General features: G+C 46.1%; 26 protein-coding genes across 29 annotated transcripts; 11 read left to right on the forward strand and 15 right to left on the reverse strand.

Moving 5' to 3' along the window:
• Nucleotides 1-15,070: 15,070 nt before the first annotated feature.
• Nucleotides 15,071-17,416, reverse strand: LOC131267751 (tRNA-specific adenosine deaminase 1). The gene is made up of 2 exons (XM_058270702.1): nucleotides 16,377-17,416; nucleotides 15,071-15,598 (listed from the first exon to the last, which is right to left on the reverse strand). Exons 1-2 carry the CDS (start codon nucleotides 17,414-17,416, stop codon nucleotides 15,148-15,150), a joined length of 1,491 nt encoding a protein of 496 aa, XP_058126685.1. The 3' UTR covers nucleotides 15,071-15,147.
• Nucleotides 17,417-17,633: 217 nt separating this feature from the next.
• On the reverse strand, nucleotides 17,634-19,082 carry LOC131267752 (uncharacterized). Its single transcript, XM_058270703.1, has 6 exons — nucleotides 18,960-19,082; nucleotides 18,755-18,835; nucleotides 18,570-18,677; nucleotides 18,394-18,507; nucleotides 18,148-18,320; nucleotides 17,634-18,007 (listed from the first exon to the last, which is right to left on the reverse strand). The coding sequence occupies exons 1-6, from the start codon at nucleotides 19,012-19,014 to the stop codon at nucleotides 17,657-17,659; spliced, it is 882 nt and encodes a 293-aa protein (XP_058126686.1). The 5' UTR covers nucleotides 19,015-19,082; the 3' UTR covers nucleotides 17,634-17,656.
• A 337-nt stretch (nucleotides 19,083-19,419) lies between these two features.
• On the forward strand, nucleotides 19,420-21,150 carry LOC131262996 (zinc transporter ZIP9). Its single transcript, XM_058265112.1, has 2 exons — nucleotides 19,420-19,851; nucleotides 19,912-21,150. The coding sequence occupies exons 1-2, from the start codon at nucleotides 19,756-19,758 to the stop codon at nucleotides 20,767-20,769; spliced, it is 954 nt and encodes a 317-aa protein (XP_058121095.1). The 5' UTR covers nucleotides 19,420-19,755; the 3' UTR covers nucleotides 20,770-21,150.
• A 1,056-nt stretch (nucleotides 21,151-22,206) lies between these two features.
• On the forward strand, nucleotides 22,207-35,176 carry LOC131263072 (epidermal growth factor receptor substrate 15-like 1). Of its 2 annotated transcripts, none has more exons than XM_058265218.1 (11): nucleotides 22,207-22,518; nucleotides 23,206-23,250; nucleotides 23,708-23,944; nucleotides 24,013-24,882; nucleotides 24,962-25,114; nucleotides 25,189-25,278; nucleotides 26,504-26,566; nucleotides 27,597-28,250; nucleotides 28,320-28,508; nucleotides 32,465-32,798; nucleotides 32,867-35,176. In XM_058265218.1, the coding sequence occupies exons 1-11, from the start codon at nucleotides 22,501-22,503 to the stop codon at nucleotides 33,826-33,828; spliced, it is 3,615 nt and encodes a 1,204-aa protein (XP_058121201.1). In that variant the 5' UTR covers nucleotides 22,207-22,500; the 3' UTR covers nucleotides 33,829-35,176. The 2 variants fall into 2 exon arrangements, with proteins under 2 accessions (XP_058121201.1, XP_058121200.1); XM_058265217.1 differs by lacking the exon at nucleotides 26,504-26,566 and adding an exon at nucleotides 28,775-28,873.
• On the reverse strand, nucleotides 35,087-38,850 carry LOC131267757 (uncharacterized). Its single transcript, XM_058270709.1, has 6 exons — nucleotides 38,463-38,850; nucleotides 38,060-38,380; nucleotides 36,933-37,460; nucleotides 35,861-36,025; nucleotides 35,595-35,798; nucleotides 35,087-35,532 (listed from the first exon to the last, which is right to left on the reverse strand). Exons 1-6 carry the CDS (start codon nucleotides 38,805-38,807, stop codon nucleotides 35,224-35,226), a joined length of 1,872 nt encoding a protein of 623 aa, XP_058126692.1. The 5' UTR covers nucleotides 38,808-38,850; the 3' UTR covers nucleotides 35,087-35,223.
• LOC131263075 (glutathione S-transferase 1-like) lies at nucleotides 36,725-37,718 on the forward strand. Its single transcript, XM_058265222.1, has 2 exons — nucleotides 36,725-36,826; nucleotides 36,917-37,718. The coding sequence occupies exons 1-2, from the start codon at nucleotides 36,726-36,728 to the stop codon at nucleotides 37,485-37,487; spliced, it is 672 nt and encodes a 223-aa protein (XP_058121205.1). The 5' UTR covers nucleotide 36,725; the 3' UTR covers nucleotides 37,488-37,718.
• A 333-nt stretch (nucleotides 38,851-39,183) lies between the features above and the next one.
• LOC131263077 (glutathione S-transferase 1-like) lies at nucleotides 39,184-39,938 on the reverse strand. Its single transcript, XM_058265224.1, has 2 exons — nucleotides 39,572-39,938; nucleotides 39,184-39,510 (listed from the first exon to the last, which is right to left on the reverse strand). The coding sequence occupies exons 1-2, from the start codon at nucleotides 39,914-39,916 to the stop codon at nucleotides 39,184-39,186; spliced, it is 672 nt and encodes a 223-aa protein (XP_058121207.1). The 5' UTR covers nucleotides 39,917-39,938.
• A 766-nt stretch (nucleotides 39,939-40,704) lies between these two features.
• LOC131267758 (uncharacterized) lies at nucleotides 40,705-42,899 on the reverse strand. Its single transcript, XM_058270710.1, has 6 exons — nucleotides 42,756-42,899; nucleotides 42,495-42,695; nucleotides 42,115-42,427; nucleotides 41,441-41,652; nucleotides 41,157-41,360; nucleotides 40,705-41,082 (listed from the first exon to the last, which is right to left on the reverse strand). The coding sequence occupies exons 1-6, from the start codon at nucleotides 42,897-42,899 to the stop codon at nucleotides 40,762-40,764; spliced, it is 1,395 nt and encodes a 464-aa protein (XP_058126693.1). The 3' UTR covers nucleotides 40,705-40,761.
• An 846-nt stretch (nucleotides 42,900-43,745) lies between these two features.
• Nucleotides 43,746-44,622, forward strand: LOC131263078 (glutathione S-transferase 1-like). Its single transcript, XM_058265225.1, has 3 exons — nucleotides 43,746-43,898; nucleotides 43,968-44,171; nucleotides 44,243-44,622. The coding sequence occupies exons 1-3, from the start codon at nucleotides 43,755-43,757 to the stop codon at nucleotides 44,567-44,569; spliced, it is 675 nt and encodes a 224-aa protein (XP_058121208.1). The 5' UTR covers nucleotides 43,746-43,754; the 3' UTR covers nucleotides 44,570-44,622.
• Nucleotides 44,623-44,628: 6 nt separating this feature from the next.
• On the reverse strand, nucleotides 44,629-45,695 carry LOC131263076 (glutathione S-transferase 1-like). Its single transcript, XM_058265223.1, has 2 exons — nucleotides 45,291-45,695; nucleotides 44,629-45,223 (listed from the first exon to the last, which is right to left on the reverse strand). The coding sequence occupies exons 1-2, from the start codon at nucleotides 45,432-45,434 to the stop codon at nucleotides 44,696-44,698; spliced, it is 672 nt and encodes a 223-aa protein (XP_058121206.1). The 5' UTR covers nucleotides 45,435-45,695; the 3' UTR covers nucleotides 44,629-44,695.
• Nucleotides 45,696-49,569: 3,874 nt separating this feature from the next.
• On the forward strand, nucleotides 49,570-53,421 carry LOC131263073 (uncharacterized). Its single transcript, XM_058265220.1, has 2 exons — nucleotides 49,570-52,030; nucleotides 52,711-53,421. The coding sequence occupies exons 1-2, from the start codon at nucleotides 50,477-50,479 to the stop codon at nucleotides 53,221-53,223; spliced, it is 2,067 nt and encodes a 688-aa protein (XP_058121203.1). The 5' UTR covers nucleotides 49,570-50,476; the 3' UTR covers nucleotides 53,224-53,421.
• Nucleotides 53,422-53,550: 129 nt separating this feature from the next.
• Nucleotides 53,551-54,550, reverse strand: LOC131263074 (probable palmitoyltransferase ZDHHC24). Its single transcript, XM_058265221.1, has one exon. It carries the CDS (start codon nucleotides 54,517-54,519, stop codon nucleotides 53,656-53,658), a length of 864 nt encoding a protein of 287 aa, XP_058121204.1. The 5' UTR covers nucleotides 54,520-54,550; the 3' UTR covers nucleotides 53,551-53,655.
• A 1,442-nt stretch (nucleotides 54,551-55,992) lies between these two features.
• LOC131267764 (collagen alpha-1(IV) chain) lies at nucleotides 55,993-63,352 on the reverse strand. The gene is made up of 6 exons (XM_058270719.1): nucleotides 63,333-63,352; nucleotides 61,840-61,888; nucleotides 60,563-61,498; nucleotides 59,976-60,472; nucleotides 56,336-59,909; nucleotides 55,993-56,250 (listed from the first exon to the last, which is right to left on the reverse strand). Exons 1-6 carry the CDS (start codon nucleotides 63,350-63,352, stop codon nucleotides 55,993-55,995), a joined length of 5,334 nt encoding a protein of 1,777 aa, XP_058126702.1.
• A 1,875-nt stretch (nucleotides 63,353-65,227) lies between these two features.
• LOC131263322 (collagen alpha-1(IV) chain) lies at nucleotides 65,228-92,027 on the forward strand. Its single transcript, XM_058265503.1, has 7 exons — nucleotides 65,228-65,395; nucleotides 85,813-85,995; nucleotides 86,067-87,522; nucleotides 87,602-87,950; nucleotides 88,024-90,907; nucleotides 90,977-91,200; nucleotides 91,278-92,027. The coding sequence occupies exons 1-7, from the start codon at nucleotides 65,228-65,230 to the stop codon at nucleotides 91,465-91,467; spliced, it is 5,454 nt and encodes a 1,817-aa protein (XP_058121486.1). The 3' UTR covers nucleotides 91,468-92,027.
• Nucleotides 92,028-92,318: 291 nt separating this feature from the next.
• Nucleotides 92,319-93,642, forward strand: LOC131263032 (thioredoxin reductase-like selenoprotein T homolog CG3887). The gene is made up of 3 exons (XM_058265160.1): nucleotides 92,319-92,605; nucleotides 92,708-92,996; nucleotides 93,073-93,642. Exons 1-3 carry the CDS (start codon nucleotides 92,439-92,441, stop codon nucleotides 93,232-93,234), a joined length of 618 nt encoding a protein of 205 aa, XP_058121143.1. The 5' UTR covers nucleotides 92,319-92,438; the 3' UTR covers nucleotides 93,235-93,642.
• A 1,976-nt stretch (nucleotides 93,643-95,618) lies between these two features.
• LOC131267770 (SPRY domain-containing SOCS box protein 3) lies at nucleotides 95,619-101,462 on the forward strand. The gene is made up of 3 exons (XM_058270726.1): nucleotides 95,619-96,259; nucleotides 100,876-101,134; nucleotides 101,205-101,462. Exons 1-3 carry the CDS (start codon nucleotides 95,619-95,621, stop codon nucleotides 101,460-101,462), a joined length of 1,158 nt encoding a protein of 385 aa, XP_058126709.1.
• A 3,268-nt stretch (nucleotides 101,463-104,730) lies between these two features.
• On the forward strand, nucleotides 104,731-106,871 carry LOC131262641 (DEAD box protein 52 homolog). Its single transcript, XM_058264693.1, has 4 exons — nucleotides 104,731-104,868; nucleotides 104,931-105,727; nucleotides 105,794-106,438; nucleotides 106,517-106,871. The coding sequence occupies exons 1-4, from the start codon at nucleotides 104,785-104,787 to the stop codon at nucleotides 106,758-106,760; spliced, it is 1,770 nt and encodes a 589-aa protein (XP_058120676.1). The 5' UTR covers nucleotides 104,731-104,784; the 3' UTR covers nucleotides 106,761-106,871.
• A 243-nt stretch (nucleotides 106,872-107,114) lies between these two features.
• On the forward strand, nucleotides 107,115-108,585 carry LOC131262642 (eukaryotic translation initiation factor 3 subunit H). Its single transcript, XM_058264694.1, has 2 exons — nucleotides 107,115-107,199; nucleotides 107,436-108,585. Exons 1-2 carry the CDS (start codon nucleotides 107,125-107,127, stop codon nucleotides 108,363-108,365), a joined length of 1,005 nt encoding a protein of 334 aa, XP_058120677.1. The 5' UTR covers nucleotides 107,115-107,124; the 3' UTR covers nucleotides 108,366-108,585.
• Nucleotides 108,586-108,785: 200 nt separating this feature from the next.
• Nucleotides 108,786-110,127, reverse strand: LOC131262609 (ankyrin repeat domain-containing protein 39). The gene is made up of 3 exons (XM_058264651.1): nucleotides 109,713-110,127; nucleotides 109,434-109,637; nucleotides 108,786-109,365 (listed from the first exon to the last, which is right to left on the reverse strand). The coding sequence occupies exons 1-3, from the start codon at nucleotides 109,837-109,839 to the stop codon at nucleotides 109,124-109,126; spliced, it is 573 nt and encodes a 190-aa protein (XP_058120634.1). The 5' UTR covers nucleotides 109,840-110,127; the 3' UTR covers nucleotides 108,786-109,123.
• A 183-nt stretch (nucleotides 110,128-110,310) lies between these two features.
• Nucleotides 110,311-113,873, reverse strand: LOC131262610 (uncharacterized). The gene is made up of 4 exons (XM_058264652.1): nucleotides 113,791-113,873; nucleotides 110,892-110,985; nucleotides 110,715-110,818; nucleotides 110,311-110,569 (listed from the first exon to the last, which is right to left on the reverse strand). Exons 2-4 carry the CDS (start codon nucleotides 110,971-110,973, stop codon nucleotides 110,351-110,353), a joined length of 405 nt encoding a protein of 134 aa, XP_058120635.1. The 5' UTR covers nucleotides 110,974-110,985; nucleotides 113,791-113,873; the 3' UTR covers nucleotides 110,311-110,350.
• A 5,794-nt stretch (nucleotides 113,874-119,667) lies between these two features.
• LOC131266727 (mitogen-activated protein kinase 1) lies at nucleotides 119,668-156,830 on the reverse strand. Of its 2 annotated transcripts, none has more exons than XM_058269342.1 (8): nucleotides 156,737-156,830; nucleotides 155,612-156,280; nucleotides 129,064-129,190; nucleotides 124,593-124,703; nucleotides 122,774-122,908; nucleotides 122,350-122,466; nucleotides 121,895-122,251; nucleotides 119,668-120,076 (listed from the first exon to the last, which is right to left on the reverse strand). In XM_058269342.1, the coding sequence occupies exons 2-8, from the start codon at nucleotides 155,824-155,826 to the stop codon at nucleotides 119,945-119,947; spliced, it is 1,194 nt and encodes a 397-aa protein (XP_058125325.1). In that variant the 5' UTR covers nucleotides 155,827-156,280; nucleotides 156,737-156,830; the 3' UTR covers nucleotides 119,668-119,944. The 2 variants fall into 2 exon arrangements, with proteins under 2 accessions (XP_058125325.1, XP_058125323.1); XM_058269340.1 differs by lacking the exon at nucleotides 156,737-156,830 and adding an exon at nucleotides 156,713-156,735.
• A 357-nt stretch (nucleotides 156,831-157,187) lies between these two features.
• LOC131266870 (DNA-directed RNA polymerase II subunit RPB11) lies at nucleotides 157,188-158,014 on the forward strand. The gene is made up of 3 exons (XM_058269542.1): nucleotides 157,188-157,382; nucleotides 157,454-157,543; nucleotides 157,665-158,014. Exons 1-3 carry the CDS (start codon nucleotides 157,330-157,332, stop codon nucleotides 157,873-157,875), a joined length of 354 nt encoding a protein of 117 aa, XP_058125525.1. The 5' UTR covers nucleotides 157,188-157,329; the 3' UTR covers nucleotides 157,876-158,014.
• A 10-nt stretch (nucleotides 158,015-158,024) lies between these two features.
• LOC131266869 (restin homolog) lies at nucleotides 158,025-211,181 on the reverse strand. Of its 2 annotated transcripts, XM_058269540.1 has the most exons (16): nucleotides 211,049-211,181; nucleotides 209,789-210,402; nucleotides 181,677-181,742; nucleotides 179,897-180,010; nucleotides 178,508-178,564; nucleotides 177,025-177,423; nucleotides 176,767-176,935; nucleotides 176,319-176,502; nucleotides 175,737-175,793; nucleotides 169,689-169,799; nucleotides 165,092-165,202; nucleotides 164,575-164,598; nucleotides 163,565-163,682; nucleotides 159,632-163,490; nucleotides 159,365-159,564; nucleotides 158,025-158,403 (listed from the first exon to the last, which is right to left on the reverse strand). In XM_058269540.1, exons 2-16 carry the CDS (start codon nucleotides 210,132-210,134, stop codon nucleotides 158,357-158,359), a joined length of 5,862 nt encoding a protein of 1,953 aa, XP_058125523.1. In that variant the 5' UTR covers nucleotides 210,135-210,402; nucleotides 211,049-211,181; the 3' UTR covers nucleotides 158,025-158,356. The 2 variants fall into 2 exon arrangements, with proteins under 2 accessions (XP_058125523.1, XP_058125524.1); XM_058269541.1 differs by lacking the exons at nucleotides 158,025-158,403; nucleotides 159,365-159,564; nucleotides 159,632-163,490; ... (3 more) ...; nucleotides 178,508-178,564; nucleotides 179,897-180,010 and adding an exon at nucleotides 168,743-169,409.
• A 1,214-nt stretch (nucleotides 211,182-212,395) lies between these two features.
• Nucleotides 212,396-213,854, reverse strand: LOC131267772 (phenoloxidase-activating factor 3-like). The gene is made up of 4 exons (XM_058270729.1): nucleotides 213,546-213,854; nucleotides 213,219-213,427; nucleotides 212,878-213,134; nucleotides 212,396-212,808 (listed from the first exon to the last, which is right to left on the reverse strand). Exons 1-4 carry the CDS (start codon nucleotides 213,852-213,854, stop codon nucleotides 212,396-212,398), a joined length of 1,188 nt encoding a protein of 395 aa, XP_058126712.1.
• Nucleotides 213,855-214,591: 737 nt separating this feature from the next.
• LOC131261973 (serine protease inhibitor 28Dc-like) lies at nucleotides 214,592-216,603 on the reverse strand. The gene is made up of 2 exons (XM_058263855.1): nucleotides 215,999-216,603; nucleotides 214,592-215,923 (listed from the first exon to the last, which is right to left on the reverse strand). The coding sequence occupies exons 1-2, from the start codon at nucleotides 216,601-216,603 to the stop codon at nucleotides 215,047-215,049; spliced, it is 1,482 nt and encodes a 493-aa protein (XP_058119838.1). The 3' UTR covers nucleotides 214,592-215,046.
• Nucleotides 216,604-224,406: 7,803 nt separating this feature from the next.
• LOC131267782 (serine protease inhibitor 28Dc-like) lies at nucleotides 224,407-226,468 on the reverse strand. The gene has a single exon (XM_058270736.1). It carries the CDS (start codon nucleotides 226,466-226,468, stop codon nucleotides 224,828-224,830), a length of 1,641 nt encoding a protein of 546 aa, XP_058126719.1. The 3' UTR covers nucleotides 224,407-224,827.
• Between the last annotated feature and the right edge of the window lie 2,994 nt (nucleotides 226,469-229,462).

A 229,462-nucleotide genomic window follows, 5' to 3' on the forward strand; every position in this document is an offset into this window, starting at 1 on the left:
TATATTTACTTTATCATGTGGTATAACAATACATTCCATTTTGTTTTATTACTCCCTTTAGGCTTAGCTTACTCGATGGAAAATTTTCCATCTAGTCATTCTCTGGAAAACTCCACTCGATTGGATACGGTTATCAGTTTAATGGGTTGCAATGGAAAAAGTGTAGAATATCTCGCATCACCATATTCTCCATTGCTCGATTTGCCTCCAAGGGGTATAGGCTTTCTGCATCACGCTAGAGAGAAAACCACAAACAGTAATGGGTTTCGAACGATACCTTGCTATTGCTTAGGTTTATATTTCATAGGGTTATTTTTTATATCACTAACATATATGTAAGGTACGATGATCCAGGGTTGAACCTTCCTTCTATAGCTTGTCGGATACGGTACGAACCCTCTGGGCAACAATAATGGACCGTTATTAGTTTATTCTTGCATGCTATTGAGTATTCTATTGATGAACCATAGCATACATCGAAACAGATAACTTTTGGCATCTTTTGTGGAACGATCGGTTCTAGACGAAAGTTTGTTTAGTACAAAAATTACTGCTAGAAAACCAGATCCATCATCTGCGAATAGATGGTGATTACTCAATAAACTAAAAAAAGATTGATCATACATTCATTACCATTAGTGATTTATTTGAATTTACTATTAATATTTGAATTAATAATAATAACACACTTTTACTCTTCCTTTTATTTTCTTATTATATTTTTTCTAGATTTTAGCTTATGTTATTTGATTCTGATACATCAAATATCGTCATCGTTTTGAGTTGTGACACCAAATAAGCGTAAAATATCACAAAATGCAAAGCCCGGCTGGACGCAACCGGAAGGGAAAATTGCTTTTTCTTTGAATTTAATTTACGTTCCTCTCACGTACGATCATGAAAAACTCGTTAACATTTTCTATAATCCCGGGAATTTTCATGCTTTGAATCGCTGAGATCCTTTCTGTAGCGAAGTTTTCGATCAAAATTGAACCTGAATCTGACAGAAGAAAAAGGGGAGGGTTTTTCCATCACTATGTTGTCCTTTATTTTAAACATTCCAGGAAGGTTCTCGATGTCTGGTCGAAAGGTTTTAGCAGAGATAGATTCATCTAGTCTTATTTGGTGGATACCAGACATAGAACACGTTTATAAATGTTCCTACAATTCATCATTTTGAAGTTGTTCTGGTAAGTTTCTTCTATTTCAAGTATAGGTTCAAAGAAATTTCAGATGTATTTAAAACATCTAATGGATCGTCGAACAAGCTCTGATCATTAGTTTCATTTGGTTTCCCTTGAGTAAATTTTAAAAGCAATTTATTTATAATCTCGTTGATGGCAGTTAAACACCAGGCGCCTCCATCTCATCCCCAAGAAAAGCTGCATCGGAAGCCCCTACGAAAAACACGCCTTTGAAAAGCAAATTCCAATGACCATAACTAAATCGGAAGGCAACATAGTTCACCACAAGACAGTCTCCCTTTGATGAATCTTAAGGTTGGCCCAGAAGGAAAACGCAACAGGTGGCACATACCAGTTACGATTAATGTCGGGTCGAACGATCCGAACGTCCGTACCCACAGGAACCGTACCCGAGCACGTGCGAATGGGTCTGAAGAATGCTCTAGAATGAAAAGATGCATTAGATTATTGCTTTATTATCTCAGGGCGAAGGCAGGTCTCTCAGCACCAGCAGCCACAAAATGGCATAATCGAATACATGTTGATCAAATTTCGAAGCAAATGTGGGAAGGATTTATAAATATCATTCAATGAGGTAATGGTTTTGCCGGAAAAAGACTAATTAAATTCACAGAGAACACACGCTGGTACTAGTTCCGGCCTTTCGGGTGGAAATCGGAATAAGGGCCCGATACAATGTGGTAAATGGAATCAATCATCAATCAATGGCGAGCATGGCAATCAAGGATGAAAAACTAATCTATCCGCTATGAATAATTTATGTGCGAAAACTTTTCCCCGTTATCGAAAGCTAATAACGCATGCAATATTCGTACGATTTTCGGTGCCGGCGGGCATCAAAAACATAATACAATTTTAACCAGCATTCCCTCAACCTCCCTCCCTTTGCGGTCGATCATTAAAATCGATGCATCGTTGTCGGTTTGTGTTCATCAGGCGGGCAAAAATCCACCGTGCCCCGCAGTACGTGAGGCTTTTCCGACGCCTACGACGAGCAGCGCCAACCATCAACCGACCGGTGGCACGTTGATTTGATTAGCAATCAAAAGTGCGGTGAAAATTGTTGATTAAAATTCCCACCACGGCATCCCGCGAACGGCAAACAGCCTCTTTTGCAACAAGCCTACCCCGTTGGCAAACAAAGAGGCAAGTGCACTTTTGATGCAAACTCTCCTTCACCCCCCGTGGGTTTACAGCATTCCACCGGGAAGCCACCAATTAAATTTTCCCAGCCAGCCGGTCGGAAAATTATTTTACGCAACATATTACACACCCGGCCCTCACCACCGGGGGGAAAAGCTTCCCTCCAACGAACACGGGAGTGCATTCTTTTGCTACCGCATGCTGCAGCGAATATTCTATGAAATAAACCACAACTCTAAAACATGTGGCGCCCATTGTGCAACCCCATTGCTATCGATGCTGGTGTGGACCGATGCTCATCGCCCGATAGGGTTCATCCACAAGATAAAAGTTATTGAAACCAGGGCACAAACAAACACCCTTTTGCCCGATAGTAACGAACTACCGCGAACGGATTGCGGGTACCATTAAAATGGACGACGGGATCAAAATTGCTTACTCAAAAACAAAAACAAAACTAAAGTGCACTGAATGACACGCGAGGGAACTTTTTCGAAAGCCATCATCATTAGCTCGGAGCCTACGTTGGATAAAATAATCCTGCCGTTGCACCAAGCAGGCTCGGAAAGCCGTTAAGCTTTTTCCCAACCCCTCTCAAATTGAATATCATCGTAACCTTTTTACGAGGTGATTAGTACTAATTAAATATTCACTCAACTTTTGCTTACCACTTACCATAGAATTATACATATTCTGTTCGTGCTCGTTGGATTTTCGAGAGAACTTTCCACTCCACACATCGGAAATGATGATTGAAAAGGCTCTTCTATGCATAACACCGAGTAATAGGGTACATTCTATTGAAATAAGTAGTTTACTCCCGAGAGCATACCTTTCCTACAAATAAACGTTCGTTCACAAGCTACTCGTTCCACAAACCCCGGAACTCCGTCCAGTGGCATATATTTGAGCTCTTTAATTAAGATAAAAGTTTTAAATTAGTCGGTGTCACATAGATACTCGTCCTAATTTAACTTACTCGTTAGCAGCAAATGGCGATCATCATTCAGCTGAAACCATAGAGCGAACATCTTCTCATGTTTGGTCTCTTGTAATGCAAATGTTCCTTCCCAAGCAGGTCCCTCCGGTATCGGGGATCAACCAGCCAGTCTTCCAGCCGGCATCCAGTGGTCCCTTTTTCGAGGCCAAAGGTATGGCTTACACAGGACGACGCCAGCATCGAACACGCCATCGGACGTCGGGTGTGTGCATTCCTGGTTGCCTGGGTTGACTGCCAACTCCCCGTTGCAGCCATCGTTTGAACCGACATGATAAAGACGGCCAACGTCGACATCGTTGTAGTGCTTTGATCTTCGACTACAAATTGTCCCGCGCAGGAAGCTGCAACCGGGTTGAACCGGGAGGTTGTCAAAGAACTTTACCATAACTATAAAACTCACCCAATTTTCCTCCCGCCTGCCACCCGCCGGCCGTCTGCCACGGTAAAAAGAGGTAGTAGAAGCTACCGGGGGCCCAGCCTACTGGGTGGAAAAACTTCGCTTCGGTTCCTGTAGCTGCATCCGAAATGGAAGCCACAGACGATGGAGGCGCCCCGTCGGACACAATTTATATTCCTTTCACATTTTCATATAAAATTATCAAAGAATCAAATTACCATACGAAAGCCTGGCCCTGTGGCGGGCACCGGGAAAAGGGGGGAAAACTTTCCCAAAATCGTCGCTTCGGTGCCCAGCCCTCTCTCCTCTCTCTCTGTGCACTTTAATCGCACCCCTTTTCCCAAGGAGAACGAACAGGAAATTTGCGTGAAACATCTCGCCGGGCATTGTTCTCCGTCTTTCCGGATGCAAAATAACTTGAGTAGGAAAAAGTGTCATGCAAAACCGAGTCGAGTTCCATTTTTCTTGTCCCCCTCACAAGAGCCTTGTGGGACTGCCGTGACCAGAAAGCGGTGGTAGTTTTGTGGTGAAACAGTTAAGATAAGAAGTGTGACTAATTTCCACCGTCGAATGTGACCAAACAACCTGGCCTACGAAGGATTTGGGAAGCACCAGTTTCATTCCATAATTTCCACCGATCACGCCAAGGGAATGTGTTATCAAAACGGGAGGGAAGACGGGTTGTTAGTGGGAAAAACATTCCTATTCATGGTGCATCTTAGCGGCGGGATAAATATAAAACTAGCACAGTTTGCATTTGGAGTATTAGAATGTCAGAAAGTCCACTGCCGACTTGTGCCCAAACAAAGAAACCATTTTCCCGCTGTTCGGTGAGGAAATTATGGCCATAACCACTAGACAAGAGACCTGATATGATAATTGTGTGCCTCTTTTGTCGGCCTCACCGGAAGGTTAGGTCCGGCCACTCTTTCCTGTGCCAAGAAGACCAGTTTAAGACCTTGTCGCATTTGAAAAGTTTTCGCACGAAAGTCACCGTCCCGGAGCGATCCCCGCACTGTGTCCGGAACATGCAAATGGGAAACTTTGGTGAGGGATTTTCGTTTTTTTTTCCAGCCTGCCCTGGCCATCGTGCGAACCGAGTCAAGTTTTAATAACGTACAAATGAGCCAAAGCTATCATCTCCCGTGCGCTCGTGGCGAATGGTATTAAAAATGAATCTCATTTAGAACCGTACACCTTGAGACGGTCCTCTGCGCCGACACTGCAAGTCCTCTGTTTTTTGTGCTTTTCCTTTGGGCAAGCGTTTGATATGTTATGTGCGCCAACAAGGGTAGCAAAACATACGCCGTGCACCAAAGGTAGAAGGGGTGGGAAGGAAATGTAGAATTGCATACAGCCGGAAATGCAGCTGCCATCCGGGGGACACCGAGGGGGGGGGGGGGACACTTCTGCTTGCGCCGGGACACGCGAGGACATGCGAGGTCCGGAACAAGTTCGACACACTCGGGATACTGTTGCAGTGGGAAAGTTTGTGCCGTTGTGTTGTTTTGCTGATTGCATTCGAAACGTGCACACATGTCCGTCAGAAGGTAAACCCGATCATGTCAGCAGCCCCACGCCATCCTGCCGCCCGGTTCCTGGTACGGAACTACCAACGTCTAACTAGGTCTGCCGCCACAACATAGTACAATGTACTATGTCCGACAGCGCACGTAAAATAGCACTCCGGCAAGCGATAGCGACGGGTTGCGAATGATAAAACGTTGCATCGAAAACTATACGGAACGGGGGTGCCGGAATTGCGGACACAATGTCGGTGGAACGGGAAGGGATAGGGGAAATAAAAGGGCAACACAAACAAGCGAGAAAATGCAGACATGGTAGAACAAAAGTCGAACACAATGTATTCGCAACACGGTAACGGAAATGCTGTTATCTGTGTGTACACGTATCGCAAGCACTAAAAACAGATATTAGAACGAAAAAAAAGGCATAAAAAGCAACATAATCAGTGAAGCAACCAAAAACCCCATCATTGCTATTATCAATGTTTACTGCTGAACACATATTATTAGAGAATTAATTATGCAATAGCAAGCACGTTCGTAATCACGATGTCCTTCTGTTCCTTCCGCTGTGCGTAGTATCGAATCACTTTCACAGGGGATAACAAAAAAATATACATAAATATCCTGAAACATAACATTTAAATGAATAATTAACATACTGGTCGAGAGCTATGAAGTGACAAGATTTGTTATCGCATCACGCAGAATGAAACGTAAATAAAATTGCATTTAATTATAATTAGTTTCAATCCAATTGAAAATTAAACCATATGACAACATTTGATCTACTTTCAAATGACGATGGTGTGTAGCTTTTAAGTTCTCATTGAGTAACTTAGGCAACTATTTGTTGAGCCGTTAGTAAGGATACCACGCACTAACTCGAGTGTTTATCCTTGCCAACGACATACCAGGTATAATCTTATCACCATAAACCCTCCGCACAGACGTCATACTACGTTTTATATCTCAATAAGCTCATCTCGTTACAGATGCTAACGTACCGATTCATAATGGTTTGAATGTTTACTACCCGGAAGCACGTTGCAGGCCGTTCCGGAGCGGTAGAAATGTTCGTAAAATGGTGGCCTAGCCTAGATTCCTGTCATACCAATCTCACTACAGCTGTCCTCTCCTCCATCCATTAAAACTCTTAACGGTGGTATCTTTTATTTAAGCCTTCTGTCGCTCAGCGCCACGCGATCCAATCCGATAAATGGCGGATTTTGCAACGAATTCATAACCCATCTCCATTGCTGGCTCGCGTTTTGGTGGCGTGCGTCATTCGCCGGGCCGATAAATTCCCTATTCCAGCCCGTTTTGCATCAACCCGAATTGCGAATTCAAATCAAATGTATTGTAACGTCGCGCTCGTAATGGCCCTACACTTAATCCATGCTTTTTCGAGGGCGATTACTTCCACTGGGTAATAGTTTAATGTGATTGTTTTATCGAGGGAAGTGATTTCATAAGTCTCAGACTGTTAAACTCAAACAAATTTGTAGTTTTACAGTGCAATATTTGTTGAGATCATCTCACAAATTTATTTCAGATTTTAATACGTTTGATGGAAAATTTTTCATTTTCTTCTTGTTATGGGGGAGAATATATACCATAACACCCGCAGATCGGCAGACACGACAACATCCCTCAAGTATGTTTTCGACATCCATGTCTTGCGCATAATTCCACTGCAAGTGCAATCACGCTCGGTATGCTACACAAAATCACCGAATTCAGCAAATTGTGTAAACCGCGCAGCGACGGTTTGGGCTTGCCTGGTGAGAATACCAAAGCCAGAACAAAGGCCCGCCGCAGCTGCCACAAAACATGGAAGGATGACACCCAACTTCGTACGGCACATGACGACGGATGCATTCCCTTGATCCGCTACCCAACACGTTTTCGCTTAATGATGCTCGAGGGTATTGAGTGAGTGCAATTGCAAATTTTTCCGATGCGAACGTGGCAACACGGTGCCAAATGTGGTCTACCGAAAACTAGCGCTGGGAATGTTGGCAAATCACGGCTGCCACCGGCAACAGCAAAACTATTCTCCACGGCAAAGGAAAAGTAATTTAAATCAAATTGCATAATTCGCCTGTCATGCACAAAGCTTTTCACTGTTTGCTCCAAACTAAAAGAAGTGTGCATGAAAAACATGTGTAATAAAAACAAACGGAATAAGATAGATTGGATTCCAAATAATTTCAAACACTTTACAAGGTGAAAAAATAATTGTGATCTGTCCATGATGTATTTACACTTGATCAAACGGATGTCAATAAAAATGGCCATTAGCACTCAATGATGAAAATGCCGGTAGGCAAAGCATAAGTCTAACGATGTAAAAACCATGAAATAATCGACCAATGATTGATCCGAAAAAAAGTTGAAAAAAACAGTCCAACAAGAAAAACTACGAAAATGGTTTTTAAATATTTGTGTTTGGCGATCACAAATTTTGGCAAGAAAAAGTGTGTTTGCTTTTTTAATTTTCAACCAACATGCAACACAAATTCCCCTCGTCCAACACTAACGCAATTTCCATATTCATGCAAGTGACATGCGATCAGTAAGCTCCCTTTTCTGTGCCGTTCTAGAAGTACTTCCAAAATATATATGAAAAAAAAAGAAACAGCAGAAAGAGGCAAACATAGTGAAACGCTAGTAGTGAAAAGTAAATCCCGCGAGCAAATGACCCGCAAAATAATTTCAAGACCAATTAAGTCCAACGTTAGGCCGTAGAACGATCAAAATCGCTTATCGAACTGACAGTTCACGGTTAGATGATCCCGAGAGCTTTTAGTCCGCTTGAGCCTACACCAGCTTCGACCGACAACACTGTCGATCCCGCTTGGCACTAGAACGAAAAGGTGCGGAATTTGATTTAAAAATGTTTGTTTTATTTTTCCCATTTTTTTGTTCCCTTTTTGTCCACTTTCATTCCCTTTACACACCACAGAAAGGAAAAAACAGTCACTTCATCGAAAAGCTGCTGAATGTACGCTCCAGTTCCGTTCGGCCGGAAGCCCACCCTATCACGAGGCAGGTGTCTGTTGGAAACCTGCCGATGGAAAATGGGACCATTGTAAAAACGCTTTTCCACCTCCATACGACGTTGACCATATGAGGCGTAGAGGTTGCCTCGTGGAAAATTAAAAACAAAAGAGCGTGCTTCATATTATTACAAACAAAAAAAATGTATGCATTCTCCCCTTCAAACCGGCTGCCTTTTTTTTAATATCCTAGATGGGTTGGCATTTTTCTATTGCTATCTGGCCTTCCCTTTCCTTTGTACTTGTGTGCTATCCTTCCGCTAATAGATTGAAAATAAGCATCACAGAGTGGAAATGAAACCATTTGAGGAAAACTAGAAAGCTAACAAAAGCGAGAAATTTGTATTGTTTCATTCGACTGCCTACTATGACAATGCCACACAATCGGAGGCCTATCACCGATAGTAAGTTCGAAGTGAAATGAAAACAGAAGGAAAAACGGTTTCACGGGAAACAAAGGAGACAACCAACCAACATACATACGCCGAGCGGCAACCACTCGAAACTATTAGATGAAAATCGGAACGGCAAACAATCGAGGAAAAAGATATTGAATCTAACCGATTATAATAAAAGCATGACCGTATAATAACCATCATATTCTAGTGCTTGCTCCTTTTCTCGTGCAGTTCAGTGGAAAATTGCTGGCCAGAAAAAAAAAGCATAAAGAGGCGGCAATGAACAGGAATGCACAAACAAACATCCTTCTACCATTAGTAAAGGAAAAAAAAGTAATCCCGAGCATAAAAAAAGAAAAAAATACTCCAATTTACCCATTCACTTGATGGTGAAGTGAATTTTCCACTCGGTTTACACAGTTTCTCTACCCGCTTCCACTGATAGCTTTCATGGTGCAAAAAAACGAAAACAAATATAAAGAAGAACTGCAACGTGCGTTTAGCAAAGTGTTTTTTTATCAGCCACCTTCCCCTGTTGGCCTAGTTCAGGATAAAATTAATTTTTGATAGCTTTTATTATATGTATTCATACCTTACTTCAGCGTTTGGTAGGTTTTTGGGGATTTGTTTATAATTGGAAAACTGAATTGCTCAAGTCGCTCCGCTCCACACTCTTCTACGTTTTAGTTCTTATCAAATTTAATTTATAATTAAATTGTAAATTCTACCTAGAAAAAATCCTAAAGTGAAGCGTATTAATGTTGCAATTAAAAAAATCATCACCATAACAATAGATAGTCATGGCAGCATTTTCCTTCATCCAACCTACAATTAAGCCTTGTCAAACCACAACAATATAAGAACCGCACTCAAACACAATGCTCGACTTTGTTCAAATAAAAACAAAAGAATCATTTCCCTCAACGCCTTGATACTAGTACTCCTAACACCCTGCAATCCCGAGACAAGCCATTTTGATAGTTTAATGGATAAAAAACTGTTGGAAAAATCGGTTCAGAATCAGAAAATGTTCTCCTTCACCCGTGCTATCTAAGCTGTAGATGTGAAAATAAACACTCACAGAAAATACTGCCATCATTTTAATCCCCACCCGTTTTTTCATTGTTCTTATTAAGCATACCAGTCTTTTGCCGTCTTTTTCACTGGATCTATGGAACTCTACACACTCAAACGTTCGTCGCATTGTCACTATATTTTTTTTATTATTTCTTTGCTGCTTTCTACATTCCCTCGCCTTACCAAACACCATTTCAACCGCACATTTTATGGTTTAGTATTCTGGGTGATGGGTTTTCTCCACTTTAAATTCCAGTTAGTGGAGGGGATGGACCATTTTAGTCATAATTTTATGCAGTAAGATCAATATATTTTTCTTTGTTCAACGACAAACTAGGTCCCATTGAATCAAAATATCTAATAATATGTTTCTTCAAAAAATGAAGTAAACAAAACATTTCCATTTTAACAAATAATGACATATCCATTACAAACGATGGATAACTAACAAACTATTGTGCGATGAATATTAGGTACCAAAATAAATTCGAACGAAGGTTGAATATGAAACCACTTTACCATCGTTTATTCAATTATTTTTTCAATGCTAAATTCGATGAAAAACAATTTCGGACAGTTGCAATATTGTTGTGCTATCCAAACCGAAGAATGGTTATGGAATAAAAATATCGTTTCCAATATTAACATTTCCATGTCATCATAATCATATTAAACATATCCCAACCTACGTGGTATACTGAAGATATAGTAGAGAGGAAAGGAGAAGAATTGGAATCATAAGACAATAAGGCCAATCGAACGATATTTAGCCCTGGTTTGGGATGGGAATACGAACGGCAAAAAATGAAAAAAATATATTTTAAATATAAAAGGACATGCCAGTGATCAGCCGGCATATTCATGTTGTGCCTTTTTCCGAACCCTCGACACGTTGTTATACATTCCAACCTTCAAGCATGTTTCTTCTACCTTTGCACTATTTCTATATTTTATTCTAAGCGGGTAGGAGCGGATCGGAATCCTTGATCTCCAACGAAACCCTCGAACACCGAATTTTCTCCTCTCGGGGAATCCCTTTTAACCCTCTCGTTCAACTTCTATCAAATTCCCATGCAAAGCCTATACGATACGTTCCAATGTATATGCTTCGATCGATCGATTAAAGAAATACGTTGCTGAGGCCGCACGAGACCAAATTTAATTTCCCATACTGTCAATCTCGTCAGTTTGGTCAGTATTCCATTCCGTCGGTCAAACACTCGCCATTGTATCGTTCGACCATATGGAATTAATTATGTTTCCGCCGAAGAGGATGCTCTGGACTAAAAGGACTTTTTGGATTTTCCGTTCACAGTATGAAGACCACCCAATATCCTCACTCAGAAATGAAATGCTGATCAACAATAATATTTCGACGAATAGAACTGTCAAAATAGCACAAAATAGAAACACACGTGGACGCTAGTGAAGAAAAGTAAGCCTTTCCGATCAGTTGTACTCTTCTACAGCCTTCACCATTTCATCTCATGCGTGGAATAGTTTTCTCGTCCTTGTAGAAAACAGCCAAACCCATTGTTCAATCAACTTTAGTACCTAAACCAGGATGGCGTCTAGACAAATACAAATGTAATCATAGTTCCTCTGCCCATGTCAAACGAGACGAGTTGACTTGAGTCGAATTTGACGAAAGCGAACATTCATGTTTATGCTTGTGCCACGTGCCTCTCTATTCGCACCATAACGATAATAAATAACACTTAATTGTACAAGTTCAAGGTCGCTTCCATCGAGCAAAGTGTTTAAGAGCATCCAGGGTATCATAATTGAGTACAAATATTTCTCCACGGCTTCAGTCCTTCAGTCCCAACCGCGCACAAAACAAACGTTTGCACAGATAAGACACCGAGACTGAGTGATGCAATCTAATTCCCATACTCTTGCCACCATCATCAGTGACCGATGAAAGCAGAGAAAGATTTATTAAATTACGGCCACGGGCCAAGGGGGTGGCGAATCTGTACGTTCCAAGCCGTAATTAACGAGCAGAAATACACACAAAACTGGCAAAACGAGGTTTTCGCTTCGGTAGGAAAGATGTATATCATACTCTGGCAGTTATTAATGACTCTGGTAAATACTGTACTTCGCAACGGAACATAAACAACCAGAAATCATCGTGTTCCGAAGCAACATGATTACTTCACATTATATTTGACAATAAAGGTTAAACAGCACCAGGCGCCTCCATCGTCTGCTCAAAAACTTTGCGGGAAATTAACGATAACGTTGTGTCCCCAGTACTGTGCACAGATTATAAAAATATCTAAAACGAAAAATAAAGCAAAATAAAAAACAAATCAAAACAAAAATCAACAAATGGAATCTTTAATCAGAAGGAAAGGAATATTGCATAAAACCAGCCTCTTTTGCAGCATGCATTGCTCTTCTTCTCACTGGCATATGGCGTAGAGATAAGGTATCCTAAGCAATCTCTAAATGGCCACACACGTGTGCCAACCATTTGCCAGTCTGTTGCTTTAGGACATCACAGCCATGAACGCCACTCGAATAACGCAGGATACACAGTTCCGGTCGGTCGGAAAAACCAAACCACGTCACACGGGTCAAATTGAACACCGTCTGAAGCGATGGGGATGAATTGCACACGAGCGTAACAGGAGTGGTCTGTTGGTTTATTCATTACACTTTACCCTGGACTGCATTTAGATGTTTATTTGTGATCTGTGATTGTGATTTTATAGTGCGTCGTATTAAGGATTTGATTCTTTGACCGAGCCGAGAACACGTTTTAAAACGGTTTGGAAGAAAACTTTTTTTTTAATAAACATTTCTACGTAATACATCAACCATATTTAACATAAATAAAACTAAACCGAACATCTTCTATGTTAAAATTAGATAAAGACGAGGATTCGAAATAACCTGTTTCACATCTGCAGCCCGTCACTGTTAACCCGGATGGCTTGCATCTCGACCATAACGGTTCCCGGTTGAGATTTTACCCTCGTTGAATGTAATTTCATGATAATTTTATGGTAATGCTAAACGGATGAAGCGTCGATACTCCCAAACTGCCGGCTCCAAAGACTTCCGCACTGGACATGGGCAAGGAAGTGAGCACAACGTTCAAAGGTTTTTGAGTCTAGACCGACATGATGTTCGGCTTTTCCCCCCCACATCTTCCCAATATGGTTCGTCCGACGGCTACAATGTTGCCACAGTGCGCGCGCTCTGAGTGGCACGTGGCGAAATGCTTCTTGAATGCCTCGTCGGAGTGTGGATCAAAGAATAAAAACTGGATTGGAAGAAACCCGATTTCGAACCATACGAATCTCGGGTTGCATAGCTGGTGGATGATGTGCCCCCTGGTCTCGCAAGTCCTTCTGCCGGAAGGGAGGGTTCTTGTGCTTCCCGGTTTCGAAACAGGGATCTTATAACAAGCACTCGGATGAAAGGGAACCGGGTACATTACAACGAGTAGCCCAGCTCGGAAAAACCTGCTCCGCAAGCCGTGGAATTGCTTACGAAAGTGCTGATAGTCCAATCTCGCCCATTCCGAAGGCGAGCGCAACCGATAAATGATAATGCGAAAAAAGGCCAATCGCATTTTCCGGTCAAATAAACAACTGCCGGGAATGCTATCGATGAATGTAAAGTACACAGTGGCCGTTTTCCTCGAACGGGAAAGGAAAAACCCTAGCCCAGGAGAGTGGCCTTTCGAAAAGCAACTACAGCAAAACGAACACCAAGCAGGAGCAGAAGCAATAACGAAGCTAAGCCAGGTTTGGGAAGCGGTTTAGATGCTGCAGGATCGCTCTCTCTCTCTCTCTCTCCGTTGGCGGTGGTTTGCTGGGAACAACCCCCGGTACGAAATGGTAACCGGAAGTTTCACAACAATCGATTACGCACTAACGAGGTTAAGCATATTGTGTACCGATTTTTTTTTTCGTTCTGTTTTCCACTTGAGTTCCTCCATCTTTGGTCGGGATTTTCACCGGCTATCAACATTGCGTCTGCAGCTTGGAATTGGCTATTATCCGCCTAGCACGGGGTTTGAAACAGACATTATGCCACCTTTGCTTGGTGTATGCTTAGCTTGGAAAACATTTCTACGCTTCAAACAGGTTTAGTAAAAGAAATCCTATTCAGTCGTTCCCGCTTTGTCAGACTTTAAAGGAAAAACAAGGCTACTTGGAAAACACATCTATAGCAATATCTTTTGACATCAATAAAAGTGGCTTGTGCTCCTCGCAAAACCGTTGAGAAACGGAGCAGAAAAACAAAGTACTATCCGCAACCACGGCGGCAAATTGTTTATTACCGCAGTGCTGCTGCTGCCGCTCAGAAACATGTTGGAAGTTTAATATTTAACTATAAAAACGAGCAACAGCAAGGGGCAAAAGAAACGGTCGACCCCGCACCACCGCGAGGACTATGGCATTTTGGGCAATTGAAACGCAGCCGAGTTTGCCAGCTACTACCGGTCGGAAAAACTATTGACCCGAACCGTGCCAGCACGAGATGGCAGCTAGTTGAGCAATAAAATTTAATCCTTTTAAAAAATATTCCCCCTTTTCTTACCAGACCGGCTTACCCGGCCAAGTGTTAGGTTCGGTTGTTATAAAATTAAAAGAAAAACACACCCGTTCGGCTGTACAGACCGGGTAGGATGGGCGGAAAATCCTGCCGCAAAATCTCTCTAACAGATTTCCCTTCGTTCGTTGTCGCCTTTTTGCAAGGCCATGCGTTGTGCGACAAACGCTAACGGTGCATTCTTACGAAACGGATGCCAACTGACACACCGATGCCTCGTCCCGTCTGCAGAAAGCCAATTAAACACATCTCCACACGGACAGCTGTAGGTTTTTTTTTGTTCATGCTTCTATCTTTCTTTTTCACTTCGCGAGCCTCGATTGTTCTCGTTCAACCTGCGGCATTGGCGCGTCTAGTCCCCGAAAGGCCGAAAGACTGCCCGTGTTAGATAAGTACCGAAAAAGGGTATGTGCCGCACCGTGTACTTATATATGTATTTTTTTTCCTTTTCCTGTGGCCAACCAGCACAGCTGCGAAGGATACATTCCGGGCAATTTACCGGTTGTCTGCTTTTCCGGTATCCACAAATGCCAAGCAAAGCAAAAACCAAAAACCCCATGCGAGATTGCAAATTTGGCGAAATGATATCTCCACAAACGTGTTTTTAAAATATGAGTTACATTTTTTGTGCAACAATCCTAACGCTTTTCCCCATGGGAAGATTGCGGAAACAAATAATTTGTGCTTTGTTGATACTTTTTATTTGTGTAACAATTATCCCGCAACAAGAATAGACAGTTTATCAAACCATATCTAACTCCTCACTACGCTGAGCTAGTGCTGATGTCCATGTGAAACTGCCCCAAGCTGTCCGGTTTCACGGTCCACTTTCCTTCGAACGCCACATCCCGCAACCGGACCCACTGCTGTACGTATCCAACCGAGCGGGCCTTTGCAGTGGCGTAGGAAAGTTTGGCTACATCGTCGGTGCGGTTTTGCTTTAGTTTCGGATGTCCTTCACTCTTCGCCGCGTCGTCGTCCACTGCACTCGGTACAGAATCTGCTGTGTTGCGGATCATGATCTCCGGCTCCTTGTCCGGTGCTAAATTATTCAAAGTTTGCCCAGCAAGCAGCTTCGCCTCCCTGCAGATGCGATACAGCCGTGCGAAGCGAACGAATAATTCGATTTTCGATATCCGCAAACGAGCCGCCGGTGTCCCAAGCTTGCGCTTCGTCACCCCATGCCGACGGCCGCCAACTTCCACCTCGTGAGGTCTGCAAGAGACAAAAAATGAAACCATCCAATAAGAATAATGTAATGCATGATCCTTGACTCGCGATGGCAAGAATTCGAACCTGAGAGCAAAGTACAGAAAAACCCAACATTAATTACTCCTAGCTGGAATTATGAAATCCTCAACGCTCAGTCAGCAGAGCCCCATGTACTTGGCGTCTTATTCTTTCACTGGCTTCATGGCAGCATATTTACTACGATGGCGGCAGCAGCAGAAAACAAGTTGCCCTCGACACCCTCTATTCCATTAGTCAACGGTAGAGATACGAAGATAGCAATTTCGTCCCTCCCGGCGAAACGAACCGTGGTGCAATCGTGCAAGAAATAATTATTTACTAGCCGCATCCTTTACACCGAGCATTGAGCCTTAACTCGCTCACCCACTCCTGGTTTTCTCCACTGGCAAATAGTGAAAGACGAGCCAATTTTAATTACCGGAAGAATTGGTAATTGACACACCGGGGCATAATCAAATAAAGGCGCATGTAAGAATGTTAAGGCACGAAGTTGTCTTACAAATAGTTTTAGCTTTCCTCTCAACTACGAAAGAAAGGTTGAAACGGCGAACGGAAAACGAAATAGTGAACCATAATTATCGAAGCAAATTGTAAATTAATTACTCCTTTCACCCTTTGGGTATTCGTTGGCAGAAACAAACCGGCCCATAAAGGAAAAAGAACGTTACGAACATTCTAAAGGAAATGATGAACAGAAGAAACATATATATATATTAATGAATGATTACACTATTTTACTCACCTTTCGGTAACATCACACCAAATAATCCCACACGGCGACGGTTGATACTTCCTCGTGTCGGAAGCAACGTTCCGATTTTTACGAAACCGGAACAATCTACCATTCGTTGCTGCAATGAGTTCCGGAATGCATCGTCGGTAAGGTTGTTCAATGATGGTTCCGGTTTCTTCCGCCAATGATCGATCAAACCGTCCCCAAATTGCTCGTTGCAAAGCATCCACGGAGTGGTCCGTTCCATCGCATATTATAAGGCTTTCCAGATAGATGGGCTTTTCCAGAAGCAACATCAACAGGGCACCCTGTAAACCGAGCACGCTCCAGCGGGCCATCTTATCGCTGCACGAAACCGATAGTGTTCGAATGCCTCGACCTGGTTTTGTTCTGACCGCTCCGATCGTTTGTGCCATTAGATCACCGTCCGCTTCCGTCTGAAGCAATTTTCCACCCGTTTTTCCACCAACCACGATCGAAGGGTTTCCTGCCTCGCCAGACACCATAACCACGCTTCCGAAGCTCTCTTTTTCGAGCGCGATAGGTATGTCCATACGACATCGCTTCACTTGCGGTCCTTCATCCTCATCACCCTTGCTGACTCCATCCGATCGTTCAAATATACTCGCATCCCCGCACGGACTATGGGTGGTGAAGAAATGGAACGAGTGGCCCTTCTTCAGCACAAATTTTAACTCATCGGATTCGTAGCTTCTCTCAAATATACTTCCATCCTTTCCATCACCAACAGCAGCCTCTATCTGCTCCAACAAATACCGTAGGAACGCCCGCCGTGCCAACACTTCCGCGTGACTATCGTTCACCAAATCGCCCCGTGGGCTGAGCTCAGACCCACCGAGACATTTTGTGCCACTTCCCAGGGCAACGACACGCACCGATGGTTCCGAGGGGGTAGTCGCTCGTACAACAAGCGCGATCGCCGCCAGTATTGTCCATTCGAAATCTTCGTTAGGTTTTCCCGTTTTCGGAAGGCTATCGAACTTGGACAAACATTCGCTAGCTATACGGTTTGCTAAGCTTTTATCCATTTTGTGTGTTAGTATTTAACTTTTTAAATTTAATCTTGGTAGTAGTTTCTCTTAAGTTATGTGGGTAAATATCATTGAAAGAGTTGTACAGCCATAACCTACCACCATTATAAGCTAACATCGATCAACGCAGTTAGTTTTACGAAAGGCACTGATAAGACAAGAGTTAATAAAAGTTCTTATAGCTTAATAATCATAAAAAACGATACACCAAAACCCTTTCCATGAAATCAGAACGCTTTAAACGACCGTCTCTGGATTCCACGCAAACTTGCGCCCAACGGTGTGCCGTAGATCATGCAGTTCCTTCATCTGCTCGGCTGGAATTTCAAACTCCAGAGCGGCATTTTCCTCAATGTGACCACGCGAACGGGCCTTTGGCAATATGCCAATATTCTGCTGCACAGCCCAACGAAGTAGTATTTGAGCAGGAGTTTTACCAAGACGGCTAGCTACATCGTTCACCGTCTGGTCACTTCGTAGTTCGGTTGTGTTGGATGAACCGAGCGACGAATAGGCTTGCAGAAAGATGCCCTCCTTGCGGCAAAAGTCCAGCAGTTCTGGCTGATAATAGTAAGGGTGCCATTCAACCTACAAGAAAAAAAAAGGATAAGAGAAATTGCCGAATGAGGTGTTTATCCAAAAGGTGGGTGTGGTATACGTATTTAACTAGTATGTCGTTTCGGACCAATCTTTCGGACAACAAATTGTCTTAAAATCAGTATCAATACCTGATTGACTGCAGGCACAACGCCATTGCATTCTGCTAGCATTTCCTTCAAATGTTTTACCGTGTAGTTCGAGACACCGATCGAACGCAAATGGCCACCACGTTGCATTTTACAAAGCGCATTCCAAGTAGCCTTACGATACTTTACATTATCCGGATGGTTCACTTGCATACCTCCATGGGGGAATAAAAAAACCAGGACGTTCATTACACTCAAGTATTAGCGCCAACATTACAACCAACTTACCACTCACACCGGGCCAGTGGATGAGGTACAGATCGAGATAGTCAGTTTGCAAGTTGGCCAGCGACTTTCGCACCATTTCCTCAACAAATTGTTCATCTTTGTTTGATTGTGAAACTACAAAACAAAAGTAATGAATCGTGTTCAGTTCGTCCTTTCTGTATGCTCCGTTTACTTACTCAACTTGGACGTGATAAAGATATCTTCACGCTTCAGGTTGTACTTGGGGAGCAGTGTTTTCAGTGCACTTCCAATGTATTCCTCATTGCGATAAACGACCGCAGTGTCTGTCCCGCGGTAGCAGAGGGGAAAAAAATATACTTGTAAGTATGCCCTGAAAACAAATATCGTGTTCCATACGAACCAATATGCCGATAGCCTGCGCTGAGGGCGTAATCCAACACCTCGTAAATGAGCTCCCGGCCATGGATTTGGTAGGTGCCGACTATGAAATAGGAAAAGCATCATGCACAACTATGAACCATCTATCGCTACGAAACTCAACCCAAACGACCCACGGTTTTCTAAATGTATGTCGGCAATGAACCACTTATTGGAACGCTACTTACAGCCAATCAATGGGATGGTAAATCCGGTGTTCAGCTTGTATGTTAAGTTCATCATTGATCCTAGTTATAATCCGAGGAAATAGACTGTTGTTATCAGATCGCCGGCACAATGGTAGACTGCCGAAACCAAAACAACTTGAAATGTCAATAAAGATGGACAAACAAATTCCGGCATATTTTCCGATCCCGATGTGTTAGTTAAATCAAATAAATACTAATTGGAAACAGGTCCAGTGCAACAACGAACGCACTTTTAACTTAAATTATCAAATTTTATTTACTGTAGCTCGTTTTAACCAGAATTTTTGTATGAGAAATTTGTTTGTCATCCAGGCGGTGATATGGAATACTGTTCCAAGGTTTATTGAAGACACACATGATGCCTATATGCACCTTGTTTAGAAAAAGGTACAAAAAAAAAGAGATTGTGTAAACAAATATGTCAAAATAGTGGAAAAGAAGAAGGAAAACGATACAACAATTAGGAAACACTTGAAAGTTACAGAGATTGGAAACAAGTGTTTGCTTTAAGCCGCCGACACGTCGATAGGTGCTCGGAAACCATTGTATAAACAAAACACGAGACACAATCGTCCCAAAACGAAACGTTTTTTGGTTCCATGCAGTGCCACCAGTGATGCACAGAAAATGATTGTTCAGCAATATTGAGTAACGTGATTTCTTGCATATTTGTTGGTTAAATTGGTGTACCATACTCATTAGGCTGTGTGAAACAGTGTCTGAGGCGTAGATTCAAGCTTTCGTTGATCGTGCAAAACCACTTCCTCTTGCAAAAATGGACGAAGTTACAATGCTTTTAGCACTGGTCATCGTCATGTTGGTGGGATCATATTTGGCCGGAAACATTCCACTGATAATGTCACTGTCGGAGGTAAGTAAAACAGGCCTCCTTTTTCATAATCGTCTGATAATAATTAATTATCCTTTGCAGGAAAAACTCAAAAATGTATCCATCTTCGGAGCAGGCCTTCTAGTGGGAACCGCTTTGACGGTTATTATCCCGGAAGGTATCCGGTCGCTGTACGACGAACGTTCACTGGAGCAGGCAGCGAAAGGCCATGGAACGGCTTCCGGGCTGTCCGTGGAAGAACATAAACATGAACACAGCAATGACGAACATTCAGGAACGATAGGACTGTCCCTAGTGCTCGGTTTCGTGTTTATGATGCTCGTCGATCAAGTGTCTTCGCGGCGCACGGAAGGATCGAACGAAAGAAATCTAACGGCCACGATCGGCCTGGTGGTACATGCAGCGGCGGACGGTGTAGCTCTCGGTGCCGCTGCCACGACCAGCCACTCGGACGTAGAAATCATCGTGTTTCTTGCGATTATGTTACACAAAGCACCGGCAGCTTTCGGACTGGTCAGCTTCCTGCTCCACGAGGGAGTCGAGAGGGATCGTATTCGAAAGCACCTGCTTATTTTTGCCTTGGCTGCCCCGGCACTGACCCTGCTGACCTACTTTGGCATCGGTAGCGAGCAGAAGGAAACGCTCGAATCGCTTAACGCCACCGGAATAGCCATGCTGTTTTCGGCAGGCACTTTCTTGTACGTTGCCACGGTACACGTGCTGCCCGAGCTGACGCACCGAAGTGGTCACGGGCATGGCCACAGTCACGCGATTCATCATGGAAACTACAGTCTACTTGAGCAACAACCACCATTGCCAGTCGTCAGCGGGAAACCGTCGTCTCCGGGTGGTCCAGGTGGATTACGAAACTACGAACTGGGGTTACTTATTCTGGGTGCTTTGGCACCGCTCTTCCTGACGCTTGGTCATCATCATTAGCGGAACAGTTAGGGTAATCGGACCGATATATCATCGTACGCTCAAGTCCGAATGTAGTTGTCCAACGCGGTCAACCGTTCGAAACGGTCAATGTGCTAAATGTGATTCCATATTATTGATTCAGTTGCGAATTGAGCATTTGTATGTGATTCATTCCGTTGCTGATTTCTGTTGATTTTCCCCTTCCAATTAGTGACGTGCATAAACTGTGTATCAACTCGAACCATTTAGCAATTATTGTGAAACCAGCCCTTTGCGATTGGGTTTTTATACCGTGGTACTCTTTGTACTTCGTCCTTTTTTATTATTATTTGGCTACAAGGCTGCAGCAATAAAAGTGAAATAATGACAAAATAAATCATCGTACTGTAAGCTACCGTACTCAAATGGTTAATTTTCTTTAAAAAATCCGCAACAGCAGGAAAACCCTTTCATCTGAGGAATATAATGTTCTAATTGGACCATCATCATTGACTAAAATGTTTTTAACGAATTGGCCACTTCAACTACCAATTCAAATTGAGCTAGATACCTCAAATAAGCTTGTTCATCTAACCTTGGTCATATGTTGGTACCAAAGACAATCAACAGACAGGTCGGGTCAAAGCTGTGTTTTTGCTCCGCCATTGTTGTGACAGTTGGTTAAAAAAGTGTTTACAAAAATTTCAAGCATACTTGTGGGAGATCTTCGCCAATATCTTCACGAAATAGGTAGTTGGTAATTCTAGATCACAGTATCCATGGTTTTGCGGATAGAAACTGCTCTTCTGTGTGAAGTCACGGGATATGGATCCTTTTGCTCGCCGTAATTCCCAAAATTAAGCGTGTTGGTTTGTCTTATACGGAGCCTTTCTCCACAACATATTTCGAACGCCTCAACTCTTTGTTCTTTAGATGAAACATACCAAATTTGCAATTTTACCCCACTTTCTTCGCTGTTCGTGACACGCTTTCCAGACTGCATCGTCGCGTAACGCGATGTCCCCTGACAGGCGCAGAACTCCATGCAAGAAAAACCTAGCGTGATTCGCGCGACATCGCGCAAGGTTTTTTTTATATGGAGTTCTGCTCCTGTCAAGCGACGTCGCGCTGTAGTGTGGACCCCGAGTGAGAAGTAAACAAAATTTTAACCAACTGTCAAAAAATTTCCCACGGTTTTCGGTTCGTTACGTGGTATGCGGCGACCTGTCTGTTAATTATCCTTGGTTTTACCCCACTTGCTTCGCAGTTCGTGAAAAGTAGACAAAATTTTAACCAACTGTCAAACATTTTTCCACGGTTTTCGGCTCGTTAGATGGTATGCTGCGACCTGTCTGTTAATTGACTTTGGTTGGTACGCAATACTTGCTTCTAGCAACCTTGTTAAGAGGTAGTTTGTCAAATTCTGTTCCCTACTGTCAGTAGCAAAACGGAAAGCGAAAAGTGCGGAGGTTTCTTGAAGCCCGAGGAAGAACCAAGTCCTGCGAAGGAATAAAAAAACAAACGAGTGAAGCGCGTTTCTAGAAACGAAAAAAACAGAATAACAACTCGTAGCGCAGACGACAAGTACAGTATTATAACACTCCCAGGCGTTCTGCGGTGTGTTCTATTGTTTGTGTGCGACAGGAAACGAAAGAAAACCGTGCACACGCACGAAAGCCAGCTTTGGCCCAAGCCCCAGAAAGTGCTCGCTACGGCTACGGATCGATTTCGATTGCGCACTGCCCTTTTCTCGTAGAAAAATCCATCAAAATGCCTGACATTGTGAAGGTAAAATGTTCGTCCCTTAAATGCGAAACCCCACCGCCCAACCCCGATCACATATTTTCATCCGGGACTCGAAGGTTTCAGAAAAAGATTTTGCATAATCCTTGTTGCTCAAACACGACGGTCAAGATGATGTGCCACTGTTTGTGTTCTGAGTACAAATCGTTTGGAATTTCCAGTTCCAATGAAAAGTACAAATGTTAATCGTGAAAATAGTTCCGTATAAAATTTCGATGCACATCCTTCCATCTTCCAAAACAACGCCCTATCCAGCTTATCAGTGGTTGTGAAAGAAATACGCGTAGGAGTAGAATTGCAACGTCTCACGGTGGTGGAAAATAGAATTGATGCGTAACACAAATCTACCGTTGTTAACTAGTAAAGCCAATTTTAAAACAATGTACATGACCAACTAAAACGTCGATTTATAAAGACCTGTGACTACGAAATCATAATTCAGCATATTGACTCCGTAACGGGAATTACATTTTTACCCAAAGATACAAAACCTTCGACGAATGCGAACTAGGTGGGACTAGGAATAAAAAATGCCAATTCTATAGTGCTAAAATGTGAATACAATCTATTGTTTGAAGTGGACAATGTGATCAATACTTGTCGTGCAAATTGTGCCTGCCCTGTACTTAAATGCTTCGTTTTATTTTTCCATCCTCCATCCCTCGTTTGTAGATTTCAGGGGATCACATCCTGATATACGAGGCATACTACAAACAGGTGAGTCTAAGGAAATTGCTATCATGACCGTAGAACCATTTGAGGAGAAACAACGTTTATCAAGGACCACCGGAAATGGTGTTCCTTAGATGTACACTTTCAATGGCAACCCGTGGTGTACGCTTTCCTGCGAAGTAAACAGTTACGTCCTACCGTTAGTGAGGTGGAAAAATCGATAATCCGATTTGACGAAAGCTGGTTCATCGTGTAGAAAAAAGAAATCACTAACAGCGCGTGTAAACTAAGGGTGACTGGGAAAAATAAGAAGCTTATCCAAAACAAAGTATTTTTACGTGGTCTGTTGCGCAGCAATCGGCTATTGTGACCTTTTTTTTAGCTAGAAATTTGAACCAAACCGATTTTAATTGTCTTTACGCAGAGAATAGATAAATGGTTCTTTAGAATGAGGATTCTTTAAAAATGTATATTGCTAGCTAAGGACAATGTTTATCCGCAGCTTGATCCTAAAGAAACGAATGAAATCGGTGCATTGGATGCGGCGAAATTCCTCAAGAAATCTGGCCTCAGCGATGTCGTCCTCAGCCGCATCTGGGATCTGTCCGACCCGACTGGCCAGGGCTACCTTACCAAGGAGGGTTTCTTCGTTGCGCTGAAGCTGATCGGTCTTGCACAGGAAGGCTCGGAAATCAACCTCAAGAACATCTGCAATGAGCTGTCGAAGCCACCGAAAGTGGTAAGTAGCCGAAACGGTCCTGAGAAGTATACTGAAGTGCTAATTATCGTGCTCTGTTTTTGTTTTAGGGTGACTTACCAAAGGTACCGGCGCAGGTGAAACTGCTACCGGCCGAAAGCACAGACTGGTCGATGAAGCCGGAAAGACGTCAGCAGTATGAGAACCTTTTCGAGTCGCTCGGCCCCATGAACGGTCTGCTGCCGGGAGCAAAGGTTCGCTCGACGCTGATGAACTCCAAGCTGCCGGTAGAAACACTCGGTCGCATCTGGGATTTGGCCGACCAGGACCGGGACGGAAGTTTGGACAAGCACGAGTTCTGTGTGGCCATGCATCTGGTGTACGAAGCGCTGGACAAACGTGCCATCCCGGCCATGTTGCCGCCGCAGTTACAGCGTAACTATGCTCCTCCATCGCAAAACGGTGGCTTCGATGCGTTCGGTGGTGGTGCAGCCGATGGTGGAGGATTTGTGGCAAACTTCCCGACCGACATTGCACCTCCGCCGGTCGTGCCACCGCTGCCGGCCGCTTTGGCCCGTCCACCGCCGCCGGCCACAGGAATGGCTCCGATCATTCCTCCCGTCCCGATGGTGCCGCTCGTGCCCACCGGTGGTGGGGCTCCGATCGAGGTGACCAGCTGGGTTGTGTCTCCGCTGGAGCGCTGCAAGTACGAAGAGATTTTCAACAACAGCGATACCGATCGAGACGGGCTCGTGTCGGGACTGGAGATTAAGGACGTTTTCATTAAGTCGGGCGTGGCGCAGAACAAGCTGGCGTTGATATGGGCCCTGTGCGATACGCATCAGTCGGGCAAGCTGAAGTTGGAGGAGTTTTGTCTGGCTATGTGGTTCGTCGACCGGGCCAAGAAGGGCATTGATCCACCGCAGGCGCTCGCTCCGAACATGGTCCCACCGAGTTTGCGGAAAAGTTCACTCATTCAAGTAATACGCGCGAAGATCATCTCTCTTCCCCATTTGAAGCAACTAATCGTCATTCATGTTTCCTTCAACAACTGTGTAGGAACCACCGCAGCCAACATACAGCAACCCAGAGCTGGAGATGATATCCAAAGAGATCGAAGAGCTAGCCAAAGAGCGCCGTTTACTCGAGCAGGAGGTCGCTCAGAAGGAGGCGGACGTGCGAATCAAAGGAGGTGAATTGCGAAGCTTACAGGTTAGTTCAGGGGAAAACGCCTTACTTCTGGGAGTGAAGCTAAACGGTGATTACGGTGACCTTCTAATTTTCAGAGTGAATTGGATACGCTGACGGCTACATTGAAGCAGCTGGAAAACCAAAAAGGTGAAGCGCAGAAGCGACTGGATGATCTGACAAACCAGGTTAGTGGAACGATTTGGGTGCTACTGATACACGGACACCTTACTAATCACCGGATGTACCGTTACCAATAGCAACCCCCCAACGGTCTCTAACTCCGGTCCGAGGTGTTGCTAATAATTTGGGCTTACTAAACGAAATTTTAACATGCCCTAACGAGCTTTGGTCTGTTTATATATGAATCTTAACTAACTAAGTAATATGTTATCATTTACGTCATATAACGGATCCACAGTTTAAGAGCTGCTAAAGAGTAAATTTTCTATCTTCCTCTGTCAATTTGGGCTATTGGCAGATTTTTTTGATGGATGAGTTTCTTTTTCTCTAATAAGTTCCACTTTTCCGTTATGTGTTGTGGGTTTATCTTATCAGCTTCATACTAACTCTTCAAAATCGCAGCAAGATAGTGCGGCAGAGATTGCGTCCAATCTAACGCACGAGCCGGGATGGTCATTTCAAGTGGCCAACTCGTGTGCGATTTTGGGATGACACGCTTGGGAACAAGTGAAGGTAATCGAAGGTGCTAAAGATAACCATCTCTAGAACGCCATTAACTAACAAACTTTTGTCGACGATTTCTTGGCTCAATAATTGGCTCTACATTTAACTCAATTGATTATTTTTCCTGTAACTTACAACTGTATAAAGCATATTTGCAGATTAACGGCTATTTAATCATTAGCATGTTTATAAAAAACGGCATCTTTAAAGCAAGTATTATATTTCTATAAGACCTTACAATTACTTTCGATCACATAAAGATCGTGTATATAAAACGTATTGTAGCTTGTGCTGTAACTCAATCTCGCCATTTTAATCTTGCTTGTAACATGCTTTCCTACTGTATGATATTGTGTTTTGTTGTGTTGTTTATTTACCCGGTGCTTTTTTATAATTAAGTTTTGCATGATACTGTATGCTGCCACCTGCACGATCGTTTTACGAACCCGAGCTGCCTAATCTTAATCTTAACTCTGCTTAACCAATTGGACTAATTAGTACTCTCGTTCGTTTACTAGATCTATTTATTTTCTTCCATTTTCTATTGACATATTGAATTTTATTAATCTTTTTACTACTGCTACTATATTCTCGTGACTACTATTTGCTGGGGTTGTTTTTATTCACACTGCAATTTTTGAATGGTTTGTTTTGGGCCTCTTCGCACCACATACACACAACGTATGAATTGGCCGGAATGCGTGTGTGCTACACATTTTCTCACAGCAAGTAGAAGTAGATCAGGCCATGCAAGGCGTAGCTTGCAGCATTGATGATGCGCGTCAAAAGGTTGGTTTGATTTTATGATTTCTATTTCTCGTGTTTGTTGTACTTTCATTTTCCTAAATCTCATCGTTCATTTCTATCTTTCATTGTGTCTAGTTTGGTAAATGGTTTGTGTGTTTGATTTTTCTAAATACAAATAAAGCTTCATTTTTCCAAATTTCTAGCTTCTTATGCAATGTTTATTTCATCAGTTTTCCTTCAATTTTGTGTATTCCTTGTGTGTTATTCAAGTATTCAAATGTCTTTCACTTTCTATGCTACTTTGTTTCTTGCTTCCTATGTCCGGTCTTAGGTTTTTTTTTAATTTTGTAATTTTTCAATCGTATTTTGTTAAGTACAATATGCTATGGATACTGTAGAACTATATATTAGTTTGATGTTAATTATATTTGAATAATAAGTTACTGTAGTTTACTCTGCTTGTTATGCTTATTACACTTTCTAGTTGTTTGTGCTAATATACACAAAACATGGCGGATCAAAAATATGTTTGCAATTTATGAATCTATTAGTGATGATACGCACCACCGTTCAATAAAATCAAAACCATATGTGGATCCGTGTTTGATTGGTTTATTGGTTTCTTCTTGCATTGCCAAGACGTCTATCGCTTGGCTCGAATATCAATTGAAAACACTGCGCTTTAACGATCGACGATCGAAGTTGCTTGTTTCCAGTCTGATTGGAATTGTGTTTTGATATGCAATGGCAATCGAGGAGTGGTGTCTCGTAAGGCTTGCGATTTATATTGATCGTGGAGTATAGCAAACGCCTCTGACCGGACTAGACGCGGTAGATGGGTTAACTTATTCGTCCTCCGTTCGATTCCTTACACTCCATTTTCCCATTTCCTATCCTTGTCTTCCTGTGGATTAAACTGTGTTAAATGTGATAAAATCAACCGAGGGCTTCATTTACCCCGTTCATGTTTTTTTTTGTTTGGAAAATGCTACGTTTGATTAACTTTATCTTTTCTGTTCCCTTTTTTGTGTGCATACTTGTGGCGAACTGAAATGGCGGTTTGTGAAAAAAGGTGAACAAAATACGGGAGCAGTGCCAGAAGCAAGAAGCGACGCTCAAAGAGCAGGAAGGTGAGCTGGACTCGCGCCGTTCCGAGCTGCAGAAGCTGAAGGAGGAAGAGCAGTCGCTCGAAAAGGAGTACAATACCACCACCAAAGAGGTTGACCGGCTGACTTCCCGACTGCAGGACACACAGCTCGAGCTCAGCCAGGTGAAGGCGGTCATGAGCCAGATCGAGGAGTACCAGCGCCAGATGACGGACGCGCTCTCGATGTTCCGGTCCGCGATCGAATCAAACGATACGATCTTGGTTTCGGACTATGCGCTCAAGATCGAGCCAGAGTTTCGCGAGGCAAGGCAGGCGCTCGAGGAGAAGGAGGTGGAGAACGCGAAGAAGCGCGATCCGTTCGGGGACAACAAAGCGAACGGGTTTGGCTTGGATGAACCGGCCGCGACCGGTTTCGGGGATGACTTCAAGACGAACGGCTTCCCGACTCAGTTCGACGTTGGGTCGAACGGCGGAGGAGTGACCGGTGGCTTCGGAGACGATGGATTCGGAGCGTTCGGTAGCTCCAGCATGGCCAAAACGAGTGGCGGTGGGGCCACAGATCCGTTCGCGTCGGCCGTAGCGGATCCCTTCTCTGAACGGAAGGGCAGTGGGGCTGAGGTAAACAGAAGAAGTTGTCTCATGCTTACATTGCATTACCCTAATATCGTTTTCAATGTATTTTTGTAGCCTGCCAAAGATGAATTCGGATGCGATCCGTTTGCCATACTACACGCTCCGACAAGCGCCGGCCAGACGCTAACACCTAGCCCAAGCCGATCCGTCGCACCACCACGACCGGAATCGCCAAGCCCGGCCTTGCCTCCGAAGAAAGCGAAGCAACCACCACCGCGCCCTGCTCCTCCTCGACCAATGCAGGTAAGCAACCGAATTTCTGGTGTATGGCCAAGGTGCCACTCGCGTCTCCCGTAGTCTCCCACAAACTCACAAACTACTGCTAAGCAAATACACCGATTAGTCGGCAAGACGTTACGATCTCTTTCTGTTCTTACCCCTTATTCTAACGCTACCTCTCTATCTCTCTTTCTAATCTTACTGCTAATCTTCTTCTTCTTTCCGTACCCCCCGTAACCCACCGAACTTGCTCCGCACACGACGCGCAACCTAATCTCCTCGCCTCACAGGGTCCTACACCTACCAAACCTGCTCCGCCGGCGTCGGATGCATTCGGTGATAGTAGCGGCGGTGGCAGCTTTGCCAATTTTGCCGACTTCGACAATAAGGTAGTTATCAAGAAAACCCACATCACCCATCGTTTTGGCACGAACCCCTCCTCTTCTCGGTGGATGTGATGATGTGTGAAGGTTTTCGGACCGAAAACTCGGGTTCCTTCGATTTTTTACCTTCGCTTGCACGCTCCTCTCGTTATCGTTCGATGTTTAATGGATCGATCGTGTTCCCATATTTCAATCATTCTTAAATCAAACCTCATCCGCTGTCACCTTTAGTAGATTACAGGTTAAGCCTGCGCCCTATCACCTTTTCTCCATTCCATTCCTGCACGATACACAACTCATTATTTCTTTAATAGCAGCTTCATATTTCATTGTTTTTATATATATTTGAATTTTTAAATGCTTAAAGTTATACCGTTAGTTGTCTGATGATGATCGCATATACGTATGCTTCGATAATCCTTCTAATCGAAATATTCTTACTAAATAATTATCCACTATAACTTTATGTATTTTCTTCCCGAATAGATTAGTAGATAATCCTTCTTTTGGTATCTTTGATTCCCTAATTCCTTTCTAGCGTGCATGTTTACTCTGTAGACTAACACTTTATATTTTTATACATCAAACGGACGAAATAAAACCACTTACTCACACTCCTTTAGTTTGGTGTTGCGTTTCTTAATTTCTTTCTTTTTATTCTATGCTAATCCTTACTATTTATACTTTCCTTTATCCGCTGTATTTTAAGCTGCTTGGGCTTGTTTTAGCTAATTAATCCAGTATTGCTCATGTAGGGGTGTTTAATTTCGTTGGGCTCGTTCTAGTTGTATTTAATTTCCATTTCCACTTTCTGTCGACTTTCGGCATCGCCATCATAATAATCTAACAATGTTTTTCTTCTTCTTTTGCACTTCTATCGTTCTGTCGCGCATTTCAGTGAACATCATCCAATAATATTAATTAAAATCCACACTCACACGCATTCACACTTACCATTAACTAGTGAACAGAAAACACACATGAAAGCAGCATTACGGCACCGCAATGTTGTACTGGCGTACCGTCTAGAAAACAAAATCATCTACTTTCTATTGCACGAAAGCGCATTCCTTTCGAAACAACACGATAGAGAAAGAAAGAAAGCAAGTGCAGTTCTTAACCGTTAGCATTACCCATTTGCACCAAAGTGAAGACCCTTGACACTTTCTTGCTGCTTCCGATCGTAGGGAAGCTTTGCTGCTCTGTGTTGCGTTTTTTGTTCCAAACGATCTGTTAAACCGTCAGTATGCCAGCAGCGGAAGGCATATATCAATCTAAGAGATCTAATAATAATACGTATCGAACTCATAAGCAGTATTCTACTCCAGGAATTCGTGTTAGGTGTAGGATTTGAATATGCGCGATTGGGGGCGCGCAGATACCAATTATGTTTTATTAGTGATAAAAATTAGTGATTTCCTGCAACCGAAACGAATAACTGTTTAAGCAAATCTATTGTACGAAGTGTATATTCTATTCATATTGTTTCCTGTTTATTGTTAAATTCATAACTAAGCAAAGATATGAACTATAAATGCTCTCATTGCATCGACGACTATTCGGAGCGAGTCGATATTATCATTAAATCGTATACATTACAAAGTAAACGAATGCATAATATATTTACTATTAGAAAATATTAAAAACAAACAAGCAAAGTAAAAATGATACTCTTCGCCGAAACACTGTTCTCAGATTAGCTTAATCCTTGGTACTGTATACAATAATTATCCTTATTCGTTTTCAATTGATACCGTGACGAAAGACAATTGCTAGCATATAATTTAATGAAAATAATCCATGCAAGAAAAGTTCGCTACGCCATTGAAAGGATTTTATGTGAGGGCTTATATACGAAAACTTTATTTACACTGCCTTTCCGCGAAGTTTGCAGTGACAATCGGAATGCAAAGAAGATTGTGAATGGCTTTGAGTTTTGTTTGATCTCTAGACAATTTAGTACAGTATCATTCTGGGCGCGTTATTTTTTCTACACCTAACATAATGAGTGTAGTTGAGTGCTATGAACGTGTTTTGCCTCATGGAATAACTTAAAGTTATACTTTTGGTTAGTTATTTCATTGAGTAAAACTTAGAAGACAAACTATAAATAATCTTGTGCACTCAAAGAACCAAGCAATGGCCAGGATGATCTATCGGATTGGTGATAATATTTGGCTTTGATGAATTGTTGTGCAAAAAATACATAGATTACACTAACATTGTAGAATTGTTCATATTGGGCCACTGGAAATCACCAAATTGCTGTTCTCAACTAAAAATAAATACACAATAATGCAAATCAAAAACCATTTCATTTGCACTCATTCGCATTGGTTTGGCTTATTCTAGGGAACGAACGTTGTTCACTTTTGTGTTCCTGTACCACTTCCCCTTATTTTTATGGAATGGAATGTATATATTTCAACTGGTGCTTCTTAGGTTTCAATTTCCTTTTGCAAATTATAATATTTCCTTCGGACCACAAGTTAGTGTAAAGCAAGTTGGGAGCACTTAGTATATTGTGAGCTTTCAAATTGTCGGCGCACTTGCCCATCATATCGACACGCGCAATGTTTTACCCATCGATAGTCGAATTCATTTAGACACGTAAGTGCAAAGAAGTACCATCTTATTCCGTTGAAAACAAGCTCTAGAGAGTGTCGAGTGTCAGGTTTATGACTAGAAATACAGTCTATTTAACCCCAGCACACGCCAGCGTACTAACTTGAAGACTTTACTTCCTCCGTTCGTCTTTATCGTTTAAACCTGTTCTACTTTTAGTGGTAATGCGTACCGAAGCAGGACGTCGGTCGAGTCCGTGTGTGCTACTACCATGCTCCCGAATGAAGTCTTCTTTTCCCCCGTCGTGCTCACAAAACCTGCATAAACACCACACACACATACACGAACTAATTTTCCCATAACATATCCGAACTATTCACTGACCAGAGGATGCTTAAAAAAGCTAACAGAACAAAACTTAACAAATAAGCTTTATGATAACGTACTTATACCCTATAATACTACTAATGGCAGAAGCTTAGAGGCTCTTCAGAGATGAAACGACTCATCTTCTGCAGCATTTGTTCAACTACTATCTCTCTACCAACCCTCTAGCCACTTTCTCCATCGAAATCGTACACTTTATCTCGCGTGGATTAAGTTGTTTCGCAATATACTTTCATTTTCTTCAAACGTTTAGTTTTCTCGTTTTGCGTGTGTTCAGTTCGTGCCAAAACTGTGTCTTTCTCCCTCATGTTCACCCACCTCATTCGTTGCACACTTCATTTCACTTAGTTTAAAATTGTGTTCTTTCTTTTTTGTCTTCTCTTTTTTTATTTTATTTCTTTTCTACATTATTTTGCCTTCATTTATCGAACCCCCCGGTTCTTGTGATACTTTTCATCTTACTACACCTCTCAAATCACCGATCGTGATCGCGTCAACCGATCGCCAATGCGATACACTCTCACAAATCGCGTTAAAATGACTTTGTGAACCTTACACAACACGACATTAAAAACGTCACGGTTTTGCCCCGCCGCCATTCGTTCGTCGTGGTACGTGGAAAATTCGGTTCAAAAACTTCGATAGAATCTCAAGCCAGCAGCCGCCGCAACGATCGTACAACAGACGGCGACAGCATTTGCACCAAGTAGTGCCGCATTCGGTGGAAGCAATCGATCGTTGACGGGTGGAAGCACCATCGGTGGATCGTTAGCGACGACCGTAATCACCGTCGAAACGGCAACTCCACCGGCGATGGTTCCGGCACAGCGAGGAGCGACACCATCGTCACTCCATTCGGCCGCACCGACCCCCAACCCGACCGCTGTGGACTTTGCCGATGATCCCTTCAAAGACTACCGGTACGAGGATCCGTTCAACATCGAGGATCCTTTCGCGGAATCGGAGGAAAGCGGTGTTGGTTCGTATCGTACCTTTAACTTAACACTTCACCTGAGGAATGAGGATTTATTATGTTTTTGGGTTTAGTTTCAGATCCTTTCGCTTCGCCTGCGAAAAGCAACAAGGTGTCCGCCAGCCTCGCCAACAACTTCGATGGCAAGTTTAGCAAATCCAACCACACCTCGATGGAGGAGTTGAATGAACTGTTTCGCACCACGCGCTTATCCGGGGACGGAGGCAACGAGACGACGCTCAACAACACCACCGTCAGCCAGCTGAACAATAATACTCTCTTGGCCAACAGCAGCAGCGGTGGTGGTGGCCCGTTCGGAAAGCTAACAGCCTCCTCCACATCGGCGGCGGCCGATCCGTTCGATGCATTTAACGATAACTTTACGAAAAACAACAACCAAACCGACGATGCCCTCTTCAACGCGTTCGGTGGTACGAATGGTAGCTCCATGGCCATCACCGATAGCAGCAGTCTATTCGATGCATTCCAAGCCACAGAGACGGCGGCTTCTTCGGCGTTCGCCACCTCATCCCCGTCAGCCACCCTCTCGTCGGCGACAACCGGCGGAGCGACAGCGATAAAATCCTTCGAAGATGAATTCTCCAAAATGGATGCCGCTAATGTGGCCAACAATAATCTCACCACGCTGGCGTTCGGCGCTGGCACCAACAACAACAACAACAACGAGTTCGATGCAAAGTTTGACGCCAAGTTCGATGACGCATTCGGTGGTGGTGCGTTCAGTGTAACGGAAACGATGCCGAACAACCTGCATCATGCAGCATCCGCCAGTGGCACCAACGGCAAGCCGCGGTACGGGATGATGGGTGGAACACTACCGCCACCGGTGAGCAAATCGGCGAAAGTGCTCAACACCAGCGCTGGAGGGCCCGCGACGGGCAGTTTGAAGAAGGTGGCCAACGTTGACGCTCCGGGCCAGTCGGTGGTCGAGCGATTTAATGCCGACTACTCGAAGGGGGAAGCGTTCGATGCCGACCTGCAGGCCGTCCTCCAGCGATCACTGGTCGAAAAATAAAACCACAATTCCGGAGCACAAGATGATGAGAGAGCATCACAGCAGAGCTGGATGTCCATCATCTTTTTTTTCTGTTGTATTACCAAACAGTTTTATCACTCGGACCTACAGTTCCGGGGCGATGGATTGATGAACCGAGACGAAAAGTTTTTGAACCATCGAACGATTCCAATAACGTATATGTAGAGATTTATATATCATCGTCAACGAACCATGCACGTCAATTTATTTGCAAACTGCATGTCTTCTTTACATCACAATGCACCCATTTGTGCAATTGTTCGATTACCGATATTACACACGCGAAAACAATTCCATTCGAAACCGGAACAGTTAGCTTTAAAGAAATTGTTTTTGTTCCATCTTTTTTTTTTGTTTTTTGTACTTTTGTATTACCCTTGAGCCCCATTTTGTTTTTCAAACTGTTATCGTATAATGCCGCCGTAAAGCAGGCAATATATTATTATACTCTCAAACGATCATTAACGCTAAAGCATAGTGTGCATGTAGCGTAGAAGAATTAGTAATGTTATGCGAATGTACAAGACAAATGAAGTGTAGTACCTCTTAGGATACATGATACGGCTTCCTACAGCACAGGCGTTGGTGGCGTGTAAATATTAGCTGCTGTGGAGAAATCGCGACAAATGTGAATTTATTGGAACTATAATTCCCGAGCGTGGTGGAACAAACCTAAACAGATATCGAAAGATTTCATCCAAGAATACAAAAACACTACTGCACACATAGTAGGCCACGGTAATGTAATGTAACGCGTGCGCAAACACTCAAGAAACCCGGTAGGATGGGAGGATTTTGTTCTTGGTTTATTTTGGACTCTTTGTTCCTTTTTTTAAATTCATCTAAAACGCTTTATAAACATTTCATTTCCATTACGATATCATTGAGAAGAAATTATAAAACAGAATTTAAACGTGGAAAGGATGCACGAAAGCACAATCCTGATGAAATTATGAACTTATTCAATGAAGTGTCCCAATTGATTTTGTAGATGCAAACAAACGCATAGTGACAGGGAAACCATACAATGTAAAACCAGATTGAATTTATTTAGCCATCTCGGCGACCCACTCCTCATATTAGCGAATTGAATGAGTAATCCAAAGTGGTGTTCATTGGAGTGTGCTTAACGCAACGAAACAAGCGAATGGTAATTCTTCGATAGTGGCTCTTGTAGAACGAGGGAATTACAATGTTACTAGCTTTTTGGATGTTTGTGAATTAAAATAAAGGGTAATCTCCTACTCAGATTAGACCGAAAACGCCGTATCTGTGTATTACCGAGGCAAGCACATTAAAGTAATAAAGAATATATATATACATGAAAGTTAAAGAACGTTGACCACTTTTTATTGTACTTTTGGAGGAGCGCATTCAAATGTTTATTTTCGTGCTTAACTTTTCACGCAGTTTCTCCAAACCGATCTGATTCTCCGTTTGGTAGTACGGAAGGGCTTTCATTCGCTCGAGCCACCCCCGAACGTTGGGCCATCGATCCGCTTTGATCGGCATGATGAGTTCCAGGGTGCTAACGGTCGCCACGATGGAAAAATCGGCCACCGAAAGGTGATCCAATGCGGTACACAGGGAACCACTGAGATATTTCTCCAGAACGTCCAGTGTTTGCTCGAGCGGTCCAAAGTGGTCACTAACGTCGGTAACGTCACCCCGGAAGATTTTTCGCTGGAAAATTCGTTGTATGAAATCGAATTGTTGCTGTTCTAAGTTTGGTTCATTCAACCTACCATAATTTCAGCATCACGTTGAAACAGAAAACCATTGTTGAAGCAAAGTCGGTTGAAAATTTTCGCCCTCGTTTGTGCATCGGGGATAGCGAGGTCCTCCCCTTCGGTGGCAAACGTGTCACAAAGGTACACCAGTATAGCGTGGCTATCGGTTAACGTTAGGTCACCGTGCCGGAGCACCGGAACTGTGTGAAGTGGATTGACCTGCAATGTTTAAGCAAAAATTTGAAACCTCACCCCACGCAAGATGTGATCTGTATCATTACCTTCAGAAAATCTTCCTTCAGGTGTCCTCCCGCAAACAGGTTGACGTATTCCAGCTGCACACGATCCTTGACGCCCAGTGCGGCGATTGCTAGTAAGACACTCCGTACCGGAGGGCTTACGTCGTCGTAGAACAAAACCATGCTTGATGTGGCCATTGTGATGCGTCAACTGCAACGGCAACTTGATGACTGAACAACCTGCTTGGAGGAAGCAAACCATGTTCCGAGATCAAATGCATGGGAATGCCATTTGATTGTGTCAATTAAAAGGCCACTAAGAAATACGATGCAGTTGCGGTTATCTGTTCGTTCGGTGGTTAAGAAATGAAATCCAAGTGAAATATGAGATTTGTTATAGCGTTTCTAGATTAAACTGCGGATGAGAATTGACTTTACGATGTTGTTATTTTGCTATAATTATTTAAACTTGGATATCCTGTAAAAAATTATTTTGACTATGATTATTTGCTGCACCGTTTAACAGATAGTTAAAATTAGTTAAGATAATCAATTTGTTCGTAGGGCAGCTTTAAATGTGCTACCCGTTAACAAAAAAGCAGCCAAAAAGATCCATTAGTCATTTGACTATTAATCTTACAGAAAAAGACTTTGTAGTCACTTGGACACTCCCATTTAGATTACAAATATGAATATAATCCGTCAAGGATAAAGGGCACGACCTCTTATCGATCGAAGCAGCCGTTCATATCACCTTCGTTACAACACTCCCGCCGCCTGCTAAACCACGAAACAAAGTGCTCGGAAAATAACGAACGATAATCGACCTCCAAAAAATGGTCAAGCGTGTCAAACTGAGGGGTAAGGCCTCCGTTGGACCAAAACGCATCGCTCAGTTTCGTTCGAGATGTCTCGCAAGCAACCGGTCCTGTACACGCACATCATCAGCCCCGCCGGTCGTGCGGTGGAGCTGGTGGCGAAGGCGTTGAACCTTGAACTCGAAATTAGGTGAGCTTTCTGGTGCAATTTCCCTGGCGTTGGTCTTGTGTTATGAATTGTTCATTTTATAACCGTTGCGTTTACTCTTTCCCTGCGCAGTGAAATGAACGTTTACAAGGGTCATCACCGGAACGAGGAATTCAAGCGGCTCAACCCGGTCCAGACGATCCCGACGCTGGACGATAATGGCTTCCTGCTCATGGATAGCCACGCAATCGCGATCTATCTCGCTCGTCGCTATGGCAACGGCACCGAGCTGTACTCGGAAGACTTTGAACAGCAGGCGAGAATCAACTCGGTGCTGTTCTTCGAAAGTTCGATCCTGTTCGCCCGGTTGCGCTTCTGCACCGACAATCTGACCGTGTTCCGGAAGGGCGAGATTCCGGAGGAAAGCCTCAAGCGGGCAGCCGATGGTTTGAAGCTTTTTGAAGCCCTGCTTCAGACGGACTACGTCGTTGGCGATCGGTTGACGATAGCGGACTTGAGCTGTGTGGCGAGCATCACTACCCTGCACGTTATGCTTCAGCCCTCTGCCGCCGACTATCCGAAAACGTTTGCGTGGATCGAACGGATTGCAAAGCTGCCGTACTACGATGAAATAAATGTACAGGGGTTGAAGGCGGCCGCCCAGCTTATGCACACCCTTAAAAGTCAAGCGGGAAACAAATGATTCGACCGATATGGGAAGCCTCCCCTATTACGCAAGCATTACCAAGCAACTTTGGATGGACCGGCATGATTGAAAATGCGGCTTGTGAGACAAATGTGTGAGTGTGTATTTGCGGTTGATCTAAGGAGAACAGGTGTGCGGTGGAAGGGAAGCTAACATCGATGTTTGTTGTTCAAAAAATGAACTCTAAATACCTGGCAAAATACCTTTGTGATATTATTTTTTCCTCAAACAACTCGCTCCGAACTGCCATCAACTGATACTGATATTTCGTTTTGGACCAACAATTCCCACCCCAACACGCAGCGGGGTTAATCTTTAGGTTTATGTTTGCTCTTGAAAATTATGCTTGTGTTTGTGGCATCACGTTTGAGATTATGTTTACGTTAGACGCGATGTGTTGAATGGGAATTCGGTATGTGTTCATTCTGTATTCCCATTAAAAATTAAATCTCAAAATTAATTTTAACATTTTTGTTCAATCAAAGTAATCCTCTATTTTTTACTCAACGTTAAGCACAATGGGGACCATGCTTCTCCATCGCTTCTTCCAACCACATTTGTTACTTCACTTTCGCCGCGTTGTTCAGTCGCAAAGATTCGCAAATCTCGGCAAACTCCACCGAACCTTCCCGGTTGAGCCGGTCGTAGTCCGGAATGCGGCTGCTCATTCGCTCCATCCACGCGACCAGCTTCGGATATTTACTCCTGTCCATGGGGAAAAATATGTCCATCGTGTCTACCGTCGCGATGCAGCTGATGTCGGCCAGCGTTAGCTCGTTGCCGACGATGTAGTCATCCGTCAGCGCACCGTCCAGCAGTTCGTAGCCTTTCTTCATGTAGTCGATCTTATGCTGGGGCACCTCCGACGAACCACCGTAGAGTATCGGTTCCTGAAACGGAACGGATATAAGGGTAACGCATAAGGGTTTACATATTTCCTTAGATGGTATCGCGCGTTTGTTAAACACCCACAAAGTAAAACCTCAACCTAGAGAAGAGAACGCCAGAGTCAAAGTGTAGGGCGGCATTTATCTTCGCTCGCGTAACCGGATCATCCGGGTAGAGTGCTCCTGTTGCGTCGTACTTTTGCGCCAGATAAATGATGATTGCGTGACTGTCCCGAATGATGATGCCATCGTCATCGATCACGGGGATCGTGTGCTGGGGATTCATCTTCAAAAATTCCTCCCTCCGGTGATCACCCGCCAGCAAGTTGATAGGAACGATGTCGAGCGGAAGACCGAGCAGGTTGGCGGTTAGTTCCACCGCGCGCCCCGGTGGACTTAGTTTCGCCGTATAGAGCTTGATGTTCGGCATGCTGTTTGGTGCTGATAGGTCTGCGTCTGGAATCAAACTGAATCCGATTAACATTGGGGAGAAGGTAACCGATTCCGGGTTGTAGCACCGAGAAGTGTGAGTTCTGTAAGTGATCTTCGAATTCATTGTATATGTGAGCCACACCTATCTGGTCATCAAAGAAAGCGGAATAGTGTTTCTTTTTCTCACAACATAACTAACGAGGCGATAACGATGTCCATGTGATTAGAACCAAGCAGAAACTAATTTAATTTCACCGTTAAAAACAAAATGCCTCTTTCAATGAGCGAGTCAACAATTGAAATAAATTTTATTTAAAAATCAAAACAAATATTGCGAAAAGTTTCAGACGTTTCCTTTATTCGTGCACAACATTTCATTTAGATTGTGCCCGGTTCTTCGCGAGAACAGTTTGGTAGACCTGGGCCAACTCCTCGGCTCCCTCTTGGTTCGTGGCCTTGTAGTACGGCAACTGACTCAGACGGTCCACCCAGGCGGCCAGCTTCGGGTACTTGCTCTGGTCGATCGGGAAGATGGCGTGCATCGACGAAATGCTAGCGATGCAGCTCAGATCGGCCAGCGTTAAACTGTTGCCTACGATGTAGTCCCCGGTCAGAGTGTCATTCAGCAGTCCGTACGCACGGTAAATATTGTCGATCTTTTCCTGCGGCTCATCCGTTGATCCGTAGTACAGAATGGGTTCCTAGGGGAAAGGTGAGGATATTCTTATCGAATGTCCCTTAGAGTTAAAGGGTTTTGCCTACCACATAGAACCGAATTCGGGCAAAAAGCACCCCGGAGTCGAAGTGCAGCGCCGCGTTGACCTTGGCACGCGTTGCAGGGTCCGCCGGATAGAGGCTGTCATCCTTGGCGTACTTCGTCACCAGATACACGATGATCGCATGGCTGTCGTACACGATCGTTCCATTATCGTCGATCAGTGGGATCGTGTGCTGCGGGTTCAACTTCCGGTACTCCTCCTTCAGGTGATCTCCGGCGAGCAGATTTATCGGCACATAGTCCAGCTCGAGTCCGAGTGCCTTTGCTGTCAGCTCGACCGCCCGTCCCGGCGGGCTCAGCTTGGTCGTGTACAGCTTGATGTTGGGCATGATGAAAACGAACTCCGCGAACAGTTAACAGAGTAATTTAACTCGACGAACGCTAGCCAACGACTGAACTCGCGATTTAGAATCTCAATTGATTGAGGACGAAACCCACACGATGGCGCGATATTTGCTACCCCCATGCGATTCTTCCAATACATGCATGTTTGTCCGTTGAAAGCTTGCTAAACAACTAAAAGTATGATAAGATAATCGACGGCCGTAGAGCGGAATGCCGGCAAGCGAAAGATGCCTTTTTTCTTATGTTTTCATTCTGCAGTTTACTGATAGGCCACCGAATACGTTTGGCTTTCGTTTGATAATGTATGTAATCAAAATGTGAGCGTGAACAGAAAGTTATGAGAATTTTTACTAGTCATTGTTTTGTTCATTTCGTCTTAGCTTAGCTAGTCTTCATTTATCAACAGAAATGATGAAGAAAAATAATCATTTTCGTAGCGGTTGTCAATTGACAAACTTTTTTGCATTTTTATTCGAGTGATAATCAACATGTTTTATGTTTATTATTATTTTTAAATAGCATTGGGTATGATATTTTTGCAGTCGCTTCTATTATCTGCTTCCCATAACGAATCAAATTATCATCGTCTAATATTTTTGTTTTTTTTTTACTTTCGTTTTCATATTCATACTATACTATTTCATCTTTATCAAAGTTTTGAAATCCACATTTACGACCGATTAAAACATTTTTATAATCGTTGCCGCAACTATCTTTACGATTTTCTTTCAAATTACGATCGTAAAAAATATTTAAACACGGTTTATTGCATTCCACGACTTCATTAGCATTCAACAAACGGAATAATTAAATCTTCCATCAACCGTTTCTACGCCTTGGCATTCTCCTCCCTTTTCTGGAGAACAAACTTGCCCAGTGCAGTTCCACCACCCCCGTTGGCTTCCTCGTAGTACGGCAATTGCTTCAAGCGCGCGATCCAGCCGTAAATCTTCGGATACTCGGCCTCGTCCATCGGCACAACGCCCACGATCGACGAGATGGTTGAGATGCAGCTGAAATCGGCAATCGTAATGCCCGGACCGGCGATAAAGTCCTCAGTCAAGGTGTCCTCTAGCAAACGGTACGACTTCTGGACGTACTCGGCGCGATCCTCGGGAATGTCCGACTTTCCGTAGAACAGAATGCGTTCCTGGGTGGTGAAAGCAGAGAAAATAGTTTATTATACTTTAAGTCCCGCCAAGTGGTCGGTGCTTTAAGACTTACAAAAATGAACCGCATCCGAGCGAAGAGGACACCGGATTCAAAGTGTAACGCAGCGTTGACGCGTGCCTGCTTGGCCGGATCCTTCGGGTAGAGCGTGTCATCCTTGGCGTACTTTGTCACGAGATAGATCATAATCGCGTGACTCTCGCTAACGACCGTACCATCGGCATCTACTAGCACCGGAATCGTGTGCTGTGGATTGAGCTACGGAACGGAAGAAGAAATATTACTTCCCATCCATCACGCCTCCGAATGATGCCGGCCGGCCGGCCGGGGATTCCAACCTTCAAAAACTCCGGCTTCAAATGATCGCCCGCGAGCAAGTTCACTTCCTTCTGCTCCAACTCCAGCCCCAAAGCCTTCGCGGTAAGCTCCACCGCACGGCACGGAGGGCTCAGATGAAGAGTGTACAGGACCAGCTTCGTCATATTGAGCTCGAGAGGAAAAGAACCGCGTAAAACAAACGGAACCGTCGCGATGGAGAGTCGCAAAAGAACTGATTATGCTAGGCGGGGTTTTGCGTTACTAGCATCGAACATTTAAACGCCAACGGTCAGAAACATGTATGCGTGATGGAGCGGACCAGAATGTACCGTTTATGTATTGAAGCAATGGGCCGTATCAAGGCGTAGACCGTGGATGTGTGTAATGATTTTTAAATTCCGGTTTGAATTGAAGGCAAAAAACAGGGTAGCAGCAGATAATGCTGGTGACAAGCTGACGGAGTGTTGAGAGGTTTAGGGGGGAAGGTATATTGATACGACTTCAATCGTGAACACATTTTTATTCGTAATATTTTTTTCTAAATTCACAACATAAATAATAAAATTTCATAAAAGCTTATAACAAAGAACTTGTACAACGCCTAATGATAATCATAATTTATTTTACAAACGAACTAAATTTAAATCTGTTTCTTTCCTGTGAAATTTGATCACACGAGAACCTTATTTCTTGCGGTTGGCTTCCTGTGCCGTGCGAATGGCCTTCGCCAATGCGGTAGCTCCATTTCCGTTCAGCTCCTCGTAGTGCGGAAGACGCTGCTTCATGCGCTCGACCCAGGCGCAGATTTTGGGATGCGTCGACTGCTCCATCGGTATGAAGGCCATCAGGGAGGCCACCGTGGAGATGCAACTGAAATCGGCGATCGTCATCTTCGGACCGGCCACAAAGTCCTCCGTCAAGCTGTCCTCCAGCAATCGATAAGCCGCCTGAACGTACTCGATCCGATCGTCCGGTATATCGGCGTGATGTCTGGAAAAGACGTGTTCCTAGGGTAGACAAACATAAGGACATTACCAAAACAGGTTCCATCACTTCAGCCGGCCATACACTTACGGTAATGAACCTGATCCGGGCAAACAAAACTCCCGTTTCAAAATACAGCATGGCGTTGACGCGAGCCTGCTCGACCAGATCCGTCGGGTAGAGCGTATCGTCCTTGCCGTACTTTCGTACCAAATAGATCATGATGGCGTGACTCTCGATCAGGATCGTTCCATCGTCGTCTAGCACCGGGACCGTATGTTGCGGATTTAGCTGGAGGATGGGAATAAAGTTACCAAGGTTCGGTTCACCGAAAAAAATACTCGCACATACTTTTAAAAACTCAGGTTTTAAATGGGCACCCCCCAACACGTCCACCGTCTTTCGCTCCAACTCCAAACCCAGCGCCTTCACCGTCAGTTCAATGGCGCGACACGGGGGACTCAAATCCAGTGTGTAAAACACAATGTTCGGCATGTTTAGGCAAAATTTTATCTTTCACGAATGAAAGTCACAAACGAACTGATGAATTAGGCCCAGCTTGGCAACCACACAGGCCATCCACCACACTGGGAGGTATACACATATTTTATCTGTGGTGTGCGTTGCAAAAACGATAAATACACATTAGTAATCGGTAGAGTTTGCCTTGTTGCCTATTACGAATGACAAGATATTTGTGGAAAACGGGTGGGACGAGCTGATGACTTGCCCCTTTTTTCCCAATTTAGTTAATGTTTATTTGTTGTGCTGGGCGTTCTATGAGCTTCTCCATGGTGGTCATACATTATCAAGCGACTCATGATAATTATTTTGCCTCCAACGACACAGGTTTTTGAGTCTTTCGATCAATATTCAATATCAATAGTCAATATATAATTCACTGCTAATGCGTTTGAAGAATAAGCAAGAAAATTGATTAAAAATAATTAAAATTAAAGCTTGTTATACTTGGGGATCAAAAAGATCCTGACAAGAAATAAAACTGAAGATAAAGAAAAAGCATATTTTAAGATTGTTTATCTCCAATTTTAAATTAGCTTCGAGATAACGTGGGTATAAATGACTAAGATACTTGTCTTCATGAAGAAGATAAACTAATCCTCGTATTTATAAGTAGTCTTGCTTACAGCGAGTTGTATTCATGATTGCACAAATTCAGCAGCGTTGTGTCATGGATTGTTATCAGCTTGGATGGTCCAATAATCACACCAGTTTACTCTGCAACTATTTGGCCTTATCTTTTATCTTTTACGTGAGATATTCATCTTCACGCATCCCTTTTAGTAGCCCAGAATGATCAGTAGAGGTTAGAGGATCGCTGAGATCGTGATGTCCAAGTTGGTACTCTACACGAATCAAAAGAGCCCGCCCTGTCGGGCGGTAAAATTGACCGCCCGAGCACTCGGGGTGGACCTAAACGAGAAGGAGATGACTCTGGTGCGTGGCGACAAGCTGATGGAAGAGTTTAGGAAGGTAAGGGCGTGAAGAAGTTCGATTGGTAATCGGCGCTACAGTGAGTTACTACCATTGTGCATTGTCCAGGTCAGTCCACAGCACACGATACCGGTGCTGGACGATAGTGGGACCATTATCACCGCCAGTCACGCCATCATGATCTATCTCGTGTGCAAGTATGGGAAAGATGATGACAGTCTCTACCCGAACGATCTCGTCCACCGAGCCCGTGTCCATACGGCCCTTCACCTGGAGTCGGGAGTTATCTTTTCGCGGTTAAGTTTCTTATTTGTACGTATCGTTCGAGTGCTATCTTTCTACAAGTGGCCCAAAGTACCGAACTGGTCCCGTTTCTCCCACAGGAACCGGTGATTTATTCCGGTAAATCGTACTTCCACTCGGACCGGGTCGAGCACATCCGCAAAGCGTACCGTCTGCTGGAGGATTCCTTGGTGGATGATTATGTCGTGGGGAGCAGTCTAACGATTGCGGACTTTAGCTGCATCTCGAGCATTGCCACGCTGGTTGGGGTCGTGCCGCTCGATGAGGAAAAGTTCCCGAAAATCTCCGCCTGGATGAATCGCATGAAGGAACTTCCGTACTACGAGGAGGCGAACGGTGCCGGAGCGCTCGAGTTGGCCGAGTTTGTGCTGGGGAAGAAGGAACTGAACGCGACACAGTACTTGTAACAGGTTCGAGACGAAAGCTTTCGTTCTTTTTAATAAATGTGTGTGTCTGGATGTATAAATGCAAGATGTGTTATCTTTATTAATGGCCCGAAATTCCCTTTAAAACAAGGTTTTATAGTGTGAAGCTTATGCCTTGCCCAGTTTTTGATTATACAGCTGAAGCGCTTCGTTCGCACGGTCAGTGTTGATCTCCTTATAGTTCGGCAACGTTTGCTCCAGGCGCTTCAGGTAGGCCACCACCGACGGGTACTTGGTGGCGTCGGCCGGGAACAGGGCATTCAGGGTACTCAGTGACGTACTAACACTGACGTCCGCCAGCGTGATCGTGCTTCCGACGAGATAATCCGATCCACCGTTCGTCAGGGTGGCCTCCAGCAGTTCGTAGGCCTTCAGCACCAAGTCGATCTTCTCCTGCGGTACCTCCGTCTGTCCCCAGTAGAATACCGGTTCCAAGATCCAACGCAACCGAGCGAACAGGACGCCCGATTCGAAGTGAAGCAGCGCGTTGATGTTCGCCTGCTTGACCAGATCGTTCTTCGGGTAGAGACTGTCGTCCTTGCCGTACTTGGACACCAGGTAGATAATGATGGCATGGCTGTCGTACAGTGGCACACCGTTATCGTTGACCGTCGGGACCGTGTGCATTGGATTCATCTAGAAACGAGCGAATATATTACGGATGTTCCTACACCTGACACAAGCGCACCCTCCACCGACTCACCTTCAGGAATTCGGGCGTCAATTGTTCCTTCTTCGTGAGGTCGATGTACTGCACGTCTAGCTCCAAACCGAGCAACTTCGCGGTCAGCTCCACGGCTCTGCCGGCCGGCGTACGGCGCGTACTATACAACACAATCGGGGCCATAGCGCTTTACGACGATGTCTTCCTCGTTCGGTCACGGTTGGAAATGGACTGCAAAATGCTTGACACGCCAACAGCAAGTTGGATGAGGTATTTTCGGCCTGGCACCCTAGTGTGCGTTGAACGATGGTCGGAACGACCGAACCGGTTTTCTTGCTGTAGTGGTGAAGCAAACATCTTGACAACAACCGAATCTTCCGACCGGGGGATACTCCAATCGTTTAATGTTTGAATCCCCCTAGAGAGTTGTTGAACAAAAATAAAATATATCATGATTTTTCATAACCGACTCTCTCTTTTTATTTTAGTCATTGTAGTTTCTACTAAGCATCTGCAGTTCGATTGTTGTTGAGAATTTTATGTCGAGGTTTATTGTAGCAGGCTATTCTTTAACATGTGAAACTAAAGGAGCTCTGTCTCTTTTTACTGTTGTCCATTATTATCAGTACTATTTTCATCTAAGTATCTTCAGTTTAAAAACCCATGGTTTTTTAAATATAATAACAATTAATGTCACAACGGTGAGACGAATCGATCATTTCCATAGAGGAACACAATGTTCGAACGCTGTACAATTTAAGTAAAGTGTGTACTATTTAAATAAATTTGTTGAAGACCAATAGTTCAGTTAAATCGTCGAAGAAAATGTTATATTGTGGTATATTTTTTCCATTGTCGTCCGGTAAGATTAGTTCAATCAGCAGTCAATAGAGAAGGTGATAACACATGGAGTGAATTGGTGATAATTCGTTGATTGATAGGTTTCAGGGAGACGGAGAAAACGCAGATAAAAGTGCCTGCCAGTGGTATATATTTTTTCCAATTTGCAAACGAGATGACACGGAATGCAACACAAAAATTTACCACGTGTTTCCGTTTATTGAAAGTTTTAAAGTACAATCGGTTAGGCTCATTTCAAAACTGTGGTGTTACGGACGTGTGAAGAAACCCTCAAACCCCTAAAAGCATGGAAAACTATCGACCCGTATCTGAACAACCTTGATGAAAACGGCTTTTCCGTCTGGTTTGGATTGGTGCTAATCTATGCAGGATGGGGAACCCGCGTCCGATGTAGCTTAACCTCTTCTAATGCAGATTTTCGTCACCCTTTTTGCGTATGCGGTAGAGACCCACCCTCTCCGATACTTCTCGGACTCGGCATTCGACTCGCTGGATGACACAGTTTTCATCAACGGCAACAATGGCCGGCCTGAAACGATTAATTTCATTCGCTTTCATTTTCCGCCCGCTCGCGTGGGAAGTCGACCATCGTTACATGAATGGATGCCATGTTCACCCCTTTGTCCGGTAGCCCCGGGATCAACCCGGTTGTCAACGCGCGGGTGGCGTTTTGACCGGACACAATCCGTCCGATTCGATTGTCTCTGTGACCGGGCGTTACGCTCCACGACGAGCAACTCATCGTGCCCAGGGTGGAATGCGCGTGGGTTGTTCTGGCTCTTTTTTTTACGGTCCACGACACCACGCTTCCGTTCCGTACCGTCACGGATTGACAATCCGATCGCGCTACAGGTGATCGCCTTTCATGGCGATGTTGTCTCGAACGATTTCCGCTTTGTTTCGGGTGGCTTAATTTAGTTATTTGGGGAGAGAAAAAAACAGATAATAAAGCCCATAGAGAGGGTGGGTTGGGGGAGGTGCACGGAACAATGTTGACACCATTGTGTTTCCCAGCGCTTTTCCCGTTTTCCTAGGCTTGGATATAGCATCACTTTCGATTCATAAGATAAAAGTTTATCACTGTCATCGTAAAATGCTTTTCTACATTGTTTTTCACACCAAATCTTCCTTCTACGATCGATAGAGATCTTTTCCCACATTTGATACGTACAATGTTCGTAATAGGTTAAGATTGATAGCATCTAAATTTAAATTAAAAATCATTTTCTATGTTTTTTTCAATGCAAAAAAAAAGTGGATTCATCATCCATTTTTACGTACAACACGTGTCAAGTCGGAAACAACACTGCTACAGAGTGGTTTTGCAAAAATGCAACGAAATTGAGCAACAAGTGCATAATGCAGTATTGCTTGCAACTCGGGTGCCTTGTTCTCGGCCCTCCAAGACGCAGACAATGAAAGATCACTGCACCATTCTTAGCGCACACGTGCCCTTCGCTGACGAGATCCACGCTGGCACACAAGAGCGTTTCTTTTGCATTTTGAATTTGAACCGATTGCGTTTTCTCTGTCCCGCACGAAGTCAAAGCTACGACATCGTCATCGACAGGAAAGTGGAAGATCGGGCAGTTTATTTTCCTTTTCTTCTTGCGCTGATTCTTGTAAAACCAGTTTGAGACCCAGTTCTCTCTTCCAGCCACAAGAACGAGAATGGGACAAACAAAATACATCCTTCAAAGGTACGATCGATCTTTCTGCGCATTTTTTTTTTTTTACTTCGCGTTCCTCTTGGTTAACCTTTGCGTAGGTTGGCGCAAATTTTTTACGCACACTCCGGACTGCGCAAATCCTGTTTTCGGTTCAAACCCATTCAAACCAACACCGTGATAAAGTTCACAGTGGAAATGTTTCGCATTTTATTTTTATTTTGAGATGAACCATTGGTGCATACGTAGCATTCGATGGAGATTGATGAAAACCCGTCGCCGATCCGGTTAGAGAGATTCGATGAAGTTTCGATTTCATAATCGGTTGATCTTTCAGCGTAAGCGCGTAAGTTGGAGGAATCTACAGCACGATGGTTTATTATATGCTTTGGATCATATCTCGTTGCGTTTATGTTTCAATCAACGATAATGATCGGATCCTCGATCTACTGGCAATGGGCAACCCTAAAAGGCCTATACAAACATTATGCGCGGGTTGAATGGAACGCATTGCTCTTCTCATAAAAGCATAAGAAAACATTGACGAACCAAAAAAGGGCCACACAAGCCGGGTCATTTGAAACTGGCCGGGTGCCGTGCAATTGATCGAGCTTACGTAAGTAAAAATGCGTTCGGTTTCTCGAGGGAGGAGATTGCAGATTTTATGCTCGGACGAGGCGATTCCATCGACGAACCGCGGCGACAGACTAATCGACGTTAACTGTATATTTTATGACGATTTGAGTCTCCTCTCCAGCTCTCCTCTCGGGGTGGCGCGAGGCGAGCGTAGCGGGATTTAAAACGAAAACAAAGCGCACAGATTTCCTCAGCATATGCCTTTCGTGGGAGGGTGAAGGGGAGGAAGTAGTGTTATGCTACCCCGCCCTTCTTGGCGGTGACCTGAGGACCGGAGCGCACAGTACAATGCTCGTGGAACGCTTTGGAACGCGAACCGCACAGTTGTATGGCCTCGGATAAGTGCCAACCCGCCCCTCCGCTCGGTGGGGATGTGGGGGTGGCAAGAACGAAACGGATGGTCATTGGCATAACCAGCGGATGGTCGGGGGTTGCCGTTGGCGATTTGCTGGAACTCGTACAGTGATTGACGAATAACGGAGCCACATTAAAACTTCTTCAAACTGTACAACAATATCACGACCATTTTTTTAAAATAAGAAATATATTCATTTCCAACAAACCGTTTTATTTAACATGCTTTATTAGTTGGAAGTTTAAGTGTTTGATATTATCAGGTCTACAACAAAGCTGACTAAATGCTCACGTTAAAGTTCTTCAAGGCACAGGTTACTTTTCCTCATCACAGATAACTCCAAAAATTAAATTTAAAAATGTAATCTTGATTTGGAATTAAGATTTACAATATACTTATAGCTATGTTCCCATTATAGTAACATCATGTGTGAAATCGCATTTCTTCCTTTCCATCGTACATTTATCACCTGTTCAAATCGTTTGTTCGAAAAATGGACCAGAGGTAGAATTACATTGAGCTCGTCCTAAAAGCAGCAGGATGTCCCTTTTCAAGGATGTTTTGTTTTGTTTTGTTATTTTTCGTCATTTACTGTACCTGACGATCGCACAAAAACGCACACCTAAAAGCCACCTGAAAAAGGGCAGCTTCCATCCCGGTCCCGCACGTGTGTTGCCCGGGCTCGTTCCGTCTCCATTGCAATGTCCACGGCACTCCTACAAACGACACACGAATCAGGTTCGACGAGGATGGAGACGGCGTCGGGGTCGCCGCCATCGAAGGGTAGAGGAAAACTGAAAGTTTGCTCAACACACCGCACCGCAGAGCCCGACCGCGGGTTTGGGTCCGCTGGACGCGCCATTCTCTCGCGTGACTTCGCTAGCGATGGCTGTCCGTGACGCTGGCGGTGGCTGCGATCGCCGTTCGTGAAGTTTAAACCGTCCTAAACGTGTGACTGCTGCTGCTGTGTAAACCATCGAGTGATCACTATTAGCAGTAGGTGAAGGTTGCGTGAAATCAAACCGGAAGGTCGTGATCGAGTGATTGCCGTTGCATGGAAATTGATATGCTCGCGTATATCACCACACATCAAAGTGACGATTTAAACGTGCCTTCGAAATGACATTTTAATTGTCATAGCTTGCTTCAGTGGCTTACTCGGTAACCATTTAAAAAAAAAACAAAGCAATCTATTAAAAAGCATAGCGACCTATGCACCATCCGCAGACCCCAAAGTCTGCCGAAAGTCGTGGTGTGCGTATGAGTGAAAGAAAAACAAAGCGATAAAAAGGACGGAAAAGCGCGCGCGATCATTAAAAAAAAACCCACCACAAACCGTGGATAAGAAGAAAGCAAAGCACAAATACCTGTTTTTGGGATGCTGCGATCGCAAAGTGGATCTGGCCAAAACGGGGAACCGAAAACCCCGGCAGGATTTGTGGAGTGAAAGCAAGTGACGCAAAGGTATACAAAAAAAATAAATAAATAAAAAAGCAAACGAAAATATTCAAGTGGAAAGGAGTTTTTAAAACAAACAAATAACAACCACGTGCAGGGAAGTAAATGGCCAAACAAGTGACGATGTGAAGTGAAGTGGATGCGCGCAAAATTATTTGGCTTAACTTCGGGGAAGTTTGTTGAGTGCGAATAAATAAAAATCGAAAAAATTGGTGGCAGCAGTTGACCAAGTCTGGCGAGAAAGTGCAATGGACCCACTGTCCAACCGCAGCCGAAAGAACATATTATCGCTCAACAGCGAACGGACGGCGACGTCAGTAACCGGTATGGCGACTCATCTACATCCCCTTCGGCAACATCAGTCCCAACCGCACCAACAGCAGCCACAGAATCATCACCTGAATCATCATCTGAACCACCATCATCACCTTCAGCATCGGCTGTCCACTTTGCCGGGGCAAATTGGGGGTACACAGCAACACCTGCTCGCGGACCAAGTGCCGGGAGGACCACCGCAGCAGCGTCCCGTTTCACCTACGCCCGCCGTGGCCATCAACCACCACCAGCCGGACGGACATCATCTTCATCATCAGCATCACCAGCATCCACATCTCCAGCAGCACATCGATGGACTGCCGCAAGCCTTTGTGGCCGCCATGCGCACCCTGTTCGACATCATGGACGACCGGAAAACTGGTTTCGTGCGGCTGGCCGACATCGAGGAGCGCTGGCAGGACGACGGTTCGAAAGGTCTCCCGAGTGGGGTCATCGACAGCCTGCGAAAGGTGACGCCTCCAAATGGGTTGCTTTCGTTCGAGCGTTTCTGTGGCGGACTCAAGATATGTCTGCTGCGTAATCAAGCCACCGTCGGTCATGGCGTTCCATCTCCTTCCTCGTCGCCAGCCTCCCGAGCTGATATCGAACGGGAACTAAAGGGTCCGATGGGTAAACTGTCCCTTTCGCGTCCACCGTCGGCGCCACTGCTCGACCTGGACACCGGGAGTAGCGCAGGATCGTCCGGATCGTTGGGCAACAAACTGCCCTCCCTTGGGACAAGCACGTGGTCGAACGCGGGACCGCTCAACACGGCCACGGTGCGACCGAACAATGCCATGCCGGCCCAGAAAACGCTCAGCATGCCGCAGCTGCTTGGGTCCGATCCGGATCTCGATCTGGAACCACCACCGATCATTCTTCCCGGTGCTTTCGGTCCACCGAAACCGCCACGGGTTTCACTCAACCTCGGCGACCGAGGACACCAGCAGCAGCAGCAGCAGCAACAACAACTACATCATCACCATGGTCTTCTTCACCACCAGCTTCCCCCCAGCAGCACCGGCGGAAGTTCCAGCATCGACAAGGCGGAGATACGGAACGCGCTGCAAAACTGGCAGATGTCGCTGCTGATGGGTGAAGCTGGTGGTGACAAGAGTGGTGGAGATAAGGGTGGGATGCGGGCACCACTGGCCCGTGGGTCAGCCGACGGTCAAACGGATCTATCCACCTCATCCCCTTCGCTACAGTCCATCCATCAGCTCGACGGAGGTCGCCTCACCGTCGGTGGTGGCCTCTACCAGAAGAAGCAGCCCGGTTCGGCTGGACGAAGAAGGGAACCACGTCGGCACACGCTGCAGAACGGCGTCGACTACAATATGCTCAAGCGCCTGAAGCAGATCGAGCAGGAAAAGGACATCCTGCTGCAGGGCCTCAGTGCGGTCGAAAAGACACGCGAGTGGTATCTGAAGCAGCTGGCGGCGGTGCAGGAGAAGATTCGCTACCTCGGTCGCCCCGGTTCCCACATGGTAAGTTGTGGACAGAATGAGAGAGAGAGAAGAATAGAGAGAAAACAGTTCGTCCCATTGGGCGGAAAATTGATCACGCTGCTAGTTTAAGCACGTTTACCCGGAGGCCTTTCCGGTTGTGGTAAATGGGGCTTTTTGGACTTAACTGGCCAGTTTGAAGTTGATGTTAAGCAGAGGACAATTATCTTATTTGAAAGGAAATATCCGCAGGTATCGCTCGAAGCTTGCAGAGTAAACAATTAGCAATGGTTAATTTTTGCTTTCGGCGTACAATTACTGCTTTTGAAAGGAAAGTTAAATGAAAGGTTCCGAATTGAACTCATTTGAGCAATAATGCTGAAAATAAACTTACAACAATCGTCTTCCACGATGTCTTAAACCCTTTTTAAACGATTTCACTTAACTAATTTAGTCAAGTCATGTTACCATGACAACGCAAAACATTTTGTAAAGGTCCTTTGATTTTGTGATATTTACTAACCGATACGGTTAGTTGCAATTTCTGGTTTCAACAGGCGTCCTCACATGCGATTTATACCTTTGCAAATAGCATCCCAAGTAGTTATTACTATTTAGAAATCTGAACATTAGTTCTCTTAATAAAAGATAAATTTATTTCTAACGAACTATCAAGAAAGTTGACTTACCGATGGCAAATTTTTGTTCCTCAATTTTCACAGGAAACCTGGACAGAAACGCACCAAGAACGGCTTGATCTGCAGCGTGCCCGCGTCCTAGAAGTGAACCGCCATCTGATGATGCTGGCCGAAAGCTGGGAACGCGGCGGGTTTCCCATGCACATGAATCTTGCGCTCCGGCCACTTCCGGGCACGCTCGGTGTTGGATCACCGTATGCGCCCCATCATCCAATGCAGCGCCCTCAGTCCCAGTCGACACCAAACATGCCACCACCGGCGGTACCGCCTCCACCGGCATCCGGAAGTTACCAACCCGCACCACCACATCACCATCTTCAACAACAAGCACAACAATCACAACAGCAGCAGCAACCGGAAATGGTTAACCATTTGAAGCAGCAAAATCATCAGCTGGTCGAGGAGATTAATCAGAAGAACGAAAAGCTGTCCCTGCTGGAGCGGGAAAAGGCGGCACTGATCCGGGAGCTGCTGCAGGTGCAACGTGCGAACCGGGCGAGCAGCATGATATCGAACACGGAGGAGATGGTGTTTTAGTTCGACGATCGAAGATGTACCGTAGCGTTGGTGGCACGTTATTTTTTATTTGTTTGGAATTAAGCGACCTGGTGCCATTAGGTTTTGCAACGCGATTTAAAAGATTTCCTCCCCAAACGCTAGTCATGAGACAAATCGAACAGACCTCAGACAGAGTGTGTAACAGTGATTTGAAAATTGTGTGGATAGCATGACGAATTGAAGCGACGATCGCTGACTTTTGTCTCTCGCTAGGACATGATTTTCTTTCATAAATCAAAAGAATACAAGCTACATTTACGTACAATGTACAATAAAATTATGTTTAAAATCAAATATGACTATGAGTTTTTAAAAGGTTGGCCACAAATTGTGCGCAATAAAGCACTTTGATTCAGTACAAAATGCGATAGATAAAGTGTTGCATCTATGCTCTATTGAATGTGAAATTGTTCATTTACTTTTAATCGTCTGTTTCTGAAGCGTGTCCCAGTTGACTCCATTGTGGGGTAGATCACTTCGAACGAACGGTGATATCCACGCCAGATACCACCGGTTACCGAGCACCATCCGAATGTTCTCCCCTGGCCCCATGTCATACTCGGGGGCCTTTCGCTCATGTACGACTGCCCCGGATAGGATGAGCCGCCCGTGATAAACTAGCAGCACTCCGGTGAACATAACGCCAACCATGTTAATGAGGTAGATCACCAGATAGTACTGCTTGGTCGAGATGTCGATCATCAGCATGGCCAGGGGAAAAACGATCTTCACCAGTGATGTCCAGTTGCGGAACTCCTCGCCGCGTACGAACCAGAGGAAATAATTGTTCAGTACACTCGCGTACAACGTCGAAACGAACAGATACGCTATAAACATGATGAAGTAGCGGTGGTTTTTGTGACCAATGCAGCAACCGGTGAAAACGCAATGATGGTCCCGTTTGAGGATGCACGTACGGCAGCTTGCACAGTGCCAGGAACGCGGTGGCGCTAGGAACTCGCACGTCGCGCACACATGCCATGTCTTCGAGCCAAGTCCGGCACCACCGCTGGCAATGTTCGGTGGGGCTGGGATCAGCTCGGTCGAGCTGCTGGTGTCGCAGAGGACCGTTGCCAGCATGTGTGCGGTCACGTTGAACAGCAACAGGACGGCAGGAATGAAATGCACCCAATTGTACACGGAGTCCGCACCATGGATACCCGGAATGACGACGTACACTTCGAACCAAAACGTTACCGGAATGATGCCGGCCATGAACGTTGTAGCCACGGCATCTTGTAGCGTACGCGGGAGTATATGTTTCCTTATTTTCATCGTTCCAAAAATGTAAAATTATCCTACACTTTTATTTCAGGTACCAATCAACACCACTGTAAACAACAAATCCCGGTTTTGACAAACAGATTCAACCAAGGTGGCTCTAGGAAAGCTGAACCTTATCACGGCACCAAGATGACTTAAAGAAAGGTGTGATTTGACAATCGTGATCAAGTCATGTTTTTATTTTTAATTTGCCGGTTATTTTATCAGCGACAAACGTGTTTTACTACAAAAATATGGCTTTTTCAAATCGTGATTGGTAACCTGTGTTTTCTCTCCATCAAGTGACGCGGTTTTCTTATTTGGTAAGACGTTTATTTCATCTTCATCGTTGTTTCAGTTATGTTACATTAATTGCGCATTTAAAATTAAAACGAACTTATCAAACAGTGGGAGGAAAGTTCAGTTGCAACATTTTGGAACCCCGCAACGTGACGGGAACCTATAATTTTGTTTTCTGCTGGTAGATTCTGGAATCTAGCTCTGCACTATCTGTGTTAGTATCCACGGACATAAGGGATGATTACATAAATGGTAGCTGTATTGAAAAAACGCTTCACTTCGTTCCTATCTGCATGGCACTTTGTGGCTTACTCAACCTCCTACCCTAGGACAAAAAAAAACATGGTTTGGCAGTTTTCCGTTATTTTCTTGCGCACGCATTTTGGTTCGCGGTTCTATCTAATGGATCACAAAGTTGGAACATTTAAAGATTGCACCCTTTTCATTTTCTTGCCACCGAAACAGGGCAGGATAGTGCATTTTACTTTGCTTGAATGCTTCGCTATGGTTGGTTTAGATGAAGGATCAAGAAGCAGCGATACAACACATGCGTAGAATTCCAAAAACCCGGAGTGAACACTTTGGCGACGTATGGGAAAGCTCCTAATCTGCGCACATTTAATAATTAGCGTATTTATCGTCTAACTACAGGAAGTTTTTATATCGCTGCGTACGCGCCACAATATCGAGTTTTCAAGAGCTAGAACCACTATGCTTACTAGGTTGGTGCACGGTCTATGAATGCTGTTGGCACTGGGTTCAATAATTTGTTTACGTGAGAACCATTTCAGTAAACTTCTAATGCTGGGAAGGAAGAGTAATGGGCATTTTTGGTACTGTATTAAATTCGAATATTCGTCAAAGAAGTCTGATCGACAACAGAGGCAAACACAGGGCGTACGATCACCGGCAGAGGGCATACGTGGGGCAAATAGCCAGCAGGGCTACGATATGTAGTCGATTGTGTTTCAAAAAACAATCGACCCAATCGGTAGGAACGCCCAGGGCCCAGTAGGTAGACAGAAAAGAAGAAGAGCGAGACATGAACATAAAAAAAACGGAAGCATGTAGAGGAGATAGCGAGAGAAAGAGTGAGAGTTTGGGGAAGTGAGTGTTTGTGAGGAGGAGGAGGGGGGAGGAAAGTCGACCAAAATAAAGTTAACGTAAAGTTCTACATGATCCCTCTTAAGGACGACGCATGCACACTTGGCATCGCGATACTCGGGAGAGTAAGTTGCCAGCCTTGATCGTTTGCTGTTCCGGCCGCTGGAACTGTTGGTGATCCTCGATCGTCGCCATCCAGAAAGAGGTTTGCGTCTCATAGTAATGGCAGTGACCCTTGCCTCCGTTGCACTCGATGAACGGAGTGGCTCGGAAGTCCTCCAGACACGAACCGGATCCGGATAGTGACTGTCCGCCGCCTCCATGACCCACGGCCGTGTGCTGTGAAGAAGAGATAGAGAGAGGGAGAGAATATGTAATTTTAACCGCAAGATTCTTGTCTCGAAATTGTCTATAGGGAACTTACCATGAGGAAGCTGTAACCAATCCACATACTCTCCCATCCGTTCGGGCAGTTGGGAATGTGAAGGGATTGACTGTGGACGGCGATGACATTCGCCGGGGCCTCACACACCGTACACCGGGAGATGTACGGTCGCATCTCGTTTTCGGAGACCGGCATCATCGGAATCGGCGCGGTCGTCGATAACCAGAACGTCCGGTCGTTACGTGAAGCGTAGTTGCACACGTTATTCTGTCCGCAGGACAAGATCGGCAGTGTAGAGAACTTGCGTACACATGAGCCGGCCGATCCGAGGTCTTGGTTGTGTGGGAAGTCGTTGCCGTCCACATACAGGAGCGAGTAGCCGTCCCACAGTTTCAGGTGGCCCGGTTCGCACACCGGAATATCCTCCGTCTGGCTGTGGCGCACGACCAGGATACCGGACCAGTACGGCGTTGATTCGCAGTCACGACCCGGCTCACCCTTTGGTCCTGGAAGACCAGGCGCTCCGTCGCGTCCAGGACGTCCCTCGAGACCAACGTCTCCACGAAGTCCTTGAAGACCCCGGGCACCGTCGAAACCGCGCAGACCCATCTCACCTGGTACACCAGGAGCTCCAGGAATGCCTGGCGGTCCTGCCAATCCAGGCAGTCCCTTGTCACCTTTCTGGCCATTGTATCCCGGCGGTCCTGGAGGTCCCTTGCGCTGCGGCGGGAGTTGCGGTGTCTCTCCCTTCTGACCCTTCTCTCCCGGTGGTCCGGATAGACCGGCCATTCCCGGTAGACCCCGGTCACCCTTTTCACCTCCCAAGCCCGGAAGTCCGGCTACGCCCTCCAATCCTGGCAGACCACGTTCACCCTTGAGTCCCTGCGGGCCATTCATTCCGTTCAGTCCATCGCGTCCCCGTTCGCCCTTGTCACCCTTAGGTCCAAGGAAGCCAGGAGGTCCCTGGTCACCCTTTTCACCCTGCGATCCCGGAAGGCCACGCTGCCCTGGAGCACCTGGGAAACCATCCTTACCCGGTCGTCCGACCAGACCAGTGTCACCTCGGTCGCCCTTTTCACCTTGACGTCCAAGCGGTCCCGGAGGTCCAGGAGGTCCGGTCGGTCCGGGAAGACCCGCGATACCCTTGTCACCCTTTTCGCCCGTCAGACCTGGCGGCCCATCGCGACCCGTCTTACCTGGCCGTCCCGGAAGACCCTTTTCGCCCTTCACCACTGGGCAAGTGTCACCCTTTTCGCCGAGCGGTCCCATGTCTCCCTTCATACCCGGCAGTCCGTTCAATCCTGGCGGTCCCGGAAGTCCGGGCAGACCCTGGAAACCGGCCTCACCCTTCACGCCCATCTCACCCGGTAGTCCTGGTGCTCCGACCTTTCCAGGGCGTCCAACCGCGCCTGGGAAACCTGGCTCTCCCTTGTCTCCCTTGATGGCGCTAACTGTCGCTGAAGGTCCCGGAGTTCCTGGAAGTCCTCGGTCTCCCTTAAGACCCACCAAACCGACAGGTCCGGTGAGACCCTGGTCACCCTTTTCTCCTCGCTCGCCGCGTTCACCGATACGTCCTGGTTCACCCTTGAAGCCCTTTTCGCCGTCGTAGCCTCGCGGTCCCATTGGGCCTTCGACACCAGGCAGTCCATCCACGCAAGGTGCTCCGGGGATACCGGGCAGACCGGTCATACCCTTATCACCCTTGACACCGGGGAATCCGGGCACGCCCATGTCACCCTTGACACCGTTCAGGCCGGGGAATCCATTGATGCCAGTCAATCCAACGTCACCCTTTTCGCCCTGCGGACCCGGACGACCGTAGCCGGGAACGCCAGCGTCTCCCTTCGGTCCCGTCGGTCCCGCGAGTCCCGGAAGTCCATCGTTTCCGCGCAGTCCTGGTACACCTGGCTCTCCCTTCTGACCCTTCTCCGACGCTGCTCCCGGCTCTCCAGGAGGACCTTCCGGTCCTGAGTAACCCTTGTCGCCCTTCTCACCGCCAAGTCCTGGGAGGCAAGCGGGACCCGGTAGACCGGAAAGACCTTTGTCTCCCTTCGGTCCAAGTAAACCAGGTGGACCAGACGGTCCCGGAAGTCCCTTGATGCCGATTTCACCTCGATCTCCTTTCTCACCTGGTTCACCCTTCGCGCCCTGTGGACCCCGCATACCCTGTATACCCGGCAGACCCATCATACCCTTGTGTCCCTTGAAGCCCTTCAGTCCATCGTTACCCGCCTGGCCGGTCTCTCCCTTCTGTCCTGGCAGTCCAATCACACCTGGTGCACCGACGTCTCCCTTCAATCCCGGGAGTCCCTTAACGCCATCCATTCCAGGTCTTCCGGGTGCTCCCGTATGTCCTGCAGGGCCAGCGGGACCCGGTTCACCCTTGGGGCCAACCTCTCCCGGAAATCCTGGCTGTCCAGGAACTCCTGCGTCACCCTTCTCGCCTGGATAGCCAACCGATCCGGGCAGTCCAGGATCGCCTCGATCGCCCATGCCTCCTCGATCGCCTTTCGGTCCCCGGAAACCAGTGTTACCCTTCGGTCCCGGTGGGCCAACCATCGACAGACCCGGATCTCCCTTAGAACCCTTCGTACCGGGCATTCCGGGAGTTCCGGGCATACCATCACGTCCTGGCGAGCCTGGTGGCCCCACCGGTCCCGTGTTACCCTTCTCACCGCGATTACCAGTCAAACCACGAGGACCTACCGGTCCCGGAGCGCCCGGTGGACCCGCATTTCCTGGAAGTCCTGTCCGTCCCTGCAGGCCCATTTCACCCTTATCGCCTCGCTCACCATGCACACCCGGTGCACCTTTCTCACCCTGAGGTCCTGGAGGCCCGCGAATGGCATCCATAATGTTCTGGGCTATATCGGCACACTTACCCGGCTCTCCCTTCAACCCGGCGTAGCCCTTATCACCCTTATCGCCCGTGTAGCCTACGTTGCCCTTAAGACCCGCTTCTCCCTTAATCGTCTGCCCATGTCGTCCGGGGAGACCATCCTTTCCTGGTGCTCCCGGCATTCCATCGACACCCATTTCACCAGGTCGTCCCTTTTCACCCTTTAGACCGGGTAGGCCCGGCTTGCCTTCAGGTCCTACTGGTCCACTGTAGCCCTTCTCGCCCTTGACGCCTACCAGACCCCTCTCGCCCGTATCACCCTTGTCTCCCTTGATTGGCTTGAGCTGATCTAACGATATCTCCGCATCACGGCCTGGTTCTCCGGAAGGTCCTGGTGGTCCAAGCAGACCCGGCTCACCCTTCGGTCCTGGTTCTCCTCGCTGGCCCAGTGGTCCATCGTCGCCCGGTACTCCAGGGTAGCCTCGTTCACCCGGCGCTCCACTCACACCCGGACGTCCCGGTTCACCCGCATATCCGCGTTCGCCCTTGTCGCCCTTCAGGCCCGGTCGGCAGTCGGTACACCGTCCTCCAAGCTCTCCCTTCTGGCCACGCTCACCCTTGGTCCCTGGAAGTCCTGGTCGGCCCGGTTCTCCCTTCTCGCCATCGCGACCTGGCATACCGGAGGCTCCGGGGCGTCCTTCTTTCGCGTCACCGGGTACACCCACGACACCCTTGAAGCCGCGTTCTCCTTTCTGTCCCTTCAGTCCGGGGAATCTGAATGGAAAATAAATGCACTCCATTACGGCACGTTTCTGAGTGGAAGCAGCTCAATGTACTTACCCTGCCATACCAGGATTACCCTTCGGTCCAGGTGCACCAATTCCGGGCAGTCCAGGTTCACCGCGAAGTCCTTCCTGTCCGGGCTGTCCGGGGTATCCTCGCAGTCCCATCGGTCCTGGCATGCCAACCGATCCGGGTTCACCCTTGTCTCCCTTGTCACCAGGCATACCCTCGGGACCGGGCCGTCCTGGCAATCCTTGGCCTCCCTTCGGACCCATCTGGCCTCGTTCACCTTTTTCGCCTTCGAATCCATCCATACCTTTCGGTCCCGGTGGGCCTTCGTAACCACGGGGTCCCTTCGGTCCCGGCGCTCCTGGGCGTCCTTCACCGCCACCGGGGGCTCCCGGAGGACCGGCAATACCTGGCTGGCCAGGGTAACCATCACGTCCGGCGTCTCCCTTCGGTCCGGTTGAACCCTTCAATCCGTGCAATCCTTCCGAGCCACGGTCACCTTTCTGTCCGGGGAGTCCTACCGGTCCAAAATTGCCATCACGCCCCTAAATGTAGGCAAACGGGATCAGCATGTTTAGTTTGTACAGCGACATCCAAAGGGCGCAATTCCTTTAGTTCTTATGCCAATCACTTACCCTAGGTCCTGGCTGTCCTGGAAGTCCTTTCTCGCCCTTGTGTCCACGATCACCGACCTGACCGCGGTCACCCGCCTGGCCCTTGTCACCCGGCCGTCCCGGTTCACCCGGTTCGCCTCGATCGCCCTTATCACCTTTCGGTCCGGTCGTTGTCGTCGAGCCCGACGCTTCGTACACCTCCTGGCCCTTGGCACCCTTCTCACCTTTAGCGCCCTTGATGCACTCGCCCTTGTCGCCGCGCTCACCCTTCACTCCCGGCAGTCCAGGCACACCTTTGTCGCCGGGCGTTCCCGGGTAACCGCGCACTCCCGGCTCTCCGACCGGTCCAGGCAGTCCCTCGAGGCCCTCCAGTCCTGGCTCACCCTTTTGACCCTTGTTGTAGTTCTCCGGGTGACGCGCCGGCTCACCCTTGTCACCCTTCGATCCGGGACTACCGGCATATCCGCGGGGACCAGGCGATCCAGCCAAACCGGGCAATCCGGGCAGTCCGTCCGTGCCATTGCAGCCATCGCGTCCGGGCAGGCCGGGTGTTCCCGGATTTCCGGGCACTCCATTCGTGCCAGGAATACCCGGGTAACCAGGTAAACCGTCCCGACCCCGGTCTCCCTTGGGGCCAATCAAGCCCATCGGTCCCGGCTCACCCTTCGAGCCCTTTTCGCCCGGCAGACCCTCCGATCCGGGGAACCCGCGAACACCCTTGCCTCCCTTCAGCCCGGCCGGACCGGGTAGGCCACGGTTGCCTTTCTCGGCGAAACATTTTGGCAAGCAGCAGCCGCCGGAAGTGCAGTTTTTCGATGGAGGGCCCTGGGGTCCGCTGGCAGGGTCTATGATGCTGTAGCTCGGATCGATCCGTGGTTGCGTGTGCCGTGGGTGATCCTCATCGGCACGTTTGAAAAGACCCACGCCGCCGGTGTTGGAGAGGTCCGACCAGAATTGCTACACATTTTGGGTAACAGAGGAAATTATGTAAAGAAAAATGGTTGAAAAAACCGTTCTTAAATAGAGGGATTTTGAAACAAATGTCGTTACACATTTCACATAAGTTTATTAGTCCTCGATGAATGGTAATCATCAAAAAGGAAACAAAACAAAGGAGTTAGAAACTAAAACAAAGCAGTTAGAAGAACGAAGAAACTAAAAAAATTTAACATGTCTTTAAAACGCTTAATTGTTTTAACAGGTTTGTGTACAATATTTTTAAAGGCAAATTTGTAGCTATGAACACATTTTTAACCAATTTAAACACTCAATAATAATAATAATAATTTCAAACTCACCGCATATGTTAGTTGTCCAAACCAAATTATCAATGAGGTAGTAATTAACCTGCAATGGTAAACAAATAAATTTTCATATGATCAATTCAGTAACACTTTGTTGTTAGTATCATAAATTTACTCTTTAAAGCTAAGTTGGGGGCTGGGAGCGAATCTTTCATTCACACCAAGGCAAGGCGTCATTATCAAAGGGAGCGCTAAAACCGTCTTAGCACGCAACGCTACACAACGGAACGCATGGCCCGGCGGTCTTATCGGACCTTCCTGATAGCCTTTCGCTCTATTCCTCCGTCGTTTGTCGTTCGCTGAGGATGTGCTCCGGCTGCGGGATGTGACGCAACGTCCCGAGGCGTTCTTGAGCTTTTGGTTTTTGTTTTTCACTTTCTGGGTCGCAAGTGAAGACGTTCAGGAAGTGGCTCAAGATATGGCCCGTTCCGGCTTCGTTCTTGAGCTCGCCTTTGTCGCCATTAATGAGGGGGGTTTGGGAAACCGGCGCTTCCGAACCCGATCTTGTGCAGAATTAGATAAAACACCATTGTTTTGGTTCAATGACCGTCTCTCGAAGAAGTCGTGAAGAAAATGATTGTAAGGACATCTTTTCGTTTAGGATGGGTTTTTGGTGCTTTTTGAAAGGGATTTAGAGTGTAATGAAAATGTGGTAAGCAATTATTACCATCTTATAATTGGGTTTATAAATCAACAGAAGAAGCAATAAATTAAAAATTTTCTATAATCATAAATTTCCTTGTATCAGAATGTCAACAAAACTGAATTATTTATATGTGTCATGTCCTACTTGATCAGCTAATAAATTTTTATTTTAAATTCCAATTAAGATTAAGAAAGACAAACAAAAACCAGTTCAAAAAATGGAAATGAAATACTAAATACAATAAACGAAACTTCCGTAATAACTTACTGATCAAAACGGATAGTGAACCAAATGAACGACAGAGTCAATTTTTATTTAATTTATAAGGATACCATCCACTCAGACAGTTGTATTCAATTTTGTATAGAATTCGACATGACTTTTTCGTGTTAGCTCGACCAGTCACCGTTTTTAGTGTTTTGGGAGGTACGTCATAAGATTCTACAGTATTGTGTCATGCTTTCTCAAGTATAATGTTACAACTAATAATATACTTCAATGATTGGAAATATAGCGAGATACACAGGTTAAAATGTAACATACTCTAACAGCATGGAAACAACCAAAATCCGTGCTCTACTCATCAAATAGCATCGTTAAGCTTAAAATTTCCCAAGCAGCCATTGAATATAACTTTGGCACATTCAGCGTAATCCGACCGAGCGCCGCAAGGGAAAGGAGTGAAGTCCCCCCTAACGAAGCCAAATGCTTTCCATCCCGTCGGATCAGCACAATGGGAAATCGTGGACAAAATATCAACTTATCCCAAGGGTGGCAGAACCAATTTACCGAAAAGTTCCAACACTCAAACACAAGAAATGTCTTTCACACTATCGCTTACCATTTTATTCGGGTCCCCATCGCGATGGTGGCCCTTACGGCTCAGCCCTCAGGGAAAAGGGCCGATGTCGAGCGTACGACTAGCAGTGAGTATAAGCCAGCTTCGGGCTGCAAAAGGGTTGCGCGATGAGGAAAAGCTTTCCTCCGAGCGGCTTAAACACTGTGCTGCACCTTAGCTAGCCCCACACGTATAACTTGACACTTGTTAAAACACTTCCTTGGATCACTTCCTCGTCCTTCTATGGCACAATTTTGCACCGGTTCAATCGATATCACAAGAACTGTTTCGTTCACTTTGGCGTTCGCAAGCCTTCCGGCAGGGGTCGAGCGAGGGTCTACTGATTTCGAACGTATTTTCCTGGCAAGAAAATTCACGTGAAAATGGCACTGGGATTGTCCACTGGGAGTCGGGTACGGAAAGAGAAAATATCATTAGTAGGAGGCAGGAAAACAGCCACCAAACTAAATAACTTCACTTTATAAGGAATGTAAATTAATTTTCATGTCGCGGTCAATTTTTTCAAACTTTTTTTCCATTTCAAAACCCCTATTTTTACTAAAAATATTACTTCAAGTTTTTGTTAGTCTGATCATCTTCAATTTCGGCTCCCATTACCAAACATCTTTTAAAAATGTGACGATTTTCATAAAATAGACATATTTTACACGTTTTGATAATTCAGTTGAATATTTTCTAGGGCCGTAAAATTGTTTGAAAAGATCCAGTAAAAAATCCTCCACCTAACAAATCCACATAAAACTCAAACACGGCTCGGAAAAATCACTAAAACAACGGTTTTTAATTTTGTTTTTCGTTTCAAATCCACAGAACATGGAACTTTTTCGATCCGGACGGTCACGTAAAATCACGATAACATGATGAGCGCCGGACGGACGACCGAAGGCAAATCCGCGCAAACACGATCTCCCGACGCGCAGCGAGAATTCACAAAACTCTGGAGCCATCGCGAAGGAAAACGCTGGAAAAGCGGGCGTACGGTTACACGATCCTTCCTACGATCGGGGCCCCCTCTTTCACTGCACACTTGGTCGCGCGTGTCGGTGTGGGAAAGGGCGGCGGATCCGTCCGCACCGTTGGGTGGGCAAGGAATGAAAAAAGAAAAACACGGGAAGAAAAACCACACTAGAAGCACAGAGAGTAGAGGAGCAAAAAATGTGTCCAAGTGCCTCACTGGGTCGGGAGCACACCAGCACCGGGGCCTTTAGAGAAGTGGACGGGACCAGCTACCGATCCAGCGCGTCCGATCGTTCACACTGTACTGACTTGGCCACCGTTCGGGGCTATTTTCTCGAGCTCTTCCGTGCGCGCGGATGCGCGATCGAGCGATCCGGTCGCGGATCGGGTCGCGTTCGGCTCGCGCTCGGCCCGGTTCGAGGGCGCGGGACCGTGCGGATCGTGGTGGTGGACGGGATGCTGGCCGGGCCCGAACCGCAGGACCTCTGTGCGCGCTGGCTTGAGCGTGAGGCCGTGCAGGCCGCGCCGTTTAGTAGCGGTTCGAACGTTCAGAACATTCGATCGGAGCGCGCGTGTTGCTTGGTGTCCAGCGAAAACCCCGGGGCCCGGGTTCGTGTTTTCCGTACGCGGCGCTCGCGACTTGTTTTTTTTTTTGCTTGACGTGAATTTCCCGAGCCGAACACTTTCTCCCGCGTGGCACGTGTTGATCCTTCCGTGCGAGGAAGGATTCGCGATCATCGTGTTATAGTTCCTTTCTTTGTCGAAAACCCGGTGAAAATCCTCGGCCCTTTCCTGCGCCATTCGTGTTGTGCATGTGTACCGGTGTAGATCCGGAGTGGCCGGGAGTTTGAAGTGAGAGTAGACTTGCAGGTGGAAAAATCACGAACCCCCAGCGGAAAGGCCTCCGAACGCCGTAAGCCATGCGCCGGCCCAGGGACCCCGCGCTCCCGGGGGGTCTGGGAAATAAGGACACCGTCCGCCGGAAGCCATCGCCCTCGCGAACCGAACGGAGCCATCCGGTCACACTTGGCGTGTCGCTGTGTCTGGCTACGTGCCTCCTCCAGCTGATACAGCCATCAACGGCAGTGGTATGTGTGCAAGACACAATTTTATCATCACACATTTTATTCTTCTAGAATATGTTGCCCATAAACCGCATTGGGGTTCGCTACGTTTTGTTCACAGCAACATTGCATATTAGATTAATTTGTTTAATTTTCTTATAAATTTGAAGATGGCCTAAGTAGTTTAATATTATTTGAATGTTTACTTTAATTCTTAAAGCACACAACCAACCGATAATTTGTACACAGTTGCAATGCGAATCCAAGATGAACAAAAAAATCTCAATTTTGATTATGTTCATCGAACTTTTCTTTGCTTTTCATTACTTCATTTCCCAAGTAGATGTTTGTTTATTTAATTGATGTATGTTTTCTTGTTCTAACCGACTTGATGTTGTGATTTGAATAAAAATGACCAAATGTAAATTACTATTTCCCTTCTTGATATTTTAACATAATTTGTTGGACAGTTTCAACAGTATTTTTATCGCAGAATGTTTTTAACTTTTTTGGTACCTCGGTACGTATTTCGTCGAAGGCAGTTACATTCTTACTGAATATTATATTTTTATTATGAAGACTTTTCGTTGCGGTTCATTTTTATGATGAGTTTATTTGTGGCATTTAGGAAAATTTCATTTTACTTTAAATACATTTAAATATGTTTTGCAGAATAGAAACTGCCATTTCGAAACCACACGAACATCGTCCACGTGTTTATACCATGTCTAGTGTTATCACCACAGGGCATTGCTTTTAAACGTTGCGTCCATAGCGCAAGTCGATAAAAAGCGAAAAAATGTGCCTCGGTACTAAGTTCAAATCCTGCGAATGAAAGAGCGTGGTGGTTTGCGATTTGTTGCGGACGTAGCTTCCTGACAAAGCGCGCCAGCGAAACACGATCCTCCGAGGGAGCGAGCAGGTTGCGTCGGTTTTTGTCTCCGCCAGCAAACTTCCAGCAGCGGTTCCCCCGGGCCACAACCGCTCTTCCGTAACTCCTCTCCGCCACCGACAGTCCTTTGAAAACTCTCCCATCCGCCCCGGGAGCGCGATTCGCAGCGCGTCCTTATCAAACTGGGAAACGGCTGGCTGGTTGGCTGGCCAGCGCGAGGAAGAAGCGCCCTGAAGCGATCCCGCAAGACGCACAGTTCCCGGTATTGACGGCAAAAAATGAGGTTAAAGTTGAGTGTTATTTTTAACGCCTTCTTCCTCGTTCCTTCCGTCTAGCTGCGCGCGCTCGCGGCCAATGGTAAGCCCTTACTTTCGTAAGTCGTGATAAGCGACTCTTTGCCCGCCTTCTTCCGTGCCGCAGCTGTGCCTTTGCCACGCACCGAAACGCGCACGGATGTTGCGCGCTCGGCTTCCGTTCTCGTTCCGGAAGCGGGGCCCCGGACGGATGCGCCGTTACAAAGTAGCGAGCGAGCGGGGGGGGCCTTCTTCGCGATCCGGTGCCGCCCGAACGAGCGTCGAGTGTCGTAATTACAAATTTCAAGCCACTCTCGCCAGCCAAACGCCACCGTTGGCATTATCTCATCCGAGCAGTGGAATTATATTACTTCCACTACCCTGCGCTCCCCCGACGAATCGTAAGGGCGTACACAATTCCGAGTGGCCGCCCTATCAGGCCAGGGCCACCGCCGGGAGGCCGGGGAAGAATATAGCCCGGTGACATCAATCTCGTGGAACGCGCTTCGCTTTATGTTGATGCCCTGTTTTTTTTTGTCCTCCTGCGGTCTAATTCCGTCGAGCTGGACATGTTCTTCCGAATCTGATCCGTCGGGGCGCATTAACTTGCCACTTGTTCCTTTCCTTCACTTGTTTCCCGAACCCAAACTGCCATGTAAGCTCCGCCTGGAGCAGTTTGTGCCGGTTTTGCAGTTTTCCTTTTAACCCGGGCAGCCTGACGTCTGCAGGGCCCCAGGGAGGGGGCTATGTCTCGCTTCCCCGAATTGTCTGGTCCGCGAAAACAAACGCAACAGGATCGAGCAGCGCGGTGCGGAGAATAATGCCCGACGCCAACCGACCCGAGCGAAGACGCACTCCAGTTGTTAAATCTGTGCCTATATCTAAACGATGCCAACATGTTTTCCCACCAGCGGAATGTGCTGGCTAAAGTGGCTTGGCGGTTAGCAATTTGATCGGAGCAAATCATAGGAGGCTCTTCGTCGCGGGAGAAACGACAGAAGAAGGTAGGAAGATGTGTCTCGTTCTGAGGTTAGTAAATTAAAAAAAAACCCCGCTGGAAAAAAGGAGGTAAAACAACAGAAACGAATTGAAGGCATTCTGATTCCGCGCGTAAAAACATGTACCTCGAAGTAGCAGCGGCAATCCGTATCAGTTTTAGTGATATTTATAAATTTGTACGCTTTGACGATGTGTCTACTAGCGACTAGGAATTCGACATTCACATATGGAGCCTTTTGAAGGACATTACTTCTATTTACTGTTGCAGGAAGAACATCTCTTATCCCGAGTACGAAAGGTTATCGATGTTCTGGGTTCCTTTTTTTTCGATTTCGGTGTCTACGTCAAGGTTTTTCGCCGAATCGACTGACTGATAAGAGTTTATGCTCCATGTGGAGAGCTAATTGAAGAACGTATTCTTTTCAATGGCTAGGCTGCTAGCCAAACCAAACGTAACGTCGAGATATTTCATCTTGCTGATAGCAGCAGGAATATTTTGAAATTGCGCTTACAATGGACAACAAAAAACTAATGGTTTTTTAGGTTTGATTCAACATTGTAGAAGTAACACATTTTTGTAACATTTCTCACCAACAATGTTACCTTTAAAATTGTTTAAAATGATCGCTTGCGTGCATATCGCAATCTTTGTTACCTTTCACTTCCGCATCGGGCTCGTTAATTGCGCCAGATTGAGCTCAATTGAATTGGTGGCCCAACAAGATAATGAAGCTCGTTCGTCGTTCCACCTCGGAAGGAGGAAGGATCTGTCCGCTTCCTTCTTCTTTATCGTCGGAGATTTCCATCGATTAAACCAACGTCCCCTCCCCCGAATGACTCTATGGCACGCACGAACGAACAGATTGTCCTTTCTTTACCCTCGCATGTTAAACAGAGGACGAAGTCGAATTGTGCTCTGTTGGGTAGCCCGTTGTCTATTGCCTTCTATCACCCCAGACAATCTGTGCCACAATTGGACGCGACAACGATGTACTCGCGTGCACTAATTTCGAGCCACTCTTGTCAGGTCCGCATCATCTTCCGTGCGGTCGGCGTAAGATGACGGTTTATTGTAGGCGTATTCATGTTTTCGTGCTGCTTGTAGGCAATTAATTAACACGAGTAAATTCCATTCCATTGCGGTAGAAATTGCATTAACCGTTGTCCCTTACCCTCCAGGGCTGGACAGAAGATCTGCTCAACTCATTTACAAAGTAGCACAACGAAGGCAAATCACTTTCGCTATGACTTACGCTGACGGGCTCAAAGATGGTAGTGACCGAGGCGTAAGACGACCAACAGGAACAACTTGGTCGCGATGTACGAAGCGCTTCCATCCGGTGAACGTTACCTATCGCCTCGGTTGTTGTTTATTGTTGTTTGCGATGCACATTTGTGCACAGCTCGATCGTTGCTTTATATTACGTGGTCCCGCTTCGATCGAGTTCGAATATTCATTCATGCTTACCGGTGCATGCCTTCTTCCTGTTGTTTATTTTGCAAGCGCATCGATCGCCAATCGCCCCTCACGAACGGGATGCACCGACATCTTCTGCTGCGTTGGTGCACCGCACTTTCCTGGCGAGTGGGTCGCGACATTAAGCAGATCTTGCGTCAGGTCCACTGACATCATCGGCCACATGGGCGACGGTTGGGAAAATATACAACAACTATTTGCCTGCCGGTGGTGGCCGCGTTTCCACCCGTTTCGGAAAATATTTATTCGCACGCTAGGAGTTAGAAAATATTTTCAGTGAGCACCGTCGTTGTTCTGTGCGCCTAGCAATATGTAGTATTGATGTGTTTCAATCCCAGAACATTATGGTGGAGTGTGGTATTCGATTGCAGACACTTGTAAAGTGATCTGGATATGATTGAATATAAAATAATATACTGGTTCACTAAAAAGACATAAATTCAAATCGAATACATTGTCACGATCTTGTACGCATTCCTACTATTTAGCCATACTTCCCATCTCATTTTATTGCGGAACACGAACCGTCGCCCATTAAAATATTCGAATCAATCTAATCTTGTCGGTTTTTCTCGGCTCATTCATATTTCTGGTGCGCTGCGATGGCACATTTCGTTCGGTGTCTGATCATTAAACCATGCAAAGGTTATCGTAGGGTTCAGTGCGAGTTCCTCACATCGAATCACTTCCAACGGGAAATAAGTCCGCCCTAGAACCACCCAAAGAGTACCCAGGTTTCGCTTCCTGACGCAGCGTTGATGTCCCTTTCGCATTGAAATCCTTTCGTCCCATTCAAACCGGCCCTTCGGTTCGAGAATCGTTGCGCGCGCTGACGGATTTACCGAATACCTTATCATTCACTCCGGAACGTGGGCTTGTTTCGCAACCGACACCGCAACCAGTGGTCTTGGAAGCTGATAGCAACGGTCGCCCAGCAGAACTACTTCTACAAACACATGCCGAGCTGGCCAGGCTCCGCTCAATTGATTCGGTGGTTTGCTGGCGGCGATCGCGTTTTTGATGTGCCCCGGGCAAAAACACACCACAACTGGTGCGATGAAGATCCGTCTGCCGGCGATGTTATTTTCGTACCATTACAGCATGCACACATGTGGTTGGCCGATGGTTGTGGCCGCGACGACGGCGCTGGATTGTTTCATTTTTGCAGTGGACGACTGATTAGCGGGTTCGTCATTCTAACCTTTTCCGGTGAACCTTGCGCGGTTGCGGCTGATAAGCGCGTCGGGAGGGTCCAGTGGCCTTCTGGAGAGCCGCCGGTGTCGTACGTTTGAGTCGAGGCGCGCACGAAACTGGGCCGTCGCGATTGAGGTTTCTATGCTGCGGCACTAAGAGATGACGGTTGTTGATTTTTTCCGAAACCGATTGTCTTTGGAACTGAAACAAACAAATGTACTACTTTTAGTACCAGTAAGATTTGGTAATACTTACCAGCCAATAGAATACTCCTCCAGAACCGGTCCATCTAGTTTACCTATCGGTGACGATCGTCTGCGATCTCTACTCAATATCCCACTTCTGGATCGACGACTCCTTCTGTAACAATTGTTTAAATTAAGCTATCAACTAGGAACTAATCTGACGCGTTATGTCATGTGTAATCTGTTGATGAATATTAATTCTAATTCGCTCGTCAACGTTGAAACATAGGATCGACAGCAACCGAACATCAGCGCGTCCCAATGAGTTGACTGGCTTTAGATCAATTTATGTTACCCCCACGCACACGCACACACACAAAGACCCTCCAAAGTCTCTTCGGGCGCTGCGATAAACATCTTTCCAATTACACCCACAAAGTCATTTGCTTATGCCACCACAGCATCGGGCTTCACAGCAACAAATTCTCATGCTTTATGCGTGCTGTGATCGTTGCTGGGGCGCCAACGTCATCGCTGCTCCGACCGATTGTATTGCAATCCGACGGTCGGGCAGGGTGCTCGGTTCAGAAATGTGCCACCGACAGCATAGCAAATCCGCACTCCGATGCAGCGACATTCGGCACGTTTTCGGTTTCGCCCGCCAGTGCTCCAGTTTATTTTCGAACCATGACGCTATGCTGCTTCCTTCCGAAACTTCCGTTGGGCGGGCGGACGGTCGGTCGGGTCGGGCTTGGTTTCGGTCGAGTGCACGGAACATGTGCATATTCCTTCTTCTTCGCTACCATCCCGGGATGCTGTTCCCTTTATGATGATATGCATCTGCCAACCGCTTTGCTTCAACACTCGAACGGCGGAACCGAGCAAACAAATGTGTGCGATGTGGAACACGCGAGCAGGAAAAGATTGCACCCTTATTTACATAGTGAAATGCATTCCGCTTGAGAAGCGCGACGCAGACCTGTACGCGCCGACAAGTTCCGGCGGGCGGCGGGTTTTGATTATTTGCAGCTGCAAAACTTCATGCCCCCAAGAAGAGTCCGGGCGCTCTGTTGCCGACCGCCCGGGGGCCGTTTGACATTGTGTCAACAGGGTCGAGAACTATCGCGGGTGTTTGATGTGTTGGAGTCGAGACAGAGAAAGAGTGTTGAGGCTCTTCCTCCAGCTGATAGTAATTTCGACGACCCACGCCGATAGCCGCCCAGGATGCGATCAGGGGCAGCTTAGTGTAGCAATATGTCATAATGTGACACAATCTTAGTAGCCGAGTGTGGCGCTGCTTGCTTGAATGAATAATCTTCTGAACTTTTATCGTTGATATGTACATTTAAAATGTTTCTCACCAAGCAGAATTGATTCAACTTCCATCCGTTCTTTTGGGAACCTGTATGTTCAATGAATATGAAACCTGACACGCGCTGGGTTCAATGCACATTACTTGCTTTCCTGGTACTTCAGGTTTCATGTCACATTCGACTCTTAAAGTTACGTAAATTGGAGCATACTAAGTCGTTACCCTTTCCCAGCAATCATCCACTCGGCGAGCCACGAGGGATGAACCTATGACCTGCAAATGATGCGCCTCGGCTATTACTAGGGAATAAATTAGCTGCTAGGAACCTAATGTAAACACTTTCGAACGGTTTTACGTCTCCAGCAGCCCGAAGAAAAAGGGAAAACCCACACTCCTCGGAGGGGAAGAGAAGATGGAAAAGATTGGAATCTGATCCGATCGTCCGGGAGTGGATGTTTCCTTAAAGGGAAGCACTAGCCATGCATGCCCGGATGATCAGCTGTTGAAAATAGTATCAGTTTCGGTGGATTTCTACTGACGGAATTTCGAGAGCGTAGGTTGTGATGGGTTTGTGAACAACCGTCTTCCTTAACCGGAGCATGGCAATGTGGCTTCTTGTCCGGTAGGACGCAACGATACATAAAGTAATATAGAACATCTGTGTGCCTCTTAGAATTGGAATCAAATCCCTCCTTTATCCCACTGTAGTTATTTCAAACACATTATTATCGGACCCTCGAGACACTTGTCATAATAATCTCTAATTTTGGTAACAAATTTGTATCATTATATCTTCCACTTCTTCGCTTCGCAGCGAAGGCTCACTCAATCACGCTCCATCCAACATAGTCGTCTAGAAGCACGTGGCGGGTGCGAATGTTGTTAAATAATCTTTCAATGCCCTAAACGCCCGTCACTTCCATCTATCTTATCCGACTCGACAACCAATTGGGTGAGGTTGAATGCTACCGTTGAAGCGCCCGGGAACCGTCTTCGCTCTGACCATAGGCACCTAAATGGACCGATCGGCGGCGTCTCGAAGTGACTAAGTGGCTATCGATATCCCGTATCGGGTGTTGGTTTCGACGCCGCGCCGCGAATCGGCTCATTGGCTTTGAGCTCGCCGGAGTTCACTTCAAACACGCATTCTCCAGATTGCTCTTGAGAGCTCGCCTCGAGACTAGAGTGACGCATAGTTGCCTAGGAGATGCTCCACTTCCTTTTTTTGCCGCAAGCGATATTTATAGTTTCAAACAAAAAAGTTTATGCAGCTTTTGCAACCGATCATCTCGAGGCGTGAGAAGAGACGTCGTCAAACGTTTGTTGATCTTTCGTTGGTACTATTTCAAGATTCTGAGCGTGAAATTTATTGTGCAACGGATTCTCCCAGCTGCACAGCTATAGACGGCGGCTTTGCATCGTGCGTTCCATATGGGAGGAGTGCGTGGCGTGAACTGTGCGGTTCACGGGAGCATCTCCTACCGCAAGGGACTTTCCCGTTGTCGATCCATGGGCAGGACTGTTTGTAGGTAAACAAAATAAAAAGATCCACGCTGATCTTCCGATCACTGATCTCACTGGAGACGACACGGTGTTAGATTGTGTTAACATATGGTTCAGTTCCACGGAGCAAGTTCTTGCTTATTCCAACCGCACGTGACTGCTCCCCGAGTTGCACCACATCAATGGGTACGATAGGTATGCGTATGCAAAGCGTCGTATCTGTATCTGGTTCACTTCGGCAACGATGCCGTCTCGTGCGAAAATCGCACCAAAAATGGAACCGGTGCCGTTTTATGCCTCACATGGCTTCCTTCTTTGACCGTGGTGCCATAAAAAGATCGTTCGTTTCGGTACGAAATGGTGGAACGACAGGCAGAGATTAAGTTCTGTTAATGGATGACGCTGTATGAGAAATCTCCATTTACAGGGACTGCGCTGACCATATGCAAATGCGATGCGTTGGAGAATCAGTAAGATGTTGCTTTAGGCAAAGGCAAGATCATGAGGCAAATTGATTAGCATGTAGAAACAATATAAAAGTGATGACCAAACGCTCTTATGTGTCATCGACGAGGTTCTTGGTGAAAACAAACAAACACAACGTCCCCGACCCTAAAATTTCCACTTGAGCTCGGTGTGTTGTGCCTCTGCCCCCTATAGCATAGCTGATGTGTCTCTCGGGACTACCAATAATGATGATTGCTCCGGTACATCTTTACGTCACCGACGATCGAATAAATCGTTTCGTGAACATGCAGGTAAATGGGTTTTCCCGACGATTTCCAGCAAACGACTCGGCCACACTTTCCATCGACCGATCGACGCCACACGCTTTCCCCCTTGGAGCGAAGAAAAAAAGGGGCTAGCGCACCAAGCGCTGCCAAGACACTGCCTCGTGACACAGAAGGTGCAATAAAATATTGAAAATTTCCATCGCTCCATCCAGTGGCAGTTCAAAAATAGCATCATCGTCGGGCGGACGATTTTCGGTGTTGGTCCCAGCTCGAAGGGAAAAACTGCCGACTCCAGTGCTGCCTTGGGCGTTTGCTTGCCGAGCCGTGGACCGTTTTCATCGTCGGAACGATGTCGGTGGGAGTGTTCCGTTTATTCGGCTGTTTTTGTTTAACCTTTTTCGAGAAGAGCAAATGCAACCAAACCACCGATGATTCACATGTATGAGATACTAGAGGAAGCAGAAGCAAATCGAACACCATTCCGTAAACTGGCTGAAGGTACATCCAGTGAATATCTCGCGCGAATTAAACTCGGAACGGTCCTTCTCATCCTTGTCTTGTTTTTGAGCACCATCTTTTCGGCGGCCGGTTTACGTAATCGATTGGAAAATGATTGATTGCTATTCGCATACAGAACTCATTATCGCCGCGTCAAAGATCAAGGGGGAACATTTCAACGCCCCACATACGAAGCCCGGCGGCTTCCGTTGGTCGTCTAGGAATATAAGTGCTCCATCGTTGGAACATCAAAAGTCACAGGGCCATATGAGGTCTGGAACATGATATTCGTGTAAACAAAGTTTATTCCTGTGCGGTTTTCTGGCGAAGCGCGGCAGAACCCACCCGGCAGATGTTGGCCATTTGATGCGTTTCCGAGAAAAACATCCCAAGATGTGGTGGGCATTCCTAAAAAAAAACTGAAAAGACAAAATATAATACTTTACTTCTACAAAAAAATGAAAGTGAAAAACTTCAGATGCAGAAAATAGGTCAACTAGTTTGAGTCACATTAAGTCTCACGTAGATAGTCTTCTTTCCGGCTGGTCAGCAGCCTACACGTAAAGTAGAAAGTGTTGCTGTCCCGATCCCAATCACTCCCCACACTGGTTCCCAACCGAGTCTAGTACTTTCTGGAACTTACTACCTTCGACATAAGCGACTGATCTACCTACGAAGGTTTCCGAGACCCTGCAGTACTGCATCTTCCCAATCCAGAATGCGACGGTGCAACGCAGTGCATCCCGAGCGGACGCCAGTTGGTTTTCCGCCCTTCCCTTTCGGGCGGTTTTGTTTATGGTGCAGGAATTTATTTTCAGACTCTTTCCTAGTTCTTTCTATTTTTACCGGACCCAGTCGAACTCACATGGCGGGACATTGGATTGTGTTTTCCATTAGGTTTTTTTTTTCTCCCCCCCAACTTGCCTTGTGTGATCGTCTCTTTCTGGCTTCGGTTGGCCCACTCGGAGTTTTCGAACCAAATGCAGACGTGACCAGGGAGGGAGTTTTCTTTTTCTCTCTTGTACAGGCAGGAACTTGGAGACGGACAATTGGATGGAGTCAGCAGTCCGGTTAATCCCAACACATCGGCATGAAATGGTTTGAGTTATGTGCAAACTAATTTCCCCAGTCCCCGAATGCGCGGGAAATCTCTCTCTTCATTTAATGCAACCGGAATCCTTCCATGTCTTCGTTTAAGAACTAATTAAAGTGAGTTTAGTGTGTCTCCGAATTTATTTGACGATCAAAAATGATTTCGCAGAGTTTTCATGGTATCCAATTTAAAATACTGCCCATAAGATACTCTTTAGTGAATGAGGGGTTTCGTTCGGTGCTGAAAAGAAGGCATTCACAAGTAGTAAGATATTATTGGTACGTTCCCCACATGTTGCTTTAAGAAGCTCATGTGTTTAACATGTAGTATCCGGCTCCACCCAGAGTAACACACACGGACACAGTCGGTTATTTGGCACACAGGCTAATTGGTTCAGTTCCATTTGGTCGTCATCTTGTCGTGCCAGAAGAAGACCTTGCACCTAGTTTTACCTTTTACACGCACGCACGCAAACATTGCCACGGCAAAGGTCGCCCAGATGCACCGAACCTCTACTCTACTCTACTCTACTCCGGCCTGCGGAGTTTCTTGCAAAGACCTGCACGATCTCCGTTCCTGTAGGATGCCCGTGACATCTTCGCATGAAACCATATGCAACCGGGCGTAGCATTATGCAAGCGCTCCGGTGCGCCATAAAGCGCCAGCGAAGAGTAGAGCTGGAAACGGGCGTTTCGTCGGCTGGAGACTTTCGAGTAATAAATCAAAACTGCCGTGCGTTTACCTTCGTTGCCCTTTGCGGCACTTTGTCACACACGGGACGGTTGGTCGGTAAACCGCGGGGGGTTCCTTCGAGGTCTAGGCCCTTTGAAGTAGAGCTCCACACGGTGTTTAACATCTTCCCTGGGGTCTATGTCAAGCGCTTGACATCACTGAACGCCCTCGGTTGGTGATGAGATGGGATAATTGCATCCTAGTAGCAAGTGCCGACCGGGTTTGCAAGACGCACATTCGCGCTGCATTGGGGGGTGGTTTCGCGACAAACGCATTCACGGTGGAGTTTGGGTAGAATATTGCAAAATTTATTATCGTGTGCCGGCCGACTCCCACATGAACCGGTCAGTTCGATGCTGACCTAATGCGTGCCTGTCCGACCGCTCGCTAGCGAGAGAGTGTGTGTGTGGAGTTTCTTGGTTTTGGTCTCGACATGGACCTGGATGAGAAAGGTTTTGTTGCCGGACTTTACGATTACAACGCGGTAAGGTGTGCGACGAAATCGAATCCTCAGAGGTTTTCTTATTTCTTACTCCTTGTCAAACTCCCAGACAGTCGCACTGCGGCGGCCTGGAGATCTGTTGCCGGTTGCGTTGGCGTTGGCTGATCTTTTCGATCACCAATCCGATTTGCGTCCTCCGCGCGCTCCGGGCTTGGCGTGGCCCGAAGGAGGCAGACAACAATCCAAACCTCTCTTGCTTGAAAGCGAAATTTTTGGCATAAGCAAGCGTTTGGCCACGGCCCGTTTATGGAGCTGGTCCTATAAAACCGCAGCAATCTAGGAAAGGATGACGCGCCGGACAAATTGGAAGTGCTAAACAGTTTATTAGCAGTGGAACTCTAGTCAACAAAAAGGCGACTGCAAAAAGCGAATGTCGCACCAGATAGCCGTAAATCGAGCGGAATAGAGGTTTATCTCGGGTTTAATGAAACACTCCCCAAACGTAATCACCCTGTAAATCATTGAATTTAATCGTTAACTCGCATGTTCTCCTTTGATATGCCATCGGTAATAGTTGGCAAACTTTGGAGTAATTGAATTGCTGCCATTTGTTTAACTGTACTCTTTCCCTGTTATTGTCCTTACGTGACTTTCAAGCAAAACATGGCGTTATTTAACACCCGATGTTAGCGCAGTTGCTTAGCAAAGGCTAATAATATGTGTTCAAGTTCGGCTTCCTCCCACTGACACGAGATCTCCACGTCGTGCACCACTTTCTCGGCAAACGGTAGCGGCACCAGAAGGCCCAAATGTGGCGTGCGCTACGAAAATAAACCGCGACCATTTGCTGCCGCAATGTTAGTCAATCGGATAAACATCGATCAAATTTGACCCGTTGCGCGGTGCGAAGTGCGGTAACACGGGGACGAAGTAATGAACCATTGCGGGGAGTTGAACACATCCCCAGATCTCAACGCCTGCGGTTGCATAAATCATCTCGTGCAGATGGAACCTACGGGTTTCTCCTAATGCGTCCCAGGACCACCCATGAAGCGGACCAAAGTCTCGGCGGGTCTCTGCTCCATTTCCTTCAACACGTTCCCTGGACTTCCCCCCGCCAATGGGAACGATTGGAGTGATCGCGAGTTACCACTTTAGTGAAGCAGCTCGTTGGCCGCTAGCCAACATTGACCAGAAGAACGTGTTCCGTTGGGTTAAGAACTCCTCCACAACGCCTGAGCCCTCCGGTCAGTTAGAACCAAAGCGATGCACCATCTGGCTACGACCGTTCCACCATCTCAGAATGGCGAGCATTTCGCGAAGAATGTTGATGTAATTTGCCGATGACACCATCCGCGCGGGAAAAGTGTCATTCCGGTATGACATAATTAGCAGATGATATCAACGCACTGCTGGAATGGGTTAGAATGAGGACGTTTTTCGAAGGCGACAAGCGGACTGCCTGCACTCGGCCGCTGCTGACCAGATTGGGCTGTAAACGAGATGTATCAAGTAGGCCACGAGTGCATATTTACACGCTTAATTGTTTAATTTGCGTGTAATTGCAGCCCGGTGCAGATCAAAGCAGGCAGAGAGGTGGAGAAGTACGCCCGCGGTTCCAGTCGGGAATAGTAGAAACGAATGAAGAAAAATCACTTAATTTAAAGTGCAACTACTATTGCACACTATACTGGAACACTGTTGAAGAGCTGCATCAAGGAAAGTCCATCCGAATAAAATATGGTATATCTTAACACCAAACCCCAAAGCTTTCTCCATTCGAAAAAGAAACACCTTCGAAGTCAGCGATCTCGCGAACATCAATAAACATCCAACTTCAAACTTCCAGTTGGGTTCCAGTAAGTAGTGAATGAAGTCACTCAACAGCGAGAAAAAAAGGCTCAAATTCGCATGTGTGTAGGATGGGTGAGATGAAAATCTAGCCACTTGGTTGGGTAATTTATGGCACACCAATAAATTATCGCTACCGTCAGGAAGTGCCTGTTTTCAATCTACTCGAACCGAGTTTTTATTGCCCGACAACTCCACCTACACCCTACGGGGAGGGTGTGTTGGTAAAAATGCGTTTTCCAAAAATTAATTTCACTACAAGTGAGATTTATTCTGTTCCCGAATGATGTGATGGAAACGGTGAGTCTGATCCAGAACAGATGATGCGCTTATTTCCTATTAATCGTCGGTACGATCAATCCCAGCTGGAAGGAGTCATTTGCAAAGCGATTCCGTCTGATCTACGGTTAAACATCGCATTGCAACAATGTCGCTACAGCATGGCAACATTTATCACAAGCAACCCTTTGCGTAACAGAATCTTCTCACATCCGGATCGAGCCCTTGGATTCGCGTGTGTTATGTGTTTTTTTTTGTGTTGTAACAGAAAAGCTGGCCCCAAGATAACCTATTTCCTGAGATGAATGAGTTGTGTGTGTGTGTGTCCTTCAGCGGACACGTGTCCTGATCCTGTGCGTTGTTCTTATTTTGTACGCGCTCTTGATCCACAAATAAGACACACTACTCGCCTCGAGCTGGTGGCGTTATCAATGTGTTACAAATTCACCCCAATGAGCAATCGGTGTGCGGTGTTAGAGAACATGAACAGCAAAGTGTAGTGTGTTATTTTTTCTCGTAAGTTTATTTAATTGCTGATAGCATGAGAAACATATCGCGCCCTTGTGCGCTAATCATAAGCGCAAAACCCATGTAATTCTATGCGGTCCGCCGGAAGTAACTTCTTCTGCTCTCCCACATGAGGCGTCGAGGCCAGGAAGTGTCGATACGCACGCAAGATATTAGCCGAGGGATATGGTTGGAAGTATTTTTTTATTTAATTTCATACCAAGAGTCTCACTTCGGAAGCCGATTTTATCCCACTCGGAGCGCGATAGTAAACCAACTCCTCAATGGACCACGACGTTGCGGTGGTGGAGTCAGAATGAAAAATAAAAAATAAACTTCACTACCAAGTTGGGAAACTATCATTGTATCGTCAACCGGCAGAAGGGACTTGTGCTCGCTCCAAGCAATCCCTAATCTGGATATCGTCATCGTCGCGGTTGTCGGGTGGGAAACTGGTTGTTGAACTGACTTTCGCACAGCAGCAACAAAAATAATAAGACATGGTAAGCAAAAGAAACAGAAATAGCTCCCCCAAAAGGAAGCGTACAAGTCGGTTTGACGGTCGGGGATTAGCTGGATGGACCACAACAGGCACACTCATTCATAAGTTTTGCTTGCGGTAAAACCATGAATGATAAAGCGGAGGAAGAAACTTCATTCATCGGATCCGCCTGCGAAATGTTTTTTTCTTAAGAAAATCTTTATGCTGGCGGGATAAATAATTAGTGTCTTGCTCTGATGCGCGCGTGGTTTTCGGTGGGGTGGTTAATTAATTAAATAACCTATATTTTATTTTTATAACATCAAAAAAGAGGACATATGAGCCTTAATATTTTTTTCTATTATTACTAGTTGTTGTACACATACTCGCATTCTACTCAGTTATCGGAAGATTGTTTTCCAATTTATTATGAACTTAATGATGCAATGACAATCCTCCACCTTTTCACAGAATCAATTCTTCCCATCGAGGGAAGTGCATTGGGGCATTGAAATCAAATGCTTTGTGAAATGAAAACCCATCCTCACATACACACGGGCGACAGGCGATCGACCTGCTCGGGAACGGTTTTTCGCGCCTTTCCCGCACAAACTCCCGGACCGAGTTCACTATCAGCAGAAACGAAAAGTTAATGAACTTGCGCCGTTGCAACCGGAAACCTGCGAACGTAAGGGCATTCTTGGCCGGGCCTACGATACGATGCCAAAAAGAACGGCACAAACATGGTAGATACATATTTTGACAGGGGGGAAAAATTGAGGAACCATCGATTATCAACAACATTTTTCAATACAATTAAACATATGACGCGCTATTTTGATATTAGTTTTTGGCAATTTTCTAACAAGCATTTTAGGCAAATAAATTGTGTGAACCTGTTTTCACGTGCGACCTTCCGACGGAAGGTTGTCACGCACTTGACTTTGACTCACCGTTGAAATGTCACCAAACGAACCGAGGTGGAAAATTCACGGAATCCCACGCATTTCCTCTGCGTGCCGAACAAAAAAAACAACATCACGATCATCTCATCTTCGCTGTGTATGTGTTTGTGTCCGTGTGGCTGGAGAGCATGTGTTTTCCGCATCACGCGAACATGTGCGGTGGAAACTCTAATAAAAGGAATCGGTGCCGATCGGAATCGCGGATCGCCGGATCTTTGGCGCCGAAAGTGAAAGAGAGAGAGACAAATAAAAGGAATGAGCAAAAAACAATCACCCGCATGTGGAGTTGGAAAAAAAACCTGCCAGAAAGACATATCCAAACCGAAAGGGTAAAAAGAACCGACCCAGTCGGGGTTGTGTCTTGCAGAGTAGAAGTAAAAAATATTTAGAGCTGATGATGCAAGATTTACGTGATGATCCGGAACGGGGCCGTTTCCGCGATCCGCGATGTTTGCTTTGTACTTGCGCGTGTTTATGTGACCGAACGATATAAATGAACTGCATTCGGCTCGGCGGCAATCCTTTGCCCTGCTCGCCTTGCAACGTGCGCGTGTCGCAAAAAAAAAAAAACCCCGAACCCATACAATATGCATAAGCGATCATCTTTACCAGTTGCAGTTTACGATGTCCATTACACCAAGTGCAATTGCAGCCGTGCATCGTGCTTTTCTGCACTCACTCACTGCCATGAAAGCAGCATATTCCGCACACTAATTATCAATTTAGAGAATATTTGTTTTTATTATTGCCACGGCACACACTCTGCATCCCATCATCATCATCAACATCAGCCTCGTGAGTGCACGAGATCCCGTGGCGATCTGCATTTCGGTTTTTATTATTTCCACACACATACACCCCCCCCCCCCCCCCCCCCCCCCGCCAATCGTTGGTGGAAGATGCATTGTATATGCGCCTGTACATTTGTGCAATGATATTGCATCTGTCAGCACTGGAATGTGGTGCAAATGATGCTTTGCCGAGGATAAGATCAACGGCGATCGTTTGCGGGATGTGCATGGTTCGAACGAGACTTGGTTTGCGTTGAACCGATAACATAAAAGAAAAAATAAACATAATATTCCATAAATTAATTAACGAAAACGCATCGTGGCGATAAATATTATTAGACTTTGTTTTAATCTGGATTACCAATTACGAAATGATCGTTTCATAAAACTTTTCCTGTGTGAGAAACTCTCTGTCACAAACAACAAAACTTTCACCTGTAAAACAAATTATCGCACCCCATCAAACAAAATTATGATCACAAACAATCCGGTCCGAGTTTTCTTCCTGTTGACGGAAATCGAACTTCCATGGTCACTTGTTTGTTTACGCCTGCAGCTTCGATTATCTTCAAAGACCCAAATAACCCGTCGGTCGAATGGGAGAAAAAAAACCTACATTTTTTGGGAAAAAAAAGCTACCAACCCAACGCCGTAACATTCGTGTCTCACGCAATCGATCGTTTTTCCCGATGGCCAACGCGTTAAAACCCGATCTCGAAACCGTTGCTCTGTACGTCGTGTAGTATTTCTTGGATAAACAAATTTGCCATCCTTCGTCTGCTCCGCGATGCACCGTCCCGGGTTTTGGTGTTTTCCTTCGCCACGCAACACTGCAACCCACGGAGAATGGTTTCCTTCCCGGCGGAGTTTTCCTTGCCTGTAGGACGAGAAACCGTCCGGAAATGGGATTTATCTATCTGCCGTCTTTTAAGCGATGGAACGTAAGGTGAGGTAAACGAGCCGAGAACGAAGCTGGACGGTATTGCAACAGCGCCGTTGGACCGATTTCGAGAGTTGAAGGCGATTTTTGACTGACAGTCGACCAAGACGTCCCTAGCGAGTGTTGGAAAATCGCTCATCGCTTGCTTCCTGGCCGAAACTTTCCCGACCAGCACAAGGCGGTTCGCTCAAAGCCAGCTGTAGAACCGCGACCCGGATCGTCCGGTAAAACGACACCCCCAAAAACCCGACACCCGGTGACATCACAACTGTCACAAGGCGGCATGGAACACATGTTTCACACTCGCAACGGAAGCAGCCCGTCCGACGGCGGGTTAATAGCTATTAAGACATCTCGATGTCTTTCTAATAGGTGGTTGGAGCGGGCCCCGGGCAAGTGTTAAGCCGCTTCCACGAATCGATGGCAATTATGGCCGACGCTCATCTCGGGCGATGATTTACGCTCCCTCCCAGACCGGGTTGGATCGGGTGCATATGTTTTAGATACTTTTTACACTGGCTGACCACCCAACATTTGGCTACCGTTTGACACCAACGGGTCGTGACATCGATGTTGTTAAACATGGTGGCAAACACGGTGATCTTCGCTACAAATTAACCATCTGGAGAGAGGCCAAATGTTTGTTTTCGTGCTCGAACGCAGTGTGTCTTTTTCTCACGCTGATAAAAACAAAAGGAATAAATTTCCATAAAAAAAAAACCGTGACCTCACTTTGCCATGCTTTAACGACTCGATCTGCGTGGAACGTTTTTCCACACGAGCTGGAGTTTTTAAAAATAATAATAAACCTTCCGATAAGATAATCCACGATCGGAAGGCACAAAGAATATATTCCAATGACTTCGCTCCATCGATAGCTGTCTTTCGCTCAATGGTAGATAAATGAATCTGTCTTTAAAAGTGAGAGGGTAAAAAAGGAGAACCAATTAAAAGATATTTAAAAACGAAAGAGAAAGATAAGACCAATTTTTTTGCGAAAATGATATCAATTCCTTTTGTTTATACAATTTAAATAAACACGTTTGACATGTTAATCAAAGGAAAAGTTAAGTAGTTTCAAAAATCGAAAAACATTGCACATGAAAATATCAGATGCAAGCTAAAACATATTCGCGAACATATTTCGAAATGGTCCAATTCAAAATGCATTTGATGGGCAATGTTTTACTTGTACCAAAAGAAAGAAACCCAGCATCCTTTTACGAGCATCTCTGACATCATCGGCAACTCGGCTTCATCCTCCGTTCGCGTTATCCATTAGAAGGTTAATGATCATCAGCGCGGGCCGCCCCAAAAGCGGCCATTAAGCGGAAAGTATTTCGCCAAAAACCCCGAACCCTTCCGGCGAGAGAATGTACCTTTTCCGTATCGTTACGACGGACGGCTAAGAAAAGGTGTTGCAATAATATATTTAGGCACTCCGGCATGAACATGTGATCGATCGCGAGAAAACGAGAAAATGGTAAAATCTTGAACACCAAGGGCCATCCTTTGCCTTTCCCTTTAAATTGATTATGTTTTGTTTTATTTACCTCGCTGATTGAAAACAGTGTCGAGAGAGAGAGGAAGCTGAAAGAGGCGGTCACAAATTGAAACAAACACAGGCACACAACACTGCTCAGAAAGCCCAGCATGTCCACCTCCCACCTCCCAAAGGAAGCCTCCGCCGACGAGTTTCGGAAGGCGAAATGCATCGGTCGGTGCGCAAATTTCGCTGATGCATTCGCTAACTGGTTTTTCGAAAGAGTTTCCAGTACCGCCCCCAACCCGCTTGTGCCTCACTGCCGCCCATCCAGAAGAAGGCCATAAATTCTTGCGCCCGTACAACTTACACCCGTCTGACCTGGTGATTCCTTTAGGCCACCCTCCCAGAGAATCCCTTTCTCGTGGAACCTGTTTCCAGTTAGGCCCTCGAGAGACGTGCAAGGGGTTTCTGGTCTCGACACGCGGGGTGGTACATAAAATCAACATTAAGGACGACCCCCTTCGTAGGGGGGTGTGTGCCCTGGAGGAGACAGGAGCAAAAGCGTGATTCCGCGAGAAAAAGGTGCTCCTCCTCCCGATCTGCAACCTCAGAGGGCCCACCTTCGAGACACTTCCCTCTCTTCGTGGTTTAAACTCACCGAAACAAAACAAAACTCCGTACAATGCTGCAGCTCTTCCGGCGTAACATTAGTAGATTATGCTCCGGGTTGTTGTTTGAGGAATCGTGTGCTTATGAGGTGCGCCGACCAAACAAATTCCACGTCACGAAGTCGACAGGCGCCCTCGAGCTCTTACCGAGTTTGATCCCGATTGATCTCGCGCTTCCATGCTCCACTGTCAATGTCAAACGTACCGCCGTTCGGGGTCTGGCTATAATTATGTAAATCTAGCCCCTCACCAACGGATTGGCGAAAGCATACCGATCATCCCGCCCCTTTCGATGTACTTTCACACCGCCATTAAATGTACATCTCGGGATGTGTCCTGCATTCCTGCCAAATCTCCGGAATGTTGGATAGCTACATACCACGCAGTTAAGACTCGTACTGATCAATTGATAATGTATAAAATGATCGTGTTGAAAGAGTGTTGGTATAAATACCCCAACTCCCTTGCATCACACAATTCGTGCGCCTCAAATAAAGGTCACATAATTAGGTTTTACGGCAGCGACCAACCATTCTGACATATATAGACGAGTTCCCCGGGACGTTAGCATACTGCCGTAGGTTGGAGCATTCCCAACCCAAACTACGTATCATCGGGCGTACATGTGTAAATAATTGCAGATGCTGCCCGGAATTCAAACGAATGTTGTTTTTAACAACACTCCTCGCCGACATTAATTGCGCACCGCCGGAAAGGCACTTTTATGACCACGCATATCCGCTTACCCAACGGCATGATGGAAAACTCATCCCGAAGCGTTGGTATTTCGTTTGGAGTTCGGAAAATCGGAATCGGTTTCCACCGTCTGCTTCGGTGAGTCTTCACTCGCCCCCGGCATCGAGTCTGGAGTCCGGTAGAACCGATCCGTTTGTTTTTTTTTCTTCTTCTATTTTTACAACCCTCAACCGACAACCGATTGCACCACCGTGTTGGTGTGTATGTGGTGTGGGATGTGGAAAAACTATTTCACTACTGAATTTAGGTCATTCGAATCATTCAAGGGACTAGATCCAATTCTGATCGCCAGACATATGCATGCTTTGCTTAGTTCTCTCCGTGATTTTATTTGTTCCCTTTCCCCATTCTGTTTCGCTTCAGGTTTGCAATCAAACAGTATGCGACTGTGCAGGATTAAAGGGCTCACAAGGACAGATTGGACCGCACGGAGTGCCTGGACAGAGCGGTGATCCGGGAGACGTTGGCTTCGACGGTCCGCCGGGTACTCGCGGTGAATACGGAAACCGAGGAGAGGCCGGCACCATGGGCCCCAAAGGGTATCGGGTAGGTGAAGTGCAACTGGAATGCAGCCCGCAACGCACCTGCACTGAGCGTTATTTACTTTTCTTCCCCAGGGTGACACTGGCGAGCGAGGACCACTGGGAGCGTCCGGGTATCCCGGACTTTTCGGCGAACCCGGTTACCGTGGGCCGCACGGAATCGATGGTTGTAACGGCACGGACGGGGCGATGGGAACGCCCGGCTACCCTGGACCTCCGGGCGAGCGAGGACCACAGGGTCCGGCGGGATTGCAGGGTCCACGGGGTGACTCCGGCGAGGGCGGTATCAACTCGAAGGGGACGAAGGGTGATCGCGGTGTACCGGGAACGCCTGGACTGAATGGAATAACCGGCTGGAAGGGTGAACGAGGTGCCCGCGGTTACGATGGAACGACTGGTGAGGCAGGCGAGGACGGGTGGCCAGGGCAGCGCGGTGACAAGGGTGAGGCAAGCGAAAGCTTCTGCCCCGGAGAACCGGGTGAGCCGGGCGAACCGTACTACTATCTCATTGGCAAAAACACCACCGTCAACCGGGGCATGAAGGGTCCGAAGGGAGACCGCGGCTTCGACGGTGCGCACGGCCATACGGGCATGAAGGGCGAGGAAGGAATGCAGGGCGAACGGGGCCAGAAGGGTTTCAAGGGCGAGGAAGGCAACATCGGCGATCGTGGTAAGCTGGGTAAGGTTGGCCCACCTGGAATGCAGGGCGAGAAGGGCGAGAAAGGTGCCCCGGGATACGCAGGCCGTGATGGGCAACCGGGAGACAAGGGTCTCACCGGAGACGAAGGCCAACCAGGATACCCCGGAATTCAGGGACCACCGGGAGCGAAGGGAGAATACCGACCGGAGCTGGCACCGATCGTGATTGGCCCGCAGGGACCCCAGGGTGATATGGGACCGCCGGGACGGCCCGGCATCAGTGGAATCCCCGGCAATAAAGGTCTTCGTGGTCCGATGGGACCCCCCGGTCCACCGGGCGATCCCGGTGTAAACGGTCGACAAGGACCGAAGGGTACTACGACCTCGGGCCAGCGTGGAGACGACGGTGAAGGAGGACCACCGGGATCGATGGGTCTCCGAGGAACACCGGGAATGCCGGGAGTGAAAGGTCAGGCTGGATATCCTGGCCGCAGTCTGCTCGGAGCGAAGGGTGAGCCTGGCACCAACGGACTTAACGGAGAGTTCGGTGACAAGGGCGACCAAGGTGACGACGGTGAGCCGGGCGACAAAGGGCTGCCGGGAGTTGGCGTTAACGTCACAGGGCCGCCCGGTCCGGAAGGATTGCCAGGACGAGCTGGACCTCCGGGCGATTGGGGCTTCAATGGCTTCAATGGCGCCAAGGGAGACAAGGGCTACCGAGGAGAGGATTGTGGAACCTGCCCGCCCGGACCGAAGGGTGTGAAGGGAGAAGATGGTGACATCGGACGCCCCGGACTGGACGGATACGATGGCAACCGGGGTCTTCCAGGACCACGGGGCTACAAGGGAGTTCCGGGCAAGCAGGGCGAAAAGGGAATCCTGGGCCGACAAGGTAGGGACCAATCATGCTTAGTTTATTCAAATTAAGACAAACCCATTTACCATATTCTCCTTCGATTCGATTGGATCAGGTCCGGTTGGTGAGATGGGCGAAGCAGGAGTTCCTGGTCAACGAGGTCGAGACGGTGTGGTACGACGTGCGATTGGGGCCGCCATTGTTCCCGAACGGGGTGAACCAGGTGACAGAGGACCACGCGGAGAGCAAGGACCTACAGGCGATTTTGGTGACGTAGGTCCGATCGGATATGACGGACGTCACGGCGACATCGGCGAGTACGGTGACGACGGCGTACCTGGACGACCTGGCGTCGATGGGCTGCCGGGAATAGACGGTCGCCCTGGAGTACCCGGTCGTGATGCATTCGTGAACGAGTACAACATCTGGTCGATTCGGGGCACACCCGGACAATTGGGAGACAAGTACGTTGGAGGTGGCTCATTTCATCAAGGAATTGCTGTTAACAAGTTTTGTTTTATTTTTACATTATTCCAGAGGAGCAAAGGGTGAGCGAGGAGACCAGGGAGATCGTGGTTCGCCTGGTGCTACATCGGAGATGCACGTGGACCTGTTTGGTGATAAAGGAGGCGTCGGCGAACCGGGCGATCAGGGCCCGATAGGCGAGAAAGGTTTTAAGGGCGACGAAGGACCGTATGGAATGCGAGGTCTGGATGGTCCAGCGGGTCTGACCGGTGTGAGCATACAGGGACCGCAGGGTCACAAAGGCTACTATGGTGTGATCGGTGACCATGGACCTGCTGGCGATCCGGGTTTCGAAGGAATGCCAGGACCCGACGGTATGCCCGGACTGCCGGGACTCCGAGGTCAACGTGGTGATCCCGGCCGCCCCATTCTGATGGGCGAGAAAGGAGTGGAAGGTGACGGTGGTTTCTACGGCGAGATCGGTGACAAAGGCTTCAAAGGTCCAGAAGGTATCCGCGGACAGAACGGACCATCGGGTGTCAAGGGTGAGCGAGGCGATGTGGGCCCGCTGGGACGATCGGGTCTGCGTGGCAATAAGGGTCAACCGGGAGACATTATCTATGGCGCACGCGGTGCTCCGGGACTGCCAGGACGCGACGGCCTAGAGGCACCATACGGCGATAAGGGTGAACGAGGCGACTTCGGCATCGAGGGACCGCAAGGCCCGAAAGGTGAAACGGGCGATATCGGACGTGATGGAGTGCCGGGACTCTCCGGAGATCCTGGAGTGCCCGGTGAGCGCGGATTCACTGGACGCATGGGCGATATGGGCGAGGAAGGCTACCAGGGCGAACGTGGCATGGTCGGTGATCCAGGACATCCGGGATTGACTGGTGCACGTGGTTTGGCTGGATTCCGCGGTCCGAAGGGTCCCTTTGGTGATCAAGGCGACATGGGTTTCCCGGGACGAGACGGTGCACCGGGACGAAAGGGAGAGCGTGGTGACTTCGGCGATGTGGGACCACGAGGAAGGAAGGGTGGTGCATCGTTCAGCGGCATGAAGGGTGAACCGGGACTTCCTGGCATTACCGGGCCAAACGGATACGATGCGCGTCCAGGACCAATGGGACGGAAGGGAGAGGAAGGCGATGCTGGACAGGTCATCGATGGAATCACGGGCGTAAAAGGACAAAAGGGAGCTCCAGGCTACCCGGGAATGCCAGGCCGGCCCGGTGCGAAGGGCGAGCGAGGTGATGTGGGAGTTCTTGGACCGAAGGGCATCACCGGTGATAGGGGCCGTGACGGTCCCTCAGGCATTGCTGGCCGACCGGGCCGTCCTGGACTACGGGGACCTTTGGGCCAGCGTGGCGAGCAGGGTTCACGTGGCTTGTCCGGAGATCCTGGACTCGACGGACCGCCAGGATTCTTTGGTGAAAAGGGCTATCGTGGCGACAATGGTCTGGCTGGCTTACCGGGTGCCCCAGGACCTCGAGGAGACCCTGGACTACCGGGAATACCAGGCGAAATGCTGATGCGAGCGGCTCAGAAGGGTGACCAAGGTGATTTCGCTCTCGAGGGTCCGGAAGGTGACGAAGGGCCGATGGGTCTGAAAGGACTCCGAGGAAACCCGGGACGCAAGGGAGACCAGGGACTTCCTGGATACGTCGGAATGGCTGGCATCGAAGGACGCGATGGCCCGAAGGGTCAGCGGGGTGATCGAGGAATGAAAGGACTTCCCGGAGAGCTCGAGTACCGCCCAGAGCCCGGTGATCAAGGTGATGCTGGATACGATGGCTTCACAGGGCGCCCCGGCCTCCCCGGAAACAAGGGTGCCCCTGGAGATTATGGTGACAATGGACCGATGGGTCTTGCCGGACAGCCTGGTATGGTTTATGGTGCACTGAAGGGTATCAGAGGATCGGTCGGTCTTGAAGGCCCACCGGGAATGGAAGGTCTGCCAGGCATGCCAGGTCCCGAAGGCTTGATGGGCGCACCTGGCCCGAGAGGACTGCCGGGAAGCATTGGTCCAATGTTGCCCGGATTCCGCGGTGATCCGGGAGATAATGGTCTGCCGGGATTGGACGGACTTCCGGGCCCTGAAGGTTTCCCGGGCGATCGTGGAAGCCCTGGATTGGGTGGTTTCCGTGGAATGTCTGGTCCCAAGGGAGAGCAAGGTGACGTGGGAACGGAAGGCTACCCTGGCTTAGTTGGCTTCAAGGGTACAAAGGGCGAGGTCGGTGATCTTCCACCACTGGACAACTGGCGACCGACGCAACCTGGTGATCGCGGCACCCCTGGACTGAAAGGAGTACTGGGCGACGAGGGAGATCCTGGACCACCGGGATACCCTGGCACGCGCGGACCCAAAGGTATGCCGGGAATGCCGGGCGAACAGGGTTCCGTCGGTATGGAAGGTATGAAGGGTGAGCGCGGCATCGTCGGTGCGCCGGGTAGAGACGGTCTGGAAGGACTCGCCGGTGTACCAGGAATGCCAGGCGATCCGGCACGGCCACCACCACCACAGCGGAATCTCGGGTACCTTTTCGCTAAGCACTCGCAAAAGGTCGACATTCCCGAGTGTCCGATCAACACGTACAAGCTGTGGGACGGCTACTCGCTGGTGAACGTCATCGCCAACAGTCGCTCCGTCGGACAGGATCTGGGTTCGGCCGGTTCGTGCCTACGGCGTTTCAGCACGATGCCGTTCCTGTTCTGTGATATCAATAACGTTTGCAACTACGCCTCGAACAATGACGACACAATCTGGCTGGCCACGCCGGAGCCCATGCCAATGTCGATGGCCCCAATACCAGCGGATCAGGTTGAGCGGTACATTTCCCGGTGCAGCGTCTGCGAGTCAAGCACGCGCGTCATGGCTCTCCACAGCCAATCGATGAGCATTCCAGATTGTCCCAACGGCTGGGAAGAACTCTGGCTTGGTTACAGTTACGCAATGGTAAGCACACGGAACCGTCTGCAACCTTTCAGGAATGACCGATCCATATTCCACTTACACTTTCGATAGCATACATCTGATAACTCCGGAGGCTTCGGTCAGGACTTTGTATCGCCTGGTTCGTGTATGGAAGAGTTCCGGTCACAACCCGTCATCGAATGCCACGGACATGGAACGTGCAACTTCTACGATGGAATATCTTCCTTCTGGCTGACCATCATAGATGATGCAATGCAGTTCAATAGGCCTCAACAGCAAACGCTCAAAGCGCACCAGACTAGCAAAGTGAGCCGGTAAGTAGGCATAGGGAAAATCATTTTCAATCAATCAGAACTACATCAATCAAATCATCTTGTTTTCTTCCCCAAAGGTGTATCGTATGCCGTCGAAAGGCTGGTATTATGACCTCGCTGAACGGAAACCACATAAGTGCGTCCGCACTGCGTGTACCTCCGATAGAAACGGTTTCACGGCCACTCTACCCACCACCGGCGCAACCGGTTCCCAGGAGACGGGTCACGGCCGGTCGTAACCGCAATCGTAACCGCAACCAGGGCTAGGAGGAGAAGGAGTGTTAAGGAGCGTTATCGATAGGAAAGTGCTCGCATCCTTCCCCGGAGGATATGAGGACGCTTATATTTAAATGTGCCATCACCGTGCGCTGGAGGTGCAGTTTTCCCTCGTTAAAATAGGAGCGAGGCTAGAGATTTTGATTCCTTCTTACGTCGATAAGTCGTTCGGTAGATACGATCCAAAGTAATCGCTAATCGCTGTGTTCTAATAACAAAACTGCCATAACGATCCTATCTGTATAAAAACGCTGCACACACAGAAGCACCCGGAAATCCCTTAAACAGTAAACTTACCTTGTGGTGATAGACATGAGATAGCTTCTATTTCCCCAAAAATGCAGACATCCTTCCTCTGTCCCAGTCGTGTTGATCATCCGTGTAACATTCTTGTAGGTTTCTAATCATACGTGTCACACAGCAGGAATACTTTCGTTCCCACATTTAACTGTAACAGCTTTATAAAAGGGAGAAACAAACGAGAAAGCAGTCAAAACCAATGAAACGAATATGTAAGCGAATTATTCGATTAATAAAAATACCAAACCGTACCAGCCTTTTGGTGTGCTTTTGTTTTGATCCGGAAATGCGTTGTTGCTGCATACATGTAATTACGACCATCGCACACGAACACTGAACAAAGATTCCGTGGATATCTGATATACTTTGAAAATAAGAAGGGATTTCTACTAGCATAACTAGTTTAACTAAGTATAGTTTTGTACGCAAACATTTCTTTTGTTTACACAAACTAACCGTTGTTTTCATATAAACATCAAGGTTTGCACAACTTCAGCTCTCGAAACCTTGTTGACTGTCACATGCCAAGCTGTCAGATGTTCGGAATCCTGCACTTAATTCTAATCAGCAGCAGCAACATAAAATAAAAGTTCCTTCAATTCAGGCTTCTGATAAAAATACGTCACGAGTTTCTATTTATTCAGTGAACTATACGGTAGAACATGTTGCGTACGTTTGTAAGGTCACACTTTAAGCTCCTGGCAGCGGTATATTTGGTATCGGTGCTGGTTGCTCTGGCGCCAGTCAGCAGGGCAGAAAAGGAAATACCCATCACAAAGTTCAGCCAGGATGTGGGGGGATACGGGGCAACGATGACGTTCCTGTACTGGTAAGAAAGTGGCCGTCTAGCGGACGGCACAAATTGTTCCATCGATCGACAGATAATCCTTCTTATTGACGATATGTTGTGTGTTTCCGTGCCGCCGTACAGCTACTCCTGTGGATATCGCAAAGCATTCGACGATTACTATAACATAATCCGCGAGAAGTATCCGGAAATCACGATTCGTGGCTCTAACTATGACCCGTCCGGGTTTAACATGTTGCTATCGAAGGTGATGCTCGTCACGAAGCTGCTGTTGATCATTGTCCTCATGTCAAACTACGACATCGGACGGTACATCGGACACCCGTTTGCCGGCTGGTGGCGGTGGTGCACCAACAACAAGATGTACGCATCGATGATGATCTTTTTCCTCGGAAATACACTTGAAGCACAGGTAACATAGACCTACCCTCCGATTGGACACTGGAACGTAATCGAATCTCATGTTTAACTTCTCTGCTATCCCGTAGCTCATATCATCCGGAGCGTTTGAGATCGCACTGAACGATGTGCCGGTGTGGTCGAAGCTAGAAACAGGCCGGTTTCCAGCCCCGAACGAAATGTTTCAAATCATCGATAGTCACCTACAATTTGCCAACAAAATTGAACCAAATCCAGATTTCGTAAAATAAGCCGACGTTTGTCCGTAACAGATACTCATTTCTACCTTTCAATATCTCAGTTTTTATCCTATAATATCCTGCATTTGTTTTATGCTTCCGATTCCATAAATTGTACGAAACGCAAGTTTTTCAGTTTAAGTGTTATCCCATTGATTGTTTTCAACAAAGTTATCCGTCGGATATCTGTAAATGATTTGATTGATGTTGTTTCTCTTCTCGCGATTGAACAAAGCATGGCGTAAGCCAAGTGCAAGAATGACTAAATTTATGCAAAATCTTCTAACCACACCCAGTGAATACAATAAGGATCGGAAATCGAACTGTAGTAGGCTAGTTATATGGCAATCTATTCAACGGGGTGGAACGGTAAAATCTGAATTATGGTGTGGTTGAATTGAATGAATAAAATACCAATATTATAAATATTGCTTTGTATTTCATTTCGGGACATTCGAACCTCCTTAGCAACCAAATCCTACATCCTTACGAAGGATTTGTGCATTCTGCAAAGCTTGTGTATCACACTGTGCAATGGCTCTATCAATCTCTTTCTATCATATCTCTTTTCCCGCTCTAGCATTTCCATTACAACAAGTCTTTCACTGTAATCAAAACTTTCCTTTGCACAACTCCCGGCGTGGATTGCAACCCTCCTTCATCGTTTCTTTTTAACCGTAATACGCACACGCACACATACACGGACATGAGGCGGAAGTAGGAAAAAACGGAAAGCAATCACCGTCGTCCTTTTGGACGGGCGGGTATGTGTGTGCGTACTTAATACACATGTTCTGTTTACATACCCTTTTTCCAAAACAAATCCTTCTCGTCGGGCTCGTGTACATTGTATGATTGTGTATGTGTGCCTAGGAGTTTTCCTCCCAACAGTTCTCCTCTTATCCTTACACAATCAACATGACATGACAATCGTTGTGCTGCTGACAAGTGCGGAAAAAGGGATCGATAGCCTGAGGAACGGGAAAACCACCCTCTTCTTGCATGCTCGAAACGCTGGGGGGAGGGTGGTAGATGAAGGGAAATTGGACTCGTCCGTCCCTTTAACTTACCCGAGTGTTGGTGCCACTGTGCCGGAATTGTATGGTAACTTTTCCCGACACGAACACCAGTGAACTGCGTGTGCGAAATAGAAAAAACACACCCCCGACGGTAATGTTCTTCTGTAGCCTTTTTAGGGGGGATCCGCTAGCAGTTCAAACTTCAGTCGTTTCGAGGGTGACAATGCATACGGTTCCTTTCCGCACGGATCCAGGAGCTCTCTAGACGAGCCGGAAACTGTGAACCACCCAGTCGGTGGTTGTGTTTTTGGTTTTTCCTAACAGAAGTTGAAGATCTAAATAGTTTGCTTAAATCTTCAAAAGTGTTGAGAAGTCCTGTGTTTGCATCCATTTCCTGGCATCACAAACCATGCCAGACTGCTTTGTCACCATTGCACGACTTCTTGGGTGTCGAATCAACAGCGCTACAATGCGCCGTCGCAGTTTGGGAAGCGAGTAGCGGAAAAGAAGGCCGTGCTTTTCCTTCCACTCGCAGGCAGTTGGGTTGATTGGTAATTTTCGCTGCGGAAAATTCACAAGCGAAAACGTCCGTTGTTTCGGAGCAAACATCGTATCCGAACTAGAAATTGTGATGCCAGTGCGGTGGCCACAGTGCGATCGATTGAGAATGTGCAGCTTCTACGGTGAACCACCCTTTGCTGTCCGGGGATCGAAGTCGTCGTGAGGCGCACCACCAAAAGCAGTAGAAAACTGTGAACCCTCTCCATATAGTAGACTTGCCGTGTGCCAGATTGTGTAGTTCCGGAAGTGCTTTGTGTTGATACCACTACGGTATTCCTGGGACGGATTTGTCCTTCGTTGTGGCCCTGAGGGCCCAGAGGGGAAAGGGGTAGTGGGGAGCGCGAAAAGAAGTCCAAAGAAAACTGTCCGTATGACTTTGCTACTGGTGTTGCTGTTTCTAAAGAACATTTGCGTCTTTCTGAACAAACTGGTCCTGCGGTGCTACAACTCGTTCCTGATTCACCCGAACCGCGGCCATCTGGAGGGCAAGCACGGCCACGGGTACCATCGTGGAGGAGGAGGTGGCTCAGGCGGCGGCGGTGGAGGTGGTGCGGGCGGTGGTGGCCATAGTGGGTACGGCAGTGGGCTCAGTGTGCGACCGCGCCGTACGCGACGAAACCGTGCGGAACAGATGCTGAACCGGGACGCTGGCGCTGGCGTGTATGGTGATTCCAGGGCGCAGTACTACAATCACTACTAGTGGGTGGCGAGTGCGAGGAGAGGAAGCTAGGGTAGGAGCGACAACAAGAAGAAGGAACCATTACTCACCTCAGTGGCACACGGCCCCACCAGCAGGGGGTGGTGTCCGGAGAATGCATGTCTTCTAGACCGCCGTCACCGCGTTCGCTAAGGTCCCTCAGAGGGCGCTGCGTCCCGACGCTGCGTGGCAGTTCCGGCTTTACGGGAAACGTCGGCCACGACAACGACGAGCTCATGACGATCAACGAGAACCGCAACGTCGGTGGAGGGGGTGGGAGTGGGAATGCGGGCGGCAACGAGGCCTCCGATGGCAATGAGTCCGAGTCGTCGCACGCCAACTCCTCCATTTCCGTCTCTTCCGTCTCCTCGACGTCCTCGTCGGCCTCCTCCACAACCAGCTCGACGTCCGGGTCGGAAGGTGCTCCATCGGATCCTTCATCCCTGCTCCACGGTGAGCCGGGACGTCATCCAATGGATGCCAGCAGCTCGTGCAATGCCTGCAGCTCGCTGGTGCTGGACAACAACCACCCGTTCCCGCACGAACACGACCGCCCCCTGATGAACGGGTGCGAGGACATGTGGAGCTGGAACAAGCGGGACCGCTCGAAGGAGGTGTGGCTCAGCCGGTCCGACAACCGGCGGGTGTACTTCCACCCGAACTGGAGCAAGGGCACGGCCGGTATCCGGGGCACGCGGGTGCTCAACAACGGGCGCTACTACTGGGAAATCAGCCTGACACAGCGCGTCTTCGGCACAAGGTAAGCCAACCATCTTCCTGTCCTATCCACCCTTTCGCCGTGAATCGATATAACGCACGACATCCGGTGGGGGAAAGCCTGTTATCAATGCATTGCGTACATTTGATGTGTATGTGTGTAAGTACCTTCTATCCCTGCGCACGTCCATCATGAATCAGTCGGAAGCAACCACCGTCCGGAGTATTTCTGCCTCGGACGAGTCCTTCCCAAGTCCTCCCGGATGTATAATAGCTGCGTGGTCGAAGGAAGTGAAGCATTTTGCCTCACAAATACCACCACCGAACAGAGCCGGCTGCCATCCACAACCTAATGCGTGTCAAGTTGGTAACCAACGTGAAAAGTAGGTTGCTGCGTTTCGGTTGTTATGCACAACCGAAAAGAGGGTGGCAAAGTGAGCGGGAAGAAAGATGCAGATACGAAGGGTTTGGCATGGAAAGAGCGAGAGAACACAATGCCGCGAGCGCTCTTATGCCGCCGACCACCCTTATCAGCATACGACAACCAGGCAGGCAGAGATATGGCAGGTTCTTATCACTACAAATTCATCGAGAAAACAATATCCAGGGAAAACTTGTCTCAGGCTGCCAGTCTCCGTACAACAGTTGCATATCCATTGTCCTTTCGATTCCTGCCTTTGTCATCGAGAGTATTCGTGGCTCTTTGTTGTCCGGTTGTTATGTCGACGGGAGTTTATGGTGTGTCTTTTTCTTCTAATTGGTATTTCGCAAACACCACGGACCTACTAAACACCGGCCCCATTGATGATTGTATGGAGCGGTCACGAAATAGGAACTGTGGGCTGCGCTATCGTCCGGAGACATCTGTCTGCCAAGTTGTTGCTCGTTTGCGGATCAGAAATTGTTGATTCTCCACTCGCCTGCTGCGGTTGTTTACAATGGTAGTATTATAGCCATTGTTCCAAATATTCGTGCCTATATCATCAACCATGCCTTTCTTTGTCAGTCAGAAAAGTATAAGGATTTGTACTGAAATGTCGAGCTAGCCTTGGGAATAAACAATAGGAATTGTACGGTACATGTCGCGAAAAGACAGGCCATCGCAGGAATGCACAAATTTCTCACATTCGGCTGTTTTTGTCACGCAACTTCAGGAATCTGGTACCGAGCAGGATATTCAGAACTTTGCGATCCGGAATTTTGATTGGATTTTCTACCCCCAACTTCCTGCGCCGGCAGGACTTACGGGACTATAATACACTCGCAGATGACGTGGAGACGAACGTTCTGTCTATTAATAAGGACTACGCAGCGTGTTTGTTCTTCTTTTGTACTGACGAATAGAGAGGAAAGGGCATAAAATATATTTTATCTACGTCTGGATCATATTCCCAAACAAGGATGAGGAGCGAATAAGGGAAACGTAAGCCGTGGGTGGCCCGTAATTTATCATAATCAAATGTCAATTCACACCTACCGACGGGAGTTGGACATCGATTCCTGGAGATCCCATCAAAGGGCAGCATTGTGTATTTTGGACATAAAAACAATATTCCCTCCTTTTCTTCTCTGCTGTTTTTATTCGAACGAAGGACGGATGCCTTTAAGAAAAATATTCTTCCCTTACTTCCCGAACGAAACTGTAATCGATTTGTCAACCGGAAAGTTGTCGTTTCCGATCGAAACGGTTCGATCGGTCGGGAGTGTTTCCTTTAACTTCCGGTAGATTTTGTTTTCCACCCCGTCTGTGGCGTTGGTGGTGGTGGTTTAGCACTTTCCAGACGCTCTAATTGACGCTATAAATCGTTGTACGTTTTCCCCCCTTTTAGTCTCCCACTGCTTCACCTATCTGTTGTAAATACATCGATGCAATGGCCGCAAAGTTGTGTTCCCCATCCTTAGCAAAGATCGTGTCTGTCCACGAGAACAGTGGACCGTAATTTGTAACGCTATCGATCGTCAGAAGCTTCCAGTAGTCTTTTTTTTGTGGTTATAGATAAATTATTTACCTCACGTAAATCGCATTGTAATGGCTCCTCCAAATTTCGTTCTCCAAAACTCATTGTTCGTACGAGTTGAGCAAAAATAGACCCGACGCTCGCGGCATAGTAGGCATTTAAAAAGTTCATTTTGATTTAAAACCTTTATCGCGGAAGCTCAACTTCATACCAGAAGTAAAAACCACCTTCCGTAACACCTCCATAAAAGCACATCACGTGTAGATTCGCCATAATTGCCGGTTTGCGATTGGGGCCCTCCGAAGTGTTGTGCAATCGAGACGTCCTTGGGAGTTACGATGCCTAAAAAAAAAATGGGCAAAAGTTAAACATCCACCACGAGGTAATGTAGGAGGAATGTTGTTCCTCCCTTTCCTTGTTTTGTGCTTCATTCATTTTATCGTTCTAGAGCCATGCCGGTGGCACCAGTTTTTCCGGCGAACTTTCCCGCTTTCCCAACAACAACAAAAGGTTGGAGGAGGAAATTGTGCTGACTTTTAGCATTTTCCAGAACCCTGTTGGTGGTCTCTGTTGGGAATTGATGGAGGTAAAGGGTATGCCGAGAGAGGAAATAATAGAGTGGAAAATAAAAACGGTGTATGCTTATTTTTTCTGTAACGAAAAAATTTCTTCTTACTAATGTTATGTCTCAAAAAAGGACACACATTTCTATGATAAATTTGAAAGCAACCTCAATGCATTTTTTCGGGGCAAAGTATGTGAATCGGGGATGCAAGATTATTAATTTATTTTCACTTTCCCCAAAACACCCCTCGCGAAATGTCTTTTGCACAATCAGTCGATAGCGTCACGACAATGAGGATCCCATTTTCCGCTTTCCTTCCCATTTCGACGTCGACGAGTGTCCTCGACAATCCACCGGGCGCTGATGAGGGTGGGGGTTAATATAATTTTTAATTAAAATTACGACATTTTTGCCAACCCCACTTCCCCGCGCTTCCACTTGAAACCGTCTCGGCCGATGGAGGCGACTAAAATAACAATCTGTCTGCACCATCATCCGACCTGGCCCTCTGCTTGGACGTGCCTCACACAGACAGATACAGCTACAGTCGGGAAAATTCTCGTTGGTTACTTTTTTCTCCCCCCGGTTGAACGCAGCATGTCCGCGTGTGGTTTTTACCGTCGTTCGGGCCATTTTTGGGGAAGGGCCTCTTTTGTTCTCCGGACACGAACGTCTTGAAGATTTTATACCGGTACCGGAAACGTTGATTGGAAAGTTTTGTCTGAAGTGTCCTCGCAACGGAAAAGGTAAAGGCGGGTTCGGGGTGGGAGAACCCCGCGGGAAAGAGGCCTTTTATTCATCGCTCTATTAAACGGAAATTAGTCGATGGTCTGCCCCTAAAGCCCCTACCGGATCCAAAGGTTTGCCGGTGGCAATCTCCCGGACGTTTGGGGAGCATCGACTTTTCTCACTTTCCGTCCACCTTCGTGTGTCGTTCGTTGCGTTCCGGTGGATTTTCGGCCGATAAAACCAGGCGGGTCTTCGGAAATGGGTATATTAAGGAACAGTTTTAGCATTTTGTTTATTAATAAGTAACGTGCCCCCATTGAGAGATCGGGTCGTTGAAAGTTTCGGGCAATGGGCATGTCCCTTGCGCATAATTGAACTGAAGTATGGCGGCAGAGATTTAGCAGGCCTCTGCTTGTGGCTCCAAACCACCCAGCGGACATTTTAAACAAGACGACAAAGAGAGCAACCCGCAAAACCGGGCGGTTCAGAAATCTTCACCCTTGAATTAATTATTCCAAATGGGTTTGTTCGGTTTGAACAGAAGGAACCGAAGAGGGAAAAGTAAAGATGGTGCACCGGATGGAAAATGAACAACGACGGCGACGACGACGACGGCGATGTAAAACATACCGTAGCTTGTGCCCTTCCTACCCCTCACCCTTTGGGGGGTCGATCCCTTTCACTTATCTAAATGCAGATTTATGGTGAAAACGCAAACGGGATTGCAAATGGCGGATGAAGTCTAACCAGCGCAGGCAACATTTTGGACCTTCGATCGGAGGAACGTACATCATCCCCATGGTGAAGGTGTGTCCTTTCGCCATCGTGCGTGGAAAGGAGGTGGTAAACCCGCCTCCCAGCCCAGAAGGAGCTATTTTGTTCATTGGCAGGGGCCGGTGGTCGGTATATTTATCTCGACCGGCAAATCACGGCACGGCATTACCCACGGATGTACGTGATGTTTGCATTTCCACCGTTGAAAGGCGTGCGGTTTACGTATTCCTTTCAGCCAGCTGAACCCCTCCTCCCCCGGGTGGACAGGATAAGGTTTGTTTTATGGCGAATTTGAAACGGTATGCTTGGCGCATGCAATTGCCCGGCTTTGCCACCCTGGGGAGCTTTCATTCGCATTTAAATCCAGTTTTATTTGTATCAACGAATCGATAAAATGACGTATGGTTTTAAATTATCATACCATGTGAATTAATTGGATATAGTCAAAGAATTGTCCGAACGGAAGATCCAACCAAATGCTTTACATTTTATTATTCGATCAATGAAAGGGAACCTTTCTTCTCTTCTATACTTATTTTGCTTGGCATTTGATGTCAAGTCTAAGAAAATTTTAGGCAGTTTGATCCTCTTACTCAATGGGTTTTCCCGTTATCCTTCTCTTGTCCACCGTAGCATGATGTTCGGGATTGGTACAAAGAAGGCCCGCCTGCACGTCAACATGTTCACCAACCTGCTCGGGGAAGATCGGAACGGTTGGGGTCTCTCGCATAAGGGACTCCTGTGGCACGGTGGCGTCGCCCGGAACTACACCAAGCGCTTCAAGGAGAACCAACCGACCAAAATTGGGCTCCTCTTCGATGGCATCGCGGGCACGCTTACGTACTACAAGGACGACGTCTGTCTGGGGATTGCCTTCCGGGGTCTGAACGAGGTAAGTGACACACGTACCCCCCTCCCAGTCGATGGGGTGTTTAACGAGTGCTTTCATGCATCACACACAGGTCAGGGAACCACTCTATCCGATCGTCTGCTCGACGGCCGCCAAAACCGAGATGCTGCTGTCCGAGACGCGGCGGGACTTTGTCAACCTGCAGGATCGCTGCCGGGCGATCATCATCAAGCACGTGAACACGCGGGAAAAGCTGGACCGGCTCGCCCTGCCGTACTTCATCAAGAATTACCTTTCCGAGGCGGTCACCGAGAGCAATACGCAGGTCACGCCGCTCGAGCTGCACCTCATCGATCAGTATCTGTACTGAATCTTCGGGCCGGAGTCCTGAAGTATGCCTGCGACAGTATCAGTAGTTCAATTTCGTTCATCTATTTCTATGTTTGCGCTCCCTTTTACCGGAGTCCCATTTCGTTCGTTTGAGTCGTTGTTTTGTTGTAAGGCCCCGCGGGATCCGGGCCGCTTTGGTACCGAGTTTTCCTTTTGATTTGTTGGTGCTATGGAGCTTCATCTAGAAATTCGTGTACGAACATCGTTGTCAAATCACAGTAAAGTTTATGCCACTAAAGAGGGAAACTGTTTGAAGCATATGTACATCAAACATTCCTCAACGTCAGCATCTCGTTCCTTAACAAGAAACCATAGTGTGCAGGTTCGTTTGAGTTTCTATTCCATGTATTCTTCTCACAAGTGCAAGTGTTTAAATTATTTTACTATTACATTGTAAACGGATAAAAGCGAAAGCTTCGGCACAAAAAACGTGCAGTCTCACGTGTTGCGTGTGCCGCGTGGCGAGTAACATTCTAGTCATTCTAGTCGACAAACTGCCACCACCGAGAAGGTCCACCAAGCCATCAAAACGGTTGTAGATTGTTGGACTGTGGTTCTCTGGTGGTAGATGAGAAGATGAGTAGGGAATTTAATATGGAACAATTCTAGTCAGCAGCTAGTCCTCTAGGAAGGTTAAGTGAGGTAGGGTAGCTTTTTGCGTTCTGGTAGTCGGAGGTAGTCAACGCAATAGTATCATCAACCGAGGACACGTTTTGGGTATAAAAGTATAGCCGTGCCTCCTGTAGGGTTCGAAAGCATTCAACCGGGCGCGTTGGTTGGCAAAGCTGCTGCTAAAGTACTACATTCTAGCTGCTATTTGTTCGCAATACCTGTACATAATTCTTTGCAGCTGCATTTACGAGTCAGTGGGACAATTTGGAGGTTTGCCTGGTGTGGAGGACAACATTCGTAAACCTTCGAAAAGTAGCGTTAGGTCATTGCCATAATGTTGGTGTGAATGTAATTTTAAGTAAGGGTTTGCCTGAGGAATGTGATCGAGTGGAGAGAACATGGACACAGTAGAATTGTCCGATGCGTGAACGGGGGAAGCAAGTCATTCGCATTGTTACGCTAGCATAAGTTGCGATTTATCGCTTTCTCTTGTCGTTGATTTGTTCTTTTTGGCAACTTTAAGATTATCGATACTTTATATGTTTCTCTAGATGTTTTGTTATTTGATCAATGTCTACAGGCTTTAGTTACCTATTTCTTTTATCGTTGCTACAATATAATACTTACACTATTTTTAATGAATTCATTTTAACCATTCAAAGCGTGACATGTTTCCGGTATGAATGTGCGGATCAAAATTTGGTGAAAGATAAATTCGGTAGATTTAAAAAAAAAAACCTCTGTCGTAAGAAGAAAACCTAGTCAGTAACGAACGAATGATACCAAACTGCCCTTTCGTTGAAGTATATTTTTGAGTTTCAAAATTTTTAAACGGGACACGATTTGACACCGGCCGGGTCTAGTTGCACCCTTTGATTTTGGTGTCCTTGTGGTCCTTCCGAGGACGACGGGGTCAGCATGATAAGGGAATCAGTGGGACCCGGTACGACGGATCGTCCCAACGGAGCACAAATGTAAACTATGAATTTTGGAATTTAAGAGAAAAAATTTAACAGAAATAATAAGCAACTAATTCGGGTACCTTCGAAAGGTGTGTAGGCAAAATTAATATAGTAATAGCAGGTGTAGCACAAGCAGCATGTTGATGGTAAGCAGGGATACGATAGACCACGAGGGTGTACAGAGACATTCCGAGGAGCTGCGGAACGGCGGAAAGTTCAATACTTGGGGAGGTCTTTTCGAGTGCTGCGTGCTAGTTTGGATAAGAGAGCTCTCACCCCTAGTGGATGTATTTGGCAACCGGTTTAAGGCGAAAATCCTCCACAAAATCGTACCGAATGATTGGCGTTGAACTATTGGGTGAAGGTGTGTGACCGTTTGTGGGTGCTTGTGGTTAGGAATGGTCGCGAGTGTGAGTGTGTGTGTGTGTGTGTGTGTTGATATGATTGATGCAAAAGCTAAGGAAGTCTTTTGAAAACCTCCACAATTATGTTTTGCAATTTATGATAGACTAGGAGTAGTAATGTGGTGTCCCTACCTATTGTTTCATACACTCTCTACCAACTTTTGTTGTTTGTGCAGCATTCAGGATAATGGGCAATGTTTGCTTCCTTTTTGCTGTTTTAATAGAAACAAATCGACCATTCCACCGAGCGTTGGTCGGTATAAAATGCGCACACATAAAACATAATTTAATGATTTTCCTGCTCCCCCAATACATAGTCCAACAATAACAACCACATCACTATTTAAAAAAAACGAAAATAATTAGCCCTAATAAACGAACCTTGAGGAAAATAGAGTGTAAATTTAAACAGTAAAAGTACGCAAAACAACCCACGCTCACAAGTGGGATTGCACTAAACGAATACATGTCTATTTAATGGAAACTGCAGCGAAGAGATATGTTCATTTCATTCCTTAACTTACTGCGTGATTGAGGTATGAAATCTATAGGCTTTCTTTTAATCGATAAATTCATGTAATATAAGTAATAACATATATTTCATCTTTCAAGAAATCAACATTTGGATCTCTTCGGGACAGGGTAAAAAAGAAAAAAACGATTAATTTTCTGTTTCCGGTTCCGTTGTTTGTGGTGAAACGGAGAGAATATCTTGTTGTGCCGGCTCTAGGCTAGACTATAGTATTCCATTTTTTCTCTCCACCAACGGAATCGATAGGCCAATCGAATGTGCAATAGCAAAATGAATGCATAAACAATTGTATTAATTGGGTAAGGCGTTTAGTTCGAAAACAAATAACCTTTCATTTGCAGCGAATACAGTTGCGAGAGGCTTAGGGCTGTAGGAAGCATACGCGAAAGTATTTGTGCATAGGTTAGAGAATGATCTTGCCCGCATCGTGATCATGGTAAAAGCGACACGTGGTCAAATGCGTGAGTGGAAAAACGAATAGTTTGCTTTTTACTTCTATAAAATGTGTATGATCAGGAATGGAAAAGCTAACGAAAACAGTAAAATATAATAAGTGGTGAACTGAAGTATCAAACATGGGCTTTTATTGAGGTTGATGTACCGAAAGATGTACCGATCAGTATGAACGGTTGTTTTGAAAGTCGCTATAGCCACTTTTAAGGTTGATACAACAGTATGACTTTCTACAAACCTTTACATGTCGGCTAACGTTACGTCAAAAATTGTAAACAACAACAATTCACCGTGCCCGGCACACGTGTGTTTCAGAAAGTGTTTAGTAGCGGGATAAAAATGATAAAAACTAACGATATATTCCGCAAGCTCACTTGCGGGGCAAAGTTTTCCAATAAAAATAGGCCACCACCCAAGCGCAAGGTACGCAAACCGTCGCCATTTCACAACAACACGTTGTTCACTTCCTCTGTTTGGTGTTTCAGCTAGAGGTTACCCCAGAAGTGGTACCGCCTCCGTTGTCCAACATTAAGGTCCGGATAAAGCAAGAAAAGCTAGACCCGGATGAATCGACGTACCACGAAACACCGACCAACACTTCTGAATTGGAAGATGTTGATATCAAGAGCGAAGCTTCCGAATCGGAAAATGTTGATATCAAGAGCGAGATTCCGACACCGGTGCTGGATAAGCCCAAAAAGAAGAAAATCAAAGAAATGTCACCGGAAAAGTTTGAACGAGTTATGCGCGCACGCTTAAACCGGATTCGTAACATTCACAAAATCACTATAAAAAAGTCTGCAAATTGTTCGGAGGCACCGAATCCGATTGAAACCTTCGATGAGCTTGCGACACGCTTTAGCTGTTCCAACCAGCTGGTCAGCAACGTGAAGGCTTGTTACAGCAAACCGACACCGGTGCAGATGCAAGCCATCCCGACCCTGCTTGAAGGCCTCTCGCTTCATGCCTGTGCCCCGACCGGATCCGGAAAGACGGCCGCATTCCTCATTCCGATCTTGCACCATCTGAAGGAACATCTAAAGTGTGGCTTTCGGGCGCTCATCATTTGTCCTACGCGGGAGTTGGCGAAGCAGACGCAGCGGGAGGCTTTAAGGCTTGGGGATGAATTGAACATACGAACGCACGTGATTGGGACGGTGGACGATCGGTGGAAGTGTGACTACAGTTTCAGCGGTGGTCGCAACTACGACATTTTGGTCACGACACCGAATCGGATTTGCTATCTTCTGGCACAAAATCCTCCCCGAATCGATTTAAGCAAGTAAGTACGAAGAAACCCGTTGTTTTGGAGGGTTCTAATAAAACCAATTTTGGGTGCATATTTTAGCATCCAGTGGATCGTCGTGGATGAAGCGGACAAGCTGTTCGAGGACTCGAAAAACTCTTTCCGTGAACAACTTGACACGGTGTTGAGTGCGTGTAACAACCCGAGCAAAACGTTGGCCCTCTTCAGTGCAACGCAAACAGGCGACGTCAACAAATGGGTCGCTCAAAATATCCCCGATCGGGTGCGGTTCTGCATCGGCATGATGAACGGAGCGGTCGATCTGGTCGAACAGCAGCTACTCTTCACCGGCACCGAGGGAGGAAAGCTACTAGCCTTCCGGGATATGGTAGCACAAGGCCTGAACCCACCGGTGCTGGTGTTCGTACAGAGCAAGGACCGTGCCCAACAGCTGTTCACCGAACTCCTGTACGATGGGTTGAATGTGGACGTCATACATGCCGATCGTAGCCAGCAGGAACGAGATAACGTGGTGCGGGCATTCCGTGAGGGTAAAATATGGATCCTGATCTGCACGGAGCTGATGAGCCGTGGAATCGATTTCAAGGGAGTGAATTTGGTCATCAATTACGACTTTCCTCCGTCAACCATCTCGTACGTGCATCGCGTTGGCCGAACGGGTCGTGCGGGACGGCCCGGGAAGGCGGTGACCTACTTCACCAAGGATGATACTACGAATTTAAAAGCGTACGTTCGCCGTTCTTCCTTTGCGAAGGTGTTCAAAAATAACCTGTTCTGTGTTTTATGTCCCTCTCCCCCATGCAGCATAGCAATGCTTATCAAACAGGCTGGCGGTGATGTACCGGAGTATATGTTAAAGTTGAACCACGGATCCCAGCGGAAGCGGGAAGAGCTGGCACGGAAAGCACCGAAACGAGCCACCATTCGCACACTTCCCGCGTTCGAGCTGCAGAAGTTGCAACGAAACAAAAAGTTCGTTGCACATACTAAAGGTAAAAGAAATATGCACCGAAAATATGGTGATCAGCATCGAGAGAACTCGGAATAGAGCGAAATGAAACTGACGGTTGAAACGTTAAGCTGAAAATGGAAAATATTATAAATTAAAAATAAGACACACTTCTTTGCATCGCTGTTTGTTTTCTGAATAAATGCAATAAACAACAAAAATGTGCTATGATTCGGTTTTTCATGCAACTTTAAGGAGAATTCAAACATAATCAAGCTCATAAAAATAATTCTAGTTTTATAAAAAGCATAATTCAATCAAATGAAGATATGAGATTGCTCACCTTTATGTAACAATCTTGAAAAGAGAAAAGAGAAAATGACAAACGTACAAAAGAGAAATAGCAGAAAAAGAGAAATGTCAAATCCGAAATGTCACTCCTTCTCGCAAAGAACAAATCGAAATGGCGAATCGTGGTGCTAATCGTCGTACTCAACCCGTGGATAATACCATTTCCTACGTCCAGTGCGATGGCCTGGTAAGTGTTGTTTTGAAGATTAAACGTTAGTGCTTCCGTACATATTCGGTACGGGAAGATTAACCTGGAAATTACTTGGGAAATGTGCATGAAAAAGTGGTCTGCCGGAACGCACAACTCACGCGCGTGTCATTTCTCAGCTTATGTGTGTTTGTGTGTGTGTGTGTGTGTGTGTGTGTGTGCCTTTGGTGCTTTACGGTAGCCTAAATTATGTTTATGCTTTTCCTCTTTTGTAGGCGGCGATGAAAATGGTAAAACATTGCCATGAGGAATCGCTGAACAACATGGAGGTGGCCCAGGGTGCCCTCCTCGGGCTGGTGGTAGACGATCGGCTGGAAATTACCAACTGCTTCCCGTTCCCGAAGTCGGACGAGACGATCGACGAGGAAGAGTACCAGCTGAACATGATGCGCCGCCTGCGGCACGTAAACGTGGACCACTTCCACGTCGGCTGGTACCAGAGTGCGGACGTGGGCAACTTTCTGTCCAACACGCTGCTGGAATCGCAGTACCACTACCAGACCAGTATCGAGGAGTCGGTCGTCGTGGTGTACGACACGCAGAAGTCGGCCCGTGGCTTCCTGACGCTGAAGGCGTACCGCTTGACACCGCAGGCGATCGCGATGTACAAGGAGCGCGATTTCACTCCGGAAGCGCTACGCAACCTGAAGGTGGGTTACGAAAACCTGTTCATTGAGATTCCGATCGTGGTCAAGAACTCGGCGCTCTGCAACATCATGATGTCGGAGCTGACGGAGCAGGTGCCGGAGGAGGAAGGCACCCACTTCCTCGACCTCGGTACCGCGTCCGTGCTCGAGAACCATCTGCGCTGCATGATGGAGCGTGTCGACGAGCTGAACCACGAGGCGACCAAATTCAACAAGTACCAGCAGGCTGCGATCCGGCAGGAGCAGGAAAAACACCGGATGTTGGCCAAAAATGCTCAGGAGAATGCGGCCCGCATTGCCAAGGGTGAAACGCCCGTGCCGGAGGAAGAAGTTAACAAACTGTTCCGTCCGATTCCTGTACCGACGCGGCTGAACCCGATGATCGTCTCAGGACAGATCAACACGTACGCCCAGCACATTTCTCAGTTCTGTTCGCAATCGCTAGCTAAGCTGTACATGACTCAAGCGCTGCAGAATGCAAAGGAAAACAAACAGTAGACGCGCAAAACCGTGTTCGAAAAGACGAATCGTTGTGAGCATATTCTACGATTTTCAAACCACAATTCCAGTCGTTTCGTGTTTGTGCTGAGTGACCGTAACGAAGGGCCGTAAAGTGAAGTGGAAAGGGCAGTAAAAGGGACTTTCGAGAAGGATAACTTAATTAATAAAATGTGCCACCCTTTCATGACATTTTGTCGTGGACGAGTCGGACGCAGCCCAAAAACGATTCTTATTTTGATTTCGTAAATATCTATCACATTTATCAATTTTTCAATCACAACCGAGCCAGCGGATCGTCCCCTGTACGAGAGCAGTGACTATTTACGCACGGAAAGGGAATAAGCCTAGTAAGCCCCGACGGAAGACGTTCGTTACGCCAAGTAAAATGTGCTATCATGTTGCAGAAATCCTCCCTTCTAATTGGGGTATTACAGGAAGTCAGATAATGTTCACTTTATTTATTTTTTAAATAATTGTCTATTACAACTTTTAAACATTTTGACTAAAACATCTTTTTGTGCGACACTCGATGTAAAATTCCATTTTGACCGCGTTTCTTCCTTCGCGTTCGAATTACCTTTCAAAAGCAAGCGCTTAAGCGTACACAAACAAAACCACTAGATAGGGAAGACTACCGGACCAGCAGGGCGAGTCCGACGGAGGTGCTTTTAAAAAGAAAGATCCTCTTTGGGTGCATACATGAACGGCGTTTTGTACATTCAGAATGGCTTAAAAAAGTGTCCGGGAACCGGAAGTTAACATCCCAGCAGGCGTCTTAGCTCATCGGCGTTGCTACGATGATCTCGCACGAGATCGATCGGCTTCTGGTGTCGTGCGTCCTCGGTCTGGCGCAGGGCTGGATTCTGTTCCACCAATCGCTGGCAGCACGCAAGGTGGCCTCCTTCGGCCGCCCGATGTAACGCCGTCCTTCCATCGCTGTCCCGAAGCGATGGATTCGCTTTGTGCGAAAGCAGCAACCGAACAATCTGCTCATGGCCTGCTTGGGATGAAAGAGAATTAGTGAACGTGGTTGGAATAATTAGCAGGATGGCTTTTTCCCCTTACCCATCATAGCGGCACGTTGCAACGCCGTCACGCCACCGTTCGTTACCTCATCCACTCCGAGGCCGCCGGAAAGAAGCAACTGGCAGGCATCCCGATGGCCACTGCGGGCGGCGTAATGAAGTGCGGTGTAGCCGCAGCTATCTCGGTCGTGCAGGTGTCCTTTGGTTATTAGCGTACGTAAGCGATCGAGCTCATTATTCATTGCTATCAGAAGGGAAATTAAATTCAAGTTTCATTCGGTTCCAGCGCATATTTCCCCTTCCGTTCCGTTTTTCTCACCTGCACTCCATATTCCACGATCAAAATCCAATTCACTCAAAGACTGTACAGCTTCGGTATTACTCGGAGTGCAGTTGCTATGATCATGGCAATCTCCATGGCCTCCTTCTTTGCGCTTGGACTCCATTTTGGAAAAGGATGAAATGAGGTCTTCCACCTTGAAGCAAATTTGTTCACCGAACCGAAGCGTTTACTCAGGTCGTCTTTTGCAGATTGAAGCAAGCGTGAAGCAACAGGCGGCGTGCCATTAACAAAACGTCCCTTTGACCGTTTCCGCACATCGAAAGATGGCTACGATACGTTAAAATCTTTTCGATGGGTTCTAATGCGTGTATCGTAATCTAAACACTGTTTGAGTAACAGTTTTAATAAATACTATGTCCTAACTTTTCTTCTCCAGCCAAGCGTCGGCACAAGTGTTTAACCCGTGGTTTGTTTTTGTTGATGACCCGAGAAGCAGCATTTGACGGGTATCCTTTGCTTGTCAAATTCGGAACAGCTGATGTGACCACAGAAGGCTGTCACTTTAAATCGTTCGAATATGATTCGCGATTTTGGAAATCCGTTAGGCCAAGGTGCGAGGTGAGGACACCCCCCCGCCATCTCCAGCTGCTGTTTCCCGGATTGCCCATCCGTGTTTACTCTGGCAAGTCGATTTTACTGCTGGGCCCGTTAAAGTTCCCTTGCCCCTCCCGACCGCTGTTGGCCAGATTGTCACGCTCGATCACGCCGGCCGAAGCGGATTCGCTCAGGTACGGTTCCGGATCGCTGAATTCCTTCCGCATCGTCCACATGTACTCGTTGTAGTCCTGCTTGACCGCCGTCGAAGAGGAGGCCACTACGCGGTATCCTAGCACCTGGAAAAAAATGGTTTAAGATCAATTCATGGCTATCTTCGATATTGGAGAAATATATCAAGCGAAAAAGGTGACCCATATTTTCTAGGATTTATGCCAAAAATTGCGTTGCGTAATCCCTTCTATAAAAGGGTTGAAGACCTACCTCCAGTGCGGTCAGTATCACACACGGATGCTGCAGATAGACGACGGTGGACTCATCGCTGTAGCCACCGCACGGGAATCGATTCAGCTGTTCGATGTCGGCCGCTGGAAGAACGAAAAAATAACCTCGATGATGTATAAGATGTTATATTGCCAACAATCGATTACCGCCACGCACCTTTCAACCCGGAGACCAACACGCGGAAGGGATGCTTGTGTCCGTAGGAGGCAAGATTACCGCGTATTAGAATGTATGGCATCGAGAAGATTGTCTGCAAGATGGAAGAAAGAGAGTCGTCAAGGCAACGGTTGCAACACAACTATTCTTTTCGGTCGATACAAGTATGAACGCATGGAAGATTCCTTCATGACTTGAGAGTTAAATTTGCACCCATTCGCGTGCCTAGCTATTTATAGGAAATGACCGAGTAGCGTACTGAATAAGGGGGTGGTATAAGTAACAGTGTAATAAATATGTTTATTTAGTCTGTTTACTATTTGCGGTTTGCGAGCGCATTGAGGATCGGTCGATATTATTTCAGAAAAGATGCTAACCTTTGCTTGTGTGGTTCTTAACGATTGGTGAATATTCATATTCACATGCTTCCAGTTTCTTTTTTTCTGATCTGCTACATTTGCACTTTGCATTGTGAAGAAAAGAAATCCGCACAAATTTAACAAAAAATTAACAAAATAAACCTTTCCCTTCTTAGTTTTAATGCATATGCCTTGCCCAGTTTTGATGCATTCGGTAATCAGATGAAATTAACCATGCACGAGAAAAGAGTGAAAGATCCCATCTTTAAAGGGGTCTCCTTACTTAATTATTCACGCGTCGGCGTTTCGGACCCATGGGTCGCAAATATTCGTGGCCGAATGGTAAAAAAGCAGTAAAACTTTTCCAAGACAATGTCGAAGGAGCGGTGCTTGTATTTCTTGTGCGTTGAACATATTTTTCCACATCGGTGCACTGTGTTTTAACCCGAACCTTTTTAACTCCGGGGTCCGCTAAATTGACTTAAAAAAAGTGTGACGACCGGGTGAAAATGAATTCATTAACGATTACGAATTTTTTAAACAGCGGAAAACAAAAGAATCACCCCACCCGGACACCCAATTCGGAGGCTGGTTGGAAAAGTAAACGAAATGGAAAATGGTTGTTGCCTACAGTCTTCCTCCGGATGGGGCGTAAGTCTCGCGATTGTGCAAAGAGATTAACGTTTGAGTTAAAGATTGAAAAGAAAAACAAACCACCCTCTGGACCTGTGCATATTTATTGCAAAAGTTACATATTAAAAAAAACGGCCGTAAGCTAAATAGTAAACGATCAAACTTGTTTTTACAGGTGATTTTGAAAGTTAAAGAAATTTTGTTTAAAACAATTCCGATGGAGTCTATTTCCATTCATCTAATCCGTTACGACATTTAATACGACATGGTCCACAATACGGTTTGCCCTTTCGGTTCCGATGAGGATGTTAACTGAAACAAAACATAGAAAGTAAAATCCGAAACAAAGCGAAAAACCGAGCCGTCACGGGAACAACGGTGTTTGCGCTTAGTTGGGTAACCAAAAACAAAACACGTTGGCGCATCAAATGGGATGATTTTGAACAATTTTTGTTTACTGTTTAATGTTCCCATGTGAAGCCATTAGCGCCAAACCTTCTAACGGAATCTTCTCAACTTCAAACGGATTAAATCGCTCCTGGAAGATTTATCACAAATGCATTTTGCTGAACTCTGCTTGTCGTTATTATAAACCCATTTGAAGTCGTTTGAGGTGGTTTATGCAAACAAAACCGGGGTAGGCTTTTCCTGCCAAACTCGCTGCATAATCACATCCCATGGCTATTTGATACCGAATTCCACAAGAACGGGGGATGCAAGGTGAAGCTTGACGAAGCTCAACACTGGATAATGTTTACGCAGCATAACAAGGCGACCCGACCAGACGGCTTGGATTTTATGGGATCGCGTTGGGAAAGCAAGCGAAAGAAATAAACGCAACAAAAAGGTTCGTTTTATGGACCGAGAAGGTGAATCTTTTTCATTCGCATGGGAAACATTGCCACCTGTAATGGCGGGATTGTTTTTGGATAGATTATACTGTGTAGACTTTACGACGGCGCGTGCAATGAAGGCGGCAGTGGTTTAATTTGTTCTCTCCGTTGCAACAACGTTTCGTTTATATTCACGAGAGAATAGAGACATTAAAAAAAATCTTAAAAATAAAAACATTAAGTCTGATTAGTGGAGGAAGGCAATACCGAAATAAAGAACGATTTTCCGAACTGAGTAGCCGCATGTTGTTCATATCGAGTACGCCGTACGAGTATTAACAAATATTAACGCATGGAACATAGCAATTTCCATTCCCCTTTTCAACCATCGGTACCGGGTGGTATTTGGGTGGTAAATATCACTCCACGTGTTAACTTTCCTTCGACCACCCTAAACACGTACGCCGCAGTATTATATTTCCATCGGTCACCGCAGTAGGCAGGTGTTATGAATTATTTAAATTCATATCCAGCAGGCACGATGAGGAATGATGAGGTATTAAAATGCCCCCGTTTTCCGACCGGGAATGGGTTGACCTCGAAAGCTGTTGGCCACCGGAACGCGAAAGGGCGAAGGGGAACTGCGACGTGGTGCGTCAAACAAATGCACCAACTCCCGAAGAATCGCTGGAAGCCGGATCGTCAAGGCAACGGGAGGTCCGCTAGCAACAGTTGTAGCTTTTTAGCCTTCGTGTTTGCCGGGTTGCCAGGATATTACCCCCGTTGGACTTTACTTTTCTCATGAAAAACGTATACTCTTCCAGTCGTCAATGTATGATTTATACTTTCCTACCCTCAAAGTAAGGTTTTCCTTACAAGAAAATGATAGAGCGCACGGAAATCAATTGGTTTTGAAGAACAAAAAAAAAAGTAAATAACTGGTTTTCATCAAATCTCGTCGGATACCGTGTTATTTTCCCTTTCATTATTCACTTTCCTCCATGCTTCGAGCTTCATCTCGCCGTCTTTCCTTTTCCTCTAATTCTCTCACGTTTCTGTGATGTTTTATCTTACCTTATTTGTCCTTGAAGCTTATGAAAGATGTTTGTGCCGCTTCGTTCGGTCACTTCCTTCTTCCGTTTGATGTCTTGCGCTGCCGGTACTCCGAAGAAGCCAAAAGTCGAACTGTTCTGAATATGTCTACCGAAAAGGTTCGCAAGGGATGGTTCTCATGTTTTTTTCTCCAACCAACAACGTGCGTGGGTCGAAACGGGGGCCCCCAGAAATTGATTATTTTGTGCACGAGGGTTTGTTTTCGATTTTTTTAATTCTCCCGCTGCGTTAATTTTCACCTTTTTGACAAATCTAGTACACCACGCGAGAAAAACTACACACAGAGACGTTGTGGGCGGAAAACTAGATCAATTCCGGAGCACGAACACCGCACCGGAAGCACACAACACCGCAGCTACCTGCTGTTCTTCCAGCGGAACACAGACACACACGCCTAACCTCTAGGGTCGCCACACTCTCGCGGTTGTTTGGGATGCTTTGATGTGGAGTTGTTTGTTTAGGCAGAACTGGTATTCATTCATGCTCAAACGCGCCTATCATGTTTTATGCTGCTTATGCTTCCGAAAAACCCTGCCCAAACGCAATGGCGGACCGACACTTGACGCGATGTTGAGCCGTCGACAGGTGAAAACGAACTGCGCGCGAGAGAGCGCTCTGTGCAGAGCGATTCTCCGAACCATCCGACGGTCCACGGTGGGATAGATGGCGGACAAAACTGGACCACAAAATCAGAAAAAAATATTGCACCATGAAACTGGAGTTGTTACTTCACCGAAGCCTTTGGAATCGGAGAAGAAGCAACTCAATTGCACGTGATGCCGCCACATTTGAGCATTCTTTTCAACAAACTCTGAAAGACCCGTTTCTTGTCCATGGAATCATCAAATATTTCCCAACGTGCGCTGCTTCGAAGGTCGACTGGTTTGTTTTCCTGTCCCAGCAGCAACATTCCAGCCGGTTTTCAAGCGTTATTAAATAACGACGCATTCGAACATTTAGGGGGGGGAAATGAAACAAGGTGTGGCATGAAAGAAGCGCACAAATTGTGAGGTTTAAACATGAAACCTTTAGCTAATCGACACCGGATCATTCCGTCAATTGTTGCTCCGTGTGGACAGGACACGCCGGGCATACAGGCATGCGACCGTTTCACACGCGCGCGAAACCAAACGGAAGGATTATGACCCGACTCTGTTTGACGAGATTTCGAAGCTGACGTGATTACACGCTGACACGTAGTTTCGTTCGCGGGGAGCTGAGAAGCCGAAATGGCCGCACGTGTGGATAGGGCAGGATGAGGTGTTGCAAGGATGACATCACCTGTGCCCGTTTTGTTTGGAGAGATGGTGGCATACGCTGGAGTGTTTGCTTATTTTATTACTTTACCCGGCGTCGGTTTTTTAATGTCACAGCCTACTTGAATTTTGAGCCAAAAGCTTGAATGATTTAATTATTCTATTTTAACCTATTCACCCTGTGCCATTTTTATTATCTTTAATTATAGCTATCAGCTATCATGTTTAATGACGTTAAATAAACTCCTCTTCTTGATTGATCGATCGGTCTTCGGTGTTACCTCCACAGCTTCCAGGTGTTCCAGTCCCTCAGTCGCGTGCACCGGGTAAATGCATCAGTTGCATCAGTGCACGCCGAGGTCAATCAACTGTTGCGTTGCGCCTTTCCTGCTTGTCGTCGCGGCGTTCTTGGGGATACGAGAGTAACGGGTACCGTGGTGAAAGAAAATAAAGAATAACCAGCCTTCCGGAACGACGATCAATCGACAAGGGCGAGCAGCGGAAAAGTGTGGAAAGCGGAAGATGGGAAATATCGGTTCCTCTTATGAGCCCGTTTCGTAGCCGGGTGGTATGAATGAATCGAACCCGTTGATGGATTGTGGCCACCAGTGTCCACATCGACATGCGATATATGATACCTTTTCAACAACAAGCCAAGGAATTACTGCTTGGAACAGGGCGTGCGTAAAATAATTTTACAGGCCGCGAAATTGACTAGCACTGTGGAAGGCTTTACATCAGAGAAGAAACCTATCAAGTTTGCTTTTTAATCTTGTGTTGTAAAATACGTACGTATAAAAAATAATATTTTCAACAAGCCACATTTTTTTTTGTCATCAAGCTTCCTCGTAACCCGCAATCTGCCAATGTTTGTCAGATTTATTCTAATTTCCACTTTATTTCCATTTTATCAGAATAATAATTTTAAACATACGAGCAAAGAGTTACGTTCACTTCGGCTTTTCGATTTTTGCGCATTGCAAAGTCCATCCACGCCCCTGGCACGCTCCGGCCTCCTCCTACCCTACAAGGTTTTACATCGTTGGGATAAATTCCCTCTTTTAATAGTTGCTTTTTTACTCGAAACTCATGGTAAACATACATACACGAACATGCACATTCACGTCTTAGGATAAAAGTTGATTTGTCCTTCTGTATGCTGCTGCTGCTCCACCTAGACACGTAACAGGTTTGGGACTTCTATACAACTGCCTTCCACCTTTCGAGTCTATCGATCTCCGCTAAAGGTTTGTATGTTTGTTTGTTTCGCTTCTTGTTTGCATAAATTATGCACACAAATTAAAGATTTGCTTACTTTCCTTGTTTTTACTGCTTGCTCATTTTGCTGTAGATGCTTGTTTTAGTTTTTTTTTTATGTTTTTGCTTCGAACCTCTTGTTTGGTTTAGTTTCTGAACTCCAATCCTTTCTCCCCGCCGGTTTGACTTAACATTACACAAAGTCTTCCTTTTTTTTATTATGTAACTTGAGTTCATTCAGCTTGAATCGATCCATTTAATTTACTGATGTACATACGTAGAGTTTTACATTACAATCTCGAACGGGTGACTGGCTGTTGGGTTGTTTTGTAAATTTATACTCATCATTTCACTCACAAATGGCTGAAGAATGTTCTTGCGTAAATATACGAGAGTTGGGTAGTGTTTAACTTTAAATCCGGGTTTTGATTAAGTTTTTGTTTTAACGTTGCTTGCTTTAGATTACACTCAGAAGAATAATTCATACACACATTGGATTTCTTTTGTCACAAATTTACAAACTGGCCACCATTGGCCATCATTTAACCGTTCCTCGCTTGGTTGATAGAAAGGAAGTTGTCGTTTGTTTTCTTCTCTGTGTCCGCACGTAATACCACATGGTTTTCGATATTTTTAATACATCGCTGAACGTTCTCACTATGGTACGATCGAGTACACGATCACGATCCGTCCATCCGCCATCACAAAATGCTGCTGATTGAAGTCGAAAAAACGAGAAGCAGAGCGTGTGTGTGAGAGATAAGGGGGGGAAAATAGTCTCAAGGGGTTATATTATCCTTGCAACTTTTTTGCTAAGCATATACTCATTCTAAATCCCTCCTCCATTCTCCTTCTTTCACGTGACGTTGCAAAACGTTGCTAGTCTTTCGATTGATCCTCACAGCTATCTGTTTTGAAGTTCAGCGTTTTGCTAGTTTTGCTAGTTGTGTTTGTTTGGTTGTCTATTCTAATAACCGTTCTTTTTCGCTTCTCTAGGTAGTATTATATATGTGTATATTATAATGTATATTTTTACTTTTAATACCCACCGGTTTTGCTACCATTTTCTTGCCCTCTTCCGAACGGCTAGCACATGAACGCATATACAAACATATCTGTCTAGCCGCATGGCGCAGTTTTTTGCGCCCCTTCAACATAGAATCCTCAAGACAGGGTTGGAGACGGACACACGCCTCCGTAAAAAGTTCAAACGATCAAACAAACGATCATACTCGCACACACATACGCACACGGAAGAACATTGATATTAACAATTAGAATTAGCAAGAATAATTACAACACTTTCCCGAGTGATAAAAACGAGCGAACGATGGCAAAAAGGGGGAGGTTGTTGCGTGTGGAAGTGGTGAGTTTTCCTCTTCTAAAATACAACCATCGGAAGTAACACTAAAGGAGGGCGCAAGCAAATCCCATCCTAAAACTTTTAAAACCGACAATGCCTTACCTACTGTATTGGGTTGTATGCAATTGAAAAAAATGCATATGAGTGCACATTTGGGGCCCTATACGCGAACATCTTAGTTTACAAACTCTCGATTGGTTTGGGGCTGAATACGACTGAATTGACCGGAACGAGAGACACTGTGCTCCCTTGTGTTCGAGTGTGTGTTGTGTGCTTCAAGAGTGGAAACATTGATATCCTTTCGTGCGTCGTTGGGATTCCTTTTTTATACAATTATACAATAATAACACTCGATCGCAAACCGCACCTTGCCGGAAGGGTCCGATGCAGAGGGAAGTATGATGAGAAGGTTTCGGTAATGAGGGGTGGAGAGCCCTTTTTACCCGGTGACGTTCGAATTATTAAGTACCATTTGCCAACACCGTCGACATTGCAACAATTCCCGCGACCCGTGTGCTCCCCTGTCCTTCCTATCCTAGTTCATACGCCATACGCGCTACAATCTATATGCAAAGCGGCTACATTGTAATTCAACCTATCTAAAAGTCTTGCTCTGCAGCTCGCGTGTCCTCGGGTCGGTCGCAACTCTTACCCTGCACAAATTGCACGTCAACATTGGAAAGATCCGGTACGGCTTCGAGGAAGCTCGGGAAAGAGAAAAATTCGTTTAAAATGTTGTTGTAAGACAGAGGAAGAGATCTAACTGACGAAATTGTCCAAGGGCAGAAGGGTTTGAAGACGCAAGATGGATTAGATATACCTTTTAAATGTCTTCACCCTCCAAATTCAGGTTGTGATATGGTGCACGATTGCAGAATAATGAGTGTGTGTGTGTGTGTATGTATGTCAACAGTCAAAGTTACATTTATCGCTTCCTATACTCTCCATTTCACGTAACGTAATAATAAAATACCACGGAAAATTGTTCACATTAACACATCCTTTCATCTGCTTTTTACTGGAACCGTTCAATAGTTGATATACAGACGCAAAACAACCTGCATGAGTGGTCAGGCATTAACACAAAACTCGAGGATTTCAGATACATATCCTTATCCATCGAACATAGACACGATTGATCGTAATAACGAGCGTTATTTGCCAATTGTGGGAGGTATAATACATGCTACACATTGTTTGATAAAACACCGTCCGGTATCATTCACATCCCTGCTACACGAGCTGAACCGCAAATTAACCGAGATATCTGTGTAATATTAAGGCTCAATCTTCTGAGACCCGCATGTGCAAAAGGTGGCGCTTGGGGCTCTGTTTCCATCCATCTGGCACAAAACGGAGCTGTTTCGGTGCGTGCGGGTGCGTTTGATTTGAATGTATAATCCCTACAATGGAAAGGAATAATTATCCTTATAACAAAACATTGTGCAAAATTAACAATGTCTCAAAGAAGAAAATAAAAACTCACAATAACATATTTGTATCCAATTTGTAGCCTATTTGTACCATCATCACAATGTGGAGAGCTTGTGCTTTAATTTTCTCACGATTAAAGTATCAGTTTTCCAAAACTAAACATGTTTGTTTTAGGCCGTTTCCCGGGTCTCCTTCCTCTTTCTCTCTTTTGTGGTGGTTATTGTGAAGCTTATTGCAACCATTTGATTGTACAAGGAAGTAAACGAATATTTCAAAGCTAAAACCCAGCAAAAGCCACCATCATTCAGGTATATAAGTGCATTTTTTTCTGCTTCCAGCGGCGTACAAGACATTTCCACTCGACGACGGTCGACCTTGATCACATCGTGAACGTTTCGCACGGGACTTTTTCCACATATCTCTTGCCAACATGCCACCGTGGCGACGTTTTGTACGGTGAAGTGTAACTTAGGATAACGTAACCGACCCTGTAACCAGACCATAAACGTCCTAAAATGTACAACTGAATATGTTTAAAATAAAAAGAAGGGTATATTTAACTAGCGGTAGGAAAGGAAATTATTTAAACTATCACACCCCCACGCGAACACACGCACACGCTGTAGAGCATATGCTTTCCCTATTGTTCCCGGTTCGCGTTAACCGTCTCGTGGTGAGCGCCGTGTGTATGTGTTCGTGTTACGAACGATCGAGTATCAATTTGTGTGTACTTCTGTTGTTGTTCCTGTTGTTGCGAAAGTTGTTGTTCTCCCCCTAGTACGGGGTTTCGCCGGCTTGATCCGGTTTACATGGCATCCGGAAGGTTGTTATCGTTGTGGTTGAAGCGTAGCGTTTCGTCGAAGATTAATCGTTTCAGCGTTTCCTTGGGAAGATCGTCCAGTTCCATGGCGATGCGGAACGGTTCCTCAGCGACGGGCTACGGGCGGGTGGGACAGAGGACATCCGGTGCCGCACGCACGGTCCAAATGCATTGAAATGAAACAAAGAAGATGCAAATGATTAATGAGTGTGAGCAAAGTTGTTGGGCCACTGTCTTAGGAAGGAAAGAGAAACCCTTTCCACCGCCCCTTTGAAAGGTTCCGAGGATCTTCCGGTGTTCGCCGGGAGGAGATAATCTTTCGACTAATATCCATCGGCCGTCGGAAGTGGATATCAATCACGGGAATGGATGAGACAATTTGTACGGTCGCATGTAGTGAGCGCCCTTTTTCTAGTTTTCCTTCGGGAAACATTCCTACAAACTGATGGAGCCCAAAAATAACAACCATTTTGTGTTTGGTTCTGTAAAAAACCCCTAAAAATCGTTTCGACCAGTGTTACTTAACCATTCTTCGGGAACAAGTTTTCAAACACAGTTGGGGTCTACATTGGCCACATTCCATGCGTCATCAAAGGGTAGCTTCAAAACTGGAGCAAAAAATCCCAGAAGTCAATCCACGGAGCTGACAAAATCAAAACCACAAAAATTTTAACAGCGTTTCTCGTTCTCGTCCTCGAAACCAACACGTGTGCGTTGAAGCATACTGTGGAAAAAGGAATTTGATTAATGTGCACAGTACTACACGGTTGACTGGGTCGTTTTATCTGCAACCAATTGGCTAAAACTTGTTCTGCACGTCCGGGCGTGGGGTTTTTTCCTTCAACATGCCAAAGTTCCCTCTCTTTCTTTCGCTCTCGGTGACTTGCCGGGGACTGATTGCTTGCGATAAAAGTTTTTCTCACACCCGTCAGAGGGTGGCAACGCCTGTGGAAACTGTAATCGTACAAAAAATGCACCTTTCCTTCATCCCATCGACACCAGGGTACCCGCAGGGCGTGTCCTCGACAGCCATTACACTTCACGTCAGCACCTTTGACCTGCAATTTCGTACCACCAAGCGAACTCGAATTGAAACCGAGCCGGAAGGCTAATCGGCACTGCACACTTACGATGTAATCATTAGCGCCACACCACGTGGAAGGAATGTGGCATTTAGTAGGAGTCTCGGTACAATTGAATTAGATACAAACAAGTTCCGGTACTAATCTAGTCTTCGGTAACGCGCGAAGACCGCGTGTCGTTCAAGGATGAAAGACACAAATGTGGGGAAAGTTGTAAGCCCCGGCAAAAGCCCAGGATAAGCTATCTATTGTGGGGAGGAACACATGCCGAATTCAATTAACGGATCGGATTAATCGCGGGACGGATTAGAGGATGTAGATTCACACGATTTGAAATAACTGTCACGTTCTATTCTACCATCGACCGAATGCGAAACTGAAACAAATCGTCGTGATTTGTCAAGCGTGTAATTTCACTTTGTATTTCGAAACGTATGTGCTATGGTTCTATTTTCTGCCAGGATGGCGGGATGGCAAGCAAATGCCTACACAGACACAGAGGCGAAAGCAACCCCAAATGAGTCGCTTTGTGTACGTTTGAGTTGCTCGTTCCATCAATGTTCCCCGCCTTTCATACGAACAATTATTTCCATTCGGTGTGCATGCAATTTAAAAGCTCATTACACACTCCGGTGCTCACGTGCAAGCATTAATTTCCCCTTTCGGATAGCATCCGTGGCTAACAACGTTTGGCATTGAAATGGGTTCACGAAAAATAGGCGCCTCAATCCACGCTTGTGTGGACGGAGCTAGAGACGGGACACGTCATGTATCAATCAACCTTCACGTCTCACTTTCCCTCCCGTTTTTGGCAATGTCTGGGCCGATGTCCGAAGTCTAGCGTCTAGCTTACCTCGTCCGCCGGATCATAGTACTGCTCCAGGTACGGGTGGGCCAGCGCGTCCTCGACCGAGATGCGGTTGTGCGGATTGAAGGTCAACATTTTGCCGAGCAGATCGAGCGCGTTGACGTCGGCGTTCGGGAAGAGCCGCGACCATGGGACCTTCGGTTTGAACGGCAGCGACTGCAGGTAGCTGCGGGCCTTCTCGTTGATGATGCACTCGAGGTCCTCCTGCGATGGCGACCCGAGCACGCCGAGGATGTGATTCAGCTGATCCAGATAGTGCTTGCCGGGGAAGATGGGCCGATTGCTCAGCATCTCCGCCAGTATGCACCCGACCGACCAGATGTCGATCGATTTGGTGTAGCCCTGCGTGGGAACGGGGGGGAGATAAAGAAGGGACATTAGAGAAACAAAACCGCGTATGGCGTGCGTGTCCAAGAGTGTTCGGACACCGGGCTACGTACCTTTGAGTTGAGCATAATTTCCGGCGCCCGGTACCATCTGGTGGCGACGTATTCCGTCAGAAAACCGGTATGATCGTGCTCGGGATCGGCTACGCGAGCCAAACCGAAATCACAAATCTGTAAAGAGTATCAAAACACGGTCGTCATGTTATTGCATTGAACGAAAAACACCTGGCGCCTCCATTCCTTTATCGTTCAACTTGTGTGAAAGGGTTTGTATGAAAACATGTTCCTCAAAGAACATCACCAGCACAGCTTCCCTACCTGAAGGACGTATTTTCCAGTGACCTACTTTCTCAAGCGTACCGAGGCTTACAAATTGGACATTTTTCTGCCCCTTTTACGCTGCTTCTAACAGCGAGGTTAATTATGTTTGCAACCTTCATACGCCGCTGCAGGCAGCAAGCCATGATTTTTGCCTTACCTTTAGATCACAAGTCGTATTCAGCAGCAGGTTGCTGGGTTTCAGATCCCTGTGCAACACGTTCGCGGAGTGGATGTACTTCAGACCACGAAGTATTTGATACAGGAAGTAGCAGATATGATCATTACTTAGTCTCTGAAAAATGGGAAACAAAGAAAGGTAAATATAGCTTTTTACAGCACAAAAACATTGTTAGATTTATTTGGATAGAAAATGCTAGCTCGTTGCATATGTTCGGTTCGCAATCAAAATTCACTGAAGCAGATACAATCCCACGAGAGGAGCTTTTATAAACTAATAAATATTAAAAATCAATTAGGAATTTCCAAAAAGTATAGCAACCCCACACCGACGGTGGCAATCTGTTTGTCTTTCGTTCGCTGACGGTTTCGAAACCATTAACCCCACATTAGACCCGCTGTCAGGGACAGTGTAGACCCTTTTTCCAACACTCGGTACACGAGAAATGGAGGGCCCATCAATAAATAATTAACCGGGAAAAGTATGCTCTTACAGCTAGCGCCCTGAATTGATTCCACTGACGTGGAAGCGTTCCCGTGACGGCTTTGATTTACCTTTGTCACCTTGCCGTGCTTTGGTGTGAAACTGTTGACCCTGGACTTGGTCCGAATGGTCGGATGGTTTCCAGTTTTCAATTTTTGGAATGAACGAGATGATTTAGTGGAATTTTGTGTTAATCCGTAAAAGGTCTGTCTCGGCGAGTGTGCTCGAGAAATCGCGACGTCACTCGGTACAAATGAGACTCGAGCAGCATTCGAAAGCGCGAGCGATGGTTCATTAAAAATGGAAATTTGACGTGCCCGGGCCCGGGCAGCAATAAAACTTCAATTGAACGAATTTAAATGTGACAGAGTCGCCGCCGGTAGACAGGCGGAGCATCGGCGATCGACGGCTGTCATCGACGGACACTGGTCTCATCCCGGACGGCGTCTGTCCACACTTGACTTGATGACCGTGTCTTTCGTCCGATGAAAAGAACATTTGCATAACCGGCGAGAGTGTGAAAGTTCAGCTATTGAGGAAGTTCTTGTTAATTGGATTTCAATCCACCCCAGGGACGAACACATTTGTGAAGGTGAACTATCGGACCACCCGGATTAGGAACTAGAGTTAATCGCGGGGGTCAGCAGCAAGAACGGCAAAGCAGCGTCTCGAATCCTTCGTCCGGGGAACGAGACAAAATGTCCCACGGTCGACTTCGTCGTCGTCTGTGTCACTACAGTCTTTCTCTTGCTAGCAGAAAGCAAGTCAAACAGTTGACGATGAAACGGACCGGAATGAACCGCTTCGAGCCGAACTGGACGGAATGTTTTGTGGAGCGAGAATAGTGATTGCATTCGTGATTGCGATTATTAGCCCCGGGGCACGTGCGCACGGGCAAAGGCGGGCCCAAATCAACCGGCTTTCCCGAACAGGGACAGCTTGTCATTCGCAGAACGAGCAGCCAGTTTGTGACAGCAAAGGGGTGGATGGTGGAACGTCCTCGGAAGGTGGTTGCCATTAGTGGCTTCAGTTTCGTTGCCCAAGTTGGCCGAGAATGTCTGCCTTGCCCGGGAACTCTAGAATTGCTCGTTGATTTTAGTTTGCATTCCAAATTGGCCTAAGCAGAATCAGCACGAGTTTGGGAAACACGGGGTGTATGGCAATATTTCCACCACCTCAACTCGTGGCTTCATACGATATTTATGACAAAGTTGCAAAAGTCGTCTGAAACAGTGTGAATATGTTAGAGAGTATCTAATTATCTTCGTTAGTTGACTAACAAAGTAATAATTTATTAAAACTATTCAAAACTTACCTGTGTTTTTAGTAGTTTGTATAGATCAGTCTCCATTAAGCACTGAACAATATATACATCTTTCATCTGCTCTATACTAGGCACCCGGAGGATATCTCTTATGTCTATGATCTGCAACAGAGAGCGGAAAGAAAAATAGAAATAAAATTACAATTTGATAAGGATGATATTTTAAGCCAGTAGATAAGTGCACGGGCACACAATTCTTCCACCCGCGTTACCCCTGTTCCAAATTTCACAGAATTTTCCTCCACTTATCTTCTCCACTCGCCAAGCCCCTTCGGATTGTTATTTACAAAGGCTAAGAAAATGCGAAAATATTCCGAAAAACAGATGAGTTAAATAAGACCGAACGAATGACGATGATAGCTCAAATTTTCTCCTTTCCATTTTCCATGCTTGCCGTACGAGTACGGGGCTCTTTTTCCCGCCGCCCTACACCATTGGGGACAAGATAAACAAGACCCCCGGGAAATAACATCCTTCCCCGGAGCGAAGGACCTCTTTAGGAGGTTGTCGCTATTTTAGGAGGCAGTCCAACGTCGATGGGGAAATTTATCGTCCCTCCATCAAAAAGCGGCACCATAAAGATGAGCTCTGCCCCCAGAACAAACTTGGAAAAGGCATGGCCCGTAGAAGAAAGTTTCCTCGGGTTGGTAATGTAAAATGAACAATGTTTTCTTTGTGCGAAGGATACAGGAGCGAGCTCGCGCGCACACAATTGAACAACAACAACCTTGCTAAGAAAAATCGTGTTAGAGGGTGGATCGAGGATCGAGGGCCATCTCGGACAGGATTGTTGTTCCACCGTAACCTCTTTCCGATCCAATCTGGGAGGCGATAGACGGGAAGCGAAACACACACACACAAAAAAACAGGAACCCCCGTTTTGAACGATGGGTTCAAACTTTTTCGTTTCCGCTATCGCAGCTGGGGACGCAAACAAAATCAACTCAAAGAAGTAGCGCCCTTTCCCGAGGCGGAAGATCACAAGCACCAGCACCAACACAGCGAAGTAAGGTGGCGCAAGGGAATGTTATATCGGATCCTTCCTGTTCTTCGCCCCATTTCGTAATCATTTTGCTGCCAAAGCACTAACTCTCCATCGTCCATCCGGAGCAATTTTCTTCGTGCTGTCCACGTGCAAGAAGAAGTTTTCCGAGCGCGCTTCACTTTGCCAGCCTTTATCCATCATCGCGCTGGTATGGGGGAGCACACCGGAAGGAGGTGGATGGCGGGATGACATTTATTTTCTTCCGCCATCTTTCATTGCCCGAGCAAGGATTTCGCTCACACCGTTCCGTTTGAATGTTCTCATCGCTCGAAACGATCGCCAAACGTGGCAAGAATCGCACCATCAACGAACAGGATGAAGAAGAAAGGGTGGGCTGGCTTGTATGAAGGAAGTAGATCAATCCATCGGAGCACGAGCGTCAATCACCTGGGCCGGTGGAAGGTGGGGTTTAAGGTAAGCTTCGTTACTCTCCTTGGGGAAAAGAGCAGCAACAAAAAAGTATCCAAACACGTATATTCTACTAAGCAGCAAAAGGATAATTCGCCGAAGCGTAACGTAAGAAACTCGTAACTCGGAACGATGACGGATACCTTCTTGCCACGCCTTACGCCTTTGTGTACAAAGCTATCTTAACCTTCATCTGGTAAGGTTTGCAAACAAACGCAGTCGGTAGCTTATTCGATAGAAACTCCCCCCCGACAGCCGAGAGTGTGAATTCCCCGACATGGACATAGACGGATATTGCAAGCAAACGCATTCAACTGTGTCTGTTTTGGCGTGGCGGTGAATTTTCAAATACAAAAGACATATATAAAATTGCAACAAGTGTAGATGAAAGGGATTTGTATAAGAACTTTCACTAAAAAAAAAATTATTTGTTGCCTTGAGAAATAATAAAAATACCGACGTGTGCGGGAAAAATGATATTTTTAGGACCCAGAATTATTACAACGATAAAATGAAGCATCAGATGAAACATTTTTTTTAAACATTTTAATATTTTGTGACAAGTGACCATTTGACAAAATTGTTAACGAGAGAAGAACAATATTAAAACAGAAAAAGATGTTTAAAGTACGTTAGTTATGGTTTAAGTATTTTTAAATTACGATTACTAACCCTTTAAAACTAATGAGAAACGCATAACATAACGTACGTTGTTATTTGGGTCATCACCATTCCGTATATGGTTATTACCATGCAATCTTTCGTGCGGCTTCTGATGTTGACGATAAAGTGCTAGTGAGTCAGTCGATTTTATGGCACAATTTACACTCCAGTGAGTCGCCGTGGCACATATAATGATGATGTCATACAATACAAATTAACGATAAATATTGTCTCTGACTTGGCGGTAAATGATAACGCTTCTCGGAAGAGGAAACCCAATGTCGCCCTGGGGCTTTGATGGGAAGTTTTTGGAGTGAGTTGCGCTGGACACCGCGGTGTCGGATGTGGCGCGTGTCTGCCGATCGAAATTCGCCGAACCCGTGGTTTGGCTGTCGGTAGTCCTAGCCATGTTTGAATCCCAAAACCCTCGAGGCACTCACTATGGAGGGCAGTCGTCTGCGGTCGTCGCATTTTTTGGGGGCTGTCAGTCGCGTATCGAGACAGGCTCAAGTTTGGTGCGCGAGTCTTCCGAATAGCCGGCATTTGATTGACAACTTTCTAAGAGAGCCGCAAAACGCGTACAGAATCAAGCGTGGAAATGATCCCATCGCTGAGATTCTGTGTGTGTATGTGTTTGTGTGCCATGTCCCGCAGGGTTGTACACTTTTTTTCCGGGAAGCCAGTGGTTATCAATTTTTCCCACCCGACGCCGCCGGATAGAAGAGAAACAATCAAAACAAAACTTGACTTGATTCGTCGAAATGGTTCCGCACGAGGACACTGTCGGAAGTTGACGGAGCGATGGGGGAGAAAGGGAGAAAGTGAAAAAGTGGGAACAAAGAAAAAACCAACAAATCGTGGGACATGTCTTCATCGAACGGCAACAAGAAAGAAAGCAAGAAAGAAAGAAAAAATATTCAAACGGAAAACATCACCAACAGGCAATCGCAGGTTTAGATGAGTACGCCAGATGAAAAAAGGACACCGGAACAATATGGTTATGATTGACCGGTGAAACCGAACTCTCCATGATGAATTATGCTGTCGAACGGATCGCAATGGAAACTCGATCCTGAAGCACGATTGACGCTTTGTGGAGGAAATCAGCGAAAGCTAGAGAAACGGGCACGAAATGAAAAAACCCAAGCCAATCATCTCGTTGCACAAGTGCGGTCGTTGGTGGCCATTTTCAGTAAATCGATTTAAATAAATCAATACGCTTAGCCAACCGGAGAAGGGAACATCTGGGAAGCGAAACCGTTCGAGATGAGTTGATCGGCTTGCCGGGTTTTACTTTTTTGACTAAGGCCAAACGAAAAAATAAAAAAAGACGAAACCGATAGAACGATAGAGAGTCTTTTTTTCACAATCCTGAACTGGTCCTAATAAAGCTTGCCGCCGTAAAGTCAACATTTTGGCCGCCCTCAGGACAAGATGTTTCTAAACGGGGATCGAAAGTGAAACCTTCTTGGCTTCTCTAAAATATGGAAATTGATTCCGTCAGAAAAAACAGCCGGGCGGTGACCGGGACCGCAGATGCATGGTAACGGTTCGAGCGGAAACTCTGCTGCCCCCAGGGGTTCCAGTGTGCCATTCTCTCAGTATTCCATCATGAGCCGCATTTTTACCTCGAAAGGCTCGGAACATAATGGTTCGCTTTCTTTACAATGTAGCCGGTAGTTAGCAGGAGCCTTTGGGAGGAAACACGCGAAGCTTTCGAAGGCTCGTGCCAAAAAATACATCATTCAATTAGAGACAAAAACTCTGTTTCGCGCCACAGCAAAAGGCGATTTAGAGGAAAATCGGGCGAGAGGATGATGGAGTGAAGGAAAGTGCCTTCTACATTTATCGTTACGTTACAAAGTTTGGCTTCAATTAATTTACAATTATCCTCATTTTTTAATTATTGTTACATGTCCCTAATATAAATGCTCGTAACATGAAGTATGTTTGAGCCTCTTTTGCAAGAAAAATGAAATGGCAAATTAATTTGAAAATATCACCAATGAATCAAAAATTCAAAAGGAAAAGATTGATTGACTCAAGAACAACAATAAACTTTGGCTCGTACTTGTCACAAATTTTAGCATTTTTTTCAAACATAAAACACTGAAAAAATAAATAAAATACAACTTGGTAAGACCGAGTGTTGCGTTCGTAAAGGAAATTAACGAGAAAAAGAAATAAATAGGAAAAAATTGGAAACAAAAACAAACGAAAGTGACGCCTACTGTTGGTGACGAATGAAACGATACAGGGGAAAAACTTTTCCATTTACCCAATGGGGGAAACTCGAAAACTTCCCAGCCCACATGTGGCGTCACATAATTATGTCCGCGTACTTACGTTCTCGTGTTTGAATCTGGTAAGAATTTTGATTTCTCGAAGCGTCCGCTGACAGTAGGTCTGGTGCTCGAAGGGAGAGATTTTTTTTATGGCAACTTTGGTCTTGGTGACGGTATCCACTGCGGAGCTGTGTGAGAAACGACGGAAAAAGGAAAGAAATGTGATTAGGCAACGTGAAACCTTCGACAGTGATGGTTTGAAAAAAAAAAGGTGGACAACAAAGAGGAATACCCTTATCAGTTGTCAATCTTATGTGCCCTTTTTGGGGAATGATAGGTCCAACCGATGATATCACATAAATCCAGGAAGCTAAAGCGGGTAAGGATGGTGCAACAAATGTGTAGGTAATACATAAAAGTATTACAATAACAATTGAACAACGGCAAACACCTTTTTTCGCATTTAAAAGAGCAAGAAAATTCAAAACCAGAAAAATAAACTACGTCATGTACATGCAAAACTCGGAAACATTTTTGGGCCAGAAGAAAAAAACCTGGTAACGAAAAGATAAATGAGCCCCACAAGATGGTGTTCCCATGTTTCTGCGGGATTTTTGTTCGCTTCAAATGACTTCTCCGAACGCAGCGTAACGTAGTTCTAACGTGTTAACTTTTTTGGAACACAACGGAGCACTTTTCATGATGCAGTTTCATTGCTGATGAAAACTTGTTTTGGTTTCCCGAAAGCGATAAGGCGAACACCGTTTAGCATGTTTTTTTTTAACAGTAGTTTTTTTATTCCATCCTCAAAAAGCGGAAATAAGGCAACAGAAATGTTTGAAAACTAAAACGTCAAAAGTTTACCCAACACGAAACGATAACTGACTGCTGCAACGGAATATATCGCAGACGGCTGTGAACGAACCATGAGAGCGCCAACCGTGTGATATTTTTTTTGGAAAAGCAAGAAAAAAAAACGTCCGAGCAATCGTTTAGGGAAAAACTTTTCCTCGCCTCCTTAGCCATCCTTTCGTTTGGCGAAAGGCGCTCGTGATGATGTTTTTTTTTGTTCAAAAGTGCAATATTGTGACGCAAAGCAAATCGCTATTCATGGAAAAGAACCTACAACGTCTTGCTGATACGATTCTTTGGTTTGTTTTTCCTTCACTACCGGGTAACGAACCAGTTTTTAGGGCGGTTGTTGAATGCAACAACAACGACATGAGTATTCCGCCCTCAAATCGTCGTTGATTGCGAACATGACCGTTGAACGGGAAATGATGAGCTGGATCGGTTTACTGCCCCGGCTCACATATCCTCGTCGTTCAGTTTGCCGGAAAACATTCCTCCTTGCCCAGCCACACATTTTCCACATAAATGTTGCCCAAAGCATCGGGACACTCAATGGTCCAGAACAATCTTCCGGCTCGCCTCGATTCGCTCGTCATTGGAGAGTTGTCTCTTTTAGGGTGTGTTACCGCTCGATGTTACGAAGCTTTTATTCTTCTCCCCATCACTTCGTATCATGCGGATCTGTGGGTCTGTGTTTGAAGCGTGTGCTACGGAATAAAACTTATTGATGCGTTAACGGAACAAACCGAGTACGAGAGATGCGGCTTTGTCATGGTAAATAATAATCGCCAAGGGGATGATGATTCGAAAGAGTGGAGTTGTGATATATATTTGATGATGTCAAGCTTTCTCCTATTCAAATGAACTCGGTTAAATTGAAATGATTTCCCACGATTTAATAAAATTAAAGATAAAGAAATATTTCTTCATTCATGGAAATTATTTATTGACCAACCCCTCAGGAGGGGGGTAATTGAAATAGAACAAGAATACAAATTTCCCCCTAACTTCCATTTCACATTTGTTTACGCAAACGTCGCACTCAGAAATTGTTGGTGCTTATTTTGTGTAGAGCTTCCGCATCCTTCGAACCCCGCCCATATTTACTCTTTGCCATAGCGCAAGGGGAAGCAAGGAAGAGGGAAAGCATTCCGAGATGATTGGCCACTTGGTACCGTTGGGCTGCGGGCAATAAATTTTGTCCGTGTTCAATAAATTATACCCATTCACGGGGCTGCTACGAACAAGAGAGTAGGGAGCGTTATCTCGCAAGACGCCACCGGATGAAGAAGTACACTCCAGGACACGAAGAAAACTGCTCAAGTATTAATGCTGATTTCTCTGGAGATGATTTTTTGGGTAAAAAGTGATCAATTGCAGTATATTACGGTCTTCGGGTGGAAGGTGTATCCTTCATCAGCTTCCCTTGAATTTCGAGTAGCAATGTTTAGGTCCATCTTTATTCGCTTCTTCGTTTGAAAACGCAACATGATATTTTCCTTTGATAGTTTTCAACAGGAACATATTTCTTGGACTCTTTTAACCAACGACATCGATACGTCGAACCATCGACAGTCCTTGAAACAAAGGATGCGCCAGGAGACGGTCGTTTGATGAATTTGATTTCCATTCGATGACCAAATTGGCAAATATTTCTCGCTTCCCAGGATACGAAGAACATTCCTTTACCCGGTTTACAAGCAACACACCCGTCCCAGTGTACGGTTTCTTAGGAGGCGAGAAATTGAATTCAATGCAGTGTGTAAAAGTATGTGCGAACTGGTACCGGGAAATCGTTGAATAATTCAACACGATCCGCATTGCGGAACGATGGAGGCGCCCGGTGGTTGGTACTAGTCCGGGGCTTTCCAAGTGCGGCGTCGTTAACCATATCGATGGTGGTTGTGCTGGGAAAGAGAAAGGGCTTCGAGATTTCAACCGAGAATCCTAGATTCATTCGACACTTTCCTTTCCGCGTCGATTACGGGAGGCAATGAGTTTGAAACCGCCGACGACGAAGCTGAAGCTGGAAAATTCCCACGCAATAACGATACGCTCGATATGCACAGAAAAACGAGATGGGGATGGAACGCAACCACCGGAAGGAAGGAGGATAATATTTTGCTTAAGTTTGTAAACCGGAACAAAGAGCGGGTCATAAGGACAAAAGGAGCGGTCCTCGGGAGTGACGAGAAAGTACATCTTCCTTTCTTCCTGTCTTTTGAAAAGAAAATGTGAACAGAGGCGAAGGTGAACGAAAATGAACAGCTACTTGATAAACAGTACCCCTCGGGTGGTGTTATCTACAAAGAGACAATTCAACAAAAGGACAAAGAGTGAATGAAAACCCAAATGGGAGCTCTTTGGTGAAACAAGAACTTAATCAACCTAAGAGTAAACTCAATTTCTGGCGAAGGAGAAATATACTTCATACTGTCCGTAACGGTAGATTAAAGCCAGGTAATCTGAAGCTCGTGAAGAAACAGAATATTTATGATATCCCTTTTCGCTAGACCAAAGTTTCGCAAGAAACCGTATCGATGGCAAATATTCAAAGAAACAACAACCTCCCAATCACGTTGTCATGCGATGTGACGCTTCATGTTTGCAAACATTCCGAGGGGGCTTGGCGAGAACCCGTCCCCTTTCGTGCCTCTCGGACGGAGACTTCAGGGGTTGGTTTCCGAATATCTTACAACCCCTCCCGAAATAGCGCCATCTCGAAACGAACACCAGCTTTTCATCATACTCTGACCGTGGGCAGCAGAGTGGGTGTGTCTTGTGCGTGGGTTACTAAAACCCCGAAAAGCCTCGAAGCCCTACGCGCTCACCGATTTGGGGGGTGGGTGGTGCGTTAAGCACCGGACTATTTATGGGCGTTGGCGTATCGGTTAAGGAGGGCACCGTGTCGAGTTCCGTTTTCCCAGCCACCTTACCTTGGCCGGGTTGAAATATTTGAAAAATTCGTGAGAAATTGTTTCCCTCTTCTTTACTCCATTCTAGAGCGTCGCTGCAATGCGGGAAGTTTGTTGAACATCCTCCCCTTAAGAAAACCATCTTTGTTGACCAGAAAAAAACGCTTGAGCAAAGACTTGCTGTTCCATTAACATCCATTAAAAAGCTGTTTTCGAAACGGAAAAAAGCTAAACATCTTACGATAAAACAAATCTTGTGAAATACAATAAAACTTGAAGCCCTCAACAAGTGTTCATTTTCATCGCCTCCAAACGAACCTGAGCTTCTAGGTTCGGCGCGACGTTGATCATGACATTTTTTTTTTTCCACTTCCGAAACACCAACGACCCGAAAAGGTACGTCGTCTCCATCGGAAGACGACTGTGTATGGTGCCGGAAACCGTTTCCCCGCGTCCTGCTCGACCAATTTCAGCAGTGGGCCTCGCGCATCGATGCCTTCCGGGGACACCCCTGTTGATTGTCCACCGGGCAGGCAATCGGATGTAATCGAAGTTTATAGAGTGGAACAAATTAAAAGCTAATATGTGAACAGGGAAAGAAGGGCTGGGAAACTGGGTCGGCACAGCCGGGAGAACAACGGCACAAATGTTACGTTGCCTTTCTTCCTTGCCGGAGTTTGGTTTCATTTGTAGCCGAGCAGAAAGAAAGTTGACGCGAAGATGGGGAGCGGGGGGGGATGAAATGAAAAAGTCGCGAATGTTAGGAGCCTGAAGCTGTTTGCTGCTGAGACAATTCCAGCGTCAATCGTTTGGTAGTGAAGCTGTATTGGGAGGTTCGGGATCGATATCGTTAGGTGGCAATAAAATAGAAATGGTACGATTTTCGTTCCTTTCAACAAACAGTGGACTGTCGAAAAACTACACTTAGAGTTAATAAAAGGGAGAGATGATAGAAGAAAGTAATTGCTGTAAAACACAAAACTGAAACATCGAAAATAATAAAACGAAGCGTAGAAGCAATATTGCTGAAGCTTTCGGGTATAAACAAAACAAGCAAGTATGAGTAATGCGACACAAAAGAGAAGTCATTTAACATGATGCACCAGTGCATTTCGAGGTTAGCGGGTGCATTATGCAGCGTGTTTATGTGCACTTTGAGGCAAATACTGCCATGCACGCTCACTGACTTCCAGTAAAAGTCAGCCCGGTTGTGAACAACATCAATCCATTTGTGTTATGAAAAGCCAGATAACGTCAGAAACAACAAGAGTGTTTTTTTGTGTTCAAACCCCGCGCACTGGTAAACAAATGGTCGCCGGACACGGAAGCCGTCCGACAGATGGCTGCTGAGTAGAGTTGTGTAAATCGGATTCAGATTCATGAATCTGAATGAATCTCTGCCTTATAAGGGATTCATGAATCTTTCGCCGCGAGATTCATGAATCCCAAAGACACACCAAATAGTGTAAAGTCACCAACCAAAAGTCGGTTGAGGGACCACCTTTTTTTTTTTTTTTTTTTGGTCTCATTGTCCACGCCTATGACAGAATCGGGGAGATTCATGACAGAACCATGAAAGATTCATGAAGATTCATTAAGGTTTTGAAAAATTCATTAAGCTTTGAATATTCGAATCCGCAAAGATTCATGAATCCATCTGAATGAATCTTAGGTAAAAGATTCATATGAATGAATCTCGCCAAAAGATTCATTAAGCACAACACTACTGCTGAGCCTGGGAAATTGCACTCAACCACTGTTAAAACCCCCGTGGCACAAAAGCTCATGTCGGTGAGCAGCCTCAAACGAAACGAAAGATGAAACGTTTAATAATGTTTCACCGAAAGCCGCTCGTTATTCTTTGCAAGGTCGTAATCTAGCGGGGAAAATGAAAATACGGAATTCTTCCTCGACTGCATGGCAACCCGAAACATAGTGGAAAATGGTGCCCGGTTTGAGCCCCGTTGGATGTTACGGAACGCTGGTTCGGCGGAAAATCCTGGGTAAAAAATATAATCACACAAGTCCCGTTCATTCGCTGATGAAGAGATAATTCATTAAGGACCTTTTTCTTCGGAATGATTCTTCGTTATCGACCCTTAACGTTTTCTCCTTTAAGCGTAGAAAAGCATCTTCTGATCGTGATCTGATTCAAACGTAATGTTTCGCTCAAAAGAGAGACTTAATAATTAATGCCACTCAACTTCCAGCAAAAACTGAAGATAAAAAGTTAAAACAAATGTAGCTCGTTGGAAGAATAGAAAGCCTTCCAACGAAGTAAAGATGTTTTCGATTCAATCAGCAAGAAAAATAAAAGAATTCTTTTGCTTCTTTGCAATGAATAGAGAATGATGAATCGTGCGGCATAATGTACATCGTTAATCAGACACGTGAAGGCAGCGGGATCTTACTTTCGTCGAAGCTTTGTCACACGTTTATTCCACTTAAGCCTTCGCTCATGTGGCCCAACAACTCGGGAACAGTGCCGTTTTTTTTGTTTCTCTCTTTAACTGCCGTCAATTCATACACGATTTAACTTTGGCCTGCCCAAACTTGGGCTGGTCCTTTCAGCAGCGTCGTTAAGACAAAAAATGATGACATTTTTTCGCCGAAACTTTTCAACCGAACAAGAAACGGATGGAATAAGAAGAGTAAAACAAAGAGACGGGACATAAGGCGTGGCAATGGAGCGCGAAGGCAGAGAGGGAAGGACTGGGAAAAATATGTTTTCATGCTAGAGAGTTTGGTTTTGTCTTCCTTTGAGGTGCTTTGGGAATTGCATGAATTTTTCATTAATTTTCCTCTACCCCTCGTAAAAGCTCACCCCTGTCCCTTTCCGTTGGGAGGGATGAATTTGAAGCGAACGTTTCACCGCGGGGCTTCGCCGCATTATTATTTGTCATTTTATGTGCGTTGACTTTACTTTTTTTTATTTTATACATTTGTTTTCAATAACGAAATGAAAGAGGTCGGGTTGGAAAGTTTACCTAAACGAGCTTTAAAGCGTTCTGTATAAGCTTTAAAAACTCATTATACTTTAAATGGTTCTAACGATCAAACGAGCCTATGTTTTAAGAGTCACGTAACACTTAAATGGCGTTGTTATCCCGTTATGTATCCAATATTCGAACTGCCGGTTTTGCATAAATGTATACAGCAACACCCACCCTTCCCGGATCGTATGGCGGTTTGTGTATAAAATGAAAAGCAAACAGAAGAAAGAAAAAAAACGGTAACCACATTTCGCATCCTTTTTCATACAAAAATAACAAAAGCATTTTCGCGGAAATCCAACGCATGGCTGCTGCTGCTGCTGCGCTTTGGTAAACACATATCGGGCAATTTATGAAGCGCCGAAGTGTACCACATAATGGATGGACTTTTAACGAATTTATTTTACGGCTTTATTGCCAAGGTACAACATGTCGCGGCCAGTTATTTATGGTATAGCGGAGTTATATTTCCCATCGAAATCCTGCGAGAGCAAATTACATTTTCAATTTGATGAATAGAATGACACCGAACAGCGGAGGGGCGGTATGGATTGGATCAAGCTTTAGAATCGGTTACGGGTAGACTTTTGTATCAAGCTAATACAGTTAAACAACTGCAAAAGTGTGTGGAAAAAGTGTGGCTCTATTGTGAGCCTACAAAAACGTGTTAAAATAAGTTTGTTTTTTTTCTATAACACAAGCATCGCTCGCAAGTTGAGTAAGTAAAAATACAGGAGATGGCTGAGAACTGACCAAAATGAAACATAAATTGCATCTCGTGACAAAACCAAAAACATATACGAAAAATAAAGCGTCTAGTGAGTCTGGGAAAATATAATAAACCGCCATTGGAGTAAATATAGAAACTTTTGAATATTTGTATAAACATGTCGTGAAAACAACATACACCTACCACCATCACTGACAAAGTTATTAGAATTGAAAAGATGTGAAAGCGAAGAAAACTCCTTCTTGCCGTGTGTCGACGAGAATCGGCTGCACACTTCATGATAAACATTTCCCGAACGTTTTTCTCTCCTTTTCTACTACACTTCTGGGGGTTTTTTCACTGTTTTTGTCGCTTCATTTCGGAACGAAATGTGCAAGGATGTAACCAAGGCGTGATACTTTGAGCGAGCAATACTTGAAAGGCAAAACAACGTGACTCTCAATTCTACTGTAATTAATATCTTATGAAGTACCTCTTCCACCTGAAACCCATTCAGCTCCAGGGGAATGTGCAAGGTTCGTGCCGAGCCGTGCACGCCTTTTCCATTGAGGACCATTTTTCCCTTCGCCCGAAAAGTTTTCGCGAGGTTAAACGCATGGACGACGAAACTTCTATCACACACAAAAGGGCTAGGGTGTAGGCGAAGGCAGGCTCTTTTGACACGCTTTTAGACTATTCCACCACTTGCACACTACACACACACACTTCTGCTGAGGGCGCTTTACACGCGGCTTGTGGATAGCTTTTGGAATGATTGTGCCACTCTTGCCGGAACACCCTTTTCTTTATAACAACTAACAACCCTCGCTATTCACAAGCCTTTTCAAGGAACTAAGAACATCACCTCATTGCCCTGCGACTATTTGCCAAAGCTGCAGAAGCGTGTGAGTATGGAGACCGACTAAACACAAGCCCCCCTCGGCACTACACGTGCCACAAGCGGTCGGCATTCGCTTTTCCAAGTTTAAGAGAAAAGCAGAGAAGCAACATCCAACTACCGAACGACGGTGAATAGAAGAACTTTTTCGTAGCAAGAAGAATTCGTAGCTCACATTCATTTCATTTTCCATCTTCTTCAATGCTCCGTAAGGGAACGCAAGCACAGAAGAGTTTCCCGATTTGATAAAAAGCTGGGGTTTTCGAATGAATTTTCCCGAACCACAGAAATAACGTGCGTTTTGTAATAAAAAGTATCTTGATACATCAGTTATCCCACGTTTTGGGGTTCCCAAGGAGATGAAAAATAGATTTTGATGAAAATGTATATTTTTCCTTCACTCACATATTCCTTTTCCAAATCCATCCCGCAATTCCGGCTCGAATGGTGAATCAAAATACGGAACGCAAAAGCAAAATCAAAAACCCACCGAAACATATCACAATACATCACAGCCCTGTTCCACACGCTGGATGCCTTCGCTTTCATTCTTTCCGGTGCGGTTCTGATTTCTAGCCAAATAAACCGCTCACGAACCGAGATTTTGGGATACGTGCCTGGCCCGGGAATTCTGAGGCGCGCCGTCAGGAAATGGAGCTCCACGGCTCGGTTTTTGATTGCGCTGGAGAAGTTTTAATGGCAGATTCGGATGGAAAATCCGTACGCTCCGAGGCAGCGGAACATTGCGGATCTGATCTGGCGAAACAGCAAACCCGGGGATAATCCGTATCGATTCGGTCGACCGGGCAGGCCCGGGAAGCGCATTGAGATGGAAGAAGAGAAATATAAAACATTCCACCAACCGGTTGCAAGTAGTACAGAAATCATAAAATACACACACCTATGCAACCATGCGCCATCTTGAACAAATCTTTTAACCAAACCGTTGCCTAAAGTGGTTAGAAATTAAGATAAATCCAATCACGTTCTATCGGCGATGGTTCCACAAGGTATACTACTGCACCGGAGAACGATCTGATAAAAGACAAACCCAATCATGGACCACCTTTTCTTTCATGATCGGCTGCAATCATTGCTCCTTCCAATTGGCAAAACGAAAGTGAACAGGCATTCTCTCCACCGCTTCCATAACTAGAGGAGATAGCGGAAAGCTACGCTTCTCCACAAAGACTCGCGACGTGTCCTTACCGTTCCATATCGACCAAACGATTCGCGTCTGCTGGTGGACATGCTCCATCGCTAGCCATCGTTAGTCTCCGATATCACCTAAGTGGCACGTATGGTCTCGTTGGAGAGAGAGCTGATTATACTCGATGGATTTAAAATGGGGATTATGTTGCACGCTTGATTGAGCTTCTCGGGATTTTAACAAACGAACCCCGCACGCGATGGAAGTCCACTGTTATTGTGAATTGTTCTCCACTGTTTGTTATCATAAGCTTTCGTAAGTCATGTAACAGATGTACTGGTTCTTTCTGCATTCTTTATCAAATTACATCCCTGTGTCGTATCTTCAAAACGAAACAAAATCTTCGACCAAGTGTAATTAATACCATTTGGGTGGTACACTGCTTATGCAATAAACTTGCTATGGGTGAACCCTCCTCAGGCAAGAGATCAAACATCCTTTTTCCGTTCATACCACCGAAGGACACATGTGCACTCGAACGATATTACGATAAGCAGCTTGTTGCGCGTTTCATGTTTGCCAATGACGTCCACCCCTTCGGCTGCCTGGGGGGGGTCCTTCGCCGACGAGATCCATAAAAGGATTAAAATGGACACCCAATCACATGAACACCCGGGTCTCGATATAAAGGACCAGCCCATCGCGCACGGTATTGAATTACCATCATGAGCTGAAGAATCGGAAAAAAGGACCAAATAGACCATAGACAAGAGGCACCATATCGATCCTGGTATCTGGCAACCGGCACTGGATGTGGGAACCATTTACTTAAATCAGAAAGGATTTGACAGAATTGACGAGACATATAAATCGCAAACTTCATTGCAGCGCCAAAATCTCTAGAGTTCTTGGTTCCAAAAAAGCGTAAGTTCAGATTAAGCAGACTTCAAAGTTTTCAAGAACCTAGACGTACAACATGTGGACGTTATGGCCATAAACTTGGGATTTTACTTCTATTACCAGAAGTTATGAGAGTTCCCGAATGGACGTTGCAGTAGTTCATGGATTTCTAACTATTTTTGGAGTCGTTAAATGAGTCATGAGTTGCGCCTAAACGGGAACTACGACTATAAAAGCAGGTCACCCAGCTTAAATAACAGCTTGTTGAATGAACGAACATGCTCATGGAAAATGTCAAGAGCTGTTTTCGTATCGTTAAAAGGTGCCATCGTAACAACCTTGGACCAGGACCGGGCCCGGTAATGTCGGGTTCCATTTACGTCACCCTGCCGTTGTTACAGGTACTTCTTCAGCGACGGAGCACTTGCAACTTCCAAGAGGTGCATCCGCGTTTCACATGGAGGCGAAAACTTCATTAAAAATGGAGCAAGACTAATGAGTACCGGATAATATGCACCGGCGAGAGCTGCAGCACAACGGGTGTACACCGTTTAGTCCGCGAAGCACGTACCATTCACGCTCGGTTGTGTTGTGGAATTTTATTCGAATTTAATGGATTTAATATTTTGCAACGTGGGTAACGTGTCCAGAATTTCAAAATTAGTAGGGGATTTCCCTCGCACTGAGCTTGCTTTCTAAATTAGCTAAAACCAAAAACTGGAAATGAAGAGGTTTTCGAGGGGCTTGAATAAACAATAATGTTGATTAAACATTCTTCTTCTGGAGCGAATCCACCTGGTGGATCCCCCCTATAGAGAAAGGCTCCGTCGAGTATGACTCTTCATTGTGATTTGGAAAAGTGAAAATTGTGCAAATTCAATGGAATAAACCGAATAGATAGATTTAATCAAATGCAGAATAATTTCTAGCGCATTAATGAACGCTGAACTTCCGCCGAGAGTCCACACAGTCCTAAAAGAGACTTTTCGCGCTGCCTTTCTTAGCCACAGTTCCCATTCATCATGGCAGAAATAATGGCCAACCGGCGCATTTCGTATTCATCTGCCGCAAATGCACCGCTATGCGAAGCCGCTGCAATTCGCCGACGGGTGAGCTTTTCCTCACCTCCTATATACTTACAAACTCCATGCCCCCCCCGCATGCATATTAGTTTTGTATCGCCGGGAACAGCTCGGTCGGCACTATGCAAAACGTCCGTCGGACGAACGATGAATATAAAATATGATATTCCTTCCTGCTTCCTACCGACTTACCGTTCAGCACACGCAGGAAGGCACCCCCGAGATTGAAGAGCACGGACTCGTAACGATAGTGGTCGGTTGCGTCTCCTCTCCCTTCGTATGGTGGGCGGAAATGTTGCTGATTTCAGTCGTTCGGTACGGCCCACCACCAGCCGGGCTAAATTTATGAATGATCGGATGTCTTATTATCATTCAATAGCCGTTTGGCCACCGAGACCCAGCCAACCACCGTTCCCCCTCGTCCCTATAGATCCCGTCGTCTGGGAGTTGACCAAACACATGTAACTTACGTCATCGCTTTGCCGATGTACGTTGGTCGGAAAGCGATTTGGCACGGGCTGCCCGTTGTCACCGTGACGTCGTCAAGTGTTTGTGTCGATCAAAGGGAGGAGGGTCAGATTTGGCAGATTTCTCCCGCGGATGATGAAGCAATATGGAAACGTTTTAACGGATGAATGCGGCCGCTCGAGGAGTCACGTAAAAAATATGCGAAAACCAGCTGACATTGATTTCTCCCCTGCACGGTGTTACACTCCAGGGCGGGGTTGATACCGACGTTAGACGAGGCCGCATGAATGTACTCAATCAAAAACCATACACTAAGAGGATTACGGATCCTTTTCTCTTCTTCGTTCGGCAAGTGTGTGCCTCTCTCTCTGAATGGTAGAGTCGCAACTGGTGAAAAGTTCTTTTTTCCGTAACTCTTGCAAAACGAACGATCCTAACGAAGCGAAAGCAGCACTGCATCGCCAACCATCTGGACCCTGGGTAACCTATGCGACGGGCCAATTATCGTAATTTTATCCCAGCGCTTTGCAACGTTGGGCTGAATGGAAACCTCCGAAAAGCTGGGAAAAGCGAGCGAAACCGGAGACCGGAGTGGAGACAAAGTTCGTTTCTCTGAGCATCTCTTCACCCTGACGAGGATACAATGTACGACTTCTTAATGACCTTCACGTCGGATGCAGAACCAACAGTTGAAGTTGCAAAGTTTTACATCGCAGTAGGAAAATGCTATACAATGAATCGGCTGCTTCCCAAGCATGGCCAATTAATCATCATTAGACATCCCTACCGATGAAGGATACTTCCATCTGCAAAGTTGGATTGATGCAGCATAATTCTTCGCCCGAAAGAAAACCCCTTTCCGGTGTGAAACCAATAAATTCCACACTTCAGAAGCACCATCTGCTCCACCGGACACGCCCCTCTCCTGGCGCGGAGGGGTTTTGTCCTGGATTTTCGCCTTAAGTGACAGGACACTGAGCACCGAGACCAGTGCTCCTGGGCGGCATCCCCATCGCTCTTCTGGTTGGTGCCAATAATTGTTCATCCTTTTGTGTGCTAATTAGGTTATTGTTCGGCCCTGGTTCGTCGGGAGGTTCCCGATAGGGAACCAACAAAGGCATCCTTAACCGTAGCAGAATCTTGCAAACACCTGGCGCCTACAAAGCCATGTATTGGCCATGGGGGCGACCCAACATTACAGCGGCCCGAGGACCGGTCTGGCGTGTGTTCGTCGCACACCGACTAATTTATGGTCGATCTCCAGCAGCCTAGCCTGGATTAGCATGCATAATACGTTGCCGTCCATGTCGACCACCATAACTCCAGGGTGCACGAGCCGCCGTGTGTCCTGCCCCCGCGGGTGTGAGGGTGTGTCGAAGGGAGCTTTTACTGGCGCACACGGGCAGCATTTTCCCATGTTTATGGTTTATTTTTACCTTCGCACAGGACCATAAATAACCATTGAAGCGGAACGGTGGAGTATGGTGGTGTAAGTGCCCGGAGGGGGTACGGTGGAATGTGGTAAGCAGCGTGAGATTTTCACCTGTTGTGTTCCGAAAAATGCAAAACATGCACCCTGTGCTATCGGAGACCGGAGGACACGCTCTGTTTTGGAGGTTAGCCAATCTATTTTGTTGAAATTTAATTTACACTTCTTACAAAACCACAACCTAGATTGAGCATCCAATCGTTGGATCGTTAAACTCCGTTCGTTTATGTTCCATTAAAAATTAACTGGAAACTTTTAACAAATTGTAACTTTCAATCATTTTTGTTGAACTTAATATCGCTAGACTGGTATTACATTTTCTTAACACTGTTTCTTAATACACATTTTAAAAAACTTTCTCAAGCAATAGCATACTTTCCAAATATAGCTTTTAATCAACTCAAATTATAAAGTTTGTTTAAATGTACTAAAAAAATAATACCAGAAGCATAACACATGAACAACAGGTTCATGGGTTGCTTTGGTGGAGCTGTCAAAACGAAAAGCTGCAGAGCAACGCAATAAAAAAAACCAAACCTTTTTGATAAAAACTGTACAAATAAAACACTTCTCGTTGCCATGATAAAATGGCGTTTACAAGTGCTGGATTAAGTGAAGGTTACAATCATTTCAATCGGCTTTAATAAACATCTAAAACCGTAAACATCTGCGCGTTTACGAATGAAGAAATTTACAAAAAAAAAACATAAAAATGTATTGCAGAATCGATGCAGGAAACAAATTAAAATGAATTCGTTTGTGCAATAAGTTTCAAATTACCCTGGGATTTTAGATTGCGAACAAGGACTCAGGCTAGAGCATCCAACAGGAAGAGAGACATGCACCTTCGGTAGGCTGTTTTGATACATGTTGTGATCCAAAACCACAGACCGATAATCCACAATGGGGATCCCGGAGATGGAGCAGAAAATTCCAACAAAAAGCAAAAAGATTACCAAGAAAAAATGAATCTCCTGCTTATGATTACAAGCCCGGGATTCCACTTCCAGGAAGACGGGAATCTTGAGGACACTTGGTGGGCTTCCCGGAGTTGTTATTTTTTGCGACTCGCAGGTCGATGATTGAAACGACATAAGCGGAGAGAGCGGTCGGGGATATTAAAAAAAAGCATCCCCAGCTCCCGAGGGAAATTCAATCAGGCTTCCAATCAATCCGTCTAAAATCGTCCCATCTTCCGCGCGCCGGAAAACGCTCCGGTTTCCTGTGCTGACGAAAAAGAAGAAAAGGAAGAAAAAAACAGGACGTAATGTTCCACAGAAAAACCACAAATCGGCGCACCAAGACAACACAAGGAGACGAACGGCTAAAGTTTGCGAGTCTTCGGATAAGGATAAAACCGGTCCGGGCTATTAATAAGCCGGCAGGCAAATAAGCTCCCGGAGTTCCAAATTTAACCGAAGTGCGTAACAACGCACCCACAACGAAAGCAAAAGCGCGCTAGAGACAGAGAGGAGAAAAACGTCATTCGTCCTTCGGTAACGATGGCAACGGCAAAGATTGCCACTGAAGAGTTATTGCGTGTCAACGAGGTTCAATTGTTCGTTTCGGTTCGTTTCGCCCACGAGAGTTTTGCCCCGGTGGAGAAAGAAACAATGAACAGTCACACAAACAAACCTCTCCGTGCCAAATTTACGGATACGGATTTTCCACCAGCCCGGATATGGTTTCGCATTTTTCTTACCTCTTGCTTTCCTTCGATTGCCTAAAGTCGTACTGCAACAATCAAATCTTGTCGAGCGTTTCGATGATTTAGATATTCAATTTGAAGGAATCTCCGGACGTGCGCGTTTCTCCTACCAAATGTCAGTGTTTTCACCACTGTCTTCGCGAAACGGAACCGAAACGGAACCGAAGGCGACGATGTGAAGCGAAATTGAATTGGTAATATTTCATTTACGATGGCGCAAAAGGCACAACGACGGCGGCGACGACGACGCCATGCTCGAAACGACACACCTTTATTTAATTCTCACCGTGAGCTGGTAGCATTGAGAAAGGTTGAGTTGGGTCAAAACATTCGATTATCCCGAAGCCAGGCGATTGGCGACTAAGAGCGTAACCGTTTCCAAAGGGACACAATATCCCACCGTCTTCAAATAAAGGTTAGGTATATCTGATATCTTGCTTTTCTTGTTACTAAATTCTAAATCGAATTACGTTAGATAATTTTAGTTTATTCTGTAACGCACCGTGGAAATATTTTGTTGATACTACAATCGAATTATGGGAGTTTAACGTGCAAGATGTTACAACAGTAGCTGGGCAAGATAACAAACGAATTATCGACGCATTCGGGACTCCCTAGAAAAAGCCCTCGGAAAAAGAAAACCCCGCTTTGGTAAGATTTGGAGTCAATGACGTCCGGGAATTGGGTCGAATTAGATGTTTAAGCCTACCGGTCTCGTTACCCATACCACGAAGAAACACTTCCATCGGAAATGGCTACCAAACCCGAGCTTTCCCACATGGGAACCGTAGCCGTAGCTTTCCTTGCGAGAACTAGACTTTTCCCCCAAATGGATGGATGAAAATAAACCCTGTGTTTTCTTGCTGCCGCGAAGTTTTAGCGGATGAACGAAAGTCCCATGCTTCCCGACGTCCAAGGAAAATGTTAATCAAAATTTAATTAGCTAACACGGCTCACTTTGACCTGCTCGTCGTTTTCGGTGAACGGAAAGCGGAGGAAAATGCTCTCCCGATGCTTTTCTTGGAAGCATCGATCTTTGCTTAGGGTAGGGTCAAGGAATCCATTTAAACGAATCACTTCCATCGTCATCACTAACGATTAGGAATGGTTTCCGTAAACATGGTGGGCCAGTTTCTTTTTAATGCTTCGCTATTTGGAAAATGCAAAAACATTTGCATTCAATTTTACGGGCATGATAAATCGAAGCTTTAAAAAGATGGTGCTTTAATTAAAAATTCTTGTTGGCAAAGATTTACTACACATTTTCTCCAATGAAAATAACATACTACAATTTATTTGATTACATTTTTTAGTGTGTTGTTCCCTCGTCATCTTCATGAAAAATCGGATAAATTCGTGCTTTTAAAAGATACATTGTCTACAAACTCTTCCCTCTCCCTTTCGACATATTCAGCATTTGCCAACTTTTTCCAGTATCAGCTCAACGTGGCAGAATAACGATACACGTGGCGAATGAATTAATCTTGTACACTCTGGCGGCAAGCTGAAATCCTATTACCCACGCACTCATGCCAAGGAAAGGTAAACACACTCAACATTGCCCGAAAATTCCGGTCGAATCGAGTTTTTTCTTCGGTGATATCAGCATAAATGGTTTTTGTCACGAGGCTATGCTTTGGGTGTCGTTGGGCCTCCCCGGGCTGCTCGGGAAAGTGCCCTCGAGGTGGGGGGAAAAAGGAGTGGTGGAGTTTTAGTACCATCACAGCACAACGTTTGCGAATGGTTTTCCCTTGTGAAGCGGAAAATTGAAACACGGAAAATGTGAAACGAAAGGAGGGGCCAGACCATCTGCACTTCGCGGGCATTATTTTGTCCTCCCGTTAGTCGACGACATTTTCAAGGGGAAGTTGTTTGATTGCGAGGGATTAATGGGCAGGGGCAAACGAGGACAACGAAACACTCATGTGTAATTAGTTTGGAACCAGCCGATTGACAAGTTTTGTTGGCCAAAACAGAAGATCAACAAGGACAACTACTTGTTCTAATGTACATCAAAATAAATCGATTGTAAACAGAGTATGAAATTGATTAAATAAACTGCCCTTTACTCACTTATTCAAATCGCCATTCTAGCAACTTTTCAATTGTTCGGTGTCAATGTTATCCCTAAACGGTCGCTCCCAAATTCGTGCGAAACTCGTTTGCGCGACAAATGTCGCGCGCAACAGGTGACACCGCCAAAACCCGGCAAAGAACGATGATGATCGTGAAGAATTATGATGGCGTAGATAATGGCGTCATCACGGTTTCACATAAGGTAAGCGGAGCATGGGGCATGGGAGGGACGAGTATCAAACCAGCTAAACAAGAACAAAAAAAAACACAAAACGGCTCGGCATGAAATAAACCCAACTAGCACCTTTCTGGGCGACTAACTTTTGTTCGCAGGTAATGGAACATAAAAGCCCTTCGAGTGTGAGAATGGAGTAGATTCACTGGCTGAAGGATGCGGACATGGGAGCGGACATTTATGTGCGCACGAAATTTGCCAGCGACACGTGTCACTGCTGCTCATCCACTCATCAACAACAGCAGCTCGTGGGAAAGGCACAAACAAAGCTTCTATTTTCCTCACCGTCGTTAGCCGACCGAGGATTCGTTCGGTTCGGGGAATCGGCGCCGGAAGAAACGCGTGAAAGCTTCGCAGAGGGATTGCGCCACGCTTAATGAAGCACCAAAGCCCCAACACACACACACAAACACACACCGAGGATCGCTGGTTGGAAAAGCCTCCCATCAGCGATAGAGAAAGAAGACGAAACATTGGAAAAGCGGCCGGGTAGTTCGTTATCTCATTTTATCGCGTCCGGTTTCAGCGAGCCACACATACCCTTACCTGCCCCCTCTCCTCTCTAGGTACATCATAGATCCGGTTTCCGGTTTCTCTTCATCCTTCACTCTCCGCTTTTCCGCATGTACAATCAAAAATAGCCCATGCAACAAAGTTCGCCCGATGCTTTGCGGACGATGGAGAAAAATGGCGATAAAAAAAATGAGAAAAAAGTCTTTATTTTTAATAAATGGTCCACCACTAGCTCCTTCTAGGGCTACGCCTATTTGCGTTTCTGTACACAACAAAAAAGAAAGAAAAACCGAGAAACCTCAACCTCCGGAGCAACGTAGACATTCCGGAAAGGTGACAACAATGGGGCTGGGAATTAAAATTTCATCGCTTACGCCCATCAATCTTTCATGAACCGGGGAAGAGGAGGGGATGGAAAGCCGGTTTAGCGCTAATCGTAGCTGAGACGATCGGGAAATCAATGCCAACGAGAGGACACCACTGGATACGAGCCACACCCGAACTCGACAAAAAAAGAGAGAAACAAAATGGCATCCGGGGCTCTGGCAAATGTTGGCCCGTTGGAGCAAACATAATAAATGAAATTATCCTCAAATCAAGGGTATTTGCGCGCGTCGGTATGGCTCGAGGCGGGGGGAAAAGAGAGAAAAATTGACACATCCGTCGCTGCAAATAGCAACTTGAGTGAGAAAGTTGAATTGAAACTCGAGCAATTTAGTGAGCTTAAGGGAAAGTGAGGGAAAACTTAAAAATTAGTCCTTTATTCGTGATTCCTCTTTCCTACCTCTGTGGCCCCCCTTTATACCGCCATCCTGCTGTTCAGCCCTCATCTCCGAGTGATTCATCTGAATCTTCCGTTAGAAGGTTTATACAAACGTTTGTAACATCCGCACTTGGCAGGGCCGTTTTCCGGTCACGTACTTTTCCGGCCGGCAAAAGAAAAAAGGATGACGAGGATTTTCGCAGCGCTAGTTGAATTATTAACATTTCTCTAGCTAGCATTTCTTCGAACGCGGGGAAAGTGCTAATTGATTTATTTGATGTACAAAGAAAAAACACGCTCCCTTGTTTGATGGAATTTCTTACGGCATTCAAAAGGAAATTACTGGACGAAATGGGCAACATAGCTAGCCCGTTGACATTCAACAACTTTTCCGACACCGGTAATAAAATATGCAACCATCCGCTCGATCCATGAAGCTTGTACGGGTTGGGAAAACAAGGTTACACCCGCCCAACGACGAGAGGGTGACAGGAACTGTGTATGATTAATCACCTCCCCCATGGTCCCTATCAACTAAAATCCACAATGATCGAACGATTACCGTCCACCCCTGGAACGGTTATCGAATAAATAGAACATCACCGGTATAGTACCGACGCCATTCGGGACGTCAATCCTAAACGCCATCAAAACTACACCCTCCAGCGCAACACACCGCCCTTGAGACGACATTGCTGTACCCGGTGGGGAGAAAAGGAGAGCATCGAAAGTAATGCATTAAATAACATTTACCGGGGCCGGCACGCTCCGGGGAAGGCTCGGGCCCGGCCGAAGCATTAGAGTAATTGAATCAAACCGGAAGGCGCTCGCCACCAAACACTACCAAAATTGGAGGTCCTGCCTGGTGAGAAGCGCATTATGTGTGAGAAGGGTTGATCGTGGTGTGATGGGAAAAGCCAACGGCAACAGGGAACAATGGTGCGCGCACTGGAGGCTATTTGGGGTTGATTAGACGGTACGGCCACTTCATAACCGACTTCACAAATTCACGGCGTTGGAGTGCCCTTTGTGCAGAGTGTAAATAATGCTAAGTGATCGATCGGAGGAAATTTCAACAACGGCCGATGGTTTTTGTACACTAATTAAGGTAGTCTAAATCGGGGAAAATTACACTCCGAAATAAAATAAAACCCTTTTACACTTCGACGAATGGAAGCCGTTAAAAAGTTCCACTACATACCAAGATGTTTCATTGGTTAAAACTTTTCAGTCGACGTATTTGAAATGTTTCTGAAACTTTTTGATACAAAAACTTATCCAACAACGCTTGTCGCTCAAGTTGACCGGTCTCGGGCATGGTAAACAAGCGATGAGTGCGTGAAATTACTTTCCCATCCCATCGGAATGGCGATACCCTCGTTCTGGGAAGGATCCACCGGTCAGTCCTTGCCCAAGGGTCAATTGGAGACAATTTTTAAAAAAGACAAATCGCTCGCTCATCGCCTTGATGTAAGTAGACAAGCAAGGTGGGGGGGGGGGGGGGGGGGGGGGGGGTTACTTGTTTTAAAGAGTGAGAGAGAAACTGGAAAAAATCCTTTTAACCCTTTCTTGATGGAATGATAGGATGAACAAAATAGAAAAAAAAGGGAAACACCCCCAAACCACACCCAATAACCCCTTGAACAATGCGCCATTTCCAAAACAAACAACACCGACCAAAAGCTCTGGCCGTTTCATTTTGAGAGGAAAACAAACGGAACCCCAGCGCGAGAAAAACGTCAGCTTAAATCGATGCGAAAGGGATCAACGAAGCAAACGCGCGGGCGATAAAAGTTTATGTTTGCACAATCGTCTGGGTGCAGTTTAACGCTCATCGTCGGGATTTGTTGTGATGTGTATTCGAGGGAGCAGAAATGGACCAACGTGATGAAAAGTATTAAAATAAACCGAAAGAAAATGGTGAAATGTGGTGCCGATCAATTACGTTAACGCGGGGAAGTTTTCTAATCAAGAGAGACTTAACGAGAAGCGGCACATTTCACTGAAAAGCGTCGTTTTCGTTTGAAATTGGGCGCCACGGTTGATTATCTAACCCGAGTGGATCATCTGAGCTGCTAGAAAAGGGAAAGGCCTAGAACAGGCTATTGAAATTGCTAAAAAAAAGCATTTCCTTTACCGTTTTGGAGAAATACAAATGGAATGAAAGCTATTAAATTTATAGCAACTTATAATTCTTTGTGTCTGGTTATACATTTCCAAATGTTTTAGAACTTGTTGCGGGCTGCATGCTGAGCATCGACTTTAGGGGGCATTTTAAAAACTGAGCGTATGAGTCCAACGCTACTCATTAATTTTACATGTTTGATTGAATTACCTTGCATGAATAATCGTCATAGACTTATTCATTCAACATGGAAGAGCTATAAAATAAAATAGTAGCTTATGCTTTGAGATTAGAAGTAAGAAATAAATAGTTTCTATCCCAACTAGTAACACGAAGCATAAAGCTTCACCTCCTGAAAACTGATTATTTCATCTCCGCAGGCAAGCCGGTATCGAATTAAACCGTTCTCTCGAAAGACGTGCCCTCGCCGCTCGTACTTTTGTGCATTTGACAGGCTCTCATTGTTTATTAAAGCGTGTGCGCACACACTCACACCCCATTTTTCCCCGAAACGGAAGATATAATCGCCGGGTTTTCCTCGCGTTCCCGGGCGAGAGAGGTGAGAATGTGTAAAGCTTTTGTGGCAACGGCAGTAAAAATCCCCAACACACAGGGTGGGAAAATAAATCGTTCCAATGCTCCGACGCAACAGGGCGCGCGCGGATAAAGAAATCCACTTTCGTCATGGACTTGGCAGGACTAATGATAATAACCGGCATACACCATTGCCGCCAGAGGAAAATCACTTTGATCACATCGTCGGGTTTGGGTTGGCACGAGACGTGGAGATTCATATGAATCCCGAACCCACCTCATCGTCCTCCTCCTCTTCCAACGTGTTTTCAAACGCCACCATCGTATTTAAGTGATTTATTATTGTGCTGCGTCTGGATGAATTGAAATGATTTTTGCAGATCCCTTCGAGCTTTTGAATCCTACCATGTCCCGCTGAGTCGACCCAATACTACCCATGTCTCGGAGATATATTGCGTTTTGCCCTCCGACCATCTTCACCACCTCGCCCCTCACTACGTCGAATAGGCTGGCAAATTGAATTAAGGAAAATTTCAAGCTCGTTCAAACGAGAGAAAAAGCTCCTCCCCTCCCCCACAATGCCAGTCCGGTTCGAAGAATGAAGCAGCTTATCCTAAGGTAAAGACGGCCACGACGATGATGATGAGTTTTCCCTTTCAACGACATCTCAAACAGACGCACACGGAGAGCCATCGACAAAGATTACCAACCCATCTCGAGCCACGCCATCTGCTCGTCAATAGTGGAAGTGGTCCTTCGCCTGTTGGGAATGGGGGCGCAACGATGACTAGCTTGCCGCTTGTTGACAGGCCATGGCGGTGTCGATTTTACTTTTATTTGCCTAGTTCGCCCACCAAAACGATACCAAAACACGCACGGGATATGCGAAAGCGTGAATGTATGCTTTCAGCGCGTCATCGAGCGGCGGCTCTCAAGGGCTGATAAGAGCTTGGATAAGGTCGGCTCCTATGTGGGTGTGTAATGTGTTTTTCGTTCCACCCATAAGACGCCAACCTCCCCCCGGTCTTGGTCTAGGTTTGCGACCCAATCGAAAGGTGAGGCAGAGGAAGGAGGGAAATAAGACGCGGTACCGGCAATTGCAACACGTTCAATTTCTTGTGCGAGCGAGAGATAAACGGCCGCTTTTTCTGAAGGGCCTTCCTTATCGTAAACAAATACGGTGGGAATCGAAATTCCGCGGGAACCAACAGACGATGGACGACGAGTGTCATTTGCTAGGCGATAAGAAGTGTTTGAGTAGCCAATCATTTAAAAAAAATCGTCCGAAATCTATGAAAACAGTTGACAACAGTACAGTGTGGATGCGAATAGTCTTCGCTCCACGGGAAATAGACACAGAAAGTTAAAAGCATATTTATGAATATCAGCCACGTTTACTCACGAAACAAAAGTAAGCTTTAAAGGACTTCAGGGTCTACGTACTCCTCCTGTGGTGGTTATGGCGTTCAACAACATGTTTTTCCAGTGCCTTCCTACCACCGAAGGCACGAATGAATGTCTATCCATTTATTCGTTGCACTTCATGTACCATTTGCAGGCTTCATTTGTCCGACAGGGTTTCGGAGTGCTGACAGCACAACGAGAATTCTTGACGTCAGTCAACGTGACGGACAAAACGGGTGATGGATAGAATTCTCAGGCTGTTCACCACTCTACCACGCTCTATTTACCATCTTTTGAGTGGTAAAAGGATGGGAGGAAGGACGACGACTGTATTTTGCACGACAGGATTTGCAAACTAATATACACAACTGCAATTTAATGTTAGCAAAGTGGAAATATTTGTAAACTTGTAACTCAACTCGTAGGAAATGAATAAAAAATAAAAAAGTACGTATCTCTTGCTGATTCTACAGAACGGAAAAAAGAAATCTCGGAAAAAAGAGAGAACGAAAGAATGAATAAGAATGATTCAACTCAAAACTAGAACTGAACCACTAGAAACATTCGTTCAATGAAAGCAAATAGAAACAAACAAAAAAACGGCACGTAACGTAATGTGTCGGTAACTTGCAGTGAGAAAACGTGTTTCCAGAGAAGCACTTCTATTTCGGCAAGATTTATCTTTATCCCGACAGATTCCTGGTAATCTATTTGCGACTGGCCACCTTTAAACAACACCGGGAAGGAATCACGCAACAGTACCAACCCCACCCGATTTGCGGAGCGGTCAGAAGTTCTACCATTTCCCCGTGACTGACATAATCACCTTTTCCGTGCGCTTTCGGGAAACGGACGACGGAAAAGAATGCGCACTTTGCACGCAAATCCGGACCGCACGCACCGACGGAACTCCCGCAAGGATTCGCAATCACGCATCCGGCACGTCCGCCCGCCCGGAGATGGGCCGCAATGCCGAGTGAATGAATTTTAATTATACCGAACGGAAATGCTTGATACACTCTCGTGCCCCCCCCCCAAACCATCGTGGAAGGCGGGAAAAAAGAGGCCTCCATAAAGGTGGGCCTTTATGTTGCGAGTTTGGTTTATCATCGCAAAAACACCGTAAAAGCAGCCATAACGAGCCCATTGAAACAAATTGCGTACGGTGCAATTATGATAAGGATGATGTGGCGAGAGTATTCATTCAACGAACAAAAAACAAGATACAGAAATTTCCCACAAAATATTATGGCAGAAAAAGAAGATTCTGTAAAAAAAGAGCAACAAATTTTTTCGTACCTACGATCTCAAAAGACTTGTAATTATTCCTTCATTACTACCGACACCTCTCTTTAGGCGAGTTTCTTTATTTTGACGCCCCTTTAATTGAAAATATTTCATATTGCGCCAAGATCAAACACCGTGCATATTTGATCACGAAATAGAACACAAAAGGAAAACTGCGGAGAACGGTGATCCTGATGTCTGAAAAATTGACACTCTTTGCTCACTTGCTGCTACATCAAAAAGCAAATGCGGGCACACATTTACACATACAGCAAAGTTTCGCTCCAAACAGGCGGAAAGGAAAGGAAAACAAAATCACGATAATCCCCGCCCGACGTGGAAAGCGTGTCCTAGAAAGGCGAACAAGAACACACACACACACATGCTTCGTTGGTTGGAAACATGTCTGCTCTAAGGATGTCTCATGCTGGGCATACCATGGCGAAAGCAGGACTTTGATCCGGGCTGGTGCGTACGTGTCACGGCGCTTGCTATGCTATGGTGTTTTACGCAACAGGACGAACAGGGATGGACACGGGATAGGAACGAAGCGCTGGAGAAGAAGATATTGTAAACATCAAGACATTTCCATTGATGTGTTGGATGAAAAAAGGACCGCCCATAGTAAGCCTAGAGCAGAAGCACAAGAAAAGGTTCACGGAGGACGGTTTGGTGTAGACATTTCGAAGCAACACGTGACAGCGCACCGTAACAGGTTCGGGAAGGCAAAGATACACAATGAAAGAGAATCTTACAGCATCCGGTAATTATGAGCGATATAATACAACTTTCAAAGGCTTAGCAAAGTTTACCGTCACGAATCGTGCTTGATTAGTATCGGCGGGCGGCCATTGCCAGAGCGATATCTGTTAATTTATGCTCACAGAACGGGCTGGCCGTTGTGGTAAGACCGACATAACAAAACAGGGCCCGTAAGCAAAACATAAAATCGATACAATTTTCACAACATCAACAGGCTGTAACTGGCACCACAATTGGGCTGCCTATTTGCCAATTCGCCGCTGTTATTGCAGGGGGCCTCGTTTTCCAGCAGTGGCCCGCGGGGTAACGTCCTTTTCGGTGGCAAATATTTGTGCCCCCTGCTTCCCCGATAACATCATCCCGAGGGGAGAGGAAAGATGGCTCAAAGTGCTCGAACGATGGATGCAAATCCCGGGAGAGCTACCCCAGAGTACCACGCCCAGTTTATAAATAATTTGCCAAAAAGCGAATGGATTTTAATCAATTTACTTGGGTGATGGTTGGGTAAACCATCCCCGGTATTCGAACATGAATCCGTGTTCCGATATTTCTTCGAAGCCGCCAGTACCACTGAAAGGACACAAGTCTAGGGAGATTTCACTGGTATTGAGTAATTTAATGTAACTTGTAATTTGAGTGATCAGGTAGATGTATCAAAAGAAGCTTTGTCAGACCTCGAGGGAAAAGAGGGTTAGCTTCAAACAAGCCTTACCTCATCCATTGATTTCATTAGCAGTTTACAGCAAACTATAGTTTGAAATCATGCCGAATTAAATACTTAACCCAAATGGCTATTTGCTACAAATTTGAACATAAAAAGATGTAAAAACTTCGTATGACTCATTGCTCATAATACATTAGGCATGGATGACTCAGGAATTGTAATTGCAAATTCTTCCAGCACGGCAGCATACGAAGATGACGGTTTAAAACGCGACCTCCTGGAGTTAGTGTTAGTGAATAAAAAACCTCAACCGTCGAGCATTCCGAGTGCAAACAAAAATAAGAAAGTTTAAGACCACACCGGAAGCGTGGCTCCAGTGGTAATCGATCCGTTACGAGCCACAGATAGCGACAGCGGATCATCGACTCGTACGCCCTCCGTCGTCCAGCTGGAGGTAAAAGGGCATCGTTATCGCCCCGCCGGCCAAGTCACTCGGGCGATGGCATCTCTTTGTCCAACCGACCCCCTTTGACGTTCCGGGGCATGCCGTTCTTATCCTGTCTACTCCCGCATTATGCCCCAGATTGTGCCACTGAAAATGGGACAGCATTGGCACTCGAGGAACTGCTTTCGCTATGTAGAGTTTGTAGATCCTATGTGAAGAATTTCTATTGATTTTCTGGTTTGCAAGGGCTCATTTGGTAGTTCATCGCGCTGTTTAAGGGTAGTGTCCAAGTTGCAAGCTGGAAAGGTTTTGTAAAGACAAACCAATGCAGATAAGATACTGCCAACAACATCGTACACAATTGTGACAGTTAAGAAACGTCTCCACCGTCGCCAACTACGACGACCAGGGCGAAACCCATAAAAAGTAAAAGCATGAACAGAACAGCCGAAACAAGTAGGTCACCGATGGCGGAGCCATCGATTGGACGATGCCGAAAACGGCGACCCGTTGAGGCGGTGTAAAAAATCGTTCGCTATCATCCGCTCAAAACGATACCGAATTTGCGTGGATTTGGAAGGCACCATATTCGGGCCACATTCGGAGGTGGTGGGTGAAGAATGTGTCAGCTACTTACACAACCATTCCGTAGGCTCCTTCGCCGATGTATGCCAGATTTATGTACCGCGGGCCAACCTCGAACAACTGACCACGGATGACTTCGGCGTTCGGGTTCGTGTTGACGACGCCGTTGTTGTTCGCCACCGGTGCCCCCGCCGTTGAGGCCGCGCCCCCGGATGCAGCGGCGGTGGCTGCGGTCGATGCTGCGCCATTGTTTGCCGCCTCAGCCATGATTGTTTCTTTGACGGTGCTGTTAGTTCGCGGGTCGCTCCGTTCGGATGATGGCGAGCTAGGATTTGTGTATCCCTTTTTATATTACTTCCTGCTTTCTTCTCGACGTTGACGGACGTACCACTTTGCCCTACCCTTATCGTTTAACAATAATACTACTGGGGCAGCACTGCTGATGGGAACCTTCTGTTTCAAGATTTTTCTTCACTGCACGGTGAGTGTGGCTTTACTACAAGAGGCCGATAACCGGGACAAAAAGACGTGCCAACAAGGACTCACTTAACGTATGTAAAAGAACTTTTACGACAGCGACTGGACATAGCAATCGTGCCAAATACAGGACGCTTCACACAATACTGGTTGGATAAGGATGTTTGCTCCTTGGAACCACACACGAGCACGAACAACACAACAAACCGGTGAAAATGCACTTTTCCGCTCCTCGACAACCCTCCTAGAGAATGAAAATAGCAATGATGTTATTCAAAAAATGGGATTAAACTAACAAGGAAGCTACCGACACACTAAATTTGTTTTGTTTTCGCTCGGCTCCGCAGGACTTTGATTGTTTGACAGCTGCTGTCATGGAAGATGCTTGCCTTCTTTTCCACAATCCTCAAAAACATTTTTGCAAAAGAAAACCCAGACTGAAATTGAACAAAAAAAAAAGGTAACACACGTAACCACTTTCACTTCCAGGAGGCCAAGCAAAACCAATCCCCCACAGGAGTATAGGTCGACAATTAGCACTACGGTTTGGTGTTTCCTGCTTGACCGTCTGGTGCACATGCAGTTTACAACTATCGCGAAGGACCACACAAAATAACTGCTAGCAACACAAACTAATCACAAAATCAATGAAAACATCGATATGGGCGAGGCTAACATGAAGCAATGCGCGATTGTTTACTTGTAGTTTTTATCTCTGGTTCCCAGGCAGTCGCGATTCGCGGACGATTTGGTTACGGAATCGCGCTTCACATCGATCAGCACGCAAAACACAAATGTCGGCACACCCGAGATGCGAAAGCACGGAAACTTCACACGAGCTCCGATGGAGTAACGGTGTGTTGGTGCGGTCGCGAATGAGACTCGGTTTGGTGTGCGTACCAACCGATGTTTGAACGAAATAAATGAGGATTTAATCGGAAGTCTTGCCTTCCCCGCGTTGTGAAATATATCCTAAAAATTATATAATTATCAAAAATTCTCCTGTTAAATAGTATTTCACTAATTCATACCGCTTTAGTTTTAATTCTTTGATGCTCAACGCTGTCATCCACGCGACGAAACATCGACTGGTCAAATGATTTGATGCACACGAGCTGTCAAATATTCGACAGAGCGGCAGAGAACTAAAACTGCCGACAAACGCACTAGTGTTGTAAACAACGCGCCGAAATAAACTTTGTTTTAAAGCGGAAAACAGTGATCATTTGTTAAAAGAATCATTTCAAAGCAGCTTCTGATAGTTACCGCTTCGTCGTTGTTTTAGGCCTTACCATGAACGCACCGCCAACCTTCGAATCTTTCCTTCTATACGAAGGAGAGAAAAAGTGAGTTTGGGAAGCCGGTAGTTTGGGATGTGATATGTTCTTCGGTAATGCTTACCTTTTCCCCGTTACAGAATTATTAAAGAACTTGACATGAAAGTTCCAAACGCGGCCATTTTCACCGTAAATAAGGAGGATCATACGCTAGGAAACATGATTCGCAAGTAAGATTCTGACTCTCAGAGGCATCCTTACAGCTTCGGAACAATGTCCCGGTCCATGGGCTAACAAATGCATACGTTCTCTTTCTTTCGTTCTGCGCACTATTGGCCACTATGAAAACAGCCAGCTACTGAAGGACCCGAATGTGCTGTTCGCTGGCTACAAACTTCCCCATCCGCTCGAGCACAAGTTCGTACTGCGCATCCAAACGACGTCGGAATATTCCCCTCACGAAGCGTTCATGAACGCCATCACCGATCTTCTGTCCGAGTTGTCGCTGTTCGAGGAGCGATTCCGCGAGGCGATGAAGGAGAAAAAGGAAGGTGGCGATTGAGCGGTGTGTCGAGGGACACCCCAGACTCTGCACTGTTTGGACTTTCGGATGGTCTGGTGGTCTCGCAACAGGAAGTGCGTGAATGTGTTCTAGTGTGTAAGAATGGTGACCTATATTGTTTCAGTATAAATATTGCATTATTCTATCTATCATAAACTGCCTTTTCATGATTATTGTTAAATTATCCGAACGGAAACGACCAACGCGGTCTAAATTGAAGGACACGTGCTCAACTGATGAAATCTGCTACTAACAATTCAACTATCAGAAAATAACATATTCATGAAAGGTTCAACTGAAGCCTCGCGTTAATAATTTACTGTTCTCCCTTCGTTTGCTAAAAACAACCTCGAATTCCTCTTTTTAAAAGACTACTCTTAAATAAATACCTAAACTAAACCACACAAGACAGTCGCTGGTACAGCGCCAAATGAGCTATTATGAGACGAACACGATGCAAGTCGCCTTCAATTTCGTCCTCCTAGTACGTCTCATCATCGGGACATTCTCCAATTTCGTGGCCAAACACTGAAAATAGGAAACAAAGAAAAAATATTGGTGACTCGTTATGGATGGAACGTGGTGTAAAGACTAAAGAAAGCTAAGCAGACGCCTTCACTTTACGTGTGGAATCATACAATAAATAAACTTTACGAACTAGTGTGCAGTAATTTAGTTGTTTGAATAATAAATTTACTCTTCCAAACCATTTAACTAAGTGCCGTTTTTGTTGCATTCTTATAGCAATGAGCAACAACGTGACTGCTTCAAACTAGTAGTTTCGTGGCCGAACAGGATGTTTGCTAATTGTCTGTTCAAAGGATATTACGCCATAATCCACCTGAATTTACGACCAGCCTTCGAACGACCTCCTACCACTTCGATCAACGGGGCAAGCTGACATGAGGCACAATAGTATACAATATAAAAGTTCCCGGTTTTACTGACCGACCCACCCGACCATTAATTCTCTGGCGTAGCAGTAAACCAGAGATGGAAGAGTAACGTTATCACGGTACGGTTTTTGCTACTTAAATTGCTATCCTTTCCATCGCTTACGGACGGTAACATTTCTGGGGAATTGGTTTTTTCTTTCTCCTGCCGGATTGCGTCTTTCGTTGTATAGTAGAATGCATTTTGAAGAAAACATTTTATTTCCATTCTTCACGAGAATAATCTGCTGGCCACATCAACAGTAAAAGAAAAAGGCTAAATTGTGTTTTGCCAAGTGCAAAAAAGAAAACGTTCGTTACGTAAACGCTTCTGATCTTGATATTGTTCCCCAAGCAAAGAGATTAAAAAAAAGGTTCAACAATGGAGATGGTAGAAAAAAAATTCGCTTAACGTTTAACATTCAATGAAAACAACGGAAAAAATCCGCATCCTCAATGCAGGGCAGTAAAATTATAATAAAATTTACATACTGGCACAGAACAACCTACTTAAAAAAAAAAGGATAATCACATGCACAGCTATTAGCGTGCTTTACCTTCACAACTTTCGCAGTACTTTCTCGGTGGCGGCACTTTCCGTTCCTTGCCATCCGACGGATGCTTGAGCGATTCCGGTGGACTGTCGGAGCACTGTTTCGGGCAGTCCTCGGTTTCGTGTAGGTCAAATTCATCGCAAATGTCGCAGAACACCCGTGGCGCCGGTTTGCGCTTCTGTATATCGAAACTCATGTTGGCACTGTAATAGAGAAATACAATTCCGTTAATAAAAAAGACGAATAACTTGGTTAACGTAATTCCGTTACCTTTCGACACTGGTCGACTCGAGGGCCTGTACCCGTAGCGTGAGCTTTTCGTTTCGTCGCTGCATATCGACGATGATTGAATTTAGGAAATCGATCTGTGCTCCGGATTCGACGTCCTGCATCTCAACGCCCTTGGGGCGCTCCGGTACGTTAGCCGCCGTTGCCGCCGTAGCTGCCGCTTTGGAGAACTTGGCCAGCTCACCCTCCTTCACCACTATTTGCGCCCGCAGATGCTCGTTCTCCTTCTCGAGCCGACGGTTAGTAAACTGCAACTCGGTTTCACGCAACTCCAGATCTTTTTTGGCGCACTCGAGCTCTTGCTGACGCTTTTCGGCCGTCCGCTTACTGCTCGCGGTCTGCGCCGTTTCGGCCACCTGACTTTCGACACGCTGTAGCATCTCGGCCAGCCGCTGCTGCAACTCTTCGATTTCCTGCCGCTTGCCATTCTCGATCTCCACAAGCCGCTGGTTCAACTCGTGCATGCGCTGCGAGTGTTCCGTTTCGGACGATTTCTTTCGATCGAGCAACTCGTCGAACTGCGTCGTTTGGGCGGACAGTTTCGTTTCCAACTCGGCGATACGCCGCTGCTGCTCTTTAACCCGCTCATCCTGTTCTTTTTGGATGACACGGCCACGCTCCAGAGCTTCCTTCAGGTCGGTCGTTTCACCCACGAAGCGTATGCCAAGTTCGGTGCTTTCGGTAAGACTTTTCTGCACCGCATCCAGCTGTTGTTGAACTTCGTTCAGCTCGGCATCCTTGCTGGCTACGCTTTCCATCAGTTTGGAAATCTCATCTTCCTTCACTAACACCGAAGCTTCCTTTTCGATGAACTCCTTACTTTTCGCCTCCAGCGATTCAGTAAGATTCGCAATGGATGCATTCTTTTCCGAAACTGATTGCTCAAGCGTTTGAACTTTGCTCTCTAAAGCTTCCTTCGTCTTCACCAATGGACCATGCTCGGCAATCAGGGACTGCAGTTCGGCGGCGGCAGTTGAAAGCGTTTCCAGCTTATCATTTAATGAAGACATCTCGGTTTTGTACGCTTCCTGTATCGTGGACATTTCTTCCAGCTGCTTCGTTAGTTGTTCATTTTTACCCACAAGCTCAGTTTCACGACCCATATAGCTTGCGGTCGTGGTTTGCATGCTTTCTTGAAGTTGCTTAAGCTCCAACTTGATCGCCTCTTCCCGGCTGACCAGATCGACCTGTTCCTCTTCCATTTCGCTGTACGAGCTGTTCAGTTCCTCCAAGCGTAGGCGCATCTGTTGACAACTTGCTTCCGATTCCTCTTTCGCTTTGGTCAATGCTTCGATCTGGGCGTAACAATCGTTCATTTGCCGCAGCATGTCCGTGTGATTTTTCGTACTCGAATCGTACTTCTCAATCAATTCGTTCACCTCTGCGACTCGTTTTTCTAGTGCGCTTCGCTCATCCGCTAGTTCCTTTTCTAGTTTCACGATTTGTTGGGTCTTCTGATCGATTTGGCTGGCCAACTCGTGACTACCTTGTTCCATCGACTTGCGCAACTCGTCCAGGGTTTCCTTGAGACCGTTCGATTCCGCTCGGACGTCCTCAAGTTGCTTTTTGAGCAGTTCCTCCCGTACCAAAGCTTCCTTAACGTTGGCCACTTGGAGATCGTGATCTTTGAGCTTTTCGGTACGCACATTTTCAAGTTCCTTTGTTAGTTCGTCCTTCGTTTGCTCGAATTGTGCCAGCACTGCTGCAAGCTGTTCTTTGACGGAAGCTTCGCTGGACGTCACCAGCGCTAATTCATTAGACAATCTTTGGCGCTCCTCGTCAAAGCTCGCCCGTAGCGTTGCAATTTCTCGCTCCAGGTTGTCCTTTTCCTGTTCCGCGATTTCCTTGATCTTGCGGAGCTCCGTGTTGAGCTCGTTCTCCTGAATGATCTTCTGATCGGACAGATGTTGCATCTCTTGCCGTACGCGCTCGACCTGCTCCAAGAGTCCCGCATTCGTTTGGCCCGTCTCGTCCAGCCGCCGTTCCATGGTGATTTTCAACGTGTCGTAGCTGTCACGAAGTTCATCCAACGCACGCTGCTTTACCTTGAGCTCCTCGCTCATCTTTGCTAGCTCTGAGTTCGAATCGATCGTGGTGGAACGCAGTGTATCGAGCTCTTTCTCGAGATCTTGCTTCTGTTCCTGGACCTGAGTAGATCGCTGCTCAAGAGCTTCCATTTTCCTGCCCAAATCCGCACGCTCTATTTCAAGCCGACCGAACTGCTCTTGAAGTTCCAGGAGTTTTCGGTCACTCGTTTCCTGGCGACTGTTGCTTTCCGCAAGGGCAGCGTTCAGTTTGCCGACCTGGTCCTCTTTGGAGGAAACATCCGCCCGGAGGTTAGCAACCAGTTGATCCAGAGAAAGCGCTTCGGCCGTTTTGTTCGCAACTGCTTCCGCCGATTTCTGGCTTGCCTCAACGGCCTCCTTTAGCTGCTGCCTGATCGATTCTAAATCTTTCTCAAGTGTTTCCTTGGTCTGGGTGAGCTGCGCCAAGTTGATATCTCTAGAGCTAAGTTCTTGCTTTGTAGAAGCATCCTTTTTCTCCGTTTCCTCACGCCAGGCTGCCTCCCGTTTTTGAAGCTCTTCTTCAAACTGTTTAACCTTTGCGACCATCTCGTCCTTGCTTTGTGCCAGCTGAGCCTGCAGTGCACTCGTTTCCTCCAATATCTTCGCAAGCGTGCCATCCTTGTCCGCGAAGCTGGCCTTCGTAGCCGCCAGCTCCTGGCTAAGGTTGGCATTCGTGACGTTGAGTTCTTTCAGTTCCTTTTGTAGTGCTCCCACCAACACTTCGTTTTCCTCCAGCTGCTTGTCTTTGGTAAGATTTTCCTGCTCAGACGCACTCAGCTCCTTCCGAAGTTCTTCGATGGTTTTTCGCTCCGTGTCGACCAGGGTGTGCAGTTCCGCTATCAGGACGTCCTGCTCCGATCGCACCTTATCGTGTGCTTCCCGCAAACGGTCAAGTTCCTTTTCGAGATTAGTCTTTTCTTCTCCTAGTGCATCCAGTTGCTTGGCTTGATTTGAAAGCGTGTCCTGCGTCTTCGTCAACTCGGCCGCCCGTTCCTCATTGTTTGTTGTGAGTGTACGCAACTCTCCCGCCAGTTTAAGCACTTCCGATTCCTTCTCCTGCCGAAGCGTGGTTTCTTCCTTAAGCGCAACCGCACCAGCGGCCAGTTTTAGTTCCATCTCCTGCAGATGTTTAACTTTCTCATCGCGTTCGAATTGAAGGTCCACGATTGTCTGTGTTGCGGTTGCATGCTTATGCTCCTGCTGAGATTGTAATGCCTCCGCCGATGCCAACCGTTCCTCCAAATCCTTTAGCTGGTCCTGCAGCTTACCGATCTGACCGTCCTTCTCCTGCAGTACCACCTTCATACCGGTTTCACCCTCTGCCATTTTGAGGTCACGCTGGCGCAAATCGTTCCGCAACTCCTCCAACGTTGCCTCCAGCTTCTGACGTGTCTGCTCGCGATCGCTCCGTTCTGCCTCCATCGCGCGCAGTTCACTCTGCAATGCGGCAACCCGCTCATCCTGTTCGCCTTCGGCATTTTTCAGCGCCAGATACTGCTGCTCCAGTTCCGCATCCTTCGCCGTCAGTTGATCGCTCTGTTCCTCCACCCGATGCTCGAGATAGTTGATCTGCTCCCTGAGACACTCCTCGGAGATGGTAAGCGCGGACAGCTTACCTTCGGCGGTATGCTCCACCTCCGCGATCCTTTCGTGCAGCTTCTGTATTTCATTCTCGAGCGAACGCTTCAACTCCTCGGTCAGGTGTAGCTTCTGGTCTTTGGTGAGGATTTCGGCCTTCAGCTTATCGATTTCGGCATTCAACTCTGCCCGGACAGCTGCATTTTAGTGGTGCAATGGAAGTGATTAAGACCTGTGGAAAGCCCTTTCCGACCCGTTTTCCTATACTCACCATTGAGGTATTCATCGGAAATTACCGGCTGTTGATCATCTTTTACTTTCCCTGTGGCGCTACCAGCTAGTTGTGCCTCCAGTTCCCCGATACGTTCCTTAAACACTTGCGTTTGTGCCTAATCATGGTGTTAACGAAAAAAAACAACACAGTTTTTAGGAACACTCTTTTGCTACAATTCAACGTCAGAAGTTAATTGTACTCAGCTAAAGTTTAATTATCGAAAGGTAACTACACTACGAAACGAGGTTATAACGTACAGTCGATGCAATATATGAATAACTTCGGTTCATACAATAATTTTGAATGGTTCTTTTTTGTCCATACATGCAACCAAAAGGGAACATACAAGACCGGTACGAAAAGGCTGTTTAAATTGTAACAATACAAAAAAGACAGCACAACAGGCAACAGGTACGTGCAGATACAATTAATTTTGATTCCAAGGAGAGGATTAGTGTTTACGCCATAACACAAAAACAGTAAAGTTCTCTTTGAGACTATCAGCAAAAAACCAAACGTTTGGAATTAGTTTTTGGAGCAAATAAGGATAAAGATATCCAACGGTGTGAATATCAAATTTCGAAAAGAAATAAAATATGTACTGATAATCTGAAAAGAAAACGAATGTATCATGCTTTTAAGTTTACAGAACAGAACAACAAACGAGTCATGACTCGAACGGGCACAAGAAGTTAAGAAAACATTCAAATGCTAGGCGACCAATTACTAAGCACCAATTGTAAATGTAGACCAATCGAGAGCGCGATGCGATCGCCTTCCGTTTGCCAAACCAAGAGGATCGTTTCGATAATAAAAAAAAAACGAAGACACAGTCACAGTGTACTGAAGAAGTTGACTACGACAGTTGGGGCAACAAGTGCATGCAACACAGAAAAACAAACCTAACAAACAAAAATGGATACATTGGCAAACGGAAACGGCGATTGCAAATCGGTTTTTGCCGGCCGGGTTTCGGCTGGACTCTCTCGGGGCTGCATCATACTCACATGTACAGAATTTTGAATTTTTCGCTGAAAATATTACACGAAATGGAGATGGGTGAAATGGATTAGAAATGTCTCCGGTAAACAAGTATGTACAACCGCACATTCGGGGCAAGGGGAACTGAACACACTAAAAAAAAAATGACAACCAGACGTTCGGCCTTGCTAAAGTCTAAACCGATTAAATGAGTGCGAGTGCCGGTTGGACTAGTGTGGCACTATCTTTTGGGTTGAAACTGTCTCAACCCGCAATAAACCGCACGAAATCACACCCAAAGGTACCCCCGGGTACGAGATTGAAGGAGCAGAAAGCACGTAAATAAGTAACTTGAGCGTTACTAATAATAATTTATGCTTCTAGCACTTCATCCCCACAGCCTGGGACCATTGTGAACTTGGCGTTCAAAGGATGACACACGTGTGTCGGTGTGTAGCATACTCGGGAAAGCTTGGGGGTGAACGTGAAGATATAATCCTTTTGCTCCAGGACGTACACAAACGCACAAACGGGACTACTTACGTTCAGCTCCTCGCCGCAGAAGGTGACCTCATCCACGCTGAACTGCAGATCTTCGTTGCGGCGCTTCTCGTCGGAGAGGGATTTTTCCAGCAAGGCAACTTTTTCCTTCAGCTGCGTTGCAGTTGCAGCAGTGATGCATGTGCATGCATGGACGTGAACGGAGGAAAATGGAAAGAACGCAAAAAAAAAGAGCGATGTAAGGCAATCAGGAATGTAAGCATAAATTATGGCCACCCGCATGTAGGCGGAGGAACTCGAGCGTATTTTCATATAAACTGGTGTGGAAACTAAAATTGAGCGCAAACACGAACACGACAGAATCAAATCTATGCCTGGAGGAACCGACGAGGGGAAAGTTTCAATTGGATGGTAGAAAGGAAATGTGGGATGGAAGATTTATTTCAAAATGTATTTTAACACCTGTAAACAAGTCTAGGCTCTGTAAAGTAAAGTGAATTTATAGTTCATTATCATTGGTTTGCGATGTTATAAGTGACATGGTAATATACTTTTCAAACTACAGTCTATCTAATGGAATCGCACCTGGGTTTAAAAATTAGTAAACGTTCATTCAGTATTTTAAATCGTATACGCATAACAGTACCCATGTGTGTTATCCAATTAATATTTTGTATATAGGCCCTAACGAACTAGCCACTCTTTGTTCCATAAAAATACGAATGGTTTGAGATGAAGAATACAATTGGCATCAACCATAAGACGCAACAAGCTATTGTGCAATCGTATCTGACAGTCCTTACATGTGAAATCAATTTAATAGCCTCATAAATTGAGGGGAAGCAGTGATGGTACCACCGAAGATGGCAACATTGTCAACCCACCGGCTTAAGAAGAAAATTGTCAATTTGCATCATGCCTATTTGTGCATGCTTCTTGCGGGTTCCACCGTGACTTTTCACCACAAAAGCTAGTGTTATCATCATAGGCTACATTATGCATCGGTTCGTCGGCAAAATAATGCACCTGCATAAATGAGCCAGATATTCATTCATACTCTTCTCCTACACCTTATTGTACGGCACGATAGTCGAGTTGCACCAGAGCGTTCCGTTTAACGATGCATTCCAGCTGATGCCCCGTCCCCGAACGGCTTAACTCCTGCTGGAGTTAAGTGCAAAAGTGGACCGGAGGGTGGTGAAAACGTATCGACACATCACCCGCTTTCCATCGGTGTACCGGAAAGGGGACACGATGACTAAGAGCACACTGGATGGGAATATGCAATATGCAAAGTGCAATTTGCTAGCTTCTTCCGCCAGTCGGGGGGTTCACTCCTGCGAGCAGAAACTGTGTCCATTCATCTTGCTCCGAAGCGCCGGTGACTTACCGGTCCTCGGGCGGGTGGATGGCAAAAACATGGCGAGGGGACTGTGTTATCCTTTCGTTCAACTCCGAGGAAGAGGAAACCGAGCAGTGGCATTCTTCCGAAAGGGTTAACGAACGCCTCGAAGGCGGAACGCGTGTTCATTTGCATGCATCTACGTCGCATGACCTTGTTTCCGTGGAGTGCTGGGAGTCATGTCCAACGTCTCGAAGATGAAATGGTGAATTTTTCTTTACAACCCCTACCCAACTCCTATCATGTTTTCTTCGGAGTGAACTAAGGAACGCAGGAGTAGAATTGGGTTCGCCGAAACATCCCAACAAGTTGGTCGCATGGGATTCCGGACGGGTCAACAAACTGGCCCACGATGCAGCGGACCCGTTTTCGGGATGAAGTGGATCGGAAGACATATATGCGATCCATTGGGTTTGGGGTTGTAAGATGTACATATTTGTATTTCTCCGGTCTAACTTGTCGTATGACCTTCGTCCGTCCAAGAGGAAACATTCCAAAATGGCAAGTCAACATGAATAAAACCCAACATCTTCCCGATCCACGATCGAGATCGTGCGGGAATGCAATGCCAAAAGCAGACGCTGGCCGATTCTGCCGGAATATGGCCACGAATGGTTGAATCAGTAGACGGCAGAATGGGAAGCACATACAATGGAACACGCTGTCTTCCGCCTAGGATGTGTCACCATGCGACAGCGGGTGGCCATCTCGAAGGCAAACTTTCACATTGTTTTTCACACAACACAGCGCGAAATCCCCACGGGCGACGGGTATAATTGAATCGGAATATTTTTTCCCGATTGGACCTGACAAGCGGAGAACAGCAAATGAACAATTATTGAACACCGGAGGAGTTTGTGGAAGCAAAACGCTCCAGAACGAATCGGGAAGGTAGGAAATATTGAATGAAACTAAAGGAAAGTGACAGAAGAAAGGCATTTCTTCATATAAACATTCAGTACACGTATCATAGTTTTTGAAAAATATACAATTCACATTAGGCTTCTGTTGCACCGGAAATGTGAATCTATTTTCTTCCATTTGCTCCAGGAAACACGTGCCAACAGGATATTGTCGACGTCCGCAAAAGGAAACACTAGGCAAGGTGCTCTGCTAGCAAATCGATCCGACAGTTCATACGGAACACAATCGTCGTGCAAAATAAACTCATCTATTCCAATATGTGTTCCGTTAGGTAAACCATCCGGCTAGAATGTGCCTTGGTGCCATGGTGCTCGACGTTCAGCTTCTTATTGTCTTAGTGTAAGCTGGTGGAAAAAGGATGAGTTTTTTATTTTCTAAAAGCGCTCCAACGTGAGAAACGCAACTGGAATGGGGATATAATCGCAGGAGGAACGAAACCCACCGGAACAGCGTGTCGCAGTGGTCCGTTTCCATTGCACGTCCACCCCCCGAGAGTGGCCGAGTGGGCGAGCAAGGATGTTTATTTTCTTTCTGGTTGGAAATAAATACACTCCCTTCCCGTACTATTTAACCCCTTGGTCTGTTCCAATGCAATCGAAGCTCAATTAACCTTTCGAAGCACTTCCACTACACCCACTTGAACGACGACCAAGGATTTCTTTTTTTGCGAGAACCCGGCAGCTGCAGCTGTTTCCACGAGATGACGCCGGGACATGGTCACCAGAGCGATGCAACGCAGCGAGCCAACGAACCGATACGTAACCGGGAAAGATCCAACCATCCTATGCTCTTTTAGATGCCAACTTCCGGGCATTCGCCGAGCGTTTGAAAAAGCGGAACCATTTTGTCGGTTTTCGTAATGGTTGGGAAAAACGGAGCTAATTTCAAAGCCCATACCCAGACCACCGGAAGACGTCGGTCGCAAATGGACGGAACCAGAACCGGATCCTGCTATCCGACCGGATGGCGATGTAATAAAACTCCCTCCCACTGGAGAAAGTGCTGACATGGTAGCGGCGGGAGAGGAATAGAAATGACGAAACTTTGTTGAGGTCTGCGCTGTATAAAATACGCTGCCACAAAGTCGAACAAGCCGCCAAAGCACTAAAAATCTATGAGGGAGCAATTCCATACAGCGAAACCATGGGAAAGGAGGATATTAGATCTCTATCTATGTATGTAGCTCGTCGCTGGAGGCTGCAAACGTTTACGTGCTGCCATGTTGGTACGGTTGGACTGGAAAACGATAAGCAAATGGACAAACGTTTCATAAAATAACCATAACTAATAAAAAGGTTTGTGTTTGACTGGGAATTGTCATCCAAAAGAAATCCACCTTCTACTAGACGAATAATTTAAAATGTTCACATAAAGCAAGCTGTCTTTTTTAATAGTGTTCGTTTGTTTGTTTCATTTCAACTGTCGCATTTATAAAATGTCGCCATAACAGTGCGGATATTCGCCTTAAAAGCCTTAAACATAGGATCTTATATTATTTCCATAAAAAGCAATCGCAATTGATACGAGGCATCCGTTTCGTTCGTTCGTAGGTTGGGTCGACCAGGGGCGGGGGGAAAGAGTGTCGAACTCAATCAAACAACTAAAAAAGCCGACCACCAGAGTGTGTATTTTATTTCTCCTTCCGCGTGGCGCCTTCTGCGCCATATTGGAACCATTTGTATTTTATGCCTCGTGGTGCCGGAAAGCCGGATGTCGATGTCGTTATGTGTCAGATCGCCATCTCCGTCACAGGAGCATCCAAAAAAACCGTCGTTTTGTGGCCAATCGGAGTTGCCGTCCGTTGAGCTCCCGTCGTCCTCTGCCTGTCAGCTCTATCACGCTTGTAGTCTCTCTCTGTACCACCGCTCTTCCGGGGAACTGGTATACCTAGGCCAGTAGGACATCGTGCAAGATGCAGTGCCGCTCGTGGTTGCCGTGCCAGCCCTGGAACTCACGGCGCAGATCGGCGATACGGAGGGCCCGTCGTCGGACCAGCTCGGCCCAGCGTCCAACCTCGCTGTCGGTGGTATCGCGCTGGAGTCGGGTAAATGGTATGGTTAAATTTGGAACGAAACGCGTATCTCCATCGTGTGGTACAGGGTAAGGGAAAAGAGGTATAGGTCGAGGGACTTTGAATATGATTAGCAAGGTACCGGGTACGTGTTATGCAAAAGTTGGATGGACGGACTCTTTGATTATGTCGTGTTCGTGGGTATTCGCTCTTACACAAAAACACAAAAAAAACCATTAACCTTTTCACCTTTCCGGCCGCGTGGTGCCTTCATACCGTGACACACGTGCCTCCCATATTACCTGTTGGATGTTCTTCTGGTACATAATCGATTGGTTCGCATTCTCCTCACGGTCGATTTCTCGCTCCTGCATAAGCTGCTCGATGTGGTTCTGCTTTTCCCGGAGGACATCCTAAAGAAGGGGTTAAAACAAAATAAAAACAGAAAGAAAGAGAGAAAAAAGAAAGAAAGTATAAAAAACAGACGGTTATTGATATCTTTTGAGGGATGGGAAACTGTCAATACTGCATAGCCTACGCTGTCGGAAAAAATAATTTTGGTCTCTTACATCTTGTTTGGGAGATACTTTTACATCATGGACGTGCCGTATTTATTTTTTGCAAGAGTAACTTGTAGTCAAAGGATGAATCCATCATTCATCAACATAAATGAAACGACACATTTTGGGTAAAGTGTCATGAGGAATCATTCTCAATGCATAAAGTAAATGTTTATAAAAGCATTTCAAACATCGTAGCGAATACGATCAAACGAACAACTAATAAAAATCAGCTGCGCGAGGAAAAGCACGAACAAACGAGTTGGAGTAACGAAGTATCGATGATAAGTAATCAATCATGATTATTTCATAAGAAATTTCAGAGTCACATTTCGAGAATATTCCTGCTTTTATAGAATAAGAAACAGGACAAAAGGATTTCGGATTCGACACAACATAATACCAAGCCAAAGCCATCTTTGTTTGGAAATTTGTCTACACCTCAAGACGCCTAAGAAACGAAGATAACATTTTCACGCGGATTAGAAGCGAGAATCCGATAAATCACAGCGGATTACATAATTGTGCGCATAATTGGGATGCGAAGCAGCTACAACAATAATTCCAACCACGAACGTCTTGCACGAACGCTCCCGGGAAATATCGACCTTTTGACATTATCCATTCGCAACACAGACGATGGTAGGATAAAACGACGATAGAATATGCTAATGTCCTGATGTTTAGTGACTGGGTAAACCTAGCTCACGCCACGCTAGTAACATAGAGCAGAACCTGACGGTTGATGGATGCCGACGGAAAACCCGCGACAAATGGAGCAATTACTATTGGGGACCGAACGAAAATGGGTTTCGTTTACAAATCCGTTTCGTAAACATAGCATTCCACAAAACCGTCACCTTAAGTGGCGTTCAGATATGGAAAACGACGGCGCTTTTCTAAGAACTGCTGCTGCTTGCTGCTCATTGAGACTGAAAAACCATTATCGGGTCTGTCGGAACCTTTCAACTGGCCTGGCCGGGCGTAACGAATGGTGGCGACAAGACACCCAAATTGGAGAAAAGCTACCAGCAGCAGCAGCAGGACACCGTCCCTTATGGATCCCTTCAAGCCGCGGTCTGCGATGCGAAACGGATGCGGAAGGTTTGTGTAACTCACAGGAAGGGCATGGTGGTAAAACAAATAAGCAAAACCACGAGATCCATTTCAACAGACAAACAGCGTGAGGGGTGTAGGGAAGATGAGCACGAGGTCACCAGAAGTTGACAGAAGAGTCCATCCGAAGGCTGCCACGGGGGAACTACCGGATGGAGCACACTCAATTTGTGGACATCTGAAGCTAAATGAATAAGCCATTTTTGCCACCCGCAACAAGTGGAGGAAGCTGGAGGCAGCGCGCGACAACGGGAGGATGTTTCGGATGACGCTAGGTTATTTGCTCTCTGCCGTCTTCGGAATAGAAAGTTAATTGGTCCTTCCGAGGAGAAATCTTGCTCATTTCGGGGCGTTTCGCAAGGAGAAACAATAGTGTTGTGAAGATGCTCCACGAAGGAATAACACTCTAATCAACGATGGTGGTGACTTAGCTTCACAGCACATCCGGAGAGGATACGTGACCGACAGTAGAAAAGGATATTAATCATTGCATGGTCTTTGTAAACCCCTTTCGAGCAATGGATGGATGGCTTACGGGAACGCTTTCTAAACACAATTCCCAAGGAACCATCACTTGCGTAAGCTCCACGCCTTCCTGTGACGTTTCGTGACCAACACAGAATGTTGAAATGACGAAGAACGGCACAAGCTGTTGAGATGTTTTATTTTCTATTGCTCCACAGGCGAGTTAAGCTCCCCGTTTGAGACGCCGCACGTTGTTAGAATGACTAACGGTTTCGGTCCTCACGCCCTCAACAGCAAATCAATCAACTGTTCAAATAACTACTATCGTCATCATCAACTCGGTCACAGAACGACACAAATGTTAGAAGAAATGACACAACGGCACAGGCAAGAGGAAGAGGAACCGGTGATACACCAGTTGAGGAACAGAAAACACCCGCACAACAAACAGACAAATTATGAGCTTTATTTCTTTGGTTGCAAAAATCAATCTCCACTAAAGCTGTAGAAATGGCCACGATCCAATGATGCACCACAGCGTCGTCGGTGTTCCATCGTCGTTGTCTTCCAGTTTGCAACTGAATCGATCGGAACCGCTCGACTGGGGCAAGAGTGGTAAGCCACCATTTGAAGTCGCCTCCAGCAAACGGGTGACTCCCTCTCCAGTAGGCAATATCACCTAAGCTGATCAGTGTGTGTGTCTGTTGTCGCGGGTGAATGAGGTAGATAATAGCCGAAGCTGCTATATAACCCGCCCGCGCCTCTTAGGCGTTCGGAACCCGGTGGCCATCATCGCTAGACCGCGATCCGAACGGTCGACAACGGTCGCTTCCTGCTTCGCCGGAACGCCGTGCCCAAGTTTGGTTGGCGCCGCAGATAATCGCACGAATAAGCATCAAACCCTCCACATCTCACCATGCTCCGGTAATGTCGTTCCTCCTCCGATGAGGAACGTCGCACCCATGTGCGCACCACGATCGTTTCTTAATGGGAGATGGCTAATCACATACCACCTCCGCATCAACCGACGGCGCGGTCTGAGTGTCCTTCAGCGACGACATTCTGACGAGATTGGTATATAAAAGATTCTCCTTCCTCGAGACCAGAGTACATATGAGCAACGCTACGTCAAAGGCAGGTTTAACGTGTCTTTTCGAAGGGTCTTGGCCACTCATTTCCTGCACACCCTATACTACGACGAACGTCAAAAGTCTTCAGCTGTCGTCACCCGGTCCGAAAGATGCTCATCTTCTTAGCAACGCACAAGAGACGTACGTCTGAGTCACCTGTAGAACCACACTTCAAACATATGCAAACTAGGGCCCACCTCCATTCACGAGCCATGCTCCACCCATTCCCCCGAAAAACACCTGCGATCTCAAGTTGCACCGGTTTTGGAAATATTGAACGGTGGTTCCAAGGACCAGCGGGTGCAAACGGATGGTTGTCTTGTATGACCCAACCACGGGGAACAGGTTGTCTTTGCCTAAATGCCGGTACGCCTCTCAACGTGTCACGCTGCGCGAAGAAGAGTTGACAGCGCGCGCATATTTGGCGCGTTGATGATTATCGTTAAAATCCGGGCGACCAGGAAGTGGGACACACTCAGCAATATTGGTTTTCGGTGTACCCAAGTCGTTTATGATCGTCGATCGTGACCTGGGGGAGTGAGGTGGCCAACTTGAGACCAACGAACGAGATAGACAACTTGTTTGCGATCGCTCTACCCTGTCGAGAGCGGGTGGGATCAATTAAATTCTAATTCAAGTATTGTTCACATCTCCCTTTTAAGGCATCCTGAAGTCAGCTGCCAAACGCGCAATAGATGGAGATTCCGGTGCGGTTACAAGATGCCAAAGCAAGTTAAAAATCGTCCAGCAAATCACAAATATAGCTTTTGAATGAAGAATAAAGTAACACATCGCAGATACTTGCAGAACATTAACTCAGCTGTATGCAACAAAGTATCTTAAGTCATTAGGTTAAATAAATAACCCAGGCGGCATATTGCCACAAAGCGAATGCCGCCGCCGCTTCCGATCGTTAGAAGCCGACAAACAAATAGGAGATACGATTGACAGTTCCAGAGGCAATAACAGTATTCTCCACGTCACGTTAAGTATTACGCGAGACTATTTACATCGACTCGGGTCCATTCTAGCGATTACTTGCAAAGTATGTTCAATTAACCAACGACGCTATAGATAGATGGATGACCTGTGGGACTCGCGATGTATTACCTCAGTTCCGATGACGTCCACCCGCGCCGTCCAGCTATAAACTACCCCCCCCCTAGCGGGATCGAGTTCCACAGTGCAAAAAATGCACTTACGGAGAATGTCGCAATGGGCGCAATATCTAATGCATGCGCATTAGTAAGCGTAGTCCGCGTGCACACAACAATCGCGCGATCTTGCGATGACGACAACGACAACTACGACCTTAGGCAGGTTTGGTTCCATAGTCGTTTCTGTTCTACATTAGCATTTTTCCTTCAGCTGTTCAGCGTGCTCATCGTGTAGGTCGACCCATTGGGTTGCACTCGGGATGGGAAAACGGGGCTGATCGATTACAATGGCGTTGCCGCTCCTGCTCCAAGCAACCCGATCCACGCAACGCGCCATAAACCCACTGCTGGACGCGAACAGATACGTGCCGGGCATCGAAGCGTGCGCGCAAGCGTAATCGCTGTCTTACGGGTCTTGCCAGTGGCAAGCCGTTTGTAGGCCTCCGTGTGCCGTGGCCGAAAAAGGAGAACGACAACCGAATTGCCCGTACATGGGGATGGCACTTGATTATATTGGTTCAGGTTGATTGGCAGCCAGAACCCCGGGCGCACGGTCGGTTAGTGGCAAGCATGGCGCTGGGTTTCTTGACATCGACCTGGGAGCATAAGAGCAATCAATATGGCCATTGCAATCAGAAAGCACAATCAATTTTGGTTCATTCGTTGCATTCAGACAAGACACTGGCATATCCAGCTCTCCCATATTGAGTGCATAAAATGATTTCCATACACCTTTGTAGCTGGTTCGATCGCGATGGCATTTTCGGAAAAAGTTCTGGCTACTTCCATTGCCAGCGAAGGTCATATTCTACTTCACCTACTTGGCCCTATTTTTGTTTTCTTTTCCTCCACCTTTCCAGCAGACATGTGCACGTGAAGTTCGAGAACTTCCAACGCGGAGGCACAAATCTGGCGAGCGTCCCTGGAGAACCCGGCCGAAGAAACTCACCCCAAACTGTGGCTGGTAACAATGAATAATGAATCCATGCTCTTATGCTCCGTCATGGTGGACCGGCATCGAAACGCTACTTAACAAATAAACAACGGCTCACCCCACTCCGGACCGGGATCCGAGGAGGGAGGACGGACATCGCGGTGGTCTACTTCATCGTCAGCATTAACTGCAGGAGTTAATGAGAAATTATTGTAGCCGGCATTTCGTTTCGACTTCTCTTCGCGGTGGTCGCGCCGAATCCGGTTCCCAAAGCCGGTCACCCATGACCGAATCCGTCACCATTGACCCTGGATGTACGGGTCACAGTGTCAAGTGCGCCACGGAGCGCCGCGCGTTGGCGTTGGTTGGTTAGACACCGTCTCAGTCCGGTGACAATCCCATCCAAACACTCCACAGCAACATTTGCATGGATAAGCCTCGGGCATCTACACACAATGCGTCGTTTTGATGTTTTCGGTTCTGGTTTACTTCCGGAATCGGCTTTGAATGTTTTGATTATGTCGTTACGTAGGTGGCGCGATTTCTATACTTCTATATAACGTAAAGCATAAATGGTTTAACACGTTGCTTGAACTTTAAATTTATAAAGATCTTGAGGTCTTTATGTTGTCTCTACCAAAGTTGTGTTTGAAAAATATTTACTAATCTTTTCACTACACTGTTGTTGTGCAAAAAATATATACAGCAAACGTCCTGATGTAGTAACAATTTATTTTATGTAGCTCTATTTTTATCCAAAATTACTTGGAATCAAGGTTAGAAGGTATGCCTGCATTGGTTAAAAGGCTGCAGGCGTATTAGTATTTGGCAACGGTTGCGCGAATCATCATACAACTCGGGGTGAACAAAAAAGTACTCATAAACAAACAATACGTAAACCTAACACAACCGACTCTAGCACTGGTGCCGGCTCTAGAGATACGCACAGCGCATTCCGCGGAAAATAAGATCATAAACATGGTCCTACCTGAAGCGAAAAGGAAGCTTTCGGTGTCGACGGAACAGCGCTGACCGTTGATTTCCTCTGCAACAAATGGCACAACGGAGAACAGATGGTATGGTTTTGGGTTAGTGTTGTTGTTTTTTTTTGGGGAGCCAAGTTCCGTCGCATGAAATTCGAGATCCGAACGAAACTCTGTTGGTCTCTGGTTTCATTTGACGGGTTGCGCGATTGGGCTTCGGCCGTTCGTTGTTGTGCTCCTGGCAATGTGCGCTACAATCTGGTGTAACCTTACAACGGTAGGGTGTGTTACGGGGATGAAAAGAAATAAAAACTAACGACAACACCGCTGGAACTGCGGGATGTTACGGGAAGAAGGGATTAGGCTTGACGGCTGTCGATGTTATGGAGCGAAAAGCTCCTGGAAGGGGGAAACAAAGGGTTTAAAGCGCAAAACACCACAAACAAGAACCAACAACGCAACGTGTCACACGAAGAGGAACACTCTGGTGGGGAGGACCACCACGGGGCTCGTGTCTGTTGGCTTTTCGATGTCCGGATGTCCTCCCCGAGTGTGCTCGAGAGTCTCTACCAAGCGGCGAGCGATACCTGTGCGCTCATACGAAGTCGGGACGTTGCGGTGGTTGCAATCGAGCTCATCGTGGCCAGCGAGTTGAGCGACTCCTTCGAGTTGGCCCGGGACAGCCGGGCCGAGGTCTTGCGTGCCGACGGCGACAGGGTGACCTTGGCAATCGGGACGAATATGCCATACTTGGCCGGACACTCGAAGTATCTGCGTTGGAAAAAAGAGAAATCGTGTTAGTAGTCGAATGACAAATTGTTCGAATTTCGAAACCAAACATGACTTCCCATTGAAGGTTGTTTACAAAGTTATAATGTTTTTCTAAACATCACTTTTTGATTTTTTTGAACCGCTAAATACTAGTACTTAAAGTTTTCCTAACGTTCTTCTTCTGCAAACCTAACGCGTCATAACTTTATGAACAACCTGATTGGAGTCAAGTTTGGTCCCAGGCATCGATAAATCAGTACTGACCTCACACCATCCACAGTGCCATCGTTCTTGCCGCTGGCTTCATCCAGCTGCACCCCGCACCACGTTCCGCTGGCGAACTGCGTCTCGCCCAGATACTTCAGTATTCCCGGGCGCGAACCAAACCCGGACGACACGATCACTCGGTCACCGACGTTCAACGAGGCTGCCTCTGCCGGGGAAGGAAGGAATGGGAATAAAATTAACACTTTGCCGAGCTGCACCCTTCCCGCGCCACCTCCTCCTCTCCTCCATACTTACTTCCCCCGATGGCCGGTGATTTGCTGGCATAACTCTGCACGCTGTGCGTCGGCGAAACGGTGCCCGAGCGGGCCGGTGACGTCAGCGAGCGGAAGCTCTGGTCGAGCGGGGTGGTAGCGGTCGTCGAGTCTCCCCCACCGCCGCTCGCCAGCTGTTCACGCGTGAGCCGGGTCAACCGGGAGAAGACGCCCTTCTTCGCCTCGCACTGGAAGTAGCGCTTCCCAGCCACCGAACCATCGTTCTTCCCGTTCGGCTCGTCCAGCACGACGCCGGCCCATTCGCCCGGCGCAAAGTGTGTCTCGCCGATGTAGGCAATCTGGCCCGGGCGGATGCCGCCGACCCAAACGCGCTGGCCGATGATAAAACTGTCCGTGTCGGTCGTCAGCACCGCTCCCTGATCTGCTGGGACCGCATCGGGGAAGGGAAACGAGAGAGAGAGAGAAAAAAACGTATTAGTCACCGGGCGCTTCTGAAAATGCAATTTTCCACCGGCACGAGCCGGCGAGGATCCGGGAGGATGCACCACAGCATCGCTTGTTGAGCGCTGGGTGTCCCCAGGATCGAACGATTCAAGCCACCGAAGCGCGCGTTAATGTTGTGGGCCGACCTCGGCCGCTGTTACGACGAACATTCTTATAAGCTCGTTGAGTTTCTAACGAACTTGTGCGCCTCCCACTCGGGGAAGCGTAATTGTATCACCAGTGCACCGGGTCGTTAGGCAGCTTTATTATTATTTTAACAGGAAACGAAGGACGTTTCCTCAAGAACGGGATTCCACGTAGTTGGGAATGCAATAAGCGGGTTGTTATTATTTTTAAACTAAACGAATCCAATCTAACAAGGACTTATGTAGTAAGACATGGGGAGGTTTAGTATCCTAACAATTTATAAATACCGATAAATCATTTTTTAGATCAAAGAGTTATTGAAACAATAAAATGGATAGTTGTTTCTATTAGTCTGGGGTTTAATAAAGTTGTCATATAACGAACCGGTAACCTTTTTCCACATCTAAGACTGCAATAAACATTACGGGAAAGCCGCATGCACGTGTCTGTTAAGCGACGATGGGCATTAATTAGAGTTGATATAAACGGAACTTCATGCGACGTCCTCAGTCACAGGGCGAGGGACAACTTTTGAAGTGCAAATGCACCATTTCCGCCAACGTCGACTTCTGAAGACCACTTTCACGATGATGACAAATGAGATGATGTCCTTGAATCCTTCTTCTACACAGAATGAAGGGTCGACGAAGAGTTTGCAGGCGAGACAGGAATTAAAAAACAAAACCATCCACTTAAAGCCGTTTTTAAGCCGTTTTGTAAGCCGCGTTGGTTAGGCGAAGGGTGTGTGAGGACATTTTTGAAGCAAAATAGCGCAGGTGAGTGAAAGCTCCCGGGCGAAAATGGTGCTGGTGTGCGAACGCAACCCAGCCCGACAGCAGTGCAGCAGCATCCAGCATCGTCCGTGCACACTTTACCTGAGCTTCTGCGCCTTCCGGTTGCCTCCCAGTAGACATCGGAGCCGGTGGAGGCGCCTGGTTGTGTGTCCCCGGTGGGAGGACCATCAGCAGCATTGTGCATAAATAGCGAGCGTTTTTCCAACCGGAATGAAAAACCGTACATGCAGGGAGCGCGATGATCGTGCGTGTGGGTAGATGTGTGCGTGTACGTGTTTATGGAAAGTAATGCACATAACCGAATCGAAAACATACAGCAACACACAGTGACGAAGGTAAAGGGGGGTGCAAGGAACAAACGACACACACACACACACACGGAGCGGGTGGGATGAGAATACAAGATGGAGAGGGAAACAAAAGAAATAAATAAGTGTCAGCTTTCATCAAACTACACTAAGGGCGAGCTTAAGTTTAATCCTTATGTACTAAATCGTCAGCGCGCTAATTGCTTCCATGAAGTACTAAAGTGGTGATAATGAGGTGCGAAACAATGTTGGCTAAACTGGAACACTTGTGAAACGGTAGCGCAAGTTATGTTTTTGCGCAAATATAATAACAGGTGTTTATGACACGATGGTATCCTCTCGTTTGGTTGAGTCTTTTGCGAAACAGTAGCATATCACTTATTAGAAACTCTATAATATTCTCCTAACTGGTTCTAGTTTATCTTCTATACCTATCTATCTTCTATCTATCTATCTATCTATCTATCTATATCTATCTATCTATAATATATAAAATTTAGCAACTTGTAAGATGTAAGATTGTACAAGCTCAATTTGCATGCAAGTTTTCTATGCACAAATTCATCTAAAACACAGTGACACACAAAACAAACATATCGCGAAGATGCACAAATCAACCAAAACGCAATCCAGAGCTTACTCCGATGGACAAACACGCAGAAACTGAAGGAGATGTTTGATGGACAGTTTTTAACAAGAAATAGTTTCAAAGCTTCCTAACATTGATATGAAGTCGGACAGTACCGATTTCAATGGTTTGAAAAGTGACCCAACTGGAGTTGTATGAATGGATGAATGTTGAATGAATGTTACATTTGACTAAAATTCCGTAATTCACTTCCTAAATAGCGTTCACATAAAAACTACATAATACAGCCCATGTAACCGAGAAAATGAGCTAGTATAATTAAATAGTACCAATAAATCATACAATCCTAAATGTGCTTCGTTACAATATGCGACACATAAATCTACCTCTTGTTAATTTATACTCATAATGAACTATTACATGCAAGACTAAAGATCTAACCACAGTCGAAGAAAGTCCCATTCGGAAACTGACCGCCCCAAAACGCTCTTCTCTATCCGTCACGACTAGTAGCGGAAATGGCCACCTTTCGTCCATTTCCGACCGCCGATGCGATGATGACGTGCTACTTACTCGAAGTCTTGCGATCGGACCGATTGCTCTTGAACCCGGAGTCGGGCGAGTGGGACGAACGGGATGAGACGGGGCGCTCGAACGCCAGGTCGGTTTCGCTTTCTTCGTCCACATCTGCACGTTGCCGCCGGAAGTGTCGGCACAGGGGGGTGGTTTTATTTTTCGTTTTTAGGCGTTTGTTTACGTCGTTCACCGTTACATGTGAGTGTTCGTTTCAGTGGGTCAATCGGTCGGTCGGTCAAATTCGAACCCAGCCAGGGTTAGACGTTAGGGTACACGTCGAAGCAGTTTTCAAGTTAACCAGAACCGGGCCCAGAATTCCCACGCAAACCGTCACAAGCAGGGTTCGTGCCAGGGCAACAGGTGTGCACACAGTTTTCCCCCCGGGCCATCGCGGAGGCACGTTTCGCGTGACAAATGATTGACACATTGTTGTAATTATTATTTTGATTGGATGTTTGTTTTCATTTTTTTTTTTGAATGTCCACAACGTTACGTGAGTTACGTAAACGCCGTAGGATGGTTGTTTTGTTTAGTTTTTCGTTCACGTGGGCGTCCAGCGGGTTTTGTTTTTCATTTGACAAATAACACCGATGATCAAGCACGGTTGTCAAACGGTCATTAGTTAAATGGTTAACCGAATTCATACGCGGTCGAGTTTGTGTGGTCAGATTTGCGAGTAGGAGTTAGTTAAAGTAAGAAACAAGCAGGTGCGAACAAGCAAGCGTAGGATGTAACACATTGTTAGCATTGAAATGGAAAAAAGTGTTAAATAGTAGAAAGTCACAGTAAAACGTGTAGCAAGCACATTGCAGTAAGGAGATGAAGAAATAAAAGACAAAAGAAAAAAAAATAGAGAAAGAAAACATAGATCATGAATAATGTATCAAACACATGCACATATAAAAAAGTTTAAAAATAAACACGTTTCCACTTCAAAACAGAGATACTACATTAAAGTAAATGAGAACGATTAACTACGATGCATAAAATTTGAAGAATGAGGAAATCTGTAGTGAAAAAAAGTCACCTTCTCAGTTTGAGAATACTATAGCCGAACCATGAAAAACAATCTAACTTTGGCCGAGTCCCGGATAAATAATTCATGTTGCTTGTCCTGCATTGAACGGATTGTGCTATGAACCAAATTAAATATGAAAAATAATAAATCTGTTTCAAAACAAAACCCCGTTTTGTGTTTTCAATCGTCAATAAACGCAAATGTTTGATGCACCGGAAAGCAAAACAGCGGGCGCTTCCGAAGCGGATAAAGCCCTTCGGTCCAAAGTTATGCGTTTCGGAAATTGAAAACATCAGCTGTCTCGACAAAAAGATGCCGGATGTTGGTTGGTGGAGGGCTTTGGAGTTGAACCGGTAAGAGCATTCCGATGGGCTACATTTCCTACGCTCATCCTAGAACGGTGCAGAAGTTCATCGCAAGTGCAGACCGAAAACGAGGCCAACGGTTACGCCTGTTTTCTCCCCCATCCCTCCCAGGCGGGCGGAAATGCTGATCGCGTTCGAATGGGTGCGCGCAGTTGTAAAGCAATTCCATCGCTCTTTCCATACCCGTACCTGGGAGAGTATTTTAACCTAATGACAGGAAATTGTGTTTGGGATTAAATCTTGGAGAAAACAGAAAAAAGGGGGCGACCTTTCTAGACGAGCAACAACAACATTTTCTTTTCACCGTTTGTAACTTTGCAGGAGAGTATTGTGATGATCTGTGAAGTGGGGGAAAATAAAGCGACACAAAACAAACAAACGAAAAGCTTCTTACCTGGCAGATGTGATTTGTTGAAATCGGATTCGCTCGGTCGTCTCATTTTACTGTCGAGGGCAGATACTGTAGCGAGACGTTGCATTTTGAATCATCGTCGTCCGTGCAGCCAATGGGGAATTTGGTTTCGGCCGCAATTGTTGTCGTTTCCCGACCGAGAAGACCGTTTTGTTCGTCCGCGTCGTGATTTAATGTGTTCGTGATTAGTTCAATGGCATCCATGCAAACATGAGACATCGGGTGAGTAGAGAAAACAAAAACAGAAAGAAGAAAAAAAGAGAAAAAACACACACAAACACGTAAGTAACACTAGAACTAGAAAACAGCAAAAAATAAAAACAAACACAATTGATAAAAAAAACCACGCAAGCATACGTAAGCAAATGAATTCGATGGTAACACTTGGAAAACAGACGAAACAGACGAAAATTAGTAAACTGGTGTCAATATTTAGTGTCGCGGAAAGTGGATAAATGAGCAAATCACTCACCACTCGCAATGTGCGAGGGATACGCCGAAATGGCAAAGAAAGAGCATATCGAAAAGGTGTGAAAAGTCAGACTCTGTTAACCCACAAAAACGGCAGCACGATAATGGCAAAACAAACGTTTGGGCAACGAAGTTAAGATGTGGCCATGGTGAAGAACTGTCGTAAACAAGAAACGTAAATGGCAAAAGATCAACCTTTGCTCAGTGCGGATCGTTGTTTTGCCGGAAATTTACTTTAGTTAGGGTTACAAAACAACGACGGAGTCATGTTCTACTTTGCATTAGGAAAAAATTGAGTAAACCATACCCTACCCCTTTCTAAACATGGTATCAAGAGTGCATATAGCCATAAATAATATTATCTAAGTCAATGAAAGGGAACCGAAGGAATGCACCTTCCTTCTACGCTTGTCGCTCTTCTAGGGAAACCATAAAATACATCTTTAATAATAACGATACCATCACTCAAGAAGCTTATCTTCTAATTCAATAAAGATTAGGAACAAAACTTCGCCCTATAAATCTCGACCATTATGAACTATATCACCGCCTGCCAGCTCATTGTGGCAGGTTGGATGGCGTGTTGATGGCGTTATAGCACTTACGATGATGTAAGCCTTTGCCCATAATCAACGCTGTGACAGCTCCTATTTTAAAAGACCCACACCGTGTACCATCACGCTGGGGTAGTAAATAATTTTAAGATGGTGTATATTTGGGCGGAGAAGACGCCCCAGCCCGATAGGTGGTGACCGCATACGGGTTACGAGATCAAAGGGATGCTCAGATGGGGTGTTGGTGAACGATTCACCACCATTAGTCACTCAATCCCGGACGGGTTGAGGGGGGTGTGCAATATCGTAAACTATTGTCACGAACCGCTCATAAAGCGGACTATAGTCCTAGTATCTGAACTCAACTGGCAGCAACAGCAGCAGCTGGAGGAGTACCGACCCCCGGGGGGTGCCGACGAGTGGATCCATTTGTAACCGGTGTATTTGACTTGTGATTTGGAGTTAAAATTGACCCATACATCACACTACTCCATCGATCTACCGTCCCCTTTGGAGTTCGTCCCAAGCCGAAGGGTTGTATCTCACATGGGAGGGAAACATTTCAAAAGCTTGTGTGGGTGTTGCTGTCGACGCCGGTGTCAGCACAACCGGACGTACACACAACGACTCCCAATGCGAAGGGCAACCAGAGTCTCCGAAGGTGTGATATACCCTGACCGACCGTTACGACGCCATTGCCAATCGTCGATAAATCGCCATTCTGAGGTAACGAGAACGTGGAGCATGAACACCTCATATTCTACACCTCGTGGTTCGCTAAGTAAGAAAAATGATTTCTGGAACCACCAACCTCCTCTCCGGGACAGCCTTGTCTGTCATGATGAAAAATATTGTTATAAATGTGCTCCAAATCCCAAAGCCCTCCACACTCCAAGAGGGGGAAAAGTTTCACCGTGATTTCACCATGTTCTCCAATGTCGAGTGAACTCATCGGCGGACACCTTCGCACCAGCAAACTTGCGGACAAAATATGACTGATAGCAGCCGAGCTCTAGGTGACTGTCTGATTTCATATAAATTACCATTGGAGCCATAATTCACTGCGTCTCGGACCCGTGCGCGCGTTCCTTTTACGAGCCGTGCCCGGAAAAGGTCGACTTCCGGCGGTAACGGATTTTGGATAGCCTGGGTCGTATTTCACCAATACCAACCACCGATGGTGGGAGGTGAAGCGGGGGTTAGTAAAGGGCTAATCAATCGGCTTAGTATGAAAGTGGGACGACGGTGGAACGAGAGCCGACACATTGTTGTAATTCTAGACCCAATAATCCATGGCAAATAAGTAACGGAAATGGTCGGAGAAAGGGCAAGACAAGGTATCCAAGCCCCCCTGGGGGTGGGTTGGTCGCAAATTGTAGCTTGTTCCCAGCACAGCAGCCTAAATCGCGCCCACCAATGCTGCAATTGTGAACTCTGGTACCGACCCGATCGGTGTCACCCGATGCTGCCTTTGGCACACAAATTCCACCTCTCTCTTTCACTTAACACATGGCTGGAGATCCATCATTGGATGTGCGCCCCAACGGCCATTAGCCTCAAACACACATTCACCAAAAAAAAACTAGCTCCAAAACCAGCTGAAACCAACACGAAATGTGAACCAGAGATTCACATGGGACCAAAAGTATGATATACAATGCCTGCTCAAACTCCAACCCAGACAAGCCGGCTCCGGATGGTCATCAGTCACCGGACGCCTTCGGTTCGGCTACTCGCACTCATCCTCGGCGGGATTCACACACTTTTTCCGAGGCCGCGCTTTCAAAAAACGCACTCGTGGACTCGAGGTGGTACTCGACTCTTGGGGTCGCACTTTGCCCGAGTGTGTCTGTTGTGCGTGGATCTGCCAAAAAAGGGGGCTTTCTAGTTGACAGTCATCAAGTGGATCCGAGTTAGGGGTCCTTGTTTTTTTTCTGCAAAACCACTTCACACATACACACATATATACATAGACTTTTCCTAAGGCAACTAGCAATACACAATCATTCCCATTCCGATGAGTTGAAGTACAGAACTCGCAAGTATTTATTCCCCAATGACATCAGACACCTTCTAACGCTAACGCTAGAACCGTTCACATTCCCCAAGAGAACCTTGCGTTTGGATATATTCTGAACGAAACAGCATCGCAAAAAAAAGCACCAGAAGCTCAAACATTGACCTACCGAGCGCGACCATTTGGACGTGGAACGACCTTAAACAAACAGCCGGACTCCGGACAGCCACCAGACGTTGCCCAGAGAACCGTTGAGTGTTTCCAATGTCCGTCTCCCTGGGAAGCGAAACAAGTTCGCGATGATTGCGAAGGAAATTAACAAGTTTATTGTGCTTCCCAAAGTTCGCAAATCAGAGACCGGGGTGTGCAAATTGTGGCACCACGATTCGTTCCCTGAGCAAATAGAAAACTCGGAACTGGAAGTTTTGTTGTTTGTTATTTCATACCGTACTTTACTTCAGCGATTTTCTTTGAACTTTCTTAACATCTACCACGCGCGACCACCAAAGATCACTTTCATTACTCAGAACTCCTTCAATCGCCCGAATCCCTCGTGAGATTATGGACGGGATCCATTTGCTCGAGCTGGAACTCGTTGTTTTGCTTTAATTAGCTCCGAAACCTTCCGGTGCATCCCGGTGGCCAATAGGCCTCCCGCGCCCAGGGACGCACCCTGTTCCGAAACGCAGGTTAATTAATCACGCCAACAGAGTTCCGGGAGTTGGAAATGGTTCTCCCATCCGGGAAAGTTGCACAACATTTGCATTGTGTGCACTCTGCTGCTCTGCTGCTCTGCCAATCCGTCTGGCATATTTTACCATAATACGGAGCGGAGGCTGAATGCAGCATCAACACAGAATGAAGTAAGATAACACAGATGACTCCTGCCGGCAGAACCTGCCCTAACAAAGCCGATAGGTCACACCGTTCCCTCCCTTGAAACGACATTGATTTTCCATTTCTGTTTTTGCCCTCTCTCCGAGGCTTCTGAGTATCCGATGGCATATGACATTCATCGGGCACCATAAATTACCATCCGCTCAAGCGGTCAAGTCTATGTGTGGAAAGGAAGGAGGAGAGCAACTGGGTGGAAGAGCTCGTGCATACGCAGCTGCAACTATGTGCAATAACTCGTCCTGACCGTAGCTAAATGTAAATACAACATGCCATTGCCAAGTTCAGGGGTATCGTCGTTCGTGAAGCGACCGAGCTCGGATTGATGATTGCAAAACACTGGCAACACTGGCTCCACCTGGATGGAGAACTCTTTCAATCGTTGGGTTCAATGGAAGTAATCAAAGCTTATCTTTTTAAATCTCGCAAATTGCACGGTCAAAATTGCAACGCACACCGAGAAAGATTGCAGCAAAAATGTGGATTAATTTGGACGAGAGAAAAATCCCACGGTTCAATACCACCGGAAGAAGGGGAGAAATCATTGTAAGTCGTGAGGTGGGGGGAGGTTGAAGGCCTGAAGGCGGTCGATTATAAAAATCGACGCTTTAATTGACCGTGAGGATCACGTCATCCACGCCAATCCCCTTGCTTGCGGGTGGCAAACGGAATCGAGTTGAGAGCTGCCGACAGCTTGGACAGTTTGCGTTTACTTTGCGGTCGAGCTTCTTAATTAGTGTAATTGGTGCCAATATGCTTACTTAAGCACAGATTTTCCACTCCCCCGATCGTTGGGCGGTGATAACAGGTTGCAACAACCGTTGTGCTACCAATCGCAAACAGGTGATTGATTACGGTGATAAGTAAATGGACTAGTTAATAGTTTTTGGTGAGTGTATAAACTCCAGTCCAGGACTGACGAATTTAAGGTATTTTAATTTAAAATCTCAAGAAGGAGAATATGAAGAAAACCCGCAGTTGGTGAAAATCACCGCAATGGATTGAAAGTATTTTGTATCTTGCACTCTCCCCGTAACGGAACAAAACAACGGTTATCACTTTACGTCAGTAAACGTTACAACAAATTGCACGTAATTCCTTCGGTTTCATGGCGGGTGGGTGGTGGAAAACCGTTTCACTCCCTTTCAAACTCCCCCCCATTTTCGCCCAGCCAACACCCGGTTGAACCGAACTACTTGTACACCACGTTTAGCACAATCGTTTTTTAATTATATGCACGCAGAGAGAAGGTTCCCCAAGGTGGGATCGTTTCTCCACTCAAACGATTAGTCTTTACGCCATCGCTCGAAGGTTCCCAATGCTCGGAAGTGCTTTTCCCATGAGCAGAAAAACCGGTGTGTAGGTACATCCGCCCGCATTTTGCATCGGCAACGGTCAGAGTTTGCAGGAAATGTGTTCTATTCTTGCTGGTATTTTGGGGGGAGGAGTATATTTTGGGGGGAGGACTCGTCCGAAAATAACATCCAAAGCTCGCTTTAACGCATCGTCCACTCGTTGGGAATGTGTAAGTATTTCCAGTAGAAGTGGTCCAAAATGGGAACGCATCTGACTGAAGCATCATCCATTTTCATCGAACGGTGCAAACCGCAGAACCGGACCCATTGCGTTAGTTCAAGTTCAATGGTTCCACCACATTGCCGTGGGAACGATACTTTTCGGCTGGAAAATCTATTGCCCTTCGTTTTGGGCGATTCGATAGCATGCAAAAAGCGTTTAGCATTCCATCACATGCGTTAGTCCGTGTTCGGCGCTTGGAACCGCTGTCAAATCAAATGTTCACAGAAACTAAACTTCATGCCCCTTTTTCGGTTCAATCGATTCGTCTATTTCAGAGCTTCAATGGAACTCACAGTTATGTAAGCTCAGAATTCCAGAACCAGCCTCGGGATGGCGATGGAAAATACCATTCAGTGTTGTCAAATTCGAGGGAAAACAATGTTCCATGGAAGCGTGAGACGGATCAAGTCCTCCTCTGTCCACGGAGAACTTTTATTAGCGATCAAATTCTCAATTCTCACAATCTGTAATAAGTTTCATAAAAGTCTGAACCTTTTTCGAGCGAAATGAGGCCACTTTAAAACGAACTCATCTACCGACTGATCTCATTCCGTCGGCTGGAATGGTAAAATTAACTTCCAGCGAAACGAACGAACGATATCTAGTTCCCAACGTTAAATCGCACACACTTGCCCAAACAATTCGAGACATTTTGAAAAAGCGAACTGATGCAACAATTGGTGAAGGGGATGGAGTGTGGATAAATAGTTTCCCAGAACCATCCCTCCTCCTCCGATGGCTTAGGGGTGGAGGTCGTAAAGGGCGGTGCAAATGCCATTCTGGCGCCGCCGGTTCACAGTAGATGAAGTGCTACTTCCTCGGAGGTTTCCGGACTCGGACCAACTACAGTTGGCCGCCCGCTTTCGACGAGGCAACAGGTGGCACAGCATTGTTAAGCCTTAATCATGATGGACGGCCGTTCATTGGAATCCGTGCTTTCCGGTGAGCCCGCTGGATGTAAAAGTTCGCTGGCCACTTGTGGCCATTAGTCAGTCGAGATCGGTATCAGTGCACCACGGGTGTTTCGCCATGGCAATCGCAACCGATGGAATGATTGGAAAATTTCCCATTCCACAGACGGTGGGGGCCTGCTGACTTTTATCCTACGGTGCATAAAAGTCTACCGTACGAGTTGGGGGCGTAGATTGAAATAAAGTGTGCAGAGTTTCGATACCGATAAAAAGGATAAATTTACCGAAATGTCAAACCAATGGTGCAAATGAAATGCATTCTGTGAAGCATCGAACTAACAAGTCAAAGCTTCAGTAATTAACCACAAGCCTTCGGGGGAAAATCTGCCAATGGATAAAACGAAAAGAACACTCAATGAAAAAATGCTCTTCATAGCCAATTTCATTTACTGACCGATAACAACCAGAATGTATGTATTATTAATTAATTAATAAAATCGGGGAAAAATGTTACCATTGAAATATTTTTAACTTTCTGTAACACGAAACCAATAGGGGTGGTACATTCTGATGATTCAAGCGCCCACTGTGTATTGACAGCTTTCAATGCTGGTTATCGATTTGTACCAATAAACAAGGGATTTGCTAGGCACCAATGTCACAACAGGTGTCGTACGGCATGATATACAAAAGGTTATCCATTTTTCTCTGTCTCCTAATCGCACCATGCTGTTCATCGATGCAATAGCGAATTATTCTAATCCGGTTAACAAATTAGGTGCATTACTTCCTCCCCACGAACACACACACAATATCGTGAGGCGTGTGTACACTTCCGCACACATGATATGCTAATGAAGCGTGGTCCCGACGTGGCTCGGAAAGTAAATCACACGCCGCCGACGGATACCTTCCACGCTAATCTGTATGCTGGAAGTAAACGACCTCCGTCCACGTTAGGTATTAGTCGCGTACATGGTGTGTTGGGCTCTTGGCTCGCACCTTCCATGGCTGAACCGGAGAAGGCAGTGGACACGGTGCGTCCGTCGTCTGAAGGGTCTCCGGTCAATGGATTTAGTTTCCAAAGACCAGCCTGTGACACGCACGACTACGGTACGGTGTCAATGTCAATCACGCGACACCACATCGACCTAACCGCGCAGGTCAGTCCTAGAGGCGAAGAGCGGAGTCCGAGGATGTCTAGGCAAACGGCAGCAGCTTTGCGGTGACTTGCTGGATAATTGCCGGACCACTACCGTTAACAGCTGGCAGGGGAAGTTTCACTTCCGACAGGTGAGCAACCTCGAGGAACCCGGCCTGGTGTTTGGTAAAACAATAGGGGTTTTAAAGATATCGTCAACAACAATGGCATACAAAATACCTTTTCTGCAGGCGGACAAGAATCCAAGGACTTCTTGTGGAGGAATTACACTCCGCATCGTTCGGAAGCGTCGATGGTTACCAACAACAATAGTCCAACGCCAGAAGGTTCACCCTTAAACTCCTGGACCAGCAGCATATCCAACGAAGTACTCTTCACAATCCTTTTGTTTTCATCTTCAACCATATGCCTCTCCAGGGATAGTCAACCTCGTCTTGACCATTACCTTCATTGACTTAGTTTTTCCCTTATTCTGAGTTCAGTCAAATGTTCACGCGACCGTGGAACAATCCTATCGGAGTCGTAAACAAAATAGCTAAGCGTGAGTTTTAGCGACTCCCAGCGATAGTACCCTTTCCTCTCGCTTTTTTCGCGAATGGTGCAGAGAATGCGCTTGTAGCCGGTTTTACCCTTCCAACCACCGATACAGGACAATAATTCAATCGGGGATTTATTGCAAAAGCAGTTTCTGCGCGTTCCAAGCGCAAAGAAAAAAATACACACAGCATGGCGTACACCCATTGTTTCGCTGCACGACTGGCTGCTCACGAACGTTTGGCCATAGGGCGGCACTACGTGTGGTGACTGAACTTTACGCGATACCAACACAATAAAAAGAAGTACTTGGGAGAGCAAAAAAAAACAAAAAAAAGCCAACCCCCTAACGCCACCATATTAATTAACGTTCGAAGGGGCAATAAACATGGGCTCGCGGTTTGGAGGAGAGCGGTGGTGCCGAGGGTAATCTAAACAACAGAGGAATCGTGCACCGACTCTCCAAGTTGGTTCACCCGGGCGGTTGTTGTTGCCTCATCTTGGGGATGGTTTTTCGTGACTTCAGCTGTTCTGCTAAAGCTTCGTTGTTTTTGCTGAACGTCCGTATAAGGCCAACGTTTACTCTTAGGTACCGTCCCCGTCACGGTTTAGCACAGCCGGTATTGCCAAAGGGTGTCACCTTCCCCTGCTCGGTTCTGCCGAGCCCAAGGTGTCTACATTCTCGCCCCGACTGGCTCGATTGCTTTCGGTAAAAATGGCAACAGGTTTGGTCCGTTGTAAACCGAGAATCCGATAGCGAAAGGGTAAGGAAGAGACCCGGCTCGTGTCCATGACGCTCTGACGTTCTGTTTCGCAACATGCCGTCACGCTGCACCCGCTGTTGTTGCTTTCGATTTGGCCCAGAATTGCAGAACTAAAGGTTGCACTTGTCACATCGTTAAAAGTAAACCAGTTTCCACTTGCAGCGGGTAACATGAGCCAGTACTCTATGTTTGCTCACTTGACCAGAACTGTGTGTGCGTGTGTGTGGCCAACTCAGTTCCGAAAAATTGTCTCGTAAATTCGATACCAAAAGTTTTGAGTGCTATGTTATGGCCTCCCGTGAAAGGCTGGAGTCCGGAGTTCTGGTCCTTCGCCACAAACTTGCCACATTTAATCACACCCGAACCTTGACGCGAACGCGAGAAAGTGTTCCTTCCCGCCTCAGCAGGGGACAGAGAGTGGTAAAATAACCCATTCGGTGGGCAATAACCATCCTTATCGGTGACACCATTTCGCACGCCCGCCCGGATCTTGTTAAGTCCCGATGTTACGGCGTTTGCTGCAAGAGTACAGCGCGCTGACAAGCCCCCATCTAGAGGTTGGCATCGCTCGTCGGCTGAAAATGTTGCATGCCAGGTTTGAGGAACATAAAAAGGTGGTGGTAAATAAATGAACCGATGTCCCCATTTTCCCCCACACACCTTTCGCCACTTTCATTAGGAGCACGTCCAACGGCTGAGATGTACACGGGACCGATTAGTGACGGTTAAGCACTTTTGGCGTTTGGTTTGGTCGCTTCGCTTCGCCTACAAAACACATCAAAAGAAGGGCTGGCTGGGGTAAGTTTGTTTCCCGCTTCACCTTCAAGAGCTGCGCCTTACTTCGCCGGAGTGTCTTTGCAGTGAAGCTTACCGTGTTCCGCCAACTTCCGCCTCAGCGCGTCACTTGAGAGCGCCGTGGGGATTAGTTTGTAGCGAGATATTTGCACACTTACCTGCAACGAAAGTAAAGAAAAGGCACTCGATTAGGCAATTGATTAGGTGGTGGTGGTGTGCATTTAGCTCAAAAAAAATGAAGCTCGTAGCTGCGGGACTACGGATTTCTCTATTGCCGCGCGCTCAGCATAAAATGACAGCAGGAATCGGAAAATGATAGATTGGTATCGAGCAGACGGAGGCGGCGGAAGAAAAGTCCGTCCAAAGCGCGGCGATGGGAAAAGCTTTCCGCAAACATCCGCATTTTATGGCGAGGTAAAGTAAACCGTTTCCCGCACATCGCTCGAATCGTTTCCCCGGTACCACGATGAAGAGAGGTAGAGAGAGGGAGAGATGGTGGCGCCACCGGTGGTCGAGGGGCTTTCCATCATTCCCCCTAACTCGCCCAGGCTCCACCTCCTCACGCCCCTCTTTCGGCGCCGTTGCCCGCAAGCCTCGGGATGGGCGGATAAATCAATTTCACTTTCGGAACGTGACCACGCCGAGGCAGGCAGGCAGGCAGGCAGAGAGTGGCGAGAAACCGTAACACCGGCGTCATCGTACCCAACCGCACACCCTCGTCAGCGCCCTTCCCCGGGTTTTCCTCGTGGTAGACCGCATAGATCATAGATTCACATTTTCATTAGTCACGATTATGAGGCGGTTGTGGCACGGGTGAGGGAGTCAGAGGAGGCAAAAGAGGGACACAAACGCGCTTACAATCATAAATTTTTACCACCACCACCATTCAAACTCCCCTCACACCTTCAAGCGGTTCCATGTGAGGTTTAAGTTTCAGCGCTTCACGGTTGAAGTTCCATATTTCGTCGACTCGCGGAACGGAGCCGTTTCTCACTCGTCGGATCTCAGAGGGAGACCTTCACGACGAGGAGCACAAATGGATGAATCGTGTAGCACACTATTTGGCTCGACGGAACTCCTGCCCACGGTGGATTTCCACCGTTTCCCGGAGGAACGATCGTCGGGGAGGATTTTTTATTTCATTTTGCAAATGGATCCGATTTTAGCGTACGTGATGCGCTTTGCAGAAATGGTTGCATCCGTTCTCGTTTCAGAATCGTGCGTTGAAAACGCAAAATAACATTTGAAACAAGTGGGAACATACTGTCCAGCATGAGGGGAAAAAAATCAGAAAACTGCGGATTTTCCAATTAGTGTTGAATATTGATTTCAATTATGTATTCCGATATGTTTCTATTCAAAATGGTTCCTGGAAATAAATGTATTTCAATGGTTAAAAATAAATTAACGGACAGTTCACAACATAACTTTTCAATCAAACAGCTAATGAGTTTGATTGCTCATTTTCAGGTGAAAATTAAATGATATCGGTCCACAAAAACAAAACTTCCCAGTGGACAGAAACTACTGCGCGCAGCCAACAGTTATAACAATGCAATTGTTCTACTTTCTCCGAACCGGTCGGTCCTCCAATTCCATGGGTCGGACTTTCATCTGGTTCATCCATTAATTTCATCTCGTCGCCAGCCCAGCGGACAGCGAGAGCTATTCAAAGTGAGAAACCGGAAATTTGTGTGACCGAGGGTTATTAGCGAACTCGTAAATCTGTTGGCAAATGCGATACAGAGCGCGCCATTAGCGACTAGTTACAACCGTCTTTAGTAGCGTCATCATCGGATCCGATGGAAAGCCGAGCGTGCTGGAGACGAGGAACACATCCAGTTTCGGAGATTGCGGACAGGGCTGGTGGTGGTGGACCGACCCACCATTGAGCATACATATTTGCATCAATTTAGTATTTAACGACAGCGACGAGGAGGAGGAGGTCTGAAAGTCAAATTTGGCAAATCGGGTTGTTTTGGTCTCCTCCCAAACGCGAGAAGGAAACAATTTTCCGCCTCGTCCCCGGGTACGCAATTATTTCAGCGCATGTCGTTGCGATGTTTGTTGTTTGCTGGTTGTTTCGAATCTTTCCTTTATTTTTGTTTTGTTTTTGAATGTTGTTTTATGATCAGTGAATCGCCATCCTCAGTCCGTTTCGCACTGTTGCGCTTGCGGGCGATTTTTTTTTCATTTTAGTGGCCAAAATTTATTACCATCCAAACGGGGAGGCCTCCTCCACTTTACGTCATCGAAAGCTGCTTGACTTTTTAGCCCATCGTGTGCAAATGATGGCGAGAAAATTCCTTCTCTGGTTATAATTTGTTTGCCCGTGACATCCAACTCGGGTATGCTTACCCTAAAAAGAACCTAGAATGCGAATTGACCGTAAGCTTTCCTTTCTTCCCCTCCAAACCCACCAAAATAACAAACGAATATGAACCGATAGTTTATCTGTGGCGAGTTTTGTGGTGGCCAATGATAATATTCCTATTTAAGGAAACCGTTCCCAAACAAGGAACCGTGAAGCCTTTTACTCCCCCGGTGAAGCGGAAAAGGTAAAAAAGCAAAAGCGTTAAAGCCAAAAACGAAAAAAAAAGAGTGAACCGAATGCAAATGGCACGACGGAATTTGCAAAGAACATGGCGTTACCATGCGCCACCCGGAAAAAAAAATGCTTCGAAGCGAGCCAGTCGGGAAGATAATGGCGCTCCCGCCAAAAATGGTAACGCAGTAAAAATATGAACGGCAAACACCACATTAGATATAGGAGTTTTGCGTTGGTCGAGTAATCCAGTTCACGAATTTTGTGGCGAGATCGTGAACGATAGCGCAGAAGAATAAAATGTGTTGATATGCTAAGTAGGTTCTTCTGTTGATCAAAACTGGTGTTTTAGTTTTTCCCAAACTTACAGGAAATTGGTAGCTTTTAATTTTACTGCCTTACTTGTCAATAGTTATATTCAAACACAAAGTTGAAAAGCTTCTTGCTTCTCCAATATAAAATACGGAAAAATGAAACTATAACCCAGCTTAAGGTAATTACAGGGCAGGACTATAAAATAACTCCAATAACCAACGAGATATGGGAATTTAATTCCTCCGCAAACCGTTTTCCGCTGCTAATTGGATTTCCGATAAATGATGTTTTGCAACGGAATATGATGAGCCGCGCGTTTCAGAGCATTCCCGGCGGAAATTAGCTCGCGTGGAAAGAGACCTTAGCGGTCGTGACAATAATTGCATTTTCCAGAATGGTCCCCGAAAATGTGGTGAATGTCAAATGTGTCACCAATCCGTCAACTGCGAATGACCCGGGTCCGGGGACTAGCTAAACGTCATCTGCGCAACCGGAACTAATTTTCAATTCAGCTCGCGGAACGCAACATCAACCCCTTGGGAACGGACGGAACCTCCGATTAATTTACAGCCAATTATCACAACTGCTGTGGAGAGAAAAAAACCATACAAAAACACACACACGAACGAAGATGGAGGTAAGAATAGATTGCACATTGCGAGGAATGACGATGTTGTTGATGATGCTTACGTCGAAGACGAAGCAAACGTTCTTAACCTCTCAAGCCCTCAGGGATGATGACATCAGGGAAGGTAATTTTATACCACGCAACCGCAGGCCTACAGCTGCCGCAGGGGTCTTTAAACCGTACAACATTGAGAGCCATTGTTGTGTGGACGTTTTTTCTATATCAAGATGAGGATTTTACGCCGCAACTTGGCGAGTACTAAACAATTCAAATGCAAAGACCATTGACCAAGTGGAGACACCACATGTAGCGGCTATCGGACAGCATGACTACTGTGTTTCTACCACTTGGAAACCTGCGGCACTTTCAAGTAACACTGGCGTGGGCGCCCGGCACGGTCCAGTGTGCTTGACATTAAGTAATATTTATCGATCGAACTGAAGCCGCCGACACACGGTGCGCGAGATGCCGCGGATTATACAAATGTTGTTTGACAAACTTTCCTCACTCGAGCAACACTCAAAAAAAGGCAGATTAACCATAACAAAACCAAACACACACACACACCCAAGGTGCCTCGGACTTGTAGATGCTATGTCTCTGTTATGCCAAAGACAATTAATCGATTAGAGGGATTTACGCCCAAGTTTGTCGATCGCGATCTTGGCCAAAGCTCGGCTCAAGTGTCGTTCGGAAGTGGAGCCCTGTTTGATGTGTATATTTAAAAAGCCACCCCGAGACCAGGAGGACATTTTTGTTTTGATCAATTTGTCAACAGATCATCGTCTTTCGGGCCAGGGGACAATTAATCACATGAAGGTGTCTTATATTTCGTTTCTTTTTCGTTTATGGATTTATATTTGGTTACGACATGTTTTGCACGTCTTCATTGTCGTCCTCCTCCCGGGAAGAACCGTTTCGTTCTCGAGTAGTTTGTTTACACCGTCGCACCGATCGTAAATCAAATATTAAGTGTGGATACCCGAACATTTCCAAGTGGTGCTTTTTCCAAAACGTGTTTTTGTCATCTTTTTGTACACTTTATGGTTAGTGTTATTTACAATTTTCTGTATCTCAAAGTTGAAGAAATATTTTTGAGACATATTTTTAAATCACAAAATACCAGCTGATGAGCTCTTGCATAAAATTGAATACTCTTGGGGTAAGTAACAAAACTTGTGGTTATGAAGCTAATAAGCCGGTGAAGAAAATACCAGACCAAGGAGAGTTGCATGCAACAGTAAAAAATATCCACTTAAATCCCCCTCGCCTTTCTGACCCACCGCAAATTGGATGCGTTCGGGTTTTAATAATTATCCATATTATTACCAATTTTCGCTTGTCCGAACCAAAGCATGTAAACATAACGATACAATTTCACGATTGGCCAAAACCGTGCCCTGGCTCGAACATTACATCAACAGCAGTGTAAGCACTTTATTGGCACAGTTTTGTAGACAGGCTTAGAGCTCTTCCACTACAGCATCCCAATCCCACGAGACAACAAAAACGGTATATCGCCCACAAACTCAACGGCGCGTAACGAGGCGCCGGAAAAGGCTTCACTTTCGATCAAAAGCCACCACCAGTCGACCCCACCGTATTACTAGCATTACTAGTAGAGACCACCGCCGGCGTCATGCTAGTTTTCCCAGGTCCGAGGGACAGTGATGGAGCTCCCTCGTACCGGCGTTGCACAATCTCCGGTCGGGCGTGAAGAAGCGTGAATGTGCGGACGAAGGATGCTTACGAGGGCACGATGCGAGAAGATGATACGTCCGCAAAGTTCGTCATTTTCCCACAATGAATGAGGCGCTACAGTTTCCCACTCCGGCAGCCATTTATCGTGCGTCGACTCAACGTCATCGTAATGCCTCGGATGGGGTTTATATATGGGCCGGTGAAGAAAAGTATGGCAAACGCGTAGATCTAATATCTGAGCAGTCGTTTAGTCGATTTGTTAAGAGAAAGTTAGATAGAAAAAATAAATCTATTAAGCTTGCATGATATGCTTGCCAAACGTTTTTCCAACATCGATTAAGAAAACATCGATGAAGGGCTGTTTCTCTTCCCAAGAGCTTTACATTTTCTCATGGAGGCCAAAGTTTAGTTACCGGTTCTCCAGTCGGACAATGCATGAAAAGCGCTCAGACAACCCTAGAGGAAAGAAGTAGGTTTCTCGGTCAACATACGCTCGCTCGGGCAGGAAAACTGGATGCCCGTGAAAGTCAAACCATCGGTTTCGATTACTGCACCAAATCTTATAGAACCGTAAACATATTTTTTTTTTACATCGAGAAGTAACACTCACCTATTTTCGCTTCCCATAACAAATATATGATAAAAAAATTATTTGCAAATGAAAAAAGAGTACACAGATAAACGTCAGTTTTTCTTAACTTCGTGTTTGTGGTGCTGACGTCCGCGTCATATTATTGGAGTTTATCTACATCTCAGGTAAGATTAAAGTGGACTTTAAATAAAGCCGGTTTGTTTTTGGTTCCTTATCATGAGCGTGCACCGTGTGTATGGTTGGAACAGGAAAGAAGTAGCTACCTTGTGGTAAAGCTACCCCCTGTGATGCTAAACGGGCCATTAACAGGTGAGAGAATGATTTTATTTCTAGCATTTTCCACAACCACGATGCATTAATGCAAAACTTGCCAGTTTAAGTATTCCAATTAAGTGCTCAAATAGCAACATAAAGTTTAAACTAAGTTGACAGCGCTCGTTTCACGCTCCAGGTAGCCCGGGGGAGCATTAACATTGTCATAAAATAAAAGATTCCGACGTGCGAAATCACTTCTCTCAACAGGTCGTTAAGATTGAGTTCAAACTACGACTTTGTACGTTGTCTATTTCCACCTGCCTCACACCTTGACCATTCGAAAAACTTCTTACGATAGCTCGCAATCGTCGTATATCGGCAATAAACAGATATTTGCGAAAAGCGCAGAAAATAAAAAAACAACTCCGTTTAGCAAAAAAATGACCAATGGATCGAAATAGCGCTGACGGAAAGGGGCTGACTCATCTTCGATCGGGCAGGAACAAATATTACGACTTCATTTACATCTATCAATCGACCGAAAACCCAAATTGGGCACCGCGTTGTGGCAGTAAAACAGCGCCACTCGGTCGAATCGAAACTTGAATAAATATTGCGCGCGCGGGGAGATTCATTATCACCTTTCGCAAGTAGGTTCGCTCTCGCGCCGGTGTCATAAAGTTCCTTTTATTAGCTTGCCCATGTGCTTACCGATGTCACATTCCCGTTCACAGTGAGTTGGGGTGAACGCTTTGATGGCGGATGTTTGGGAATGTTTTTTGGTGACGCGGGCAAGAGTTTTGTTTACCCATCGTTTCCTTTTACAAAAGCACCCGGTTGCCGGTGCGCAAGCCTCCGGGGTTTTGAAAATAATACCGAGCGATAAATTTTGTCATTTTATTCCATTCCCTAACCCGGTAACCGAATGAACCACGCACCGGGGTATCAGAACCGATCCGATTCTAAGGCGACCCATTTGCGACAAAAGATGAACCATTTTGAACCATATTTGCCGATCGTGCATCATTCATTCCGATCTTTATGGGGCTTCCACAGCTTCGGCAAAACTGAACTGATTTAATGTTCAGCATTTGGTCGGCTTCAAAAGGATAAAACAACGTCGTGACTGAAGCGGTCGATGGGTCAGTGCTTTGGCGACGCTTATTGAAAACCTCCCATTAAAATCGACACTCCGGGGCGAGATTTACACACCGGTCCATCAGCCCACGGACTTCGAGGCAAACACTTCCGCTAAACCCGGACACTTCCCATGTAACGGTTTCGTCGGTGTGGTCACCTTCTTTTTTCGGTGCGCAATCGTACGAGACAAATCTCAAAAACATCCCAATATGCGATGCGCCGACGCGCAGATGATGAACCGATGGATGAACAACGCCAAATGCATCGTATGAATTAAACGCTTTTTGAAAGATCACAACACGAAAAAAAAGGCCAACACGCCTCTCCCACCTCTAAACATTGCCTTTTGGCGGACATAAATCACAACTCGATAAATAATTCATTTCGACGGCGATGGGAATCATCGGGCTCCTTTTCTGGACGATGCCCTGCCGTTAGCGTTAAAAACCATATGGTAAAGTTGGGAAAAATCAGCACAAATCTGAGCTCTAGAAAAGCCTTCAGATCGTGGGGTTTTAACTCATACCCCGTTGACTCTGGTCGCTACTAAGTTAGTCGCCTCGGGAGAGTCTCTAAGTCTCGGGAGAGGGATTTGTTTTTGCATAACCAAAAGGTCAGCACTGGGGAATAGAAAAACAAAAACAGCGCACCGAGATGGACACGATCGAGAATTGGAGGGAGGGAGGGGGGAATAAAAATAAAGCCCAATGGCATGTTGTGCAAAAATGCCACGACACCGTCAAGCTTATTATTGCTAACTCCACGAACCTAGCCCCAGACTCGACGGCGGTCTCCAGGAGTGGTTCTTCAGTAGGTTTGTAGGTGATTGTGCCTTGGACATTCGCAACAGCACAACAAACAACAAATCGCGACTGTTATGGTGCAATGATACGCCGAAGTTGGATGGCTTGTCCCCCCCCACCTCCGGGGAGGTCTTTGTTGTACAAACATAGAAGAGAACCTCCGCGGTCGTGAGCTCCGAAACCCTTTTCTTGCCTGCGGTTTTGGACTAATGAAAATATTTTCGCAAAACTACATCGTGACTGGCGGATCTGTTCAAGGTTGCTCCCTGGAGGACCCTCTCCCCTGGAGATCCCTTTCTACCACCACCACCTTTTTTTTGCAAACTCCGTGGTCCTATAGCCCCGTTTCTCTGTTGATTTGACACTGATTTGACAAACTTGGCGTTTGGACACGCTGAAAAGTGCGCACACTGACGTTGATCGATAGGTGGCGCGGTTCAGCGAGGCTTCGGAAAAGACTCAACACACGGGCCCCGTGTTGCGTTTAGGGTCGGAACGAACCACGTGCGATGTAAAAGAAGGAAGCCGACACCGGGAGATGGTGGTAATTGTCAGCCGAACATGCGCCTGAAGTCTGGTGTTTTTTTTTTGTGAAGAAAGGCCTATCTAACGAATTTAATCAAAAGACGCAACATACTGACGCGGTAGACAAAGGTGTTGTTGGACAATCAAGTCCAGGGATAGAGAGCTTGTGGTCGTCTAACAGGTTGGTATAGATCTAACAAATTGTTGGTAGGTGCAATTCAAAAGCAATGAAATGTGTCTAAATTATTCTTCATATATCTTTTTAATTGCCCTCGTTAACTCCAACCCCCTAAGAGACGACCTAGAGTCGCGTTCCAATAGCAAGGTTGGAGAAAATGCTACCGAAGGCTTAAGATGGATGCATTTTCCAGCTCACTAGGCGTGCGCCAACAACGAAGCCGTTCTGAGCCACCAACTCCACGGTCCAAGGTTCGTGCCATCGTGCCTCCCTATCCACCCTCCCCTAGAGCTTAGCGCCCGTAACGACATTAAATCAATCGGCCGCCATCGAGTTGGAATCGGCGCGGCAAAACACCTTCAACGGTGGTTCAATTTTGCCGCACACGATTCACATCACATTCGCGAAGGTTAATTGCGACCAGTTGTTTAATTGCAGCGTTCGGTAGGAAATGGACCCATCCCTGCCTCTCTTCGACCACTGCGACCCATCCCATGAGGTTCTACGCCCAATCGCGAGCAGAGCCTCCGCCGATGGCCGTTAATTACGGGGGGCATTACCGTGAAACATTTTTTGACATTAAACCATTAAAATGATCTTTTTTGTAGAACGTAAAATGCAAAGGTCTTGAAGGGCATCGGACAGCAGTAAAAAGAACTTTCAAACTGTTTGGTGCAATTAAAGTATGATAGACAAAAACATAAGTAAAAACTATTTTTCTATCTACAAAAATTTTCAAAATTATTATGGAATTTATGGTAAAAGTTTTAAAGTCATACAAAATACACAATGGGCCACTACAAATGTGGACAGTATGGCTTATGTATTGCAATATTTTAAATATCTTATACCAGGTTGACTTTTTAGTTTTTAGTAGATCGTTGATAACAATTGTGAACGATTTAAGTAGTGAATAAAGATCACTTAAAACATATTTGTAAACTCTTTTGACCGCCAAACTTGGAAGACACGAAACAAACGAATCCTTCAATTTTTGCAGCAAAGAGAATAAGTTCACGTCCCATAATAACCATGTTAGTGGATAAACAACGGCACTAGAATACACTTCTCAAGTACCATTACGTACTACCCCTGAAGTAACACTTTCCAAGACGCTGCCGAATAGAAAACGCTGCAAGCATAGTATAATATTCGTGAATATTCGCAAACAGTAGCAAGTCGTTGGTCAACAGGAAGACACAGCGAAGTCTTGAAAGACCCTCTCCCCCTCGAAGAACCTATTGTATTTCTGGTGGAATAGGAAACCCCTCCCCTTTGGCAAAGGAACTCACCCCCGGACTGGTGAGGCGCCTTAGGTATCCTATTGCTATTCATCCCTCCAAAATTTCCATATCGGCTACATGTCATTGTCCATTGGCAAGACCCGGGCGGCGGAGGCTGGGCTGGGAGTTGGCGGCTGGCCCAAGCCCTGTGACTGTTTGCATTTGGCTTCGGGGCAAACAACGATTATGTCTACAAACCGGCGACAACGCGCCTGTTCGAGATGTAACCGAAACCGTGCGCCATCGGTTCCGGTTACCAGGCGAGAATATTGGCGCCATTTGGAAAATGGACGGCGACGTGGAGCGGGGTGGTTTTGGGTCTTCCACACCACTCCTCGAAGGAGGAACAGGTTGCTGGAAACTGCTCAACTCAATCGTGTCAGATCGAACAGTTATCATCGCTGGCACTCGCCGGTGAAATTATTTTACCGGTACTCTTAGGCTTCTGACTCGCACCATCCAAGTATCCGGTTGCATATGCAATTCTCACCCACACGACGATCTCCGGCGGCTCCGAGACGCTTCTGTGCAAAAGATCATTGCGGTTCCCGAACGTGACGCGCTTCCGTATCTCCCCCAGGGTGTCGGTATGTATGTGTGCCCATGAGGTAAACCTCATGTCAATTAAGCGTACCGGCGCGTCGTAAACACTCACCAACCATATTATTGAATTACGACCGTCGCCAAACTCCTAATGCGAAAACGGTTTCTTTGGGGGACTTACGGACGAAAAAAAATGTGTTTAGAAACATTTCCGGGCAACCTGCTCCGAAGCACTTTCCCCTCGGTTGGTAGGTTTACAAATTAGCCACCCACGCGCGTTCCATCCAAGTTCACCCCAAAACAAGCGCAAACAACTTTGGGGTCGGGTCGAAAAATTTGGTGGGAAAAAAGTTTCACTTTCCACAACGCTTTCTTTTCCTAGCCCCGAAAAATTATCATCATCACCTCGCGTCGGGTGTCGCGACAAGTATTAACGCTGATTTATTTATTGTTTGATGGATTGCATTTACACTCCTGGCGTTAAGCTCATTGGTTTTCCACCATCCTCTAAGAAGTTCCAGCAAAAGTGTAGCCATTAAACTCATCTCAGAAGAATGAAAACTCCATCCACCAATCCAGGCGGAAGGATCAACATTATCTAAAGCAGCAAGATAAATTTATCCGCAGTGCACACCGCATCTAAGGCTGGAGAAATGGGACGAAATGTTCCAACACGCCTCCACACCTTTTACAGCCTGAAGTAAAAGTTGATTTTAAAAAATTACCAAACATCCTTTTGCGCGTGTGTGTCAACAAACGCAACGCTGGAAGCCAGGAGGGAGCGGGCCGGGAGCAATATGGTAAAATAAATTGGCTGCGCATATATTTCGGTTCCAGCCCGAAATAAAATCATGAAAAAAAAGAAACAACAAACACAACATCATCATATTCACCTTCAAAAAAGCTCCTCTCATGCCCCGAAAACTTTCGCAAAAACCAAAAAATAAACTGCCTCATAAGGAAGATGGCAAAACAAAACATGCCCAACAAAAAGCATGACGATGTTAAAGCCACACAACTGGTATATAAGAGTGCACAAACATAACAGCAAAACAGATGCAAAACAGCACAATATTGGCACAGGTTGAGCCCGGCAGGGTTTCAAGCAAGCGCAACAACCGAAGCACCGAATCTCGACACAGTTGTACAACATCGCGCGACGATGCCATGCAAATTCAGGTTCAGCTTCGGCTACATTTCCCGGCCACCGACGAACACCGACATTCCCCGCGATGCGTTTGCAACCTGCTACGGTGAACCATTGAATGATGAGAGGAAGTAAAAAAAAAACAACTACTGTTCACAATCAGCATGTTGTACAAGAGATAAAGTCCAACCCGGTCAGTCGAAAGACAGATAACGACGGTACGACCGGCACGCTCTTCCATCTTCTTGGAGGATGGCAGCCCGAGCGCCATGTTATTATTTTCACTTTTGTTCGTTTGTGGAGCAACACTCATTTGAATTTGGGTTCATTTGTCCACTTTCCACCATAGTCCATAGTATATACCAACACAGACACATACACACCGAGCTTGTGGAACACTTTCCACCGAAGAAGCGGAGTGGAGCTGAGCGTCTTCATGACTTAGGAAGTGACGGAGTTAGTCCAATTCGAAGGTTTGGCGTCATCAGAAGATGACGACTGTTATGATAATAAAGGCACTACGTCTAAATACTCTTTGTATTTACCGGTATATCTCAAGTCGAGCTGGACACCGTCAATTCTGGCTGGATAGACCTCCTAGTCCTTAAGGTGGAACGACACGAACTCCAGAAGATCTGTTGATGTTGGCAGAGGAGGAACCGGCTCACCTGTTCCAGTCCCAACCGAACCGGCTGCAAGCGATGAGAACCTGTGCCTCTGGTGACACACTCCACACTTCGATGGACCTACTTTGACGACAGGCAGAAAGTCTCGCCGACAGGCCCAGAGACTCCCAACGGAGAGAGGTCGCTCGGTCGTCCGCTGTAGGACACACGCGGGGCTTTTCGTTTGTAATTGTCGTGACCGGATTGGCACAGCTCTGGCGAAGGGAGCGGTAGTTTCGTGCGTGACCCGCTTTTCTTTCTTCAGCCCGGTTTCGGTGCAACTGTTACCACACTACGGTTGTCTTGGCCAGAAAGAAGATTGTTGAGACAAACGCTAAGCTCGTTATTGCAGCGTCGTGTTCACGTGCAGATCTAGGGCTCTGCGGATTTGCGCAGGTGCGCGCAGTTCGAGTAGTCACGGGACGCGTGTTGTGTATGGGTTGCTGTCTCAAGACGGACTAACCCCTGCAAGTCTGGTCGGTTCCCGTGGACGAAGCGACGAGCGTTGCTTACGCGAGCACTTTGCGTCGTCAAGCGCGAGAGTTTGCGCGGGTTTTGTTTAAAGAGCGTACGAGAGAATTCCTCCGCGAGTTCGCGGACTTCGCGTATTGAAAGCTTCATCTCTTCGTGCGAGCTGATGTGGTTGTGGGGACAGCAGAGAGTACCCGGAGTGAAGCTTTAAGCTCGAAGACTTAACGTCAACTTGTTTACGCGAAATGTCAGGAGTGGAATTCTGGGGGATCTCTATGTCCAAATAATTTAAAATCAACATGTTGAATTGTTAATTTGAATAGTATTCTCTTGTACCACGAATTAATGATTTCAACAAGAGAAGCAGAACCCAATAAACAGATTTCGACAACAGACCGCTCGTACAATAAGAAGCTGCAGACGTAGAGTGTTGCAATCAATCATCTTGATTCAATTTACACCCTCCAACATCCAGGTATGGTAGTTCTTGGTACTTTGTGTTTTTACACAAAAATCAACCGTTCCTAAACAATATACCCATAGACATCTCGCACATAGTTGCTCGTTGCTGAAGCTAATGGAGAAGCAAACCCGATATCGACACGTGCCTCCGGAAGACAGACATTTCTTCCTCGAAAAGGCCCGGCCAACAAAAAATCCAACCATCCAGGGATCCATAAATCATCCACTTGCGGATCATCGTTCGGTTATAATACTCTTCGAACCATTATGGGAAAACGATGCTGCTTGCCTTTGCCGGGCTAAGGAGAGAGAGTTGGCATTTTCATCTAATCTGCAACCCACCGGGCTACTTCCACCAGAGACACTGTTTTAGAAAGGAACCCAAAAAACACACGTGGGAGGCGAAATAAAACATGTCAACATGGGATCAAATATCAGCACTCCACCCGATACATCTTTATCCGAAAAGTCCAGGAAAACCAAACCAAACCTACCCCGGAACTGACGTTAAGGACTGGTGGAAGCTCGGTCCGGGGGCGGAAAGCCAGCGGGAATGGAATGAGCGCGATGGAATGGCGTGCATAAAATTAATTTCCCTCCGGACAGAAGCTGTGCTGTGCTGGAAAAATGGACGAGCCAAGCCTCTCTTTTTTTTTGGTGTGTGTCGGCGGCGGGTTCTTGGGCGGTTTGGGGTGTGTTTGTGTACATGTTAGTGTCGTTTGAGCTCGACCCAACGGGCATGTGGGGAACGTTCGAGATGATGGAGGGTGATGCCATTTCGGGCATATTGCGCATCACAAACCGAAAGCGTGAAACTTCTATCCGACTTGGTGCTGAGTAATTCCGAACATTCTTTCTCAACGCGGAACGCGATGGTGCCAAATTTAGTGCAACTTTAATGCGATGTGCTTTAATCTGCAGGATCGATTCGACGTTAATCTACCCCCCAAAATTATTATCGTAATAATGGTGCGACATAATCAAATAACTTGAAGTAATGAAATAACTGAAAGCTACGCATTACGAATATTTGTAGAAGAAAAGAAATATTTAAAAATTTAACTAGGGGCAGTGAGGGTATTTTGGCCCATGTTTGTAATTTTCACCCACTAGAAAGTAGATCAATTATTACAATAATTTCAAATAAAAATGTGCCCTAACATTGTTTAAGTGTTGAGGTCAATTTATTCTTGTTAAATACCAAATGTGGGGGCGATTGCATCAATATTTTTCGGGAAAATCGCATCATGTGGGCGAAAGCTGGTACACATGTTGGCCAAAATAGAAACATAGTGGGCCAAAATAGCAACAAAAAGTGTGTTTGGAAATTGATAATTTTTCAGTGAAAACATAAAATAAACTAAAAAATATTAATTTTGGTGCATGCTTAGATAACTACTCTACATTACCATACCAAGAGTTTATTGTTAGATGATCGGTACAATTAATATAACGATATTTCTTGTAATGACCCTTCCCTAAGTAAGCCAAAATTGGTACTTTTACTCTATATAAGCAATTAAAACAACAAATACAATTTTAAATGTCAAACGGTCACAGCAATTTAAAATAATTGCAACATAAACCATAGCAAATACAGCAACTGTCTGTCACCAGCAAATCATGTTTATTTTATTTGAAATATATATGGTAATGCACTCGACACAAAAGGTCATCTGCAAACATGTAGTGTGAGGTTCAGCTGTGCTAAATTGAATAACCCCAACAGGTACCTACTAGACTCCATTATGGTCGTTTTGAATACATGAATCTTAAGCAAACGATTCATATGTAAATAACCTAAACCACAGCATGATTCCAGCTAAATTAATAACACCCCTGACACGTTGCCAGAAGCGGTAAATCGTAATAAACACGTCCAGTTCAAACACCTCACCCAATCAAACCCCTTTTACGTGATCCAAACTCTTCATCGGACAGATCGATGCGTCTTCGAATCGTTTGTTTGGCCATCCAATACGGATATGATGCTTGAGACAATCGCAACGGGGCGATTGAAAACCCGTACACATGCTTTTCCGTGCACCGACCGGACGATACTTCAATCGATGCGCAAACAAAGATGGCCAGATGAAGATTTGCTGACCCGGCTGTGGCTGGGAAGTTCCATTGCATCTGGTGCTACAGGTCTTATGCGAAAAGCTGGAGAGCACTTAAATCGAACGTTCCATCCATGATCGGCTCACTAGAAATGGCAAATCATGGCACCGCAAACAATACATAAAGCAGCACTTGTGCAGTGAAACAACTGCATCGCTTCGCAAAGGCTTCCCAGGACAACCATCTCCGGCGGATGGAAACGGATGGTCCAGTGGATTGTCTTGTTATTTCCCAGCATTTGTGGCATTTTGAAATGTTTCCAGGTTTTATTTCGTCCACCAGGGAGGGCGGGGGCCTTTTTATTACTCTGTTTTTATCCATCAAACCGAAGCAAACGAAGTGTGGTTTGAAAAAAACAAAATAATAGAAATAGAAGTACAATCCAACATCTGAGTCCGGGTGGATTTACCCAGCAATGTACTAAACAGAGATTAAGAAGATACAATCAATCAAATTAGTTTACAGTTTCTACTTAGCAATGTCGAATGGAAGTACTCTTTCTTTGTTTGCCAATAAAAATTTACCATTAACTGAAGAATGTGTTGCATATTGTTCAAATATCTGATCCATATTTTCATCGTTCTTCGCTTACTTCCGTCACAAATCAACCCTATAGCATACATAATTATAATACGTACCCGATATGGTTCAACTTGGGTTTTTTAAATTAATCACGGAGCAAACGTGAACGACCAATAACAATTCCACCATTCGATCAGGTGCAGCGCCGAAACAATTCCGGAGGAAATTGAACCATCAAAGGTGCGGGGTGAAAGATAGCTAAATTGGTGACTTTCTCGGCCTCCCCGCGCGCCGTGGGAAGTGTAAACACTGATTGGCACCACGGGGGGAAGTTATGCAAAAATTTCCTTCTTCCGGCACCGTGCGGGGAAAGGTAAACGTCGTCCGAAAGGGTATAGCAATCCGCAATCGAACAACGCCAGTTGCACACGCCGGAAATGCTTGGAGACAACGCCGAGAGATCGGCGTCGCAGGGCTCCGGCTTTCGAAACCCAAACCAAAACCAGAGGAAAGACATTTTCCCTCGCACCCCTTCCGTCGTGGCTCCGCTCCGGGAGCGTGAACGGTTCGAATAATGCGGTCTCTCTGCACTAATTGAACATGACACTAAGTAACGAGCCGAGGTGCGTGTCCAACGAGTCCGACTCCCGGTCTCCTCTTGGAGGGTTTCCACCGGGAAAATCCACCACCACAAAGTTGGCTCCCATCGGTGCGAGATCGATGGCCGTTTTGTAGCAGAGCTGTCGTGTTTGATGCGTTGAGATTGGCACGAGACGGTGGGAAGGGGCCCCATCATGGTACGCCACAAGCGTCCTCAATGACGGGTCGTTGTGGAATTTGATTAACGATAGTTGACGTTAGTGGTTGGTTTTCGTTCCGTTGCTATCACCAGCCTTTTCCCGATGCTATCCGATCGAGAAATCGGGAACAAGATTGAACTCAACCTCTTTTCTGCAGAAGCGGGGCAGAAGCAACACTCTGTTGAACATCAACAAATAAGTTGATTATTAATATTATCTCAAAGGCGCGCCCCCCCGGGAGCAGAGAACACTTCCGCAAACAGTAGAAAGGGTTGATAACATCGACACTTCCACATCGTTGGAGCTGTTGATAGCATCAACCGTTTCGTACCCAAGCAGGACAGAGCGAAGAAGCACCGAGACACTAGCTCAACCAAGCTTCAAGAATTGTCCAAGTCGAAAAACACTCCAACACAATCTTTTTTATAATTTGACACTTTTTAAATAGCTTGTAACGCTCTTGTGCTCGTTGAGAAGAGTAGGAGAGCAGATATTTTTTAAACTATCAAATTTAAGGTAGTTATGAAAAACCATAAATGGAAAAAGGTGATGTTATACAAGCGAACCTTCTAGTGCAAGTGGGAAAGAAGACACCGTGTTATCAATGAGAGACATGGTACATCAACTTCAGGACAACCGAGACAGTCTCCATGTGAGCATTCGAGCTGCACATTTTGTCTCGTGCTTCATGTTTCGCGTGGGTGACGTCGAAAACGTGCGTCGCTCACATGGCCAGATGGATGGAAAGATAGCGTGCATCAATGGACGCGTTGTGATAGAGAGTGTGTGTTAGGATGTGGGGGTCCTGTCACACACGATAATTGATTAACGCTATCGATTAGACGAGAAACCCCATCACCCAACGACGACGGAACGAACGGCGTTGGATATCACCGATCGGTTTTCCAGCGGCCCCGGAGCGCCTCATTTCCCCGTCAAGTTATCGCGAGGGGTAATAAATTACCGATCGGTTCTTGGGAACGATTCCCAATAATTGCACTTTGCAGTTGAATTATTCAACGACGTTAATTGGAAAGCACAAATTGATTGAGGCGTCCAAGGGGCAATGTTTGGCTTGGCAAACATTTTTGGGAATTTTGCTGAAGGTCGTTGGTGGGCATTGATAAGACTTGCGCAAAGTAACAGGGTAATTAGTGAATGAAATAAAATGCACACAGTCAAAAGGCGATATCGAGAATAGCCGAGATATGGTACAACATAATCAGATCACTCGCTTGACTCATTTGGTGGCATGAGATAATGTGTGTTCCACAAGGTAGACTAATAAACGCGAAATTGAAATAGGGAGCGGAATCCAACAGGTATGTGTTGAAGACGTTAAGGACATTCAAAAGGAACGCAGAAAATCCGATGGAAGCAAACAAGGATGAAAAGTTGGGGGTGCCTTCCAATTTGAACGGACCTTATCTTGGATAACTTTGTGCAATTTAGTGTTTTCACTGGTATATCTTACGCGCGAATGATTCGCGATATCACCAAATAATATAAGAATGAAACGATCTACTCATCAAATTTGGTCTTTGGTAAAAATAGTTGTAAAAAAAATGTTTCTTCACGAAAAATAATGAAGTTCAACGAAAACCTAATATCGCCAGATAAATTATTCAAGATAAATCTACCATCAACCAGACCCAGATGAGTCCAATGCAATGCCGATTTGAAATGACTTTGTCATAAATCATAAAATAGATACTCACGCTTTGGTTCCGACGGTGGAAGTCCTGCCTTCGGTGGAGTATGTCCCATGCATAACCGCCCTATCCGGGTGGCGGACGGTACCGTGGCTCCGGAAGCGGCAGCCGTCGAAGCAGTCGTCAGCTGGGAACTGGTACTCGCAAGCGACGTCGTGGAACCGCTCAAATTGGCCGACGGTGGCTTGATGCCGGAGGGCTTCGGAAGGGCTCTAACCTTTGGAGGTTGGATTCCCGAGCCACCTGCCGGTATCGAGCCTGTCGGTGACGTTCCACCATTGGTCGCACTGGACGCGGGCTCCCCGTTGCCAACCGCTGGCTGTGGGGTGGCATCACTTTTTTCCGTTTCCATCACAAAACTAGTCCACTTTTCCTCACACTCCCGCTCAAACAGGTAGCAAACGAAACGAACACTAACGGGGCACACAAATAAAATAAAACCCGGCACAAGACCGCTGTTTTGAACGCAATCATAAACAACAACACCACACAGCACCACCGGTAATTATTTCATTCACAACGCTGCCGGCTAAATTTTCAATTTTCGGTTTCCACTTGCATATGCATCACAACTTCGTCGTCAGAGTTTTACCCGCGGAGAACTTGACATACCTAGATAACTTTATAATAATAAATTTATTTTAGAACAGACTCTCACGAACTAACACTTTTCACAATTCAACACCTTCGCGTACAGCTTATGTTAAAAGATGTATTTTTATGTTTTAAAATTACCTTGGTAGTATGAAAAGATCTGCATGACGATAGGAACGTTTCTTAAAACATGTCTACTATGTTATACATGAAAGACGATTACACAAAGCCAAACGGTTTGAATGTGCAAACGAAATATGGTATAATATCAAATGCAAATAATAAAGTGTACTTACCTTGCGAGCTGATACCTGGTAACAAAATTTTAAAATGTTTAAAATGTTAATAAAAGCTATGGAAATCAAATAAACTAGTCTAGTAGAACAAAACAAAACAAAACAAAGCAAAGAGTAGCAAACGTGGTCCACGTAAGTGGCTGATTATTATCTAATTGGCAATTAGATGTTGTGAAAATAGAAACTTAAATCAAGTGAATCGCATTTTACAAAAACACTAACGAACGGCGGAAACATGGAGTTCAAACGAAACACGACGTCGAAGGAAAACCGGCGAAAATAAACACACTTGACGCCAGACGGACCAAATCGAAACGCCCTTGAACTGAAACGCGTAGGCCATCTCGTATTGCAGCGTGCGGGCCAGAATATTTACCAACATCACATATTTATTTTTAGATGTGTGACGATTTTCCACCACTTTTCAACGGCCAAAACGAAAAATACCAAACAAAAAGGTGAAGATCAACATTTTCGGAATCCGATTCACTGACGTTTGGCGCTCGTCTGACAGTTGCCCCGTGGGATGCCGAGCATTGCACTTTCTTCTTCTGCTGTACCAACGATCTAATTCCCCTATGGGGAAAGCTAATCATGAAATCATAACTGGACGGCGTACCGTTACCGATCACTCTAGCACCAGCACTTCCCGTTCCCGTAATCCCGTGTACATTGCGTAACGGCATATATGGACCAAGCCCGTGAACGGGATGCATGAACTAATTCTAATCAACGAAAACGCGCATCCGGTCGGCGGTCGAGCGATCGATACTAAAATTTGTAAACAACATGCACAGCACACACGAATTGCACGGATGATCAAAGCCTGATCGCCACGAAACTAGTAGCACCCAGTAGGGTAAGCGAAAAACGCCACGAGACGCACCCCACAGATTCATCGCTACGCACGGCGAATGGTTACGAATGCGGTTTACTAGACTCGCACTAGGTTGTTTTTTCACGACGAGTGGATAGAATTTACCTCTCCGCACGAAACCCGTTCACTCGCGAATTACCGCACGGTTATCTTTAGCCACGGAACAACGAAATACGAGCACAGGAAAAAAGAAAACAAACGATACCGATGGCAATCCCGCATTATTTGATTGTCAAACGCTGCTGCTACAGCTGACAGGTGTGTAACGGCGATAAACGTCAATATCAGCTGTGCGCGGAAAATGATGCTGTTTAAGTAATTTTGACAAACATTTGCCAATTTGTTAATAACTATTGATTCTTTCAACCGATTTTCACGATTGACCCCTTAAATGAAAGGTTTTTTCAAGACGCACCACTGCGTTGAAGGTAGATTTTAGCGTAGTTTCTTGTTTTTGATAAAAACCACAGATGGGATCGTGTTCGCCCGAGGGGGCGAAAAGGTAAAGCAACCTTGATTTCCAATTTAGCTACTGCGCCATCTACCGGAAAAGTCGTATAACAAGACCAGTGGTTTAAAAACTTTTAGTTTTTATTCCACGTGCTATTGTGAACAGTTAAAATATTTTGCAATCGATTAATTTTTAATACCGGCAGTAAAAACATTTGGACGGGAACGAAGTTATTTTATTTTTTTGTACCTGTTCGAAAATCTTACCACCGTGCTTAAACGTTATCCTGCAGATCGCAGGCAATCAAGTCGAATCATAATTCGATGACCCCTTTTTTGCACCATTTGAAAATTTGTTCGAGGGCAAACAGTTCATAGGAACTAATAGTATTAATCCTACGTCAGCACCTTTCCCTCTTGCACTATCCAATCGATAAAGTTACTAACGTTCGAAAAGACACCCGGTGCAATTTTAGTGCCACACGATTTCACCCCAAACGAAACTACTCCTTGCAGGACGAACCGCGTGGAATCGGAGATGTACTGCAACGGGCCACCGGAGTCGCCCTGGCAGTGGGCAGATTTATTGTTTCCACCGGCGCACAGATGCCCATCGTCTAGTACGATCATTCGATCAAGCTCCTTGATACGCATCGCACAGTCCGGCAGAGGAAGTGTCGGCAGAACGGTGTACCGCAGGACCGCCGAACGTTCTCCAGTTTCCGTTACCCCCCAGCCGGTAACGAAAGAGTCCGACGGTCGGTATGCACGCAGTTGATCGGTAAGCGGCAGACAAATGGGAATAACAGCTGTTTTGTTAGAGGGAGGGTGACCATTAGTCAGAGAATTTTCATCGGAACAACATTCGCGGAACTTACTGTATCCGATGACGGCGGGAAACCGAAGGCGTATGATCGCCAAGTCGTTGCGCTTCGACCGGGGACTGTATTTCGGATGAGTCACAATCGTCTCAATGGGGATGCGCTGTTCCGGCGGTCCACAGCTGGCGGAATACTCACCTTCTCTATACTCGGCGTCTTCATCGATGACGCCATAATCGTCTGCAAAGCGAATACGATCGTTACAACCATCTTCGTCTGCATTGAGATCGTGCACTCCGATGCGTACAGCGGTGCTAGAAAAGGTAATTGATCACCCATATGGTTAACTCATCCGTTTGTATACAAAGTAGCAAAGGCATGTCCCTTGCTCTTCTTACATTGTACGAGCCTTAACACAATGCGCAGCTGTGAGGACGTGTCGATCGTTGATCAAACTGCCACCACACGGTAGCTCTGCGCTCAAGCTCGACTCCAGCAACACCATCCATGGGAATGCATAGGCTCGAGCCTCCTGTCCATAGGCTATTAGTTGCACTCTAGAAACACCACACAGTATTTCGTTTTGGTTGCAGCAAATGTAATAAACCTGAAAGTACTCCATGAAAAGGTGAACGTGTCGCATATCGTTATCAGATAAAATGGAAATCTTCGTTCACAAGGAAGGAATTGCTCCATTCCACGTTTCACCTGTTTCAATAGATTACCTTGGAACCGTTCACCGACACTTGCACTTCGCAGAGCTGATTGATCGCTTCCTGACGTACGCTCGGTGGCCAGTTCTTGGGGGCTTCGTTGACATAGTGCAGATATTGTCCACACAGTGCTATCTGTACGCACCGTTGCTCGGATTTACATTCTCGAACGATGGCTGCCGGTGGTTGAATGATGGTTAGGGTTATAATTTTGATATCCTTCGAGGATCGCAACCGCACGCACATACCCCCCTTGACCGACGCTACGATCGTCACCAGCAGGAGCACGACACACACGGTGGTAAGCTGAGATCCTTTCATTTTACCGCTATCTCGGCCCATATCGATCGCTGTGTTCACCTGCTCGACGAAGAGAGCACAACGTAACTGACATGCCCAAATGATCACCCAATCGCCAAGACATTCTCCAGCTAGTCTTAAACTTGCCTTTCGGGGAACTCCCGAATCGACTTGCGCTACAGTGAACTATCCCTACAACCAACTCCATCCTTTCCTTACAGCAAACTAAAGAATTCCTCGTGCGAAACGTCTCTCTCCCAACGACTCCCCGTCGTACCGCTAGCGTAAATTAGCTTTCCGGGTCTTTTGGCAGATGCTATTGGCATACCGGCGGTTCCGCGCTAAAATCACTTCAGAGCACTACGGGGCTGGCGTCCGCGGAGCCTTTGCTGTCACAGGCAATGTGTTTCTTTCGTCAATGTTTCCCCGTTTTGCGTGGCGCGAAGTGCACGTGTTTGTTCAGCTTTCAATAGCGCTCGTCGGAGACCGCATGGTGTTTTGGGGCCGTTTGTTTGTTCCGCGGGTGAATACATTAGTTACCGGTGGAATGTGACGCTCTCCCGTTGGATTTTCCAGTCTTCTAAAGAGCGTTGCACATGGATCTCTCGAAACGAACTCAAATATTCCAAAATGTCAAGCATATCATTAAGCGGCATCTTGCCGATCTTCTGGGTGCGGTTCGGAGGAGTTATCGTCGACACAGGTAGGAGATAAAATGAGAGATTGAGATTTAAGTGGGATTGATAAACACCTTATTTTGATAAGTTAAATAATAGTGGGCGCGAATAATTTTTATTATTTATACGTCAGGAAGCAGTTAGAACTGAACCGCTTGTGGAAAATGCGTCTTGTCTATAAATACAGCACTGCTGGTTTCCGCACTGGGTTTTTTTCTTTCTCGGCGCACTGGTATAACCAGCCAATAGCTTGTAGGTCAATTGAACCTGATCAAGGTATGGCTTTCACATGGTCAATAAGTTATTAATTCGTTTCTATTACTACGAGTAAAACTAAACGAGACATCAATGTTTTAAGCAGCTAACCTATTTAAAAACGAAAGTGGATAGCGTCGATCGAAGCTGCCTTGCAAGTAATACTCAGTTTAAAATGTTAGTTTGTGCACTCGGCAGAAACAGCTACTAGCAACTACCGAACGTTTAACGTTCTCTTTGGTAAACACTCGAGCTTCGAGTCTCCGGTTTTCAAGGCACTCTTAGCGCGGATCGAAAATCGGTCCATAGAACAATGGCAGCCCGGTCGCATCGTGACGCAGGTAGATCAGGAACGGAGCATTTCCGTTGAAGGACTGCTGCGGTCCTATACGATCGACGAGAGCCGAAGTAGCGGCCGCTCCCTCCGTTCCTTCCTCGTCGATGACGAGATCGACCTTGTGCATGATCTGGTTGACGTACGGACGCTGAGTACCGTTTTCGTTAATCATTTGTCCGAGGTTGCTCTTGGCCGGGCTAAGGATGGAAGACAAACCGATCTTCTGGAACGACTGTAGTAGATTGAAGCTGCTCTTCAGGTGCATCTTGGGCATGCGCACCATGGTCGTCTGGAGCTTCATCTGGGCAATCATCGACTCGAGCGTCTTTCCGGTCAGTGTGGCCTGCAGGCGGCGGATGGCGGTTTCGCTCGAGTTCGTCGGCTGAATCAGATACATCGTGCTGGAATCGTCACGGTACGGCAGACCAACGATCGACACTCCATTCCGTGTCTTGTGGAACGGCAGGCACCCGGAGAGGCTCATCATCGTTACGGGGTACGATGGTCTATCGTAGCCGTGGGGGAAGAAAGGCGCCGGACGAGTGACCAATGGCTCGAACTGGGTCTTCCATTTGCCCTTGAAGTAGAGCGCGTTCACAAGCACCACACTGGAGCTTGGGCTGAGAGGGCCATCCAGCATGTTGGGGATTTTGCCGGCCGTCATATCGCTGACCCAGCGGTTAATCTTTGCCGCCGTGTTTTGCTGGTCAATCGGTTCAACCAATGCACCATATAAGCCGCTGGCCAGCGACACGTATTTCTGCTCGATCTTCAGGGACGGTTGGTAGAAGACTCCGTTCGCCAGACGGATGATTTGGGACCTGCGAGTTCCGAACGAAAAATGGGAACTATAAGAAACGCGACCCTCGATGTACAGCTTAAACAGCTCTACTTACTTCGGCTCAGGAGCCTCCGGTTCGTCCTCGTAGTCGTCGTTGATTGGGCACGTCTGGCGGCGCCATTGATCCCGCTTGCTGTCGATCGGATTCTGCGACACGAGATTCGCCAGCACACCACTGTAGCGCTGATGGTAGTGGTTCCAGTTCATACCCGCCGGTGTTAGCACTTTCTTAAACTCCTCGTGCGTGGTACCTTTCGCCCCAAGGAACAACAGACTTGCCACGGTGGCAATGCTGACTGGTGAGAACAGTTCCGTTTTACTCTGCTGTTGGGCTAGGGTGCGGCTAATGCGTATCATGAAATCGAGCATTGAGTGCGTTATTTTGGCGTCATTATCAGGCGCCACGAGTACCCCGAGAGGCTTAGATGTATAAGGTGCCGGTGGTGTCGTTCGTGTCGTGGGAGATCTCAGTCCTGGCGGTGATGTTGTTGAGGAGTCATCCCCAAATTTTAATGCCGTTGAAAATGGCCGTTGCGTGGGTGCTGGGATGAGTCGACGTGTTGTTTTTCTCACCATTGGTGTCCAAGGGCTCCACTGGCCAGCAATCAGCGGAACGAGGAGAACGCAAATTGTTAGCGTCAGCGTGTTGTGGAGCTTCATTGTTAATCTGTAAATAGATTTAAAAAAACCGTTTACATGCTTTTCTAAGAACTACTTCCAAAACGATCGCGTCGCGTGATCAGCGCAGGTTTGTCTACGTGACCAGCATTGCATCAAGCCCCAACAGGCTTGCGCATCGTGAAACAAGGTCTGAAACGGCTCTTTAGGAATTTCCAGCTACTAGTGGAAAAACCCACAGCTTCACTTAATGCAGATCACGCCCCGGTTGGGTCGTGCCTCCTTTTCGGTTTATGACAGACCGGGTCTCCACCATACATCACGGGGTAATGATTTATTTATTACGTTATTATTTCTGTCCCCTTCCAGAAACCATCCGTGCAGTCGAAAAGGTCTCGAACAGTTACTCGGGTCGTTAATTCTCAACTCTTGTATTGGTAATGAAGTGCAAAAGATCAGACGTTCCCGGGCGGAGCTAAACGATTTAACAAAATGTGTCCAGTATGACGGCCGTTTTACGTCAGCAACCGCTGCATATTCCCGGGGAGTGGGAAAGGAAGGCACTTTGTGTAATCGCTTAAGTTTACCCTTCAATAATCCATTTCAAACGAATGCTCGGAATCATCTAGCTGCGTTCTCAAGATGCTGCGGGACAACTTCCCGCCTGACAATCACATCTCTAGAACGAGACGAGGGATTAATATTCTCCACCGTTCTCAATTACCCCGTCCAGCTGGTACAGCACAGTTCGTTCGACTGACGTCCGCATTTCGTGATCGTTGGAACAGGTCTAATTGTGCCGCTGCCGGGTGTATTAAATCCATGGGCCGATTGCAATCATCACGACCGTGATGGTTAGCGGGTTGATGCAGAAAACTAACCTACGTTTAGCTTCTAAAAGCGTGTCGTGATTTATGGAAATGTCCTTTCACCCGTTTTGTAAACAGATCCAAACCCCTTTTGAGAAGCGAGGACACCGACGATCATCCGATCGCTTAATGATGATCGACATCGACGTTGCGGGGTACCGGGTAAAAGGGGCGCTCTGGAACCTCCTGTCAACGGGGAGGACAGTCGACCTCGGTAGTGTCAACGTCAACACTACATCGAGTGAATTGTCAGTAATTACATTTCAATTTGCACGAGGAACTAATTTGAAACACACGCTTGGACTGGATACCGACGAAACCGGTTTTGATTTTAGTAGCATGATTTTTCTACCTCATTCGTTGGACTTCAAACAATGCGACAAGAACGCTGGAGAGCAGCCTTGATGCCGCGACAAAACTGTGACGCCTTAGCGTGGTGCAAATTAAATCCTTTTATGGCTTCAACGTTCTGCTTGCTACGTCATCCTCAGACAGTTAAAGCTGATACAGTAAGAGCTACAAAAAAGAAAAACTGCACACGTTTGACGCTCTATAAACAAATGATATTCAAGCCTCCCCCCAAAACACGAGTGTAGGGTCAGTGGTTTACGCAATTCCGCTACGACTCCGACGGAACCGTGATGTGACGAGTGTCCGATGATGCAAAAATAAAAAGGACAAAACAGCCGACTTGCTTTTACTTTCCTTCCATGTCAATAAACCGCATCTCTGTGCGCTAATGGAACACAGTACGATCGTCTGTATTTTTCGCGCGACCCGGTTTTTATATTTACTTAACCGCACGAATATGGCAAGTCATGCTTGTGGATAGCCGTGGCTTACCATTCATGTTGTTAACATTCATGGCGCATCTGGACACAGTCCTGGTTTGACGAGGATGGCCGGCTAAATACAAACCAAGACGGCGTCATTGCCAGGGCGTTGTACCGATCTCCATTTCTGCGAGCTCTCATACATACATACATCATCGGTAAGCCATATTTAACCTTCCGAGAATCATGAGTTGATCGTTTTTAAAAGAAGACATTTTACTCGTGATTCAGAGTCTCAAAAAGGTCCAAATTTAAACTGACCTCATCTGGATGAGGTGAGCTCTAGAATGACGCTTTTGTACCTGGTATTATCCTAAAATTGTTTTTTGTTATTTTACGTTGGTATAATTTACGATCCAGTGTTTATGATACCTCCTTCAAATGCTAATCGACACCGATTACCGGTTGAAAGTGATAAAAACTTGCTCAACCAGAATAAAATCATCTAACCCGTTTTCTGTATATCCATAAAATTATAAGTTGTGGAATGCGCAATACGTTGCAAAAGCAACATCAACACGCTAATTTAAACGGTATTTCGAGATTGACGAAGACGCTGTTCGAGAAAAGGTTGTCAGGTAGGCCACATAGTAAAAAAAAAAGCATGGTAAACGTGCACTGGCAACGCAAATGGCTTGCTGCTCTTTTTGTGATTACTGTCTCTGAAATGTTGGCCTGCGAATGAACTTGACGCGCGGCAAAGATAATTTGGTTTTCGTATTTGCGCACTTCATCGATCCTTCCAGCATGATGTAGACGAAAAAGAAGTCGAAGCATGCCGTACAATGTGATTGAGGAGCTTCTCTTGCCGGCGAAGCAGCTAATGCCCGACCGAATCGGCTTACCACACCATCTGTAACTCGGTTCAAGGTCCGTACATTAAACATCTTCCAAACAATTCGTCGCGGTTCCGCCTGGGGTTTCCAGTGGAGAGAATCGGCATTAGTGACGACCATTGTTTTGCAAACATAGATTTCCGGAGGGCCTTCTGTTTCTCCCAAGCCGCTGGAAAAAGCGCACTGTATCTGAATACTGAATACTTTTTGCTTGTGTTTTAAATCATATTGTTTTTGTTGTTTTTTTTACAATCGCAGTAGTCTGAACAATGGGGAAATAGGATTGTCACCAGTTTTCTTTAGTTTGCTTTGTTGACGCTTTCCCTTGTACCGGCAAGAAACCGTTGCTGTGCTTTTGGCATCCCGGTCGCATAATTGGATTCCGAAACCATCCGGTCCAAACCCGGTTCATTATTCAAGTACTTGCCGAAACATACCGGTGACGTTTTACCAAACCCATGTTACTAGGCTTTCTTTTCTGTAAACACCTGAAACTGGTGATCGGTTATAATTGAATTCATAGATTTATTTAAAGATGAATCTCAAAAGTAGATAACAGCTAGAGCCACGTGCTATGACTCATCGTGACCAGACCAAACAGACGCATTTCGGCAGACCAGAACAGATTTATTACCGAGTGGTATCCAGTTGCCATTAGGAGCGATTTACTGCGTTAGCAGAATATTTATGGACTACCATCTGTCTCGTTGGTTCTCACAATTTCGTAGCAGTCTGACGCAGGTTCACAACATTCGCCACATAAAACCACAACCTTATCGCTTGAAGCTTTAAACTGCAATATATCTGTCGGGAGCCGTAGGCGCCATTGTTGGTGCGTTTGCTATGAAAACGTTTTGCGCGTCACACTACTGATATAGAACGTCGAACGAGAACACAAACACGCTATCTCGATCACGACTGAGCAATACCGCCTAGAGCGCTAGAGTAAAAGATTTCATTTTACAGATGCATTGCACTACGGAAAACACAGAGTATTTTAAAATGCACCAACGATTAGCGCATCTTCTAGCGTGTTGCCCCCCTTTCTCACAAAAAGATAAAACATTCCTAGAGTAAAAGATTCCATTCTACAGATGCATTACGGTTGCACTGCGGAAAACACGGAACATTTTAAAATGCACCAACGATTCGCGCCTCTTCTAGCGTGTGGCCCTCCTTTTTCACAAAGCGCGGGAAAAAAGCATGCCAAGGTTTTCTCTATTCGACTTTCCGATGCACCAACCACGATCGCGTTGATTAGATAAAACAAGATGCCAATGCACAGCACACACTTCTAACTCACCGTGGCTCAATTGGTCGTATCCAAAATGGGATGATGTGTTGGAGCTCCCTTTTAAACGTATTTTCAAACACACAAAGCGCACAGATCAAAACGTTCGCGTAGTGGCGCGGTTTCACTATGTGTTACCGTGTCCGTTATGGTTAAGCGTGCGGCCGCGAATGATGCTCTGGCACGGCAAACAGCTATATTTATGAGGTATCCACGTTCGCGTAGACTCGACTGTCGTCTCGTTCTAGCGACTTCTCTCTCACGAAAGCGCGCATCTTCCGCGCGAATCTGTTTGATAACATAATTTTGAAAATCCGTGACACAGTATGTTGTAAGGATTTATGTTACTTTTGACGGGAAAAGGCTTTTCCCATTTCCTTGATTGACAAAATTCCTATGGGAAACCGTTCGCAGCCATAAACAGAGCCATGGTCCCACATCTTGGGTATGACTCATAGTCCCAGATGGCGGACTTTGGATATTGGCTAACCAAATATTGATCGACGAATTCGTGTAAGCTATACACGACAAATTTTGTCGATTACTGTTAGCACCTAATTTTAAGTAAATTGTACAAATGTTGCACGTTCTTTTCAACAGCGATAGATAAATGCTAAAAAAGTTTTTATTGTATGACATTGCAAATTTATGTTTGTTGATCTAAATACTACACGCGTTTTATACCGAGGCATATGGCATCTAACTGAGCCGTTAAGGGTTACCTTTTGCAAAAATATAGTTTTAGTTTTTCGTTCGTTTTATCTTCAAAGCATAAGCTCGTATAGCCGGTCTCGTTGGGATAAACCAAACTGAACTAAGTCGAGGTAGACATCCTTGGCGCTAACCGGCCGGGATCTACCTGGGCCGATGTATTTGAGCCTATGGCGCCGGAAAACCCGTAAGGATCATCGACCAGACAGTTCGCATGGGTCTGCAACAACACGCGACTCTTTTGGATCAATCGCACCACCCTTGAACTTTTCGGGGTCGACGGTGCTGCTTCACGAGAATCGGTCACGTACGAAGCGTGTTGGTTTTGACAGCAAAAAGAAAGACACTTCATCATAAATACTGATCATGCCCGAGGAAGTTAAGTTGGTGTCTCTTCGAGACATGAGGGTGCCATAGCTTACATATGCAAATATCAAGGTACAAGATCAAGGTAAGCCGCTTTTACGTTTACGAGATCACAATTTTATGGTTTAAGAAGTTTATTACCAAGTTGTCGCGATGAATAATGCTCTACTACTTTGAATAGCATCATGGGTAATTTTTGACCTTATTATGCCCCCGAGCTCGTGGGCCATTTGGGCAATAGAACTACAATTCGAGATTAATTGAGAATTTAAAATTAATAAGAATGCATAAACCACATTTTAACTTAAAACTATTTCAAGCTTGTAAAGAAAAACAAACATTTACTGCTGTAGGCATATAGCTTGCTTTAGTCATTCTGAAGAAAAGTAGTACGTGCAATTATGTTTTCACTGCAGGCATCCGGTTAGATCATTTGAAAGGTATTCCAAAGGTAGCACAGTTTATTTACTTTTGATAAGCACATGTCGGTACGTCTGTGTAATCGAATATGTCACTTTGCACGGAGATAAGAATTCTACGGTTCCTTCGTCAGAGTTTCAGTAAGTGAAATTATTGTTTGATATTCGTCACTCATGAACCTCACTGCACATGATAAACCAAATTGCGCCACCTTTTTCTCTCGAAACTTATGAGTCTGTCGAACGGTGTTGGCCGATATGAATGTTATCGTGTTTTAGGTCATGGACCATGTCAACCAAAATTCGTTCAGACCAACTTGCTTCTAAACCTTCTGCTGTTGCTTTTCACTATTGTCGACGATTCATGCAATGAAGATACTTCTGGATGTAGCATTTTATCAGAAATGGCCTATATTTAAAAGGCCTAGGAAAACCCATGAGTCCTCCAAGATATACAAGTACAGCATTCAGTACGACACCATGTGGACGCTTCGTCACTTGGCAGAGGAATGCAGATGTAGAAACACTTGTGGTTAAAATAAAGACGTGAATGGTATTGAAAACATATCCATAAAGCATTCTCCGTTAAGCCGAACTTCGTGGAACTGCCAAAAGCCTGATTAAAAATGAGTAACTGGTGGGTCATAAGGTAACTTAAAGTTGCCCAATGTATAAAACCGATTTTTAATGACAATCGTATATTTAAGACCAGCACGATGAAGACCAGACAACATATCGATATGCTAACATAATTATTAATTCTACTAAAACATAACATTAAAAAAAAAAAAATTAATAAGTCTTTAAAATTTTAAATTAATTTGAATTTCTTCTAATTGAAATGATTTTAGATGTGTCTAGGACGGTAGGAAACACAATTTATTGTTTGTTCAGTTCATGTAAGTGATCTATCTCTCATGAAATTCAGTGCAAGAATGCATTATATGTTCATAGAACACTGTAAAATATAAGTAATAAAATAAATGATAGAAAATATACGGAATTTAAAACTTGCTAAGTCATCGTGAGCGTCATTTGAATTTAATATACCATCGAGTATTAGTCAACTTATAAAAAGCTATGCAAATAAGCGGAATCAGATGGTTGGGAAATCCAAAACTAACAGCATCCAACTTCTTTCAGCGATGATGCCAATCACGAGTAAGCGTTCCTGGAGTCGATGCTCTTTTATGATCCTAAAAATAAGATAAATAAAATCCTGACAGGCTACGGTGAAGAAAATGAGCAACAAAAAACAGGAGTGGTGCACGATCGGTGGGTTTCTATCGATAGTGAAGAACAATGATTCGTCTCATACTATCCCCATCATATCGATGACGTATAACAATGACGTCGGCAGACATGAGCACATAAACCACCCTTTCCACTTTCCGTGATCGAAGTTCACGGAGTACCTGCATGACTCAGTTGCAGCTCGTTAAAACCAATTTCAGTTCAACCTTTGCCCGGCGTCAGAGCGTTGTATAATTGTAAACCAAGCGACAAACTCCGAACAATTGATTCGTTGTTTGCAAAACGTTAAAGGCAAATTGAGTCCTAATGGCCGCTAATGCGCGGACGATCAAAGGTAAGACCTATTAGAATGCGTAAAATAACAACCAATTGTACTCATTCTGGAGAAAATCTAAGAAAATGTATGTGATGATTAAGAGACAAACAATTTCCTCCCTTTCCAAATCATGCCAAGATGATCTCTTTTTTTATTTGATACACATTTCCTAATGACGAATAAAATTCAAGCTTCAACCCGACAATCATAACGGTCGGAAAGCGATTCGATAGAATTTCCTTTACTAACTGTTCGTATCTACTTTTCGACGGCATGTCTCCTTTCGTGTCCTCATAAAAGAAAGAGAACTAGTAATGCTTTGTTGTTAACACCTTTAGTTTAGATTGGATAACTTAGTATCTTATGTTGTTTCAATGTGCAGATTAGTTCTATTTCCTCATTGGTAGTAGGGTCGAGGTACAGTACGGTTACTTGTACTTGTGTTTAACGTTATATTTTACTTTCCATAGCATTTGTTGCTCAAAACTGTACCAAAAATAATGTAATTCATGCATATGTACTTTGTATAACAGCTTCAGTTGATTTAATGACGTAGTTTGAATCTGTTATATTACCTCTTTCTTTTTATTGCGCTGCACATACTGTTGCATACTTCACGGCATTAAATCTGTACGTGAATTAGAACAATAGTACTAAACTTTTTATATGAATTTGCCCTTTTTTGGTGAATTGTTTGCAAAAAAAATTAATGTAAAGCGAATATGAAAGATTTTTATTGTTTTAGCTTTGTTTTTCTGCATTTTGGATGTGCTAAACCAGCACGAAATACTAAACGAAATGAGTGTATTGCAGTGCTTTGAAAAATAATCCAAAACATTCCGCGTACTTCCACTATTCCAACTTCCCCTAGGAATTCGCGAACGACGCAAACAACCGATGACAACAATAAATGCAGTGCGTACGCGGGAAAAGGGTACTTCCCAATATGGTAATACGGCAATTTCAATCCCACGGCACATTCGCGACTATGATGAAACTGCCATCTAAATGGAATAAAGTCACCGAACACAAACGGCACAACCACGCAGCAGGAGTAGGTCTTGTATACACGACGTAGTAATTTTATTGGCTTACTTGGTACTATGGACTAAAACCACACACGATTGATTACACGTCCGTTTGCACGCAGTTCATTTTTAGCTTGCACAGCTTCAATATTTGCGAACCAAAGGCGCAGTCATAAGAATGTACATACGAATAAAATGCCTTCACTAGGAACGGAATCGCCCCATATTGTTTTTAACGGTTAAAAGTAATAATATAAAATACGATCTCGGTCGTAGATTCCCGGAGCGTCCTGGGCGCCCTGCTGCCTTGACACAGTAAAAGATCCTTTGTCACGTTGTCTGGTTAGGGCGTTGGGTCGAAGATTGATCCATAGAACAGCGGCAGTCGGGTTTCGTCGTGACCGAGCAGCAGCAGGAAGGGTGCATCGATTCGGACGTGGATCGATGGGAGCGCCCGGAAGACGGTGGACGTCGTGATGGCGCCACCCTCGGTTCCTTTCTCGTTGATGTCTAACTCGACGCGATGAATGAACTCACTGACGTGTAACTGCGACTGTGGCACCCGAGTGTCCTGGCCAACTGCACTCTCTACGTTGATATTGAGGCTGTCACTTCCGCGCCTTCGACTGTCGGTCGGCTCTGGGTCCGCATTGTCGAGCGGAAAGACGAAAGACCCCGAAGAATCAGCATCGAGGCGCGTCGCGAACAGGTCGATCGGGGTAGGACGTGCAACCATTTCGGAGAGGTCACTCTGGCCACGGTTGAACAGCGTGCGCACACCGAGCTGCTGCAGCACGTCACGCAAATTGATCGTATTGGTAATCGACATCTTCGGCAGCTGCAGGTACATCTTGCGCATGGTCATGCTCTGTACCATCTCACCGATCATGGCTGGCGTCAGGTTAGCCTGAAACTCGATCATACGCGACCTCGTCGAGTTGTTCGGCATGAGGATGTAGAGCGCCGATTGGTTGCCCTGGTAGGAAAGGCCGATGACCTTGGCGTCGTATTTCTGCGCGTCGTAGTACGGGAAGCAACCGACGGTGATCATTGTTGGGACCTGCTTGCTGGGCCGCTCGTGGCCATCAGTATAGAACGGCTTCATTTCGGTCGCCTGCTTCTCGAACGGCTCCGACCAGAGCCCTTTGAAGTACAGTGCACTGGCGACGATCATCTCCGACTCGGCCGCGACCTGCGCCGACACAATGTCACGGATCTTGCCCTCGGTGCTCCGGTCGGCCCAGGCGTTGATGTACTGCGCCGCCCGATCCGGGTCCGATGCAAACGGTACGTTTGCCGCGGTGCTGTTGTAGTACCGACCGGTAGACCAGAGGAAGTTGTCGCTCAACCGTAGCCCCTCGCGCACAAACACCGCATTCGTAACGCGGACCGTATCCTTGGTCGGTTTCGGGTAGCCCTCGCCCTCGTCGCCACCATCATCGTCATCGTCGTCGTAGCAAGGATTAGACGTGCGCCAGCGAGGTGGCGTCAAGCTAAACTCCGTCCGCGCCAGGTCGTTCAGCATGTCGCTGTACAGCTGGTGGATGGTGTCGAGGTTGTTCGAGTAACGCTGGAACCCAAGCACTCGTATCAGCTCCTGCTTGGTCTCCCGGTTCGCCCCAATTAACAACAGCGAGAGAGCACTAGCGATGCTGACCGGCGAGAAGACGGCCGCCTTATTCTTCTGCCCCAGGATGCGCCCAATGAAACGGGCCAACTCTGTCACGGCGGCCGACGCCGGGTTGTACACGAACGGACGCGGTCCTGCCGGTGCCTGCGGGGTACCTACGGGTGCCTGCGCCACTCTCTGCACAGGTCTAGTATTTAGTTGCTGCACTGGAACTTCAACCGGTTGCAGCACCGGTCGCCGGTTTACTGGCTGCCCGGCCCACTGTCCTGCACCTGGTGTAACTTGCATCAGCACCGTGCTAACAAGCACCAGCGTCACCAGGACGGGCGCTTTAACCGTACACCTTATCATCATCACTACGGGTGAGGAGGGGGTCTAGGGTCCGTTTACAGCAGAAACAAGTTCTGAACCTCCGGAGAACCAGTCACAATGCGGTCGCTATCACTCGCCTCTATGCACGATCGCCCTTACACACACTGACTGAACTGATCGGTCCGCGTTCGGGTGCGTTCTTTTATAGTTACTACCGAAGCGCGACCGGACACCGACCAGATCTCGAACCAGACACTGGAATACACTGTGTGGCACTGTGTGAATGTGTGTGCCTGTGCGCGTGCTATAGTAGATCTTCTTCTCTTTGTTCCCCTTGTCCACTGGATGGATCCGTTTGTTTCGTTAGCTCCTGTCGATCAGCAAATCCGTGCACGGTCACGAGGATCACTTCACCGGTTTCCTAGGGAATAAGGATCGTATTACACTCCGAAGCGATGCTGAACCCAATAAACCTATTCTTACTCGCTTGATCACTAACCGAACGTCTGCAGCCTACAATGACTCGAGAGACTAGTTTACGTAGAACATACACGATCCGAACCGTCGAACGTTCGGACAGCGATTACGGTGTTGCTGCTGCTGCGGCTGCCTTCAAGCAACTACTGCCGTTTGGTCGACGGGTGTCGTTAATTTACATATTCGCGGGTCTACCCATACCCTCGCCCGTTCGCGTCCATCGGCAGCGATTCCCGAGAGGTTATCTCCCCACCCGGACGGTGGCGGACAGATGTGTAAGTGTGTGATACTCTACCCCTCTTCTTCCTCCTCGCCACCACAGCTATGATCATACAGGGAGAAGTGCGCCGATCGGTTGGTCGATCGAGGTATTTGTTTTCAAAACAACCCTTGTGAGCGCCTCCTCCATGGCCGCGTACGGACGATCGTAGATAGCTACCGAAAAAACTGGTTTGTCCGAATGCGAAGAAGTCGTCGTTCGCGACTGCTTACGCGTGTGGGATTTTGCACCGTAAATATACAGTCTCGCCATTCCAGTACCAACCAGAATAGGGCGGAGGAAGGGGTGCGTAAAGCCGATGACAGAGAAAACCCACGATGGGAAGTACGTTCAATCGGCAGCGACGATGCAACCGGGGAAAAACCCGCGCGGCTCTTCCGCACCTGCTACTGCAAATTTCTTCATTTCGTTAGCGCCTTTGGCTATGGACACGGAATGATTCATCGGCATCGATGTATTGGGTGCTGTTGTTTTCGATAACACTTTTCGATTTATCAATTAACGTTCGGGATTTTGCAGCTTTGAGGCTTTGTGCCTTTGATGGGTAAGTGAATAAAACCGTTTGTTGCTTGAAGAAGTTTACATTATCTCTATCACTTTGTTTGTACATTTTGTAGGAATGAAAACGTGATGATACGATTTAATTACCCGTTACGCTTTCTAATAGATAATCCTATAAACCATAAAACCCTAATTCTTAGCTCTAGATAACAAGTAAGGTTGGAAAAAATCGCTAAAACGTAAGGACAACTAACAATCCCATTAGGTCAAGTGACCAAATGTGAGGCAATCCAGTTTGATTTCTTCCTCATCCAACTCCGGTCGCTAATTGAAGAAGTATTTGCATTTGACACTGATTCGTACGATGTACCAGGCGTCTCCATCGATGGGTTCAGGTAGGAAAGGTGTATCGATTACCTGATCGATTTCGGCGTTTATTAACACTATTAGTGCTAAAACCATCGTCATAAGGTTCACAGTTACACTATTTCATTGTATCAGTACGCCAAGCTCTTCTCTCTGCAATTCCTCTGTTCCGATAATTTAATCCCGATTACATAAGCCCAATTAAAAAATATCATTCATTCAGACGCAATTAACGCCAACGATTACATAAAGGTGACTCCTCTTTGACAAGCTGCCGACGAACAAGTTTTGACACAGAATTGTGGAATGCATTAAAAGCTTACCAGTTATCGATGAGTTTCGAATGAGAAACATTTGCATGCTGCTGCATTGGGTACGTACCAACCAGGCGACCGGTTCCTGTGGTTCATTCAAGCGGAAACATCTTTAAATTAATATTGATTCTTTCAGAGCCTTTTTTATCGCTTGACGACTTGAAGCGGTTTCATTATTCGGTCTATAAATAGCCTCAAGAAAGACTTTTCAACCAGCACGTAAATGTCAAAAGTTTTCAACCGTCAACAGGCGAGTTGAAGGACGGCGACTATCTGGCTCAAGACGTAACAAACAAGAGCTGATAAGCACACTTTACGCTGACCTCCGGATGCAACCTTTCCGTCCACGGAGGAACCTTCCTGTTGACTCTTCGTTGCATGGGAGAAAGTGACCATACGCGTACTACAACAACGACAAAAATGTCCATTTACTGGCATCACTGTGGCCGCGCAGAAAAAAAAGGAAGCGAAGAACGAACCCAGCAACTTGTTATTTTTCGGTCTTTCCAAGGGGCCACTTTTTTCACTGGACTTGCGGCCGGCTGAAATAACAAACAAGACAGACACGGTTAAAAAGAATCTTTCTTATGGTTGTCAAACCTGTTTACGCCCGGCACACGATAGCCTTGTGCCATCGCCAGCAACTTCCCGGGTGTGGTAAAAATAATCCATTTACCATGCCGTGACATCAAACCTCGTGGCTTCGCCTGGTGAAGAGTGGGCAGCACAAGAGGGCCGCATGGCGAGTCGGCAAGAAAAGGAAAGAGCATACGATGATACGATCGAGCGGCGAAACCAAACGTGGAAGCAACACGATAGAGAGCGCGATAAATCCGTGGTAACAGCTTCAAGGGAATTCATACGGCGGAGACCGGGGTCGGCATGCATCGCAGTGGACTGCGAGGAGTTCAGGGCAGAGGCCGGCACAAAAACCCACCCCCGGGGCACGGCTGCTAGGATGGGGGCTCGGAGTCTTTAAAACATGCGTTTCTCACACGGCCGATCAGTTGAATGAGCAATCTTCAGCGAGACGGACACCGAACCCGTCTCGATCGGCCGGAGCAGGTCTGTGTCGTGTGAGCCTAACACGGCTCTTGT

Source organism: Anopheles coustani, chromosome 2 (genome assembly GCF_943734705.1).
Source record: "Anopheles coustani chromosome 2, idAnoCousDA_361_x.2, whole genome shotgun sequence".
Taxonomy (NCBI): domain Eukaryota; kingdom Metazoa; phylum Arthropoda; class Insecta; order Diptera; family Culicidae; genus Anopheles; species Anopheles coustani.

What these genes read in the sequence shown, in the direction of transcription:
- LOC131267751 (XM_058270702.1), bottom strand. Translation starts at nt 17,416, where the DNA reads ATGGATAAAAGCTTAGCAAACCGTATAGCTAGCGAATGTTTGTCCAAG. An exon ending in TGGTGTGATGTTACCGAAAG is followed by an intron (nt 15,599 to 16,376) that starts GTGAGTAAAATA and finishes TGTCTCTTGCAG; the next exon opens with ACCTCACGAGGTGGAAGTTG.
- LOC131267752 (XM_058270703.1), bottom strand. Translation starts at nt 19,014, where the DNA reads ATGATGAACTTAACATACAAGCTGAACACCGGATTTACCATCCCATTG. An exon ending in CGCAGGCTATCGGCATATTG is followed by an intron (nt 18,678 to 18,754) that starts GTTCGTATGGAA and finishes ACCGCGGGACAG; the next exon opens with ACACTGCGGTCGTTTATCGC. An exon ending in TTGTGCCTGCAGTCAATCAG is followed by an intron (nt 18,008 to 18,147) that starts GTATTGATACTG and finishes TTTTTCTTGTAG; the next exon opens with GTTGAATGGCACCCTTACTA.
- LOC131262996 (XM_058265112.1), top strand. Translation starts at nt 19,756, where the DNA reads ATGGACGAAGTTACAATGCTTTTAGCACTGGTCATCGTCATGTTGGTG. An exon ending in TGATAATGTCACTGTCGGAG is followed by an intron (nt 19,852 to 19,911) that starts GTAAGTAAAACA and finishes TATCCTTTGCAG; the next exon opens with GAAAAACTCAAAAATGTATC.
- LOC131263072 (XM_058265217.1), top strand. An exon ending in TTGCCGACTTCGACAATAAG is followed by an intron (nt 28,874 to 32,464) that starts GTAGTTATCAAG and finishes AAACTTCGATAG; the next exon opens with AATCTCAAGCCAGCAGCCGC. An exon ending in ATCGGAGGAAAGCGGTGTTG is followed by an intron (nt 32,799 to 32,866) that starts GTTCGTATCGTA and finishes TTTTGGGTTTAG; the next exon opens with TTTCAGATCCTTTCGCTTCG.
- LOC131263075 (XM_058265222.1), top strand. Translation starts at nt 36,726, where the DNA reads ATGTCTCGCAAGCAACCGGTCCTGTACACGCACATCATCAGCCCCGCC. An exon ending in AACCTTGAACTCGAAATTAG is followed by an intron (nt 36,827 to 36,916) that starts GTGAGCTTTCTG and finishes TTCCCTGCGCAG; the next exon opens with TGAAATGAACGTTTACAAGG.
- LOC131267757 (XM_058270709.1), bottom strand. Translation starts at nt 38,807, where the DNA reads ATGCCGAACATCAAGCTCTATACGGCGAAACTAAGTCCACCGGGGCGC. An exon ending in TGAAGGAAGATTTTCTGAAG is followed by an intron (nt 35,799 to 35,860) that starts GTAATGATACAG and finishes TAAACATTGCAG; the next exon opens with GTCAATCCACTTCACACAGT. An exon ending in AACGTGATGCTGAAATTATG is followed by an intron (nt 35,533 to 35,594) that starts GTAGGTTGAATG and finishes CGAATTTTCCAG; the next exon opens with CGAAAAATCTTCCGGGGTGA.
- LOC131263077 (XM_058265224.1), bottom strand. Translation starts at nt 39,916, where the DNA reads ATGCCCAACATCAAGCTGTACACGACCAAGCTGAGCCCGCCGGGACGG. An exon ending in CCCGAATTCGGTTCTATGTG is followed by an intron (nt 39,511 to 39,571) that starts GTAGGCAAAACC and finishes CCTTTCCCCTAG; the next exon opens with GAACCCATTCTGTACTACGG.
- LOC131267758 (XM_058270710.1), bottom strand. Translation starts at nt 42,899, where the DNA reads ATGCCGAACATTGTGTTTTACACACTGGATTTGAGTCCCCCGTGTCGC. An exon ending in TAAAACCTGAGTTTTTAAAA is followed by an intron (nt 42,696 to 42,755) that starts GTATGTGCGAGT and finishes CCCATCCTCCAG; the next exon opens with CTAAATCCGCAACATACGGT. An exon ending in CACGGCACAGGAAGCCAACC is followed by an intron (nt 41,653 to 42,114) that starts GCAAGAAATAAG and finishes TAGCATAATCAG; the next exon opens with TTCTTTTGCGACTCTCCATC.
- LOC131263078 (XM_058265225.1), top strand. Translation starts at nt 43,755, where the DNA reads ATGTCCAAGTTGGTACTCTACACGAATCAAAAGAGCCCGCCCTGTCGG. An exon ending in TGATGGAAGAGTTTAGGAAG is followed by an intron (nt 43,899 to 43,967) that starts GTAAGGGCGTGA and finishes TGCATTGTCCAG; the next exon opens with GTCAGTCCACAGCACACGAT. An exon ending in CGCGGTTAAGTTTCTTATTT is followed by an intron (nt 44,172 to 44,242) that starts GTACGTATCGTT and finishes TTTCTCCCACAG; the next exon opens with GAACCGGTGATTTATTCCGG.
- LOC131263076 (XM_058265223.1), bottom strand. Translation starts at nt 45,434, where the DNA reads ATGGCCCCGATTGTGTTGTATAGTACGCGCCGTACGCCGGCCGGCAGA. An exon ending in TGACGCCCGAATTCCTGAAG is followed by an intron (nt 45,224 to 45,290) that starts GTGAGTCGGTGG and finishes GCTCGTTTCTAG; the next exon opens with ATGAATCCAATGCACACGGT.
- LOC131263073 (XM_058265220.1), top strand. Translation starts at nt 50,477, where the DNA reads ATGGACCCACTGTCCAACCGCAGCCGAAAGAACATATTATCGCTCAAC. An exon ending in GTCGCCCCGGTTCCCACATG is followed by an intron (nt 52,031 to 52,710) that starts GTAAGTTGTGGA and finishes CAATTTTCACAG; the next exon opens with GAAACCTGGACAGAAACGCA.
- LOC131263074 (XM_058265221.1), bottom strand. Translation starts at nt 54,519, where the DNA reads ATGAAAATAAGGAAACATATACTCCCGCGTACGCTACAAGATGCCGTG.
- LOC131267764 (XM_058270719.1), bottom strand. Translation starts at nt 63,352, where the DNA reads ATGGGGACCCGAATAAAATG. An exon ending in CAGGACAGCCAGGACCTAGG is followed by an intron (nt 60,473 to 60,562) that starts GTAAGTGATTGG and finishes GCCTACATTTAG; the next exon opens with GGGCGTGATGGCAATTTTGG. An exon ending in TTGGTTACAGCTTCCTCATG is followed by an intron (nt 56,251 to 56,335) that starts GTAAGTTCCCTA and finishes TCTTCTTCACAG; the next exon opens with CACACGGCCGTGGGTCATGG.
- LOC131263322 (XM_058265503.1), top strand. Translation starts at nt 65,228, where the DNA reads ATGCGCCGGCCCAGGGACCCCGCGCTCCCGGGGGGTCTGGGAAATAAG. An exon ending in TACAGCCATCAACGGCAGTG is followed by an intron (nt 65,396 to 85,812) that starts GTATGTGTGCAA and finishes GTTTCGCTTCAG; the next exon opens with GTTTGCAATCAAACAGTATG. An exon ending in CAGACTAGCAAAGTGAGCCG is followed by an intron (nt 91,201 to 91,277) that starts GTAAGTAGGCAT and finishes TCTTCCCCAAAG; the next exon opens with GTGTATCGTATGCCGTCGAA.
- LOC131263032 (XM_058265160.1), top strand. Translation starts at nt 92,439, where the DNA reads ATGTTGCGTACGTTTGTAAGGTCACACTTTAAGCTCCTGGCAGCGGTA. An exon ending in ACGATGACGTTCCTGTACTG is followed by an intron (nt 92,606 to 92,707) that starts GTAAGAAAGTGG and finishes GCCGCCGTACAG; the next exon opens with CTACTCCTGTGGATATCGCA. An exon ending in GAAATACACTTGAAGCACAG is followed by an intron (nt 92,997 to 93,072) that starts GTAACATAGACC and finishes GCTATCCCGTAG; the next exon opens with CTCATATCATCCGGAGCGTT.
- LOC131267770 (XM_058270726.1), top strand. Translation starts at nt 95,619, where the DNA reads ATGTCTTCTAGACCGCCGTCACCGCGTTCGCTAAGGTCCCTCAGAGGG. An exon ending in CAGCGCGTCTTCGGCACAAG is followed by an intron (nt 96,260 to 100,875) that starts GTAAGCCAACCA and finishes TGTCCACCGTAG; the next exon opens with CATGATGTTCGGGATTGGTA. An exon ending in CCTTCCGGGGTCTGAACGAG is followed by an intron (nt 101,135 to 101,204) that starts GTAAGTGACACA and finishes CATCACACACAG; the next exon opens with GTCAGGGAACCACTCTATCC.
- LOC131262641 (XM_058264693.1), top strand. Translation starts at nt 104,785, where the DNA reads ATGATAAAAACTAACGATATATTCCGCAAGCTCACTTGCGGGGCAAAG. An exon ending in CCCCGAATCGATTTAAGCAA is followed by an intron (nt 105,728 to 105,793) that starts GTAAGTACGAAG and finishes TGCATATTTTAG; the next exon opens with CATCCAGTGGATCGTCGTGG. An exon ending in GATACTACGAATTTAAAAGC is followed by an intron (nt 106,439 to 106,516) that starts GTACGTTCGCCG and finishes TCCCCCATGCAG; the next exon opens with CATAGCAATGCTTATCAAAC.
- LOC131262642 (XM_058264694.1), top strand. Translation starts at nt 107,125, where the DNA reads ATGGCGAATCGTGGTGCTAATCGTCGTACTCAACCCGTGGATAATACC. An exon ending in ACGTCCAGTGCGATGGCCTG is followed by an intron (nt 107,200 to 107,435) that starts GTAAGTGTTGTT and finishes CCTCTTTTGTAG; the next exon opens with GCGGCGATGAAAATGGTAAA.
- LOC131262609 (XM_058264651.1), bottom strand. Translation starts at nt 109,839, where the DNA reads ATGGAGTCCAAGCGCAAAGAAGGAGGCCATGGAGATTGCCATGATCAT. An exon ending in TCGTGGAATATGGAGTGCAG is followed by an intron (nt 109,638 to 109,712) that starts GTGAGAAAAACG and finishes CCCTTCTGATAG; the next exon opens with CAATGAATAATGAGCTCGAT. An exon ending in GCAACGTGCCGCTATGATGG is followed by an intron (nt 109,366 to 109,433) that starts GTAAGGGGAAAA and finishes CATCCCAAGCAG; the next exon opens with GCCATGAGCAGATTGTTCGG.
- LOC131262610 (XM_058264652.1), bottom strand. Translation starts at nt 110,973, where the DNA reads ATGCCATACATTCTAATACGCGGTAATCTTGCCTCCTACGGACACAAG. An exon ending in GTTGGTCTCCGGGTTGAAAG is followed by an intron (nt 110,819 to 110,891) that starts GTGCGTGGCGGT and finishes TCGTTCTTCCAG; the next exon opens with CGGCCGACATCGAACAGCTG. An exon ending in TGATACTGACCGCACTGGAG is followed by an intron (nt 110,570 to 110,714) that starts GTAGGTCTTCAA and finishes ATTTTTTTCCAG; the next exon opens with GTGCTAGGATACCGCGTAGT.
- LOC131266727 (XM_058269342.1), bottom strand. Translation starts at nt 155,826, where the DNA reads ATGGCTGAGGCGGCAAACAATGGCGCAGCATCGACCGCAGCCACCGCC. An exon ending in GGAGCCTACGGAATGGTTGT is followed by an intron (nt 129,191 to 155,611) that starts GTAAGTAGCTGA and finishes TTTCTCACACAG; the next exon opens with CTCCGCAGTGGATACCGTCA. An exon ending in CCAGATTCAAACACGAGAAC is followed by an intron (nt 124,704 to 129,063) that starts GTAAGTACGCGG and finishes TCTCTGTTGCAG; the next exon opens with ATCATAGACATAAGAGATAT.
- LOC131266870 (XM_058269542.1), top strand. Translation starts at nt 157,330, where the DNA reads ATGAACGCACCGCCAACCTTCGAATCTTTCCTTCTATACGAAGGAGAG. An exon ending in CTATACGAAGGAGAGAAAAA is followed by an intron (nt 157,383 to 157,453) that starts GTGAGTTTGGGA and finishes TCCCCGTTACAG; the next exon opens with AATTATTAAAGAACTTGACA. An exon ending in CTAGGAAACATGATTCGCAA is followed by an intron (nt 157,544 to 157,664) that starts GTAAGATTCTGA and finishes CTATGAAAACAG; the next exon opens with CCAGCTACTGAAGGACCCGA.
- LOC131266869 (XM_058269540.1), bottom strand. Translation starts at nt 210,134, where the DNA reads ATGGAAACGGAAAAAAGTGATGCCACCCCACAGCCAGCGGTTGGCAAC. An exon ending in AAGCTTCCTTTTCGCTTCAG is followed by an intron (nt 169,800 to 175,736) that starts GTAGGACCATGT and finishes CCCCTTCTTTAG; the next exon opens with GATGTCCTCCGGGAAAAGCA. An exon ending in ACCAGAAGAACATCCAACAG is followed by an intron (nt 165,203 to 169,688) that starts GTAATATGGGAG and finishes ACTGCAACGCAG; the next exon opens with CTGAAGGAAAAAGTTGCCTT.
- LOC131267772 (XM_058270729.1), bottom strand. Translation starts at nt 213,854, where the DNA reads ATGAAAGGATCTCAGCTTACCACCGTGTGTGTCGTGCTCCTGCTGGTG. An exon ending in TGTGTTAAGGCTCGTACAAT is followed by an intron (nt 213,135 to 213,218) that starts GTAAGAAGAGCA and finishes TACCTTTTCTAG; the next exon opens with CACCGCTGTACGCATCGGAG. An exon ending in TCCCGCCGTCATCGGATACA is followed by an intron (nt 212,809 to 212,877) that starts GTAAGTTCCGCG and finishes CTAACAAAACAG; the next exon opens with CTGTTATTCCCATTTGTCTG.
- LOC131261973 (XM_058263855.1), bottom strand. Translation starts at nt 216,603, where the DNA reads ATGAAGCTCCACAACACGCTGACGCTAACAATTTGCGTTCTCCTCGTT. An exon ending in CCGGAGGCTCCTGAGCCGAA is followed by an intron (nt 215,924 to 215,998) that starts GTAAGTAGAGCT and finishes CGGAACTCGCAG; the next exon opens with GTCCCAAATCATCCGTCTGG.
- LOC131267782 (XM_058270736.1), bottom strand. Translation starts at nt 226,468, where the DNA reads ATGATGATAAGGTGTACGGTTAAAGCGCCCGTCCTGGTGACGCTGGTG.